Consider the following 243,793-nt stretch of genomic DNA (forward strand, 5'->3'; position numbering starts at 1 on the left):
ACAACAATTACAATATTTCTGTAACCATAAAAACAGTGTGTTACTGTAAAGCAAATTTTATGTGAAATCTGAGTAAATTTGAGGCTAAAGCCACTCCAGGCAGACCTAAATGAAAAGCCATAAGGATATTCTCTGGACCACCTGCACCTGCCTATTATGATGATCTCTCAGATATAGGATAGCTTACAAGTGTAAGGTGTATGAAAAAATAGCTTCTTGAAACTCATTCATGCCTCTGATAATGATAAGTGCTCTGCTTTCAGTTTGAATAAGAAGATTTTAGAGAAAAGAAAAAAAAAAGAAAAGAAGGATGATGAGTTCACAGGGGAATATTTCAAATGAGCAGGCGTTCCAATATTTTTCAAGACAAATGTTAAAGTTTCATTTAAATTCTTTCTCAATAAGTTTATGGCAATTTCATACATCTATGAGATACTATGAATGGTAGCATTACTTGGGAGACATTTACAGGTGGAACACTGCAGCATGGTATTGCACTACATTTTCAAATACAAATGCAAGCACACTAACACAGTATGCAAGAGGACTTATAAAGCCAAAAAAATGCTGCAACCATTTAGCTTTTCTGTGAGGACTGGATATGAAAACATCCTATGTCTGAAGTCACAGTCATAGGTTATTGAGGTTTAGTTCTAGATTCACTGTCTGTCGGAGTTTTCTCTTTTTGCTCCTTTTGCTAGACATGTCCAACCACTGGCAGCAGAGAAGAGATCAGTAAATCACCTTCACAGAGACAAGGCAGAAATACCAGAGGAGGTAAAGTTAGGGATAAATGCTACTACTTCTCTGTTTTTTTTTTCAGAAATGTGGTTTTGTGCCACTTAAAGACAACTTTGATACTATGCATGCTGCTGGAAATGACTGTAATCATTGTGCATTGTATAAAGTTAGGGAATAAGTTTTCTCCTTGACTGAGTAGGATGCAACAGAACTAGAATTGTTTCTTTTTCTGTAGGATATTATTGACAAAGCTGAGGAAACAATTCTTAGCCAGTGAAAACTAATATTTTAGGTTTCAAAGATAAATGCTAAGACAAGGTATCCCAAAGCTCTTCACATATGAAGAGAGAATATTGCCTACTCTCAAAATATTTTCACTCTGTGAATTTCACTGAGAGCTCCTCTTAAATCATTATTAAAATGACCAAAATATAGTAATTTAGGAAAACAGAACAACCATAGACATGCTATAAAAATATTGAAAATGCGATGCACTGTTTTCTTCTAAGCAACTTATTTAGAGACTAAATTGTGTCAAAATGAAATACAGTGATTTTTTTTTTTAATTTTAATATAAATATGTGCACTAATGCATTGGCAAGGAAAGAACACCTTATAAACGCTAACTGAAAAAGTGTACTCATTCTGTCACACTGAAATAGCCCTCTTCATTTCTATGATCTTCCAGTCAGGTTGTTAAGAAATGCGTAATGCTATATGCTTGTAATTTGAAAAGCAAATCATACACAATTCTTTCAACAATGGAAACTACATGAAACCACATTCTGTATATGAAGAATCATAGCAGTCTGAAGACTGTAAAAATTCACCTACACAATGAATAGCCACATGGACTAATTAAGATGTGAATTATTATTTCCTTGCCATGATCTTCTCACTGCCCTAACCTTTGGCTTGTTTAGGTTCGGTATTACCCTGTTTTCCTTCTCCTCTACATGCTTTAGTTAGATTATGCAAATTAAACTGTGTATAGCTGGCAGGTATAGGTCTTCTTGTGTAAAAAGCTTATCTGTATGTAACAACTTAGAACATTTGTATCAGTTTATACTCTGACTTCCTTTATTTGTTCTCTTCCTGTTTTCACTGTGGTTGGTAAGCTATCAGGTGGTGAACATTCTACTTCAATACTCCCTATGATTTCCATGCTATTAAGGCTTTTATCTCCCGTAACAAGAACACCCCAAAACAACAACAACCATCGATTTCCATTGGGTCAGGAAATCCATGACAATGTCCTTTGAGGACTTGTAGGGCAAAACAGCTTATGAATCCAGCCATGTTCATGAAGAACATGACATCTTGAAAAAGGCTACTGTGGTTAATTCAGAGGCATTAATTCTGATTGATACAAACTGCACAGACATCAGTTTAAAATAGAAAAATCCTATTGATAAACAATGTGCTGATACTATGCTTAAGACATTAGTATGGGAAATCCTTTAGTCATTCCTCTTAATTTCAATATATAGATCTTGTTAATGCATTGCTTTTGTAAATAATGTTGACAGCAGGTGGTAAAATGTGTAGGATTAGTAATTAATTTCAAAACATGTATGAGCAAATCTGGGACGTTCTTTAACTGTAGAAGTTCTTGCATGGGTATGTTATGGATGAATAATGCATAAATAGTGGGGAAAAGTTACTTGTGGTAGGGTATGTTTATTTAATTTTGTTCTTAATAAATAACGTATGTGATTTTGAAAGTTTTTTATCCCATTGGAACCAGAATTTCTATCTGAATCTTAATTTTTGTTACGTTGAAAAAGAATTCACTGTAATCTGTGCAATGTCTGAATTATTTTTTAACTGAATATAATAAGATGTCAAGATGCAGCTCTACTTTTAGTGAGCCTGTTGGAACTGGAGTAACTCCATCAAGTGAACTGCGTGATTCCAGCTTGACTGGTAGCAGAATCTGACATTTATGGCTCTGTAAATGTTCACATAATGGAGAATTTCAATAAATATGTTAATTTAAAGAATATCATTAAAAATAAAATATTATGAATAGAAGTTTTTAAGGCTTATGATATTTGGCTGCCTTACACTTTTAACCAGAAAATAATGCAAAGAATTAACTAAAATTCTAAAATGAACTAATATTTCACAAAGAAATTTGCTTGTTTTTATTCCTACTAATTAGAATGATAACCAGAAGTATTCCTTAGGATCACATTCTGAGATCTTTTTCCCAGGGGTAAAATTGTGTTATCATTCCTTAAAATTCCTTATTTCTCCTGGTCCTTTCACCCTTCTGGTGACCTAGATAGTAGACTACTGTTCTGATTGCCCATTGGCTTTCTGTTCTACAGAACAGAATTAGTCTGATACTGCTTTTTCAATGTTGCGCTGTTTTACCAGATTTAGTATTGTCCTTTCCTTCCACCAAGGGAAGTGCTTCATACACTGTGCAATTCATAGACAAATTCTTGTAGTATAGGTGATTTAACATCAGTATTCCAGGAGAGCTAAGACAACACAGAATCTTTGCTGAGAAGTGCCTATAATATATGTTCTGTAAGTCAACAGACATGAATGATCCCAAATATACTGCAACTCTCAAAGTTTCCATGCCAAGAGTCCATTCTGAGCTAAGTTCAAGTGGCTTGGAAAAGTTTTGTGCAGCTTTTTTGAAAGCACAGAGGTACAAATCGTAAAATGTTATATTTATGATTATTTGATGAATTTTCATCACTTTCATACACTCTGGAAAATTTGGACTCTTGCGAGGATTTTTTATTAGAAAGGAAATAAGTAGAAGGAGGGATCAGGTAGTCTGTTCTCACCCACATTTTGTTGTCTTTTTCTTTAAATACGTGCACTTTAAAGACAGACTAGCTCATATCAAAAGCAATGAACAGCTTGCTGCTCAAAAGGATGGCATGAGATCTCTAGAAACCAATTCATTTAAACATCCAGCAGCTCATTTCTCCATCCACTTGTTCTAGAATTTAAAGTCAATTTTTTTTCTACCACGTAGTTTTGCTGAAACTGTTTGTATTATTTCAAGCTAAGATGAACTTAGTGCTATTTTCACTTGATCTTACATGGTATTCTCTGTTGGCCTGAGTAAGGGGTGCGGATTCCTCTTGTCCAAGTGGAAAAGAAATAGTTTTCAGAATTGCGTTAGAAATTGTTTATTAATTGTTCTAATCTAAATAACTCTTCTATGCACATCAGATATTCCTGGAAGTCATCCTGAGTTAGCTCAAAGGAGAGCCCTTATCCTGTATTTCAAAGACTCAACAGGTTTTCTTTTTCCACCACTTTGTTTCCAGACTGGGCCTGATTGGTGCTACAACTCCGTGGCTGCTTTAATGCAAGATGTGTATGGGATGATGCTGAAAAAGATGACTGGACCTTCTCTTTCCAAATTTGCATGGCAGGGCTTACCTGCACCAACTGAAAACTAATCTTTTTTGCTATATTAGTTTTCAGCCAGATGAGCCCCATGATGTGATCCATTGCCTGGCTCTGCTAATACTTCCCTGATGTTGCAGATTTGGCTGTGGGTAGGAGCAACGGGAATCATCAGTATCAGGCTGCACTCAAAGCGGATGAAAGTGACAATACAGCTACACCTGAATCACTACTTCTTGTCTTGACAAAGAAAAAGAAGGGAAGATGTGATATTGTGATGTTAACTGACCTGAAAATATGCCATAATTTCACCATGCATGTCAAAAATGCCCAACTAACTGGGGTAGAACTATAACACTGTACTTGTCCTGTTTCTAATGTGACAGCAACTGAATCCATTTGTGATATGTTGTTCCCTTTTGCTAAAAGATGTGAACTTCAATTAATGACATTTATTAAATAAAGGAGGTAGAACAGTAATGGATCCCAATAACAAGTTTTACAAGGATTGAAATGTTTGCATTGAGTATGAAGAGTCAGAAAGCAATTCTAATACTGAAATATATACTGTAATAGAAGTAGAAAACTGAAACAGCTCAGCATTTTTATAAATAACTTCCAAATGAGTCTGAGCATACAGATAGATGAAAACAGTTTTACTCAAGCAAGACTCCTAACATATCCTCTAGGCATTACAACTACTCTGTTAACAGATACTCAGTATTTCAGGTCAGGATTTCTAGTAAACTGCACGTGATAAGATTTGTTTCCTATAATCTGTCTTCCTATAAACTTTTCAAGAGCACAGAAAAGCATCAAAAGGAGTCCAGAAATCAGAAGGGATGGTGGAAAAGAGCAGCAAACTGAGAAAAAGAGTGCAGTCAGGCATGGGAAAGAAATTACTTGGGGAATAATACTAAGGTAAATCCGTAATGCATCTTGTTGTCATTTAATCTTTGCTACAAATTACATATGTTAAAGAGCATTAAAGAGAGTGTATGTATGTGTATATATATATATATATATATATATATATAGTTACAGAGAGTAACATCACTACTAAAAGCTAAAAGAACAAACAGAGCACATTAAAAATGCTTCTGTGGCAGCCATTGAGAAAAAAAAAAGATAGAAACAACATTTGTCAGTGTATTCTTAAACTTATGACTTACTTTCTGCAAGTATCTGTGTTTTAAACCCACACAAGGACTGCTTCATCTATCTCAAAAAAGCCTTATAAATATTCAGAACATCTAAAAATACTAGAGTAAATTGTATTTTAAAAGTAAGTATCATAAATTTGACTATTTTGTGTACATATCCTGAGTACTGAGTTGAACAAAAAATGTACTTGCAGCAATTCAAATATACTCCCCAAGAACATTAAATTAAATGTTAAATCAAAAATATACATATTAGATCACATCTGAATAAAGCTATTACCTCAAACCATGGGATTCTTAAGATACCAAGAAGTAAATGTATTAAATTATATATATTTCTCAGCATTTATGCATTAACTAGCTTCTTTCACATTAGAGTTAATATAAGTGTTGAAATGTAATTATAAGTAATTGATTTTATATGAACAGCAGATATCCAGTTAGATTTTCAAAGGTGCTGAGCTTTTGTGCATCCCTTTGGTGCCCTTTCACTTTTCTGAGGAAAGGTTCTTGTAAACACAGCCTATGCAACTTGATAGAGTCCCACAGAGATAACCCAAAGTGAGACGCCAATAAATCTCTTTGTTTTGTCCCTGTTTTAGCCACTTCCTAACCCTGGTTCTCTTTTTCCCACTGTGATCCAATGTGCTGCTGCAGAACTGCTGTTGGCCCGTTCCCACATTTCAGACACATACTAAGTAGAGTGATATTTCTTAAACTCTCTGCTAATGCAGACAAACAATATTGGCAAGACTACTAAATGACTGAGTAATACAATTAAAAACAAGAATAATGCTATTAATATTTAGAAAAGTTATAAATTTTGGTTGTTGCGAGTTTTCTCATAAACTGAACTCTCAGAGACTAGAGACAAAATCTGAAGCAGTAGCAGAATCCTGTTACTTATGGGAGAACATTTGCCACTGTGCAGTCTACGTCTATTAACTCTCCAACTTCAGTTCAGCTTCCTTGAAAGCTTGAGTCCATCTATTATGATGCTGCAGCAGCAAGAATAAGGCAGAAAATGCAGTCTGAATCCCAACATTACTGAAATGAAAATTTTCTCAATAAATAATGTATCAAAACCTAGAGAACTGGATGAAAGAGAAAACTTGAAGGCATGCTGTGCAGAGTTTAAAATACCTCATGCTCATACTTGGAACACAATTGTTCTTTTTTTTTTATTTTTATTCTTTATTGTTTTTTATGATTCTGCAACAGGAGGCAGTAGAGGGTGTAGCTTGAAGCTTGGGACCTCTCTTGTCTAGATGTCCATAAATAAAAATACTTTCTGCTTTTTAAAGAAACAGTCAATTCTAACAAGTGCCTTATTCTATTTTCATATCAAAATAATTTCAAAGCCACTAGTCTCAGTACCATGAGTGAGACTACCATCATATAGTGATTTCATTCAAAGTAAATTCAGATTATCACTGTATGGATGGAAAATATCTGGTCTGTACAGGCAAGTATATCTCTGCTGGAATCATCACCATGGAGGAACTGCTTTCTGCCTTACCTGAGCTAAACTCTTTAAAAGGGAATGCCAACTTTTGAAGTGCTGGCTGACAATACAGCATCATGCTGCACCTTCTTGGTGAAGCCAAGACCCAGCACTGTAAAAACGCATACATAGGCTGTTCCATTACAGAGTTCACAATATCCTAAAATAAACACTTAAGAGTTCTCCCAATATGGTAGAGTCTTCTGAAAATTATAAGTACAATGGTGAAATATAACCCTTCCACCATGTCAGTGCTTGAAAAAAATAGCAAAAGTGTATGCAGCCCTTCCACAATCTATAACTTGTCTCCATATTACCCAAACACTGTCATTTAATGAATCATGATAAAGAGAGGTCTTGTTATTTACAGCATAAAATTGAAACAGGCATCATAAAAGGAAAACTGCCAAGAAATAACTTTATATAGATTTGTATGTAATTCAGAAGCCTTCATTTTTTGTGAATTTTATTGATTTGAAAGAAAAATAGTTTGTTCTGATTTTACTTCCCTGGAGGAAAAAGGAGAAAAACAACTTCTATCAGCTATCAAACAACATCTCTTGTGCAGACTAATTCCCCAAATCTATTTCTGAAGTTTCTTTTTGCACAGTTACTTGCATGGTTTGAATGCTAGAGAGGAATAAATGAGAATGCTAAAGAAATTCTCCTAGTCTCATTAAAGATCTTTTCTGTCCTCTGTGTGTGTCAACTATGGCTCTGTAAGTGCTAGTTAGAAAGTTAGCTGTGTGTTAAGCAACATCTTAATTATTTGGGTTCTTAACAGAACTGGGGAGCTTGGTAAGGGCTTTCTCTCTCTCTCTCTCTCTCTTTCTCTCTCTCTCTCTCACTCTCTCTTTGTTGTTTTTTTTTCCCATGAAGAAATTATATATTCATCATTATCAAAATCTGGCAAAAAATGAACACTTGCAAAATATTGTTTGTAAAAACAGAGTGATGCTTCTTGAATCTTCAGTATCTAACTTCTTCAGCTAGGGATATATTCTAGTTGGATATTTTAAATGGGTGAACAAAATACCTTATGTAATAAAGAGTTTTAAAACTATTCTGATTTTTTTAAATAGAAAATGTTTTGATTAAACCCAGCTGATTTTATAATAACAGGGATAAAGGTTCATTTTATTAAGAATGTAGAATGACTGAATGGTTTGGGTTGGAAGGGACCTTTCGGATCATCTAGTTCCAACCCACCTGCTACAGGCGGGGACACCTCCCACTAGAGCAGTTTGCTCAAAGCCCCATCCATCCTGAGTTTCCAAATGCTTTTCCCAAATTTCCCCAATGTCCAAATGCTTTTCCATTTTGAACCTGAAAAACTGAAATAAGAGAATTTCTAATGAAACAGTAAATCTGATTCCTCTTTATTTAAAATTTAGCTGAGCGTTAAGTGTATTTATGTTGCAGCTCAAGCTAGAATTAATTACTGGGTTTATAAGCTAAATACAATGCATTTGTATTGATATTTTAGACAAGAAGATAACTGAATACATATGAAACTCAGTGTTTTTGCAATTTGGGGGGAATCAGTAGGAGGACTGAACAAAGAACGATAGTATAGTCAGTCTTCACCTGACAGAACAAAAGGAAATTCATGCCTTTATCAGAGTACTGTGCAACATAAATCACAAAAGAGAGAATAAATATGAAAGAGCAAAGAAAAGAGAGGCAGCACACTGAGGTACATGTACAACTGAAAGGGAACAGAAAGCCATGTGTCACACCAGCGTGAAAGTGAAAATCAAATCATGCAAAGAGTCTGCAGGAGGATTCAAAACACTGTAAAGTTGCAATAGGTTTGACTTCTTCACAATAGAAGGAAAAACGGTGTTTGTTCCTATCATTTAAAGAAGTTCCAAGCATTCTGCAGTACATTTTCCCTAGCCATTTGTAGAACACATATATTACTGAATTTGCTAAAGTTAAAAATTCTACAAATCTATGTGAATTATGAGTTTTGTGGAAACTTAAAGCCACCCTTGTGTTATTTTTCTCTCTTGTGAATTTCCTGTTAACTGAGAGGCATCAACCTGTCAGTGCTGTACAGTTTGTATGCTGATTGTGCCCACACACTCAACCACCAGACTCTAAACCTTCAGTTGGAGGAATCAGTTGCACTGCAGGTGAGGGCATTCCACGTTCCTGAATACTGAAGTCCTTGTTGAATCTGTGAGACTGACAAAATGGCTGCCATCTCTCCAGTCAGGAATGTGGCGAAGATAAGCAGCATAGTCCAAAAAATGTTTTAGCCTCTAGCTGTTGTCTTGTGAATGCATTCAGAGGCTAATTATCATGAGACAAAATGCTGTGTAGTTCAGCCAACGTAAATATCTTTAAAAGCATGCAATGCTGCCTGCATTTCGTTTCATATATCAGAATGTGATCAGCTCGTTCTACTGCAAACAAAAGCAGCAAGAGTTGGCAATGACACTGAACCAACAGCACTCCTGACCCAAACACACAATGAGGTGTAGGCCCTACCTGGGGTAATTGTAACTTTTCAGTAAAACAGCAAAAATTCTCAGCTTTCTTTAATGCATTGGATTTCATCAGTTACTTTCACAACAGTATTTGTTGGCTTTCACCATATGTTGAACATAGGCATTTGATGATGTGATTCAGGAACTGTACATATTCCTGTCCATGTGAGGAAGAAGGGCTATCTAGCACCATTAGGAGTGAGCCTGCTGTTGAATGAGCTTAAAGAAGTGTCTCGCCACACAACTGCACTTGCTTTGATGGATAAAACTAGAAGATAATTGCTGTGTGGGATCCAGGAGCAAGAGTAAAGCTGTGCTACGAATGTGTGGCTTTCATAACTTGCTGCAGAAGGTGGGATATGGCAGGGAAAAGGGAAAGTCTCATGCTCAGTCTGTGATATTTCATAAAAGACTCAAGAAAAGAGCATTACCAGCTATTTTCCTATAGTTGATGTTCTTTATTTTTTCTCTTCTTTTTTTTTTTTTTTTCCCCCTCCTCCAGCTTTTTCATTTGATTTTCAGAGGATTTGTCCACTTTTCTGCTACTGAACTTGTTTACAAGTTAAGAAAACAGTAGGGATGGGAGTCAAAAGGGAAGGATGCAATTAGCATCTAGCCATTCACCTTGCTGTCCAAGCTTGCACTCAAAACATTAAAAGTCTCTTTTCTCAGATATTAGTATTTGGAATTTACCTCAGAGATGATGTTGTTTTTTTCCTAGCAGCAAAACACGCTTAGCTGCAAGAGATTTTGGAAAACATAATATTCTGCCAAGGCCTGTGAAAATAGACTCACTGCAGTATAGAAGATTATGGTTTGTTCTCAGAAATAGCTGATTCTCCTTGCTAGGTTAAAAGATAATGCCTTTAACTTTCACCATGAGAAAGAAATTTAAACGATTTTTTTTGTCATTTTTTCACTTTGGCACTGGTTCAAGTTGATATTCTTATAGACCTGCAGCCCTTAAAACACCAGTGTGCATTAAAATAAAATTGGGTAGAGACAGCTGTATTTCTTACCTACTTCCACAATAATGCAGATTTGAAGCAGGGAGAAAATTGGTAAGGGGAGTCCATGAGAAGAGTGCCCAGCACACTGTGCTACTAATAGGCCTGAAATTTAAATTGTGCTACAGGAAACACAACCATGTTGATCAGCATAATTTCATCTTTTGAAAGCAGTACTGACTTAATAAAAGTATCAAAAATATTCACCTGAAATACAAACACCTTGAAAGCATGAAGAAAGACAACTCCTATGTAGGAAGACTAAATGAAATTACCTTTCCACGAGTCCATTCTGAACAAAAGGCAATTATTATTATAAATATTGCAAGTAAGCAGACAAAAGAGAAAAAAAAAAGTGAAAAAGCATACAATATATGAACATCAAATGAAAAGAGTAAGGAAATAAAAGCCTAGATAACAAGATTGCAGTAACCTGTTTGTACTTCTAATATGATTCACTATAAAACTAGGGTTCACAGATACTTTCAATTTGATTGTTAGTTGTAAGTATTTTGTTTATATGACTGTAGGGAATGTCCTGCAAAGGACATCCTGAATTTTACCTGAGATTGCATTAAGCACCAAGTTTGTTTGTTTTTTTTTCCACACTTGTCACAAGTTGGAGAATTAAAATATTGTCTATACACATTCCATGGTATATATGTTGGGGGAGAAACAATCTGGAGAGGAAGATTCAGTCTCTTTCATGCCTTACTGTCAGTTTCGTGATCTTGCAGACTCCTCTAATAGCATCCTTATCTATACTAACTGCACACTATACTGCCTGCTCCCAAAAGAATACAGAGATAAGGCTTCAGAAGGGTTTTAAACTGTACTTCCAGAGGAGTGTGACCTGAAATGCCTACTACAGGCTTAAATTCTTGCCTAATTTCATGTCAGTTCTCAGTTTTTCTTTATTTCCTACAGGGATAGCAAACATTATGGCCCTTATACTAACATTAATGAGACTCTTGTACAGCAACCGTATAATCCCTGATGTTCAGTATATCCAAATCAGACACCCAAGTAAGAAGTCTGATGGATGGTGCATCTGTCATATGCTTTCTTCATTGTGTTTTTGTCAAATCTCTTTTCTGAAGGAATTTTCCCCACTGTCTTGTAGGTCAATATGTATGGAATTTAAGTTGTAACTGTGATGTAAGAATGCAATTCAAGTTTGTACTGAGTTTATAATCATGTAGCTGTGCATGAGGACCGTACCTGTCTGTGTGCCTGCCCAGGACACAGACAGCTGACTGATCTAGGAATTTCCAAAGCTGATCTCTGCAGAGATGAGCCCAACTAAAGACGAGGGCAGTGATGACCAACTTGTGGCTACACAGCAAAGTATTTGACTAATTCTTCCAAGAACTGGACAGATGGGAATTGTAGGCTGTCCTGGAGACTCCCAGAAGCTGCCTCTGCTGCACACAGAGACTGCATTAATGCTTAAATTTGTTGATTAATATCCTGAATAGAGAAGCCACCATTCCTAAGGCATTCCCAAAATAGTTTTGGCAGTAGAATGGCGTAACTTTACATAGATAATATTAAACATTCAGTAGAAACTTTTCCTGCAGATGCAGATATGGTGATGTAAGACAGTTTTTTTGTATGTAATCAAGATGCTGGGAGATTATTTGTACATTGGTCAAAATGACTGACAAAAAAAAGATCAAATGAATTGTCAAGTTGGAGGAAGGAGGTAGAGTAAATTGCTAGAAATATTTTGCTAGCAGTGTTTGTGTGCAGACTTACTATTTGCGTATTCTCATTTGATTCTTACTTTCTAAAATAAATCTGTTATTCCTGTCATAGCACCACGATAAAAGGATTTCTCCTTCTTAATAATCTTCCATTACTTTTTCATGTAACTTTGTTGAGTTGTTAGCAAAGAAATAATCCTAATTCAAGCATCATAGTTCTCTTTCCAGTAAATATTTGATGGTACTGATATCCTGTGATGCACATTACTGTATTTTCAAGTTAAGGTGTGTGGACTTATTATGAATGTACTGTGACAAAGAGACTTTTTAGGAAGCGATGGAGGTTTGCTGTTGGTGAAATAATCCCATCTGATTTTAATTCATGTTAATGTGGGAGGGAATGTGCTAAATACCATTCCCCATTTGATCAAGGATACTTGTTAATAACACCCCAAAATGAAAGACAGTTCTGTGGTATTTCTGTGAGACAAATAGCATAATTGACAAAGTATATTTGTCTTGTAGGATACATAAAACCACAGAAAGCAGCGCTTTAAAATCGCATATGTATATAGTATTTCAAAAAGTGTCATCCCTAGAAGTCCTCATTCAAAAAAATGTGCACAATAAAACAAAATATTTGACTGTTGGGAACAACAGCAACAACAAATCAGACGGTTTTCTTTGAATTATTGCTTACTTACAAGAAAGCACAAAATATTTTTGAAGTCCTGCAAAGCACTGTATGAGTACTCATTATTTATATATGAATAATCATACAATGAGGAGTAATTTCAATTTAGAACCTTATCTGAAACACTTTCCATTTTTTCCCTTTCATTTTCTTAACACTACATTTTGTGATAATAGTTGTAGCATTTGGTTTTTGTTCACAAAAAACTTTGTTAATGGTTAAATGGAGTCTCTGTTTTCAGTATGTCATAGAAACAAAATGAATGGCTGATAAAAAATTTTGCTGGTTCAAATGTTAAGTTAGAGGGAAATAAAGTTGATTTGCAAAAGATTTTGTGTTTGCAAGCATTAACCTGAATTCATTTTAGTGTACTGTACAGCAGTAAAAGAAGTAGGAGGTCGTCGTTCCTCCCATTCCTAGCTAGATACCTTTATGAGTAGTATATTTTCATTAACTGAGTTCTGAGAAATCTGGTACTTACTAGCATCCCCAAGAATCAACACTTAAAACCTGAGCTTTTTTAGTACTTGTCTAAATCAGAAAAATTACATAAATCCCTTAAGCATCAAATTTGAAAATATTTGAGAAGAGCCTCATGTTTTCAATGTGCAGAGTTAGCACAGGAATGAGCTACAGATATTCCAAAGAGAAGAAATAGCTTTTGTCAGTATGACTTACAGACCAAACTGAAGATACTCTGGGACTTGAAAATAAAACTGAATTTTAGAAACCAGAGGTCTACAGTTTATCTTTCTTGCACAGCTATTAATGGCACTGAACCATGAGTGCATTAGAACTTCATAATGATTGCTCTGGTATACAGTAAATTGAGAAAAACAGTGAAAGATCATAAATAAAATGGCTTGCTTTAAGAACTTAGCGTGAATGGTCAGTGAAAGATCTCCAATAATGTATCTTTCTTCACAGCTTAATGGTATTGGATAATTGCTATGTGATATGCTACAATGTACTGTTTAGTAGCTTAGTGGGTAGTAATGGTGATAGGAGAGCAGCTGGACTAGATAATTTTGTAGGTCCTTTCCAACTTTGTGATTCTACGATTCTATGAATTTATACTTCACACTGAGTCTTAGGCAGCTGGACAACAGCTTTCTTATAAAAATCCAAGACCAAAGCAGCAACTAGTTATACACTCTCATTCTGTTTTATTTTAGGCTTTGAAGGAGTAGTCTGTTGTGGTGTTTTTTTGTTTTTTTTTTTTTTTTGTATTTGCAATGAATCAATTAATATTTGGGTTACTTTATCACTATTGACTACTGATGTGGCTACAGTGAATCCCAGGACTTCATGTTTCCTTTCTGTTTTTCCATGTGGACTCCACAGATCTGTGCTTTGTAAAAGAAGGAAACATCTAATCGCTACAATAAAGCGGGCTGCCAGTGCAACCTTTCTGTGTCTCTTTCTTGAAATGAAACAGTAGTATCGTAGATAGAAATGACCTCATGGGCTATAATACACTAAAGATTAATAGAACAAAGGACAGAGGGTACAACTAGAACAGCGTACAGTATTGAAATAGAAATTTTGTTCAGATGTAGAGGCAGAATAAAAAGAGAAGTACAAATGTGCAGGCAATTAGATGTAGCTCAGGATCTCTGCAAGAATATGATTTGGTTCTGGTTCTCCAAAGTCTAAAACCTCTGTGCCAGTACACAAAGATGACACACGGTTAAGTGGCACAACTGAAATGTCACAAAGGGCTCTTTCCTTTGCAAATCTTTCCCTTGCTAGAGAAGGATGACTGGTTCCCTGTTATGATTTGTGTTCTCCAAGTCATTATGTTTATTTTGTTTCAAGATTCTGAATTATCTCAAGATGTTCTCTAAATGCTAATTTCCTTTTAATAGTATGATATAGCATATTTTGAAACAATGTGACCAAAGATATGAGATGCCTTAAGACAAGTTTAAGTATTTCTGAAGTTGGAAATAGGCTTCTACAAATAGGTAAAACCTATTTGGAAATTAATGAGTCAGATTAAGATACAGAATTTGAGATGATGGTAGTCATTTCTGGATGGAGGTTAACATATATAAGAGCAGAGATGTGTAAGAGTTCATGTATCTACATACTGCAGAGCTTCTGGAATCTGTTGCAGTGGGGTAAAGTCAAATTTTTAGGTAACAGCTAATTTCAGAATTCAAATGCCTAATTTTTTTCCACTTGAAAATGAGTGACTTAATGAAACTTGATTTTGAGTCTGAGGTTTAATTACACTACATATTCCCTCACTTCATCTTGGGAAAATCAATTACACACTGTTAAGGAATCTGTAGTCATTTCTAATGATCTAATGTCCTTTTTTTTTTTTTTTTTTTTTTTTTTTTTGTATTTCACAAACTTTCCTTGCACTTGTCGTATTAAAACATTTTCTGCTATAAGTATTTAAAGGATCATTTAGTGGTGGTACAGCTATGGTAGATAATGACCGTTGAGATTAAACTCTGACAAAATTATTAAACGCAAACTATGAGAAACACGAGAAACACCAGGAAGCATCTTATTTCAAATGAACTGATGGCAACCTAAGGCAGATACAGAATCATAGACATCTCCTTTAGGCATACTTCAGTGTGTTATGTCCTCTAAATGTTACTATATGTTTCAGTGGAATTCATTTCACGTCACGTATTGAATAACTGATTACACCTTTAGAATTAATATCTTGAAACATTTTAATTTGGTTGAGGCTTAGGAGACTGGAAAAAGTGCTTTTTCTGCCACAGAGGAGAAATAGTTTGAAGAAACTGTTGGAACTGAAAAAGTTAGTAATTGTTTTGGAACTGAGAATCTGAGACCTGATAATTAGCAGTTTTTCAAAGACATCTGCCTGGGCTTTGTGGCTAAAGACAGGGTGAGGACTTCTTTCCTGCCAGCCCCTTACAACAATGCAAGTTCTTTTGCAGGTTACCCATGACACACGGTTAAGCGTGTCCATCTTGCTGCCCGTGTATTACAGAAAAGGTGCAAGTTTACATTTTTCTAAAAGCTCCATGTAAACTTAAAGTATTATCATTAAACATCCTAATCTATTACAAAGCTTACATTTTGTGTGAGCCACAGGGGTAGAAATATTCAGTTTGCTTGTGAAGTATTCTTGTCGAAATTTAAAATTTCAATTTGGACAGATATTTTTTCTGCACAGATTCCCAGGTTTTCAGGCAACAAATATTTACCTTAACGTAGTAACTACAAGCGTATGGGAACTTTGGTTCATGACAAAAGCAATTAATATTTTGCTTTAAATTACATCTTATTGGAGAATGGAAACCATCTTTGCTGTATCATAAGACAACAGTTGAAAAAGTCCTCCACACCTCCTGCCAGCAAGTAAAAGTAATTTTATGTCTGAACAGGAGCATCAGGAAAACAGCAAATGCAACTCAACTTCTGCTTTACTGTCCAAAATCCTGCTTGGTCTCCTTTAGTAGCAACATATCATGTACAACTTCCCAAATGTTGCCTCTCCATATTAATACACGGCGGAAGCATGCTTTAGACAATGGAAGTGACACAAATCATGTAAAGCTCCCTGTGTACAGGCGAAGGGAAAAAACTGGAGAATGGCTAGGAGAACTGTGAGTTGATGCAGCATTCCGGTTTCTCATTAGATAGTGTTATATCTTCCAGTTTGCAATAGAAGGCTAAATCACAAAGCATGTCAGAAGTCATTGTTAGAGACAGTGGATTTGCTTCACTGGGCAAACTGCAGCCCCTTTTAGTTGTGCCTGTAGTGACATAACAGTTCTAGTCTCCTTTTCTGTAAGATTTGTTTTGGTTTTTCCTCAGCACTTTGTTGTAAAAATCTCTGGTTGTTTGGCTGTGCACCTGTGCCAGGATTTGATAACTTTAGAACTCTGGCTTATTTGACTTTGCACTAGTGACAGGATTTGATAGCTCATTTTGAAGTGGCATGAAGTAGTACCATCTGGTCATTAGCATTTCCAAGGCAAGCCAGGGAAAGGCTGGAGGTCAGCAATGTGTTCTACTTCTGACAAATCTTCATGGACTGTTTTTCTGAGATTGAGTTTACACTTTTATTTCCTCCCATGGAAGCCTACTTATTTTTCATTGATTTCCATTAAAGTAAGAAGAGCAGTGATCCAGAAACAGTTCATGAATTGCATTATCCAGTTTAATTAGAGTGAAAGGAACGTTTTTCCACAGACAGAAGACTCAGCATTCAGTCTAAAATGCTACTTTGGACAGTAATGGCTGAAGTTAGCAACAAACTTAAGTCACAGCTTAAGTGCCAATTACTCCTTCCACTTGCAGAATGATGGTACATCACATTTTCACTACTTTACCACTTGGTAGTAGATAGTAAAAATGGTTTAGAATTGAGAAATTTAAACAGACATGTCAGAATCAGACCAATAATGATTTTGTTTGTTCAAATTGTTTATGTTTTTGTGCAAGTTTATCAACGAGAGGGCAGCTCCGCACCACCACACTGCTCTCTAACTCCCCCTCCTCAGAAGGACAGGGGAAGAAAACATGATGGAGAAAGAAAAGCTCATGGAAGTTAAGGAACAGTTTAAGTGAAGGGGAGAAAGCAAAGGCCCTGTGGAAGCAAATACAGGAAAAATTATTCTCTACTTTCCATCACCAAGTGATGTTCAGCCACTTCTTTTGCAAAAGAAGATATTTTTTATGTCACATTAGAATACCACTCTTAACTGCTCAGAAGTTCACAGGAACTCTTCACAATTTCTTTGTCAATAAAATAATAATCTATCTTTCTAAATGCAAATGCTTACATGCATAATATACAGTGAATGCTTAGTATTCAATTTGGTTTTCTGCTGGTGAGAATTTTTTTTTCTGATACTGTGCAACGTATTCATAATTTGAAAATAAATCTAGCTTTAAACCTACTCAAAAAGAAAAACAGTTGATTTACATGGTCATTCTCCATATGAATGATATACATGGAGAATGTGCTTTGGGGTAAAACTATTAAAACTATTCTCTCTTCTCCTTTATGCACTATAATGTATCTGTTTCTGTAGCGATAATTTAAAACTCCTAAATGTTGCTAATGAAATCTTCTGTTATTACAGTTCTGGAAAAGAGCTATTTAAATATAAAGTTTCTGAAATGTATGGCCTAGGGAAATGCTAAAAAGGTGGCACTGAATTCTTTGCATTAGAGGGAGCAATATTAATAAGGAATATTACTTATGTATTCTGCACGTGGGAATTTTTTGTTACTAAATGCTCCCAAGATAGTTCTTTTCTTACATGTGGTGGTATCCTCTGGAGCAGAAAGCTCCAGAATTAGCCAATATTTTCCATCACAAATATATTCTTGTCTTTGTTATTCACTTTACATTTCTACTTCTTCTGTCACCTTCTACCAATATACTAGACATCTAAATGTAGTGTAAATAAAGCAGATTTGTAAGCAAAACAGGTGCCAGATATACAAATCTGTAACTTCTAATAAGAAGTTTATGGAGTTCTTACTCATTTTGATAGTTCTGCTCTTTTTTTTTTCAAGTACTCATTCAAAGGATGGCTGCACAAGGAGTACAATGATATCTATAGTCTACTACAAAATTAATAACTTGATTTTACTGTCAATGTGCTCTTGTGAAAAAATGTCTTGTTACGCCTTGCAGTTGCACACAGACTCCAGGATATTATAAGTGCCATATATTTTATATATTTAGTTGTAGTGTTTATTTTTTCTTTATATGTGTGTATGCAGTATATTTTATTTATTCAGTTAATTCTCTAGCTTCTGTCTTCACATCCGTCATACTTCCACACAACTGTAATCACCCCCTATTGATTTTGATGAAGGTAGGGCTGGAACCTCCCCATCTTTTCCAAAGTTTAAAGTAGTCAGATGAGTCACATATCAACAGTTACTCTAAAAGATCAAAATTAATAAACTTTTAGGATTTTCTCATATGCTACAATTCTATATAGTAGCTCTGACTGTTTCATTCTGAACAAAATATTCATTGATGTCTTCTTATTGGATTGGACTGCCCAATCAGTTGTCTAATGCTTCTGGAAAACAGCAACTGATACAACAGATTCTTAGTAGGAAAATGCCACTCTGAATTTTAACAATCTGTTTTCATTGCCAATGAAAAACACAGTGGCTCATTCAAGAGAAATGGACACTGGGCCTAGAGGAGTAAATATTGGAAAGAATTAACTCATTAGAATCTACTCAAGGATTGAGATTAATTTTTTTCTGACATTAATTCTACTGTACACAATCCATATGGCAAGTATAATGGAAAACAAACAAAAAATAGGATTAGTTTGTGTAAGTTCTTCTAAATATAGAAAACAGATAAAGGCTGTTTTCCTAATTGTTAGAGACACTGTTAAAAGGTAGTGATTAACCAATGCAGTGTGGTGAAAGCAATATAAACTAGGTTAATCATCCGAAGCTCATGCAAGTCATGTTAGCCTCTAGTTAGTCTTTTCCCTAAGGTATAAACATAATTTGAATTTCAAAAAAGAGCTTAACAGAACATAGTTCTCTCTTTCCTATTAAATAAGGATTTGGACCATAAGGAAATAAACTTTATCTTTTCAAAATTTCTATTTAATGATGCAGTAAAATAGTAGGGCGTGTATGTATAGACAAACTACCATTTCTAAAGTCAGCTAAACTGTACAATATAGGCAAAGGCTGCCTAATCCAATGCTGCCTGCATAATACCTTGATGCTGGACCAAAAGAACTAGGTTTTTTTGCAATTTGAGGTGTTCTGAGAATACATACAAAAAAATTAGTAATTGATACTGATATTTCTCAAATGCACAGTAATAATTAACGTAAGATGATAGAAGACATTTCAAAATAAAAAGAAATAAAAAAGTTTTAAACAAAGAATAAGCCAAAATAATGAGTCAAAGATTAGGAAATAACCTCCCACCTTGTAACTGAGCAGTATTTCATGAACTACCTAAAAAGACAGAAACTTCAAACAATGTATTTGTGATGATTTTGCAGCTAACAATTACTCTGCTGTACATGTGAACAATATTCAGGGCAAAAGAAAATGTTGCCTGTTGCAACACACAGTAATTAGCAGGTTAGTTGAATACAATGAAAACCATATTAAAGACCATTCCTGACAAGTAATTTCCTATCTCAACATGCAAAATACATAGCATAATCAGTTTCACATCAAACCGCTGTATTATGTGGCAGCAATTAGCATCAGAATGAAATTATTAATGATACATTGGTATCAGGATCAGTCCACTTTTCATAATAAGGATTGTGAATAGAAATTAAAAGAAAACAATGTGGAAAGTGTAAGCATATTTAATTTTTCAATTGAATTTGAAAAGGCTGAAAGAATAAAAAAAATAAGGAACTTCTATTTATTTTTTCATTCGATTAAGCATCAGATGTTAGTTATTATTTCATATGGAAACTGGAGACGTGTTGGTTGCATGTCAGCTACTGAAAAAAATCACAGTGTGAACGTAAAAATGCCCATTCGAAAAGCACAGTTCACTTAAGCATTGTCCACACAAATCTGTGAGAGAAGGTCGTACTTTACTGACATGTGGGAGTACTGTAAAGATCCTAATGCCAAGATTGCTGAGAGGAATGCAGTGAATTTATGATACCCTAATTTGACAATGCCCTGTTCTCAGAAATTAACGTCTATAGGACAGTGTTAGAACATGTGGAGTAAATGAGGCTACCTGTTAAAAATGTGCTACAAAGAGGTGGAAAAAATGTTTGTTTTTTCAAGTTATTTTGGTAGGAATGATGGAGCCTAAATCCAGTTTCCAGAAAACTTACATTGTTTGGCATAGGACAAAAACATTGACTTTCTTGTCTAGAATTGTCATTGAATTTCAAGGTGTTTCTATTATCTAGATGAACAAGTATTTGACAATCAAAGTCTAGTCAATACAAAAGTAAACCCATATAAAAGATATAGCATGCATATAATTTGCATAGTAATGCTATTGAGAAAGGAGGTAAAGACACGAGAGTCACTGAGCAATAGTGTATAGTTAAGTGCAAGCTCTGATACTAGCCGGATTACAAAACACTGCAAACATGAATTTGTTTTGTACATGAATTTATATTTAAGACATGTAATAGGACCAGCTGGACAATCACTTATCACAGGAAAATAATCTTTTTGTCACATCGCAAAACCTGAGATCTTTACCAAGTGTTTAGACAATCTCAGCTGTAAATGAACAGGTGTGTACACACATTCAGTAGCTTTTGGCAAGTCTGCGTGGCACATACGCAGTGAAAAATTATTTTTCATTAATTCTATTTGTGTCTCTTATGGAACAAAAATTTTCTATACAAATAGGTAGGCACCCAATACAACTCAGAAAAGCAAATCTAGTATAGAATTTTAAGAGCTTTTAATTATACAGCTATGGCATCATCCTTAATGAAATCATTAAGTTTTCAGAATAATTGTTGAAGAGCTGTATCATCTCCATGTTAGAAATTCTTTAAAGATTTCCTTGCAACTGTAACTTGTATTATCCCTGAAGTATTTAAGTTAGATAAAAAATATTGATTTTTTTCCTAGCTGAGATTTGAGACCAGTAACCAGAATTATCATCACAAAGTCAAACTAGTCCAGAGAATCAGAAACTATGAGTGCATGAGAAAAGCTTGAAACTACGATACAGAATAACAAAAGGCTGGATAAAATATTCATAACCACAGTGATAGAAAATCATCATAGGATTCTTAAAACCAATTAAAACTCTCATTTGCTTTTCTAACCTTTTATTTCGCCTTGATCTGGACTGAAGGGGAAATTCTTCTACCTTAATGAAATGCATTTTCTAGAAGGGAGATCCTGTACCTCTTCTGGTTCCTCTGCTATCTTTTAAGAGATAGTACAGTCCTTGGGGCTTTCAGCCCCAGTGTGGTTACTGTACTCACAAGGACCCTTTCCTAGTGAGCTCAAGTCACCAGAACTTAACATGCCTTATTCTGTACTTCACAGGATGCAATATGTTACCACTGGTCAGTACCCAAATTCTGTGCGTGCAATAAGAACTGATTGATTTGCTTAGTGAGACGGTGTTGTAGGAGGTAAAGAAACTAGAGCAGATGGAGGGACACCCCTGACTGAATGTTGTTGAATAGTGAAAAAGGTGTAATTGAGGTATAGGCAGCCATTCCAGCATTAACATTTTAACCAATTCAATTTTATATAGAGGTTTTAAAACAGAACCAAGTTACCATGGAAACCAATTGAAGCAGAGACTTAAATTCTAAGACTGTAAATTCTTTTCTAGACAAAGATAACAAGAATGACAGGTGGGCTGTAAAAGGAAAATGAGTGCAATATAAAGTTAGGCATGATGGTCTGTTTTCTCTTCCAAAAGGTGTCCTTTATAGATCTGCTTTATCTCTACTGTTTTCCACAGTTATATATTCATTGTATTTTCAAAGAAACTCCCACCCAAATGAACATTTTGTTTTGTCAATAATTCTATTTATAAGGGGATGTAAGCACCCTGGAGAAAAGAGCTAAAGGGCAGGGCACTCCAGTTATTTTTCCAAATTATTGTGTCTTGCCAGAATCATCAGAGAGGCAAAGCCATCACTCAGAAAACACATTTGCATAAAGTGCCCTTTGCTGCCAGTGTTTATATTTTGCTCCTGAAATATGCGCTAGGTACATTCATATTGCACAGCGCTCTCTTCGTGCAATATGAAAGATTATAACAAGGGATTCATGTGTTTTAGTGAAGAAATATCCCTTTTCACTTTCTCAAAAATTTTGGAAGTGTACCAATTTGTTGCAATCTGATTCAAAGTCAAAATGATTTGGCATGTTAAATATTTTTCTTCATCCTAAGAGTGATGGTAAGAATAACAGAGAGTAGAGTATACAGCCCCCAGAATTTGATGGCAGAATTTTAAAAAGTAAAATGGGCAGAGAATGAACAGCAGCAGAGCTTACAGCCTTTGCTCTTGCAGTAGTTAGCTGTTAGCACTGGAAAATGCATGAATATGCAATATCTTTTGAAAACTGTGCCGGATGTTTCTACCTGCTGTGCATAATTTCAGAGTCTTCTATAATCATTAGAGAAAAACAGTTTTCAGTATAATTTTCTACTGGAATGAAGGAAGGAGAAGGGGCAAATTCGTACTTGAACTTATCCTGATACTTTTCTAGCCTGAAGTTTCACTTCTTTGTTCCAGTTCCCAGCTGGAACCGTGTTTGTATATGCTCTCCTGACAAGATCTATAAAACAAATTTCCTCAGGACTTTAGGAGATTTGCTATCACAAGTAGTCATAGTTGGTCCCAGTGCACTAGAATCACAATAGGTAGCCACTTCTCCAGCATGTTTGCTCTAAAGCTAGGTAAATGTAATGGCTAGAGGCTAGAGGTAAATGTGCTGCTTACCTTCAGCATCTGCCTTCCTCAGTACAGTGAAAGTAGGGACATGACAGATGGTTCCTGCAAAAAAAAAAAAAATAAATCACAGAAAACATTGTATTTTGTGTATTGCAGGTATTTCCTGGCAAATAACAAACAATCAGCATTTAATATCTTCTCTGTGAAAAGCAGGGCACCTTAATAAAATTTGTTGTGCTCTGTGAAAATGTATGCTAAACATCTTAAAGTTAGGATGTGATTAATCACAGAACTCTGCAATAAATGATACGAATGATCTTTAATCATTATGCTAATGATTACATAGCATAAGAGAATTCTGATGTTGATGTTTGTTACATGTAAAGCCTTTTAGTAATAACAGTGGGAATTGTGGGACCAAATTGCTCTTATCAACCTATCTAAGGTCATCTTTGATGTTGGGCTCTGCCCACTTTACGTTATCTCTGTGTCTTCAAGCCTCAGAAGGCTGCCAGTCCACGCCCTCTGGCAGGCAGGCTTACACAGAGTCTCATGCAGTCTTTCAGATGGAATGACAACTATTTTTCTCATTTAAAGGAAGCTATCTTAGGTATTTCTGTACTTTCTGTCTTTGTGTAGACAACATCTGTTGTCCTTTTCAAGCAAATAGGTTCCCTGTGAATATAGAAATTATTTTAAAGATAAGCTTTTCACTTTAGAAGATACGTCCCAAGAGTCTGCACTTAAATTCAATTAAAATTCTGTGGCACCCTTGTATATGCTCACATTTCAGTTTTTATTAAACATCCCAGGGGAGTTAATTATTTTTTGTATTTTTATGACAGAAATGTCATTTCAAGTATTTGTGATCAAATTCCCCATAATGGTGTTTATAACTATCTTGGATTTACTTAAGGAATTCAGAGGATTCGAAATTGGTGAATGCTGGGAATAGCAAAGTTCATAAAATAGAACAATGCAATCTTTATTTATAAACTCTTAATGGCCTGATTGTCCATTCAGAAACAAAGATGGGGAAAAGAGATATAAAAGATGGAGCAATTGTTAGGAATTAGGGAAAAGTCAGGAAATAAGTTCTAGGAAAAAAGGAAAATAATGGTAAAAGAAAGTAAACAAAGTAAGGATAATTCCTGCAATTGTGACCAGAATTAAGAGGTGCCTTGGATAAGACACCTTGTTTTAAACTTCCAGACTAGGCTTAAAAGTAAACACATAAATGCTCTGAAGGTGTTTCTTGTACTTCCAAAGAACAACTTGCCAGATATTTATAATATATCTATGCGTTCTTGTTGCCACTTTTTTTTTTTTTAAAAAAAGAAAGAAATACGAACAGATTCTATGCATGAATTTAAGCTATAAGCAATGCAGAAATTTGGCAGTATTCACATGTACAAACATTATTACTTCAGAACGTGACCCAAGTTTCTCTTTCCTTTATCTCTGTTTTTATGGAAGACAGAAGAGCAGTAAAAATAAGTCTTCCATTTACCAGTACATAACTCATGGATATTTGTCAATGCAGGTTTCCCAATATTCAGTCTGCACTGGTTTAATATGTGACAAGGAGACAAGCAATCCATTGAGAATGGCAGTGGATAAGATGCAGATAAGCAAGAAAGAGAAATTAAGGATGAAAAGACAGAGCAGTTTGTGAAAATTCAGGTAAGGAACTCAGGTGATTCTCTATAAAGTATAAATTGTACAAATTACTTGAAATAGTTTTTGCTTATTTTCCTTTCTAGTATTTCTGAGAGTTACTGCTATATGTATCCATGGATATATGTATAAATACACAAGCATACCCTTCTTACACCCACTCAAACAATTAATTTCCTTTTTCAGACAAATTGCCATTACCCTCCATGCAAATACTTACTATCCTGGTATTTGACATTTTTTAATAAAATCCTTTTACCATATTCCATTTTACTTTGTTTAAATAAAACATGTTACAATTTGATACAGAAAGACAAACAAGTAATATTTGTACAAAAAAGAGAGTTGTGCTGTGTGTCATAATTGTTTCTCAACCACGCAGCTCCAAGTTCTAAAACCTTAACTTATGCTATCCTAGTACAGAGCTTTTTGGGCAAAGCAACCACATTCCAAACTATCTCTGCCTTCTTACACTGATGGCACATAAAGTGTTCATTTAGAGCTTTTGCTTAGTTCTCAAGCATGACTGAAGGAAAGTAAAAATATATTTACCAAGGAGCAAAGCCACACAAACAGTGAACAACAATTCATCCTTTGCTCTTCTATTCCCCTTACTGTGGGGAAAAGTTGCTTTGCCATTTGTCATGACACAGTGGTAGAAATAAATGTGATGGAGAAAGTACATTGTCCTTACAACAAGGCAGGAAGGAAACTATGGGAACCGTAGCTACACAAGGCCTCTCAGCTGCTTGTGACAGAAATGCTCTCTTAACTTTTTCAATATAGCTTATTTCCAGAATGAACTGAAATTACATTTGCCACAAATGCAAGATGAAATGGTATACTCACAACTAAGCACTACATATCCATCATTTGCCTGTCTATTTTATCTGCACCTCTCCCTCCTGCTTACAAAACTAAAGCCAATGAGAGATAATGATCCAACACGTCAGCTATTAATACATGGTTTACTTACAGGGCTTCACATTCCCAAGTGACATCAGCTTATCACATGTGTTCAGTACATCCACTAAATACAAGTCCTTGTTGAGTTTGGCCCTTTGGGGGAATTGCTTTAGCCTACCTACAATGCCTATGACAATGCTTATGTTTCACTTTCGTAGAACTACACCTAATGCCTTCGGACAGCACTGTTTAAAAGTGCAACAGTGCTACCTAAATAACACATCCTGTGATTCTCAGGAACTCTACATTATTACTGTTGCATCATAGCAATCACATATGGCACACTTCATGATTTTGCAAATATTTTGTTGATGCTAAAATACTGCACTTTTTGCAGGTTGATAAGATTACCACACATTAAGACATTCTGCCACTTCCTTTGTAAGCTGTTGATTCCCAGAAAATGGCAGCTGCTGCACTTTTGTTAAAAAAAATTAAAAGGTTCAGAGTATCGGCAAGGATGTTGGTAATGGGAGAAGCAGCTTCACACAGTTGGAGTTTTTAGGTGATGCAATATTCATCAGTTACAAACTCGGGAATGTCATATTGTAAAATGTACATGATAGAAGACACTGTCTGGTATTTCAACTGATTCCATTTGCCATATGGCATGTTATTATTTTGTGTTACCTTGGGGAATGTGCTAGAAGGGAGAAGAAAACAGAACACTCCCAAGGTGTTACGGAATACAAAGTTAATTATAGCAATAGGGTCTGTAACTGAAATGGGGATGGAACTAAATATGAGAACTGAATGTGTTCTGTACTGCTCTCGAGCTTCTGAAAAGTAAACTCCTATTAGGAACGTTTAAACAGGAAAAAAAATTCCAGCTACCATATATACAAATCAATGGAAAGTTTCAGAACGTTGACTCAGAAATCAGTAAATGCCATGTGCAGTGGTATCCACGTTACCTTAATACAGTTTTACATCAGATTTCCTGGGGTAGGCTGAATAAAACATTAGATCACTAGTCTTTAAAAATGACATTCCATATGCACAGCTATAATAAAATCATCAAGTGAATGATTAGAACATTGACTGGGGGGTAGTATTTGCTGAAAACAATCAAAGAATACTAAACTACATAATTGTGACAACCCGATATCAGGACAAGCAAGTACTCTCAGGGCCTAAAAGATTCCCAAACAAAATCTCCAGACCCCACATTTAGAAAGGCAAAAAATATTTTAGAAGTTAGGAGAAAATTGTTATCGATGTATCCAAAATATATACAATATTTCAGAAAAGTAGGTGCAATAAAAAGTTACTTGGCAACATTTGCCTGTAAATTCAACTCTTCCCAAGCCAGTAATTTGAGCTTTACCCCTTCCACCCTCCAGGGCCATCTTTGGAGGTGCAGTCTGAAGCAAATTCCAAGGACATATTTTCTGCAAGCTATTTTTCAGTCATTATTAAAACAGTAAAAGACAGATTTTATGTTACCAAATAATGAAAATATACAGGCTTGCAGGTTTTTTTGAATAGTTTGGCTCTAAACACCATACGCCATTAGATGAGGCATTTCAAGATCTGTTACGGGAGCAGAATATTTTTAAATTGTTTATGCTAACTGTGCAGTACTTGAGATGGCATCTTCAAAGCCATCATCTATTCAAATGTTCAGAATAAGCAGCCAAAATACAGAAGAGTTCCTTTTAGCTAGATCTTTAGTAGGAATAAATTGGACAAATTCTAATAACTCCCAGTATTTCTTATTATTTACTTTGATTTCCGGCAAGTTTTACCAGCTATTAGAAAGATAACTTTTTAAATCAGTCATCTGAAAGATTGAATGTGATTTAAAGGTAACACAACCTCCCCATTTAATAAATAGAGGACCAGGATTATATTGCTCTCGTAAGCTTCTCTCTCTCTGTACTACTTAGCAAAACCCACAGAAAAACAGTTTACCAGTCTTGAGGTTTCTGCACTGTTTGCTCTGTAAGGTTTATGCTGTGCTGTAACCACGTGCAGCCTGGTGCTGGCAGGAGAGGCTATGCTGCAATTGCTGTGCAAATTAGTGCATACATTTTCACTCCTCAGCTAATGCTAACACCAACTAAAGATACTTTTTCCACCGTGTTATTAAAACCTTTGAAATTTTCACACATTTTGACCTGAGTACCACTCATGCTTATTCCATACATAATCTGTTTCAGCCACCAGAACAGGTTGATATAAAAATGACTGATGTTAGGAACTGAGAGTTAATAGTCAGAGAGAAATAAGATAGGGATGGATGAAAGGATGGATGGATGGATGGATGGATGGATGGATGGATGGATGGATGGATGGATGGATGGATGGATGGAATAAAGGGAGAGAAGGAGGGAGGGAGAGAGAGAGAGGGAAGCAGAAATCAGTTATCACTGTTCAAAGGTGTTTGTCCCTGTTAACAGGAATCTTGAGTATGTGTTAACTGACAGCTCAGGTTGGAAGACTCTACCTTGTAAACATACTTACTGAATTTGCAAATATTTGTCTCCCAGTATATTCTTTAAAGGACAGCTATGCTATATTACAAGACGAGAGTAACGTCTGTGTATTTTTTTCTATTGGAATGTATTAAATCCCATAATAATGCAAGATAATTAGTGTTTTAGCAGAATTTCTGTTTATCTTAGCTTAACAAACTAAGAATTTTATTTCTGCTATTCTGATAAAACTGTTACCTTAACAACAAGCATAAATGAATGTGTTATTTCATGAAACATTTTTGTGTAGGAGTTTTAAGCTGGTAATGGAAAATTTCTTAGAAATAATTAGAAATTTCTTCTGAAAAAAAAACCTTAAAAAGTTTAATTAAATGTCAGACATTTAAAGTAAATATGAATTCTTCAATTCAAGATCTTACCACAGCAAGGTAACTATTACTACTATTGTTTTTTAATGAACCAACTCACTGTTAAGTTTCACAAGAAAAACTTAGGAATTCATCAAGAATTCCTGAAAGGAAGAGCTTTCTTTAGTGAATGGAAGTGTTCAAATCAAGGAAAGAATTACATTCCAAAGTATTCTCACCACACACAAACATTTTTCTCCTGGCTCAATTAACTTAGGCAGTTCTTCATTTCAGCATTTATGACAGTATTATGGGACAATGCTGTTTATTATTTTATTAATAATTATTATTAAATATGTACACTTTCAAAGTCTTCAATTAGTTTAAGAAAATGCAGACATGCAAGAAATGTTCAATTACAGTCAGCGGGAAAACCATGAGTAAACTATTTTTATTTTAGTATTTAAAAATTGTAACACTGGTTATATAAAATGAAACAATAAAATTGGTAATATGGCCAACCTCTCACTTCTAAAGGCACCAGTATACTCAATTTCACAAATACACTTGAAACTTGAAAAAATGCAACTGCCCTGTGTTCTGGAGGTGCCTAAGATCTAGCTAAATACAATTCCTGTATCTATTTTTAGAGTTCTTTTCATTTGTATCCAAGTGTCAATTCTCATATGTTTCTTCCATAAAGATGCTCTGGTGAATATTTGCAGTACATTATGAACAGATGTTCTGTTTATTCATGTTAAAGGACTTGTATCTTTGAAGGTTTATGAGGAGTGGATGAAACCATTAGTGAACAACACAGTACAATAAATTGTTTAGGATTTCACTGCTTTTTCAAAATGAAGTTATTCTAGAATGTAGACTGGTGTTTTCACACTACTCTAAATTTGAGTCTTTTTATGGCGTCAATAGCTGCTAAGTGCCTTACGGTAACAGTTGGCTAAGAGTCATGTACCGAGCTGTCAACAAGAACCATATTTACTGTAGTAAATTCCAGAAAAAAACCACACACAACATTATTTGAGAGTAAAGACCATGACATGCCCTCAGTGACCCAACAGTATTATTCCCAAAGTCAGGAATTTTCAGTGCTGTACTTAGCAGATCAGTTTTGCAAACACAGCTTTCTAATTGCGTTGCCTGAATTACATATTTGGCCAAGCAAATTGCTAGTAAAGGTACTTAATTGTTTGCTTGTGTATGTTTGTAATGTACAGTGTAGATTCTTAAAAATAGAAAAATATTTGAAGCAAACAACAGCATCTGAAAAGAGAACAAGATTAAAAGTACTTAATGACATGTTCTTTCTGAGTGAGTTCCTTTTATTCAAATGCTCAGTACCACAATAAAGGCTCTACCAAAATTATTTATACCTTCAACTCCCAAGAACCCTTCACTACTGCTCAATCTTGCTTGCTAAAAGTAACATTAACTGGCTTCCTGGAACAGACTAGTGAACTACATGCTCAGATGATGATTATAATTTCTTATTTTTAAAGCCATGTGTCTGCAATAACATCATGCTAGTAACAAGTGATGTTATAAATTGCACTTAACTGTGTAGAAATAAACCCACAAGGTATCTAAGTCTTCACAAAACAGAATAACGCATGAGAGCTTTTTTAAATTGAAAAATGTAACAAGACTGAACATTGTGTTTAGAATGAAAATAGCACTTTTGTAATTTCTTGCTTAACCCACAAAAAGATTATCTGATTTCTATGTAATGAGTTAAAATGTGGTATATATTCCTTTTTGCTGTTCGGAATATTATCGATTTTTTTATATATATTTTTTTTGACATCACAGATGACAGCAAATGTGATTAATTGCTGCTGATAATTGGAGCTTCATTCCAGTGGTTATTGCTTGTCAGTAACAATTAATAGCTCCCACAAAAGCCTCATTCATTTCACAATATTAAAGAATGATGACTTGTGGGAATTATGCTAAACTAGCACTTTCAATTAGATTTCAGATTTTTTATTACATTGAATAACAGTTTATGGTTTTATAATAGTGGTGGTTTATTGTTGTATGGTAATCACTCTAATTACATATGGTTTATCTGGAGAATTGTGATTTTTAGTCATTATATAAGAAAGAGTCAATTACTTGTTATCACTTCTTTGAAAGTATAGAGATTGTTGGTATTTACTTGTAAAGATTATTTGGAACACTGATTGCATATACTTTGTTCCAGTTTTTGAAGGGCAGGATGCTACTGTTAAGGGATGCAAAGGTTTCACTTCCTCAGTATCAAGTACCAACTGGTACGGCAAGTGGCATGGCCACCCACTTACAATTCTTCTGCTTACAGCTGGGCTGGGCTGTAAGTATAAGGCGGTAACTGTCTCATCTGATCACTTCCAGAATTATGGGAAGAGACAAGGGGAATTCTTCAATAAAAAGAAAAATATTGATTTTGGAAACTCACTGAGATCTGTCTTCAATTTCACCCATTTCCCCAATAAATAAGTTTCGATAGAAGGAAAACAGACAAAAACAAACAAAACACACAAACAAACAAACACGACAGAAAGGGAGAGAGTCAAAGAACAGCAAAACAAACAAAACACACAAACAAACAAACACAACAACAGAAAGGGAGAGAGTCAAAGAACAGCATGCACAAGCACACAAGGGAAAGAGAAAAGTGAGGTGTAAGATAAACTATGATGAAGGCCACTGGTAACACGTAATCCAAACTGAATTGGGACCAAACAGTAAGGAAAATTTGAAGTGAGATTGGAGAGACAACAATTATTTCCTCTGGCATTAAGCTTAATAAAGCAAATTCAAGTACTTTCATTGAGATGGTAGGAAGCTCTGAAACTTAACATACCCATAAGATAAAACTTGAGAATATATGTATACTAATAAAAATTCTGGCCCTCAGGAAGACAGCATGCATCTATCATTGACATCTACACTGTCAGGATCTGAGTCATGGATCACATAATACAGTTCAATGAAGAGTGAAAAAAAGAAGAATGTGGAGCTTTAAAAAATTAAGTTCTAAAATTGCATAGCATATGCTTATTTCACTTGCATAAATGCTTTTGCCTAGGTCTTCATGACTTCAATTTTTTATGTAGTTATATAATACAATTTCTATGAGGATTCTACAAATTATCATTTGTTCTGACTTGTCTTTTATTTGAATATGATTTTTAAATTTAATAATTTTAAATATTTTTCTAATTCAATTTTAAGTATATATATTATTTAATGAATCTCCCAAATACAGAAAATTCCAGCAATTCAAGCTTGTATCTTACTTCCAGAAAATTAAATTACACCGGTGTAGAACAAGGTAAGGTAAGAATCTATCCCATGAAGCACTGAATTGTTTTAGTAGTTAGGTTCATTAAAAAGTCAACAATAAAAATGGCTGTGATAATTCTAAGGAAACTGCAAGTCAAAACTGCAGCTCATTGTACACACCGTGAATTCATTCTCCGTTCTGTAATGATCCTTTCAATGCCAGACTCTGATTGAAGTCAATGAGAACAGGAGCAAGACTTTTCTTATTTTTGTTTTACTTTGTGCAAGTTTGCAAAAGCAGAAAATCACTGCTGGTAATACAGGATATGCTAGTTCATTTCACTGGAAAAATCATAATCCAAAAGTTTGGATGATATATAAGCCTTCTTGAATTATTTTAAACCTGGTCTTTAGACCATCTGTTCAAGAATATTTTTCCTACGGTTTCATGATACTGTTATTAGTTATATAGTGAGATGTTTTATGCTAGCACCTAAAGGCTCTAATTAGCATTTGTTCTACTCTGGCAGGTGTTGTGCAGACTATGCTGAAATTAAATGCAAAATCATCTGGGACTAAATATAAGAAATAACTATCTTTGCAATTCCCAAGATAAATTTGGGCTAAGTGCAAGTTAGTTTTTTAGGTTCTAATTACAAATGTATATTTTGAAAATATACAATAAAGCAACAACAAAAATATGACATTTTGTAAATTCACAATTAAGATATTTAAAACACGATTAAAGAGATAAAAGTATATAAAATGTATGTCAGGAATCTGATACAAAAGAACAACAGATTTGAACAAACGCAATTCCATTTTCATGTTCTTTGATCTAATCTAATAAAACCTTAATCTTTCTACTGAAGGACACAAAGCCAGGCAATGCAGTCCTCTTCATCCAACTCTAATCTCTTACTCAGACAAATCATTTTTATTCCCTGATAATTCTCAGATTTGATATCACAAACAAAAAGAGCTACACAATATATTTCCTATCCTCAAAACTGAATTCCTTGGCTGAAGGCTACTCATTCTATGATTAAATAATTTATTGTGCAAGAGGAAAATGAAGATTTTTCTTCTTTATTTTGTGAATATTTAAACACTGAACTTTTACTTCTTTTCCCCAGAATCCACACTTCTCATTCCTTCTTTGACATTCTAGGTAATTTTTTTTTTATCAGCTATGGTAAAGTCCATTGTGCTACTCAATATCTTGAAACTACAGCGACATTCAGGCTTTCCTGAAAGAGGTACCTTTTTACTTGCACTCTACATTCAATTCCATTCAGCTACAATACAGTAAAATTAAACAATAAACCACGAAGTTAACAATAGATTACCTTTTGTAAATGTACGTAAAGGTAACGGCGCTTGAAGTTAGAGCAGTAGTTGCTTAGCATTTAAGATGAGATATTACTCAGACTCTGCTACCAAAGCTCTCTTAAATTTAAGATCCTAAAAAATGGCAGTTTCCTAATTTCTACAGCACAACATTACCATTATGAGTGTATGAAAGCATTTATAGTTTCTTACATCAATTCAATGATAAATCAATAAATTGATTCAGTGAATCATTTTTTGAGGTAACCTTCAAAAATACATAGAAAGAAAGCAACCTGTTTGCTGTCAGCATCTGAGACAGTACCCTAACTGGTATTCAGTGGTACAGAAGATGCCTCTATAGTCGTGTTATAGTTGTTTGATGAGGTCTGTTTAAAAGAGGTGTTATTACTAGAGCTTGATGATTAGAAGGGTACTTTTCATTATGAGTGAAAGTTTCAAATTGAAAATTCAGTTTCTTATGCCAGAACATCTATATTCACATCATTGCTATGCTTATCAGGTGCATGGATTTCAGGCATTTGCCTTCTCTGCCTTGTCCCTCTTACCTTCTATAACTTATGTTTAATAAGCAGGGAAAAGCTCCTCAGAGCTTTACTACCAGGAGATAATTGTTCCTTACTCTCTGCAGTTTCCTCTCCAGCACTATAACATACATCAGTTGGTAATGGTTAATTACTTTCTACCCTTGCAATTCAGTCTCCTGAGGAGTGAAATTAAATTTTGTGCTTTTAGCCAAAGAGAATATGGACTCAAAACACACACACACTTTAAGTTTTCCTGAATGTTACTAGAAGGAGTACCTTTATACATGGGACAGGGAGTTTTAGGCCTGACTTATTCCAGGTGGCACTTTGATTTGATGTTCACTGACTGACTCAATAGCTAGAACTATTACTTTGCACCTAACACTGATAAGTATGCCCTTTCTTTCAATGAACAACTGCTTATCCACTCCTCTACTGCAAGAGACTGCATACTAGTATAAGAAAATGATTAGTAATTCAGGAAATTACTTATTCTGTCTTACCCCTCATTTTGCTTACATTTGTTTGATACAATCTTAGCAGGAGAGGACTAAGCAGCCTTGGAGCACTGCCAGGAAAATAGGAAATATAGGAAAATTACACTTTAATTCATTCATTCTGGAAACTTAGAGACTGCTTTGTCATCCTTTGCCCAGCCTCAGCTGATTTGCTAGCATTTAGCTGTGTAGACTGAAGAGAACAGTATGATAGAAATATTTTTGCTAGAAATACTTATGCTTATCCCTATGTGCTTTGTTTTATGCTCAGATACCTAAGAAAACATTACAAAGGATTATGAAGATATGTTTTCATAAACTTAAAGTATTTCCCTTCAGTGTTATGAATTTGAAGAATTTTCAGTCAGTGGAAGTCAGATTCATAGAATACCTTGTCTGGACCATGGATGGGGCAGGGTTTTTTAAGTGATGCTCAGAGACAGCACAAGGGGCAATGGACACAACCTGGAACACAGGTTGTTCCATATGAACATGAAGGAAAATCTCTTTACGCTGAGGGTGATAGATCACCACTTGTGGATTTTCATTCTCTGGAAATATTCAAAACCTGCCTGAATGCTTTCATGTGCAACCTACTGTAGGGTAACTGCACTTGCAGGGAAAAGATTCCTTCCAGCCTCTGCAATTCTATGATTCTGTGACTCCTAATAGAAAGTCTCAAGAGAACAAGAAATTTCTCAGAATCTTTAGTTTCTGAGAAATTTAAATAAAATGTTCTGAAACAACTTGAGCTCCATTACTGAAAAAACAAAATCCTTTAATAAGATTTTTAAGATATATTATTTTTTATTTTAATATCTCATTCCAAGATAACTTAGAGAATAAGCTGGAAGTGGTACTTTGAATTTGGGAATCCAAACTGAAAACGTTTATATTAATGCTGAATTTAGTATTAACTTCCCACGAAAAGTTCTCAGGGAAATGCAGTTATATTAGCATAAAACAAAACAAAAACAGAAAAATAAACATCATCACCGAAATGCAGCTTACAACAACTAATTTTTGCCAGAGACTACTTTGTCTGCTTTGGTAAGTTTACTTGATATTCCTACACTAATTACAAAATGTTTCTATAAAGAATAGGCTTCATCTCATGACCAGTGTGACTTCCAATGTTTAAAAAAAACCAGCAATATAAAAAGCTTTTTTCCCCCATGCTAGACAGAGCTTAATTTACATTAACTTGATTCTGAAAGCAGCTCTCACTTGGTCCCCGTTATTTCTTAGAATAGCTTCTGCTGAGAATTTCTTCCTGACTATTGGACAAATGCATCTTGACTTCCTTCCTCTCTCTCTCCTTAGTACAAGTAATCTGTATGAAGTATTCATATTGTTCTGAGGTTAAAAAAAGAAAAAACAAACAACACAAAAAATCTTGTTTATAATTCAGTTTGATTTGACTTTGATGATGGCTCTTTCTCTTGAATTCACAAGGAGCCAAGCTGACCCAAAACTTATTTCCCTCCTAAAAGAAGCAAGCAAAGAGCTATCCTCAAACAAATCAAAGGTGGGTGGGTGTTTTGGTTTTTTTGTTGTTGTTGTTTGTTTTGCTTTGTTTTTTTCCAGTTTAGATGGGGAATGTATTTGAGAGGAACAGACGAGTTCTAAAATTTTAAAGGAATTTTTTACCAAAGATAATAAAAGAGCTGATTTCTCTTATATCTTAGAATTAGAGTTAGTACTCTTAAATCATAAGATTTCATTTTCCAGAATATTTATAATGATTTAGCTTCCTAAGTATTTCAAATTATTGGCTCTAGGTAACTTCATAAATCCATACTGCCAAAGCAACAAACCACATCTCTAGACCCCATATCATGCAGACTCTGTAGCTCTCTGAATCACAGCAAAGTGACACTCATCTCAAATTTTCTATGAAATGTAGTGAATTTTCAGTGAAAGTAGTCTTTTATGTAGAGAATATAATTTCATTGGAAAACGTTTATGGTTAGGAACACTCCTGACTTTTAAGCATACATGTTGCAGTGTTTCGGTTGGAAGATTTTTCCATCCTTTGGGAGGAATGCTTCCTGAAGCAAAAAAAACATCTTCATTTAAAAGGTGGCAAATATAATAACCATTTTCCATTTGGAAATGAACTGACAGAAAAACGAAGAGGAACATGCTATAATTGTTCCTAACACTTTTTCAAATGAGAAACATTAACAAAGACATACGGGATTATTTTTTTTCCAAATTTATTTCTAATTGCTTCTTGATAGTAAAAACTGATCAAAAATCTGTAAGATGAAAGACAGAAAGACAGCCTTCCTGAAAAAAAAAAAAAAAAAAAAAAAAAAGTGAAGCTGAACGCTTGTAGTATATTTTGCACTTCCATACTATAGTCTTGTTTGCTGGTCTTAGATCTACCAGATGGAAAACAGGTAATAATTACGTCAGGGAAAAAAAAAACCAACTAATAAAAACAGAATTTCATTTAGTCACCTTTCTCACGTGAATTACCTCCTTATCAAAAATGGCATAAATACATAACTCTTACCATAAGAAAATGCAATTACATTTCAAAAGGAAAGCATCAGGAACTTAATAATGTCTGCAAAAGCCTTCTCTACTGCTATTGTATTTTACTTAATGGAAAAAAATTTCAAGACACAATAGTGTATTCAATGCCATATACTGTGGTTTTATGAGAGAAAGGACTTCTTCAGCCACTAGATTAGTTATATTAAAGTATTAACTCTACAAGAAACTATTTTATCCATTTTGTTTTTAAATCAAGTCAAATTAGTTAAAGAAAACTCTCAAATAAGGGCTAAAAATTGGGATTTCAAACTGAAATCAGTTCTGACTTACTGCCTGTGTTACAGTGTTTGAGTGCTACCTGTAAGTTCTGCTATTTAAAGAAATATCTTTAAGCTCTGTATTTCAAAAATGCATACCTAATTCCTTATTGTGCTCCGTTCTGGTATATCTTTTAGTTAGAAGACTCTGTGAAGGAAATCCAAAATTGTTGTTCATAGTGCTTTACAATATTTTTTTTCATCTGAGCCAACAGTTTTCAAGTGAATAGCGCCTTTATAAAACATATTTTAACACTCCTGCAGATTAATAATGTGTTAACAGCAAAAGCCATGTTGAGCTTAGCTCAATTATCCTTCCATCCCAATTATACTATGACATTAAATCTTGTGACATTTAATAAGAAAGGCCATTTCATCCATGGCTGCCTCAACTGCTGAGGATTTATGCAACAGTGTTCCCTCCTAAGAAACTATTCTAAAAGAAGGCATTCTCACAAGCTGATATGTCTAACTGCTCACGTCAATTAAATAAGGTGCACCAAAATATATAAAATTGTTCTTTTTGCAATTACTGATGCCTTTGACTATAGAAAGAGGAATAGACTGCCATTAGTTCTTTTGCAACTGTAACAGTGCTAACAGATTAAAGTAAGAACCAGAGTTCAAAATAAAACAGTACTTGCATGTTGATCTCTCTCATTTCTTTATGATGCTTTACGCTTATGTATGTGAATTCACTGCTTTATATTTCTTCACCATTTTGTCAAAAGATTGCCATTCAACAAAACTTTACAGAGAGTGAGCCACTGGAGTAAACTGAAGCATAGTCTTCAGGCAAAAGTGAGTACAAACTTTTGGAATCAGTTCAAGGTTCTTGCCAGAGTAACAAGCAAACACACTCCTTATCATAGGTTATAAGCAGAGAAATCTCAGCTAACTGCTTGTCTGGCTCCAAAACTGGAAGTTTTATATAGCTTGGAGTGTATCTGATATAACTAGATTTGTTGTCAGGCAACTAGCTTCAGGGTTTGAGCTAGAATCTCCATGAAGCAGCCAGGGGCAACGTATGAATGCCAACTTTAGAGACATCTTCAGGCAGTCCTACTGTGCAGTGATAGAAATGCTCAGCTTCTACCTCTAAAAGTTACGAGTTACAAGGCAGGTACATAAGCACCAGTACAACTGCCTACTTCAGCTTTCTAGAACAATGTTTTTATATTTTCAGGTAAGTATGAAGTAAATGGCTTCGCTTTCAAAACAGGCCCGAGTTCATACAGCAATTTATTTCACTCTATTATGAAATAGAAATCCACAGTATCCTGGAACATCTGGTCTTTTGTTTAGGTAGGACAGACATTTCAAATCAAGTATCCAAGCACTGAAAAGAAGGCTGTTTGCTGTAGGTAAAAACATGAAAGTCACAAGGATTAAAGGATAGCATCCTACCTGCCAGAATAAGACAGGTAAACTAAGTCAGGTTCATGCTCCTTGAAGAGATTTTAGCATACATGGCTGTATTGTGTTCAGCAATAGCTATTTTGTCATTTTTCTCATCTCTTTAAAATAGAAAGTATAGGAATATCAAGTAACAAAAAGCAAAAAATAAAGCTCAATCTTGTCAACTTTTTCAAATGACAAGAAAAAAAAGCTGCTAAGTCATAATTACTCCATACTATGAAAGCCACATTTCTTTAAGGATTTATGGGTGTTAAAAACACCGTGCGCCTTCACACAAATTGAAAAAAAATGAATCCAGCTGCTCCAACTTCAGGGTATGTCACAAACTGCTATATAGGATGGATAAATGAATGAACCGTTGAGCCATGATCTTCACCCTCCTCTAACAATCATAGTTATTTTTGGTACAAAATTAGAAAATGTGTGGGGTTTTTTTTTTTTTTTTTTTTTTTTGTTGTTGGTTGTTGTGGGTTTTTTTTTTATTTTTTTTATTTTTTTTTAGAAAATGCATGTACAGGAATGAATGCTGCAGATATTCTTCTAAAAATATTTAGTTTAGAAAATGCAGTGCCTTGAAGATGCCACTGGCAAGGACTTCACGCCAAAATTGAATTTCATACATCTTTTCATGTAATGCCTCTATAAAGCATTCAGGGCTAATACAGAGGAAGAGAAAGTGTTTACACTTGTGGCAGAAGCAGATAAAATGCTAGGAAACCATGATCAGCAAAACCTACCAACCAGTAGACAGTGGAAAAACCAAAACTTAAACGACAAAGTTCTCCTCTTAATTGTTGTAGTTCTAAGGACAAAGGAGAGGGAAGATAAATATTCCAGAGCTCAAGCCAGTTCATCTGTTTTCATTCCATTTCTCTGGGATACATTTATGTTATCAGAAAGAGTCAGGTTTTTCCACATAGAGGACTGCAGCTAAATACCTCCACAATTCCTTTTGCACAACTCCAATTTCTTTAAGAACCAAGTACACACTTAACACTTGTATTTTGATGATAAGATGAATATATACTGGCAAACTTATCCAAGTGCAAAGAAGCCATAGGGCCAAGGCTGTCAGGCTGTGTTGGCACAGAGCAGGCAGCTGTTCACGCAAGCTTGTTGCCTTGCGTGCGCCGGGTGAGATGGACGTTGACTTGAATGCTCGCTCCCTGCTTGTACAACCCTCTGCTAATGGCTTGTGCCCTCATTATCTCCAACCAACAAGAAGCTAGAGCTGCTTGAGCTGTTCCACATAGGTTCTGTCCTTCCTTCCTCTTTTCCGGGGGCTGGTGGCAAAAGCAGAAAGCCTCACATTGTGGGCCCCCTTCACCTGCTCAGTGTTCTTCTCACCCTTGCACCCCTCAGTAACAGCCTGGGCATATAGAATGGAGTCTATAGGGATTGGCTCATGCCATTTTGTCTTCTGCCACAGCAGAGAGCTGACTGAAGTTCATGTGCTCATAAAGGGGAGGAAAATGTAGAGGTCCTCAGAAATAGGCTACAACAGTCTGTATACAGGGAAAGGGAGAGCACTCCCTGACATACCCTGACTGTCCAACCAATGCCCCCGGTCTTCCCTCCCCTTCCAAGCTCTCTCCACACTGACTGAGCCCTGCTTGGCCAGCATTGCAAATCTGCCCCTTGCTCTTCCAAGACAACAGACAGTTTTCCTCAGCCGAAGGGAATCCCAGGATGGTTTTGGCTGTATTTGTTCATTTCCTAACCACATGTACACACTGGTAAAAAATTTTTACAAGCATATATTTACAAGCTACAAATGAAAAGCAGTTTGCGGTTTGCCATAAGTGGCAATGATATTTTAGAGTCATTTGCAAAATTGAAAATAAAATTTATCATTTTTCTTGTTCCAAAAGGAAATTAATGTAACAAATTGTTTAATTTGAAAGAATGCATAAGCACAGTGTTGATTAACTTCAACTATCAACAGAGAGAGAGAGAGAGTAATAAAGTTTTCTTGGTATGTATCTCCCAACAGTGCAGTTTCTGCATGCACCCACCTTCAAAGTTAACTTTTTCTTTTTTGTAATTTGTGTTAACAACTAAAGAATGGGTCCTTAGGTAGGTGATATAAAAATTAAAAAAAAAAAAAACACATCCAAAATAAACCAATATCACATGGTTCTGGCATGCACAGTTTAAGTTAAGTTACAGATCTTGATAAGAAGATAATTGTAATTACTCTGATGGCCTTGCATTATTCTTCTGTTCAGTAAAACATCGTTATTGATAAACAACTTGAAGTAATCCATTCTCTCCTTATTGTAGTTGAATTATATTATTGGATATTAAGGGCCTGACTTTTTTTTTTTCCTTACAAAGTCTGTGCTAGCTTGTCAGTTTTATTTAAATTCTAACCCCTAGAAAACTTTCCTCCTGATAAGTAGCACACTGACTTTTAATACATTCCTATTATTATCAATCTAATAACATGACACAAGACACGCTCAGCAAGTCAAAGTACTGCCCTTTGCTGTAAATTAACATACGCCACTGAGAGTTTATTTTACCAAGCATTGAATTGTGACAGATATAATCCTTACAAGGCAAACAAAGTTTGTAGGCAGAGAATGCACTTTATCAAATCAATCTGGAAAAAAAAAAAAAAACTGGAAAACTTTCTCTTCACAAATTCACATCTATTTCAGTTGTATCAGCAGGTTTTAGCAAAGTACCCTCTTTGTCTTTGTCTTACCTTTCTTCCTTGGATTGTCAGAGATAAAACATGACCATTGCAAACACGTTGAGGTGATGATAATATCTTGGTAACATATAAAAATACTAATCCTCAAGCGGACTGAGGCAGTCTGTCTACACAGAAGGGAGGCTTAAGAAAAAAATAGTATGCAAGAAAAACAGTTCCTACACCTGGTCAACTGCCCATCTAAATTTTACAGTTTTGTATTTAAAATTTTTAATTACAATTCTCTCTCTTTTAATGCAAAGAAAATAATAAAAGCTTCTTCAGGAACATTGTGAAATAAAGTACACTAAGCACTATCAACTTCTTACAGAAAGGAAACCTTTTTTCCCTCCTCTTCAACCTCACTCTCTTACTGAAGATGAACATATTATGAGACTTTCCTATATGAAGAATACAAAGGAACAGACTTCAGAAGGCCAGACAAATATATAGTACTTGTGGAAATGGAAAGAGACATTTTGGGCTATTTTTTATTGGTGGCTTCTTTTATGTAGTTGTATTTCCCAGATATTAAAATAGACTCCTTTGGAAAAAGTATTGCACTACAACTTTCCATCAGAACTTGCCAGAGGTTTGTTGTTTCTATAAGCACTGATAAATGTTTTCTTCTCACACACAAAAGAAGATGCAAGCAATTCCTTTCCAATAGCCTTCAGCTGTGCAAGCAGTTATTTGTCACATACAGTTGGACCTGTGTGAGTGAAGCAGGCAGGCAGCTGCAGGTGTTTGCAGTCACACTGACTTCATCTTTTGAAGATATGTTTCTTATGGCTTCAAGTGAAGTAACAGTGATAACAGTTATCTAATGCTTCAAGATAATGCTGAATAAAGTTTTGAGGCTATGCAGAAATAATTCACTGTGAACACACACCCCCAATCCTAATGTTATAAGTTAGAAATTATTTATGACAAAATACAGCTAGGGTCTGATTCCACTGCCATTAAAATTGAAGGGAATTTTACCACTAGCTTCTACGGTAGCAGTTCTTAAAAATGTATTTACTGGGGAAGACAGAAGTAATTCATATGTATGAGAGCATGAATATTTACACATATGCATACAGTTATTATAGCTCAGTGTATTCCTTTTTTCCCCAACATCAAGGTGCTTTTAAAAAAGCCCTCTGTCCTCTGTCTAATTTTATGTGCCTACATTCTTATGATATATTTTAATATCATGTCTTCATATTTCCCATAAGCTTTCTTTTATGTCTAAAAACACACTAGTAATCAAGTTTTCAAGCTCTTCTATTTCTGCTATGAGTTTTATATATATATATATGTATATATAAATTTATATATATACACACACACACACACACACGTTATAGCCAAGTTTCTGTCAAAAAAAACACCAAGACCTTATCTTTGAGATAGGATTTGAATTCCTTACTCTATTTAAATGCCAGCAATAATTACAATGCGTGATTCTTTTTCATGCAATTTCTTTGGCTTTTTAAAACCAAGAAATGGAAGGTAGATAGCAAATTCAAGTGAACATATTACATGATTTATCTGAAAATAGAGTCAGATTCAATTAAACAAAATTAACCTCAAAAAACTGCCACCACTCCTGAGCATGAATCATAACCCCCCCAGCAGTTAGGCCTTCATCCAACAAGAGTCTCAGCAGGCATGTGCTGAGAGCAACCGAGTCTGCTGAGAACCTAAATGCCCATTGTGCCCACTTAACACTGCTGCAGGTAATACGTGTAAATGAAGCACAAGCAATTCTCAAACTTGGAAGAGTTTCTTAAGCTTAATGGGTAGAGGAATTGAAGAACCAGTGAGTTGTAAGTTGCATAGGACTGATAAACTCCATCTGGGAAGAGGAGAGACAAGAGATGCAGATTACCTACTTCAGTGCTAAAATGGAAATCATAAGAGCAATTCTGCACCTTAAAAGAAAACTAATTTTGTTCTCTGCAGAAATAGAATTAACAAAGCCAACACTGAAAAGTCCAGCTGCTCAGCCAAATGAAAGATTTGGGTAGAATTTGAGGAGACCTAAATCAGTAAGACTTTATAGAGATGTAGCCATGTTCCTATAGAGGCTACTACGCTGGTAAATAAGTTTGTAGTTAATGACATCCTGGCCTTTGTTATGTGTTCCAACAGTGGAAATGAGACCTTATGCTAGCTAAAAATAACTGTCTTGGAATTCCTGTGCATTCTAGGTCCTCCAGAGGAAAGAATGAAGAAGCCAGCCTTGCAGAATTTCTCAAGAATAAACCTTTCTTAACATGCAACTGAAGTTGTATCTTGGCTTTTTTTTTTTTTTTTTTTTTTTTTAATCTTTTAACTGGACAGTTAGGAACTGGATGCATAATTTGTCTCCATATCTCCATTTGCTTATTTCCTGGAATCCTGTATTAAGCTTGAGATCAATGACTTCTAGCGTCTCATCCTCAATCAGCCTGTAGCAGTTACACATTCTTGTAACGTTATATTCCAGGTATTCAAAGTAAAAAAGCTAACGGCCACAAAATTCACACTGGCACTCTTTCCTATGCACTGAATAATTGGTCTAACCTACCTCTCAGTGTCGTGATGAATTTTCCAGCTTTTATTTAAAAATACATTTCTTCAGATACGTAATACTTGTTCCTCAATAAAGTCTTTTTAATCCGAAAACCAATGAAAAAATCTAGAAGAATATGTAGTGAAACAAATAAAAAATGGATTTTGCCTACTCCTATGTTAACTGAGGGAAGGAATTAGAGTTAAGAAGCCTTAAGCACCAAAAAAAAAAAAAAAAAAAAAAAAAGCCTGCTTGTGAACTGAAAGATGGAAAATTAAAATTTTCAACATACTATTTTATAGACAGTTTTTAAGTGCCTAAAGGAAATATCTTTTAACATGAAGTACCTTCTAACTGGCAGCTATAGTGTCAGTTCCATGCCTGCATTTAATCACTAGCACAACATTTGAGGTTATTCCAACTAGAAAGGATTTCTAAAAAGATGAAACACACTCAAATCACAATCTAACTTCACTAATCTTCAGATTAAGAATATACTCTAATAGGATTTAACGCTAGTGCTCTTTCAACAGATTTAGCCAGAGCCAGGCAGCCACGGCTGAAGCACATTATTAATGTGGGATGAACCATTCAGAAAACATAGCATATATTTGATAGAGAATTTTTCAAAAATGTCAAAATATCAGGTCAAGGTAAAGAAGAAAATATTGAAAGGAGCTATTCAGACAAGCCATGAAAAATACTGATGTGTTGCATATTAAGCTGCACAGGCAATTCAGAGTTAGATAGTCACCCAAAACATAGGAAAGAGCTGTTCAGTTCTCTATTAGCTTAACCTGACCCTCTCTTTCCCACTCAGACATGATGTTAGGCTCAGCACCACTGGCTGTTTTTTCTTTTTGTCTGATAATACTTAGTTCACTTTGAAGCAGCCATTGCGTGCCCACTCCATATTCCAGGTCTCAAATCTGACACTCAGCTTCTGTCTCCTACCCTCCATAACTGTACAGGCATTTCAAAGTACTAAATGACAAGTTGTGATGATCTTTCCTGCTCTTTATCTTCCAAAATCTTACTGTAAATATTTTTTTAAAACATGCTGTCATATTTACAGTTCTCTAATAAATAACAATCTTGTATTAAATCAAAAGTTCTTATTCTCCATTTTCTTGAGAATAAAAGTACTTAATCCAAACAAATTTGTTCTCTCCTTCAGAACCCCACCTGCAGCTGTGAAAAATTAGTCTTTCACATAGTCTTAGTTTTCAGATACTTCACTGTGTGTGTTTTTTATACTACAACAGAAAAGGATATATCTATTTGTCATCTGAATTTCAAACTCATGGGATGATACATGAGTTTATCAGGTAAAGAACCAGAACCAAGTCCTTTGTACTAAGAAAGACTAAGAGTCAGTAATTACATATTCATCCACAGTAAACAATAACATTTCCTTTCCTCTCTTCAAAGGATGTCAAGAATGGCATTGTCAAAAAATAATAATAATAAATCATATTTTCCATTAACCCTTTGGAAAAAAAAAGATCAACTAGAGAAGTACTACTGTGAGGTAGCCAAGACTGCAAATATGAAAAGTGATTTGTATTAGAATGACACAAATTTTCAAAAGTGGCATTTGAGGAAGGGCAGTACTAGTTCATCACAGACTAATTCGTGCTGTGAAATTTTGTTCCAGTATGATAACCCATGACCCCTAATAAGGTATTAAGCAGATACGTCACAGCTAGTCACTACCTTAAGCTGAACATTGGACACCCAAGTACCAAATTGGTTTGAATTCTGCGTGGAATGCAGGTGTGGTTATACACCATAGTGACATTGCAGAAAGATGGAAAGTAATTCTGGATTAAGTGCCTCAGAGAACAGACATATTACAGTTTTATCGATGCAGCAGTGCATCCAAGACAGCTGTTAAGAAACTTTTTACCCTTTTCTATCTCTTGCTTAATCACATCCAACCTGAGCTGTACTCATGATCTGGGCACATTTAATTAAAGGAAGAGAGTAAGCAGAATTAGGCTGCCTTGTGTCCCAGAGGCAGCCTCGGGCTCCTTCTGCCTGCACTGTAAGTTAGCTGGATACAAGTTCACCTTGCCTAGCTAGTCAATGTTCTACCCTTTGCATGCTTCATTGTACCAGTTGGAACACAGGCCCTTAATTTGAATAAATAGACTTCCTAGATTTTATGTCCTAAATTAAGGAACACTTCGAGTTCCGTGGATGATATACAAATACAGCCCATATTTGAGTAAACGCAAGAGTAATGGCATAAAATAGCCATGCTTGCACAAGGCTTAGCCCAACAGATCATACAAGACACTGTGTTCAACTTTCTCCAGCATCTTTTCCTGGTTTTGCATTTTGTTACACTGGACTGGGATGTTATAATGCACTGTTGTACTTCGTGAGAGAATAACTTTGTCATCCTGATGAAAATTATTTATTACAGGTGTTTCTGAGTTATGTTAGTGCTTACCACACAGTATTTTACAATGCATGTACAAAAGGAGTGCAAACACAGCCATATCTAAATTTCCCCTCCGATATTTAAAGAGGCTTACATGTACATGCTTGACTTCTTTTGAGGCCATGCTTTCAAAGCATTAGTTTAGCTGACAAAAATATTTTAATAATATTAAAAACCACAGTATGCACATCTGGATTCAAAAATGCTGCAGAGTAAGCAAAGTATCACACATTTTATGTAAATAGGTATTATGATAATAGCAAGTATTCTAAATTGTACATTTGACAAAGAAAAAATATCCACCTTTTTGCAAGTGTTTTCTAAATAAGTATTTAAATAGCAAAAGTTGTATGCCAGTATACATTAGTGCTGACTAACAAAGTTTAAAAGAAGCGAAAGACACCTGATAACTAATTTCAGCATAAAGAAATGGAAAAAGAACAAAGTGAAGATGACCAATATTGGGAATGAGACAGAAAGAACTCACAGAACTACTTTTAGGATAGATATAAAAGGAAAAAATGATACAGGAGATAGTGTGTTGTGCATAGTGCAGTTAGGAGACAGGAAAATTTAATTCTGACACGATGAAAGCATTAAGATGTCAAAATGGAAAAAATAGGAAAAAAATTAAAGACACAGGAAGAAGATCGACAACAGTGAACAGGGCAGCAGACAAAAATGAAGGCAACTATTCAAGTTTTAAACACAGGTCTGATGTGGTGAGGGAAAGAGATTTAAAGGGGGGGTAGAAAAGAACTTGGTCCTTGAGAAGTCAGAGTGGCTATTGGTGAGAAAAACTAGGAGAAAAAGAGTGAACAGTATAGAAATCAGCCTGTCATGACAGGTCAGAGTAATGAACATGATTGCCAGCAGCAGAGCTGGACATAAGAATTGGTGGAGATACATGAAGAAGGTAAAATGAAATTTGCTTTTCAACATGCTAGTTAAATTTAGGAATACATTAACTTAATATGGAGTACAAAACAGAAAAGACAGCAAATAAGTTTCACATTCAAACCAGGGTATGCTTTCTAGCAGCATAGAGGGTTCCCCATTACCAGATGGAATTCAGGTATCAGATTTCTTATCGTTTGTTCCTGCCCAGGATGGACAGATCTGCCTCTCTGCTGCTTTGGGCACCAGCAGCACAATTGCATGGAAATGAAGTGGATAAGCTTCAACCACCTCAAAGAGATCCTGCCCAGCTAGGAAGATCAAGGTGCCCTTGACCAAGAGGCTACCTGATCTCTTTCTCCCTGATGTTTACGTAGGCTTTTACTTAAACTTCAGCTTATGAGTAAAAATTACTTTTTTTGTTTTCTGTACAGGGGGAAGGTAAAATTACAGCACTCATTCAATGAATGAAAATGAACTGCCTTTCAAAAAGCAACCCAAAAACTTAGAAAATATTATCCAAGAAAGAGGTTCAAATTTTGGGCCCCTCATGACACACCAGGCAGATAAAACACTGAATGTAGAAAAGAAAAATGGAGTAAGAGTAAAGATATTTTTAGCAATAAGCAACATTTTAATTTAGTCTCAGGCAAGCACTGGAATTTATTTGCTCCTGATATTATGGCATGCACACTGGATTTAATGTATGATCAGTGCTAATCCATTTCAAGCCTTGCAATATCAGCAACATTTAAGACAAACCAGAACTGGAATTACACAAGTAATGAATACATCTCAGCAGGAGAGTTTAGAAAGGTCCTATAAATATCATTCAAAACAACAGTGACATTACAAGAAATGTTATGATCTCAAAAAAAAACAGTCTCACTTCATTTCTATCTTGCTATCCTAATTGGGATCTTTGCAGCTGGGTACAGTATCTATTCCCTTTAACAAAATGTCCACACTGGAGAAATGTGTCAGCACAACTGCTCTAATTCTTAATCTCAACCCTAACATTCCTTAAATCCTGCCTATGATCCACACCGTGCATGGCTGCAGAAGTCTAATGCTATTGGTCAACTGGAAATGAGAACACACAGTTTTAAAGGACTTCTTGACCTTTTTTATGGTCCTGCTGCTTCCCTTGTTTGTTTATTTGTTTTAATAAGCAGATATACATGTACGCTTTTAGGATCTTAGGATTTACATATGGTTTAGTATATTTAATTTCTTGTAATTTAATTGATGTTTTTCCTCTAAAAAGCTCAGACAGAAGCATCTACAATCATTTAAAATTACTCAGCTTGAAATGACCTACAGTTATTCATGTAACTGTAAAAACAAATCTCAGTAGTTACCTTAAAGACTGTGCAGCACCAACTGAAAAATAATTATTTTTTCATAGTTTTAGACCAATAAAAAAACCAAAATTATTCCAAACTGTAAACAAGGAAGCTAATTTCTCCCTTTTCTACAAAAAATTGTCAAGAAGGTCCGCTGAATTTCAGAATAAGTAACAACAGCTGTTGAGCTACACAGAAATCTGAATACATAAATTCCCCTCAACATCTTCTCCCAATACATCCTAAAGTCCAGGTTGAGTGTATTTTAATCTTCCACTGATACAGACCTGCTTGCTTCTCTGAAAGGCCACAAAATGCCACTGAAGTTAAAATGGATGAGTTAACCTTTTGAGAAGTACTCAAAGTACCAAAAATTATTCTGACCTTTGACTGCACAATCCTTTAACTTCGCTAGATATTCATTTCATGCTATTTTTTTTTTTAATTATTATTACACAATTGGAGACATTTATTTGCCAATCTATCACTACAACATGTAGCAATTTGCTAAAATGAAGTATTTTGGTACCAATAATAAGGCATTACCTGGACAGCAGGCAAAAACACAGGGAGGGTGAGAAGCTGAAAGAGAATTGGTATGAATTATTTTTACAATTGTTTTAATAAATAAAGCTGTTTGGACAGACAGATCAGTAAATTGCTTCAACAAGGAGCAAAGAAGGAAGGATGCATCTGCACAGTTTTTGCTGCACCTGTGAAAGGAGGAGAAAGGTCTTCAATCTGCAGGACAAGGCAGAACAGGGATGTCCACCTTAGTTTTGTTTGCAATAAAAAGACACTTGCCTTTCCTTAGCAGTAAAAGAAGCAGTAGAGTGTAGAAGATTGTAATATCATTCATTTCAGAGAGAAAATAGCCAGTCCAGAAGGCTGAGGTCCAAACCCTGTGTATCAAACATTTATTATGGACCAGGACAGAGTCTGATGCCCTGTGAGCCAGCAAAAGAATGAAAGTTAGGCAATTTAAGCGAAGTAAGACTAAAGATTGCAAGCCAACTTTTAGGTATTGAGCAACCCTGCAACTGCAGTACACTAGCACTGAAGGCAAGAACAAAACCAGTTTTAGAACACAACCAATCCATACAGCTTTGTTTAATAAAGTACTGTATTCAAAATACTCCTGTTGGTCAACAACATTATTTTAACTGTTTTCATAAGGAATCACAATATTCTGTCTTCCAGCAAGCTGAAAGGATAATATTGGAGTTGACTTTCCTTTAAATTATTTTGCTTTTACCATATTATTTACTGACACTGTAACAACTCTCATTTATCTAACGTGCTAGAGATATACATTACCAAAGATACCTGGGAGCTGACAGTGACCACTGTTCCAACACTGACAATTCTTTCAGCACAAATAACTGTGACAGTCAGTCTTCCACTTAAAACTTTTGGAGATTCTAATGAGTGAAGATGCAACAAAACTTCTCAGTAGACTAGAAACTGACCAACTTAAACAGGAAAAAAATCATAGAAACAAGGATTTTTAATGGAAGGGGAAAAGCCATCACTGACATTTCTAAAGGGCTGAGGAAAGCGACGTGTTAGCAGGTTTAAACCACAAGGGAAATCAAGTAAATATAGAAATACAAAGAAAGACTGTACTAGACTACTACATTCCCAGTGGAAATGATTTAAATTAAAACAGAAAGATGCAACAAGTGAAATCTTAGATTCTACCTTTTGAGATCACATCTGCTTTGCAAAACTGTTTGCAGGGAATCCTGCGTACATGGTTGAGAATTGAAGGCTAAATGGATATTGAGACAATCCCTTCTCTGGCTGTTCTCATAGTTTGAACAGAAGAATCTGATGCTGCCACTTGTGAGCATGAAGAACAAGACTGGAAAGTGACTGTTAGAATAAAAAGATGTTCCATAAAATAAGTTATTAAGTTATCAGATTAATTATATAAGGATGTAGACATAGCATTAAATATCATATCATTTGAGATCAAATCACAGCATTTTCTTTTTAGTGGTACTTTGAAAAAGTTTTAATTTTTAATTAGTTTTAATTATAACCCCCTATCTTAGCCCATGTCTGGACACCTGCTAGAGGGGAAAAAAAAAAAAAAAAAAAAGCTTTGTCAAGGGTATGCACTAATGAAAACAAGAACCACAGCTTGTTTACTCCTACATAGAGTAGAAACAACAGGACACAGGACTACAGCATGCCACAGCCAAATTGTCCTATACAGTGCATCAAAGCACGTAAAGATAAATAACACTAGTTTTTTTTTTTTAATTCACCAATTTTAAAAATCTAATCATGTGCAAAACAATGATTTCAGTGAAATGATAGCAGAATTCAGACGTTAGGATGTGCAGGGGAAGCAAAGACAATGGGCCTCTCAGAAGCAAGCATGCCTGTAATTCTATCAGCACACTTACCCAATTACCTAGTAAGTTGCTGAAGACTAAAATGAGACAAGCACAGTCTGAAATACAATGCTGCATTTTCCATCTCTTCACACATTTTATCAAGTGTTACCCTAAATGTAGTCTGAGTACACAAAGTACAGTTTTTACAAAATGAAATATATTCTTTCAGTTTCTCAGATTGTTCATCAGCCTAGATTTGAGTTAGGCTACTAGAAACCCCTTTCTGAAACTCAAATTGTCATAAATCCCTACAGTTTCATTGGATGCAGTGCTTAACAGTCAGTGCCAGTCTTGGGAGTGAAATCACCATTTCACTTGTCAACTAAAAGCTAATTAGATAGCTGGGCATTATGTCCAGAGACATAGAAATAGAAACACAGGGAATCACCACAATCCAGAATAAAGAGATCTTACAGTTTTATAAAACTTTACAATCCCATATGACAAATTGATGTAATGTGGAATTATAGTCTTCCACATTATATTACTCCTAGTATAAAATGATCCTTACTATTATACACAAATCATTTACTCAGAAGCAAAGATTACTTGTTTCAAATCAAGAACAGAAACAATTACCTAACTGCCAAGATCAGCACCAGAAACTGAAGCTGTTAACTCAGATTTTTCTCATAGGTCTCCAACATATGCATATTTAATTCTTCATCTAATGTTTTTCTGATGATTGAGGAGAAAAGATGTAAAGCTCAACGACCTTCTCTCTGTTCAGTGCAGGAGTGTTATGGTTCCACAATGCAAAGAAAAGGTGAGCAGTCAGGAATTATCAGATAAGTGAAAGTTCGTCATGTATCCCAGACATCAGGTTCTGCTACCCAGAGTGGCAGAGCTTTTTACTGCAGCTCAGAATGAGATAAAGGTGATTACTTCTCATGATCACTAATACTGCAGTGGCTCCAGGAATTAATTAAAAATACATTGAATCGAAGCTCTTTATTTCCTGGACATACATATTTAAAAGCAAAGAGTTTCCAGCTGCCTGTTTGTACATTCTATGCATACTGAATAACCTGATACTGAAATAATCTTTATACATACTGCATTTTCATGCATAAGCTTTACTGTTACAAGACAGGGATTGTAATCATTTTCCAGTGCAACAGGTGAAAAATAACTGAATGACTTTTAGGAATAGAAGTCACCTATCTTTCTAATAACAACATTTGTACTTCCTATTTAACACCAAATTCAACCAGCCCTAACCTAACATTCCCAGCATAACAGGAGGAAGAAAATACGTATGAACTCAAGCGACTTTTATTCCTTCCTTAAACAGCATAGAGATGTGAAACTCTAGGCACTAGACATTGAACACATTCATCTAGGAACCAAAAGTATTTGTGTATTAAAAGTGGGAAGATGCCAAAAAAAAAAAAAAAAAAAAAAAAAAAAAAAAAGACGTGCAAAGAAACCTTTCAAAAAAACTTTAGGAGATGGGAATTAAATAAGTGCTTCTGTGAGCTGTGAAAAAAATAGCTGTCATCAGGGATGTGGTAAACTGTCATCTATCGCTCTCTAAACATGTGATATACGCGTCTGCTTAATAATGCTCACATTTCATTTTCAGTACGTCCAAACTGATATCTGAAAGTAATACAGTCATTTGTAAAAGCAGCATATGGTCTTGCGATACGTGGGAAGGAATATCCTCTCAAAACTGCATTTTCACTTTACTGGATATAAAACTGCAAGAAAACCCCTAAAATCTGCCAGCTGTTAAGGAGTACAGACAAATTTATAGACTCCTGCGCAAATTAAATATTCTGCAAGTTTCCAAAGGACTGCTATTTTACTATTTGTTCATTTTTGTGAAGCTCCTATTCCTGGATCGTTCATTCCACTAAGACATTTTGGAAATCGCTTCTAATGATAAACAGTGTTAGAGAAAACGTGGCATTTTTAGTTATTTATGTAAAGTGGTTTTCAGAGTGTCACTTCAGATCTGGCACCCTAATGCTATGTAAGATATTAGAAAATCTGTGATAAGGTAAATGCAATTTCTGCCTCAGTGAGCTTACTTTGAGTACAAACAGCTCAAATAATGGATTTTTTTTTTTTTTTTTTTTTTTTTTTTTTTTTTACAATTCTGCTTTAAAGTGTGTTTTTGTGTAATGAATACTAACACATATCTTCCTAATTCCCAGAATTATTTCTCACAAAAACTTTATAAACAATGAGAAATTATTACAGTGCAGATGTATACTCACTGCATTTATAGATAAATGAGTAAAAGCCCAGAAGGCCTAAAGCAATTTTGTCTTTATAAGACAAAAGTTCTGATTTCCGTGCATTTGTCTCCAGTCATAAAATATCACTATGTTTACCCTGCAGCACATAAGTAGGTTACAACCATCATTTCAAGGACCACTGTTACCTGAATGGCAACTCAGCAGCAGCTCTTACTGGCATGAAAGTCCAACTGTATTTGAAGAAAACAGCATGAGCTGGATGATCACATCGTCAATTCACACCAAAGCATGCAGCTGTGCAGCTACTATTACCAGGAATTAGTATGTCAATGTTGAACCTGAAAGACAAGCACAGAGGGCATGTCCTTACAGTTCACTGCTGTGACTAGACAGACTGACCCACCTACACACCTGGGGTCTAACCTAGGATCCAGCAAACATTTGGTCATGTACTTACATTAAGATACTTTAAAAATCCAGCGCAGTCAACCGGGCCTTGAATGCAAGGAAGTTCAATTCAATTCTAAGACAAATGCCTTCATCTATGGTTGCGTTCAGAAGAGCAGTGTGGTGCTTTGGATTTTGATTTATTACTGTTTACTGCTCTTATGAATTGTACACTCGTTTTGGTTTCAGAACTTGTCATATCAAAATAACACAAAGCTAGTGAAAAGAAATCACATACCTACTTCGAGTCATTTCAAAGTCAGCATATGATCACTCAAACAGCAAATTTGTGGAAGTGATTAATAATTTACTTGCCATTCATAATTTAGTTGACAATTTTTGTCTTTTTTACTTACTAATGAAATGCCTGTGAGTGGATCACAATTTTCCCATATTTATTATTCATTGCAACAATTTGCAGAATAATTTCTGCAAACAGTTCCTGTTTTGTAGCTCACTCTTTATGAATATTGATTATTCAAAATTCAGTCTCTGAAACTAATTACCAGAACGATATATTAGATTTTGTTCAGTGTTTGCCTGAGCATTGTTCTTATAAACCAGTGTTCTCTAAATACCTCTCCACAAGTATGAACTTAAATTGTATTCTTCTATGAGCACTCTGTATAAATTTTATTTGCTACAATGTTCATAAAAAGCAAACACCATGGAGCAATTGAATTTTAAAATCTGTACAAATACTGGGGGATATATTTTCTTCAGGACGAAGTAACCCTACTTGCAAAAGACAGCACAGTCTGCTTTTGAGCTGGATTATTCAAATGACCAAAGTACCCTGGTATCTAAAGAGTGAAAGCACAGAACACTGTGGCATCAAAAGGAAACGTCTCTTCATTAGCATATTTTTCATAAATCAGTTATTCCAAGTATTCCAAGCATTGCGTAAAGCAGTGTTGCAGCCATCTAAGTGTTACATTATTGAAAGCCAAAATTGCCAAGGTTTTACTGAGAAGGAAAAGGGAAAAAGAAAATACACACAAATGTACACTTCACACACCTCTCATATTGCACGGGGAAATTGACATAACTGACTCCCACATATTCGCAGCACAGATTACCACCTCCTTACTGGTAGGAGATTCCCTTCACACGTCAAGAACTTAAAGCATTTTTGCTTTGTTTTTCTGGCTTTATTTGATTTCAGATATTTGAAACTTACAATTTGTTTACTCATTTTTTTCAGATCTTTTGGTAACCTTTATACTCTGCATTTTTTGACACTCAGATTTAGCAACTGGGACTTTAAAGAAAAGACCAACTATTCTGACATACATAATAAATCTGACAGCCCCAGCGTTGCTGAAAGGCACTAGCATTGCAGAAGGCCTTTACAAAATTGAGAGAGGTGAAATGTTTGTCCAGCTTCTCACAGCTACCCAGCAACTCTCATCAGGCCACTCTTCAACAAAGTAACATTAAGAATTAGAACTGAGATAAGATTTAAATAAGACACAAACTCACAAAGGCCCTTCAGCAGAGGGATGAATTTTGTGCTCATCATTAGTGGTTAGTAATTGCATTTAAACTCAGAGAAACTGTTAGTATCAGCAACGATTTCACTGAGGTTACAGTGCTTGCTAGAACGAACTGATCCACTGGACTGTAATGAAATTGTCTACAATTTGACTCTTCACGAAAACGGCACAACTGCAAAACAATTTGTAAACATTTTGCTCTATTTCCACTAGTGAGTACTGAAACAACCCAGACTTAGCTTTACTTCAAGGATCTCACATTACATGGAATTGCTACTCACATTATGTTACCAGCGCACTTGTATCTTTGTGCCGGTTTGGTTTACAGAAATGGCACAGTGGGAAGAAAGCTTTAGAGTGAAAAAGAATTTTGAGAGCAAGAATGATTCTTAACAGTAAAAAAGAGATGGCAAGCAGGATAAACTTTAATCAGAAAAATTACAGTGGTGGCTAAGGTGTTTTTTTTTTTTTGTGACTTGTCAAATTTTTTTTTCTCTACTTCTGAAAATTTTAGGCCTAATATAAGCACTAAGAAAAGGGACAATAGCAACATAAAATGTTTTTTGTCAGCTAAGCATTTTTAAAAATACTTCATTAGTGTTACCAAATGCTGTAATCTATTCACAAATTGTACATATTCTCTAGTTCTTGCCTCTCTCCAGTTTACTGCCCCCAGTAATATGGATAATCATTCTAGAATCACCGCTTCTCACAAGTCTCATAAAAGTTGACATTTCTTTCTAGCTGGAAATGTGTTCACTGTTTACATTTCAGATTACCTCATTAGATGTAAATTGCAGATGTTTCTCCTTCCAGGTCAGAAGCTGAGATTTTCACTCGTTTGACACAGTGTTCTGGTGTGGATGAATATACAGACAACACCAGACACAGCACTCCCATAGAGAGTTGTAATAGATTTCATGTCACAGGGCCAGCCAGAGTTGAGAAATTGTATGCTGCCAGCTGTGTTATAAACTATCCCAAATATTACTTCTTGCACATTCTGAAAACTCAGTATTTTTACTGCATCATCAAGGAAGCTGATTCGTCTCGTGTGAGTAATTTTAGCTCTACCTTTATGTTACTTCCCAAATCGTAGCAAGGTACCAAAGCTAGAACTGACTATAGTAAAGTACCACTAGATTCTGTCTTCATCAGTTTTAGTGTTCCTGCCACATATTTTAAGACAGCATGAATGCTATTAGGCCCTATAACAAATTTCTGAGCAGTATTTGAAGAGGCATATTACATCATGTGAAGCCAAGAAAATTTTTTTCTAAGTAATGTGTAACTGAACTTTAAACTAAAAAACAAAACAAAACAAAAAAAAAAGACTTCCAGAAATCTAGTTGTTTGATTAAAAAAAAAAAAAAAAAATCAGGATGCCATCTCTTTGAGAGATAAGTTATACACTACCAGTACCTGATGGCCCACTTGCTTAGATTTCTTCAAGTGCATTTGCTAACGCTTCATGTCAACAGGCAATGGAGATATTTTAACTAAATACAGACCCTGCAATTCTTCTCTTTCTTCCCACTTACAGTTCCCCTTAGAAATGTAGGTATAGCTATGAATACTGACACACCTTTGAAAGAAATTCTATACATCCAGTGAAATGAACATGCCTGAAATGTGTTTTTCTCAGTGTTGCCAGAATAGGTTCATCGGGTCAATCTAAGCTTGTCAGTAGTCCTTCAGAAATCTTTTGCAAACCTGCAATAATGCTACCTTAGAGAAGTAGATAAGTGACACTGATTATAGAATTTTACTGCACTTACATCTAATTGCTGGCAAAAAGATGCTCAGGATTCAGACACGTGCTCCAGTGGAAAAAGGAGGAATTACATGCTATTTATTATTAAGAATCTCAAAGGCAATTTGCAATCACAAGATAGAACTATTTTCTCCTAGATTCTCAGAATACAGACAGAAGTTAGCAACTAGTTATACATGTTCAATTTTGCAGTCTTCTTTCCCCAGCATTAAAGTAAGCTTCAGTGAATTTAACAAAACTTAATATCTAACTAGCTGGCACTGCTGCAGGTTTATAATTGCATGTCACGTTGCAACACTGTGTTGCCTACATGATTTTTTTTTTTTTTTCCTATCACAGCCTTATTCACAAAATAAGTAGAAACACTGCTGATGAAAGATTATTCCTACATAAATATTTCTTATTAAAAAAAAATCACACAAAGTAAAATATCTTATTCAGATATAGACATTTGCTGAAAGAAATTCAGTATTTAGAACCTTCTTACTGGCAGCTACTCAGCAGGACAGTAGCCCTTCATCAGATCCAATTCTTGAGATTCTTGAGGCAGCCTCGTGAAGGTTGCTGCTGAGGAAAAAGCCATTAAGGTTCTCCCTCCTTTTCATCTCCAGTTTATGGGTGAATCCAAATGTGCGTCAAGGGTTCCTTTTTTTTTTTTTTCCTCCCCAACATATATATTTATTAAGAGTATGACTATACTCATAAAAAAAGCTCAATAAGAAAGAACAGATCAGGAAAGTTTTATACATTGGGTGTAAAAGTAATGCTTTCTATTTATTTATGTGGAAACTACAGCAGATACAAAGGGCACAGTAACGCTATTCGATAGAACAAATTCTCAGTTACAAAACAGAATTTTTCAACATAGTCACTACCATTAGGTATGTGTTTTTGCCAGTGATGACCAAGGGCCTGCATGCTGTGCTAGTAAAATCTGCACCAGCAGAGGTGATCCACTGTTTCACAGCTCCTGTGATGGCAACCTTTACCAGAAAAAATGTTGTTCATACACACCATCTTTCACCTGCCCAAACAGTTGGAAGTCAAAATCTCTACTGTCAACAACCACATCTGATGCCATGGGCAATAAAATCATAGAATGGCCTGGGGTGAAAAGGACCACAATGATCTTCTAGTTTCAACCACCAGACCAGGCTGCCCAAAGCCTCATCCAGCCTGGCCTTGAATACCTCTGGGGATGGGGCATCCACAACCTCCTTGGGCAACCTGTCCCATTGTGTCACCACCCTGTGTGGAAAACTTCCTCCTGATATCTTACCTAAGCCTCCACATCTTACTTTAAAACTATTCCCCCTTGTCCTATAACAATCCACACTCATAAACAGTCATTCAGAGCAGCCCTAATAAAACTCAGGGGGCACATAAAGCTGGAAAATAGTAGAAATTTTGATTCACTGGGAGATAATGTTAGTAAAATAATTGCTTAAAGGTGTAGTTTGGTAATATTTTCTGATGCATTTTCTATACTTCTGTCTCCATTTAGCTGTTTTAATTCTGTCATTTAAGAAAAAAAGAGAAAACTGACTAAAACAAAACTGCCTAACACTTCAGGTTTTTTTCCATTCATTGATCTCTACTGATACTTAATCTTTAGAGTATGTGTTCTATTTACTCACTGTACATTCTTGCCCCTGCCAATGGCTGGAGATGAATGAATCTGGCCTAAAAGATTGTAAAGGCCATACAAAGTACAAATGAACAAAGTAAATTAGCTGCTTAGGCTCCCCCATTATTATTTTTTTTCCTAATAAAAAACATAATTGAAAAGCCTTTCCATCCATCCTCTGTGTCCAGCAATTAATAATGAAAAGTTTTAAGGAGATTTGGCTCAATTTACCAGAACTTTCTGTTTGTGACTATGGTTCATGACTCCCTGTGGTACTGTGGCATATAATGAAATAAATGTAGAAAGCAGCCCCATTCTTGACACATGGAACATTTTCAAAGATGAATTAGATGTACGCTACCTGGCTTCCTAAAGAAAGCACACACAGAAACAGTTTCCTCACTTATATCTCACAGGTCAGATTTCTCTTCACTTGGATCACAACTGACCGCAAAGCCATATGGTCCCATGAAAGTGCATAAAGAATTCTTCATTCACTTCTTGACACTCTTAATTTAGATTAATGTCATACTGTAGGTATATTGTTTTATGTCCCTAAATGCTATGTCCTTAGTTCACTGTTTGGCTGGAAAAAACAACAAAACACCAGCATTCTGCCTGTGGACTGCTTAAGTGCCTGATCTCCAGCCTCTCCCACCCTGTATATAAAAGCTAAGCAAGATAGCTCAGTTGTGCTGTCATAAACACATATCCTGTCTAAGTGGATTTGGATTAGACAAAATATTAATCCTGACAGCATTTATAACTAGCCATACAGGTAGACAGGATTTAGAACATTAATTAGGAGCCATAATGCAATGCTTAACTCTTAATTCCACAATCAATGGACTTCAGTAAAAGGCTGACTTAAGAAGTTCCTGACTTTCCTTTCTGCCACCATAACTGCTTATGAAATTCTGCTCCAAATCACGTCACTGATCTAAGTTGGGTTAAAAATAACTCTTCAGAAAATATTTTCACCAGCAGAGTAGGCTTATGCCATAATGATACAGCTCAACCAAAACAGCTGGGCAGGACCAGTGATCAGGAGTGGCTAAACCATCCTCGGCACAAAAGCCACTGCATGCTGCCTTTTGCACTACAGCATGCATGCTTACCTTACCACCTAGTACATATGATTCAGAAATGGCTTTCATTTCCAAACTTGCAAAAGTAGGCTTCATGGTTATTTTCCAGAACAGATCTAATCACATTCCCCACCATTTGTCCCAGAAGTGTATGCAGGTAGTCATCTCTTAAACCTTCTAATATAATGGCATTAAAGACAGTTGAAACTCTAGCCTTAAAAGAATGGGACAAAAGAAGTCAATTTATTCAGGAATTCCTAGCTTCTATCAGAAAACCAATCTTTCAGTAGAAGTATTTTTTAAAGACTATAAGGTGAAAGTACCATCAGAGAAGAATTCTGTAGAGTGTTACTAGCTCAATCCAATAAGTGTCACTTTGAACCTGCAATGCAGACAAAATTTTAAAATAAACAAAAGGCATGAACTGAAACTGAGTGTGCTCATGTAGCTCTCATACACGTGCATTTTGCATGGGACAGAAGAAAAAACATCAATGGAAATTTTAAGTTAAGCTCTAGAGCAAAGATTGTGAGATAGATCTAAATATTACTTTAAAAAGGCTTCTTCTTTAAGAGAGTGAGTGGGGAAATGAAATAATTCAACATATGTCTTGCTAACTCCTATTCATCTGTAAAATATTAAGCATCAGCATCTTTTTCAGCAGTAAAAAAAATCTTAGCACTTCAGCGCACAGGAAAGATGATGTTCTGAAGATGAAAACCAGCTCTACAGAGAATGACCTTGATAGTCGTAAAATCATTTTCCTTTGTTTTAGAAATGTAAATGAAGCAAAGGTCTTATGCTAAAGAGCAGGAAATAATTTTACTCCTAGATCTGTCACTGATTCCTGCATGAAAACAGGCAAACTGCTTCAGTCAAAACTTCCACAAGCAGCCACTGCATATGCTGAGCATTGAGGACATTCTGGACAAATATTCAAGATGAAGTATTTGAAAATAAACTTACAATCATTTCACATTAGGCACCCAAAGTACTCTGTGCTTTGAGGATATTCTGCAGTGCTATAGCAGAATAATTAATTAATGTCCCAGCTATGTTGTAAAACTGAGATAATAATATCCAGTCATTTCACAATAGCATTATAAAATGGATACATCAAAGTTTGTGAACTCTGAGATATTGTAGTTCCAGTGGAGCCCATCTTTCTTATGAGGAAATCAATAGCACTGCATTCAGAGAAAGATCTCCATGTTGCAGCACAAACGGAATGAATCACAACTTTAAATGACATATTGGAAAACTGCCCATTAAATGAGTACTATCCATCTTATGACCTGAATAATTCCCAGGCAGGGAATGAGCTGTAGAAGAATAGTGAGCGTTCACATAATTAAAGGCTGTGTCATAATGCAAACTCACATTTCTGCCCAAATACTTTGTCTGGCTAAGCTCTTAGCAACAGAATGAAGACTCCCATAATGAGAAGCTCCAGGAAGCTTAAATATAGTTTTGTTGTCACATCTAGCATGTTCATATTCACACAGTCCCCATGAAACTAATGGAACAACTGGCAAACTAATACAGGAACAATACAGCATTCCAGGGCTAGAAGATCAGATCTGACAAAAGGCTTTGTTTTATATTGCAAGATCTTTAAGACAGAAATGTTCTTTAAAAGGAGCGAGTTTCTTGGTTATTTTTATGTAAGACAAGAATTAAGAGTGTGACAAAACCATATTTCCATAGGATCTGTTCATAATTGAGTCTGGTTGTAATCACCCAGATTATGATCTCAAAGTTGGTGCCATTTAATTAGTATTTAAGTACATGGACCATAACTACATTTAATTACAATCCCAGATTCCCGTCTATTTTCTGACAGATGATTGCTACTATTTGGCATTCAAACAGCTTCCAAAATCTAGGAAGTAGAAAACCTAACATGAATAACAATCGGCAGTACAGCATGCTGTCACAAAAAAAAAAAAACCATAATAAATGCTAGATTGCAAAATTAAATAAAAAAAAAAAACAGTCAACAAATCATTTTAAAAGTAATGAATTTGGGAAAAAAAAAAAAAAAAAAAAAGACTGGAAACAAAGGTTTTCCCTCACCAGTGGTATTCTTTTCTCTTACATTCTGATCTTACAATTGAGTCCTATAAAACAAGGTTGTGTGGTGGCAGCCATGAAAGCCTGATACCACAGATAAAGCTGAGGAACCTGAACCTTTAAACAGAGGTTTCTCAGGACAACTCTAAGCACAGCACCCGTACTGGCATCATATATTATTGACTCCTATACGTTATTCTGCTCATTGTCAGTTTTTGTGACTATATAGTGTGAATATGTAGTGTTACTGGCTTCACTGGCAAAACTGAAAATATTACGGTTTTAGCTGATATCAAAAGAAAAAGACAGTGACATTTGTGATTAAAAGTAATGTTGCAGTTGAGTTATTCTACCAGCCAATTTCGTACACATAGATTATTTTCCCAAGTTTTATTTCTCCACAGTTCCTCCATATGCTTTTCTCCACACACGAACCAGTGGAAAAAGTTAAATTACTATGAATAATAACTCACAGTCCAACCTGCTCAATTTCTTCACATCTAAAATCATACTTATGTTAGATTTCATAAATAGCTTTGAGAGATATTTTCTTAAGTGAAATAATAGTAATTTGAACCACACTGTGATAAAGATTACTAAAATTAAAGGCCAAAATTCCCAGAGATTATGCTGATATATTAGGTAATGCTCCTGTATTCTGTAGGAATTTCCCAGAAATATCCTCATCATGCTGATGATTTCCACAAATCATTTCCTTTGGAAATCCATCATTTGACTGAATTTACCAGCCAAAAATCATGGTTAAATATTTTTTAATCAAGCAGCTAAAAGTTAAAAGAAGTCAACGCAACTGCATAAGACTCATTTCTTTGAAAGGATACGTTAAAGCTGAAGGCTGCTGTTGAGCATAATCATTGGGAATTAATTTGATTAAAAACTCTGGGATCATCTCTCTAAGCAACAACTGTAATCATGGCAGAGTGAGACAGAGGTACAGGCTGCCAAGTGGGAAGCAATGGTTTGGTATAGAAGGATGCTATATTTTGAAAGTTGTTAAAACATATTATAAACAATCATAAGGCACAGAAATAAACTCATTGGCAAGGGCTCTTCTATTAACCAGCATTGGCTAGTTTTAAAAGTAACAGCTGATAACCTGGGGCAGTTTAAAAAACAAATTTAAAAAGGTAAGTGAAAAAATGCACATGGGTATGAAAAGATGTATACTAAAAGCACATATAGCAGACAGATTTCAGCTTTTAATGGAATTGAAGTTACTCCTGCATCTATGAAATAACATGAAAAATAGTTATAGTGGTAGAAGTTGGGAAGGTTAGATAAAAATAAACAACAGTTTAGCTCATGGATTTAAACAACAAAAAGCAAAGTTGTTAAAATGCAACACTAATGCTACAATCACAGCACAGCTCAGTAATACAAAAACGTTCATTTAGCTTATGTACAGAAAGGCTTTTTATTTTCACCTATCTAAACAGCTTCTTTTACATACAGGATTACGTTCCTGCGCATTACAAGTGAATACGTGATTAGACTGAGCTGTTTCACTTAGAGAATTTGCCTAATCAGTGCTGCTTTCAGAATTTTCCATATTAATTTAGTCATCCACTGACTATTTTGTTATTTTATAACATGAAAATCTGTGAGAACTGCAGTTCAATTGCAATCCCTGCTTCACTGCATTGATTCTTTGGACAGTCCATAGCTACGGTATACAGCAGCACTATAATATCTGTAAAAGAAAATTCTGCAGGATTCAGCCTAACATGTTGGAAAAGGAAATCAAAAATAAAAAGAGCTCAAGGATGAATATGTAAAAAGTGATCCAGTGACCCTAAAAGATATGACTGTTATCACTTACAGACATGCTCATTTATCTCACTGTTGGAGATCTGATAGTTTTTTCCTCATACAACACCATTTTTTTCTATATATTAAATAACATTTGAAAACAATCTAGAGACGCAGCTTTACTTGCATATCTTGCTTGAAAGGAATAAAATTCAAACCGAAGTGTATCAACTACTTCTGGTGACACAAGGTATCCATTCCCTTCCCTAACTTATTTATTACTCGAATTTGCAAATCCTATAGCTTTTTGCCAAAACTGATTGTATTGTCCTGAGCGCTTATGATTCTGTTGAAAAATCACATTATATTTTAGATCGTAATTTCAGATCCCTCTACCAAATGGGGTTTTAGCCTCTTCTTGGTATAAATTAGATCTGCGCTTTTAGGCTTTACAGAACTTAACTGTTATTCTTAAAAAACCTCCAAATCTCAAACCTATAAAAATGACTGCACAGAGAAACAGTAAGAGGGAGCGGCAGAGGGAACTGACAGAGCTTTTCCCAAGTGACCACTACAGTTTAAGATACGTGGCATGGTTCAATGAAAATTTCAGTATGAGTTTAAGTCTGCTCAACTCCTCATTTTGTTTAATAGATGGTAAGGTCCAGTTACAATGTAAGTCAAGAACTAGAGAAATCATGAATGTAAGTGCTTGAGACATATGGGTCTTGCTGGTGAGGAGGCTAAGTGAGTAAAATCCAGAGAGAGATTGTACTGCAAGTGGGAGATCAGGGAGAAAAAAATAGAATTATGACCTAAAGAACAAGGCTGATGAGAAAGTCACAAGATATGGATGAGATACAGATATACTTCGTATGAGTAAAAACAGAAGTGTCATAGAGTATCATATTGATGAGAGAGCTGAATATAATAGAATCTCTTGAGTTGGTACAAACCCTTAACAGTCATCTAGTCCAACTCCCCTGCAGTTGAACAGGGATGCCTACAGCTAGATCAGGTTGCTCAGGGCCTCACCCAGCCTGACCTTGAATGCCTCCAGGGATGCGCTTCCACCATCTCTCTGCGCAACCTATTCCAGAATCTCACTAACTTTACTGTAAAACAAAATTCAACCTTATGTCCAATCTAAATCTTCCCTTCATTAGTTTGTAACCATTTCCCTTTATCCTGTCACAACACACTCTACTAAAGAGTCTGTCCCCTTCTTTCTTACAACTTCCCTTTACATGAAAAGCCACTCTCAGGGGATCCCAGAGCTTTTTCTTCTCCAGATTGAAAAGTCCCAGCTCTCTCTGCCTCTCCTTATAGGGCAGGCATTCCATTCCTGGGTCATTTTTGTGGCCTTCCTTTGGAGGTGCTCTAATAGGCCCATGTCTCCTGTCCTGTGGATTCAACACCCAGACTCAGTGCTCCAGGTGAGGTCTCACCAGTCCTAGAGCAATGAGTGGGATCCACACATACACCAGATGGAGAGACAGCTATTTGTCAGGGCTGAGGCCAGTCTTCAATCCTAGCAGACCAGTTATGGCCACATAGACTGGATGTAGTTGAATCTTGAAAGGAGCCACTAACACAAATGTCTAGCTGAATTTTGCAAACATAGGGCAATCTACATGCATGATCATAGCATCATCACTTAAAATATATTAGCTATTACTACAGGCAGCATGTAGTGAGCAAACTGATAAGATTATTGAATGCTCTGAGTTGCCAATGATCTCAACACCCATTCTTGCTTTTTGCTTTTTAGCCTTGCCTTCATTTCAGAGCCAATTTTTATCCTGAGATCCACAAGGTTCTCTACATACGTAGTTATATTGCTTGAAATAAGCAATACTTTATATTTGAAAGCATGTGGCTACAGACAGCTTATTTTAAATGCCAGAGCAGAAAAAATGTCCGTATGCAATGCCTGTGTCAAGGCATCAGCACAGAAGTAGACATAGGAAAGAGAGTAACGGTGTTTTATTCCTCATCTGTAGCAGAGAATGTGTCAATTGCCAGAAAAGGTGAAAAGGGACGTGGGAAAATACAGAAAGGCAGTAGAGACAGAAGTTTAATGGCAAATGTAATGGAAAAAAAAGAGCATGAAATACATTTCATACAGGTGAAAGATGTCAGTTTATTGCTTTTTATTTATAGACTTGCACATGTAATACTTGTCGTGTATAGTGCTTCGTCATATAAAAATTGAATCGAATCAGAATAGGTACAGGGACAATATTAGGATGCACAAAAATAGCGAAAAAAGGGAAACTTTTATCCTCTGGTTACTTCAATAAGCATAGAAAGAATCCTTCTGAAGAAATATTAATTACCCTGCTAATGAGGCCTGGAAGTGGGGGGTGGGGGAGATGAGGCTCATTGTACAACATAAGGTGCCCTGACAAGAATTAGCAATAAAAAGATAAAATTTTGGTTAAAAAGAAACAAAACGTGAGGCTTAAGCACACGTAAAGAAGCTGAGCTCACACAATTTTCCACATTCTGACCCAAAAATACAAGCACATGATGTTAACAAATATCAATTTCTTAAGAGAAATGAAGCAAGTTCTGTGCACATAAATCAACCAGATTAACTTCTGCAAAGTTAATAATAGCACTATTACTTGTTTACTTTTTTTTTTCTGTAAAATGCACACAAGACTTGTGTGCAGATAAGAGACCTATTTGTTGCACTGTGTTGCACTGTTTCCACATACGTGAGATAACACCTTATAGCAATGCTTTGAAGTTAATGAACCTCCACAGCTCATTAGAGATAAAAAATACCATGTTTCCACCTTTTATATGAAATAATTTTCACTTGTGTAAACAACTTGCAAATTTTATTTCTGGTACTAGTACTGCAGGAACGGTAACAGTGATTTCTTCTCACAAGTTTGAGATGTATCATATTAGAATAAACTCTGACTCATCAAAAACTCTCCCAGTATTTTTAAATTAGTTTTCTTGATTTCTAAAAACGAAGACTTCTTTTCTCATAATACAGAGAAAAGCTTTTATTTATTTATTTATTTTTATTCTCCAGCATTGTGAAATAGCAACAATTTATTGCTTAGCACTTGCTAGGATCAGAGATGTTGTTTACAACTGTAAATGATTTTGAATTTTGATAGTCTTTGATTCAGTTTCACAAAATAGGAAAATGTTTTTTTTTAGGTAGGATACCTGGGAAAATATGAACTTCCTGGAAAACCGACAACTTAAGGATATTTCTAATGTGAACCATGTCAGCAAAGAATAAGAAGAAAATGCATTCTCCTAAATGATAAGGATTTATTTTTACCTCTTCTTTTTTTTAATACCTTTTTTCTTATGCTTTTTTTCTTTTTGCCTTTTAATGAAAGTGCTATGACAGAATTCATGTTCTGGTTGAACATGGAACAAGCAGCAAGATAAGTGATATACTCAATGCAATCTCACACAGCGGTGATGAAGTGCAAAATGACAAACTAAAACAGGCACTTTGTGAACCAAAGTTTTCTTCTATACTCAGTATGCACAGGCAATACAGAGAAAATGGAATACATTTAAAAAAATGAAACTCTAGACTAGACTGACCAGAAGCTTAAATAAGAATGTAAAATATTATGATAAGTCTCTGTTTAAAATATAACCAGCCTTTGTCAATGCAGTGTGAAACAAACAAAAACACAGTGAGAAACTGGGGAACAGAGTCTGGAATAGAATTTCTTGCAGTACCCAGTGGGCACGAGGAACCCAGTTCCCAGCCTTTCGCTGGTGACGAGATGTTCTGCTGACTTCAAAACAAGCAAAGAATAACTCAGAGAATTGTGAGCTGTAGGACTGGACTTTGGTCAATATTTCATTGAAACAAAATAGAGCTTCATTTAAGTAAGGGCAGCATGAACTTTGTGATAAACTGCTATTTAACAGGGAAATCAAAAGTCTGCAGCTGATTAAAGAAGAAACCACTTAATCTCAGGTTTCTTACTGACTACTTATAGTGATCATGTAATGTTATTACACAATGGAAAGTACAGCAATAACAGCTCAGTGGCAAATTCCTTGGCTACAGCAAACGTGGACAAGCCCAAGTGCAGCAACCGTAGGTACAGAAACAAAGGAAAAAGTCTGCTTACCTTCAGAAGATCTCAGGTAGACAGGGATCTCCAGCAAAATAGCCTTGCTTCCACTGTCAACCCTTAAATGAGGTCTGAGAAGAGGTGGATCCTGGCTCCACCCCTTCTAGTCACTCAGGTTCACTGCATGCACCTGAGCTCCCCTGGGTTGGCCCTGCTTTCCCACCAGGTGCTCAATCACTGTTTCAAGCCATGACTCAGCATTTCTGCTACAGATCATTGTCATCCTTGTGTTTTCATACATGCAGGCATACAGAAAATGTTCTAAAGAATATCTGATTCCTGTATTTATTTGTTCTTAACGCTGAGGCTGTTATCTATCAGTGGCATTTTGCAAAGGGTTTAAGGTTTAAAATCAGGTAAAGTCCATTCAGCTTTGCAAGGATAAACATTTGCATAATAGAGGTGCAATTGAAGATTTTCTAGCAGTAAAACTTCTCCTGAAATACCTGACATTTCCAAATGAAAGTACCATAAGGACAATCAATGCTTAAGATTCAGTTGTAAATTTATGGTAACAGATAAAGCAAATAAGAACCACAAAGCATTTTGTTCTAAACATGGAAAGGTTTAAGCATATTCAGTGATTTATTGTTCTTAATCAACAGCTTACTAGTCTTCAGTTTGAAGTACAGTGAGAATTACAATGGCCATAACTGATTTTGTTTTGTTTAAAAATCTAGGTAGTGAATCTTACTGAACAGCTCTGGCCTGATTAAATGTTTGGCAGAAGCTGACCACATCAAAATGCCTGTCATCATATGCAAGGACATGCAATGACATGTGATCCTACACTTGTCCTTTTGGATGGAGGCAAAGGAATAGCACAGATGTGTGTGAAAGATAGCTGATGTGAAACAAATCATACAGCAGACATCATCATCTGCAGAGATAAGTGCTTTAGCAAGCTGAATGCCTGGGGGTAGTAAAAGAGGACTGAGGGAAATAACGTACCTTGAACATGCTCTTCATCATTCTAATAAGTTCTTTAGTTACACATACCACTCCTACTGCTAAGTAGGTGGCTATATTATGAGTCATTCTGCAGAACATTATCACAAAATCTGATTACTTACAAAATGGCTTCTGCTTAATCTCTTCTTATCTGTGCAAGTACCCAACATTTTGTAATTTCTAAGCAAATTCAGAAGTATCCAAGGGAAAACAATATGATTTATCTTAATGGTAAAAAGGCTGCCACTAGTCAGAAGGAAGTACTATCAGAAATTCAGAATTTAGTATTTTTAAAATGATCTCATTAACAACTGAACCTATGCTAACCATATAAAAACAACAAGCTTTTTGGTTCCTTTCTCTTGTAGGAAATTAATACTCAATTGTTAGAGGTAAATATTCCAAAGAATGTCAGCAGTCTTACCATCCTATTTACTTTTCATTGTTCTGAGAATCAGTTTGGATTCTGCCACCCTTTTTTGTCTTATCCCCTTCTCTTCCCACCCTAAACCCTCCCTAGAATGGACGTTACATAACTTATTAATCACTTATTAATCACAAACTTATAGAGCATTTTTGTACACATTTTTAAATAATATATATATATATATATTTTTGAAACTTCTTCACCAGTGCAGAAAAAAAAATCTGAAAACTTCATTTTCTATAGAGGCGACAAGATTTCTCACTTGCAATAACATGAGTTCATTGGTAGATGAATTAAAGCCACATGTATACTGTTTCTCTGGACTCTGCAAGAGACAGGCATCAACTCCTAGTGCAGCGGGTATGGAGCAGCTCATATCCACAGTGTTCAGGCCTAGCTAGCAGCAACAGATGTGCTACATTCTTCCTGCACATATATATGGATAAAAATCTCCTGCATCTCTTATGGCATTTTAAAGTTCATTGATTCTACTACTTTATTTTTTTGTTGTTAGCCTATTTCCTCAGTTTTATTTCTAATTTATTTATAATAATCTTTGTTTTGTTACCTTTTAAGTTCTCTCATACATTCATTCGCTCTGCTCTTTATCACAAACCTTGCTATATATAATGTTCTATGTTTGAATGCTTACGTTCCACTGTATGACCCTAGCCGTCTCTTTTAGCTTGTCTCTGCATTCACTCAGCGCTTGCCAACTGATATAAACTGGTTTTAGTCATGGCTTTCCAGTTCCTTTTTGCCACCACCCTCCCAAAAAACCATACCGTTTCAATAAATACAATTAATGTCAGGTGGAAAAGGTCTTGCCTGACTTTCCATTTTATTTATTTTTTTTTTTTTTGAAAGATTTTGGATTAAGTAACTGAGAAAAGAAGATGAGAATCTCAAAGACATGAGCAGAAGTGGCTTTAACAATCACCAGTAAAACTGAGCACTGTGTTTCTCTTTTTTAATCTACTATTTAGCAGTGCATCAGTAATGTCGACCCCAATTTTCTTATTAAGCACTAATTTAAGCTTTGAAATTAAGCAAAGATCTATTCAGAACAGTTCAGTAGCACTTTTCTACAAGAACAGACTCATGAGGTGAAAAGAAGATACTATTTACATTCATCTGGATGAAAAGGAGATAAACTTCAAAAAAGAAAACACATCACCTACAATATCTAATATTCTGTAATTATTTTCTCCAACTAAAAATACTAGGGATTTCTGACTGTGGCAACTGCATGGCTCCAGAAGGAAGGATGGCTGCAACACACAGAGTACCCTCTCTGCAGCCAGCCACACCTGGGCAAAGGCACACAAAGTTGAGGTGGGGATTCTGAACTCCCAAGCCCACAAAACTCTTCCTGGTGTATTCTTTTACCAATTATACAAATTATTATATTGCCTTCATAATCTGCTCTATTGTTTGTAGCTGTTACACTGTTGAGATGAAAACAAACTGAAGTAACTACTTTTGAAGTTATTTTCATTATCCAAAATAATACCTATAGTTTAAGCTTAATATTTTATGTTCATATACAGAATAGAGATTGCTGTTTAGTTGATCTTTGTGCCTGAACTAACACACTGGGATAATTCATACATATTGCATATATATGGAGAACGTATCTGTTTTAACTTGCAGCTCAGATAATGAAGCTCAGCTCATTTGTAAATGATCGGCTGGCTGACAAAAATACATAAAGAAACAATTCCTTGGCAAGAGCAATTTCCTAAAGAGGAAGATTGCTGGATACTCAGCTCCTGACAGATGCTCCAAAAGCAGTGAATATACTGAGCATTTATTCCCATTTGTAATTGTACAGAAGATGGTGACCTTTCTGTTGACAAGCATGTCCCACAGCTGTTTCACAATGATCTCGTATTACATTAATGAGTTAATGTGTGTGGACTCTATCTCAGAGCAGAGGAACCAAGTATACAGGGAGGATAGCTCAAGAAAGCATTTAAACTAGCGTGCCGTTGTTTGTAGAAATAAGATCAAGCACTTGAATTTTGACCACTTTATAGAGATTTGTTCTTTCTTGTAGCTCAGACAAGTTTTAGCACTTGGGTAACAGCCTTTAGTGCATAATAGCTGAGGACTGCCAGATTTTAACAAAGCCCTCTTTTCGGCAGTAGATACACAGCCTTTCTCTCTCCACATCAGGGCAAGAAGCTCAAATTTAGTGATTGTTGAGAAGCTTGTACAAGATTGCAGTCCTTTCTAAAAACATTCCTCTGTGGCATTAGAAGTGATCAAGCAGTTTGAGAAAGGGCAGTGTAAGTCTAGGCTGAATACAAATCAAATATATAAACCAAGCTGCACATCACTTACACTTACTGCTGATAAGTACTGACAGCAGTACGTATGGCCTTTTCCATTTCCTTGGTCATCTTCAAAATAATTACAGTTCTGCACTAGTATGACAATGCTCTAGCAGGTCTCAGTAGGCTGAAGGGTTATATATTAGGGCCATTACCGATAAGAAGGATTTAAGAGAGTGTCTGTTCGACTGTCGCAAATTTGTTTTCAATACTAAATTCCAATAAATTAATACTAAATTCCAGTCCAAATTTAATTTTCAAAGTAATTCTATGCTTTCAAAATGATTAAACTATTATTCCTTTCCATCTCTAAACTATGAACACAAGAGAAAGAATTCATCACTTTTAACCCCAGTTAAGATTTTAAATTATCTCTTTTAGATGATTTAAGAAAGCCACGTAGTTTATCTCCTATCTGTTTAAAATACTACTACATATATAAATATATGCTATGTATATAAACATATATAAATAATACTATATAGCTACTAAGCTACACTTGGATTGCCTTTATGCAAGAAAACCTTCTGATAAAAATTTTTACAAGCATGAGAATAATTATGTTCTTTGACTGTATTTCTTCACATCTCAAACATTATGAATACAAGGATGATTTCTACTTGCATTCTACAATTTTGAAAGTGTACTAATTGCAAGACATTCTGAAATAAATGCAAATTGCCTGGATGGTCACCATCCAATTTCTAATGGACTGACGCTCATATAAAAATCCAACAGCATCAGCAACAAGCTGGCAGTTACTGGTAGAATGAGAGGTGTTGAGAAATGATTTGGCTCACAGCTGAACTTCCTATTTAACCACGGGGAAGATCAAATTAAGTCAAGGTCAAGTATGGGACAGAGCAGCTGTGCCACACAGCAGATAAGGACACCTAGTATACATATAATAGATCTGTTTTGATTTTCTAATCGTGAAATCTAGAGCTGCTGCAGGAAGAAAAGGGGCCTCCTTGACTCTTAGCCTCACTTTTGCCTCTCCACGTTCAGTTCCATCCCAGGCTGTGCAAAGCCCTCATGGTGCAGCAGCAGCCCCCTTGCATGTGCAAACTCAAATCAGCAGCCTGTCTCACGAGAAATACTTCACAGCTTTCCAGTATGGCAGAATAACAAAATAATCTTTCCCCTGTTGAATAAGAAAGAAGTTAATATCTCCCTAACAGAAAAAAAAGGAAAAAAGGGACTGGAGTAGGTAGTAAGAATCTTGTCTACAGAAAATTTGACTCTCCGATGAAACCCATCTGGAACTCTTACTAATCACTACAAACACATGCTTTCAAAACTGAATGGTTTTGGACTCTGTAGTGCTTTGGCTTCATAATCTATAATTTTCCTATTTCACTAAATGAAAATAAATCAATTTATTGCAGTTAATGCACAGGTACCAAAAAAAAAAAAAAGGTGGCTATAATTTTTTGGTATCCATCTGTCCTTCTCTTACTCCATCTGTTTACTTCAATCATTGCCGTGGAATCCTGCTTCATGAAATGGAGCCTAACACATGCAGGGCAGTATAAGTTACCTAGTTACTCAGCTGAAGGATGTTTTCAGGATAAATCATTGTCCTTGTACTCTGTAGAAGGCAACAGGCATCGATTTTGTTGTTAATATGTCTGAGCAATCCCTCTTTCAACAAAATATATAACTGTCAGTACATTTCCTGTAATTTCAGATTTTGCACTTCAGAATAATACCATAAAGACTCATCACTTTAATCAGTTATTGATTACACCGTGGGGACATTCTACAGATTCCACTCAATGCTACTTTTAAAATGGTAAGTACCTATATAACCATATGATGTTATAAGCTGTTTCAGATTTTTATAGCTAGTACAACAGTACGAATGCACAATACTAAATTATTTGATTAGGTAGTATAGCTTTTTTTAAACTTTATTAAACTTATTCTTCAATTAAGTTTAACCATTCTTTGGCCTGATGGTGATTAAAAATTTTTGTCTCTTTAAACTAAATATAAGTGTTTAAAAGTAAAAGAAAACAAAAGAAAGTCCCCATATTGCAATCCAAGATGGAATATATAAAATAAAGGCTAATTTCAGGGGGAATTTTGCACAGAGTATTTCACCAACACAAAAGTCGCTGGTAAAACCATCTTTTCTACTGAATACTATAAACACAAGACACTTCCATTCTTATTATATCATTACGGCAGCATGATGACATCGTTCAAACGTCGGGTCAAGAAAGGCTTTTTCTTTTTTTTTTAATAAATAATCTCACACTTCAAACATAAGGCTCTCTATTAATCATGCCTTTCTTTTCTGGGGTATCTCAGTGTCCTAAATACTTTGTTTAGCGTATTTCTATTTTGATTATCATTGCCATCATCATCAAAGGGTGCAGTCATGGTTTATTTTCAACTACAAAAGACGTTTGACTAGCACCGAATTTATGCAGAATGCAAAAACATTACCACAGAATACATTTCACAGGAACATGCATGTAGGCACAACTTTGTGCCCAGGGTGATACTAACTCAACTTGTCATTTTTTTTAGAATCCCATATGTGATTTTACCAAAACATCTGTAGTATAACTGCCTATAAGAATATTATTGAGTCAAAAGTATGAAACTACCTAAATCTGCTGAGACATAGAAAGAGCCTTTTTAAATATAAGGTAATTTAAAAATATGAAGTGAGAACTTAAGTTAGAAGTTAAATGTTTTTCCAAGATGACAAATGGCAAGAAGTGCTGGTAGTGGCATTTTGGAAAATAAAATTTTCATGTTAGAGATCCATTAAAGTGATGCAAGTGACTAAAAATGAGGATCCTAATTCTTATTATCTTCATGTATACATTTAAATAATTATAGTCCATTTCTCCATTCTGTAGAGTGAGTTTAAAGTATTTACAAATGAAAGCAAAAAAAATAAATGTCTGGTATTAATATTAACCATACAGAAAGGAAAAAAAAAAGTCTATTAACCATACAGAAAAAAGAGTAAAAGAAAAAAAAGTCTATGTACTTCCTGCGGTCTTTTAAAAAGCATTAATAATAAACTATTTGCATAAAACTAAAGAGAGAAAACTCTTATATCTGAGAAAACATGCATCTTTTTGATACCTGCAAGCTAGTTTTTTTGATCTGCTGTATAAATAGAAATTAGTTATGAAGAGCCTAAAATACAACAATGCCCTAGAAAATGAGAGACTGTCTTTTTAAAATATATTCAAAATATTGTGAGTAAATCTGCAACATGGAGATATACAACCACTAGATGCATTTGAACAGCAATTGTTTTTGCTTCTAGTCTTCTATAAAAAAGTGATGGTTAAAATTCCTCTAGCTTCATTGAAAGCAGGATCAGGACCTGACACTTTCACCAGTTATATTTTCTGGCCCATAGAGCATCACTATTAACTGTGAATGTCAAAACCTGTACAGCTCTAGTGAAAAATGTATTCAGTCTTCTAAATGAATGCCTGAGCGCTGACTTTTAAGTGACGAAAGAGATCAGTAAGTCAGCTTTCATTCACGCTGCTTTCTTACTAAAATACCAATGACTTGGAGAGTGCTTAGAAACATAACCTGTTCCTTCCTAGGAATTTAGTCTAAGCTTTCTTTTAAAATAACTTTACTTCTTTAGTTTAAATGTAGCTTCAGAAACAAGTATGTTCCAAAGCTAAATTCCGAAGCCTGAAGCTGACACAATACAGTGATCTGGAGTGAGGTTGAAATTTCAAGTTAATGCACTGAGTCAGTCTTGTCAAGGTAGATGTTATAGCTTCTCAGTTACAAAAAGTACCTTTGCTTCTGTTATCTGACTGACAGACATTGGAAAGTACTGTTTTCCCAGCCTCACTGCAGAAGTGCATATCAAGTTGTTTCTTAGAGCAAATAGCAACCTGATTATATATTGGAGAAAGGAGGCTGCCAAAGAAGAAATAGAAGGTAGTTCAACCACTCAGAGCCGGTGAGCACTATTACTGAGACAGAAATGGAACCAAGTGTAGAAACGTTATCTTGCTGGGGAAGAAGGGGAGGAGGCAGCTGGATGGAGCCACTGAGTTCATAGGACTTTAAAAGTTGTGCCCTATAATTCAGAGAACTAAATGCAGCCGTGGGTTTATCTTCATTATTTTCAGACATCTGGTCTAAGAGAAGGGAGATTAAGAAGCCAGAAATTACTATTCTTCACAGGCAGAGTCACCCAGGAATGCAATCTGTGTGACTGCAGCTACTTGCATACGTTGATCCACCAGGATCCAGCACTAAGCTACGATTCGCAGTTTTAGCACCACTACAACAACCCAGAGGTCAATAAATCTGTCCCATTAGAACAGTGTACTTTCTGACAATCTGCTACACTGCTTTACAAAATCATCATGGGAGGAAATATCTAGGTTCGACTTAACCGACCATCTGTCTACACAAAAAGTCAAAATGTGTAAATTTACATACAATGTTTTGCTGCCCAATTGCAGCCATTAAGCATTATTCCTTTCCCTTAGCCCTTACTTTAAAAAAGAGACTATTTTCTATCACTTCAGTAGTGGCATATGCATTTTCTGTGAAGAAAATAAGCCAAAGCAATTGGGCATGCATCAGCATGCAAGAAAGCATGCTCTGGGGTGGAATGCACAACTCAGTGCACAGGCTTGCTATTTGCTGCTACCCTGAAGTGCAGAATATCTGCACGATTATAGGGCATACTCAGTGGCAGCAGGAAGAAGCACGTGTAGTTTAGTCTGCTACACTCTGCTTTCACAGATTGTTTTGAACCAGATGGACGTTAGTCTAAGTAGCATGTACACAAGTATTACACATTCTTAGTCCTAACTTCCTGCTTCAGTACAGTGTTTTCATCTATCCTGAAGTAAGAACGAAATGAATCATGCACGTCTAAGTGGATGCACTGGGCATGCTAAATAAGGAATAGGTATAATCATTTATAGCAAAAGCAATTAGATCAGAAGTAATGTGCATAAACAAAGCACCAATTGTTTAATTTCCAGCTACTTGAGACTATGAGACCATTACTTGAAAATTCAATAATGTTTGGTTTACAGAGAACCAAACTGCAAGATTTTAGCTTTCCATGGTTAACTGATCACATTTTCTTTCACTCTTGTTTTTAGATTTTATTGTTAATGAAGAAAATCTGAAAGCTGAAAATGCAGTGTGAAATAAATTGAACTTAATAATGAGAAACAGGGCCTGTTGCACTTTTTGGTCATTTTTTCTTATTTAATTAACTGAAAACTTACAGTTCTGAATTTTAATTCACTGACAAATAACTTTATTAAAATAAAATTATGATTGCCTGTGGTGTGTCACATCCTTCCAGAAGACTGAGTTTAAAAACCTGCAGACTTTGGAGGGAGAGGCTGGCAAGAAATAAATGCACAAAATGACTTTGGTCTCAAAGCAAAATTCCCTGTAAAAATTCAACTTGAATATGAATCTTAGAGGTGAGAAAGGAATGGGGATTATATAAAGCCAATTGTGGGAACAATGACTGGTGGAGCCTGGAACAGCAGAAGAAGAGAACACTTAAGGCAGGAAATAGAAAGCAGCTATCAACAGTAATTTAAAGAAAAAAATAAAAATGCAGTGTTCATATAGCATTTTCAAAGAGATGAAAGTAAACTGGAAGGATGAAATAGGGATTATCAATCAGTGTAGGTTTATGCCTCTTTCCACCTCTCTCAATATAAGCATCAAGTTAAGCATTGTCAGTAGAATACTTTTATCCTTCTCAAAGTTATGAGCAACAGTCCTGATGCCATGAACATGACATAAGTTGCTCGGCTATGCTTGGTTCTCCCTGTTGCTGAATAAAATATTGTAACCAGTGTAGTGGAAGATTTCACATTTTGATGATGCAATTTGAGAGGTACAACAGTTCCCTTTTAAATTTGGTTCAGTGCAATTCCTGCAACCTCAAAAATGGGTGATGGCAAGAATAAACTCACTGACAGTTGCAGCAGTAGAGTATTCATGATAGCAATGGTTAATGATGCATGTATATGCTGGATTTAGGCCTCTGTAGAGAATCCCAGGCTTGGCATGAAGTATTTCTTCAGTTTGATAGGCAGCAACACTAAACTGCACTGATGCTTGGCTTTCTGTAACGATGACATCTACATTGCGAAGCAGGGAGGTGAAATTTCCCTTTACTCAAACATCACATCTCATGTAAAGAAACAGCATTTGCTTGTTTTATTTATTCAAGTGTAGAGGACACTAATTTACATGCAAAAGAAGCACTGAACGCAGTTCTATTTTATGCTCCAACAGAACACCATATGAAATGGGTGAAAAGTAACTGTATTTAGGCCCCAGTCCCCAGTCCACCAGTTAAGGTTACATAACTCCGTGATGTGATGTGTTACTGAAGACACCCCAAAACATACCATTATAGTGGTCAACCTAGTGCTCGCTTTATTGTGCCAAAGCATTTATAGAGAAGCTCATCCTCCTCCTTGTTGCAGACTGTCTGAAGGGAAAAGAGTAAATAAACATAGGCCAAAACAACGTTTCTCCTCACTCAGCAGAAAGTGCTGAGAAAACACTGTGCTGTTCTTCTGACCCAAGTTCTTTGCAGGACAGAAAACAAACATTCAAATGATGTGCACAGGTTGGCATCTATCTAGTCAGCTCTTCAGAGACAACTCAGCCATTTTAAGGGAGGAAAAATACAAAAACCACATACAAAACCCACACAACCACTTTCACAATGTAAAACAAAAAATGTGACTGAAAAACTATGGGAGAGGTGTGTTGAACAAAACACACTCTTTTCAATCAGTGACATTAATGAACTTCACTCTGAAAAGTATTTGATGCACCACAAAAACTTTTTAAAAAGGAAATAGTTTAAAAGACTTAATTCAAGACAGTAAGGAAGATTTCTAAAAATTTCTAGGAGTACCCAAATGCTCATGTTGGACCAAGAATCACACAGTCAGGAGCTTTTCTAGCCAGGCCATCAAAGCCAGCTACTGTCTTTCTTGCATTTAACATTTACCTGTTCACTCTGTCCCTTCCTACTGGTTTGGGCTGAGTCTCTTTTCTATGCTGTCGCTTGCATGCTGCTGTTTTGGATCAGTGTCCTTCATGTTGTAGCTATTGCTATTGCAGTGCTTACACAGTATCAAGGCCTTCTCTCTTGCATGCTATCTCTCCCAGCAACTAGGCTTTGGGTGCACAAAGAGCTGGGAGGGGACACAGCCAGGACACTGACCCAAAATGGCCAAGGGGATATCCCATACCTTATGACATCAGGATCAGCAATGAAAATCTCAGGGAAAGGATGAAAGGTAAAACCTTTGGAGTTGCAGTGCTTACCTTCCCAAACAAACAGAAAACATTATGGTAGGCTTTCCTAGAAATGGCTAAATGTCTGTCTTCTGGGGTTAACCCACAGCCAATACTTAAAATACCCTGTTATTTTGATTAGTAGCAAAAATAGCAATTTATATCTTTATTTTCCTCTTTCACCTTTTTTTTTCTTTTTTTTCCCAGTTATTACTAGAAATCTGAATGCATTAACTAAGAGCTACTATGGAAAGGATACAAATGTCAGGCTTACAAGATCACAAAATGTCTGTAATTGTCAGCGTAGAGAAAAAGTACCCTGAATACAAGTGGTCTAAACGGCATCATCTGCCTAATTTTATTAATATTTCATTCACACTTCTGCTTCTACTTCACTCCTACAGACCCCCTCAACTTATTAATTTTTTGTTTACAAGGTAATTGAAAATGTAGCCAGAAATATTAGTCATTTATTTTATCTGTGACTAACAAAATAAAAAGGCATTCACAAGAGCAGATGACTCTTCAAATCCCATGCTAAGAGACATAAGCTAATCCACTACATTGATAAAGATTGATTTAGATTCATATATACAATAAAAATCCTCTAAAATGATTCTTCATATCCAGCCAAAAGTCGAATCAAAAAATTACATTACATAGCTCGACACAGAAGTACAATGGTTAAAATTGCATACGCCTGACAAGATCAAACTCCTACTGTCTTCTATTTGAGAGTACAAATCTACGTGAAATAAAATATCATGCAAAAACATTTACCTATTCCCTAACTGTACTTTGCTGTTTAAAAGACTGTTCTAGAACATCAGAATAATATGCACAAAAATAAATATGTTCTGTACTTGCACTTATTCCATTAATAATAACTGCTATGGTAGTGAATAATAAACATTCAGGTAGGTTGAAAACCAGTGTTTTGATAGAAATGCATTAAAGATGTAAGTGTACGTCTTACTAGCTGTCAAAAGTTAAGCTCAGGGAAAGATCAGTAATTTGTTATTGTTTGCAAAATAAATAAAAAATAAGTAACAGGCATCTCTGCTACTGAAATTTTCATTAAGCCGATGTAAGATCTTCGGAATGTGTCTCCAAATCAGCCAGCTATCTGCAATAATGACATAATTTTGCAGAGAAGAATTATTTGACAAGTTATTAAAATATTGACATGAAAAGAAGTTGAGAAAGAGGTAGCAAATATTTTGTATTTTGTGAATTTATTGTTCCTGCAGGAACAAAAAGGAATTTCAAGCTTTGAATACTAAAATACGCTACTAAAAATTATCTCCCCTATGTTCCAGGTAAAATAGTATCACACTGAGTCAAAGGAGATAAACGACTAAGACACCCCGCACAATATCAGAGTGAGGTTGTCAAAGGGAGGGTGGGGAGTAAGAGGAAATTGCATTTTGAAACTATTTTACTGTCACGGGAAAAAAATAGAACTTTCCATCTGATACTACTGCCTCTCAAACACTAATCCCATTAATCAACCAAAAACAGCACTTGATCCTCCTTCAAAATTCATCTAGGAAATAAATGTGTGCACTATGTATAAAGAACACAAAGCCTGTGTTCAGCTTTTTTTCTGGCACTCATACAGATTTGAAAGACAAGTTACGTGGACATTATTACACAGATAACGTTATGGACCAAGTGACCATTCTCTCACGCTCCTCTTATCTTTTTCTGGGAAACTCAAGGGATTGCCATCAGAGATCACAGAATCATAAAATGGTTTGGGCTGGAAGGGACCTCTAAGATCATGTTTATAAACCAATAAATCCTTCCAAATCTTGTTGCTTAACTTTTAGTTACCTTGTTATTACCTGACATGGCAATTAATACTAAATTCTAAATATTTTCAGCCATTGAATAGCCATTATCCTAACCTATAGTCTTTAGTTAGATAGCCATAATTCTTTTTCCACAAAGTACTTCAAAAAGCAGCAGCCAGTAACTGAAATGTTAACCTTTTACTTCCATATCATGCTGATAAGTACAATGAATAAAATAAAATGAATTTTGCCACTGATTTTAATGGCTTTTTTTTTTTTTAATCTATTTAATATATTCTTCTTAACAAGACAAGTGTTGATAAGCTTCTAGACTTTAAATCTCCACTTGAAAGCTCCAGTTTCTTCATCAGACACTTCTCTAAGAAATGCTTTGGACTTGTACACACCCAAGTGACATAGGGTGCTGCAGGATATGGCCAACATATCATCTAGAAATAGAACAGGTTATTTTGGGATCTTGCCCTTAATCATATTTAAGCATAGATTCCAGAGGCTGTGGAATAATCACAGCACCCTGAATCCTGTCTCATATTTTCAAACACACACTTTCCTGCTTTCTCCATTTGAAAACTCTACTGAAGAACACTGATTACACCGATCTTAGTTTCAGAAATGGCAAGCTAATGTATACTCTTATAAGAGCTAGAAGACACAAAATAAAAAATAATAAAGGTCTTTTGTGGCATATGAATTTACCCTCTGTTCCAACACTAGTCTGAACAAAGGCCTAGGACTGAGCTAAACAAGCCTGTGTACTCAGAGCCCAATGAATTTGATGATTTTTCACAAAGAAAAACATTGTGCTCCTGAGCAAAAAGTTTGCAGCTCCAGCTCTAAGCAGTACAAATGAACTTAGGCTTCAGCAGGAATGACAGTATTTACACCATCTACATTTCCATTTCCACCTGGAATACAATTCTATGATCAATTCTACTATGAATTGAAATGTACTACATTCTTTCTATAGGGGAAAAAAATAGTTTATTTATAGAAACTAAAACTGTATGACAAATGTTTTTTTACCAAAAATCTCTTTCCTCTAATATAATAAAAGATGAATGAATTTAAGGACTTTATCCAGCCAGGACATTATGAACTAAGAATATTTTAATGCAGTTTTAGTAATGTTCTAACACATCTGATATAGTTCGTTTATTTAGTTCGTAATAGAATATTTGGTCTATTTGTTTTTGAAATTGTAGGTGAGTGAATATATGATTTTTTTAAGAAAGAAAACTTCAAGTCTTTTATCCAGAATGTCTTTTCCAAATGGAACAACAGCAGTATAACATTACTCACTATCAGTCGATAAGACAATGTCAAATATGGAAGCAAAGCTTACCAGTGATAAATGCAGAGCAAAATTCAGCACCATAAAAAGATATATAATTCATGATAGAATGCTATTGCATGTTTGTGGATTATCTTGACAATCGACTCACAAGAGAAGGGAAGTTTGGGACCTAGAACTTCATACAGGAGGCATGCTCATTAATCCTGTCAGTGAATAATAGGATTAGTGTATATGCTGCTCATGTGTGGTTTTAAAAAAGTTCTGCACTTAGACCAAATTTAAGGAAGCAGATGAAATTAGAAATTAAAAAACAACATAGTCTAGCAATATGTCATCCATGATTATTCCTTTCTATTCATAAATAAGCTGTTCATTGGTACTGTACATTTTGTTGGAATTACTGATGCTGAAAAGTAGTAATTTTGACTAGATTTGATGGGCAGATTTTTTGGTTTTTGGCTACCAACACAGAAACATTCCTGATCAAAACATGACAGGCAAGAAAGGGTAACGTTTCCCACAACAGTGGCTGAACATTTCTGAGGGTGCTTCTGGGACACTGGCCTCTGTGAGGATAGCAGCTATGGAGAGGAGGCATGACAAGTCTCCCCTTTGTTCCCCAGAATCAGCCAGTCATTGAAAGGAAGCGTACACTGCACATATGATGGGGCGTTGTTAAAGGTGCCAAATTTCTGCTGGAAAGGGAATTTTTAATTTTGTTCTGTGTGTTCTGTTGTAATTTATTCACAATTGGCAGTCCAGATATAAACTAAGTCCGGAATGGGCTTTCATACAAAAAAGTTAATCACCATTCCATAGAAGATGACTGGAACTAGAATGTAAGGGGGAGAATTAATTAATGTGTACTTCAACAAGGATTGACTACAGGCTGCCTAATTTCTTCATTATGACACGATTATGATTTTACTTCATATTTTCTAGTAACTTCAAACTTGCAGTGCTTAATATCTCCATTATTAATATTAATTTTATTTGTTAAAATTAATATTTTAATTTTATTAATTTAATAAATTAATTTTTATTAATTAATTAAATAAATTTATTTTATTTTATTTATATAAAATAAATTAAAAATAAATTAATAAATTAATTTCAATATTAATTTTTTATACACATTTATTTTCCAGAAGGGTATTTGAGCCCTATGGCTACACAGACTCTTTGACCCAAACAGTTGGGTTAGTATTGCACTGGTCAATAATGGAAAAGTGACTCCAAATAAAAGTATTGGTTAAAAATGGCTTGATACCATTGTGATCAAACATAATTTATGAGTCCTACCTTGGGACGAGTAGCTTCTGGCACATGCATGATGTGCTTTTTTTTTTTTTTTTAATATTAAGATTTGTTTTCAATGTATTTTACACAAAGATGAGGGAAAAATCTTGTAAATCTAAAGGAACATAAACTAACTAGCAATGGAATCCATAAGTTACTTAAGCACATTTGCCATTACTTTTGATGACGAGCCTTCATTTACTTCAGAGCTATATCAGTATTAAGTGTCAATTTTACTGCATAAATATGCAATTAAAAAAAACTAAATATCTATTGAAAATCTCTGTACATGTTGTTAGATAAATGTTCTTCCTTTTACTACATATATAGCACACCACCTAGCCATTTGATTCACTGTCAGAGAATGCAAAAAGCATTGAAAAAAGACTTTCCGAGTAGACTTAGCAAACAGGGTAAAAATGTAGTGAAGTTACATGATAACTAGTCAAAACTGTCCACCTCAATGCAAAAGGACTGATTAGAATGTGAAGTAACACTCTGTTCTAACATCCTTCAAGAAGTCTACAAAAACTACCATTCGTACTGACTTCAGTGGGATCTAGTTCCGGACACATTCCTTCTGCAGTTTTGTAGCATTTTAAGGTCCACTGTGAGATGTGTATTTACCTTTACTGTTCCTCTTCTAGCTTTTTATTTAATTAAAGCCATATTCAAAAGGGTAATAAAAGCATTTAAATTAGTGTTTATGACAATTCTTAACATACTAACAGCATTATTATTGCTGTCATTGGAAACGCAATTGTTTGTTTACTTGGAATTAAAAAATAGTAAAAACCACATATTTTCTGCTACTTCCAATGCATGGCAACACTTTTCTCCAGTCCTTATAAAATTGTAAGTATAAACTTTAATTTTCACACAGAAGAAGTGACAGTTTTAACAACATGCAGGGAATAAAGTGGCTTTTGTAGAATAGCACTCTTCCATCTGCAAGGATTTTTCTCACTGGGCTGAAGAGGAGACCATACAGAATTATGCATGCTCACATAAGAGATGCCCTGGATGGTTAGATAAATATTCATTCTGAAATTGATAAACGTGGTGTTTTCTAGACATCACTGTTATGTATGTGAGCTGTCAGAATTTGCAGAAGATGACCTCAGAAAAACTTCCAATAAATAGCTCTGATAGATACTGGATTAGTTCCAAGTTAATTGTTGTTTTATTTTTAAGTAATTGGGACCCTATTTTTAATTACAAAACTCAAAAGTTAATATTCATTTAATCTTACTAAAGATAAGACAACTTTGGAAAACATATGAAAAAATACTTTTACTTCCCAAAGAGAATTCCTCGTCTAATAAAACCTCAAACCTCACTACCTAGCTATGACAATAATCTGAAATAATCACTATATTGTTAAAGGAGAATGGGGAAATTCAGCTGTAACAATCGTATGTATGTAGAAGAATGGAAGGAAAGGCAGCTTATGTCAGTCAAACTTGCATGAACTACAACACCAAGTAGAATGTGATAAGCAGATATTTCTGTAACCAGAACTACAGGGTCACAATGTGTTTAAACATGAGAGCGTTATTAAGGTTTAACCCAAAAGAAATGCATCTTTCACAGAATCACACAGAAACGCTTTGGAAAAGACCTACAAGATCATCCAGTCCAACCATCCACCTATCACCAATAGTACATACTAAACCATATCCCTCAACACAAAATCCAAACGTGCCTTGAACACCTCCAGTGTTGTTTCACTTCAAGTTGTATAAAAGAAGAGGTAAAGAACATTGAGATTGCTGAACCAGAAAAAGACATCCTCTGAAACATCCCAGTTTTAGTGCAACTACAGAGCTCATTGCACAGTTAAACCAAGATTTTAAAAAGCCACTATGTTAACAAAAAGTAAAACTGGAGGTCTCATTTTTACATGTCTAGAGTAGACAATAGCAATCACAGTGTCTACAATTAAGCTGTTCTGAAGTTTTCCATATTTTAGATCATTCAAAAGACAGACTTGGATTTCTAAAACTCTCCTTTATTAGTAGTTGTGTATAGCTGGGAGCAGTTCTGTGTAAAATAGGGTCTCTGCAGAGCTGGGCTGAAAACTATTGCTTATTTTTGAGCAATTAGAAAAATACTGTTCCAAATAAAAGTCAGCTTAGAATATTTCTACCAACAATAATGTCAAAATTGAAATTAGTCCAAATGTTTAGTTTGAGGACTTAGTATGCTAAGGAATGAATTTTAAACATGAACAGAAGAGCTCATTTTCAAGTGAAAAGCTCCTATTTTGGATATGGAAATCATGTGTGGAGATTCTTAGATCAAAACCAATTCATTCTAAGAAAAATGTGTGTTGCACATATGAATAAAACAAATTCTTAATGAATTCTTTACCTAGTAAAAAATAAAAACTCCATTTCAGGTTACAGTATTTTTTCAGTGAGATACAAGTTGGTGATTGTTACACACTCCTTTCTGAATTGAAGGAAGAAAGGATAGTATTGCATAGGTGATAGGTTGATGGTATTATCTTTCTACATACCCATTACTAACACATACCCACATTTCCCCAGTCTTCAATACAAAATGCTCATCAAATTAATCTGATGTGATCCTTGGACAATTATTTCAGCAATGCTTTGGCATTCTCCAGATTTATCCTCTTTTTTTTTCTTTTTTTTTTTTCCTGTAGCACAACAGATGGACAGCATCCTCAAAATCTTAGTGAAACTATTACTAACAGAAAACTCTCAGGTTCTTAGTATTTTATATTCCCAGTAAAGTATATAACTCCTAATTGTTTGACTGTGGTGAAATCACTGAACAACAGATCTTTTTGTATATGTTCATAGAATTATTCAGCCTTATTAAGAGATTTGCCACGTACACAGACTTTTTATTTGGTAGCTTAAAAATTATCAACGAAATAGTAAACCATGTCTAAATGTCATTGGAGAACGTCAGAGGAGCCTTTGAACAGCAAAAGGACAACCTGCTTTATGTACCTGAAATCCCAGGCAGGGTTGAGAAAACATGACATGAATGTGTTTTTCATCTTCCCTTGAAAGTGCCAGCCCATTTAAAACCATCACTCATAACAGTAAATCAAAACCTCTCAGCACTGCTTGTTAAAACTGGATTTCAAGACAGAGAAGGAACAAAAATAAGTTTAAAAGAACATATAAATTGTCTGAACACTGGCACAGACAATCAGTTTTAATAGCACATGTCCAACAGCCTGCCATGGTTACTTGCTGTTCTGGGAACTTGCCAAAGTAAGAGACTCATCCACAAATTATGAGGGAGAAAAAAAAAAAAAAAAAAAAAGTCAAGAGAAAACTGGTAATAAACCTGAACTTATACACTTCTTTATATCTTCTAACCCCTTTCATTCAGTATCCATCATCATAAAAATCAGTGTTCTTAACACAGCATGGATTAAATCTACAATTTAGTAGAGAAATACTTTTTAAAAACAGCCTGAAATTCTCTACTATTGACAAACTGTACACATTCAAGATACATCCTACCATCTAATTTCCCACAAGAGCATCTGAGATTAATGAATGACATAAGCATCCCTGAATCATTGAGTATTAAAAGACAGCTTAAGTTTCGTAGATAGAAAACAGCTAAATGTGGAGGCCATAGACCAAATCAGCAAAAAAATCCTCCAGCACAATTAATGGATCTTAAAAATACTGCTGTTTTAACTTCTGGGAAATATTTCACAGGAGGAGAGTATTTATTGAAGTACCAATTACCTCTTTTTTTTCGCAAATAATTTAAGTGAGCCTCATTTCTTCAGACATTGGCAACTCTGGTAGCCAAGAGCTCATTTTATCACATAATGCAGAATTTCACATTGAGCTTAGTAAACATGCTGCTGGACCCTGCTGTCCTCAATCAGTACTCTGCCCCAGCCCCAGCATTCAATCCAGCCCATCAATCTGGGAACTGATCTTTGTCAGGACGGGTGCTTTTCCAAACTGAAATATGTTTGAGTCACCCTAAACCCAGTACTCTGCATCCTGTGTGGCCTCCATCTGGCCAATTAAAGCATTTGCACTCTGCAGAAAAATTTGTGGATCTGGAAATGGCCAGGAAGAATTTCATAGTCTTTATCACTCTCTCATCTGAGAATGGAAAGCATTAGCTTTTACTTCCAAGACTGTTTCTTTCCCTTTTTAACTTTTTCCTTTTTTGTGTGTACTGAGTATAGTGAGGATCAGATTAACTCCTTCTGGAAGATTTGCATTCCTTTTGTGTACTGTGTCCCACTTTACCAGCTTGAGACAAACTCCCATCCATCACTGTGAAGCATTAATTCAGTGTAATTTCTGTTGTGCCTGAAAGTGATGGCAGTTTTGGGGTACCACACTGTCCAGTGATGGATAGTGATGTTCTTCACTTGTAGCTGCCCCCAGCCTTTCATAGAATCTACCTGTTACTCAGTGCAAGGGCTACAAGCTAAGACTGAAGCTAAGACTGAAGATGCAGTCACGCTTCTTATAAAAGCAAAGTTTATGAAGGAACTTTGAAATAAATTTTGGAGTAGTCCACGACATAAAAATCAACTTGCCACTCAAAGAAGGTAAACATGTGGGACTCCTCCTCAGCTTTTTGATGGATTTTTGACCTTTTATTCTTTGAAATTGATGACTATAGTGCAACATTTTAGTAAAAACAGCAAGTGATATTTCAAACTTACATTTTCTTATATTCAACATCTCTAATATTCTAATTCAACATTTCTAATAACCTGCACTATTTTTCATTATAGCTGAACATTTCAATTTATTTTACACATTTGTTCTCTGACTCATGATATTTTCCAGTAGTCAGTGGCTACTAAGTCATCTAAGAAATGCATTATGAATATCTGCAACAGCAGGAAAGGCATTGCTAGCACATGTTCTTCAGGAAAAAGCGTACAGGAGTACCAAGTGTCACTTTAAAATGCCATTTGTTCCTGGACAGATGTGAAAGAGCTTAATTTCATATTAGTCCATGTAAACCCAAATAATCTAACAATCTGGGATCTAAAATGCATGTTTCATGCAGCACTGCATGTTCAGCTGACAATAAATCTGATAACACTGGTTTGCTATGGATGTCTGAAATTCTGAAACTGTTCTCCCACAGAGTCATAAAAAGTTACAATTTAGGGTGAGACTTTCAGAAGTGTTCTGTACCTGCTTTACATTTTTTACCATGCCATGAGTGAAGGTGCAGTGGATATGAGTGGCAAAATGTCTGTGAATTGTAATAAAATCTAAGTTACACAAACAATGGATGTTTTGCATCTGCAACCCGTACTGGGTACCAATCCCTCCAGACACTGTTGTTTCCTGTGTATTGCACTTCCCCATCAAATTAGACTGTATTTAAGTTTTTGTAACAGTTGTGTTTTTTTGGTTTTTTTGTTTGTTTGTTTTACAAGTCTGGCTCTCAAATCTACATTAATTCAGCTCAGTTTTTATGTAGCAGACAGTTCAGTGGTACTGACCTTCTCACTCTGCCTGATGTCTCTGCTTAGGCCAAAGGTTCATTTATAACTGTCCCATATTGCATCCTTTAGATGTCAAGCAGACTGAGTAGCGAGCAAACTTTTCCTGGAGGAAAGAAAAGTGGTAAAACAGCTCAATAAATAAAAATTACTATGAAGTTCCAGGAAATAACAGCTCAAACTATTCATGCTGCTATTTACAGAAATTACTGTGAGATGTTAAAGACTTTTCAAAGATCACGTGGTCTTACAGAAGGATGCACACTTTACAGAGTTTTGGGTCTGGCACTGAAGTTACAGCGGTGCTTGGAATTTCACAATTAATATTGCAAATCATCATTGCTCTAAAATACTTCTCAAAAAAACACCAAGAACTTAGATTAGATTCTATAAACAGCCTAGTAAAATCATAAACATTTCTAAGCTACCTCTTCAGCTCTCTTATTCTTCCTGTCTAGCATAAATAACACTCAATCTGAAATACCTTGACAAACGCAGCAATATTTCCTTTTCATCATTACTGCCCAGTGTTAAAGCTGAATATAAAACATTTTGTTAGCTTAACAATCACTTTAGGTTTCCCAATGCAAAAACCAATGCATTTAAAATAAACCTTTGTTGAAATCTTTATTCTGTCTTTCAGTTGTAGAAGTCTAGTATGAGAACATGCATGAAATCTAGAGGTTCAGTACAAATATGGATGCATTTTTTATATCCACAGCAGGGAGACATCTATTTCCTCACCTGTCAGAATTATTTATTCAATAAAAAAAGAAAAAATATAAATTTTAAAATGCTGATTTGTTGTGCAATGTAAGAAATAGCAAAGATCTTTGGAAATTATAAAATAGAATCCAAAACAGATATTACTTCACACGTTTCGTAACAACTATGTGAATCTCGGGGGAAATATATATATATATATATCACAAAGACTATCTCTCTATCTACATAGCACAAACATTTTACATTTTGGCTGGTTAAAACAAGTCTGTTCTTAGTGTCCTCTGGTTTTATGCTCCCTCACAAATATATTTTGTTTGTCTTCACCTTAAATAGGAGTTCATAAAATAGTATAACCATGTAGATTATATACAGATATAGAATAACCTGCTTTTGGTTAATTAATTAATGCAGTTTTCTAGAAGGAATTTTAAAAGATGAGGTCTAAGTAGGAGGTTGTTGAAATCATAAAGAACCAGGGGTAAAGAAGTAAAAGAAAGACATAATTAGAAAAGAAACAGGTTGTTCTCTTTATTGTGCTTTTTTTTTTTTTTTATAAGCCATAGTGAACAGTACAAGCAGTACCAGCAACTGATAAGAGGCCTTCTGTAGGGTCGAGACTGCTCAATGTGCAAATCATTGTTTCCCATGTGACTCCCTGCTTGGAGCATTGTTTCCCATGAGTAGAAACACACATTCCTAAATTATGACAGGAAGAATCAAAGTGGTATAAAAACTTACCACAGAATCTGAATTTTTCACTGCTTTTTTTTTTTTTTTTTTTTTTTTTTTTAAGTAGGAAAGTAACAGAAGAGAAAAAAAAAAAATGGACTTAAGTTTCTGTCAGCACTGTAGAAAAAGCAGTACTGTAGCAGCAGGTACTGATGCTACAGATATTTCCAGATTCTTACTATTGCACAATTTTATCATAATATTGGAAAATAGCTAACAGTGTCAGGAGAAGTCACAATAACCACACGCTCTATAAGGGATGTTTCTTCTCATGCCGTAAAATCAGAGATTCCAGCAGAACTCATAACTGATTATGATTACTAATGCTACTTTCATGTATACACCTTCTGAATTGGATTCTTTTAAAATAGACTTTCCCCAAAAATAACAGCTTTTGGCAGCATCTGAAAGAATGACATGGCAGCGAAATCCATAACAAAGACTGTAAGCAGATGTCATGACAAGAGGAGAACAGCATCTTGCAAAGAAAAGTGACCAGACAGTGATACGTTGTGAGGATGAGACAAGCACTGGTGAGAACAAAGAACAGTGAAAGCATACAATTATGCTATTTTCTCATCCAAATTTCCAAACAGCTTCATTCAAAGCCCCTCTTTATAAGCTGATAACTAGGAACACTTAATTATACGACTGTAAGATGAAGGAAACTATGACAAAAGAAATCACAAGGCCAGGCTTAGATAAGATAGTCCACCAACATGGAATGTATTTACTTGCTGCTCTAAACATACTTGTTTTACCTCATTATCGTGAACCAATACAGTTTCACAATCTCTGTAATCGCTTTTATCAGGTATTTAATCGTATTTAATATCTTGTGTTCAAAGTAATAAGAGCAGCTACTCAGTAGGGCTTACCATGCACTAAGGGCTTCTGGGTCACATCTGGTTGACATCACTAATTTTTGTGTCTAGGCCAACTACACAAATTTACACATATAAAGTCCATATAAATGCACATTCCCTACACTATTTGAAAGGCCAGGATATATCTTTAACTTTCCTCTCTTTTTACACGTATGTGTACCAATCAATATAAGTCCTATGCTTCTATTAGGAATATATAAAAAAAAAAGAAAGTAAATTTGCTCTGTTTTAATTCTAGGAGATACACTGTAGTAATGTCCCATGCACAATGTAGCTGCAAACATCTGCATAAGACAAAGCTCTTCCTACCTCATATTCACTACGTACATTAGATTCTCTCTCCACCCTCATAACTAATGATATAATTGCCATATAACTCCTGAGTCAACTTATCCCCAAACCTATTCCAAATTATGAAACTGCAGTACGCAGAGTCTCTTAATATCACTAGAGTCCTTGGTATATATTGTCCAGAGTGGAAAACACAGAAATTGAAGAACAAGCAGTGCTTCTGCATTGCATTTCTCATTTGCCACTTCTTTATAGTGCTGTGCATTGTTATTCTAGATAAGTATTTAATTACTCATAATAAACTGTTTTATAATTTACGTGTATGGGAACCACGCTGTGCTAGAATATGTAACATAAATAGCAGTGTTATACTTTTGTACCATAGACATAAATCATCTTGTTAATTAAATTCTCACATTCGGGCATCAGCCTTTAATCTCATGCTTCAGTGACCAGGAAACAGTTGCATTTGTTTTTGGGCTTCCTAATTGTGATATATTTCTCTGATACATAATAGTCAATCAAACCAACCTGATTCTTAAGATTTTCTGATATGAAGTGGTGGCTGAGGAAGTCAAAGGCATCCTGACTGTGAGCTACACTTCTCATTGTGTCCTTTAGATGAGGTTTACAGGAAAAGTAGGAAGACAGTGATCATTGTGTCTCATGACTGCATGTGTAGAATTGTTGGTACGTATAACACCTGAGGGAATTATGAAAAATAAAATATTACCCAACTTGAATATCTCCATTTCACACATTAATTTAATGAAATATTTATTCAAGAAGCATCAAAAATGTTCTGAAACCAACAGAAGAATTTTGGTTTAAAAAGTAATTTTGCTATAGTGTAAAATCCCATAAAAGCAAAGCCACCTGTAAGCCTACACATAAATCAGTTCACTGTGATGATTTCAGTACATATCCAGAACAAAATCATCCTAGCAGATTAATTTTTGAGCTGTTGTCAAGGCTCATTGCTGTCAAGATCCACTGTAAAGTGGACCCTCTGCAAAAAAAATAAAACATTATCTGTAATAACAGATGTTGCCAGGTCTGGGTTATAATCACCCTATTTTCCCTTTAATTTACAATGCAGTTAAGAATTCCTACTTTTAAAACAATCAAACAACAACAACAAACAACTTATTCTACTTCTGCAACTGTTAAATATTCTGCTGTTGGTACCATATTACGAAGTTGTTTAAGTTTATCAAGGTTGTGTCAGAGATGCAGCTGTTAAATCACACAGAAGAAGAGGAAAAAAAAAAAAAACACCAGCCTCTTCTAAAAAGAAGGAAAATTACTTGCACAAGGGAGATAGAGCAGCAGAATCACACTTGTACTCATAGAATGTATAATCTATTCCAAATATGTATTCAGTACCCTCCATATAATTCAGAAAGCTTACAGTAATTCATCCTTTTTCCAAATGTTTTCTGTATTATATCTCCAGTATTTTTTCAATATTAATACTAATCAGGAAATGACTAACTAAATGCTCAGTCCACCATTTTCTTACTAATTTCACAAAGAAGTACCAGCTTTTGTTTCAGATTTTAAATCGCCTACTTGACTTTCTTCAGACTCTTTAGCATATCCTTAGAATATTCACATATCCGAGTTTTGTTGCCACAAATAGAAGACATCTCAAAACAATGTATGAATATTCACTGCAATAGAATGGTAAATTTATATACACAAATCTGTTCTAGAAACAATAAAGTACTATGGTTTTGCTTGTATGATCAGACTCAGCTTAGTAGCATAGCCCAGTATTTGAAAATGTGTGGTTCTTCTTTGGGATAAAAACACAAAAGAAATTTTGTCAAATAAACACAAACACTGTTGAGAAATCAAGATCTAATTATTGATATTGAACAAACAGAAAGACTACATTAATGATAAATTATTCATTAATCATTAATGATAAATTATTCATTTCACACGTTGTAGGCATAACTAGGATGATGTATATTGATGAATTCCCCATTTAGCTGCTTTTTAGGAAAACTATGTCAACATTATTTATACGTAATTCCAGTGCTACAGTTCATGCCTCTTAGAACTTTACAAGTACAGCCACTGCTACTAAAATGCGTGTGTATTAACAGTTCTCACTGAGAAATTAGGAAGAGAACAGGGAACAAAAAGAACAAAAAAGAAGGAATTTGCTAAATTTCACCTTTAACATGGTATACATACACCTCCCTTATGCAAGGGACATGGGATGAAAAGGTGTCTCATGTTAGATGAAAAATCCTTGCAGTGAGAGAGCCTTAGCCTGTACAAATATTGGTTTAGTTTTGATCTAAAAACATTCATTAGTTTCATACCTACCAGCCTGCAGGATCACAGAAAAAACAAACACACAGATCCATTTGAAACAACAGTACACAGCAGTATTAATTTTTTTCAACAATGTAAGGGTTGTCATCAATTTTCTGAGGCATTTGGCAAATGCATGCAACATGCGTATGTATTAATGTATAATCATTACACATGCAGGACAACAAACAGGCTTTCTACATGTCAGGCAAACCTTGTAAATGAGCTGTGCCACTCTGCACATGCCCATATGGTCTCTTTCCATATGAGAAATTTGCTGTGCTAGGTAGTGAAAATAAATTCATGGTTTGAAAATGTTGCACTATTTCTTCTGAATAGTTTGAGCATTCTACAGTCTCACTGCTGTATAATGCTTTACTTTTAAGCTCCTTTTTCACCTTTCAGACATAAAACCTTCCCATGCAAATATTTCTTGAAACACGGATTAGTTCTCTCACATTTAATGAAAGTCTATTTAAATTATTTTTCAGCTTTATTATCACCAGGTATTGTGAAATCTTCCAATGAACAGAATGTGTCTCTGTTCTGTTCAAACAAACCCACTCAAATGTTAACATTTTAAGGACTTACTGAGCAGATAAGCAATACACATATTTAATGTCCAGACTTTGCTCCACAGAAGCAAATGGAAACAGGAACTTTGAGATATTCCCTGTTGGATTGCAAATTAGACATGTACTGTAGTTCCTTCTGATTGTACTTTGCATAATATTATCTGTAAGACTTTGTGTTTACTTTTCATGATTATCACAGTCAGGCTTTACCCAAATCTAGGATCAGCCTGTCTCACAGGACATCAGTTTCTCTGGCTGAAGAAAAGGCTGAATAACTCAAAGGACCCCAACTCTCATCTTCATTCTTAAACTTCATCACAAATCTGAAACAATTTCACACATGAATACCTTTATAACTTCAATAATTTGACTAAATCCTGCAAGATGTGAATGGCCACGCTGGTGACCAAGCGACCTCAGCTCAACACCTCACTGCACCAAAGCTACACTGGAGCCCCAAAATGGCTGCCAGTGCCAGAAGCCCTCAGAGCGCACATTCCTCCTCGCTGGCCAATGGGTGCACACAGGCCTGCAGAGAGGCAATTGCTGCACTCTGATTGGCCATCCATCCAATTGGCAGGTAGCGCACAGCTCCCACTGCACTGGGTGGTGAGGCCCCAGCCGCCAAGGGGCGCTCTGCTGGGGAAGAGCTGGTGCTGGTGGAGGTCAGGGCAGAGCTGCCAGACAAAAGTATCTGTGTTGTTTTATTCATCTTTGTGTGCCTGCTGTGCTAGCAGCCTCTCAGATCATCCCTAAATTTAGTTCCAGACTTGCTTTTTGACAGCAACACCGCTTGTATTTTGCATTCAGTCAACACAGAAGCACAGCATTGAACTATTTCTAGGTAATGTCACATCCCAGTTCAGGTTTAATTTCCATGTCTGTCCAAGAGATCTTAAATTCTAATCAATCTGCTTTGATCAGATTTTACTTTAAATTCTGAAAAACATTCGTATTTGTGCTTATAAACATTTTCCACTTTTTCTGCCTACAGGATTCATATTAAAGCCTTAAATACTCGATAGCATCCCATTAAGACAAGCAAACAAAATCTATAACCATTTAGAGAATGGTTCAAGAAAAAAAAATAAGCTTTTTTTAAAAAGCTGTTCTGAACAGCTCAAACCTCTGCACAGCTATGCAACTTCTCTCTGTCTCTCAAAAATTGATTTTCAGGGCTTTGGCATGAGCTTTGCAGTGCTTAAGACAAATGGATTGTATTATTGAATCCAGCCCTCAGCAAGCTCATTTTGAAATAAATCAAAACCTGAACCTTTCTTCAGGCCCATTGAAAACCCAGACAGAAAGAGAATTAACACTTTCATGAAAGCAAACTACAAATTTTATATGATGAAATCAATGTATAAAACTACTACTTGTTATACTACTTAAATGGAAAGTGCAGATAACAGAAGAACACAAACAACCTGAAAGTACATGGATAGTCATAGCCAATTAAGTAAAATTCATGATAAGGAATTATTGCACAAAGTTGTAGCTGTCAATTGCTTCAGTTTCATTTTGACCAAAGTCTGAAAAATGAGGTCAAGATTGGTTGTATAATCTCACACAAGGGAGCATTTTCTGCTTGCTCACTAAAGCTTTCGTTAGAACAAAAAAAAAATCAGTTTCAAAATGAAGTGTAACGTTCAACACTAAATATATATATATATATATATGTGTGTGTGTGTTTATATATAGTTCTTTATATGGGGACATACATAAACTTCCACACAAAAATATGTTACACAAATTATTTGCCGTAGGTTCAATGAGTCACATTTCTTTACCACATGTGTATGACTAATTAACAGGCATGGACTAATCCTTTACTCTCTGTTATACTGCACATTTTGCAAGCTGGGATTGGTATGGTTGGTTCTCCCCTCCCCTGACTAGTAACTTACTGCTGTGCAAAGCAGCTATCTTTTAGATTGGCACCTTGGGAACTGCCATCCCAAGGTTTTGCTGGAGCTACGCTAGTGTATGGTGGGCACTGACTTTCTGCTCCATCTCATGACCTTATTAAAGCCATTTGCTCTGATTTTTTTTTTTCCATGTGGCTGTCATCCTCCTAAGAGTAACTGGGGAATAGAACTCTGTATTCACACAGCTCTTCTGCTCACCTGCCAGTGTCCCATGACCATTATAACTTGTTTCCCAGCAACTGCAAGAGGCAGCTGCATCAATTTCTTCTTGTCAGGAGAATCCTACTGGGGGCTTGAATCTGAGCACTTGTACCAAAAGATGTAACTGTTATTATGGGGAGTAGAGATGTAAAGGGCATACTTGTTATTACAGACATGGCAACCAGTTTTAGATTTTTCCTTATAGCATCTGTAGCACTCTGGGTTGCTCTTACTGTGTAAAGAATATATTACTCAGTTACCTTTGCAGATGCAGCTGAAAGAGTGTATGAGTATTCTCTGAAAATTGTAACTTCAAACCATGATTTCCTGCATTTCTAATGTTTTAAAAGATTAGGCTGGTTTTATTGTTGTTGCTTTACATATTCCTGCAAATTCATACGTATTTCAACTATTGATGGCCAACAGATCAGTCCAGGAGCCTGATCTGATATATGAGTCTGACAGGTGAGCGAAGGAGTCACCTGAGAAAGCCAGTAAGGGGAAGACAGACCTTGGTTGTGTTGAGTATGTTTTACATGTTAATGTAACTGTAGTGATGCAGCCCATCTACCTAGTTGTGAACAAGCATCGCCTTGAACACACAAGAACCTTCACAGCTTCAGTTTCACTTGCCTCTAACCTTACCTTTTACTTGTATCTCTTAGGCTCCTGAGTTGTTTTAGCAATGTTAGATCAAATTTCCTGTCTCTACTATGAACGTCATTCTGTTTTCATCCAAGAGGTGTCCCTTAGCTCCTCTTGACCCTATCAATTATAGAACTTATTTTTCTTGTGGCCAAATTTCATTTTTTCTTTAATCCATTTAACCAGGCTACATTTGCTCCCTGCAAGGTGAGAAGCAGAGAAGTAGCTGGGGACATTTCATTGTTCTATGAGTCTCTGGAAGAAAATAAGTTACCAGTACAAGAACGTGCATGCATTAGCATACACTTAGAAAGGCTCATACAGCTTGTGTGCACAGTAGAAAGTGATCAGAGCCAAAAGGTATCATGCTCCTTTTTTTGTGAATGCAAAACTTGGGCAACGCCATACACCTACCTACTTGCTACCATATCCATCAGTGTGATATTAGCAGTAGCTGGTTATGGAAGGGTGAGTTGATGCAGATTATTATGCATAGAAAAATCTTGGAAAGATATCTATTTCTGCATAAATACTGCACTGATACTAAAAACTGATTTATTTTTTTACCAATTAATTTACCAATTAAATTAAAACTTCAGGGGTAATTTGGGATCCAACTCTGACCAAGAACATACAGATCTATTGGCGTTAAGAAACTAGTCTCTTATTCAGGTGACTTGCGTGTGACATACCGACTTGCAAAAATCATTTGGTGTTAAGATAACAATGCTTATGGTGATAGTGTCATCATTCTGGTACATTATTATGAAATGTTGTTAGGTCCAGTTAGAAAATGATAAAATCTTATGAAAATAATTTTACTCTTCAACTACATTTTTAAATTCTCTTTGGGAAAAAATAGTCTGGCGCACTTTTACTTTGGTCATTTTACAAAAAATCTGCTTTCCCTTTGTCTGAGATCCACAGGGTGTCAGACCTTAAGTTATGTAACAAGCTTATGAAATGATGAAGATGTAATGAAGATGTAATGAAGAAACAAGCCCAAAATTTCAACACTGCTACCTGCATTTTTCTGTGAAATTCCCAAGCACTCTTAAGTTCCCTGTCTCAGGTCAAGGCATACATTATATTTTAATTTTATTGTGACTTTCATTGTGTTCCCAAAAGAAATCAGAGCTGTAATTTGCCATTTTTGTCTAAATGGAAGGAGTACATTTTGCTCTCACTTAACCATGTAACCTTATTGACTTCAGTGAAACAAGGCAGCATGAGACCAAGTCAAGTCTAACATCCATTATGCTACGTATATAGAACACTGCATTCACCACTTACGATTCCATGAAAACATTCTGAAGTTGGAAGACTGATCCTGTTGCATTAGAGCATAAAGATAACTTTATTGAAAGGACCAATACATTGCTTGCAACTGAATTCTGCTTTGCTGTATTTCATTTGTAAGCGTTTCCATTTGGTCCTCCAAACTATCAAGTTAATGAAATGTAATAATAAACTACTGTACAATCAATGAATGTACAGACTCTATAGTTATGAGGTACACTAGAGAGCTTGGGTACGTAGCTATTACACCAAAGCAGAAAAGATAGGACGCTTACCCATATCCTGGGCACGCCTATGAAATTCCAGGGGAGTGGATCTCCAGAAGAGATCCTTCCCCACTGGCAGTCAGCTCATAAATGGGATCTAGAAGAGGTGCAGCCAGGCTTCACCCCTTCCAGCAGCACAGATGAATTGCCTTCACCTGTGCTCCTGTGGCTGACTCATTGTTTGCCTCAGGTGATCAATCAGAGGCGAAGGCCTGATTCAGCAGTTCCCATACAACTACCCTACTGCTATGCTTTAGGTTAGAGGATAGTTACAGCACATTATGGTTCTGCTGTTTATTTTAAATCAGGTGATGTAAAAGGAAATTTTAGGACTTTTTTGGAAACACTTTTTATGGAGAGCAAACACATAGAGGCATGCTATTTAATGAACCAATAAAGAAGCATTTCAAAGCAAATGCTAGCATATTAAACAGTGAGAGAAAATTAGGCTTGCTCTAACTCCAGTAGAAGGATAAAACTGCTTCAAGCTCTTCAGAGAATCTTTAAGGTTGAATTTTCACATCCTAACTTCCCCTTCAGCAGCTCCAGAAGTGAGACCTGCTCATAGACAGTTACCCCCCATGTCCATTTGCCATAAAAATAATTTTAAAACTGCTTCAGGCAAGCACAGAGGGCAGTGGGACAGGGGCCTGTGCTGGTGCAACAAAAGTTGCAGCGTGCCACACCGCTTCCACCAGCCACAGGAGGCTGCCAACTGCTTTCAGTCCATGCAGTACCACTCTTTTTGAGAAGAATTTTTTCCTAGTATCCACATCAAAACACTCCCTGACACAGAGAGCCACCCCACCAAACCTCCTTCTTTGCCTATCCCTTCTAAATATCCTATAGCCCTCCACCACAGCACTCTAGACATGTGAGTGATCCCACTGTGCTTCAGTGATGGCAGCTAAGCCATAGTTTTCCTGTTGCACAATGGCTTCTTGTCCATGCTGCATGCACTGGTGTGAAGCAAATGCCCCCATCCCTGCTCTGCAGGGTGTACAACAGGCATGGCCATTTTGTCCCTTCCTCACCCAGCCCTCAGTCCTGCCCTGAGAAACACACAAGGCTGCCATAGCAGCACATCGAGCATCATATCTATATCAGCACTCAGGACACACCAGTTGCATAAGACCAGCCCAAATTTGCACATTCTGTCTTAAGAAAGCCTCCAACCATTCAGAAACAGAGTACACATTGTGTACTGCATAGGCATAGGCATTTTGCAGCACTACTTGGCAACACAAAATTACCATAATTACAAATAATGAAGTTTCTGTCAGGCTTCAGTGATGGGAAATGTGAAGCAACCACTGACAGAAAGCATCCCTTTCCCTTCCCCACTTGGACTGTTCAGCCAGAGCTGTTTGAGTAGAGATGTGTCCAGGGAGAAGGGATGGAGATGCTTACCTTCCCATCTCCGTCGGCATAGGCCAGAGACCCTTGGAAGCCAGCCCTCAGGAGGAGCCCGAAGCCACAGTTTTCTGCTCTCTGAGCCACAGGCAGTGGCACAGGACAGCAGTGGGAATGAGAGCTCCTGCTGCTTCACCATGCACAGGCAAGCCCTGTAATTGGGGATCCACAGCTTTGGGGGATTTGTCCTTTATACTGTATACCAATGCAAAGCCACAAGGAGATTTGGATTACTTTGATCTCTTCCCTATGCTTTTTATTAAAACATGTTTGTGAAAGATTATAAAGAGCTGATAAGTAAGTCTCCAATAATAACAGGAAACAAACATTCAAGGTGCTTTAGATAATGCTGGAAGAATTTAACTCCATTTTCCTCAAACAGAATCAGAGGAATAATGCAGTCATAGTCAGGGTGCAATGACTGGGAGGTTAACCTCAGCTGGTTAAGGCAGAATTGGATGTTGTTGGCAGTTGAAAGCTTTCCCTGCACCCGCTCTGGGCTGCAGCCACATGGCTCTTGTTGCCCTTGAGGAGGGAGCAGAGGACGTTCAGGTCTTACTGAGGAACACCAAGCAAATGCCAAATAAATCTCCCTTAACTCTCCAAGCTCTTCAACCTTCAGTTAACTACATACCCATAAGCCTCCTTTCTCCTTACAAACCTGTGTGCACCTGAATTGCAGGGTGGTAGTTGCTATCATAGCGGTCATCACCTACACATTTGTGAGAAGAGCACAGAATGGCCGGGCATCTCTTTTCCCAAATTCATGGCTAAATGGCAAAAGTAACACTAAAGACTGTAGAAGGAAGGAAAGCTTATCAACTCACTTAGTACAATAGACTGCAAATGCACAATAAATTACATTTCCTGATGTTTTTCCAAGCTAGCTTTAAAATCCTCAAGTGATTGGATGTAATCTATTATTGGAATAACAACATGAGCATCATTAGAGAAGTATTTCATGAAATTGAAAGGTTTAGAAAGCACAGCTACTGCATTTAATTTGTACTGTTTTATTTGGCAATCTGTGTGCAGATTTGTCACTTGTACAGCTGTCCCTAATAGGGTCATTTCTATAGCAAATGTATGATAGTTTGTACTTGAGGATGACACGAAGTTTGCAATAGCACTCCAAAACCATTCCACATTATAAAATCACTCAGCAGAGTGATTTGCTTGCTATGTGGGGTGATTGCATAGTCTGCTCTGAAAAGCTCAATTTCACTTCTATTGAGATGCCTTGGCTTTCAAAGTGCTTAATTTTATTTCTTCCGTGGAAGATGTGTCATCAAAGTTCTGGTGAAGGGTAGGACTTTTTTCCTTCTTTATAAAGTTCTCAAAATCACTTGTATCAAACTACTTCAAATTCAAGATTCTGAACTGAACCTTAGCAGAAATTCCAATGCTCTGCTCAGACATAGCAAGGCTATCTCAAAGCAAAAGAACATTAAATCAATGTCCTATTACCTCCATCCTACATGCAAGTTCATCAAATTAGTAGCCAGGAGTGACTGAAACAATTAGCTGACTTTTTGCTAATGACACATCTCTCCTTGACCCTCTGGCATGCAGCAGCAAAATTTTCAATGCCTCTCTTCACAGGCTGAATAATCATTGAACCATAAAGATTGGAAAAGATCACTAAGATCATCCAGTGTAACCATCAACCTATCACCACCATGCTGACTAACCACGTCCCTCAGTGCCACATCAGCCCTTTTCTTGAACACCTATTGGGATGGTGATTCCACCACTTTCCTGGGCAGCCTATTCCTGTGAGAATCTAATATGAAGAGAAATTATAGATCAAAATAAGAAATGGGACATAAAATGCTGTGAATAACTGCACACAATATGCTTGCATTAGTAACCATTTTAATACAATTATTCGTATTGTTTATATCATATCCTATCTGTCAGTACTATATAAAATGAGATTCTATTATATTCCTGAACTGAAAAGCTCACATTTTAGTGAAAACAAACAAAAGCAATCTGCAATGCAAAGCAAATAATGACAGTGAGAACTAATCAGTTAACTTTCTAAGTAAGTTTCAGTTAGTAGGGAGAGGTAACACATTTGTGAGGCAGTATTAAATAGCAGACAATGGAACAATTGTGGTTTTAGGCATGCGACTCCAGCAAGGTCTGAATGGACTTGAGGCTAAGGACAGCTCACGAACAGATTTCCTTGTTTATAGTAACTACAGTAATCACTTATTAAATTTGAAAGGAAAAGCACTTTGGGAGAAGAAGGGAATCTCAGCAACAAGGAAGATGATTAGTTCCTATAGGATAAGCTCAACAGATAATCAATTAATTATTACTCTTCCAACTATTGAATCTATTGAATACATCCATTGTTCTCTACGCTCCTCTTTATTGTAAGAATGAGGTCAGAGATGAAGCTGTATTCTAATAAATATACAGTTTTGTCTTCATCCACATATTTGAATAAATTCATTTAGTCATAGGGTTATTCTGTTTTCTCTAAGGAGCATTCCTGTGGACATCTGATGCCTCAGATAAAATTTGTTTCACCCGGAAATCATATGTATATGGGTGAGGTATTCTTCAAGATAGGGAGCATGCATTGTAGTGGTTTTGCTTCTATTTCTTGGCTAATGTCTGGTTTATATGGTAAACCGTGGTCTGAAAGAAGTTTCTGATGATGATAGTGGCAAGAAACAGCAGGTTATTAGGAGGAGGGGTAGAGATTGCTGGGAAAATCATTTCACTGTTTGATCTACTGCCAGGAGAAATTATAATTTGAATAGGTTCGGCATCCAGTTAACTTTCCTGCTGTTTCATATCAATGTAAAAATCAAACGAATTACATACTCGTTAACAGACTCGCCTAAAACAGATTGGGTCAAAATATCAGATATCTATACATCCCAATCTACCCAAAATAGATCTCAGGTTTTATTTTATTGCAGTTTTTCAAGGAACTTTTTAAAGGAAGTTTTCACTGAGACACAAGTATCTATTTCCTTTGATACAGCGGGTGTGTTTTTTTTCCCTCTAGTTTTGTTCTCTTAAAAAGAATGAATAGATTTTTGGAACAAAAGAAATCTGGGCAGTAGGTCTGCCACAATAAAGGAGAAGTGGAAAGGAAGATATTGCAAAGCATAATAAATGTGACAATGAGCTTCCTGGAAATCTCAGCATCTCTTTTAAACCCACACAGTCATAGAAGCAGAGTTCAGGAGGATTCCAATGGGAGTTGTGTCTGTATAAGGATAATGAGACCAGAGATGTCTCTGAATAAGAAACAGCTGAACTTTAAGATAATTACCTGAAACCAGAGCCTCTAAAAGTAAAATGAAGCTTTTCCTTTCGAAGGTTTAAAAGAATTCTAACTAATTAAAATTAATCCATATCTGTCAACTTAAGCAATGTTCTACTTATTTTATCTTGAACCTTTGTTATCAGTACAGCAAACATAAACCACTTTTGGTCAGTGTTGCCCAATGACTAAACTTGACATTACATAGAATCATAGAATGGCTTGGGTTGGAAGGGACCCCAAGGATCATCGAGTTCCAAATCCCTTGCCCACAGACAGGGACACCAACCTCCAGGTCTGGTACTAGAGCAGATTGCCCAGGGCCTGATCCAACCTGGTCTTGAACACCTCCAGGAACAGAGCATCCACAGCCTCCCTAGGCAAACATTTTTAAGCATAAGTCTTTGAAGTCTGCTTTCGGATTTCCAACTTTAATTGATCCCCCCTTCAGAAAACTGGAGGAAAAATGATTCCCTGCAAGACAAATCTTAAGGTGACAAGGAGACCTTTGTTCTCATCCTAGTGCCCAGGATCCTTCTTGTTTGAGAACACTGCTTGAGAACAAACAGCGGCAAGGAGTTGTATTATACAATACATATATGTATATGTATTATTAACATAAAAAAGTCTGTATTCCTCAGTTCAATGGGGAAAAATATTAATTACAATCTACAGCATTCTAACATACCGTATAAAACACAAAGGATTCTGTAGCCATAACATGGGAGGCTGAAGGAGACAATGTTCCCCAGGGCTGTGGCTTTCGGGAGGCTGGAGAATGCCAGGAAAGTTGTGCAAAGGACTTTACAGCCTTTGTGACTGCACACACTCAAGTGCAAATACAGACTGGCTCACAACAGAAATCAACTTCAGCTTGTACTGAGTCCCTGGTTTTACAAATCTGGGTTCCACACCTCAGACAGGAGGCATGCATAGATATTTCCAAACAACCACCTGCAATCTAATATTCTTACATTAGGTTTTAACAGGTACATGTAGTTTTGAGAACATTGACAAGAGTGGCTTTTCTAAAATATGTTTTCATTATTTTCAGTATTTAGTATGATTTTACCGAAGACAAACAAGCAAAAAAAAAAAATAATAGCTTTTAAGAGTTGTTTCCTTCTCTCCCTCCAACAGTGCTAGAGAAATTTGCAAAGGGAACTTTTTGCCAAAAACAGAGAGGCAGAAATCTTGGTTGTGTGACTGACAATATGATCAGGCCTTCGACTTTACACAGCGTGCCAGCATCGACAGCATTAGATCACTGATGCAGGTCATTTTCTGAGAGACAAATAGCATTGTCACCGGAGTGTGCATTAGACAACTGCTGGGTACATTTCTTTCAATAACTTCAGCTGTAGGCTTATCTCAAATCTTAATTTTAAAATCCAGAGCTGTCATTTGTCTGCAAGGTGTTTAGGCTTGCTTTAAAACCATTACACTTTAATGCTAACCTGCTGGTGCTAAGAAGCATTTCCAGTGAATGTTTTATTCAGAGATACTTAAGAGAGAGTTTTGTCAGATGTGCTTCCTGTCATCCTTTATTACATTAGATCTTTTGATATTTGAGCAGAAGACATAGAAATAAAAATGAAGGTCAGTGAAATGGAAGGAATATAAAATTTCTTTCGCTATTCCCGTTTTGACATTGTCCATCAAAACTGCAGCTTGAAAATGTCAGGTAACATGAGCTTCATTTTCATTTTAGTCACTTAACTGTATCATATTGTAATAACTTAATGGCTATGCAGAAGATTTATCATGAGGAACAGGGATTACAGTCAGAAAATTCTCCTAGATTGCTGTTCTCTATACAGGGGATTCAGTGCTAATTATACAGATTATGTGATTTGGTATGTTCAAAGGAATGTCCCTATATATTAGAGCACAAAAGCAAATATTTAAAGCCTTTGAGTTCGGATGAGCATCTTAATTTCTGAGTCTGTAATAGTGAGCTGTAAATCCCAAGCAAACAGGCAGCCTTTCTCCAGCTATTCAGTGCTTACAATCCTAGGGAAGAAATAAAAAATAAAATGTATTTAAGTGTTTCCAAGCTTTAAAAAGGCTTCATTTAAAAAATTAAGGACATTTTCACATCTAAACATGTTCACATCTGAATTAATATGACGGTTGGATTTCCATTCATATCTAAAAATTCTGATCATTAAATTTTCCATCGCTTCAAGCAATATCCTCAATAAAGCAGACACAGATTTCTAGCCATAGCCCAAAAATATGAAAGGTGTACTGATCAACAATTATTGCAATTATATAGTGAAATGCTATATTAGATTCTAAATGTCTACTCTTATGTCTCTCAGCATCTTCATTACAAAAACCATCCATCTTAAAGAGCCATTTCATCAGAACAGGTCATTTCTCTCCCCACCGCAGACGAGATGTAGCAGTTGATACAAAGCAGCCGTGCCTGCAGTGGCTGCTGTAGCTTAATTGTCATTTAGGAGGATTTGAGAGAGATTTTATCTTGACTGCTTTCTCTCATTTCTATGCTGAAAGGGAAGCATGATAGATAGCAAAGCACAAAACAGAGAGGACTTGTAGGCAGGAGTGTCAGAACTCAGAGTTGTTAGTTTACGGATCGTGGTCTGCTTATTTTTTACATTGCTCTTTTCCTACTGCAGAGTAAGGACTCTAAAGGCCTTATTTATTTTGCAAATAGTGGTATTCGTATTAAAATGCTTGAGGACATGAAAATCTTGACCTGGGCATAACCGAGTTCCTTACTATTTTTTGTGAAGTTTAGCTCCTACCACAGTGCCAACAAAATGAGAAGACAATGTCATACTCCTAAAGCAATGCGTTACAGGACTGCCAGGCAGACACGCTGGACATGGTGATGGGACAGAGGTAGCAGTGACAATTTTAAGGGCAACAATGGAAAACATAGTCCAATGTGAGTTGTTTAAGCCCTCTTTGACTTTGCAAACTGCTAATTTCAGTTTTTATGAGATACAATACCATATACAGAGATTATAAAATTCCCATCTGGAATTTAAGATACCAGAAGGATCACTGGCTCTTTTAATGGATCATATGTTAAAATAGGAAAAGCCATATGCTACATTTGCAACACTGGTGTGCTGCATCTTCTTATAATCCAAAACCTGCCACTGCTAAATCTAGTCTGCAGCATTGAACCACTTATCAGTTGAGCAGCACCACCTTTACAGCTGTGCATTGCCCAGGCCAGTTACATGCACGGGAGACAGAAAACCAGGCATCAGCAGGACTTCCAGAGAGCTTTCGTAAATCAGCCTTTCCTTAGAAGGCAGACTACATTTCTCACGTTCACAGTCTGTGGCCCTCTGGTTGTTGCTGACAGGGAGCTGCTGTACATCCCTGTAGGAAGCTGCAGATGTTCCTTAGTTAACTGGCCTTGCAGCAGGCAACAGAAGGTCCTAGTAAAAAGCTGTATTTCTTAGGACAGTATCTGACATGTCAGTCTAGGCTCTGTTCAAAAGACGCTTTCAAAAATAACTGCTATCAAAACGGGCCTGAAAACATAGTAGGAAATTATCATGGAGTCATTTCAGACTGGGTGCACTTAAGGAGGAGAGTAAGCAACACAGAGCTTGCAAACATCAAAAGACTCATCCCAGTAGAGAAGAAACAGAGGTGATAGCATGCCTGCAGCACAAGAAGATCAAGATGCAACTCATTTATAGATTTAAATGTCAAAACTGTAACTGGAAACTGTATCTATTCGGGCACATGATCTCAGAGCAAAGAGAACCAGCAGTGGGAAGGAAGAATCTCTCCTCAGTTAACCTCTGACAACACTGGTTGCATAAATACTATTAATTCTGGGAGGCATAGAGAGGCCACAGTGATTCTCACAAAAATAAGAGGAAAGACAGCCACAGTCTTGGGCAAAACCTCTTTCATTAGCCACTGCTGGGAAGCACTGCACTCAAGCTCTGTGTCCCTCTAGCAGACCTCAGCAATTAGATACCTAAGCTAGTTTTGCTCCCTGAAGGTCTTTTCCTGTGCACTGAGATGCAAACAGCTGCACTGTTCAGGCAAACCCTCAGGCAAAGTCTTTGCTGTAACATTCAATTCAAGACTCAGCTGTTAGGTACAGAAGAAGAAAAAATACTGCAGGTGACTTTATCAGACACCTACTGCAAACCAAAAAGCTCCTCCTAGATGTGATTCCTGTAATTAAACATCCTGTTTAGATAGAATGCAGAGCAGAAAAATGGGCTGCATGCTCAATTCGAGCTTGCTGAGAGTACTTCTGCAATCACTTTGCTCTTGCTCATCAAGTCATTGAATTGCTTAATATCCACTGGCCATCAGAGAGCAGAAAGCGTACAGTCAGGCTGCACACAATCACAATTAATATAAACACCTCGAGTGCCTCGAGTACCACACACTGCCCTTCAAATTTTCCCAGGCTGTAAAAACTCCTGAAAGAACAGATGTACTCTGCCACTTCTGAGAGTGAACCGCTTTAGGGAAGCGTCCCAAAATGCTAACTGCACCCACCGTGGTGCTACCTTATACCTGCAGCAGCTACAGTCATTACTGATTTCTGAACTCTTAGCACAGTCGTTGTGCTAAAATTGCCAATCTGACCAGCCTATGAATTACAGACCAAGAGGAACTCCACATGCTCATCCCTAATGTGCTTACTTCCTTCTCTCTGTATCGCACTGGGGCCCAGCAGGGCAGGGCAGAGCCGTAGCTCCACAGTGCACTGCTGCTGTGATGAAGCAGGTACCCTGCCTCATAGCGTATCGGAGGAGAGGGCGTACATGAGCACTGCAAAGAGGAGCAAAATACTGACAGGCCTTCGCACCTCCCATTAAGTTTAATTGTATTTACACAGCCAAATTTTGTACAAAACCTGTAACAAAGGGACACTAGCTCTGCTAATTGAAAGTATTTTTCCTGGGTAGAATGATATGATTGAAATAACAAATTACAGCATGTTGTTACAGTGTTGTGGTCTTGACAAAGTTGTATAAAAACAAAAAGTCAAAGCGGTTAAAAATATTTTTTTCGTTCCTTGGCATTTAATCTTAAATGTCAATAGTAAAGATAAAACAAAATGAATTTAATAGGTTGTGCAGTTACTGGAGATGACACCAAATGGAGAAGAAAGGCAGAGCTGAAATGCCCTGCTATATTGCTTTTCTGCAGGTATCAGATAAAGTTACAGCTAAACAACTTCTAAAAGTCACTGAAAAAGTAACTTCATTTCTGTGCACAGGTTTTTGTAGATAGGAGATCAGTACTCACATCTCTAAACATCCATCTGCACTTCATTTTATCCGGGGTGAAGTGGGATTTATGGGGCAGAGAGCACTAGGAGAGATCTTGTTCCCAGCAGCCCGGCTGCACCCGCAGCCTCTTCATGCCTGTGGTGCTGGATAGTCTGTGCTTTGTGTGGATGCAGGGAGTGAGCATGGAGGTGTCTTTGCCACACCTGGGTCTCAGCCCTGCCCTCGTGGTGCCACTGCACACAGCCAACCCCCGTCTCAGCAGCAAGCAGTGCATCCAGTGAGCAGGGCAAGCAATGTGCTCCTCTCCTGCTGAAGCTGCATCATCATCTGGAAAGGTCCAGGATGATAGGGAACACGTTCAATAGTTTTATCCAGTAGTGAAGATACAGTAGAGATAATTTAGTTGTTCCAGTACATATTCTTTGGACTGGCTTCCTATAGGGACTGTATAATTTATAATCCATCCTATGGAAGATTGCCCATTCCCTCTGAAGGGCAGTTATTAAACAGAAGAGGTGATAGGAGCCTAATTTATGAGTGGCAGTTGAGGCTTCAGATGTCAGCTGTAATAAAGACAACACTCTGCCCATCTCTCTCTCCCTCTAGAATTTAAGATGCTGGAGTGAGCTGAAATTTAAGTTCTTAGGTGTCTCCAGAGGTGTACAGGGAGAGGCAGATGCTTCAGAATGCAAAATCTTGTACTGCAGTCTCTGGCTTGTGATCCAAAGCAAACTTTTTTGTCCTCCATTTTCTTGTATCTACAGGGGTGGCTGACAAATTACCTACCTCTCAGTTCAATATATCTACTTTTAGAAACTTGCAGTTTTGTTCTTGTCACAGCTGGTTCCATCATTACTCAAATTAAAAGATGATATGTCTAAAATTTCAGTTACTTGACCAAGGCAACCGAGAAACCATTTTTCACACGTGATACAATCTAATGGTTTTTTTCCATGTGTGTCAGATATGGCCATAATTTACAGGTTGGTTCTTGCTAGCCAAGATAATAATCTTGTATTGTCTGCATCAGAAAGTCCTTTCAGTAGTTCTAAAACAAAAGATAGGGCACCTAAAGAATGCTTGTATATTTCAACTGTTCTCATATCAACAAAATGAAAACCTCATCTCCTCTCAACATCTTAAATTAGATAGCCTACTCTCATATAGCTTGTCAGATCAGTCTTAGAAACGGTTTGTGTTTTTTGGAGGATTTTTGCCCATGGCAAAGCAATCTTCTTACACGCGTTTTTCATACAAGTTGTTATTCTGAAATACCTAAAAATTGTTATACAAGATTCAATTTTCTGCTCTGCTTTTCTACATGGCAAGGTCTTTTTTCAGTAATTTACCAAAAAGGACAACATATCAGCACATTAAAAATTGCTTTTATTGTGCACTAACTTCAAGTCACCACCATTTTGTCTGGCTGCACTGGAATGTGCTGAGATGGAATGAATGCAGTCCTTGCAGCAAAAAGTGTTTGTAACAAAGAAATTACAGCAGGAAGATGATTGAGATAACTGGATTCCCCCAACTCTTTTTTTTTTTTTTTTTTTTTTTTTAGATCTCCGTACCTCAATATACTGAATGCTTTCTGATAGTGACTACTTTGCGTGTCTACACTGCTCCCAGGGGGTAACTTTTTCCCTTAAGTGAGTTGAATGGTTTCCCAAAAGCAAGAGCCAGAAGGTGAATCATTCTTCCACTTTGTTACCTAGCAAAGGCCCTATTTCCATCAGCTTTAGTCTGAAGGCAAGTGTCAGCAGAAGGGAGACTCAGGTGTGAATCCAGTGGAAAAAGCTACTGACACTAATCAGAAACCTCAGTGATCTATCCTTCCTTACTTTTACCACTAATTATTATATAACTTCATTTAGATGTAAGAAGTTATTTTTAAAAGTTTCCTGGGAGATCTCAAAACCCAAAGTGTTTTATAAAGGTAATAAATGACTTAATCACAACCTTGGACATAAATCATTTATGACACCAAATGCTTTCATTACCTTAGATGCACTATAGAAAAAAAATCACTGGCAAACCAAAAGCCCAAATCTAATCTGAGGAACGTCCTGACTTAGATTAGAGGTACAGAAAAAAATAATGCATACTGGCTCTTAGCAACCTAGAGGTGGATACTTTATCCAGCGTCTGGAGTGAAAGCAAACCAATTTTCATCACTCTCAAAACATTCGGGTGGAACGTGTAAATACGTTTGGCCTGATGACAGAAGGTCAACCCCACATGCAAGAAGTGCAGAGACCTGGTGAGAGTGATTGATAGGCTATCTTCAAAACTGTGCCATGGGATTTCATTTTGCCACAGTATTATATAACCCCTGACAAGCGATGAGCAGCCTACCCCTCGTTACACCATCTGGAGGAAAAAACAACAGCAAAAAAGCCCTGAATACACTTTTGCTTTGGCAAAGGCACATGTGGGAGAATTGCCTACCTGAGCCAAGAGCTGTCTTCTGCTTCTAAAAAGAAACTGGCTGATTCAGAGGCTTGTGACAGCCCCTCACAATGTTTTCATTTTATGTCAAAACCAGAAAATCACATCAATCTTTCAAATAGTGGCACACTCTCAAACACTACACTATTCATGCCCTTTAAAACTGCTATATGCACGAACAAGTTTCCTGTTAAAATCCAATTATATTTCCCATTCATGTTCTGATGTGATCTCAGGAGAGTCTAAAGATACAAAGAATCGTTAGGTCTTGTGAAAACAAATGAAAAAATGAAAAAAAGATGAGTTTTTTTCAAGTCTCAATAAGTACTTGAATTGATTTCCAAAACATCCCAGCCACTGCTAAAATTTAAACCTAAATATTTAATAAGCAAGCAAAGGCTTTTTATTTCATTACTCATCTTCAACTGATGAAGAACTAATTGTTTGATGTTAGAACAAAACCTTGGGGACACTGCTATAGTCCAAGGGGCATAGTGGGTAGCCCTCAGCCCTTGGTTGGTCAGGTGAGGCAGAAGCACAGCCCCAGAATGGACCTACCCCGCTCTGCCCCAGCCTCATGCCTGCACAATGTCTGTTAGCTGTGCTGATCCAGGTTTTTTGCACAGCTGTGAGGCAGAGAACCATCTTCCAGGTTTTTCTAACACAGTACTTCTCAGACAATGTAGCACACTCTCCCAGCTGAGCCACACAGCTGAGCAGGGGGCAAAGCAACGCTGTTGCCTTCCCTTGCCCACATAGAGAATTCAATTCCCCCTCACCAAGAGGTGCCTGGCCAACAGGGAACCAGGACCTGGCAAGGGGTTGCCCCGTGGGCAGGTGGGCTGCCTAAACTGCCTGCCCTCCTGTAAATGTCTACATCATCATGCGAATGAATTTATGCAACCCTTTTTCTGCAGGAAAAGTGGAAAAGGGTAAAATGGGTGGAAAAGGGTAGGGAGGGAGAGAAGGTGATGAGGAACAGGAGTTTAAAAAAAATAAAAATAAAAATAAATCTGAAAAAAAGATCTTCTTGGAAAGCTATTTGACATTTATTTGATCCAGGCAGTGCACAGGGGCTGGGGGGAGGAGGGGAAGGGGAGAATCGGAATGGAATTATTTTCCCAGATTCATATGTGTTTTTCACAGAATGAATTAATGCCTCATTGAAAAGGTGATTTGCAGTTGGCATTTAAGGCAGCCTTGCTGCCTGGCTCTGGAATTATTCCCATTGTTGTTCACACAAAGGGAAAATAAACTCAACCACTTGGCTTCCTTTTCCCTGAAATGTATGTCTAAGATCACAGCTTAGAAAGGAAACTAAATGGCAGATGGCAACATCTTTGTGAAGTATGTGCACACTGAGCTATACAGGCTGGCAAATTAATTTGTTCAAAGAAAAGGAAGAGAAAGCGAGGACTTTTCTTAGTGTGAAAGAATGATAATAACTTGAAGCTGCCTGTCTTGGGTAGCTCTTAGTTGTGTTGTTACCACACAGTCAAAAGAAAACAAAGAAATTATATACGTGTCTTTGCTGTGAGGCATTACTCTTCACTGCATTGGTAGCAAGAAAAGTTTATAGAGAATATTGCAAAGCTTTGTGTATTTAGGTTGTCTGTCTTTCCCTCATCTTGAGCCACACTGTGTGGGGGACCCCAGAGTGGGCACCAGACAGGGACAAGGCAGGCACCCCCTGCTCTCGAGCAGATCTTACTGTGCGGGAGCTCCAGGATATCAATCCTTTCCTCCCTAGCAGCACAGCAACAGGTCCTGATGCATGCATCAGTCCTCCCATTTCCTGTCTCCCTCCACAGGAGAAGGTCTGAGTCAGAGGTCACCTTCCTGCCTGGCACCAGAGCAATCACGGGCTGTGTCACCTGACAGACTGCACCACAAAGTGTTCGACCACACAGCAAAGCTCTCCTTCTCCCATGGCCCAAGTGATCCCACAACAGTTGACCCGACAGCTGCTTTACTGCATTTCATGTAATTTTAGCTTCATGCTGCTTTTGATATCAAAAAAAGCTGGGACATAAATGGAACTACAGATTACAAAGTTCTTTAAAATCTCTTTTGTTCAAGAGATCTCTCAGATTAAAATAATACTGAAACGAGATTGCCAAAAGCAAGATAAGGGTTTAGGATGTTGACAGAGACCTGCACAGAGTTTAAACGTGCTCAGAAGAATCCCTGCTGTTCCCAGCCATGCTATGAAACAAACAGCTTCCTCCAGGGAAGGTCTGAGGTCAGGTTATTGATACAGCAATCTCTTCTGATTCCACCCAGAGACTAAGCACCCCCAAAGTTTGGAAAATGATCAAAAGGAGGGTTTGATCTTCTGTTGCTGCTGTAAGAATCTCCCAGAAGAATGTCTCTCTGTGAAATAGCTCTATTTAATTCCTACAGCCCTGCGGTGTCTATCAAGATTTGGACCCTAAACTTGCTTGGCAGATTTTATTACTGTGTTACCTGCTTCCTTGGGGTATACAGCTGCTCAGAGAGCTTGTGTTTATGAAGCTCTTGGAGGGCCACAGATGGAAAGCAAAGAAAAGCAATCTATATTTTACGCTGTGTGTCCATGTACCCTTTTTCCTTCTTAAGGCTTGGCCTTGAATACATGGGTAACTGAGGTATGATATGATTCCCCTTGGGCACAGTGAAAGAGCATATTTACTGTTTATTGCTTCACAAAGCTGATTTCTATCAGTAGTGCATTACATTTATATCAAAGCAGAAGCCAACACATCCCAAAGAAAAGTGGGTGGTGAAAAGAGAATTGTGCCTGCTGAGCTGCATGAGAATGAGGGCTGATGGCTGCATTCTCTGCCAGGGATGCTAACAACGCAATGCACTACAGCACAATAGCAGAAGGCCCTGAGCAGTGCTGCACGCACATCTCTGCATGATCTCTGGAGCAGCACTATAATCACATGCTCTACCTGTGCCACAGCAGAGTCTAGGTAAGCACCAAGTTGGGAGGAGGAAGGCTGCTTTCCCTGCTTTTCAACCCTGAATACGCTTGAGGCCTTATTTTATATAACACTGCTTTGCATGTGTTTTAAGAAATTCTTCCATATAGACAAATCTACATTTACACCTACATTGACTCACTAGGGACCATGAAGCTACAGGTGGAGAAGCCAAAACTGGAGAGTCTCCAATTATTCTAAGAAGTTGCAATTGCAACGGTTATGCTTCCATAGTCACAATAGGAAAAAGAGAAAGCAAGGCGTGCTAGCAGTATAATGAGCCCACAGAAATGGGCCCTGTTACATTTACAGAAAAACAAATGCACATGCACACACATTTGCAAAAAGTTTGCTTGGCTGTTTTCTTAGTTACTAGTCCTGCAACTACCCCTAATTAGAAAGGCTCATGGACAAAGGATGTAAGAAAGCAGAGCTAGTATTGCTGACTACCCACACTACTCTTCAGGATTTGAAATTTATGCTCCCCAGTGAAAATTTTGAAAGTATATATGAAGGACATCTCTAATAGCATAAGTGATAAAAGTGAGTTGAAAGAAGAATTCAGATTTACTCTTTACCAGAACGCAGTTCTTCCAGCATCCTTATGAGATCCCCCAGATGATCAGCCGTATTCTGTCCACTCAGGAGGCAGAGTTATTAACTGAGATATTGCCACAAAACAGTTCATCAGTAGCAGTTTCTGAGAAAACTTCAGTTTTCGCCTACAATAACAGAGCTCAGGTTAAACTCTGATCTGATCACAAACAGAAAAGCTGTTGACTAGCTGCTTTCTCTGGAGACAAAGTTTCTTTCACTGAGACCGATGGACAGTGCTCACCACTTCCATTATGGGAATGAAACAGAAGAAAAAAAGACACATTCTTTTGGGGAAGAGGATGACTATATAAGCATAGCTGATAACCTAGGACAGGTTTGCAGTTTAGCTGAGGAGACAGCAGTTCATTTAAGGTCCCCAACAGTATTTTCAAAACCGTCTCTCAGCTGACACAATTTCCTGCACTTCTGAAATATCTAAAGCAAGTGAGGACAAACTTACTCCTTTTGATTCCCAAGAATGTATATTTGCCCAGTTACTGCAGCATCAATTTCATTTGATTCATCCAAAAACCTCCAGTTACTATGAGCCCATTTTTAAATCCTTCCCACAAGAGAAATGGCCTCTTGCAGCTAAAACATAGGATAACAGACCTTTCAGCTGTAAGATTCAGAAAGCTAAATACTGACAAATTGACTGGGGTCCAGGTCTGTTAAATGATCCATGTGTGCTAGCTGAAAGAGACTGACATTACCATGCTCTCAAATGATAACAGTTTTGCAAAAACATCCTTTTTGCAGCTGAACTTTTTCTTGTTTAGTCCACAGTAAAAGTAGGCATTCATTTATTTTTTAAGTTTGAGCAAAACCTCATCCACCATTTAGTTATACACACCGATATACACCATGAAAAGAACACACCTGCAGCCCTTGCACACTCAGTTGTATACAGCCAGCAGACACAAGTCAGACCCATCTGAGGCAAGCTGCCCCAAGGGTGTGCAGAGCTCCTGCACCAACCAATGGCCACACCAGCTCCTCTGGGGCTCCACTTGTTCATAGCCAATCCAACAAAATGTTATTCCCTTCCTTTCAATGCAAAGAGGGGGCAAATCCCACTTTTCCCAGGGATCCTTCTCTGTAAAGTAACCTGCATGGCTGGATGTCAGCTGGAGGGGGGGGGGCACAGGCCTTGTGGCTTCATGGCCAAGCTGTAGCCACAGTTTGTCTCAACAGGTTTAAGGCTATGCTATCAGAAAACCATGCCAATAACTCAAGGAATCTCAATCCCGACAAACCTACCCAACTGCCAAAAAAAAAGTGTATAGCTAGGAAATACTTTTCATGTATTGGAGAATAAGACATCCAGCTGAAGTAAGCCCCATATTTTCCAGGCTGGTGACAAAAGTCGTTTGTTTGCGCATATACTTTTTATGCTACCGTTGCATAGGAGACAGATGCAATTTTGAAAGCAACAGCTTGCCTTGAATGCATCAAAATTACTTCTCAAAGGGAATTAGAAGCTTCAACTTGACTTACATATAGCTCACAGTGAGAAATACTTCACAATGCTACTTTTCATTAATTAGTGTAATGCAAAGATGAAGAAAATTGAGCTACATCTGCCTGGATGAACAGAGCAGGGCTCTGTGATATCTTAGACACAGAACATATTTCCAGGGAAATGAAAAGACTGCTTGTCTGGCCACAGTCACAGAGGCACCACATCCAACATGGTTGGAAATCAGACAACATGTAATGTTTTTTTCTTAAGCACAAAAAGTTGGAGTGACCTATTTGTGATCATCATCTGTTACAAAAAGTTTCAGTCTGGCTGTGGAAAAAGTGAATTCAAGGTTAGGTGCGAGACACTTTTCAATGGGATATACTTAACCTCATCATTCACAGATAAAAGATAAAACCACTACAATAAATACAGTTATTGTACACACACAACCAAGATAAGAAGAAATCCTTCAGTAAATATCAGTCAATAGGAGCTATGCTCTAAGATCAAAAATATTTATTTATATACCAAAAATCAATTTGTTCCCAATTTGATCAGGTTAAAAAGCAAAGTTCCCCAAGCATCACCACAGATACCTGAGTGGGTAGGTTCAAAGCTCTTTTAGAACTTTTCCAAAAGTTTTAATTGTTTGTATTTTTCCTCCAATGCTCCCCTGATAGCACATGAGTTATGGGAAGCAGATTCATTATCCAGTTCAATGAGTTATCATCACCACAGACAAAGTGTGATTTCAGGTGTTCCAGTTTCCACATAATTGTTGCTCCTCCTGTTCATGACAAAGATTAATTGGGATTGGCAGTGCTGCTAGGGTAGGCACCTGTATAATCAGGGCCACTGTCATCTATTAGTGCTACAACCCAGACTGCCACATCACAGGCATCAGTAAGAAAACAAAGGAAATGAAATAGTGACATTTAAGAAGGTTAAGACAAGAACAGCAGTATATTTAATTTCAAACACATTACTTGAAGATAATTTAACTTATCGACTCTGGTAACAAATTATGCAAAAATTGTTTCTTGAGTAATAGAGATTTTGTTATAGCTGTTCTAAAGGTCTTCCCCTTCAGGAAAAAAAAAGAAAATAAGAACTCAGAGCCTCATTTCTTTGTGCTAAACTTTCATTAGATGCAAAACATTGTAACCTATTTGCTGGTACATGAGCTAAGGAACCTTGCTGTGAGATCTCACAATAGAGCTCAGCACAATAGCTAAAGAGAATAATGGTTGTGGCTATAGTAACCCAAAGTGAAATATATTATTTGCATCAGTTTATAACCATACTGGGATGCAATTTATACATTACTGCTGTAACAGGACAATGATTGATGCAGTCACAAATGACCTATCACAACATGAAGTCACAAAGTGTTTTTTAAAACTGTTTCTAAAAAGCATTCATGGGAAAAAATGCATATGACATCTGACATCTCCTGGGCAACTTAAAAAAAAAAAAAAGATTTTCTCTTAAAATTGCTCTGCTTTTTAAGTTCAAGTCCTTTATTTCTTTTCTCTCCCTTTAGCCAGCGCTAAGAGTATTTGATTAAAATCTCTGCTACTGCCTGCTGATTGGTACATCCCAAATTCCAATATTATTTTGACTTGAGTAAAATCTAGCTTTTAACCATTCTAGATTAATATCATACCAGCATAACCAGATTGCTAAAATTCAGAAACTCAGCCACCACACAACCAGTCCTCAAGATGTGCCTGCTCCTTTCATCTCCTGATGACCTGAAGTCAGCTGTGCAATACTACATCTGTAGATCTGGAAGAAGGCTGTGCTGTCACAAACACACAATTACCGTGGTCAAGAGGGTTGTTTAAAAACAAACAAACAATAATAATAAACCACAGATTATTAATGGGGATACTGAAAATGAGCTGTTGTTAAAAAAATAATTCTTATGAAAACTAGACTGCAAAAAACCATACTTTTCTTAGCAAGCCAACTGACTGCTTTGTGTATATGTAAAGCCCAAACACAGACAGACAGCGCTCAGTTTGAGCAATGTTGAATCTCAACAAATTACTAGTTCATCTTCCCTCCAGGCACCTCCAGTGCCAGGGATGCTCCAAGGAACATCAGCCAAGGAACAGCCCCTAATGCCAAGCTCACATTTCCTAACCAATAATTTACCACAATCCCTTCAGTCATGCTAAGTCTGACATCTGCGTTAATCCAAATATTTCAAAATATTTTTTTCAAATGTTTTATCTCCTGTGATTGAGAACTGTTCTTTACAGCTTAGTCATGGTGGAATTTTTTTACTCCTTTCCTTGTAAATTATTCGGTTGAGGGAAAAAAAAAAAAACCAACAACAACAACAACAAAAAAACATAATCCTTTCTTAAGAAAGAAAAATGCAAAGCAATGAAAATTCAGTTTAATCGTCTTATTTAGGCTGTCTCAGCAGTTCTTGGAAAAAAAAACAGAAAATCCTGTTTTTATACACATACATACTGAATACATATTAAGTGGAAAATACAGAGTAGTCACTCGTAAACAGACTTACTTTCATGTGGAATGTCTTATAACTGGTAAAATACTCTGCAGCTTTAAAGTTTCAGTAGCATGGGCACATTTACTGGAGGTTTTAACTGGAACATGTATTTTCCCTATCAAAGATTCAGAAACTTTGAATAAAACTTGCTAATCCCCTGTTATCCTTATTGTTACTGATGTTAAGAGCGGGTAGTAGCATTAGGACTTTAAAAATGTTTCTCAAATTTATTTCCAGAGATCAATTCGTTATCTCGGTGATGATAGACAGCATAAAACATCTGCAAATCAGCATTTATGCAAAAATAACTCTTAGTATGAAAGAATCACTTGTGCAAACACTAGCTTTCACATTCAGTTACCGCCTTGGGCAAAGTACATCATCAATATTTCTGTGAGCAAGAAATTATTCTCTGTGTACAAAGAGTATATCTTAACATGCTGCCTGATTCTCAGAAAATACTCGTTTTCATTGCCTTTGATGGCAGAGAAGGAAAGCCAGCCTCTTTTTGCATATGACAGTTTGGGCCCCCAAATGGGAGGCGCTGATTTTTGCAAAAAGCGTGGACCTGAAATTAATTCTTTTACTTTCCTCCCTCTAGCCCAAAACTTTGGCTTTTATTGCAATATCTTTCCGCATACAGTCTAGTAGGAAAGGTCTTCCTCTGCAGTACTGATTTGGTTTCAGGTCCATTTCACTGGGCACAGCAAAAGCATTTAGAGCATGTAAGAAATCTTCAAATGAAGTCGCTGAAAAAGAGCTTGCAATCTCCTGTTATATCACCTATGCCATCTGTACAGAATTTTCTCAAGAAATTACTGTGAAAACATACAGCCAAGATCATAACAGCATCCCCAGATTCCTTTGTGGACGTGTTCCTAATGTTCAGGGTAATTATCTTCTTGATAAGACTCAACAATAATCACACTTGGGTATTTTAAGGACTTCTTAAATGGCAAAGACATTTCAGTGTCTTGGCCTATATACAGATGAAAGCCATAATTATAGGAAACTTGCAAAAATCTCTCTTTAGGGAAAATGAGTAGAATTTGCTACATTTACTAAATATTTTAGCAGCTGCATCCACTCCCATTTTCTGGGAAACTAATAGGTACATGTTGTCAGAGATGCACAGCATTATTTTGAGTCACACTGAGCTAGGGAGGTCCGCAGGTGCTGAGATGAGCAGTATCAGCCTCCTGGGGCTTCTTGCCTGGCTCTGCCCTACAGCTCAGCACTGTCCTCGACCCACTGTGCCACAGCTGTAGATATGATATGGCGTGAGTTACAGACACAGCACCGTGCCAGGCTTCAAGAGCTGCAGTGCATGTCATAGCCTTCCACCAGGACCTCATTTCATCAGTCCAACCACATTCACATACGAAAACCAAGCTGGGCATTCTTGAAAGAAAACACCAACACCCTCTGAGAAGAAACGGCATTACTCTAAAATACGGGTCCCATCCTGCCACTGGCGCATGGTATTTGCTGGCCTGAAAATTGCCCACGAACAGCTAGCAAGATTCTCAGATGTGCTCATTTTCTGGAGGATTATTCTCAATGTGCAGTCAGCCTGTAAAAGGTCTGTGCATACAGACAGTCTCCATCAGGTCAATTACTCGCAGAAGTTGCACGGTGCTTTTTCTGTGCTGCGACTGGGTGACTTGTCTGCCTTGCACAGCATGAGCTGTGAATAGTGCAATTAAGTGCACAACATTGAGTCACAATATGGAAACATGACAGCAAGCATTTGCTCTTCATAATCATCTACCATAATAAAGTTTGAGACTTTGCTTACTAATAGCATGACAATTAGGCTGGGAAAGGGTCAGACTGAATTAAAACATTTTTAAGGACAAGGATCTCGCAGCTCAACATTGCTGCTACCCTGTAAAACAGAAACAAGGAGGTGATGAGTCTCCTTGGCTGTGCCAGCATCCACAAACACAACATAACCTGTCCCAACCAACAAAATCCAGAGCGATGAAAGCTTCCTGCTCCCCCTGTGACAATCTACATCCTACTAGTAGGGCCTTCAAATACAGTGCAACACAGTTCAAGAACATAATGGAAAAATTGAGTTTTATTTTGTATTCGTACTATCTGCCAAGTTTGCCTGTGCTATTTTCTGCTAATCTGTTCCCCACGTGGCAAAAAGTTCAATGACAGCAGGAACATGAACTTTAGTCTTCACCTCACAGCAGAGAAGAAATGGCAGAATGGGCCACTGCAGGAAAGCAGGGAGTTCTTTTCTTATTGGTGGGGTTTTTTCCACCTCTCTCCTCTCAATTTCCTTAAAAGTAATTAAATCTAAAACTTCACTTGTCATGAAAATTAGAGCCAGTTCACTTTTATCCAGTTAGCCTGCATTTCACTGATAAATTACTTGGGGGATGTTGTAAACCACTCTAAACTGTTATTTTTCCAGAAAAGAGAAAGGAAAAAAACAGAATTTAACAGAAAAAGAAAAAAAAAAAGTCATATTTGTTTCAAGGGATGGCAGTGCAAGGACCAGGATAAGATGCTTGTTCTGGACAGCCATTATCTGTAGATCTCATAATTGATCAGAAACATTCCCTTGAATAGCAGAGAATGTTTCTTAGAAATGATGTAAGGCTTTTGTTGCTTCTAGTCATTTCTGAGCACAGGAGATTGGAGATCACAGCCAGGACATTCCTGAACTAAAAAGCTATTTTTTGTAATTTTGCAGTTTTTAAAGATGCTGTTGTTACAATTTCCCTTTCCCTCAGCTACCTGCAGAGCACTCATGGTAACTAATGCATTTGCTTTTATTAAAGAAGAGATGCTAAAAAATAGACAGAGAATGCAATATGTAGTTTCCTAAACTAACATATGCAGAATATTAGCTGCATTCAGGTTTCCCCATGCACTTGAGTCCTCTAAATACACTGACCCATATAGATCACATTCCACATTTTCAAATCTGTTCTTGCTGATTTCTTTATTAATAGCCTTCTAATTGCTCTATTTTTGTTACGTTTCCCCAGTGGGGTTTCCAGGGCAGGCAGTTATCAGGAATTCACAACGAAGCCTGAAAATAACCTACAGGTCCAGCATGTTGTCCTTAGAACTGCATCCCAGTGCATGCAGTGGGTTGTCATGACTGTCTTCAGTCTCCAAGCACTGAAATGACAGCCACGTATACATTTTATCATGGCTATGTTTATTTACCGGGGTGTATGTGGAGGCTGAGGTCGTTGTATTCTGCAGCCTTATGGGACAATCAAAGACCTCACCTAAAAAATACTACTCCCAAAAGTTAACTGCTGATTAATGGGAAAAGATCACAAATCCAAAAGGCTGTGGCAAGTAGTAAAGGAAACTGCAGATAACCCGCGCCTCATTAAATTGCCTGGGTTATAGGGCAAAACCTATTGGCACTGACAAAGATCTGCAGCAAGCTACAAACTCAAATTTTCCTATTTCGTGTAAGGGAGGAAGGGTCACTAAACAGCAGAAAATGGATTTAATGAGGATCAGCAGGACAGTGCTAGCTATAATGATCTATGAGCTTTTGTGGGAGGTTATATTTAGTATAAGTTTAGCAAGTGTTGGATGTTTCTATGTTGTTTTATAACTTGGTGTGAAATGGTGACATAACAGTCTGCTAACCTGCCTAGCTGGGGCTGCCAGTTCAGAACCCACAGTGCCCATCACCTGTCAGGGGAACCTGCAGGCCACACTCTTAGCTGCTTTTAGGGGAAGAAAGGAGACCATAAATACCCAACAGATGGAGAGCACACATGCCTTGATAAGCATCTTGATTTAATCCAAACAATGTGCCACAGCAGCATGGAAACAGAAAGCATGTTTCTTAGACAGAGATTCTGTCTTTTCCTTTGAACCCATGTATGTTTTATACTTTCCAAAGTAAACATTTAATATTTCAAAGACTCTTCTGTAAAGCTGTCTGCTGCTTGCTTCTACTACCCTTTAGCTCAGAGGTAATGTAACAATAAAAAAACAGCAACCTGGAGCCTACAGGCACTCTTCACATACTGGCGAGTCTTGGAGAGCCAGCACTGATCCTGCAGGCACATGGTAGCTTGTCTCATTTCCATGAAACAACAATAAACAGACTCAATTCCCAGGAACCACACAAGCTCTGGGGCTGACTCATTCCCACACCACAGCAGGAGGGCTGCCAGAGCCAGAGGGGTGCATGGGGCTCTGCTTACAGGCCAGCCGAGTAGCACAGCTGATGGGCTGCCAGGATGGTTTGCCTGCATGGCATACACGCGGTGTCTTCTCGTGAAAAGCAAAGCCTGGTTTGCAAGGAGAGAAGAAAAAAGCCAACAGGAATAACTGATTGTGTTTAATTTATTTCTAGAGTTTTCTGGAGTCTCTTGGGGTGCTGATCTTTACATGGGTAAGATGAAGTACACCTCTCCCTTTCTCCTTTGCCTTCTACTTTGTATTTGCCCATCAGTACAACTGTCTTATTTCCAAAGGATGCCACTGTTGGCTTGGGAAACATCACCAATATTTAGACTAAAAAGGATCTGAAGATACTCATGTGCATAGTTGCCACAAATGCTGTTAAGCCTAAAATACCATACATTATTTATCATTAAGTAATTTTAAAATGTTCCATGGCATATTTTGAAAAACTGTAGAAGTCCAGAATAAAAAGCTAGGAAGAAAGTAAGTACTAAAAAACAGAAAAGGATTTTTATATATGCTTTTAGAAGTACCTCAAAAGCCAACATGCTATGCATGCTTAATCTTTATTTATATATGTATATATTTATAATCTATGAGGCAATATCCATCTTAAAAGCATTACTTCATTTAGATTGCTGTATTCAAGCACCCTATCACACATTGTAGAACTCTCATAAAAGCTGAAAAGAACAGCCAAGAAATGCATTAAGAGACTTAGCTTATTAATGGCCAGTCACATATAGACTCATTTTTCTTGCCATAGGCTTTTATGATCTAGCAATAGAAATTTTTTCTTCATCTTTTTCAGAAATAACAGAGAGTTCCAAGAAATGGAAGCTGCTGCTAGTAAAAGAAGAAAAGCTGAGTATCATCAGGGTTAATAACTGCTACTTGAGATCCATGAACGATTACAGAGTTACACTTCTATATCGAACTTTCCAGTGCCATTAGTAATATGCTGCCTGTCTGGGACATCGGTACCCTCATGGTGAGAAGACTATTTCTTCTTCACACCAAATAGAAGAGCTGCAGGAACAATGGCTTCTAAGGTCTCGTGCTTGTATGTTTTGACAGTAGTTTGCTGGGCAAGCGCTCTCTGGTACTTAAGTATAACCCGTCCTACTTCTTCCTACACTGGCCACAGACAGGTTAATAGCATATCAATAGCCAGAAAAAACGTCTCCTTTGGCAACATAAGAACTCGACCTATAAATCCACATTCCTTTGACTTTCTCATCAATGAGCCTAATAAATGCGAGAAGAGTGTCCCTTTCTTGGTCATTCTTATCAGCACAACTCACAAAGAGTTTGATGCAAGGCAAGCAATTCGGGAAACATGGGGAGATGAAAACAATTTTAAAGGAATTAAGATTGCCACGCTATTTCTTCTTGGGAAAAATGCAGATCCTGTATTAAATCAGATGGTAGAGCAAGAAAGCCAAATTTTTCATGACATTATTGTAGAGGATTTTATTGACTCCTATCATAACCTCACTCTGAAAACGTTAATGGGGATGAGGTGGATAGCAACATATTGTTCAAAAGCAAAGTACGTTATGAAGACAGACAGTGATATCTTTGTAAATATGGATAATCTTATTTATAAGCTGCTCAAACCTAACACCAAGCCAAGGAGAAGGTACTTCACTGGTTACGTTATCAATGGAGGGCCAATACGAGACGTTCGCAGCAAGTGGTACATGCCCAGAGATTTGTATCCTGACAGCAATTACCCACCCTTCTGTTCGGGCACTGGCTACATTTTTTCAGCAGATGTAGCAGAACTGATTTACAAAACTTCTCTTCACACCAGACTCCTCCATCTCGAAGACGTGTATGTCGGACTCTGCCTTCGGAAGCTGGGCATCCACCCCTTCCAGAACAGTGGCTTCAACCACTGGAAAATGGCCTACAGCTTGTGCAGGTACCGCAGGGTGATCACGGTGCACCAGATAACACCAGAAGAAATGCACAGAATTTGGAATGACATGTCAAGCAAGAAGCATCTTAGATGCTAAGATTTTTACAGATGTAAATACCTTTTTTAAATTTTGCTTTACTCTGGTTATTTTTTGACAAAGTGATGTACTGATTTACAGGTTAAACTGGGATATTACTGTGAGAGGATTTTTAATGACTGATTTCTCATTCTCATTTTGACTACTGGTTTACAGACTTCAGGCTCTTTTCTTAAGGATGCTACACCAGTCAAAAGGATCTATAGTCAAAGCTCAGATTTTGTATATTATTCTCCATCACACATATCAGCTCCTGCATCTGTACGTGAAAGGACAGTAATAAGCTATCATGAGCTGCTTAATAGTTCATGCCCCAGCCTCTGAGATAAGACTCGGGCCCTACAAAGTGAAGAATATACTTTTATCCCCTTTTGACATCCAACAATCATCCCTATTTAGAGCTATGTTAATAAATTGAACAGTATGTATTTGCAAAGATCTCATATGCCTACCTTGGCATCTATATCTTACAGAACAACGTGTGCAGTTCCCAAGCAGGTTGCTGATGGTGCAATAGCAGAATTTAGACAGGTAAGAACATCAAAGTCTCACAGGCCTTAGAACCAAACTCACACACAGAAGCATTTTTTATCCCCCAAATAAATCATTTCACAAAATACTCCATTTCTCGCCACTGTTGCAAGTAGACCCAAAAATATCTAATCCAACTTTGAAATGAAATATAATCTGTAAATTAAATGCAAGATGGGAAACATATGGAAAATCATCTTAAACATCAGTGATAATTTTAAAGTGAATGCAACATTTCTCATTAGTATTGGCGTCTGTGAATCTCTCCCTGTTTAGGAGTATATTAATGAATATGATAACAAGATTATTTTCTATTTGGAAAGAAGATCAAATGACTTATAGAGAAACACATAATTTTATCAAATGATAAAATTGTTAGTTAATAAGCAGCATGTTCCATCAACGTCAGGTGGTATACTATTTACCTGAACAAAAATCTAACACAGCAGAACATTACTTAAGGGTAAACTCTGTTTTTTTGCTTCAGTGCATATGAAAATGAGATTAAACCATATTTTTAATGGTTTTTATCCAATGCATTTTCTGTTGATTGGACAACACGCAACTTCCATAGAAAAATAGAGAGCTTTTAAAAAAAAAAAAAATCCCTCTGCCTTTGTAACCAAGCTGCAGCTCTCCACCGCAGAACCAGTGCTCACTGAGGTGCAGCTGGAAAAAGCACCAGAACTTAGAAATCCCAGGGCATGTGATAAAGATCAAATATGCAAGATTGTATTCAGGTTTGGTAATGTACTTTGATGTTCTAAATATGAATGTTAATGAGATGTGATGAAAATTATTTCCTGAAAAACTCTTCGATGTGTTCATACCATCCCTGCTCTGCACTGCTTTTCAAAAAAGAACTAAAATGTGATATCGCTTAGCAAGTAACTCGGAATGAGGAATTCATAGGCAATCCACAGGTATAAAATTCACCAAGTGTGTATTAGCTCTGGATTGCTCACACTGTCCACAGCTCACACGTAGGCTTCATTCATTTCAATGGGAGATATCCATAACATAAAAAACTGTTAAGAATGCACGTTATTCAGGATAAAGTCTATAAAGTCGTCAGAAATTAACTGAACCAGAATTTAAAGGAAAACTCTATACCGATTTTGCCATAGGCGTATATAATACTTTATAACAGTAGCAATTGAATGAGGATCCTACCCCAAAAGCTTTGCAGTTTCAAGACATTGTTAGTCTTATTCACAGGTACAACACTATTGTTTCAAAGGGAATTACTGGTAAATAAGGTGAAGGGTACCTGGCATTTGAACTACATACAGTAAATGCCTCAGAGATCTACTTCAAATCTAAATGGTGAAGCTACAGAACAGACAGCACTGCAGTTACTTGCTAATCAACAGGAGCTCATGAAAATCTGCAGCATAATTAAGATTTATCCTTCTCTAGTTGACCCAGTCCTTGTTAAAGTTGCTCTTGCTTCCTTACAAATTCAGAACTCCAACAAAACAAGGTCCAACTAATTGCATATATGTATATAAGAAACAGAGAGTGAAATTCAGCTTTTTTTAAACAGGTCCCAGAATATGCAGTTAGGGAAGGAAAACTAGGGTGGAATTCAACCCCAACCCTCAGTAGGTCACAGAGCATGAATGTAACCATACCAGGGTACACTCTGTAGTAATTACAACCAAGGCTGAAATATCTTGTACCATTTGTTAATACTATGTTGTAATTTGGGGTTTCTGAATCTACAATCTGGATTTGGTGGCTTTAATTCTTCTGCTGGTGATTCTATAGTCTGTGGCTAGTAAAACCAAGGACGGCAGAGCTCCCTGTCCTGATACCTCAGGGCTCAAGTAGCACAGCAGCCTTGAATTACTCCTAGTAGAAGTAGACTGCATTAACAATCGGAGCGTGCACCTTGAAAATAACATCTTCAAAAATATATTTCCTGCCATTTATAAATAGATAGATCTTAATGACAATGTAAATTTTCACCTTGGAAACTATGTACATATTCCTAAGGCATTTTCTTCTGTATTCAGCTGTATATATGTGTGTATGGTCTGCTTGCTATGTAGTATTCTGTTATGCATGGAGCTGAATTAGGCATTATATTTGTCCAGTGTTTCAAGAGCCTTAAGCATGTGTGCCCTAACTTTTGAATGTACAAGACTTTTTTCTTTTATTGTCAAGTGAATTTAAATCTACGAAACCTAATTTTCTACTTCTATTAGTTTTCTCATAGTAGGCTTCACTAGATTGTCACACATAAATAAAGAGATTAATTTTCCCTTTGCTCAGAAATTGCATTATTTCAACCTAGAGCTAGAAAGGGAAACCATGACAGCCATGCATCTACTTGTGGACAGCATGGGTTTTCTTCTCCAAGCACTTAGAAATGCTTGTGTCACCTTGGGTACTGTTAACAAATAACATTGTTTGCATTGAGCTCCCTTTAAACAAAAGGAGTATTTGCTCCTTAAAGGTCATTTTGTTTCACTGGGCATGGGGCAAATGACAATTTGGTTAAGATGTTCTGGCTTCTAGTCACTTCAAAACTGCGAAGTAATCATATTTTTATTTCAAAGCATCCAGTAACAAAGCACACTGAACTAAGAATCTATGGGAAAGCGTCTCTCTTTTGGAGGAACTTTTCACAAAACACTTCTAGGCTAAATTCATGAGAGTATTTAGACAGAAGTCTCAAGATTCATTTTCCGTCTTTCCTAATAATAATCTTAAGTATCAATTTTCATTTGTTACGGGGATTTTTGTCTTTATAACGTAGATGGCAATGGCATTTGTAAATGAAGAGTGTAATTAACTAGAAAAGCTTGTCAACAGTAACCAAACTTTAGGTGTATCATTATATACGACTGGCTGTACTTATGTATTTATTTGTCTAAATTGTATATATTGTTTTATCTCCAGTGTCCGTAGGAGTGCATTCTTTTAGATTAAAGTATCATCTACAGTTTTGTGGGATTGCCAGCAAAGCTGCTAATCAAGATACTATTTTTTTGTATCAATGTCAAATAATAATAATAATAAAAAAAAAAGAACAACAAAGTCAAATGAAAAATTGAAGGTGTCACATAGTTTTCTTCATTTCTCTCTAGGAATGTAGGTGGTATTATCTGAAATTATGATATCAATAAGTAAGGTTCATTTTTCAGGAGGAAGAATATTATCCTGTAAAAGCAGATTTTAGAAAAATGATTGGGGAAAAAAAAGGATAAAAATACTGCTTTACTGTTTGCACAGCAACTTAAGCTGCTGTCCATACTGACCAGGCATACTACTTCATTTGGCTCCAAAGAGCTGATCTTATAACAGCCATGGCAACATCTAGCAAATTAGCAGATGGGCTCCTCATCTGCTTTGGCATCCCCAGCATTGCATTTAGTTTGGCAGCCTCAAAGTGGAGGAGCCCTTCGGCTCCACTAGCCCTGTAACATGAAGGACCTCCTGGTACCTGGTATGTTTGCAGCCATTCAAAAGCTACATATAGGAAAAAAGCACAAGCGTTCAAAAACGCACATCTCATTAAACCACAACAAACTCACTCTGAGGTTGCTGCATGGCTGCTGGGAGGGCATGCACAGGCACCAACCAACAGGAAGTGGTCAAAAGAGGACCTTGCACACAGTCACAGGGCTCCTGCTTCCACATGCCCCAACCAGGAGCATTAATGACGAAGCATATTCTGAACGCACCCAGCTTGTCTTGTTAGTCTAATGTGGGGCTTTGCTCTTAATACAAGTACATTAAGATGCTATTTTTCAGGTGGGAAGGCCTGGGAGGCCTCAGCGTTTTCACATCAACATAAGGAAAGAAGAGAAGCAAACCCATAAGAGCAATATGAAATCCTTTTACTCCACGAACTAGTGAGAATCAGGATACTGGTTTGTTTGTTTTTTTTTGTATCTATGTCAAATAATAAAAGGGTGTTATGTATTTCATTTCGTTCTAGAAACATAAGTGGTATTACCTGAAAGTATGATATCAATAAATAGGTTCATTTTCCACGAGCAAGAGTATTATCCTACCAAAGCACATCCGTCTCCCTCCACCCTCACCTTTGCAATTTCTGGCTCAGAACTGTTTCTAACCAGTTTGTTTTTGTTTTTCCTGGGGTCACCGCTTTCAGGAGCAGCTGGAGGCTGCTACAGACGTCAGGCACCCTGAAGTGCCTGCAGTGACACCTACAAGTTATAGCAAGGAGAGCTTTAAAACAACTTCATGTACAGGAAAAGCCTCTCCAATCATTTGCAGATTTTTCTCATTTTCACCACAGCCGCCTAAGTCTAATTGCAACACTTACATGGTGCTTAATTAATATACAGCTTAGAGATATACAGATATTAGCACTTGTAGGGTAGATTTCATGTAGCTTGATTATCTTAATTACAAGCATTCTATTTTCTCATTTACTTAATTGATTGTCATAGATTTCCAAAGAAATTTTTACTGCCTTAAGTGAAAACAACATATTACAGAAAACTGCTGAAGCTAGCCAACTGAAACAGCAAAGTACCACATACGACATGAAACATTCTACTGAATAATACCTGCTTACTTTTCCCTTGTTAAAAAGAGTCATTTATGAAATTGAAGCAGGAGAATCATCTGAAAAAGAATAATGAATATGTGTTATTGATTCAACTGCACCTGTAATAGAGTTGTCTGAAGCATCTCCTCTGATGACAGCCTAACTCAGGGAAAAAAGGCCCATTTTTCTGCTAGGTCTGCACATCAGCTGACTCTACATTATAACTCTGCCTCATCTGAAAGAGCTAAGGAGAGCAAGAGGTGATTTACTCTTCACGCAAGGTTTATCCTTGAACATTTCTTCTGCAAAGGCAGCATTACACGACAAGCTGTGCAGAATTATGTGCAGTGATTTTGTAATGCATGCAACTTTTATGCAGGGCAAGCTAATATCCCAAATTTGAGTTGCCCTAGGCATTATCTACCATATCTGCAGCCAAGCCAAGACTACTAGAAAAATTATGATCTCAAAATCCTTTTTTTCCTTTAGGAGTTTCCTTACTCCACAATGTTTTGAAGACTGCAAGAAAAAGCAGATCTTCAGGTGCATCAGTATAGCAGTAAAAGGAGGAAGCTGAGAGCTCCCTGGAGTTCTTGTGAAGAAGCAGCAGGAGGCCCAGAGCATAGAATTATTTAGCTGACATCCATCCTCCTGGCAATCACAGCCATCCAATGAGAGGCCACAGCCAGTACCTGGACTCTGATCCTGGTGCACTGTGACTGAGCTCCAGTTTAGCACTCACATGAGGAGGAAGGAGACATGATAAGATGTAGAATCATTAAGGTTGGAAAAGACCATTAAGGTCATGTAGACCAACCATAAAGGTACAGCGGCATATGAAATAATCCACGTCTAAAGCAATTTAGAACATTCAGAACATGTTAAAAGAAAGCAGTGCCAAAGTGTAACGAGAGCAGAAAGGAAAATATTTGAAACATTCTAAATTTTTATTATGTATGCAACTTCATTTAAAATCCTTCCTCAAAAAGAATCTTGAATTGTTAGACATTTCAGAGTAATCCATTATCCATCAGATCTTATCCTCATACATATTCAAAGGCAACGGAATAAAAAACTGGTCTCCATTATCTGCTGTACTGCAGATTACATTTGGATTGAGATATGTAAAGCAAATCAGATCTGATCCAAGTCACAGTGCAAATCAGTGTCATGGGGATTTGTGCATGCATTTAAAAGAGCCAAATTTGATCCTCTGTGTCTAACTTAAGTATTACTCCTGTTCAAAGTGAAGTTACCTGGGATAGCACCTTGATTTCTGGGGAAGAACACTGTAATCCAGGCAGTACTTTAATCACCAGAAACTTCATCTCTTACCAAATGCAAGGAAGAAAACAAGTCAAGGAGCAACCTCTCCAGTTTCCCCTTAAACCCAATCCTGATGAATACAAAGTAGAACACAAGACCTGTGGGTTTGTGAGCTGTTCAGCACTTAACTTGTGGCGGGAGAGAGCTTTCTGTCAGTTCACTAACATGTTATATTCTGCTCATAAAAAGTCTGTTTGGCAGCACTAAAAAACACATGCCACCAGCAAGAACAGGAGCCCTGCAGGGCCATATCTGCTCCTTGCAATCACTGCTTTTTCATTCCCTAAGTTGCCTTTAGTTTTGCAGTTATTGCACTAGAGAAAAAATGGTGGTGTAAATTTCCTAAACGTCTTTCACCTAGGAGAATACCAATGATCTCTAATTTAGAGTAATTTTATTTCCCCTTGATTTTTTTTCTTCTGCACTTCTAATATGATTCACTTTGCTGCTGTTTCCCCTATGCTTTTCATTTTCCTTCCACTTTTACATGACACATCATCTTCTCACCAACCAACGGTATCCACCCAAAACAACCATAAAATTGTACACAAAGAGATGGCCTCTACCTGAGGAGTTTACAGCCCTACATAGTCCAGTGTGATTCAGAGGACAAACAGTCCTATAAAACATATAGAATATACAACTGCTCTTTCAAGAGCCTTTTCTACATCACTACCTGCTCCAGCTTTTAAGTACATGGAAAGTTCTACCATCTTTCATCTTGCCTCTGCCTGCAGAGATCACTGCACAACCTAACAGGTCTTGCTATCACACGTTTTCCCAATTTTTGTTTGCTTTCCTCACAATCTTAAATAGCTCACAAGAATTCAAAACAACGTGGGGCTTTTTTCCCCCACATTTTCAATTAATCAAGTACATCACCATCCACAATTTCAGTCTTCAACCTTTATATCTGTTCCTGCTCCCCACGTTGCCTGCCCTTGCCTCACATCTTCCTAATGACCAAGCATCCAGCACTGAACCTACTGCAAGTGTATTTGCATGAAGGCTGAGCACAGCAGTGCTTTTCTCTCTTTCTCCATTTCTGATGTCTCAGGGACTGGAATACTAGATTCCTTTCACCAGACAGGACAATTTGTCTTATATTATCACATTTGAAACAGAAAATTTACTTTTGTTATCTGAAGCAGATAGCAAGTCTGCAGAGCTGGAGTAACTACAGACAGAGCAGGTATCGACATACCCATGTAATCTTTAAAGCACCTAGTTAATGAACCTCACATAAATTCCCCTCCTCCCTCCCCCACAAAAGCCACAGAAAAGTCCTGACCAACCAGGAGGAAGCCATCGAGGTCCACCGAGGCTTTATCTGAAGTTTGCCATCACTTTGGAACCACTTAGCTTCTGGTTTTATTAAACTTCAGTTGCAGGCTGGTTTGTGAAATGAAGTGTTACTGTCTCTAGAGAGTCCTATTATGTAGGAACAAGAATGACTCGGTACTTCCCAGGCACTATTTTATTCCAGCCATTTACAGCAGATCTGTACTTTGAATTACAAACTCAGCTGATGGCAAGGTTGATGATGGGCTGCTTTAATTGGTCTTTAAAAGCCAGTCTTATTTACTGCTTTGTTCCTTGTATTCAGGATTTCTGCACATGGGGATGAAAGTAACATGCGAGTATAAAGAATATATACAGCACATAATTAAAACTGCATTTTTAAATAGATGAACATACATGCACACAACGCAAGTGTTGGCATATACTTAGAAGTGCAGGTTACAAAAGCATGCATTTTAATTTGTATTTTGCTGCAGTTCAGCTGTTACTTAGAACAGACGGGTGAGTCGTGAAACATTTTTAAACTGATTTAATTACTTGTAGAAGTATCAGCTTGTGTTAATTAGGTGCAATAAATTACAGTGGTTCACAGATCCCTTTAAAAGGGAACACACAATACAATGATCTTTTTTCTCAGTATCAATAAGAAAATAAACTGATCTTTGCAAGCCAGTATTTCACAGCAGCTATTGTCTATCAGTTTAGCACCACAGAAATAAGATTAAAAAAACACACAAGACAAAAATGTACTTAACGTGAGATATCGTCACCTATTTGCACCTCAGAGGGAGATGAGTCCCACAGATGTCATGTAGACCACACAGATATCCATATGCTCAGAACAAACAGGTTAAGCAAATGTAAACTGATAATGCTTACTCTCTACCCTAAACACCTTTCACGAGTGCAATCGAGGCTCCTAGAGTGGGATTACTTCTGTTGCCTTGATACAGGGCAAAGTTATTTGCTAAAACACGAGAAAGAAAGTGCAGGTACACATACTGAACATGTACTAGCCTAGGAAATATTCTTTCTTCACATAAGCACTTAAGTTCCAGATGCTGTCTCTCATCTTGATTTCCAGGGATATTCTTTAACATCAACTTCCACTCCCAAGCACCCTGTCCGTGAAAATAAACTACAAACAAAATAATGCATCCAATGATGCAGTAGATAAGTAGAAAAATATAATAAGAAAAGCATCTGCATCTCTACTGGAAAACCAAACCAAAAACAGAGGGAAAGGATGTTGATGAGATTCCTTTGCAGCAAAATTAGGGATGCAGAAACTAGCAAGGAAGCCTTTCCAATTGAGGATGCAGGCTGGTCCTTATCATCTCTGAGAAAAAGGCTACCCTCACAATGTTTTCTGAGGAAGTACAAATGAAGAATTTCCCAACCCACTTTGATCCGACAGATCTTACATCCTGAAGATTTACATCAGCCTTGGATTTGGCTGCTTCCTAGTATGCAAAAATGAGGCAGAAACCTGGTAGAATTCTTGGTCACACCTCGGTGCAAAGCTTCCATTGGGGACCAACATATTTTACCTAGGAGAACAATTCACAGCCCCTAAACTTTACATTTTGATTTCTAGGTGGTAAGGAGAGAAAGCACTTGGCACATGAAGTTGTCTCATTTGTGATAGATGATTATTTCCTGGGCATTTTAGATGATGAAATGCTTTATTTTTTTATGCTTTGGAAATTGCTGTGCTGGAAATGCCATGGAAAACAAGCTTGCACTTTTATCTTCTGCTAAACCCAAGAGAAATATCAATTCAGAGGAGTATATAACATTGCATTCGAATGCTGGGACTGCCACTTCAGTAAGTAAACAAAAAAACTGCCAGTATTAACCCTGCCACCTGCCCATGTTTTCCCTTTCCAGCTCAGACACTGATCATCAATCATATTTCATTCTCTTCATTTCCATGCCCTTCATTTTGAAAATACCTAACAGCTGATTTTTTTATGCAGCATAACTTCAGTAAGGCCATTTAAGGAAAAAAATGCTTAATGTACTGAAAACAATTTTAAAGAAAACAGAAACAAATGCACTGGAAAAGTATTACTTGCATATACACACAGGCTGGCAACATGCACATGAAATACAGAAACAAGATGAGAAACATTCTGAGGTTCATCAACGCATGCTGAGAGGATGGGGTGACAGCTGATGAGAAAGATTACAGCAGACAGCATTTTACCTATAGTGCTGTTGTTTATGAGAACATTATGAGCACAGATGATGTAAGGAGAGACAGACAAGGAACATGTCCCTGGGACACTTCCTGGTCCCTGTCTTTTAGCAGACATCAGTGGTTGAAGGCATTACGGCCAAGGCTGTCAGCAAACCAACAGAGGAATGAAAGAAGCATGCCAAACCTGCTCAAAAGCAGGGAGTAATAGCAGAAGAGAGGAACAGATAAGCTGGAAAGAGCATGTCAGCAAAGACAAGGCAAAGAAGAAAAGCTATGGAGAGCAGATTGAAAAAAGAAATTCACTACTCCTTTCCATCTTCTCCTCACCAGTTCTCCCTCCCACAAATTCTTCCCCAATGAGCCTTCCCCAGAAAGAAATGAGAGAGTCTTTACAATTAAAACATAGATAAGTTAACAGCAAAGCACTTCAACAAAGGATTGTTTCCTGAGGTACCAGCTATGAATGTTCTGTAGCTGTGTTTTTTTTCCCAACATTTTGACAATATGAGTCTCTGGCATTTTTTACTTCTGGGGAAAATTTCTATTCAAATTTTATTTGTTTCTGAGTAATTGACAGATTTTCTCCACTGGCTAGCCCACAGAAATGTCCCGTTACGTCACTAAAGCATTATAACGTCAGAAAGCAAACGGAACAGAAATTGTCTCACTAAGGGAGCATGGGAGGATATTGTTTTGGGGTTTTTTTTTGTGTTGGTTTTTAGTGAATAATGGCTAACAGCTTAATTCACTTTTACATTAATAGTAATAATGTTTTTTCCATATAAGCGCTAAAGAATTGGAAGAAATCATGCTGGGGAGAGACACAGTGTCATGTCAGACAAAAAAAGCACATGAATGTGAGTTTGGTGCAGATAAAGGATCAGTGATGTTAGGGTGGCACAGCCCTCCTTCCCACCTGGGTGATTTATCACCTCCTGGCCAATAACGGATATAGCAGAAAAAGTCACAGACAACATTCCAACTGACACTTAAATACAATGACCAGACACAAATCTTAGAGCAGGTTTAAAAATTTGGAAACTAGGCTGCAGAATTTCTATTGGAAGCGAGACACTCCAGCTACGACTGTTGGTATATTTGAACCTTGTGTCAGATACTATCGAGGCTTTAGAAAAGCACATGTTCCAAAGATCCACATTCACCACTGTCCCTGATCCATACGTTTATCCTCAGTTTTCTGTAACTAAGACACACACTTGTTTTGAGAAGTAACTCACAGTGGGTCAGGCAGCTTCACCTGGGGGATCTGCAGCCCCCTAGAACACATCAGACATTTGGCAGCAGATTTATCTCAGCAGTGCTATCAAAAGCGCAGTTTCACAAACGTGTGTGCGTACCCACACAATGATGCAATGCAGCACTCCCAAGAGGAGTAGCCTGCACTGTCTTCTTCCCACTACTCATCCTAACATGTTCTAACAATGCATTTAAATAATATATTTGCTATCAAATTCAAATTACAACAGACTTAATTCAGCTGTAAGTACGTACTCCATTTGCTTGAGGTAACATGTCACCATTGGTCAGAACTACTGAAGTTTGCTTTGATTTATTTTATTATTTTTTTCTGGCAAAATTTCTCCCATACTAGGTTGAGAGAAAATCTAAAATAGAAAGAAGTTGTTAATAAAACATTAAACTATTAAATTAAAAATAAATCTAAAAATAAAATCTTGATGAACCTCAAATTCGTCAAGAAATTAGCTTCACCTATCTGAACGTTTAAATGGAATATGTATAGATACCACTTTGCCTCTTGCAAAGGGAACTTGTATCTTCCTTCCAAGTTTTTCCAATATCTGGAATACTTGGACCTTACACACACACAATCTTCCTCTGTATTACCTTACCATACACCCAGGCAGCAGCACAGTGAAGCCTACAGGAGAGGCAAGTATTGAAATCCTCCATAGATGGCAATCATTTTGTTTTCATAAAAATTATTTGCATCAGTAGAGATTTCTTTCGTGGCCAATACAAAGATTATGATTCCTGCTAGATAAGCAGTTGAAGCCTTCATTTCCACTGTTTGTTATTGATCTGTGCTAGCTGGTGTCACCATGTACGCTTATTTCTCTCCAATGGAACCTTCCAAGGGTTCTCCCCCAGATCTGGGTGCACGGAGCTGAAGTGGTTCGGTTTGTTTTTTTCCCAAGTGCTTTTAAAACCTGTAACAAATTAAGTGCACAGATTCCTTTTATCAAGCATTAGTAATGCTCCATTAGTTTAATTTGTGTTGACATACAAACAGAACCCAGGACTAATTGGAAAAACTCAAGTTCATAGTTGAAAAACACTGTATGTGCACATCAAGAACTAAATATTGAAAAGAAGCCCCAGTTACATACACCTGAAGCACCAGCTACCAGATGGGCTTGGAATTGTTCTCCACACTACAAATAACTGTGCAGGCACTGATCTGTGGCTTTGTTTTGTTCTTAACCATAGCAGTAGCTTTTAAAAATTACAAATGACTGCTGAGGCAAATCAAACCAAGAGAAATTTGTATTACCAAACATGTAAGAACTGCTCTGCAGTCAGTGCAGCCACATCTCAGCCTGCAATGCTGGCAGCCAAACCACAGAACTGAGAGTAACCTCTGAGCCTTCCTTGAAGGGGCAGCTCCAGGAACCAGCAGCTGCAGACCCTATAAGGAGCCCACACAGGAAGTTGTGAGAGGATCCCAAAGATTTCCCAATTAGCAGATTGTCCAAGGAAAAGGAGGGCAAAGGGAAGGAGGGTGCCAGAAGGGCCATGAGGATGCACAGAGGGCTGGAGCACCTCTCCTGCAAAGACAGGCTGATGCAGCTGGGCTTGTTCAGTCAGAAGAGAAAGCTCCGGGGAGACCTCACTGCAACTCCAGTACTTGAAGGGAGCTTATAATTGGGAGGGAGCCTGACTTTTTACACAGTATGACAGGACAAGGGGGAATGGCTTTAAACTAAAAGGAAACATTTAGATTAGATATTAGAAGAAAATTCTTTCCTCAGAAGGCAGTGAGGCCCTGGCACAGCTGCCCAGAGGAGCTGTGGGTGCCCCATCCCTGGAGGTGCTCAAGGCCAGGTTGGATGGGGCCCTGGGCAGCCTGAGCGGGTGGGGAGCAACCAGCCTGCAGCGGGGGGGGGACTGGGTGGGGTGCAAGGTCCTGATCTATGATTCTATGAATATAAGTTAACTTAATATGTGGTTAATACAAGTCTGCTTCGAAGAGAACATAAATGGTGATGACAGCTGAGTGTAGGAAAAAAAAAATCTACAAAAAATCTCATGGGAACATATGAAGTTTCAAAGTTTTAAGGTATAAATCACTTTTCTGTATGTTGCCTTGGCAGTAATTAGCATAATAAATACACAAGGTGTATTTGTAACCCTGGGACACCTGGCATATGCAACAAAATGGAACTTTGGAATTATTAAACAGGCATGATTTCATGTTAGGCTAAATAACATTTTATGCTTCAAATAATCTGAACATCTATTATCAGCTTGTTCTGCTATACTACTTGGAAGTATAGCCCTCATTAACCCAGAACAGTACCAAACATTTTCTCAGTGACAATTTTACAGCAAGTAAAATGTCATCATTAACTTGTAACTCTGAAACTGTACATCTAACCAACTGCATTTTGCTTGTAAATTAGAAAATAAATTAGTTTACTTTCTTGGACCAAGACCGAATTTTTAATTCAGTTTGCAGCAATTTTTTGCATCCAGCAGCTGTCTATATTTTACACTGGCACTGATGTGGTCTGCCACAAGGTCACTGAGTACTCCTGCAAAGGCATTTTTAGGTTTCCGCCATAGAAAAGGAGGAACATTCAGTCAACTCCAGCAATGTCAGCTTTTAACATAAGCTCTCATGTTGCCTACAACAATTTATGTGGCGCATACAAATTTAAAAGCCCCAGCAGACTTTGGGATGGAATAAACACATGTGGACACACTACAAGACCTCACCCACAGTTCCTTGGTTAAAAAAAAAATATCACTGCCTATAAAAAAAGACCCTGCTTGACTACATTGACAGCTAGATGTAATAACAAACAAACAAGGAAAGCATGAAGCATATCTGCACGAACAGTGCCAGACCCCTCCAATACACAGTCTTGTGTCTGTTGTGTCAGACTCAAAGAGTTCTCAACCTCATAAATCCAACAAGGGAACCCCGTTATACAGGTACACAGGTGTGTGATCACAATGTAGTTGTAAGTTGTGGTTATGTACAGAATGCCAAGTTTTCCATCCAAGACTGCAGATTTTTTTTCTTCCCTCCAGACGGATTTCCAAAAAATAAAGGAAAAAAAAAAAAAAAGTAAAAAAAAGAATGCTATCAAGTACCACATAAGTGCAAAAGTTTCCTCAGCCTTTCAATCTTTTGTGAAGCACTGGGTTTACGGATGACTGGCCTGTGCCCGACCTGACAGACAGATTTACAAGGTTAGCACTGAGCCTAATCAGGAACAATCAGCAAACTCTTTCTCTCTGGTGTCATTTTCTGCTTGGATGGCTGTGCTGTGCTATTATAAATAGGAAAAGCTCGCAGCACAAGCAGGGTGGAAGACTTCAGGGAGATTTTAGTAATCACCTTCCATTCAAATCACACCTACTCTCTAATCACGATTGGATTCTTTTTCATTTTATAGCCCCAGGTGTAAACTGAGCAGCTCATAATCAACAGAGATAGGGAGTGAAATTTTAGTCCCACAGAAGCTATTGTAAAATCTTATTAATTCACGGGGCCAAGATTTCAGTAATGGCCTTTCCCTCTGGATTATCTGTTCTAATTTAAGGTGGTTTGCTCCGCCCTCTTCTAACATAGGTCACTCTGAAAGTAGTGCCTCCAATTTATTTCCACGGAAAATGCAACAGCTGCAAAGAGCACAATAACACTATTTGATAGAGAAAATTCCCAGCTACAAAGCATTACTTAAAGAGCCACCACCGCTAGCTCTGTATTTTCGCTAGCAATGAACACGAGCTTGCATGTTTCATTTATGAATATCTGCAACAGCATAGGTGTCCCATTGTGCCAATGCTGAAATGCACCACCCACTGCCTCACTGCGCTCAAATCCACTGTTTGGACAACAGTTCAGCAAGTACTGATGAATGCCAGTGGGTGCAATTCTTTCCACGTGAAGGAATTACATCTGCTGGCCTACACCCTACACCCTTTTCCTGACCTCTACTGCAACAGGAGATGCAGAAGGCATCTATGTGCATGCAGATGGGGGCTCACAGCCCCATGGTACCACAGCAAGGAGGTGGCAGCCAGGGGCTGGGCACTGCTGGAAGCCTTTTGGCCCAGCTCTCTGCCACTGTCATGTTGTGTCTCCAGGCATTCCATTCCAGGCGCCATTCTCCAGTTGGATTTTGTTCTCGACTGATCAGTATCAAAGCACAAAACTGGGCATTATCAAATGATATTCATTTGCCAGAACAAAACAAAACAATTGAACAACAAAGTTGCCTTGGCCTTTAGACGAAGCCATGCGGGTACAGGCTCTAACATGACAGGACATCAGCTTCGGCATTGTATTTTTTTTTTCCCCATATAGAACTGCTTAGAAAGTCAGTTCCCAGGTCTCAGAAATACCAACACAGGCCTCTCCCTTAAACACGCATTTCAATTTAGAACTGCAGTCTATTTTCCAGAACACTGAAAAGCTTCAAAACTGAGAAATATTATTATTTTTTTTGCCCTTTGTGTGTTTTTATATGAAGCACAGAGCCCGCTTCTTCAAAGCTACCAGACACACGCTGGTCATTCTGGTTCATCATTTATAATAGTCATGGTGAGAGCCACAAGCACTACCTTTATGTGAAAAGACCATTATGTCACAAAACAGCCCCAAATTCCTTTATGCTGAGATGCCGTGCCTCAATTACCTTCCAAGGAAACAAAGCCAGATCTATAGGATCTGCAGTGCACATAACCAATTTAGAAAAGCTTTGTGTTCAAAGAAAATCTTAGGAACCCCACCACTCCACAGCGGTATTAGTAGCACCTTTTTCCTTAATTAATCTCATTGTTTCATGGATGAGGGAGAACTAAAGAATCCTTTAGGTTCTTTTCAAAAGGAAAAACAAGTTTTTTATTTGACAAACAGCATATATTTTTTTTAATTCATAAAATTTGTTTTATGGGGGAAAATACAAAATAAAAATGAGATAAATGTATTGTCTACCTATTCCAATTCTATTTCTTACAGCTGCTCTTCTGCATAAACAGATCCACTTGCATAAGTGATTTTGTATACTCCTCTGAGACAGTAAACAAGCCTAGCTTTCACATTTGAAGATTAGATGGCAAAATATCCATGTCCTGAGAAGGACGAGATTGCCTCCCTCTTGGCTTACCCAGTGAAATTAAATATTTCTCCTTCTTGCCATGCACTCTATGTCTCTGTAATTGCTCATTGATCTGCGACTGCCTATATTCTGAACACTACTGGAAGCAAACAGCTTCACAAACAGTTTGGTTCAACATCCCAGAGTTCAGTGACTATGCAAAGCAGCTTGACAAACAGCAACCTAGCAATCAGAAAGCAGCAATTAAACCACATCCTCACACGCGCTGTAAGACTGGGTTTACTCATAGTGAGAAAATGAATATCTAAAATGTCTCAATGCTCAACTAATAAGCCTAGATATTTAATCATTTGGACTACTGTGTAATAAAACAAGCACAACAGACTTGGTTGGAGGTTTTTATAGCTTGAGCTAATCCAGTTGCATAGGGAATGTGAAGATGTGAGCTCCTGTTGCCTTTCCAACTTCTTATTTCAAAGCAATTAACATTCTTAGTGCATGCACATGCATGAGTACGTCACTAGACAGCAGAAAGTCTGCCTGCTTCATGCAGTAGAAAAAACACCATAGCAATTCACTCAATAAAATTATATTGCAATTGATTTGAGAAAAAAGACATCAACTGTTATTGGTTATCAGCAAGGTCTCATTTTCTGCTGCTCTGAAAAACACTGTGTGAGGGAAGCATTTTCTGCTCCCTGCTAAATAAAATCAGCATTTTCAGTGCACTCAATTAGCACTGTTTTAGGTCTGTATCAGTTTCATCATCACAGCTAATTGATTTCAGGCACGGGCCAATCTCACCATCCAACATCATTATGCAGAGGTGGGTGGTGAAAAGGAAAACATATCTCTGATTAAGAAAAGCAGAGGGGGAGGTACATCATTTACAGGCTGCACACGGCATTTGCTCTCGCAGGAAAAGTGTGTGGTTAGAAATATTCTGAAGGAATGACCCACGATCAAATTTTACAAGGCTGCTTTGAAAGCCCCCAGATAGGCTATTTTCAGTTAGTCCAAGCCGGCTGAAGCACACTCAACTTTACGTCAGAAGAGAATGCAGAAGAGAAAAATTCAGATGTGTTTCCTGGCTTATTTACCTGCCACCCTTTGCACCTGATAGGTCAGTCATAAAGTAGAAGTATGCTCTGGGGCAGAGAGGTGTATAGAGGAAATAACAGTAACAAAGTGTTCAATATTTCTAGAAAGCCAAAACAATGATCAAAACTTGCTAGCTGTATCACAGCTTGCATACAGCTCCCTGTATGTGCTGATGGGATAATCTGAGGTCAGCGCTTACCAGAGGAAGGAAAGATGCACTCCTGCTTTCTTTGCCTAGAAGTGAATGTTGCTGTAGCAGGAGTAGCTTTCCTAGCCCACAGCCCACGCTGGAATTCCAGCAGAGAAAAGGCTGGAAATGTCCCTCTTCTCCCACACCTTTATGCAGGCACAAACCTGTCATTCCCCAGACCTGTTTTCATGCCAAGTTGCACGTTTATGTGTGTCCTCTTTAACACTTTGAAAATAAAACAGAGTTGTACTTCCCTGCATCTGTTGACTTTCATCTCAGTGCTACTACTCTGCTAGAACAGAGGGCAAAGCATGCCTCGCTCCACAGACAGACATCAGCCCACAAAGCCTGCCAGGACCCAGCAGCAAGCAGCCCGTGTAATCAGTCCCACAGAAACTTAGAGCCATTTAATTAAGTCCTGTTTTCATGGTCTCAGAGAGCATTAAGCAGCAGCTCACCTGTTCCAGCTTCACCTCATTAATTAGAGACCTCCTCCTCTGAGTGCAGGCAGGTGCCTCAGGCAGCAGCCAGCCCAAGGCTGTCCAGCAATGCTGTAGCACCACATGCACAACTCGTGCCATGCCACAAATGAGAATCACATCCATCTTCCTCATGTATACACAAAGAAGTAAATAGCTGCCGGTTTTCTTTCGCCTTGTTACTCAGACCATGTGGACAGGGTATTCACAAAACTAATTCCTATTAGATTTGGCGTGCACCATACTACACCATCCACTTTTACCATACTTTCTATTACAATCTGCAATGTATTTTTACCTCTCTTTCATCTCCGTGTAGTCGAGGGCAGAAATGAACTTCATTTTTCAAGGCTTTAAAGCTTAAAATGCCATTTCTCTCAGGCCGTTTTGCTTACATTCTATTAACAATACCTTAGCAGCAACAAAAAAAACACATTAAAAAGCTGCAGTAACACAGCTGTGACAAAGAGCACTGCTGCATGAATTTGCTGTCTCACTAAGCCAAGGAAGCTCAGGGAAGCATTTTCATGTTTCTGCTTCAGGCCACAGGTGAGCAACAACTGAAGCTTTATCTGGGTACAGTACTGCTGACTGCTTTGACTAAAGTATTTACATTCCTTCTCATTTATATACCTTCTGCAGTCGCAACCAGCGCGGCCTACCAGCACTTCTGACGGTTGCTGCTCACACTGCAGCACCTTTTCCCTCATGAGGGGCGGCTGGTGAGCAGCACGCCATTCTCCTCAGCTAATGTATTCTGGCTTCATTTATAGACCTGTGAAAAGCTACCCCGAATGTTCATTTGCACGCCTGACAAAGGCAGCTACATACTTTGCAGATGGACTAGTCGATGCTGGTGCAACATTTAGAGGAGCATACGTTAATATACGTAACAAAAAAATAATCACACAGCAAAGGCCCAAACATGACTCCTTCTGGTAGCAGCCACCCAGCCCCAGTGCTGCAGGTAACAAACTGTTCCACTGAGGGGCAGTGCCTTTTGATTTGCTCCCACTTTGATACAAAGGCTGATAGTGAGTAATTAACTGTACTACACTGCAGCCTTCCCCAGTCCCAGTTAGGCAGCCCAGCCCTCAGCCACCTCAGCACAGTACCAGGCCTGTGACAGGGCTGATGTGGAAGAGATGCCGAGCAGATCATCCATAACGCCACAGTAGCATCTCACAGCTAGGGAAAGACACAATTTTTGTTCATGAAAGGCTCGCTTACCATTTGTTGGTTCTCTTCAGCCATTGCAGGCCAGGCTTAACTCAGAGGACTCTTCCACATGCAGCCCCAGCAGCCGCCGCACTGCTAAAACCTGCTCCTGGGCACACAGCTGGTCCTGAGGGCACCAGCCACCTGGGGGGGCCTTAACTGCCCAGCAAGGCCCAGCTGCAGCCATCAGCCCATAGCTGGGCCAGAAGCAGCAGGTCACAGCTCCAGCCCTGCCCTGGGCCCCATTCTGCTCCCTCCCTCTATTCCCTGACACTGACATCCCTCAAGGATAAAAATCTTGTCCCAGAATAATTTACTGTAATATAAGCACTTCAGGAGTTGAAAGTCTTAAAAATGGCTTCAGCAAAGTGCTGTGAGCAGACAGTGTTTCTTCCCTTTCTGCTCCCCCACACAGGGAGCTAAATCCCTTGCACAGGTGCCACTCGTCAGCTAAACAAAAGCAACCAACATTTATAACATCACACAACAGCAGAAATGTCCACAGAGCAAGCAAATTCAACTGTGTTTGTGCAATATGCTTTTATTTTATCCTTTGCAGTCATCTTGGAGTAATCATGTAAACAAGAGGATGGAATGGAATTACAATGAGTACGCAAGTGGCTCTAGAACACCTCAACAATTATGACAAGGCATTATAAATAACTTCTCTTAATAATATATATTTGCTGTTTTCAGTACATTAAAGAGCTGCCATTTATCTAGGATTAGCTAGGAAGTAGTTTAAATTGTAATGTCCAAGGAACTTGTCTCCAGATTGGATAATCTTCCTAAGATTCACTAGCTCCATAACATCTAGACCACAGGTTAAGCATAAGACTACTTGGATCAGAAATGTTTTCTCACAGAGTTTTACTGAATCATTGCAGAAAGCCCTATTATTTTCACTCCATATTGGTATTTTCCAGAATTTCAAGTAAAGCTTCAATTCTGTTCAAGTTTTCATCACCTGTATGAAACCATTCTCTATCGTTCAGGATTAGTCAAATCAGAGATGGACACAATAAGCAGTCTACTTTAACAACAATAGTTTAAAGTAGTTCTAGCTTATAGACTCCTCAAAAAAGCACAATCAAAATTGTCTTAACACCTTTGCTACCGTATAACCCCTCCTCGCTCAGATTGTATGTATAGTACCATATACATGGTACTTCTAGAAAATTGAGATTATTCTAAATTTTAGCAGCCTCAGGCACATACTTAAAACATTAATGTCTTCAAGGCACCTCCCACACCCTTCAAAATCAGTTTGTGGACTGGTTTTTAGACACAATCAAAGCTTACTAATGCCTACTTGACTTGAAGAAAAAAAATTAAAAAAAACCCCTAGAATAGTCAAAGATATACCTGAAACATTTTTAAATAAAGAGAGATTAACTGCAAATAGCATGTAATCAAGTCCAATAGTTTTCTTATTACTAGGATGTGTAATGCATAAATATGAAAAATAAAATTCACAGTCAGTTTTAAAACTAGAATTCAAGTTCAGCTAGTAATTCTCAATTTTTGTATTTATGTTAACTTCTAAATATAACATAAGAGAGGCAGTATTATCATCCACAAGTACAGGAAAATAGTATCACTCAAAACTTTAGGAAAGAAGATATAAAATTCCTTTTGTAACCAATAAATATAGCCACCTGAGTGCATTTCCACAGGCTTTTCACTTAGGGGAAATCCAAATCAACTGCTAAGAGACATTTAGTAGCATTTTGAATGTTAGCAGCAGCGGTGTAGCTGTGGGCTTTGCTCGTTCTGACTTTGTGAATTGCTAGAGAATGAAGCAGAACTCAGTGTTTGGTGCGTTAATTTTCCTTTGCATCTAAGCTGGCTTCTTCGCAATCTCACAACTCGACTTGGGGTCAAGGGACAGACATCAGCTGACACTTAACTGAGCAAACCCAATCAGTTTCACTTCATCAGGAATCTCAGTGCCATCGCAGCCAGAGGCCTGCAAGTACAAACAGAAATATTTAGTGTATCACATTAAAAAGGAGCGTTTGACAGTCCTGGCTTCACAATTTCCCGTTACTACCTAGTGAGCAAATAGATTACTTGAAGGAAATCTCTCAGACTGCTTATTGTATTTTCTGTCAGCATCAGTCAATGCATCCTTCATTTTAGCTAAATCTATATTTAAAAAAAAAAAAAAAAAAAAAAAAAAAAGATGAAAAGGCTGGGAAATGAACAAACAAAACACCTTCCGCAGCTATTCCAAAAGGTCAATTAAAGACCAAAATTCTTTAACTTAAACTTTCCAGAGCCAAATATGCTTTTCATTGGAGCATGCTGTTTTCACTTGTGGAGAGCAAATAACCTACATGTACAGAATCTACCTTTTGCTAGTGTGCTGCAGACACCAAATATCTGAAAAACCCTTATGACCCCAGCAATCCAGTCTGCTTGAAATACCAACCCACTGAAATTTTCGGCACGAAGCTGGAGGAGTTTATGAAGAATAAAACCTAATGGTTGCAGAAGAACATCTTTGTGACTGTATCATCTATTTCTTCAGACTGAACAATTCAGAATCTTCACTAATGTCTGTTGCAGCACAATCTGGCACAAATCTACTTACGTTTAGCAAATATAAGAACAGTAAGAATATAAGAATATCTTGCCTTAAGTCTGCTTTAAGATAACACACACTATGTAGGCAAAACATTTTAATACTTTCATTTTTAAATACAAAATCAGACTACGTAGCTCAGAAAGTACATTTTTTAATTCGTTCTTTACCTATGTGGTAAATAATTTGAAGTAATATCAAGTATGTAATGGCAGATTATGCAAAACTGCCTTTGGACTTTTTGGCAGATCTCCCCCAAGAACAATTGGTTCACTCCATACAAACGCTCTTGACCCTCTTATACCCTCAATTTTTTGCAGCTGAACCTTTTCATAGAATTTGGTCTGTGCGTATCCAATATCAGGACAAACATTCTCAGACAACGCACACAGTGTTCACCCAGTGACATTATCCACTGAATTCTCACAACCAAAAATAACTTTATTTAGTAATTTTGGAAACATTACATCAAGCTACTCCTTTAAATTACCTTTTATTACACTCTCTTCACAGTGTATTTAAGATGCTTTATCCTGGTGAAGTAGCAAGTTGAAGTCTTAAGTCATCACCACTGGTTATAATTAAGATACCTCAATGTTTTATTAATTGGGAATTTACTAAAATTTACTAAATGGAGTTTGAATTTTGTATGTAAACTATCATGATATAAGGAGCTAGTATTATTTTCATCATTCTACACTCTTGCTAGCTGTAAAAATCCTTACATAAAGTGCTAATTATGCTACATAATAATGTTGTTACATTGCATATTGTCAAGATTACTTGTGTATTAAAGCAGCCTCCTTCCCTAAGTGCAGATAGCTGAATCATGCAGAAAAAACTTGATTCTGTGTTAACCAAGACAATAAAGGAGATTCAATATGTTCTGTACAACTGCATCATTTTAAGATCAAAGATGCATTTAAATACACACAAGGAGATCAAACCTTAACAACAGACTCAGACATCTCCCTTAAATTATTGCCAAAATAATAAAGAAGTTCATTATAGACAAATACGGTTAAGACACAGGTTCTTCTTGTTTCCCAGAAGATTGAAATGCTTTGTTGCGTGTACAAAAATACTACACCAGAAAAAGCAATCTGCAAGCAGTGAGATACTAATCAGATTTCTTGTCCACAAATAGTAACTAATCCTAAACTAAAGAACACTTTTCAATTGAATTCTCTGAATGGATATAGGATTAGCCAGATTTAGACTTCGAATTCCCATGAAATATTTACAAGAAAATGTGTTTTAATCAAATTGTATACAAGTGCTCTCAAATCCTGCTAAGAGGTAACAAAAACAAATGACAGTCTTCTTAGGCAGCTCCACTACACAGGAGCAGGTAGAAATTGAACTTGAATTAAATAAATCAAGGGTAAGAATAAATTAAGATACTACTTGTGGTTATGTTCAATTCCCAGGAAGTTAAAAATGTCAGGAAGAGACTTTGATTAAAAGTTAACCTTGGGAACTGTTACCTAGCCAGTAGAACTTACCTTAAGAAGGGAAAGAGACACTGAATTACAACTGACTATTAATTCTGATCTTGGTAAAGCCTAGGAGTATTCTCTCACTGGAATCTGAAATATGTGACACTGACTGCTCCCCAGCATTTAAGTAATAAATCCAGCTGAAACACAGAAATTTCCCAATCTAAATTAGATGGTTGGGTGTTTTTTTTTGTTTTCAACATACACAAACATTAACTGGATACTATGGAATATTAAATGTTGCAGTTTAAAGCCCCTAATTAAAGAGCATGAATTAGAAACAACCCAGACTTCTATATAGACTCTGGTATATCTATGTTTCTAAATAGTCTTCCCGAGATGTCATCAGCTGAATAATAAAGTCATAGTCAGATGTTTAGACTGCAAGAACAGATCATCTGGGAAAAAAAAAAAGACCAGCTTTTAAGCTGTATTTAGATTGTAAGGGCCATTTGAATTACATGTCCCACATCACGATCCCCTCCTAAAAGCAAACAGGTTCTGCTGACTTTACTGGACTGTAGAGGAATAATGAAGCTAAATTATTTAATTGTTAAAACTACTCAAATCTATATTTTAAAAAATGACATGGGAAGAACAATCCTGAATTAACACATTATCATCAGCTAGGTCACTTACTCTAAAAATGGCTTTCTACAGCCCATAAGAAGCAGCTGCTTTTATAAACAAAGCTATGATTCTGGAGACCTACTTACCTAATAGACACTCAGTCTAGTCTTTCACATGTGCCTGAGTCACTCTCAGCAAGGGGTGCTGAAAGCTAATTGGCAAGAGTTTGGTATTTACAGGGCTAATCTTTCAACAGCTTTAGGTATCCATATTTTTCAATTTTATTTTGGAAGACATAGACACAAACACAGCACATCTATTCTGAATTAAGTTTTTGGAATGTTAAGCTATTAATTCATCCATCAGGACAGCATCAAAATCAACCAAAATTGTGATCCACGTTCCAAGGCAAAATTTGCACCTCTAAACAGTCACGGGCACATACCTGTGGTTTGACGTGCTATATAGATAAATTTTTAATTGTGGATTCTCGGTTAAAAGAAAGTTGATGGGAAGAACTAAGGACAAGAGAGCAGTAGAAAGACTGATCTGAATTTAACTGAAATGCTGGCAGGTGTTGATAGAAGTGGAGTTGGAACAATGTGTCCTCAGAACTGATGCGAGTTCCTCCCCCTGCAAAGTTATGGAGCTACATGACTGCACATATCCCTAACGTCCTGTCAAAACTGGTTTTAGGTTCTCTCTCTCACACACAGTAATTTCAATCATCTCATCTATGAACACACTTATTCAACAAAACAGTGAAAATGAGAGAAAACACAAACTGCACTAATGTTACAATAATTAGTTTCTTTCTTCCTCTCAACTTTTTGGACTATTTAAAACCATTTCCCTTGCACAGGTTAAGTTCTTTCGTTGAGGACTACCCACATTCAGTAAGGAAATTACTGCACAAAATAGACTTTGGAACAGGCTCCTCAGGACAGCGGTCACAGCACTGCACCTGCCGCAGCTCAAGAAGTGTTCAGACAAACCTCTCAGAAATATGGTTTGATTTTTGAGTGGTCCTGTGAGGAGCCAGGAGATGGACTTGATGATCCCTGCGGCCGTCCCTTCTAACTCAGGATATTCTATGAATGACGAACAAGCGTTTCTCCTGCTTGCTCTTCCAGCTGTGCAGCACAGCTGCTCAGTGGCATTACTCTGTGCATAAGCAACTCTCTGCAGCTAGAAGTTTTCCTTGCAGAAGAAGTTGACATACTCCCTCATATCTAAGTTTGTATGCAATTGTTCTCTAAGACTCCCCAACTGTTGCAGTTCCTCCTCCACCTTATCAAAGTCAGAAGTTTATTAATTATACATGAATTTAATGAAACTTTGACAACTGCATTGGATGATGGAATCCAACTGGTTAAAAATATACTAGGAGAGAGAAAAGAGAAGGAGAAAGGGCGTATAAATACAGTTGCTTTCACCATCACGTATTCAGAAGAGTTACTGTTCCAGGCAGGAAGCTTTGTTCAAACGTTACAAGCTCAAATCTTTAGGAGTAGTTTCTTACGACGTTTTCTAACTGATATAGAGAAGGTCAGAAAAAGTTTTTCAGTTTTTGCCAAATGGTTGGCACAGCATTCAAAGCTATTTGAGAAAGAATCAACAGGCTACTCTTTAATATGAGAACATTTCTGTTTCTGAAGCTGCATGTACTGTGTGACTCATTACCAACTCTCACTTACCAACTTAAAAGTTAATGTTTTCAAGGCCTTTGGATCATCTACAATCTTCTGTAAGTTAGCAGCAACTGTAAAATAAAGTATGAAGAAAATGATTTACAGAAAATTGCATTCAACATAGCATCAGACCTTGTATTCATGCTGGATTGTCATCTTAACTACACATACATACATACATGCCTGCACATTAGCACTTGAATCATTTAATTACTCCCAGTTGTAGTGTGGATGTCAGCAGTCAGACTGCCATAAACCTGTTTCCTCTCTTTTGCTGTTATTTTATGCCTGTGTGAATTGAGTCAGAGAAAAAAGTCAGACTGAGAACCTAGTGATAGCTAAAACTCAACTACTAATTTTCTGCCTAGTCTACTGCTCAAGATTGCTTAACAACCTGACAAATTCAAGTGCAAGGAAAGTTGCAAGCAAGTAGCAAAGGATAAGCAGAACCACAGCTGTCGAGACTTACACTGCAGTTCTGCCAACAGCCTCGGCCTCCATCAGCGCAGGATTCTAGGATAAGGCTAGGTTCACTTTCTCCTCTATCTTCTGCTTGTTTAATGAGAGAACATTCCTGTTTCTGAAGCTACTTCACCTGGCTGTATGCTTACGCTTCTGACTGTTATCCAGGCCAGTAATAGTACTCATTCAGAACCATAGCAATCTGTTAGAGGGCAGTGAACCAGCAGGAAAAAAAAAAACAAACAAACAAACAAACAAAAAAAAAACAAAAAAAAAAAAAACAGCAAAAATAAGGGTGATTAAAAAAAAAAAGCTGATTTTTAAACTGCTCTCTCAGTGAGCTTGATCAAGATTGGCAATACAACAGCAGTAAACACTAATTAGATATAGAGATCAAGAGAACAGAAAAGGAGGGAGAAAAGTAAACTCTTTTTGTATGAAAGCACCTAACACCCATTTTAAATTGCAATGTTAATTCTTATGGTTGTGATTTTTATTTTTTATATGCAATGTTATTAACATATATCTTCATCAAAAAATTTGGTTGCCTGTTGGTTTGCTAAACTTGTTCCCCATCTTCATGCTAGATCCTGAGCTGAGGATCTGACTGGAGTGCCTCTGTTAAAAAGTCACTAATAAGGACAAGACATCATTAACCAGACATCAACATAAGAAAAAGGCTCCATGCTTTGCAGAGCTACTGAGACAAGAAATAAACAACTTAAGTAGAAGATTTCTTAGTACACTGAATAGGTAAGTATCATAAGATAGATGTTCTCTGTAAATAATATTTGCCACAGATTTTGTAAGGTGGAAAATAAGACTGTGGCAAAGCTACTTGCGAGTTGAAAGCACTACTGCCACACCAAGATATATAGCATGCATCAAATTCAGGTTCCTACCTCCTGCACTGGTTTTAATGCCACAGAGACAGTTTTCACTTTAGTGCCTGGTAGTGTATAATTCACTGCACATAGCAGAATGGAATTTGGCCTCACGTAGGGAAATATAGTATTTGGCTAGGGAATTTACAAAGGTGAACAAATATGCCAACATAAGCTCTGTCACCAACAAATGCAAACCAAAATTTTGGGGGTCTCATTTTCTCTTTATCATTGAGATGGCCCAGAGTACTGTTTGTAGACGTGTACAAATTCAACTGAAGATGAAAAGATGTTTGAAACTAAAAACAAACCTTAAGAAATAAGCACAAAGTACATTCTGTACGGAACACTTCTTGGAAAGAACAAATAATTAACTTTCACAGTTAAATGAACTCAACAATAGTCGTTACAATAGAAAGTCTTGCCAATTTTAAAGCTTCGTTATTCATAATCTTCTTTATTCTACTCATTATAAGTGGTTTTTATTTTAATCACACAATTCACTTACACAATCAGCAAGTCATTTTTTATTGCAGTACCTCCTACCTAGCGAAACACATGCAAATACAGATAATGCTTTTTACTACAATTAATATTTAAGAATCTACACAAGAATCTCACAAAAAATTGTGCTGATAGTTCCTGAAAATACGATACAATATCTTAAAGCTTGTATGTCTTCAAAATCTATTAAATAAGATCACACATTCAAGAGCAGTTCTATCTTACCCAAGGCCTCACAAAACATTTCTTTAAAATAAAGAAAGAAAAGCCAGCTTTTGTTAGCTGGCTTCACCAAAATAGAGATACAGAGCTACAGACTGTGGTAAGGTCTTGGATCTCTCAGGTCCAAAGATTTCTAGCTTCACCTATTACAAAATGATGAGCTTCAAATGGGCGCTTGCCTTAAAGAGGAGCAGCTGTTCTCTTAATATTACCCAGCTGCAGGACAACTATGGCAAGTCAGCATGCTGCCTGGCTGCTGCACCTGAATGCAAGAACTGCCACCTGCCTTTAGGCAAAGTTACTGTTCCTACATTCGCACGTATTGCCCAGTTTATCAGCAAGTGTTTTAATAAACTATTGCACAGGGGACATATGCACTGAGGTCTTCACAGGTAGCATCAAAATCTTAAAAAGCTTAATGCCTTCCTGCTGATTCTTCATCAAGAAGAAATTCAAATCTTCAAAGCAAAAATTGCATAAGATAAACTATAAACAATAAATGTAAATACTTAATGTAAATGTATAGAAAATAGTTAATTCTATTTACTTATCTTTATTAAAATCCATAGCAAAAAGAAGTGATATTTATGTGGGTGACGTTCTTGAAGAAAAACTGCTTTCCAAAGAACAGTGCTCATTTAAAGTCTACAGTTTTCTGTGTTTGTCTCAACTTTCAATACGAACGCAAGCCAAAACCTTTTACATATAAAAAGCTGGAAAAGCATCACATGGAAGAATATGAAATACCCTTTATTTTTGTTTCTCTGATAGGCCACAATTAGAATGGGATGTGTTTAATCAAACAGGAGAATTTTAAGAGTGATGCCAGATGTTTTCAGGCCACACTTGAAAAAGATAAAGACCTGCACTGAGTCCATAATATTAGAATAAAAATTCACATAAAAACGGGAACACCTGCACTCTCCCAAAGAGATATCTTTTCAATTTCAATTATATAAATTCAGCATTGTTCAAGTAAAACAAGTGTTTCACTAGTGACTTTTGGTATTGTTATGTATTTTCTGGCTTTTCTAGAATAGCAAGAAAAATAAATTTGCCAGAATATTGTAATCAGTACCATTCTATCAAGCCACAACGAATGGAAAAAAAAAAAAAAAAAAAAAAAAACCAACCCTGTCTCCTGCAATATCTGAAAATCCAAGTCAGTATCAACCATGAATGAAACATGCATGATTACCTAGCAAAACCACATAGTCTTGTTGATAGCTTGTTCTTTTTCCTAACTCCCTGCCTTCTTCTGGGCAGTGCTAGGTGTCTTGTCCTTAGCAAGAACAAGGCCACCCAACAGTCTAAATTTGGATACATAAGTCTGCATTTCAGGAAACTAAAAATAAGGTGTTTTTTTTGTTTTTTTTGTTTTTTTTTAAGAGATAATGATGATTCTTTGCACCTTAGTGTAAGCCAACTGTTTTAGGTACTTCAGTAAGTAGAGGCATGCCCAATGCTTAACAGCTTAAAGATGTTGACTCAACTAATAGCTGGAATCTTTCAGTGCCTGATGTAAATAGCTACAAAGAAATAGCAGTAATGCCAAAACTGCAGGTGGCCGTGGCATCTTTAGTTATTTTCTTCTAGAAATAGAGCCTGAAGCACAGGCAGCAGGAGCCATCCAAGCAGCTGAAAATCCTTCCTGACAACCAGCTTGCAGCTTCCAGCTTCCAATTACTTGCCCAGAAAGTTTGAGATGCCATCTTCACTACAAAGGTGACATTCTCAAGGTTACAAAAATGAAAGTTAACACACTCCAGAGTGGAATACTCAGCCAACTTTAAATGAAATTATTTATTGCATTTAATACTATTATTACATATTTATTTCCAGAAGTTTAGGACTGTTATTAAACCTATGCAATTTGGATGATGAAGCATGCCGTGTCTTGGCAGATACCTGGAAATTCCTATCAGATACGCTCACAACAATAAACAATGTTCCTACATACAAGCTGCTGCTACTGTTCAGCCCTGTTCAAAATTACTGGCTGCATCAAGAAAGAAAGAAAACTCTCTCTTAAGCAGTACTGCTCTTAAGCGGCCACAGCTACTGAATTTGGTCTCTTTTCATTGAGGAAATTGATTTACTACGTTGACTCACTAACCCTCCCAGTGAGGTTACATAAAAAGTTCTCATATTCCTTAGATATGAAAAAAATGAGCCTAAAGTTACTAAACGCAGATGAATCCAGTCACATCTGCAAATGCTATTGAAATCCTAAGGGAAAAAAGAGAAAAGTAACCATCTCTCTCACTCTCTCTCTACCTCTCTTTCTCCATGCCCTCAACAATTTTCTTTGTTTTTCAACTTAGTGAACAAAGTCACTAAGTTTAATAAATTTAATACAGTAATGCTCTCTTTCATCAGATGAGAACAGGTTTACCTTAGGAGTTTTTATGGAGGACTGTGGCACTGAGGAGGGAGGAATCATTCTCTCCACTGATGCTTAAGCTGTTTGAAAAGCAGGGACATTTTAAAACACATCTCTGGATTCTACTTTACGCCTCATCTCTAAGATAAGTTTAACTGCAGTTTAAATTGACAAAGCAATTTTCATTGAAGTACTCTGAAGTCATGCCTTGGATAGTGTACTTCTGAAATTCATAGCAGATCACTGTAGTCTGCAATCAGCATTAACTGATAATTTGAAAAACTTGTTGGGAATTCGCTGCTTCCATGGGGCCTGAATATGCTAGATCCAACATTTTATTTTGCAGAGTGTATTCTCAAGACGTTTTGGCCATGCTACTATACAAGTCAGAAGAAACACGGACAAGATAACTGCACAACAGAATCAAGCAGTGATGGAAGAACCTTTGCCAGCAAAACCTGCAAGTAAATAGAGCACATTTCAAATCACGTCTTGGAGCAAATACCCTCTTCAAATGTTAGAAGCAGTTAGCAGAATAGACTTTTGTTGTTTACAGCAATAAATGAGGTGCTGTTCAGCTTGCTTCGGAAGGCTTCTGAAGGACATACAATCAACCCCTGCACCACAAATCATTCCAGGTTCTCTTGCAGGCTTTGTTCAGAGACAAATGGTTGAGTCACTCTATCAGAGTAAGTGTCTGCACTTGTGGAGCATACAGTAGGATAAAAAGGTCAAAACCAGCATATAAATACACACAACACAGACAGCTAATTGCAGATATAATAAATAAAAACCCCTCATAGTCAGTGTCCTCTAGCACGTACATTTATTTAGCATATACTACAAGACAGTCTCTACTGTATATTTTCAGCTGACATAAGTGATAATTTTTAAATAAGTGATCAATAGAAGCCAACGTAACAGAAAAAAATCTTCAAGATCACAAAAAATTATCCATAACAGACTGAGCATACATGGGGCAGTCTCAAATAGCTGTTTCTCTAATGTGACAGGAGCCTGCCTAGTCATTTAGAATTCTTAACACAGCATGAAATCTAATGGCTTCAGAATAGGGAAAATTTCTGAAAAAGTTAAAATTAATGAGACAGTAAATAAAGCTATATGAATAGAGTACAACCATTTCCTGTACAATGCCAGTGCAGCCAAATGAGCCAGGGCCATCTGGCATAAACACAGACACAAGCAGCATCCAGTATCTGAGACAATATTTCTGTGATGCTCTCAAAACAATAATGATTTGCATACTCTTCCACTTGATGAAAAATGGATGGAGAACTTCTGACACTAGTTTGACAGTTTGGAGAGCTATTACACATATATTCAGATACAAGGAAAAGCAAACATTCAGGTACAAAATTACTGACGCTAAAAAAAAAAAAAAAACTGAGAAAAAATGTGTTTAATAAAAGAAAATCGTCTATATGTAGTCTAAAATGCAGTCTGTAAGAAATAGCAAGAAGCAGCCACCTTCAGCTGCTCCCTACTTCATCCAAATGTACTGCTGTTAGAAAGGCCAAACTCAAAGCACCACAGATTTATTGGCTCTCCCCGATTGTTCCAAATATTACCTCTCCCCCAGATGCAGGGGTTTATTTTGCAATTCCCATCTGATACATGAGTTCTACTCAATAACTGCCTTGGGAGTCTACCGATTTGAGGATTAATGTTGTATCTTCCTGTGCAGGTCTCGAGAAGCAGGAAGTCTGAGTGACAAATTAGAGCTTTTCTCCAAAGAGCTGAATTTATGATGCATACTCATGAGGCAGTTTCACTTATTGCAAGACATCCATTGCAATCTAAATACTCATTTGTATTTCACACTACACAGTGATTTTCATGCATTTGCAAGATCAGAACCAAATAAAAACCAAGCTTTGAAACCTAGCAAGCATTGGATTATAGTATATTATGCAAACAATTGTAGCAGTCAACCTTTATAGCTTTTTGGTAATGATTCCTCCAGATCTCTTGGTTATTACTATCTAGTGTTTTTCAGTAGCTCACAAACTGCAAGAAAGATTAAAAATCTTTCCAAAGGGTCAGAAAGGTCTTATAAGTGGGAATGCTTCTATTAATTCATCCATTCAGGAGGCTAGTCAAAATCCCTTTTGTTTATGTTGCTTGAGAACAGTAGCAAGGGAAATATTAAAGCATTTTGAGATCTGTGACAGCTAACTTCACAAGTTATTGCTGGAGGACTGCAAGGAGCGAGACATGGTTCTCATAAGAAAAAAATGAAAGAAAATAGAGAAATCAACAGCAAGCTTGGCTTTTATTTTCTGAGGATGCTATTGGATGCTGATAAGGGAGAAACATTAAAAACATTTAGAAATGTATTATTTATGAAGAGGCTGTCATTAGGAATTTATCAAAGGAAGATTAAGGCTCACAAATTTGTCTGAATTCTCTTTGCTGAATCGGGAGATATAAAGACAGAGGAAATGATTTATTCCATTTCAAATTTGATACTTTAATATCCAAGATTTTGATTTGCAGCTTTGCAGTCAGAAAACACAGTTGCAGGAGAACAGCATTCATCAACAGAATAACAGAGGACCAAACAAAGCTCCTACTTGAACTGTGGAAAACTGAAGAGATCTCCTTTAGTATCTTTATGAACAGGACTGCAATTACACGGTGGTCAGCAATTCCCACGACTTAAAGCGATTATTAAAACCACTTGAGCCTTGAGTCCCAGTACAGCAGGGATGGTAGAAACCAGGAATGCAAGTTTTCTTGTGTGTGTGAAGTACCAGGCAAAAAAGTTAAGCTTATTCAACATCTTTCAAAAGACCTTTAAGGACATTTAACTAGTAGTTTGACACCAGTGTATCCTCTTCCAAGGGCTAGAAGAGAATTGAGACCAAAGTTTTGGCCAATAACCAGCTATGCCATGTTACTCAAGAGCAGAAGAGGCAAAGGCATGGAAGATGCATCAGGGGCATATACTCCTGACTTTTAAGAACAAATAAAGCCCTTAAGTATCCTCCCTCAAACCATAACAATAATGAGCTTGTGGAATAAGAATAGCTCCCAAAGCCCTTCACCTTACTATCCGCTAACATGGAGAATTAATACCCAGAGGTCACAGACAAAAACTGGAAAACTGAGTGACAAAATATACGAGATGTTTTTCTAGATAACTTGACTGAAAAATTCCCACCCAATTGAAAGAATGTATTTTATGAAGCAGAAGCACTGGAAGCATACACTAGAAGTGTATTGAAGAAGAAATAATTTTAATGCTAGAAACAGACCTATTTCAATTCTATTAACACATGATCATCAAACACCCAAATTCTCAATTATTTAGTATCCACTTCTGATCCCAAGGCAAAGTATTACATTCAACACTTTTAGATCCCCTGCCAAGAAAAAAAAATCTGAAAATATGATACTTTTTATTAAATTAAAATAGAACTGTAGCAGGCAAATGGTACCATTTCCCAGAAGCTTATAAAAAAAAAAAATGGAAGACTGAGTTTTCAGGATATTTTTGTTCTCCCATAGTGTGTGAAGAAGTCTGAGTCTAACTATTGCACATTTAAAATAGTGTCATAAAAAGATATGTAGAACATATCTGAATATTTAAATTCTTACGTATTCCAGAGTTAGATTCCACATGCATTTAATGGAGGTAGACAATACCTAGAAGAATTCAGAGGGCTGAGGTATGAATATACGATCGTAACTTCCCCTTCATTTTGAAGGAAAGTGTTTTGATAAACCTGAGTTTTCTAAGCCACAGCACAGTCTCAATTTAACATCTGAAACAAAAGTTTAGATCTGCAGCCCAACACTCCTAGTTTAACAAGCCCGAGATAGTACAGTATATCAAGCTCATAAATTTTCTGTACAAACGAATGAGTCATTACCAGTGACTGAACACAGAAAGCAAGTGCTAGCTTTTAGACAAAGGTTTCACTGCCTCTCAAACAGCTGTCAAAATATCAAAGCCAGCTCAACAAGTATCTTTATTGTGCCAGATTAGAGTTGAAATGTAGGTCTATACAGAAATAAAGCAGGTCACATTCTGCCATGCATATTATCACTTGATAATCTCCTCTCCTCATCAGATGTTCACATCTCTCCTTTTCTGAGTACTGCTATGAATTATAGAAAATGAATTATAGATTTTGTTCTGACAAAACTATTAAGATGATGAAATGGCAGTCAGGCTACTTCACTACCTTGTCTGAAACTTGAAACAACAAAAAAAATACATGTAGAAAAACCTTGATTTCAGGAGTTAGGTTTTGAGATGGACTACCTCTAGTTTTAAGTACATCTTTAAATCCTTATTTTGACATACTAACTACTTGCAGGAGAAGTGAATGCCAAGGAAACAAACAACAATAACTAAATTACTGATGAAAAGGGGAACATTACTTACACTGCTGTCTTAGCAAGTTCTGATTCAAATTCACAGCTTTTTTTTTTTTAATAAGAAAAAAGAAACAGAAATGAAAGACCTTAAAACCACAACTCAGACCTATGAGAGAATAGGGAAAGCTTTAGGTTTATCACCTGCTGTATTAGGCAGAACCCAAACTAGTCCCAATGATAAACAGATGAATTTGTTCCTCACAAACTGGGAACTGCTCGACTGGGTGCTGAAAAAAAGCAGCCTTCTCTGAAAGCAACCACCAACTCCACCTTTTTTTTTTTTTCCCCCCTGAAAGTAGTGAAAAATTATTTGATTGTACCTTTTAGATGAACACATTTCCAATGATGTGTGTACAGATTAATTTGGTTACACTGACAACTTCTTATGCATTTATGTCATGTCACAGCTCAGCCACTAAAGCCATTACAGCAGCTGCTGCTATTTACCCAACACAGTGTTCTTTTCCACCATCCTGAATGCCTGAGTTTCCATTACACAGAAAATTCAGTGAGGTGGGAATGTGCACGAAGCCAGCCTTGTTCACACAGTATAGTTTTTCAAATGCACCTTTTACACAGAATATATATAGCTAAAACAACTTTTAAGGAGCAATTAGATGCAAAGCTTGATTACCTAAGGGTGTATCTCAAACCTCCAGAACTCCCAACAGTCTAGTCATTATGAGTCACTCTTCAATGCATTAGCTCTAAATGAGCCAGATGTGTTGAAATATTTAAGTCCTAGGTAAGCTCTGGGGATTTTAGAGAGATTCTCCTATTGCTAATGCATGTGCATCTCTTGCTAAAGAGAAACACAGCTATGTGCACACACTAAAGGCACAAGAGTTTCTACATAATGCCTTAAAATGCAGCACAATTTCTGTTGTATGCATGTTTCTTTTCAGGGTAATAAATTGAAAAGTGAACAAATTATTTAGTCTATTCTTGAAATGAATTTTTACAGTCTGTTAGGGCATTTTCTCATTAGTAAGTTTATAAGTACATCAAGCTTTAGAATACATAAGATGTGATACACAACTAAAAAAAAAAAATCAGAATTTCATTTTGAACAATTGACACAAGAAAAAAAGTTTCTTGTAAATTTCCCCAAAGATCATAAAAATCAAATGTTCTGATCTCAAACTGTGATTGATATTAAATGGCAAACCTATGCTGCCTCAAGTTGTAGTGCTAAACCAGTTTGTGTACCCTTAGCAATACTACTGCCCTTGGCAAAGCTATATATTTACGCAGTACATTTTCAATGTATGCAGCACAGTCTTATTTTACCGTAATCAGAAAATATGTTGGAATTAGTTGAACAAAAGGCATCACTTCATTCAGTTTCAAAGAGGATTAATCCAACATGACTGCAAACAAAACCAGATATAAGCAAAAGCACGATAAGAGGAAGGATACACTGAGCAACTCTGGGGTAGTTTCTATGAATTTGATTATCAGTGTCACTGTGGGTTAAGATCCTGTTATAGACAGTATAGTAATAAATTGCACTTCCGCTTTTTCAGTTTCTCAGTGAAGTATGGAAGTTCAGCATCAGCACATAGGACACTATAATACAATCAGATGTTTCAATTTCATGTCCTTCAATACTCTTCATTAATATTATTTACTGTTTAAAATATCTTGAAACCATTCATTCTGGATTTGGCCTGATACGCATTCTTTGCATTTGTGGTCAGCTTAGCTATCTAGAGCCACGACCTTTTCATCCTAGATGCTGGTATTAGTCCTGTCTACTTACCACATTAACCACATCAAATAAAAATTCACACGCAAAACCAACCAACCAAAAAAAAAAAAAAGCACTCCAAGATAGCATTTACTGTAATTGCAAATATATAAGATGTTGGCAAAAATACTTGCTACAATCAAAATATGATCTCATTTAAAAATATGATCTATTCCTTTCTCAACTGCTTCTTCTAAACATACTAGACTTTTCAAATAGGGAGCTTTTCCTTTGCCTTACTGAAAGCTGCTTCTCTAGTTACCAAGTGCCGGTAACTGGGTCTGGATCCAAAAACAAAAGGCAGACATCAATTTGCCAGTAGGTAACGTTTGATGTATTTAAATGTGAAGGTACGTCTTCTACAATTCTTGAAGTATTCACAGATACTTGTTGACAAAAACTCCTAAAATTAAAGTTACATTAATATAATGAAGAACAACTGTATGTTTCTTGACTGCAAATCCACAGGAACTTTTATTTAAATTTTGTTTGGGAAGAAGCATTTTTTCCTTCTAAATATCTATAGACAGCTCCCTTTAGATTCTGAAATTTCAGGATTGCATCCAGATGATCTACAGCTTTGATGAAATTACATACACAGCAGTGAAGAAGGACTGCAACTATGTGATTTCCAACAGAACTGAGTATTTATATGATTAGACTTTCTTTTATGGAATAAAAAAATCTAAACAAAGCATAACTATGTGAAGGTTTACTAGCACATGCATAGACATTTTATCTGAAAACATTCTGAAAATATTAGATCTTTCATACGATTTAACAGCTGTTTCAGAGCTGTATAAAAATACCTTATCAAGTAGATGTCTACATATAGCCACCGAGACTCACTTCCCCCCTGACCAATTCAAAATCCAGTCTTCTTTAAACTAATTTTTTTGTACCGACTCCCTTGATCTAGGGACCTCCTGTGTAACAATGCTTCTGTCAATGAGAACAGAAACCAGTCAATTGTAGCGAGAACTGAGCATGCAAGATGGGATTTTTACATGTCCACAGAACAGGTAGTTGAACTTACTGCTTATCGGAATGGAAATCTTCCGAGGATGACTGTGTTAATAAGTGAAGTGAATCCAGCAGGACTCAGAAGGTGAAGTGCGTTCATGTTCATGAAGTGTGTTCACTCAAGCAGTGAGTTCTGTAAAACCTGCATGTCAACTGGTCCCTACTAACAGATTCAGCTCATATATGGCCATACTTTTCACAGCAGCTTTTGCTAACTCTGGTTCAAGTACACATTCAGAAAAATCAGATGTTATGCCAATAAACTGTTAAGTTCAAAACAAACATGGGTGTTCTCACTTTTTTTCTTTAATTGCAGTTTCTATGTCTCAACTTTTTTTTTTTTTTTAAGCAACTACAGGAACAACTTTCACAAAGCTAACTTAGAAATCTGCTTTCATTTCTTGTTTAACTGGTGATAGAACTAGAGGGAATGGCTTCAAGCTGTGCCAGGGGAGATTTAGGCAGGACATTAGGAAATACTACTTCTCTGGCAGAGTGGTCAGGCACTGGAATGGGCTGCCCAGGGAGGTGTTGGAGTCACCAACCCTGGAAGTGTTCAAGGAGTGTTTGGATTTTGTGTTGAGGGACATGGTTTAGAGACAACTATTGGTGATAGGTGGATGGTTGGACTGGATGATCTTGTAGGTCTTTTCGAACCCTGGTGTTTCTGTGATTCATATTACAGAGGCTGAATTTCTGCATGGTTCTGTTGAAAAGTGAGAGATAATTTATCAGCTGCTTTCAGCCTGTAAGAATCAGATCTGGTGAAGAAGGTTAACCAAACTCATCTCTGCTATTCATAGTCAAGGAGATTATAAACCTTTCAATTTGGAGTGAACAAGGTGGCAAAATCATTTTACAAAGAAAATGAATTTTGTAAGAGGATTTGCATTTTCAGCACCATCTGTTCTTTTATACGACTTACTGCTTTAAACTAAGGAAGTGAAATATTTTTCAAGACTGTACTGCTATAGAGGAGGTGACAGCTCAAAATGTGCTCAATTTCTTGTAAACAGATGTGGCCAGGTCCTTCAAATCTTCACCTGCATAATCCAATGCTGCAGAAACTTCCTTTTTTTTTTTTTTTTTTTTTTTAAAAAAAAAAAAAGGAGTTGGTTGGTTTTTAGAATTCACAGATTTGTTTGGTAAAGATATCTAAACCAACTGATAGGAACTTTTACAACTGCAACACAAAGATCAAGCTACTGGTATTTCTCCAGCTCTCACATGCTTATCATCTATTAAAAAGCTCTGATTTTGGCAACTATATTTCTAGAGGCACTGAACAACCACAAGAAGAGTTGCAACTGCAGGGAAAAGAATACTTAAGAAATTAATCATATTTGTCAACAGAGAATTGCTTTAAAAAATAAAAGTCACTGAAACACAGAATAGAAAAATAGAGAAGTATCTTTCCTCTCAACTGCAAGAAAATATTTCCAATTATCTTTAAACACAATTTTGCCCAGATTCTGAATTCTAGTATGCTTTTATTTCTGTGAACTCTACATGATACTTAATTTAAAATAACATGATATATAATATCAGGGTTCCAAAGCATACTTTGAATAATCCCACTCCAAAATCATTTTATTGTTAAACAAAAAAAATAAGTTAGTGTAGAAATGATCAATCATTGAATTCTAAATGGTCCTACAGGAGATTTGTTATATTACTCCTTTTAAATCAGTGAAGAGATCCAACTTCCAAAACACAATTCTTCAACTGGTATCAAAACTGGTTTGTTGAACAAACTACGCATTCATGGAAGCAAAATTAGGACAAAGAAAACTGTGTAACAACCAACAACAGAGAATGCATTTTTTCACATTCATTTAACACAAACTTGTCACAAGAGCATAATTGCAAAGAAAAATGTAATTTACCTATAACTACATCGTGGCCATCAACCAGGCCTGCAGAGAACAGCTCCTGAGAAACACCATCTGCTGTGTCTGTCCAAAAGGTGAAGTAAGTATGAAAATCCAGAACAAGAACAAAAAGTATCAATCACCCAAAGCAATATAACAAAATTATATTTTAGTTTCAAAACACCCATAAGTTGCAGACTTAAATTCAGTGTTATTGTTCATTAGGAGGGAGAAAAAAAGGACCACAATTTTACAAGATTACAACTTAGCAGCTTCTACACAGCAAAATGCTGTGATGATTTTATTGATTACAAATACCATACAGACCTTTCCACGTCACTAGCATATCTTCTCTATTCTTAAGAATAGGTACTCTTAGTGGTTTACAATTTCAGTATTTTCACAACCAAGAAAATAAACTGTTCTGGGGCATTTTCACTTGTGCCTCCATCTTCTCTACTGTATATCTAGATAGAGAAGTGTAATATCAGGTTTTCCTGTTTGTTAACAATGAGGCAAGGGAGTCACACAGTCCTTATTTTCTTTGAGCTCTGAGCTCAGAACAGGCTTTATGTATGGTGACCCAGAAGATTCAGAGCTCTGGATGGATATTGACTGCTGCAACTGAGAAGCTTAATTCCCAAGTCTCCATGCCTACTAATAGCTACTGGACAATTATTGCATAAAGTATTTGGAAGGCTTAGAGTAAGTGGGAAACAGCAAGAACAAGCCTATGTTCCACCAAGGTATCAACTAAACATGACATGAATGCAAAGTGTCTACATGGAGTCCATGTTTTGAGGCAGCTGAACATTTACATAAACTCCTCAAGTAAAACACAGACGAAAAAACAGTGTCACTGAGTGAGTTAGAATTTCTGTAGAGATTTGAGGGTGAGAATATTGGCAATCTCAGTAACTGTTAGGAATAGTCCTCATGTACTTTATGATATACCCTGCATTTTTCAACCAAGTACAGATTTTTGCATAGCTTATGTAACTGCTTAGTGAGTATTTAAGTAATTTTTTCAATAGCAACTAAATCAGCATGCTCTGTGCCCAACTGAGTAAAGAAATTTTTCTTATTATTACTCATTTCCAAAATTCATGAGACATGCAAGTAGACAACAGAATATACCCACAAACTACTGCATAAGATAGAGAATATGATATACAGGGAAAAAAAAGATGCCTGTTCCAATTTGGATTTTTTTTTTTTTTTTTTTTTTTTAAGTGGAAGCTCTGTGTAAAGACTATTCTAAGTATAGCGTATATTGACTTCTGGAAAAAAAAAAATGAACTATGTTCACAGCTTAAAGGGTTGCTATGTAACAAGGATGATACCCTTCTTTCTCAACATATCATCCCCTTGCGTATTTTATTGCAATAATACCTGGTATCCTTCAAATAAAAATAAATTTTATGACTTCTTAAAACTCTTAGCACTGGAAAGCCAGAGTTCTACAAGCTTCTACAAGTGGAATCCTAAATTTCAGTGCCAGAATTTATTTCTGCTGATGAGACGTAAGCTACAAATGCAATTCAATTGCCAACTGAAGACATCTGAAAAATGGTGTATACCCCATATATTTTAACAGAACTTTTTATTACATAGGGCAAAGAAACTCAAATATTACCACTATCACCACATATATTTTCATAGCTACCCTATGCCATTTCTTGTTATGTTCTCCAAATGTAAAAAAAAGAAAAAAAAAGTAAATCCTAAAGCAATAAATATCATGATACAAGATCTTACATACCACATAGATCACTTGAGTAAGACATGAAATTGATAAAGTATACTGTAGAGAAAAACATACGCGGTACATTATGCAACCTAGCCACCAGAATTTACACACATCTCACGTTCTTGTTCAAGTTAACTCCAATATGAAGCTCTGCATACTAGGGAACACATCAGAGAGATAGCTTATATTAACCAGAAGTACAAATCGATTTCTGAAAAACCCTTCTGAACAATAAACAAATAATTCAATTGAAAGAGCCTTACCTCTGCCTGGAGTAAACTCAAAGCGTATATCATTAAGTTCTTTTCTGGAGTTTCTGAAAAACATTCAGTGCATACATTAAAATTTAATGAAGAAAAGCTTATTCAAACTAACAATTTTCAACTTTGTAAGCAAATTGCTTTTAAATATGTGAGGAGTACGCAGTTTTATGTTCTAGTATTACCTCAACTAGCGGGCACATGTAAGAAACAAAAAAAAAAAAGTTTAAAAAACTTTTTTTTTTTTTAACATAACTAGAAAATAGATTTATTTATGTATTTTAATGAAGAACCATGATTAGTAAAAATGGATGCAAATAGTTGCATGAGCCTAGCCAGGAGACCATTTGCAGTGGGATATAAATTTTGGCTACAACAGTCGCTGTGTCCAAGGGCCAGGCCCTTGCCTGTTGCTCCCACTCCAGATCAGGCAGGTCAGCAACAGCTGCTGAGAATCTCATCTTTGATATTGTCTGAAGGAAATGCCCAATAACTTTTACATCCACCTGCGCTACTTAGAATTGCTAGATTTCTGCTATTTCTCACCTAATGATTTGTATTCATGATAATCTCTTTTATTCAATACTAAAACTATATGAAATTAGCATAGAACATAGCATAAAAAAAATAACAGACTAGTTTCAGTGACAACTACTCAGGCCCTCTATCTAGACAATACAAACAGCATCAGCAGCAAAGACTTTCCTCAACTTGAAAAATACTGCTTTCCCAACACATCCTGACAGGAGGCTTCACCACGTTTTCATGGCAATGTTTTGGTGAAAATCAACAGAAAGTCTTAGGCTGTAAAACATCTGAAGAACCTAAAGGATGAAACCGAATCCTCTATTAATATTTTCTTTTCCATCTTCAAGAGACACTCTGCTATACTGGCTCTAACAGTTCAGTACAGTCTGACTGGCACATATCACCCTTCTGCAAGATTACTCCAAGAGTACCAAAACATTCATTTTTTTAAAGCCTTCTATTGGAGATCAAATACACACAGAGCAGCTCACTTAAGAGACTGAAAAGCAGTTCTTGATGCATAGCATCTATAAAGCTGTTATGAAATGAATAACTTCACATACTGACCACCATTCTCTCAACAGGGAGGTTCTTCATACATATAAAATAAGCAGCACAGCATGAAAACCAAAGGTTTTCTGCCTTCATGTTTGTTCCTGAGAGCACTTTAAGCAGATAAGCACATGACACAGCCATAAGGGACTTACTACCCAACTCAAAGAATTCCTTTATAATTTCATATTGTGCTCGAAACCACCACCTCTTGCACATTTTCCATTTCAATTTTAGTTAATAATTTCTACCATCTACAAAATATTAGCCTCTTCACTAAACAGACATGCATCTTGTTTTTGGAAATGGCAATTTGACTGAGCATAGGGATGAACTTAATTGCTATAGCATGCTTTTTCCAATGAATTGTTAAATCCACTTGAAAAGCTAATAGCAACAGAATGCATTTTGCAGTCCATTATTCTTCTCCCCAGCAAGGAGGAGAACTGTAAGCAAGCTCAGATTTCAGCATACCACGCCATGAAGTCTTGCTGTGGGAAAACTAAATCCAATACCCAGCTGTGTCTTAAGAGCTATTATCACTTGCTAAATACTTACAAAAATATTAGAGTCAAAAAGCAGCAACATGCAGGAAAACAAAAACCAGTGATTGGCAACATAGACAAAAGCAATATAGCAAAGCCTGAAAAATAAGTATGCCACATGCAGTGTTTAAAATGAAGAGTACTCATTTACTGAACATACTGAATGCTTCAAAGCTGAAGGAGTTTCAGGTTCCCAAAATTCTACTCTAAAAAGCTATGGGATTTAAGTGTGTTAATACAAGCTGTGGATAATGCAGCTAGACTGGTACAGATTTACTAGGCTCATTTACTTCTGTTGTAAAATCTGCTGCCATTATATGGAATGATGCACTTAGTCTATTGTTATTGAAGAAAGAATTAGTATGAATCTCAATTCTCCAGCCCCCACCTTCCAAAAGCCCTGGATGGCTTCCTGTCTAGAAACAAGCCACATATGACCCATCTCTGAGCTCCCTTTTGGCACATCGCTCCCCTCTGCTGAAATTTATCACATCTAATGAGCTTATTAAACTGCTGCTTTCAAAAAAGGGGAAGTTTCACAGAAATTCAGACTACTTCTCCAAAATAAAATAAAAAAGCTGTTTTGGCTGAATGTGGGACTCGGTTCAGACTTGCATACCCTCTCCCTGCATACACTTTTGAAGAAACAAATCAAAGGAATAACAACTTTTTTCACACTTCTGCAGAAAGAAATCAGGAAGTTTTGCTTATTAGCAGCTACACTGAATTGCTCCAGCCCGCATATCTTTTTTCACAGCTGAGAATGACTTCTGTAGATTTAGCACTCTTCCAGACAACTACTTAGAAACTAGTTCATTAGGCTCTCAGATTGCCTTTCCCCAAATCTCCCATAAAACATTCACCACATAAAAAGGCACCAACTCATTATGAACTCTCACAAAAATTACCCATTTTCTAACAGACCAACATAGCAATGTTACATCAGCTGCTCCCAATACAGACTGTTTCCTAAAGAAAGATGAAAATGAGGAAGTGAGTTTTATTTTGTTTTTAAATTGCAAAATGTCCCAAATAGAAGTTATGAGTCAAATTTGTTTATTAAAGTGAAGGTGAAAATTCAAGAAAACTCAGGCCAACTTTGCCACCTCCACTTTTATACTCAACTATTTTAAATTTAGTTGCTGCTTTCTGTTTAATTGTATACTATAATTCAGGAAATGAAACAAAGGAGGTTTGTCAAGATAAATTGCTAAAAGCTTTTTTGCTTATGGTTCCATTATCTTCCAGACATTTATTGATTTCCATAAATTACTGATTCCATTATGTATTTATCTACCAAACAGAAGATGCACTTGATTTATCCCCTAAAAGCTGTTCGCCGTGTTCTCCAGTTTTCAGACTCTTCTCTGGTTCTAGTCAGTCACTGTTACTCCAAATTAGTCTTCTAGTTCCCTTGCTACTCTTTGGTGACAGCTGTTTGGGTTTACTGATTTATTTGCATGCAGTTTCCAAGTACCGTTTCATTTGTTCATCAGTTCTTTTTTTCCCCCCACTTACATCCATTACAGCCTTATCATGCAGCAGCACACACCGGCTTTATTACTACTAAACAGAAAGTGGATTTGAAGAAAGTCACCTATATCTTCATGATTAATAATTTTATCTTCTTCATCATTTCTTAATGGTCCCTAGTTTCTCTAATGCATTTGTGAAAAACATCTATTTCTATCTAAAATTGCAAACTCAGACCTTTTTGCCATCCCTTGTAATACCTCTTATATGCTCCTTGCTTTGTGCCATTATAGACTCATATCCTTGATTATCAAGGATACAGACATCCCATCTCTTTAAAAGAGTAGTAAGTTCTAAATATTTTTGTGCATTTTAGCACACTGCATTTTATTCTTTTCCTATATGTTGTTTTTAACTATGCAGTCAGTTCCAACAGGACTAATCTGCTTTAAATAAGAGCAACACCCAAATCAGCATTGTTAAGACATTTTGCTGGACACCTTCCTTGCTACGTCATTTTAGAATTTAAAATTTTGCACCTTAAAAAAAGTGTATCTCCTGATGAAAAAAAAACACGGTGAGGTTTTGGGTCACTTGATGTGCACATAAAGATTGCTAGAGCTGTTTTCTGATTTTCTAGGAAGTAAGGCTTCATCAAAGAACCAGAAAAAAAAACCATGAGCCAACTTCATTACATAGTCCCATCCTGCCTGTTAGAAAAGCCTGTTTAAAAAGAAATTATTTGCGTAACGATGCTTATGTTCACCAAGACCAAGATTAGAGAATAAACAGCTGCCTAGATTGACATGGTTGTACTGGACAAGTCCTAAGAAGAGAAGAGAGATTTCAGGCATCCACATTTCAAGATACAGACTTAGAAATGACTGCTTGATAGTCTAACTCCTGCTATATTAAGCATTCCACGCACTTGATAGATGTACACTGATGAAATATTGCCTAATGTGTGAGATTAAGAACTCACATTTGTGTAACGATACCACTGTAAACTGGAGATGTTAAATGTTGGTATGTCTTCTGTCCTTCAAAATGCGATGTAAATCACATAAGTGAGATTCAAGAAAACTGTGTACAGTTCTTCATGAAACAATTTTTAAAAACTTAATGTAATCCAAAAGAACGGTGTGCGCATGTCTGTGTAACAGCATACATGTTGTCTCTGCATCTCTTGCTGAAAAAAAACATATTTATACAAAGTTTAGCCTTGCAGGTGCTTTTCTCCTCCAAAATTATTTGAGCTGCATTAAAACTAACATGGAAGCAAACTAAGTTATGCTGGCAGTAAAAAAGCAATTCAGCTTAGGAAAAAAAAAGGGCAAGCAGTACAGCATTTGCACTGCCTCATTGCAGTTGCCACTGTAATTAAAACGGCAGAAGCATTTAAATGACCAGTTCATTTAGACTGAACGAAGAAAAACAACAACAGAAATTCATGTAATAATGGAGCTGTCTAATCAGAGTGAGAGCTAGGCTGTACACTCTGGAGATGTACCCATTTGATCTCCATTACACGTCTCTGGGGCAAGATCTTTGCGTGTACAATGCAAGAATTGCAATTGCAGGAAAAGCCCAAAAGACAACAATTTACAGGCTTTTTTTTTTAAAGAAGAATTTTGTTTCCATGTTTTCCTTTGTTATTCAAATGGAGAGGGGAAGGAGGGTGTATTGTTTGGCCCTGCCAATTGGTATTCAAATTTAAAAGGTCATCTTCCTTTTCACAACTATTTGTCATTCATTTCTCACTTTCACGTGCTTAATGTACCCAGAATCCAGCAGAACAATAACCAATGAGCTAATAAAAGGAAGTCTATTTGTTAAGCTAATTTTGCAAATTAGAACTTTAAATCTCCTACTGGATCACATAAATACAATAGAAGAGAGTATTTACTGTAAAGAAGTATTAGCCTCCTGAGGATTCACCGCATGATTACATAAATCCCTTTCTGTTTAACACTGCCATGCTCAGCTACCATTTACTAATCAATATCCAGGCTCCTCCACTACACACCACCGCACTCTCAGGAGCACATTGTATCTATTCAGCACTGTGAAGAGAGATGGTTCTTTTCAGCTTATTTCTAATGACTTCAGTTAAGTTCCAGATTAAATGGAAGGACTCTTTTTTTTTTTTTTTTTTAAACTTTCAGTAGCAGCAGAACAAATGACTAAAGTCTGCCAGTTTCCAGATTGCCAGCAACCAGAATGGGACTAAAAATCTCCCTATTTCAGGTTGATATCTTACTAATACCTACCCTCTGATGTCCATTTAAACTTTACCACATACTTCAGTGGCTTTCAAGAAACTTATGAGTTTACAACTTATTCCTGTCCATATACTCTATCAGAAGAAGGAAATACGGTTAGCAGAAGTTAATAAAAACGTTGCCACTACCATTTAATGATGTTTACATGCTCTTACATAAAAGAAGAAATCTGAGAAATGAAGAATATATTTGTAAGCTATTCTATTTCAAGTGGCAGCAGTAATAGGGATGGTAAAACACAGCGAAACCATGATTTCGAGGCTGAAAAGCAGCCGGTGCCATAATCAAGCACTGTCATTTGATTATTATGATTTTGGAATGAGACAACAGCTACTAAAAATTCTGCTTGCCACCAACCACCCAGGAAAGGGATGTGTTCATCACCACTGGAAGTCACCAAGTTACTTGTATGGGTTGCAACATGATCAGTTCAGAACATGGCCCACAGCTCCCAGACAGTCAACTACTCCAGCAGAAGAAAACTTTACTATGATTTTAGTCAGAGCTGACCAGACTCAAGTTACGTAAGTCTTTAAGACTTCTGTGATAGAAAAAGACGAGAAAGCTCTAGTAGACATCAAAATAACACAGCAGCTCTGCAAAAGTGTTTGCAATTTTAGAAGCTGCATATGAACATTGGTCCTTCCTCTGTCTGCGATACACAGCCCAAAATCTTCATTCCTCGACACAGAAATCTTAAAGCTATTTATTTATATACCTAAACATGCTTTTAAATTGGGTTTTTCCTCCTTCTGCAGCTGCTGCTGCCAGAACCTAAATCAAAGCAAAGTTATAATCCCTTCAATTTCAATTCCTTATTATATTCTATGATTTATTCCAAGCTAAGTCAAACAGTAAACACTAGATGAGGTGTTTTTTTAATTTGTTTTTAAATCTCATTTCTCAGTTTTACATTTCTCTACTTAGGTCCTTGCACATTTAACTTTTACTTAGTGAAACAAGCATTACCAGTCAAGGCTGGATGTGGCTCCGGGCAGCCTGGTTAGCAGTTGGCAACCCTGCCTAAGGCAGGAAGGATGAAACTAGATGATCCTTGAGGTCATTTTCAACTCAGGCCACGCTATGATTCTATGTTCCTATGACCTATTTGTGATGAAACGAAGCATTCACTTACATCATCTTTTTGGACCCTCACACTTCCTATCTGCTCTCATATGAGCAGATGGAAATGGCTAGAGGTCTCAGTTTTATTACTGCAGAGTGGGCAACATTTGTTAAGTTTTCCCCTAAAATTGCTCATTCATTAAAATAAAAAGAATTGTCACTTTTTTAAGCCATGGTAAGTTTTAATTTGTGAAAAGCATCAATGTTTGTTAACTGGTTGAAATGCACTGAATAGCAATTTCCCAAAAACTTCAAAACGACAATTGTTGTATAGTGGCACTTTTTCCCTATATTACTTGAGGTTTTTAGTTCATGGCCAGATGCAGTGCATTCAAATGAGGAATATGAAAACTCATTCACTGAAACTTGAGAAGTTTCTCGGATGCGGAAAATCAAAAATAAACTTTGCATATACAGTAAAAAGACAAAATGAAATAAATAAAAAGTTCTACTGGTTTTTAAATTAGCCTCAGCAACATCACATGCAATTAATCGCCCACAAAATTTACAACGACAACTATGCAGATTAAACACTTAAATTCCCTGCCATCTAAATATTTAGACATGCAAATCTTGATAACCTACATTTGATAAGAAAAACAAAAACATTCCTTGGTTCAATAATAAACAATTGTAAATACAAACTTTTTTTAATAAAAACATTATCTATTAAGTGATTGTATATAAGCTAAGTTTTAGATGTGGTTGTTAACTGAAACATTTCTCGGTGTTCAATTTTCAGTAAAAATATAGCAAGGCATAAAAGCATTCTTAAATTGTGAATAAGAAACGCACCATTTACAATGAGCAAGCTCTGAAGGATATAGAGGTAAACATGGAAAACAAAATTAGAATCTATAGTTTAATCAAAGGTTCCTGCTTACTGATTTCAGTCATGATTTACTCAAGATTAAACGAGCTATTTAAATCAAGTCCTCCATACTGTGAAAATAAAATTCACTTCAGTAACCATATTCACACAGCAGCCTGAGGGAGGGCAAATGCTGTAGAGGTGATGACAAAACGTCATATAGGAGAGCACTCAGTAGTGTTATCAGAGGTACAGTTATTTCAGGAATTCTACAGTTTTGTTACTGGATTCATTTCCATCTTGTAGTGTAGCACTGTTGCTTTCCAGTCATAAATCCACCACGCAGCTGGGAGTTAGTCTGTGAATTTTGTCATTAAATACACCAGAGAACAGAAACCATTCTAAATAAACAAAAATAATGAAGAATGCCTAACCTTTGGTGTAGAACACACATCAGTCCCCCTTCTTGCAAACCAGGGGAGCGTAAAAGTTTAAACACTAGAAAAGCCAGAAAGTGCACCATCAAATAACAAATAATTGAAAAATTTTGATTATGCAGAGTTAATTATCAAAGTCATTCCAGATCTTGCCAGAACAGATTCAAGGTTTTGCTTAATTAGATACTTTGTTCCTAAAAATTAAGCTTCAAACTTCAATACTAAGCACAGCTCTAGGAGGTATCTGCATGCAAGTGCCGTATTTTTGGCAGCAGCCAGGGTGGGTGCCTAAGAAACACTATAAAAATGGGACATGACAATGTTTCCTGCAACTGCTGTCCCAGCCACAAAGCATTTGTCATTTAGCAACTGCCCCACATTCATGTCATTTCCAAGCATTTCATAGGTCTCATGAATTTCTCTTCTACATCTTGGGGCAAGGAGTTCCAAAGTTTAACTACATTGTGACTTTTTTTTCCGCCTTTCAGCAGCCATTTTTCTCACATTCCTCCAGTTTCTGCATTGAGAAAGTGAATAACCAATCCCATCTCACAGGCTTTATGCCATTGTGTTCCACACATCATATATTTTTCTGTATAAATATAGATGACTCCCTTCAGTGTTTATGGAATTACTCCTCTTCAAGCCTTTGATTATCCTTGATGATTCTCTCTTTAACTTCTGAGATAAGGCCTGACGGGCAAGAATTGATAAAAAACGCACATACTACAAAAGTTGCAGGAAAGCAAAGATTTGCACAGTGTAATAAATCAGCTTCGTTAATATTTTTGTTAAAAATACACTTATCTGTAAACAACACAAACTATCAGAATGGCTGCCTTAGCATTTTCTCTGCACACTATTTTAAGTAAGATATGAGATTTTAACTCAACTATCCCATTTGCCAGTGCTTCAAAGTAAAAAAATTTCTATTTGCCCCTTTTGTTCTTCCTCTGGTTTAATTCATCTGGTGCGCAGGAGCTGTATTAAATTAGGTCCTTGGACATTCTAAATTACAGTCAGTAAATTATCTTCCTGTCAAAGGAGCTAATTTAACCATCTTAGATTGCTTCAGATAATTTGCAATTCTTACCTATTAACCATTAACAAGTCTCCTAATTTAACGTGAAATGTCTCTGTTATTAATCTAAATAGTCAAATCCTCAGATAGTGACCTTCCCAAACCAGGTGGTTAGACTGGAAATTTCAAGGGTGGTGATATCTCCTTTCTACCATGTCTCCCCAGTCACAGAATTGTCTTCAGCCTCTTTACAGAGCTCCTGCCAGGATCCTCTGATGAGAGACATGACATGGAACACATGCAGCCTCACAAGAAAGAAACTGGACTGCAGATTTCGTTCCTCCCCAACACCGAATGCCTGTTCCTCTGTGAAGCAAAGGATAAAGAAGCACCAACATATAACATAACTATAGCTTAGACAGATCACGTCATAGTTATACACATGGCAACAGATCAGACAAAAACTGAGAGCCTGTTTCTTCAATTCATTACAAAATTCAAGCACAGTCCCTTAAATTAATGAGGATGGAGGCCTTTCACAAGCTTTGCTCTGTACTACCTAAAACACTGCCGCTAATTTAATTTCTGGGGCAAAGTACTTCAAGACACAATACTGGAAAAGATAGAAAATAAATTGGAAAAAAATGCCATCTCCAACTGAAAATGCAAGTGAAGCTAGTATCACTTGGTCACAATGTGCCTGAAATTCAGCTATGTCACAAGAACTCTGACAAGGGAAAATATTTCTCTAAGTTAGCCTCACTGAAACAAATACCTTCCCAATTGTAAAGGTATTAAATATAAGTTACGGGTAGAAAAAAAATCAGATATTCAAGTTGGAAATTACCCAGACAACAGAATTAAATGTCACCACTCCTACAAACAGCACTATGGGATTCTTTAAAAATTATCTCAGGATTCAGATTGTGCTTCTTACCTATAACACAACGTTTACACTAAAGAGATGCTGGTGGTACTAATTTGGCATTCCCTACTCAATTACTATTTCAGTCCAACTCTGCTGCTTTGGAAATAATGTCAAAACTTGATCATCCAGCAAAAGAATTACTGAAGTGCACTAATTCTTCTGCCAGATTTCCTCCTTTGGGAAGGTCATTTTCAATTTCTGTATATGTTATTAACCTTCATTAGAACATCATTTCGCATTTTTTTCCATACTATTATCATCATCATTTAACATTTGATTTTTTTTTAGGCCTCACGTCTCCTCATCTTTCCAAAGAGAAAAATAAAGGAGCAGTTCCTTCTCCCACAAGGCCCTAAATGGTCACATTGTATTCCATCACAAACTCTCTCCAACTGAGATAGCACCCATGCCAAAAGGAGTCAGCAACACTAGAGTGTCATCAGTTTACTTCCCCACCATTCCTTTCTTGCCCAAGAACCCTGGGAAAAATGCCCTGTCCCTCACATCCTAGCCCAGCCAGCCCTCATCACACAGGAGGAGTTCACTCATATTCAAGATGCTCACTTTTTGCTGATGTCACCTTACCTTGTCTTTAGGGAAACAAAAGGAAAGCAGCATTGAGATGAAACCTTCTTGAACCTTCTCTCACCATTTAGTCCCCTTCCTCCTCACATCTCCTCCACCATCAGTCAAGTCATTTGTCTTGTATTTTGCTGGTATTTACATTTTTACCCGTATCAGTACTTATTTTTTTAAGCCATAGTTCAAAGCATACTAAACCAGTGTTCTGAACTCATCAAGCTGCAGCAGTTCATATAACTTTATTGCCTCAAGCAAATTATTTTAAAAGAAAAAGCTTCCAACATTTTGGATGATGCACTAAGTTTTGAGTCTTCAGATTTGGCATCTAATGTTCACAATGTTTATCTGAATATCAAGCCATACTTAAAAAGCTATATAATGGTAGTTGATGAAGCATCACAGGAAATTGTTTCTATCCACATACTGTAGCTAACTTGTATCATAACATGTTAAAATGAACCATAAGTTGTGAAACAAATCCCATAAAAGTCCTCTGATGTGCTCAAGTCTCTATCAGCTATATGACTTAATGATCAATTCGCCAAAATACATCAACAAAACAGTTTAAAGTCTGCACTGGAAGTGGATAAATGCAGAAATCCCTGTGAATACATTAGCTATTTTCTGCATTACAATTCTGAGAGAATGCTGCATGACAAAAAGCAAGCCAGCAATCCGAATTTTATCAACTACCAAATGCCAAAACTGGCAGTATTTTACTTTCAGATGCTCAAAAAAGGGTTGCTCAGTAACTATAACTAAGAACACCATGTAGGGGCCCGCAGCGTCTTTCCCCATATACAACTACCATAAACATAAGCTCATTCACCCTGCAATAGCTGTAGGATCAGGATAGCTGGAATGCAGAAAGAGGCTAATCCAGGACTGACTGACCATGACTGAGGGCCTTCCAGATTATATCTTACATTACAGGGAGTTTATTTTCCAGAGTTTTTTTGTTTATTTTTTAATGAAATAATGCCTCCTGTTACCCTTGCAATAACGAAAAACAAACAACAGTTCAATTAGTGGAAAAGTTTACAGTTATAGTTTAAGCAGTAACAATGCTAAACCCTGCTGTATTCTGAAAACGCTGTTTGCGTAACTTGTCACTTACATTAACTGGAGTGATACAGGTTTGTCAATATGTCACTGGGATGCCAGCCTCAACCCCCCCCCATTGTCCTTTAATTAGCGAAGTGGTAAGATTCAAATACTGGGACTCCTTAGGGCTGGGGAAGAAGAATACTAATCTACGCCCACCGTTCTGTTACCACAATCACTGTTTTCGTAGAACTTTTTCCATAGATGATTTCCTAAGTTAGCCCACCGCTGACATACCTACCCCCAATCTCAGTTCTCTACTTAGGTGCAACGCTTACTGCCAGGCCCACTATTAACGTGCCTACTTTAAGGCCAAATAAGGCATAACTTTTAAATGGATGTAATGCCACCCGCCCCCCACACATTGTATGCCAACTCTGATCCTTTTCATATGTTCAGGTTTCCCATCAGAAGGAAATTCAGATAAAATCTCAAAGATGTAGGATTTCACCCACCTCCTACCACTGAGGCAGGACACAGCCAGAGCTCTCATGGGGCCAGGAACGTGCATTGCAAAGCATATCCTCCAGAATATAGGTCAGCTTATATTAGCAAAAATTCACTCTGCAAAATTACGCATCAGATTTTCTTTTTTTTTTTTTTCCAAGAAACAACCAAGAGTGCTCCCAGACCCCAGAAGGCATCTCCTGTTCATGATTATTTTGTTTAAGGGAAACTCTTCAGTTCCTAGCACATAAAGTGTTTGGAAAGTCTGGTTTCTGTAGCTTAAGAGCTACAGGGAAAAAAAAAAAAAAACACAATCCCTGGCGTTGGACTGTGCTAAAATTTTTGGCTTTTAGATATGCCAGCACTGCAGGTAACAGGATAGAAGCTCATCACTCTACAGGTTTCAGCATAGTTTAAAAATACCCAAGCATCTCACTATTACTTCCACACGTGGTAGTGTAAATTGGTCTGTTTTGTAAATAGTTTCATCTACCTGTATTCAGCAGAAAGATGAAAAAGAATATTGATAGCATAAACTGGGCTGTTATGTAAATGGGACAAGTAAACCGATTCCAAGTAATCTTGAAGTCTTTTCTCTCCCTACAATAAAATTTATTACTACTCCCTACAGTAAACAACCTTTGGCAGCCAATTTTTTTGCAGCTGTCACTAGAAAAGTAGTTTAAAAAAAAAAAAAAGGGAGATAATAGATTTTGGAACTTGGCAGTCATTCTTTACAGATATTTCTTGTGATTATCAACAGTACTTAAGGTTACTGTTTTAAAGCCACTTGCTGTGCAATAATCTGCTATTTTCTGCTAACATACTGGCCAGAGTTCTGTAAATATTTCTCTACTTGTCTTTTTATCCTTTTATAAGCATAAAAATAACATTTACTTTCACTCATAGAAGCGTTTAGGATGTCTGTGAGAGACTGTTGTTTCTTGTCAACACAAGGAGACAAAAATGAATTTTAAAGAAGTGGCAATAAGTTTTTTTAACCAAATTAGCCATTGAAGGAACATAGCTATAAATGTAGAAAGAGCCATCAAGTTTTTCAAGACAAATATACTTCTTACACAAGAATTAAACTGCATAATTAAGCATTACCAGCTCCTAGCTTTAAATGGATTTTGACAAAAGGTGCCTTATTTTGACAAAATGTATAAATTTAAGTCAGACAACATTTTTGTATCCATTTTCTAAAATATCCATCATTTCTCTAGAGTGGCTGATCAAACTTGCCAGTGAAAAACTGCAAGTAGGCAACTTGTAATACAGCTATGGTTTATTTCTGTCAGAGACTGACTGCTGAAGTGTGAAAGAAACTCATTAAAAATCTCTCACTGTGATCCTGCATTGCAAAAGGAAAAAAGAAAGAAAATACTTAATGAAGGGTACATTTAGCCTGAAGCCCACGTTCATATTCTGCTTTTCATTTTACTCTATTTCAGTAAGCAATTAAAAGACAGCAATTAGTCACAGAAATACTACTCATATTGGCCATACCAGGAGATTAAAGAGGTTAACACTTATTTTATGTTAATATTATTAAAGTAACGAAGGAAATCAAGAATAATAAAGTCACCTTACAAGAAACGTTAAAATAAATAGAAGCACCTCTTACCTTAATCTCAAGACAAGATTCACTGCACATGGTACTTCACTATATTCATCACTAATAGCAGGCTGAGACTATTAAAGAAAAAAAACCAAAAGCATTATTATGGGTGCCAAAGAAAAAAAATCCTGAAGTACTTGCTATACTAACAGTCCAATGTGAGAATATTTCACACATCCCCTAACTCTCAAAAACCTTTTAAACATTTTCAATAACAGTCTAAAATATAGTTGATAGCAGTAAACTCCTGGATTTAAATTACAGAGATATAAATGACAAAGCCTATATTAAAGAACTGATCAGAAGAGCTTTTAATCCACCTTGTATCAAAACTCCAGTAACCTTTTAAATAACACACACGCAGAGTAACAAGCTACTATACCCATTATTTCTGTATAACTATTTTGGATCATAATCAAGTCTTACATCTATCCATCTGCTAAGAACTAGCAGTGTAACAAAGCAGGTTTCACAGCTTGGGGAATGTCTTCCACTGAAAAATCATACGCATCTTTCACGCTATCACTCCTACCTCACACTGTGTTACTCTGTCCAATACAGATTGATTTGAAATCACAGAGGAAATTTTAGTGTGGAATCCCCAAGCTTTATGAAAAAAACAGAAGCATGAGGAACAGAGTATGGGCCCCAAGACATCTCAGCCCTGACTGGCAACTTGTACAGGTGCTGAAGCACATAAGGCACATCATAGGAGGTAACAGAACCAAATCTAGCAGGAAACCATTACTCTTTGTGCAGATTTCCGTGAGACCAATGAAAACCAGAGCCTCTAAAAAAAAAAAAAAAAAAAAAAAAAAAAAAAAAAAAAAAAAGCAGGTGAACTGGCAAGCATCACCCACCCATGGAACAGGCATTTTTAGATAGAAAAACCCTTCTGCTGAAAGCCAATCAACTTAAGCCATTATTTACAGCATTGATGCTTCCTATGCTCTCAGAATGGAATTTTATTACTCTGAGTTAATCCACTATGCCATTGTACTGATCTATTTTACTTCATATGGCATTAAGAGTTTTAATTACAAGCTAGACACTGTGATATGTGTCCTGACAATGAAATATTATTTGGAGATCTTTCAGCTACTCCAGAAGAGCTATTATCACTCTGAAAAAAGGCAGCAATTAGTGTGATCCAGTTGAGAAGATTCATTAAAAACGGACAAATTACTTATCTTAACCAGTTCTTTGGGCAGGAAAATAACATCACTTTGAATTTCCTATCTATTTTATTCAATGTGTACTCAAATTAATTTCTACAGGCCCAGCTGCATGGAGCTCTGTCTTCATCAGTACTTGCCATACAAGGCTGCAGAATCAAACTAACACTCTCCCTTCAATTCACATTTTTAATGAGAGAAATTGAAAGAGAAATCCCTTCACTCAAAAGAAAAAAACCTGGAAGATACATTTTTACCTCTGTGTTCTCCTCTTCTTTAACTCTTCGTGACTAGAAAACAAATGAGGTGAAGAATTAAAGATTCAGAAATACTAACAATTAAGACAGAACATCTTGCAAACTGCCTGTCTTGACACAAATAAAAGCTACCTTCTCCTGAGAAACAGCAGCTTTGCCTTCTTCACTCTTTTCATCCATTTCATCATCACTCCATTCCCAGTCTCCATCTTCTGTTTTGTGGAGGTGACCACTGGAACCAGGCACTCGTCTAACCTACCAAAATATTAAGCGTTCTCCATTAAATAGACATTTTAAGTTTTCAATTGTGTTCTGGTTAATCAGTAGCTCTTCATTATTTTTATTCTATATTCTTTTTTAAATTTACTGGAGGACTCCCTGGCACACTGGAATAATTTCTAACACCAAGGGTCAGTCATTGCATGGGTTAATTCTTCCCACTAGTTCAACAGAATTCACATAGGAAAATGGAGGTGGAGGTAGGATACATTTTACAGCTGCTTCAGAACAAGCTCAAGTAGATGACAACTGCTTAGTACAAACTAAATCATTTCAAGGCAGTAATTCAAGGAAGCAGAGGCTACACAAACAAGGTTGTACTTGGAATACAGGTCTTGACAACTTTATTTGTTCTGCTAAAAAGCTTTGAAATGTGTAAAAGGCACTGAGGGTAGTTTATAAGTAAAATTCTCCCTTTAAATACAAGGTAGGCGTATGCAGAGTGAAAAGGTAGGCAGACATGTACCACACTAAACTAACTCGGAAAACATCTGTAGATTAATCAGTAGATCAGAAGCCTCATAAGCAACAAAGATTGAGATTCAAATTCAGTTGCCATTTTGCTTTTTCTGAGCCTGACAACATGCTTGTTTTCCCAGGATCCTGATCAGACTGAGCAAAATAGAAGAACATCCAGCAATTCTCGCCACACGTTGTCATGAATTAATGAGACTCGTAAGATCGCTGAAAGCACAACACAATAATCAGAAGTGCCAATGGTGCTTCTCTAATTATTGTACATCACTGAACCAAGATACTAAATACAGTTCATACTGCTCCACTTCAAACACTCATACAGGTAAGCTTCCTTACACTATTAATTCGAAAGGTTTAAAGCATATTCTTTTCAAGTAGAAAAAAAATGATTTACTCAATACACTGGCATGAGAAAGAGGAATACTAAGTGTTCACAGCCAACAGAAGGAAGAACTAACATGGCAGAAATAAAAAAGCAGCTGTAGGCCACGAAGAATTATTGGAAAAGACACCTAATAAACTAACTTTAAAATGAAGTTGCAATATGAACTAAATGGTATTAACTCAAAACTCTACATATCCTGTATGTTACTGGGGATACTGTCAAAAATTGCCTGGTTCAAATTGATTCAAATTTCTTTTCACAGATTCCTGTCCATTCTGATGTCATGCTCAGCATACTTCAGCACAAGGATTTAACTTGCTCTGATGAGGTGTCCAACACTAGTTGGATACCTTTGATAGTTGGTAGCGCAGCTCTCTCTCAAAATGGTAAAGAATATGTTTTTTAAAAAAGTCTGATTTCTGACTAAAATATTACTGGATTTTTTCCCCAACTTAACAAAAATAGAAATAAACTAAAAATAGAAAATAAACTGATACTAACCTTATTCTAAATGCCTCCAGTTGCTACAGGCCACAATGTGTGAAAACACACAGCATGTGAAAGACTGCAGCTTCTTCTAAATTCTATTAGATAGAACTCTGGCAAAATACAGGCAGCATGAAAACAGCATAGGGCACTAGAATTTTGACCCTCTAGAAAAATGTGACATGGATATTAATGTAATCCTTCTCAATCTTCTTTTGATAGAACAGAGAAAAATAGATGGCTATTTCTCTACTGGATTTGGAGCAATGCAAAGTGGAAATAGTTGGACTTACAATACAAAAGCAGGAGTCTGAATGCAAGGGCCCTCTTTCAAAATCTTGTACATACGCAAGCAGATATATTTGTGTCTCCACCTACACTCTTTAACCCTCTTCCTTCACTTCATATATAAGCCTCAACTAGAGAACAGGGTGAAGCTTCCAGTGTCTCACTACCTTTCCATAGTCACCTTCCTCTGTCCTTACAATACTGCCCCTTCACTTTTCTCCCCTATAGAATCCATGAAAAGTACCCTACTCAGTTTCTCTGTATTTTGCACTCCTCTGTAACCAAGATGAAAAAAACATAGGATATTAGGGGAATACTCAGTCACTTAAGGACAAATTCTGTACTACCATCCCTGTTTCTCAAACCAGGCTTCTAATGCACTGCTCCCACCTCCAGCTGCACAGTAAATGGGCTCTTACTGTCTACATCATCAGGAATTATCACAGATGCAAGGGAAGGCAGCAGGCAATTCACATGGTTCTTGCAATTACTGATTGTCCTACCAGGAGCAATCCTGATGTAGGCTTCTGTTTAACAGCACGCACATAACAGCACAACATCCCAACAACTACATGCAAACTTACAGAAAGATATAAGCCACAAGCAAAAACAAGCTTTTCCAGATAGAATAGAGTAATTTAGAGACATTCACGGTCTACTTGCACTAACCAAAATCTCTTGTGCATCCATTTTCAGTTGTTCTGGAAACTTGTTCTAAGTAGAATAATGTTAATGTAGCTTAATGATGCTGGCAGAGTCACAGGAAAAAGCTTACTGATGAAGATGGATCGCATTTCAAGCTTTTAAATAGATTGCCTTTTAATAAGCAATAAACAAATGGCTCAAAGAAAAGAAAGTTACTTCAAAATAAAATACTATGTTAGAAGAAATGATTTTCTTGAAAGGTGTCTGAAGGCAGAAAAACAGTCTAGACTTGTCTTTCATCCAGACTCTTTCCCACGAGGACACACATTCAAAGAAAATCGTACTTTCTGCTATAGCAAAATATTCGATCTATTCAGATCTCAAATCAATTCCCTCTTTCCTCCATCATAAACCTATATCACTAATATCACATATCTAATGGAATGATACTAAGTTTACGTTGTAATACATACTTATCATCAGCTCTTTAATACCAGTATCTTTTCAGATTTTCAGTGCATTTTTCAGAGCACATTTTTTAAAATGCATATAAGTAATAACATCGAAGTATTTTAGGAGAATGCTATCATTTTACCATCCTCAACTTGCATTTTAAAAACAGCAAAGAAATAAAACACACTGCAAAAAGTAAAGGAATAAAATTTACAGTACGCAAAGCTTTTTAGGCTTTGAATATGGAGCAGCCAGAGAAACATCTTACAGGATGAAAAATAAGGCAGTAACGCAGTTGAGATAATCTAGTAGTTTATCACACTGTGTCAATGGATAGTCCTAGGACATCCACCAGGGCTGCACAATCCTACATCTCCTGGCACCTATGTGGCTGCACACTGAGAAGATTCTAGTTATCACTCCTGGAGAAACACTGACTTTTTTATTTTCTGAACAAATTCTCTGCAAGATTCACAAATTGAAATAGCCCTACTTGATGTCAAACATTAATGGCTGTTTAAGCAGGGAGGCAGTGGAAAGAAACTGGGATTGCCTCAGGATTCTCAAAATTGTCTACTTTCACCCCTTACAATGAAGCACATTGTGACATACCAGAACACTTCATGCTTTCATTTACGCTCTCAGAGCAAAAGACCCAATCAAAGAATTAGTAGGGAGCACTGCTAGCTTCCAACCAAATCAGCTCCTGAATTTAGCTGGCACAGGCATTATAGCTGGCACAATATGAGAAACTGAAATACCATTTTCAGTAGTTGTCCCTATTTGAATGAACTTCAGACAACAGTTCAATATCATCTGTGCTAAGAAAGCATTGTAAATTCCCAAAAGTAATAAGGACATACCTATCTATGCAGGCTGCTCTAAAATTAGCACTTCCTATTTATTCCCATTGTACGTACAACAGAATAAGCACAGCTGATTTCCCCTGCATGGAAAAAAATTGCACCCGTTGACATTCCCTGATGCTTGCTGAACACTTATGGAGGCCAAACAGTATAAGTATCTGCAGAAGTTTCCATGGAAATAAATAGGTGGCATTTCTTTCAGAGCAACCTATGTATTTTTTCTAGATGACAATCACACAAAGTTTTGTTATTAGTATTATTAAGATCGGAAAAGCTCTCCAAGTCCATCTAATCCAACCACTCACCTAGCACCAATATTGCCTACTAAACTGTGTCCCTAAGTACTACATCTACTCTCTTCTGAAACATCTCCAGGGATAACAACTCCACCACTTCCCTGGCAGCCTGTTTCAATACCTCACCACTCTTTTTGAGAGAAAATTCTTCCAAACATCCAACCTGAACCTCCCTGGCACAACTTGAGGCCACTTCCTCTTGTACTGTCATGAGTCATCCAGAAGAAGACCATTTACATTCAGTCTACAAAAACAGGTGTGTAATAGACAGAAACATTTTGATGAAGAATAGTTAGACATATATGTACTAACTGTAGCCTGTAAAACATTCACATTGCACAGTACAACAGCAGGGATCTGTGCCACAGGTGTGCATCTGCACCAAAAACATTATAGCATGGCCCATCAGGGGAGAGGAGGGAAAGGTCATCTATTTTCTCCTATCAAACTGCAATCCTCTGTGGTAAAGCTTGGATTCTTTCCCTAGGTAGTGAGCAGCATAAGCTTCTTTGAAATTCTGCAGCTTGTAAAAGTTCATTTAAAAACACTGTGGTGGGCCAAAACAGGAGTGATTACAAGAGCTTGTGGGAACCTGATGGGCAACAGAACACTTGACTGTTATCTGAAGTGTATAAAATATATAGCTATAGAAAGCTGTGTTCACCCATGTACAACATATTCATCTGTTCTTTCACAATAATCTTTCTGGGTCACTGCAAGAATATATGGAAAAATGGTTGTAGCAGCTGCAGATCTAAGATCTAAGGAGATCACACATACTGGCAGCAATAACACCAAGATATTTTCAAATATCAAGGATACCCTACCCAAAATCACAGACAGTGGAACATGATGAATGCCTCACAGGCCATCTAAAAATTCTACTTAAACAATCTCTTGTATTTCTGACAGAATTTGACTACCAGCTTCTTCTCTACAGAAGTATTTTTTCTGAAATGCATGTTGGAGGTAATCTTAAACAAGCATTACATACTCTTCTCAAAATAAACTGCTACAGGTAAACCAGTGTGAGTGAACAATGTCAAGTGTATGTGAGATGAAGCATCTTCTTCTGGTATATCCTGGGAGGTAAAAAATAGCCTGAAGATGGGACAAAAGAAATTCAGTATCCAAAATGAGTATAATTTGAAAACATAAATTGAGTACTGCCTCAAAGTATACCACGCAATAATCAACAAATAAATCCATATTGTGTGCCCTATTTATCAACATTTTTAATGAGATTCAATGATACTTCACCCTTTAGAGATCAGATCAAGATCATCTGATTTTATCTTATAAAAATCAAGTGTGGCATTTCATTCACATGAACTATATATACAATATATTCTTCATCTGTACTGTGTTAAACTCCTGTTCTTTGGGGTGAGGGGAGAGAAGGTGGGAATGGAAGTATTAGGAACATATCTGCAGTTTCTATCACAATTACAAATTCATGATTCAATCTGCTGGAGAGAAGACACCTTTGTAGACCTATGCAAGTCTGAAATGGTCAGTGGACTATAGTTCAACTTTCCAGTCATCCATGTCATTGGTGAAATTCACAGAGAAGTTCAGCAGTATGAGAATGGATGCTTGTCTTCAACTGTCATCTGCCATTGGACTGTGGGTAGTTTGAATTTCTCCATATTCTCATTCTCTTCCAGACTGTTTTATTCTTTTTCCCCACCCCCCCCTTCTACATCCACCACCTCAAAAATTAACTTTGTTTCCAGGCTAGTATCACTTAAAACAGACCTCCTTATGCTATCCTGTAAGAAAACTAGTGAGAGATCACTTACCATCTGATTGGAACAAATCACATTCCATTCCTCAGCAAAGCATTGGCTCTTTGGACAAGACCAACACTTGTTTGCAACTTTCACGTGCAAAGCAGAATAGCTTTAAACCATTAATAGATTCTTCCATCACCACTAAGTAGTTGCAACACTTTTCTGAGATTGTGATGCAGGTGATCTTTCTTTCAGTGTGGTCAAAGGGACTATGATAAAGCCTTTCACATCCACAAGTACCAACCAACCTCAGATAACATACTGCTTTAGTACATTAACCTCAATGTGGAAAAAAAGGTGAATAACAACAACAACCTTAACGCTGGTCCTAGCAAGAGTACGCTGCAGGGGTTGCATTTGGAATATTTTAAGTATTTGGATTTTCTCTATTGCAAGACTGATAAAAGCAAGCATATTTGTATTTAGCCCCTATGATGACAGCGTTACAACAGTTCAGAACATTCTATTTGCCTTATCTCGGTGCAAACCTCTCATTTTACAAAAGGAAAGAAATAAACCAACAAATGCAGTGATTTATCCATGTTCACAAAGTAAATCTGAGACAGAACAATGAACCAAAACAAATTTTATATCCCTACAAAAATAAGCAATGTTGCATTCCTTATTTGCAAGGAATGCAGTAGCTAAACAATGGCAATTTCTCTGACAGCTTTAGTCAAAATACACAGCATTGATGGCTCTTTATGCAAGGATTATCTCTCTCAGTAAATAATTCAGAGGGAAGCAAAAACAAGTAAAAACATGTGCAATTCTAATTTGAGTTTTATTGTTAAAAAAACCTAAATGCTCTTTCCAGAATAGAACTACACTAATTCATAACTTTTGCTAACAAAGAGAACAACAAAAGCCTTGAGCCTAACAAAGACAAATTAACATGTATTAGAAAACAGATTTCACAAATTGGAAGGAGCACATAGGGAGTAAAAAAAAAAAAAAAAAAAAAAAAAAAGAATTTGAATGACTGGCACTTAAACTGCACCCAGAGAAGCAGTTCAGGACTGTAACTAAAAACAGTTTGTATGAAGAAAAACTTACAAGCCACCATCAAAATCACCACAGCTTTAAAAGAGACGATATGAACACCAGCTGAACAAAGCATGCTTGAATAATGAGTGAAAAGAAATGACTACCACAAAAACATTAAATATCAAATTATTATTGTTTACACCCTTGCTGCTAGTAAGTGGTTATTCCAGTATACATTAGAGTCACAAAGACAGAATAAAATTATGTTGGCAAAGATATTTGTCCTCATCCTCTTAAAGGAGGATACAGATAAATATTCCTAACACACAATAATATTCATAAGCTTTCCAGGACACAGAATGCTTAAGCAATTGAACATGGTAACCACAAATTCTGATCATCAAAAATTTGTTCAAAAATTGCGTTCCAGAGAGATCTCCAGCAACAGAATGCAGAAACTGCCTACATTCCCCAAAGCATGATAAAAACCAAGGTACAACACAAGAAAATAAAAAAAAAAAAGTTGTCTTCTAAGCACTGATGTAGTTGCTGAAAGTAGGCATTAGAGAAGCTGGGGAAAGAGGAACCTATTATTCATCTCTAATTCTTTTCCTTCTGCAGTCTCTTCACAAGTTAATTGTTGCAATGGGACAAGGAAAGGAATGAATATTTTCTGAATGTTAAGATCTCTACTTCCTTATTCACAGCTCCTCAAATCAGCAAAGAACTTGGCCCACTTACACATTTAGTATTTCATTCCAGAATCTAATTTTTTGAAAACAAAAATGACACGCCATGAGATACCAGTGCATACATGCATAAAAAACTACTGCATTACAAACATGGCACAGTGCATCATCTACATCACATATAAAATTAGTGTGTTTAGTAAGAGTAATTTCATGCATCTCATCTTATTTCTCATTCAATAGAAAGATTACTGAACTAATCATACTGATTTTTCCAGTATTTCAATTATTTAAGCTATTCCTACTGAAGTCTCTATGATAACTGAGTGTTTGGGGTGGGATTCTAGTCAGATTTATATCTTTTACTCAAAAAAGAGAAAAGGTAACCCGAACATACAGTAAGCAAGATGCATTAGTGTACGTAAAATTCATAGCCCTAACACGCATTAAACATTTCAGTTTCACAGAAGGAAGTTTATCATGCTCGATATACAGGTAACTTAGATCATAAAAGCAATTTGTTCCTAAATTCTTATAGGGAGGCAAATGTGCAGATGTGACTCACTTCACACCTAAAGAAGTCTTTGTGGAACTGTAATCACGATCATTAACTTCTAGCTACATAATAGTCAATGCTGTACTAACCTTTCCACTTGCATATTAAATAAGTAAATTTCATTCTGTAGATAATTTTAACTAAATTCTGGAAATTTTACTGAAAATATTCTTCTGGAAATATTACATCCCATGAAGTCAGATAGCTTAGCTTTTTCTAGGGACAAAATTTTGTCTTATTCTACACTGATGCCATTCAGCTACATCTGCTAGTATGTATGCAAGATACACACAATCCCATACACCCTAGAGAGCAAGCAGGACAACTTGGTTATCTATACATGTTTTTCATTTACTGCATCCTATTCTCGTAAGAGCCAAGATTTTACTGTGAGACAAAGAAAAGAAAGTCCTTGCAGAATTCTCCCTCTTCCAGAGGCAGACATTCACCTCAAGACACACTGACCAGCAGCAGACTTCCTGCATGCTCTGCTCTCTATTCCAAGATGGTTACCACTTCTGTGGCAGAAAATTAGTTAATAGGTATAGCATACACATGACAGCCATGGCTGCAGGAAATGCAAAACAAATATCAGTTCAAAAAACAAGATGGTGCTCCTTAGGGCTGCTGAACTAAATGCTCCACCTATTCCAAGAAAGCTGATTCATTTTCTCTTGAATTTTAGTGAAATTTTGAAGAAAATCAAGGTGAAAGAAATTAGCAGTGGTCTGGCAGCATACCTCAAACTAAGGTTAAAATACCCCCCAGTCAACAATTGTTGGACACACTGGAGAGGAAATGATTCTACATAAAGGCACAAGTGTTTACAGGATTGTTCCTTGTGATAGTACCTTTCCAACCTGTATCGAAAGGCTCTAAGATTTTAATTCAGAAAATTATTATTACAAAGACCATGCTGTTAAATTTTACACTTTAGAACACTTCCCTATTTATGACACCAATTACACTCAAATATTTATCGTCATTACTTCAAATAACTTTTGCAATGGCAGGGAAAAGCTACATTTCAAAATAGCATCTCAAGTAGCTTTTCTAGCATACAGAAGTATAGAAGTTTTTGGATTCAAGAATAGTGAAACACACCAAAGAAAAAAAAACCACACAACAACACTAAATCTCTATAGTTAAGGAAAAAAATAAGCTCAAGTTTCCAAAACAACTGACATAAGCTAGGAACATATGCTTACCATCACCTGACCTGGCACATGAAACTTCCCAAGCGTGGGAGTAACCAGCACTTTGCCTCTTCATCCTTTGGTAACATCAATTACACCCCAATTCTTTCAGTAAAAGAGGTGACAGGAAAAGAGGGAATTAACGCTGATCGTAAAGGTGCACAGACTGAAGACAAGATGGGAACCTGTCAACATGAATAAACACAAGCACCCCAAAAGGAATTCCAAAAGAAGCTGACAAAGTGCATTTATAAGCAACTTTTTGCACTTCTGGTATGTTCAAAAAGATTCCCTGATACAGAATCATTTATTTAACAGAAATATAACAGAATATATAAATATAACAGAAATAAAGTCTTGGCAGAATTGTGCTTACATGCCTCAATCAAATTTCAGAGAGAAGACTGGCTAGGAAAACTTCAAGCATTTGCAATTTTGAAACTTTATAAAGCGATGGTCAGAATCAACGCTTTTTCAGTGGTTCCTGGAGCACAAACACTGAAGATCATCACTATCTCTCAGCCACAGAAAGTACATCTTAAACATTCCCTATTTCTTTAAAAGATATAGATACATGCAAAGGATTCCAATTCCAACTGTCCAGTGATCCTTAAGAAACTACATAAAGAACTGCAGTTTATTCCACACAACTTGAATAACATTAATCCGACATACACAATGTATGTATTACAGGTCCAATAGTAACTGGATCCATCAGTTGCTATTTAACATAATAAAAGGAAACATTAAATAGCAGCACCCAAGTTTATTACTTGAAGCAAAGAGGAACCCCATCAAACGATGCCAGTCTTAATCTTTCCATAAAATTGTAGTAATGGTTCTTTGCAGGAGAAAGGACATCACTGTTAAACAGATTAGTAGTTTCTACAGAAAATATAAGCTTTAAAAAGTGCTGGTATTATTTGGTAACAGACGGGATAGGTAGCTTTTTTGGTTTTGCCCTTCCCACTGCTTCCACTTAAAAAAAAATTAAAATATATATACATATATATCACAAATTTCAAAAGCTTCACTTCTCTTACAACTTCAGCATAAAGAATTTACCATGCCAATTGCTCCTGTTATTTTACTAGAAAAAAAATACATATATATATATACACACACACACACTAGAAGTAGCCCATTATAGACCACAGTTTTGGTTTCAGCACATTTTATTATATGTATTTATTTCCCTCAAAAACAGACCAGTTCCCTTTGTGAACATCTTAAGCCTGTAGAGCAATCAGGTTTTACAAATTATGCCTTCAGCTCTCTTGCAAGCCTTTCCTGAATGTTTCCTAAAATACAAAAACAAATTTTAATCTCTATACCTATGCATATTTTTGCATTCCAATGCAATGAAGGAAACCAGCTTATCATCACATTTATCCAATCACGGCACTAACCTTTTACTTAAAACAGTTCTAAATTTAATCACAGTTCAGCATGTGAAGTAAAAGATAGATATTGGAGAATTCACTTTTCTATAAAATATTTTCACACAGAATAACATTAATCTTTTTGCATAACAGCTACACTGTAATCACATTTTTGCAAAAAGAATTTGAGGAACAAGAGCCTGAATTCCCACAAGTATATATCATCCTTTGTTCAGTAGACAAGATGCTTCCTCAAGAGATAGCTAGTCCTCATTTAACCCATCTCTCATGTCTGTGAATGCCCGAATCCCTTCGCTGTGGGCTATTAAGTTCCCCTGAGTTCATTATTTTGGAAAGTTTCATTTTCATTCTGATGTACCACTGCCTTTCTAAAATAACACCCGAGTAGTTCTAGTCTGTAAGAACTAGAAGGTGGTAAGATATTAAAGTTGCTTGATGTTTTGACGTTTGCATTTCTTCCTCTTAAGCCACTCTGTATAATAATACAAATTACAATATAGGAAAAATCTTCCATAGTTTTAATTTTTTTTTTTCCCCCCGCCACTTGGAAAAGAAGTTAGCCTTAACTTTCAGTGCTTCATGTTCAGGAATGAGCTTTTTAGGCTTGTTTTTTGTTTGTTTAATTGCAGGGTAGCCTAAGACATTGCCAGCAAGCAGCTAACATGGCATAGAAAGTAATTCTACAATAATTCCAACCTTTTGGGTCCAGACGCTAATTTTAAACTCTCAACTTGGAATTAGAATTGAGATGTACAAGCCATCGCTCAGGAGTACATAAAGCCCCTTCCCTTTGCAACATCTGTGGAGGTTTGTTGCTTTCCTGGGGAGCTTCAAATCTTCTATGCTGCCCACAACTATACATCGTGGGAACTTGGATATGGTTAGAATTCATACCTGCAGAAAAGAATAGGCACTGAACCCTGAACATAAACAGAAGTTACCATTTATCTTCTACATCAAATTAATCATTATTACTTCTCTATGTTGTACAACCACACTTATGTTTACGTAAAAAGCACAGATTGAGAGGACACCGATGAATGAAGGCTTTACAGTTCCTGCAGAATTTCTTTAGGCATTTCTGGTGGGTATATTCCACACTTCAGACAACAGAACCTTTTGAATGAAGAACATACAGAAACTCCTAGGAAACAAACATGCTCTTTGATGTACACATCTTTCATGTTCTGAAGTCTCAAAGTTTTGAATTTCAGCACTTCAAGGTGACCTAGCCATAGCAGGTGAGAGCATCATCAGCATTTTTTAGTTTGTATGCCCTGAGTCAGTAGGAGTAGTGAATATTCTTGCATTTACGTTACACTACAAAATACAAGACCATCAAATCCTTCAATTCCAAGTAATTTCTAAATGATTTTTTTTTTTTTTTTTTTTAATAATCCCAAGTCAAGTGTAACTGGTAACTACAAAATATGGTAACACTGACATAAATTGTTATTCCATTTAAAATTTCATATTAGAACAACAGTCAAAATATTTCATTTACTTTGGGGCTAGGGTTTCATAAACCAAAAAATGGAACCCACATTATTTTTCTTCAATAATATTAAATGCACCTCTGCTGGAATTAATGTATTTACAGCTATCCAGCACATCCTTGCAAAAATGCTGCTTGCTCTGAAGTGTGCAATGTCATGTTTATGGAACATTTATGTGAGATAAGTCAATAAGGACAAACTGTGAGTCACAGATACAAATTCACCAATATTCACCAATATTTGTTTACTCCTTAGCACTGCAGAAAGGATTGCAAAAATTGAAATGACACTTAAGACATTTAAGATAGGAATTACTTTACAGTGTAAAGTTATTTACACTTTAAAAATGTGTAAATTACCAGTTCTACTCACTACTGGAATTAGTTACACCATTACCTTAACATCAAGAAATGCAAGATAATTACATTTTTTTCATGAAATAACATTGCATGAAGGAGATAATTTGAAATTGCATAAGTGTTCCCCAGATCTCTACTAGCTATTGAAGAGTTCCCTTTTTTGTTTAATGAATAAAACTGCACAGGTTAAAGAACAGAAGTCTGTTGCAAAAAACAGTTTGCTTTAAATATTTATGATACTGGTCACTGGTTTGCTTTACTAGTCAAACACAAGCAATATCATGCTCAAATGATGAATGTGGCACTGAGAAAAATTGAGTGAGGGAGGCAAAGCGATGAATTAAGAAAACTGCCACAAACACTTAAAAACATTCACAGGTTACAAATGGAATACAGGGGAGAAATCAGAGGTGAAAAAAAACAAAGATATTCAAAGCCAAGAGGGAGTGGAGAAGTGAGCACGTTCCTACATCACTAGAGAAAACAATTAAAAACTGATACAGGTGCTTGCACCAACTGCCCATGCACTCTGAGGAATTTCTCTCTAAAGTCCTTCTTCCACATTTTCACCAAGTCTTTTCTTTCTAGGATAATGTTGCTTAAAGACAGGAAAGGACAGCACTCAAATTGGAGACTAATTTTTCCACAGAAGCATCTTGTAGAGCATTCCCTGCTCTTCTAATCCTGCCTTCCAAAACCAAGAAGTTTTATGTCAATACTGCATCATGTTCTATCAATGCTCCAGACCGAGTCCAGAATTTTAAGCTGATTTTGTCTTAAGAAACAGCAGTGTTTTGGAGAAATCTTTATTACATAGTAAGTGAGCCAGTTTACTAATTTAGTATGACTTCTGTTTTTCCAACAATATTTCTGTTTATTACTTCCGCTATATAAAGTTTTATTACCCAATTTTAATTAACAGCAAATAAGTCACTCCTTTAATTTGTATTTTAACAACTGTACTTTCAGACATGAACATGTATCTATACCAAGGAGGATATTTTCAATCAATTGAATAAAGGAATTGCACTGTTTCTTAAAGTAAACATTTTAAAATCAGGTTTAAATTAACATTAGTAAATTAAGTTTACTTCACCTAAAAACAAGAAATCCTGACTGTGCTACACAGTGTGACCTGATAGGTAATCCCAGGAGGTTGCACAAGGCAGGTTTAGATTGCATATTAGGAAGAACCTTTTTTTCCACAGAGAGGGTAGTCAAGCATTGCAACAGGCTTCCCACAGAGTCACTACTCCCAGAGTGGGTTTAAGAGGCATGCAGACATGGCACTAAGGAATATGGTTTAGAGAAAGGACTTAGAAGGTAAGACTGATGGTAGACTCAATGATCTTGAAGGCCTTTTACAACCTAGATGGTTCAACAGTGCCACAGTTTTAATTCATACATGCCAAGAGAGACTTATATCCTCCTCCCCCGCCCCAATCAAATTAAGATGCTAAGGCCTAGATGGTATCTGCAGAAATAAAAAAAAGCCAACTAAACAATTAAAAATACGGTAAATTGGCAAAGTAAATCAGTAGCCAGAAAGACGAAGAAAGATTAGACAAAGTTGGAATTAGGTCTTTTCAGGTCCCTTTCAATCCAAGCCAATACATGGCTCCATGATCTTCAGATGAATGGACTTCAACATGGAGAAATGCTAATAAAAAGCTATCTGTTGGATGGATCATGAGATCTTAATTTCTTAATCTGCATTTTCCAATTCTGCTAACCTGTGTTCCTTCAACCAGGCCATCTACTTGCTTAAAATAACCACACAGCAAAGAAAGAAGAGAGAGACAGCCTCATTTACAGCTTTCATTACTCTGTAGCGGAAAGCTCATTACTAGATAGGTTTCACTACCAGTGATACAGTCACATCAATAATTATTTACTAATTCTTCTCTGAAATCTACATTAGTAGATTTCCCTATGATTTTTATTTACCTTCAAGATCAAAGCTTGAAGATATTCTGTGAAGGGGGAAACTGATTTCTTTCCTGTCCTACTTGAAATATAAGGCTTGATCAGGAACATAAGAAAAGTTACTGTAGTATAACCTGCAATCATAATATATTCTGCAAGCACACTTATTTTTTTACTAAAAAGATAAGAGGCCCAAACTTATTCAAGAGATATAGCATTTAGAACTGCAGACCTTGAGCTGCTCCTAACATATGCTCCTATACCCTGCATGACTTTGTACATCATCCTAGAGGCAGCCCTGCGTGCTGTGCTGTGATAGATACGGCTGCCCTCTGCTGTCTATGCCTGTCCTAGACAGCACAGCTAGGATGCAGTTTTTGTCATACAGTGGAGTTACATAGTATGTAGAGTGAAAAGGGGAAAATAACGTTATTACATACACACAAACAGTGCACATAAAGTTAAACAATCTTGTCCTGGAGCTACTCTCGGTGCTAAGCAGGAGTTGGACTTTGCATATACACTACTATGATCCATCTTCCCACTCTGTTACCCTTAGAATGTCTATTCTGATTAAAACGTTGAAGTTTCCAGTGCCTGCCATAATTGTAACTTCAACCTTTTAGCTAAATTAATTCTCCTGTAATAACACTGTGCTCAAGGATGTCCTGCAATCTATTCTGCCCATAAATTTCAAGTATGCCATCAGTACCAAGAGTGTGTGGGAAGGGTCTGGGGTTAAACAAAAGCCATGAAATTTGTGAGCTGAAATTCTCCAAGCTTTATATGGTCTAATCAGAAGAAATTATTTACTTTCTGCTTCTCTCAATATTGGTGCTGGTATTTATTTACTTTTGCAAATTTGCCTTTAAGAACTAAGAAGGTTAACGATTAAGTTCTCGATATAAAAACAAAAATTATCCTGGAGTTATTTCATCAGTCTTTCAATAAAGCAGTAACAGATGGCAGCACTTCTTTTAAGTGATCCTACATTCACAGAGTTTTCTGCAATTCAGTTCTCCACATGACCTTCCTGACAAATTTTCAAAAATATACACAATCACAACTAACACAAGACGGATGGAGACAGGCAGAAGAGCCTATTCTACCACACAGTAGAAGAAAGCACAGTGGGAAATCTCATAACGTGAAGCTGAACCTAGCAAATCACTTGTTGCTGTCTGCATTGACAAAGTAATGATGTGTGTTAGAAAGGTGACAAGTTCCATAACAACCACTGATTCAATTCAGTCACTGTATACTCAGGACCTCAGTTCAAATACAGAGGCAAAAAAAAAAAAAAAAGAGTCAACTTGTTTTGGAAGTCAGATGAACAGAGTTTGAGGCTTTGTTTCTCAGAGCAGAAACAAGTAAAACCAGCACCACCCTGCACAAGAAGAGGTCGGAAGTGCAGCTGTATTAAAAACAACCTTTGGCAAGGTGCATCCATCAGATTAAATCCATTATGGAAACAAGCAAATGATGCTTTGTTGAGGTGGTATCAATACTGTTAGAGTCATAAAAGAAATCTACAGTGTAATGATATTGGCCCCACTATATGCAGATGATAGTTAATTTCTTCTACAGGATAACATGCCATTCAGAACCATTTCCCTAAATTAGATATACCACAGAGCTAGAGTTTCAATCCATCAGTAAGGCTATTTCTACTGAAATTTTAATAAAAGCTGCTATCACTCACGCTAATTATCTCCTTATGCTACCTGATTTTTTTTCCAGTAACTTACAACTCAAAGACCTGAAGAGCTTCTATTAACAGTGAAGAGCAATATTACCTTCTGAAAAATAGAATTTGAGACCAATTATTACTCAGAACTGATTTTTTTTTCTTTGAAACTAGTAACAGTTTAGACAGCTATAAAATGAAATGCAGATCCATGCTTTTCCCTGTTCACTTCGTAAAAGTGGCAGTCATGCAGCAGATTTTGAAAATTAAAGAAACAGGATTAGAAAACACAAAATTGACACACAGCCTTTAGGGATACAGAATACTTGCAGTTATAATTAATTTTTTAGTGTGACCAGATTTAAAAACTGACTGAAATTCTGGAAGCTGCTTCTCATTTTCTCTGTTCAAATATAGCAATTCTAGTCACAAATGAAAGAAGACTTAGCATTCAGTCCAAAATGAAAACTACTTCAACACATTAAAGCATGTATCTATAAAACAGCTTAGCAAGAAGTTACAACTTAACAAAGGTGTAACGCAGCCCTGACCCAACCACAACAAAGCAGACTATTCTTCTACCATAACACCATCCAGCATGAGGGAGGCTTCAGTCTGGCCTTCCGCATCTCTACTGACGACACAAGTATGACCTTGGAGAGTGTCCTCTGCTTGTTAGACTACACTGAGCTTACAGCATTCACAGCAGCCATTTCCCCAGTTCTTCTAGTCACCAGCAATGCTCTCCCAAGTGAGAAATCACATTAACAAAACTCAGAATGCCCAGCAAGATGCAGAGTTAACACTCATATTTGTACATCAGTACTGATAAGCATTCAAGTAAGTTCTGCACAGGAACAGGCAAGATGTGTTCCTCCTAGGCAAGTCAGTTCTAGAAGAGATTTAGTATTAAACTCGATTACCTGAAGCACCAGGAATAGGCTTCGTTTCAAGATTAACACAATCAAAATAAAGAGCTACTGAGACAAAGAAAATACATGCACAAATTCCAAATACATAATTTAGAACACAGTATTTTAAAACCACAGTATAAGAATTGTTTAATCTTATTAATTTTTTATTTGTAATAGTAATAATCTTTACAGAGTTGAATGCTTTCCTCACAAATACAAGCCACACCTACCCACTTTCATGATTTCCCCAACAGGTCTGAATTCATTTTCAGTCAAAACTGTAAGCAAATATAAGCTATAAAGGCAGCAGCAGAACATCAGAATGCTGTGTCATGAGAAAGAAAAATTAATGTTAAAAATTGAGGCTGCAGTTCAATGCAACAAGGCAAAGTATTAATGCATGCAGTAAATGCAAGAAAAATTAAAATCCTACAGAGCAGATGCAATACCTGCCCTAGCACTTGTACTAAATGCCAGCTCTTTATGTTTTGCTCTAGACATTCTTTCTTCCATTGCAGGAATTACCCTTTCCAAGAGTGACCTCTTAGACATTTTTACATGGTATGCGTGTGAGTAACCAAATTCTGCTTACAAAAGCTTTTTTTTTTTTAATTATTAAAAAAGAGTTTAAATAATAAAACATTTATATTTTATAGTACCGTAAAACAACAGCAAAATTAAGTGAATTTTAAATTTCTAATGAATATTGCATTCTTTTAAAAACTAAATAATTCAGCATTTTCACAAGCTAAAATTTATTTTTTCTATTTTATGCTGCAATTGAATGACCTATAATTTATTATTCCAGCATCATTCAGCTTTTTTTTTTTTCTCCCCCCTAAGAATCACTCCTTTTCCAAAATTTTAAAGAGTTATCCAAAAGAGCATTCAGTAACCTATTGCTGATGGTGCAGGGGAAGCTATCACGCATTTATTTTGTTATTCCAGATGCTAAGTTAATTAAAGAAATAACTATATGTACATGGGTACATACAAGGTATCACATATTTCCTGCAACTAATATGAAGATACAGCTGGGAGATGAATTTAATGAGGTCCATGTTCTCTTAGAAACTTAGCTGGTACTACAGCATGTCTAAATTACTCCCCTAACAGCTGAGAAGTAAAATGAGCAATGCTCTTTCCTTTCCACTCCGGGTAGGTCAATTCTTATGTGGGCACTGCTGCCACCTCGTGGCCAATCAGCTGTACTTTGCATTTTGCTGATACTGCACTGCTCAGTAAGCTACCTCTCCTAAAAGAAGCTGTTTTTCAGCTTTCTACTCCAACTGTTTATAGCTGAAACATCACCACTGATTTCTTAAGTTGCTTCCACCTAAAAGAAGAACTAGAAGGAACTCAAAGGACTCAGATCCTGCTGACAGCCCCTTTCTAGCAAGGACACCAGAGAGAGATATTCACAAATGCAAGAGAAAAAAGTGCCAGTTCAGTACACTGCTAAGAAAACAAAAATCCTACAATATCCCTAAAATTGGTGTACCAGCAAAGGCTGCAATAGTTCACAGAGTCACAGAATTGCTCAGGTTGGAAAAGAACTTCAAGATCATCAAGTTCAACCGCAACCAAACCATACTACCCTAACAGCCCACCACTAAATTATGCCCCTGAGCACCACATCCGAACAGTTTTTGAACACATTCAGGGATGGTGACTCAAACACCCCCCTAGGGAGTCTATTCCAGTGCTTAACAACCCTTTCTGTAAAAAAAGTCTTTTCTGATATTCAACCTATCCTCCCTCGGCACAACTTGAGGCCATTTCCCCTCATCCTGTCACCTGTTACCAGTGAGAAGAGACCAACCCTGCTCTTGCTGTAAGCACCTTTCAGATATTGGAAAAGAGCCAATAAGGTCTCTCCTAGCCTTAGCCTACTTGTCCCCAGACTAAACAGTCTCAGTTTCTTCAGTCACTCCTCATAGGGCATATTCTCCAAGCCCTTCACAAGCCTTGTTGCCCTTCTTTGGACCTGCACCAGCACCTCAGTGCCCTTTCTGTATTGAGGTGCCCAAAACTGAACATGGTACTCGAGGTTAGGCCTCACCAGTGCCAAGTACAGGGGCAGGATCACTTCCCTAGTCCTGCTCACCACAGCATTTCTGATACAAGCCAGGATGCCATTGGCCTTCTTAGCCACCTGGGCACACTGCTGGCTCATATTCAGCTAACTGTCCATCAGTACACCAAGCTGTCAGGCAGCTTTCCAGCCTCTCCTCTACAGGCCAGTAGGGTTGCCTGTGGTTATTGTGACCAAAATGCAGGACCCAACACTTGGCCCTATTGAAACTCATACGGTTTGCCTTGGCCCATCGATCCAGTCTATGAGGTCCCCCTCTGTAGTGCCTTACTATCCTCCAGCAGATCAAGGTATCATCTGCTTACTGTGAGTTCACTCAATCCCCTCAAGGAGATCACTGATAAAGATGTTAAATAGGGGTGGCCCCAGTACCAAGCCCTGGGGGACATCACTAGTGACTGGCCATCAACTGGATTTAACTCCACTGACCACAACTCTTTGGTCCCAGCCATCCAGCCAGTATTTCACCCAGCAAATTGTACACCCATCCAAACCCCGGGCAGCCAGCTTCTCCATGAGGATGCTGCGGGGAACAGCATCAAAGGCTTTACTGAAATCCAGATAGACCACACTGACAGCCTTACCTTCATCCATGAAGGAGGTCATTTTGTCACAGAATGAAATCAAGTTTATCAAGAAGGATCTACCATTCATGAACCCATGCTGACTGAGCCTGATGTCCTGGTTGACTTTTAACTGATCCATGGTAGATCTTGAGATTATCTGTCCCATAACCTTCTCTGGCACCAATGTGAGACTGATAGGGCTGTAGCTACCATGATCATCTTTCCAGCCCTTTTTGAAGATGGGCACCGCATTTATCAGATCCTTTCTGAAAATATTCTCCATAAAATGTCTTCTTAAAAAGACTGCTTTTTGAAAGATGGACAGAGAACACTGTCCTGTTATCTGCAGAAGTTTTAGCAATTTCAGCAGTGTCCTCATGCTGGAGCAATACTGTCTGTTTAACTAGTGTTAAGTATAATTTCTGACAGATTACAAATAGAAGTTCAAATTCTTTCCTGTTTATTAGCTCTTATGAACAGCTGCTGCCTTCAATACTTAAGTTTTAAAATACTTACCTGTTCAGAACTTTTTAATTCTGTTGCACCTTACCTGGTAAACTCACACAAGTACCAAAGGTGCAACAAAAATATCAACATATGTCATAGCTGTGCATTTAACTCAGACTCTGGAGTAAGGCTTCACAGGTCCAAGTAACTCAAGAAATCTCTTGTCAAGTTTGACTCTGACTTCCATATATTTGAATGCAACATTTAAAATAATACAGAGAAAAAGGTAATCACCAATAAATACTATTTACAATATCTTCATTGTTTCTTTAGATAATGAAATAAACACATGTTCTGCAGTTTATGAACCTACGTGGGCATTGTTCTGTCTCTCGCCAGCTGCATAATCATGTCACCTGTATATTTCTAAAAGTGAGTGGGGAAAAAAGACGATTTGGGTGATATATATTTTGACAACTCTCATGAGGAAGTCTAAACAACACAAAGCTTACTGGGGAACAATAAACTGCAGAAACTATTCATCAACAGAATCTATGAAGGAGTGCATAAGAATAACTAAAATCTAAGGCAATTATACAGTCCCCACCTTCGTTTGCAATCCAGTAAAGAGAGATGAAAACACTCACCTTTTTTGCTCTTTGTGCTATATTAGGCGTTCTAGTGAGAAGCTTTTCAATCAGGTATTCTCTGTTCTGCAAAAATCAACATTTGGTAAGTAAAAAAATCAATACGGGGAAAAAAATCATGTAGATTTTAAGGCAGAGCAAAATTTACTTGTAGGGTTAAACGTTTTACCTTGGCTTTCTGGAAAAATTTGCATTTTAAAAGTTCTGCTGCTGTGGGCCTGAAAGATCAATAATATATTAGAACAGGAAACAAAGATCCCTCTCAGTGAATACAGTACAGGGCGTTAGTTAAATCGTATGTCTCTAATACTTTTGAATTAGTACTGTATGAATGGGGAAATGAATGGCAATAGCTACTAAACTAATTCACACATACTTACTTACCATACATGAAAAAATTAAGTTTCCCTATGGCAAAGATACCAAAAAAAAATATATATATATCAGTACCTAAGTTGCCAACATTTGCCTTTTTTCTTTTAACAGAAATGCATTATACCCTTAAAACAAACAAGCAAGCAAATTTAAAAAAAAAAAAAAAAAAGTCAGGCAATGTGCTTCCTGAAGTGACTCAATAAATGTAACTGAACTTTGCTCCAGAGCAATGAAAGGGTGATTGCATTTTTAAAGACAGTAGCATCAATACCTGTTAATTGAATTCTTTTATTTCAGTGATGCAAACAGGTATTAACTGTACTGACACCATTAACATGCTGCATAAACTAGAAAGTTATCAGGAGCATTTTAGAACTAAACAAACATCAAATCAACTGTTGTAAGGTCAAAACCTAGACGTTTCAACTTCACTTACAGTTCTGTTCGAGTCTTTTGGTTTGAAACTAGATGATCTTTGAGATCCTTTTCAACCCAGGCCATTCTATGATTCTTCTGATCGTGTTCAAGTTTATATTTTTGACATTTCCAACAGACTTTCAGAATCTTTCAGCTACTGAAATGATGATCCCAATAGAAGGTTTTACTGCCCTCTAGCCTCATGGATCTAAAGCTACATACCCAGACAAAACCGTAATACGGTGCTGAAAAAGACCATGGAGAGAAAAAAAAAAACCAAACTTAAAAGCCACCAGTTTACTCATTCATTTTTTTGGGTGTTTTTTTTGCTTTTTTGTTTGTTTGGGTTTTTGCGTGGGGGGGTTTTGTTTTTGTTTTTAATACTACTAGGAACACAGAACCTTACTAATTTTTGGGTGTGGCTACACTTAGGGAAGCTGGAGTCTCCAAGATTCATAATTTCTGAACAAACAGAAGCAATATTAGCTAGCTTTTCATTTGAACTACAGCAAGACAGTGGATACAAATCAGATTAGATAAGAAAGGAGAAAACTTTCCTACAGAACATTCTGACAAGGAAGAAAAATCTGAACTGCTATATTTCTTTGAGGTCACATCTGATAAGGAAGTGAAGAAAACAGGAATAGTACATAGAACTGTTCATTCCTGTTAGAAATAGTGAAACTACTTGAATCATCAACAATAAGCATCCTGTGTAGTCAATTACAGTAGTTCCACGAGAACTTGTTTTGCTTCCACTCCAAAGTAACTGACTCTAAAATAAAGGAGTTCTTATTAGTGACAATGTGCTGACCACCATCCTTAGTTGTATTCCACATATAACCCTTAGATGGATAAAATGAAGGGGAGCCTTTTAAGAACCAATTTCTATGTCAAATTTTGAAAGTTCTGCCTCAAATCAACTTCAAACTTTAGGGTAAGTTTTAGTGATCCAGCACCATCATATCTCATTAAAAGGAATACCTGCAGTTAAAAACTAGATTCTTGGTAAAGTCTTATCCAAACTAATGTCCTCCATTGCTTCATCATTCCTTATGCAAAACACTTTTGAACAGGTCTGAAAGTACCTTCTTGGCTTGTTACCCACACTGGTTTAAGCAGTGAATTATAGCCAGAGACTGTAACCAACATTCTTTGCACTGAAGAGAAAAATTTTCATGCACAGATGCCCAAAAGAAATATCATTGTCTGAGAGATAATGCAATGCTAGGCATCTAATTTAACAGAACGAGCAAGTACATCTTACACAACTGACATCACTACTGAAGTATCTCTATGCCCAATTAACTCCAGACTACAAAGAAACAAAAAATAGCAACAACCCTATAGCACAAGAATGCTCACTGTCACATTAAGAACAACTGGCACGTAGATCTCGTCACCTATATGTGATGCTAACTGTTCCATTCAGATCAAACTTGAGTATGAAAATACTACATTCATGAGAACACTCATGTTTGAACACTGATGTCAGATAACTCTGGGCATTCCTCTGCAAGGAAAAAAAAAGTCATTTTTAATTATTCATGTTTTCATACCAATTTAACCTTTCTCTGAAAATTACTGGACACTGGAAACTTAAAAGAAACTTCACAGAAGAGAATCACAGAATTATTTGGGTATCATGGGTTTAAGGATCATCTGTTCCAATCCCACTGCCATAGGCAGAGATGCTTTCCGCTAGGTCAGGTTGCATATGACCTTGAATACATCCAGGAAGGGAGCATCCAGAATTTCAATAAAGATTATCCAGAACAAGATTTCATTCCTATATATAAGCAGCCAGCGAGTAGCAGTGCAAAGCATTAGGATTTGTTAATAAGACCATCAGTTGTAAAGAACATGGGAAAGACTTTTCAAAGCAGAATTTGAAGGATTTCAAGAATAAGGACAGTGCTATGTAATTTTTATTCCTTTTCTTAATTACATATATTTTTTACTATTGCTGCTTCCATCTTTTCAACATGACCACTACATATCCTGAGCTTAATGCTAGTGGAACACCAGCAAAGACCTACACACCCACTCAGTCATCAATCTCTTCAGACCAATCTTTTTTTCCCCCAGATACGTCAGATAAGTTTTTTAAAAAGTGATCTACTGAACACTCTTGGGAAATAATGTTACTCAGAACGTGCCTTCTCCATCTCCTCAGCAAAGAGGCTTATGAATATGGGTCCACATAAAAACAAATGAAGGATAAATAAATTATTCACACTGGGAACGTGGAACCTCAGCAATAGTTTTTAAATAGACGGTTAACATCTCCATTATCCTGGCTATCCCATTTCACCAAATAAAGAAAAAAGCAGCAAAGAAAATAGCCTACAGTAACTTTAGAAACTCTAAACAAGCTAGGAGCATCCCACCTTAGATTACAAAAATATCTCTTAATAAGTAATTTTCTATGGAGACATTTAAGTTAAAGGCAATACTGAGCGTAGTAATTTAGTACTTTCTTGTTCTAATTTTTAAAGGCCATGAGATCATAATGTTTAGTTACCAATAGTTCTATCTGATCAACCTGAAAAGTGTTGTTAGATTTATGGAAAATATCAAGATGTTTATCTTGCCTGAAATGGAAAAGATACAGAACATGGACTTTGATAAGAACAGGATATTTAAATACAAGCAAATGAGGTTAACAACTCAGAAGAAAAGTTAAGCGACAATTCAAAGGCAATTTCTTCTCCCGAGACGAAGATACTGACAGCTGATATTTGCAAAATCCAAACTGTACACTGAAGGGCAACAATATTTAAATAGAATTGTAAATAGTCACTATATTAAAAAAAGTTACACTGTACATGGCAATAAAGACCTACCTTTTGGAAGGATCTTTTTGAAGGCATAAAGAAATTAATTTTCTAAAGGATTTGCCATACTTTTTCATCATCTCCTTGTCTTCTACACCAGTTTCTAAAGTGGGAGGGTCATTTTGCAGCGTCAGCATTAACACCTACAGTAAACCCAAGAAAAATTACTGTAAGTAAAACCAAAACAGAAGATGTATAAATTAAGAGAGTAACTGTTCTTCAGAGTACATACATTTAGATATCTTGATTTATAATTAAAACAAAGCAGTGCTAAAACATCAAAATAGCATTTCTACACAATCCTCAGAGCAATTAGTGGTATAACTGTTATAAATAAATACATTTAAGAAGTCAAGAATGCAAACACCACTTTACAATTCTTCAAAGAAAAGAGAACATGTGGACTCCAAAATATTGAAAAAAAAAACTCTGCTTGGGTGTTGCAGCATCACTGGATGTTGAATTTCTGAGAGGAATGTGGACAGATAAGAGTGAAACAGAAGAGGAATAGTAAGCAAGGTTGCTGCAATCAGCATTTCTGCTGCACAAATTAAAAAATACACAACACTTGAGTGAAACACTGCAAGATTTAAAGTACTTCAGTCAGAAGCTTATGACAGTTTTACACCTGAATAACAAAATATGTTTTGAGGCTGTTCTATAATAAAATATTATATTCATTCTTTTATCAGTTATATTAGACACTATTCTACACCATTCTTCATCTTTTAAGAAATAGTGCTGTGTACAGCAATTGCTATCAATTTAAGCATCTTAACGTTACAGAACATGGTACATCTTCTCAATTTTGAACACTAGTAGTAGTTACCATAGGAATAAAAAACATCAGCCACAAGGTTTTTTGGTAGCTGCTTTGTTTGTTCACTGTGTTTTTCCAGTAGGCTTCCCTGAAAGGCAACACTGTCCAAGCTCTTCTTAAAGTAGCACAAAACTCATTTCAAGAAAGCCCTCAGTCACTATCTTTATCAGAACCAGTAAAAAATACATAAATCATTAACAAAATGATCAAACTGAGATGACAAATTTCATTTTTAAAGGGTAACTTAAAGTCCAAACTTTCTGGTTTGACAAAACAAACAGCAACTTTCTCCTACTTTTAAAAACACGTATCAGATACCAGACTTGCAATTCCATATAATCACTGGCACACTTTACTGAAAACCTCTACATTGTACTATTTTAAAAGCCAATAGGCATAAAAACAGAATGAGGAAGCGCTGCCTTTATTGTTTTGGTTTCCTCTGAAGTGAATGAAATACAAAGTAAATACTAGTAACAAAGGCCCAAAGCCCAGTTTTCTAGGTCTTCTCCTTGTACATCATTGTCCTCATGCAGCTGCCTATAGATCCTTGCCACAATTTACAAAATTGGCCTATCTTTAGTCATTCCTCAGAGAAAAATTTGCAGTGACAAAAAATGTTTAAACACACAGAACAACCTGAAATCCAGAACACTTCAGCATCAATATAAGGTGACATTTACTTTCATAGGAGGATATTTGTGATAAGGTGCTGCTCCTGTTGCTAACTCAATGGCTGTTATTCCAAAACTCCACATATCAGCCTTGAAGTCATAACCTCGCACCTGGAATAGAGCCAGAAAGGAAAAACAAGGTGGTGATGTCTGAAGTTCCAAAAATTAAAGACTAAGAGACTTTATTTTTGTTCTTAAACATTTGTAATACCTGCTCCATTACTTCAGGGGCCATCCAACATGGAGTACCAACAAATGTTTTCCTTACTTTGTTACGAGTCATATCACCTCCTGTAGCCAAAAATGCACTAACACCAAAATCTGGGAAATGAGAAAGAAGTTATAACCAGTTAAACTACTAGTAACAAATAAAATTTCTCATATAGTAGAAGCAATGCCAGTTCTCGAGATAAAAGAACCACAACTGGAAAAAAACAAGAAAACAAAACAAAAAAAAAATATTCTTTCTCAGGAATTAGGAAAACAAAATGCACACAGGACCTACTATTCAAAATATGATATTAAAAGGGCATTTGTTTCGCATGCTCATTTAGCAAAGTCAATGTATCAGCTAGACAAACCAGAGGTGTTTCTCATGACAAGGTATTATTTTAAGTTGTCTCTGGACCAAAGAGATTTTTTAGTTAGTTGGACTGGTGCTGATAATACAGTTCTACTTCATAACTTTGCAAGCATCCATTGTTCAAAGAATGCACAAACATTTTCAGGCTGGGTACTCTTAAACCTTAAAATAATACCTTTTACATTTGTTTTTCAGCAGTAATTCTTACGCTGCCTGGACTATAATCTTTTTCTTTCCCAAATTATCAGCAGAGATTGAAATGTGAATAAATATTTTAGTTATATAACTATAGCAAACCTATGGAACTCTTTAACTCTGTGGAAAAGATTTCTTTTGTTTTGGTGTGGGAGGTTTGTTTGTTTATTTTATTTTATTTATTTATTTAGGCCACAGCATTACAGAAGAGCCTGTTCCAGAAGCACTGGACAGGCAACTCTGAGTCCACACTGCCACTCCTCACTGTTAATTTTTCCCAATGGCCACAATAAAGCTTGCATTCTGAATCACCCTTGTGGTCTGGATTTGGGGGCTTTATCATTACTTTCCGTTAAACAACCATTAACCATGGAATTCTGGACCTCTTCTACATTATTAAAACACAAATACAATAGACAAGAGAGAAGTAAGCCACAAATAACATATGTATTTTTAACTTTCCCTGCAGTTTATCTGAGGAATAAGAAAAATCATTTTTCCCCCAAAAAATCTGTAAGTTATAGATTGGAGGGATTTCATTTAAATTTCTGAAAAGGGTGAACAGCTTCAGAAACACCTACTTTTAGATTTCAAATGTCCTAGTATCAATGCCATTATTTGTAACTATTTTGTGAAGAACACTACTGTATATGAAGAAAAACTGTATAAGCAGAAAGCAAAAATAAGCACATAATTGAGATAGGAAAAAAAAAAGTCTTTTCAGTAGCAAAGATAAATACTTTGTATTAAACAATTGTTTAAAAGTCCTTCTAGGAGCCAAGATGCAGAGTTAAAATTCTGACCATCTTTGAAAAAGACACAAGCCAGAAAACAGAAGGGGGAAGACACAATGAAACAAGCAAAAACAAAGCAAAATCCCTCCTTATATAAGCTTCAAAAGGAAGTTTTGCAACACCTCACTGAGAATCATGAGATAAGCATTTCATCAATTCAAGCAAACATTTCACTACAATTCCAGTCAAGCAATGTACACTTCTGAAAAGAGAAAGAATGCTTCGATGGCTCCTCAGTAAAAACAAGACATTCATGTCTCATTCCAGACATAGCTTTCAGAAATACACATTGCTTAATAACAGACATGACTCCACAGCAGCAAGCTTTCTACCACATAGCGGACACAGTATAATTGAAGAGAAATTTCATGAAGAGGAAAGGTCAATACATTACAAGGAAAGAGCTGAACGATCTAGTGTTAGTTACTAAAAGTCACAGCTAACACTAAAGAAAAAGTTTCAGAAGTCATGATTCCAGTGTATTAGTAAAGGATTCTGAATTAACGTAAGCAGAGCAGAGGGGCTGGCCAAATAAGTATAGCCCAAAAGCCATTTCTCCTCCGGCTCTTTTACCAGGACTGGGCACTGGGCCAAGCTTCAGCCAAGGCCAAACCTCCTGGGCTGGGGGGGACAAGGCCACTGCCTCCACAGCAGTGGGGCTGCAAAGCAGTTGCAAAGGAAGGCACAGACTGCCAAAAAAATGTTTGCTATAACAAATTTCTCAACTCAAAGGAGGCTCTAGATTTTAGCCTAAGGCTAAAGCTAAGGAAAGGTCAGGCTTTTGTCCCTAAAAAAATTGTCCCTGCTAATTTTTTCACCTTAAGCACCTGAGGCCTAGATTCAACTTTTTTGGGGGGTATCATTTAACTCAAGAGTGAACATTAAGAACTTCTGCTGAAATGAACAAGTTTCTACAGACAGCTATGCACAAACCCAAAGTGGGCAATCTTCTGCAAGAATCCTCAAAACATACTATTTTATTATTATGGGTTTTATTCAAACTCATTTTCTTGTATGGACTGAACACAACATGCATACTGCCCACACCTCCTACAACATTTCCACTGATCTGACTACAATTCCTCTGTGTTATATGCTCTATATTTCATCTTATTTCTGTTCTTTTGTTGGTTTCTTAGATATTTTGATCCCTGCTAGGCAATTCAGGTTTAGAAGGCTGTAACCCTGATAAAGTACCAATCATCTTGTTTGTCCATAAGATCTTACAGTCCCAACAGATTTAATAACAGCAGTATGCTTGTAGCAAATATTTAATGTTTTATTTGTTAATAGGAAGCCTAAAATTTCCTGCTCTGTACAGAGGAATTTGGTAGTTGAAAAATAAGTATACTCAATTTTAAACAGAACAAGAAAATGCATGCGTTCGTCTTCTCCTCTAGAGACACTGAACAGAGTCTCTGTAAAGAACCTCTGAGGTCTGTAATCAGAGGTCTCTGTAGAGCCATTCCTCTTATTTGAAGAACATATGCTCTACTCAATTTCTTTGAAGAAATGTATGGTCTTCAACATTTGTACAAAAACTTTTGTCAGAGAAACACTAGGCCGGGCTTTATTTGTGAATCATAGCATTTTGTTGTTTTGAGGGGCAAATGGACAACTATGTTTTCAAATGTTACTCTGTATATTAGCAGCATTTATTATAGGTAAGTCTTTTTCTCATAGAAACTTGGGGTGCAACAGAATGAGCAGTCAAAAGACAAATTCTTCCAACAAACTAAAAAGAAGCCAGAACCTAACAGCTAGATTACAAATCAAGTATCTATTCTTCAAAGATTAAAGGGGATTGTACTTCATCAAGGCAAAAAAGATTAACAAGGAAGAAAAGCAGCCTCTGACATTTAAACTGCCTTTCAATTAGTGTGCAATGTTCAGCTGCCCCATACAGTACAGCCCCATACCAACAATGAAACAAGTCTGATACTGCTGCACATTTTAGCTGAAATTCTGAAGTAACCTGGTATGGAAACAACACCTGAAAGAAAGACATTCCACATATCTATTTAGCTACTGAAATTCCTCAGTCCTGCATGCCCTGGCAGCACAATAAAAACTTTACTAGTTTAAGATGCCTACAGCAAGAAGAAGGAAAAGGTCAAGAAGCCATATGCTAGAGCTGAACTACAAAAAGATAAATTAAGCTTGTGCTTGAATGTTATCTGATTACTGTGACAGCAGATTTGACTGTGTGTGAAAGTTATAATGAGAAGTCAGCAGCTTTTTCTTCAGATTGTTCATGAGATTTGCTTTGAGCTTTTTTTTTTTTTTTTCCCCCAATTAAGTGGGTTACCTGGACATCTACTCCTTTAGAGTACTAGAAGATCTACAAATTCTGGAGTATCGTTTGCCTAAAGCACTATAGAAAATGAAGATGACTGCAGGGTATAAACAAGTGAATAAATGTTAGTAAAATTCAAGCCTGTAGAATTGACTATTTACTTTATTATAAAAGCCTTAAACTCCAATAGAAGACTTAAAACTGGCTCAGCTGCCAGATAATCTTTCCCCTTCTCATTTCATAAACTTCAGGGTACTAAAATATTCAAGCCCTTCACAAGGTAAGCTTACACAAAACTTTGAAAGCATCCTTTATTTGAAACCAAAATTTCAGTTACAGCCATTCTTATTACTGAGGGCTACTAAACAAGAAGGTTTCATCCCTGGGTCATGAGTTATAAGCTGTTAAGGCCTGTGACTACTCCTGGGGAGAAAAGTAAAAAATTCTCAGTGAGAAGTCTCACATATCAGTGACTACTTCAAAGATAAGGTCCTACAAAAGTGTAATACATACAAGACTTTTCAATCCCCACCATTAGTATTACTTCCAGAAACATTTCATGAAATAAACCTAAAAATAAGAATCGCCACTATTTGCAAGCACTTTAAGCTATATCAGTGACTCTAAAGGAAACAAGAGATCTTTGATGTTTTCTGATATATTTGATTGGACACAAAAAAAATAATTTCTAACTCATATCATTAACCAAGCATTCTAAAATTGGATGACCTGCAGCTGCAGTGCTTCAAAAAGGAATACTTAAAAGTCAACAGAAAAACTTCTATACGTTGCCCCTACATCAGCTCCAAATACCTGTTAATTTAGCCACTACTTCTCTACCACTGCCATTACCTGCTATTTGTACAGAGCCATCTTCACCCAGCAGGATGTTGCCAGCCTTCAAATCTCTAGAATGTACAAATAAGAAGTTACCTTTACATAAAGAATACATATATTCATTTTTACGTAAAAAGAGACAAAAAAACACCTTCAAATTTCTTAATTTCACAAGATAGCATTTGAAAATATTAAAGGCAGAAACAGGAACTAAAGATCAAAATGTAACTTACTTACAATAAAACGGAGTGCAGAATAAATTCATGAACTCCATCTTTATATACAACCACACATATTGGCCTTGGCATAAAATGAGCAGGATTCAGGGAATTCAGGGATGCGTTTTTAGAACAAATACTGAGGTCCAGCTCTTTTGCCTCCTTTTATATGTATAACCTCACAAACTTTTAGACCTTTAGAGCAAGAACGAACACTTTCTTACACCCAAATGCCTCACTACTGGGAAAAAAAAAGCAAAAAACAATAACCCAGTTGCCTTTGACCTGTTCAGAGAAAAGATCCAACTTCAAGAAAGACAAATAGAAAATACCATTTGTACATTTCTCTAGATTTCTATGCAATGGAATTAAGTTTTTCTATGGTGTACCATGATGAAAAGCTACTTGAAACTGAACCCATCAGAAATGAGGTATGTTCTTAAACATCAACTATCTATCAATTTAACATATCACTCATAGGTAACTTAGATTTAAAAAAAAAAAATCTGGCTTTTGGGGGGGGGAGGTTTAATTGCTTTGATGTTTTGGTTTGCTTTTTTTTGTCCTTAATAGAAACATACATCCCATTCTTAAAGCACAGGATCTTTCATACACAAAATACCATAAACATTTAGCTTTCCAAAATTTACTGAAGGTAAGATTTTGCTATTGAATATAACATAATCTGCTTCCTCATACATAAAGGAGAACACATTGAAACAACAAAATAAAATCCATTAATTTTGGGAACGTCTCCAAATGGCAACTACTGCTTAAAAAAGGACTCCCTGACCTATCACAGCTTTCACCTCCCAAATGCAAGGGGTAAATGAAGGTGTACAATATTCTTTAAATCAGCACTTCAGTGGCATTGCACAGTTTATAAACTAGATGCTATAAAAAGGAGAAATCTCACATGCAATAAGGAGCTTTCTCTCTTTTAAGCTTCTTCAAAAAGGTACACGGGCAGTTCGCAAATACAACCTCAAAGGATCCTGTTATCCCTAAAAACTGATGGATATTCCTTCTGCAGCAACATCAGCTTAATAAAAAACTACAAATTAAGTTTTGTAACAGATCTTTGGAATTCCAGAGCAGAAGTTAACTATACTTTATTTCTCCATTTATCTTAATTTTCTCTCCACAAAAGGAAGAAACTTCTTAATTTACAAAGGCAGTTCATTTATAGGATGAGACATAAGCAGTACACCAAAAGAACTATTACTCTGCTACGTCTCTACCACCACCATTTTCAGTTCTGTCTGCCGTGATTATTTTTTTTTCTCCTCTCTTGTAAAGAGCAGTCCTAGAAACAGAGAGCCCCTTGTTGGCACTTTCATAAAAAGGCAAATTCGCTACAGCAAAATTAATCAGGGAGGTGAAAGCACAGCACTTCCTTGCAACTTCCAAACAGTGGAAACAACCTGCTGATCACTATAATACGCACATATAGAACACCCTAGGGCATCTGCACAATTTATAATGAGAAAGCCAGCAGAGTGAGAACACACAGAGGAAAACAATCATTTAGATATGTATACACCAAGATGTAATTTTCATCTCAGTCCCAGCTTCATGTTTGGTTGGTCATAAAGAGAAATCTGTGCTATTAGAAAATACTGACTATCGGGAAGAAATACATTTCACATTTACACAGATTGTTCAATTGCCTTAGATAATGAATGGGTTTATTATGCAACACAATATACAACTATAAGCCACAGATCATACCACAAACTAAAGTCAAATTAAATCTCTGGAGTACCAGCAGTTACAGGAATACAGACCACAGTTTTTGCAGACTTAGTGCAGCACAGGCCTACGTTAAATATAAAAAGGAAAGAGAATAAAGTAAAATACAAAGAATTAGCAACAAACTAACAGTCAAGAATGCCTGAGCATTATCATTTAAGAATTACTGATTGCATTCAAGCAATAGAATCTGCTTAACCAAAAAACTGCAGCTGACCAGTATCAACAGCACCCTATACATTCAACTTTGAAAATATTTTTCACTGTGTATATGCTCCTACCTGTGAATTTGCCCATTCTTGTGCAGATAGTCTAAACCTTCCAAAACCTCCTTAAGAATTGTTGCTATTATGGGTTCTTCAAGGACGCCATTTTTGTGCTCTCCTCTGTTGACAATATACTTTATTATATCAAGCATTGAACCTACATTGCAAATCCAGGTAAGAAAGAAAACATTTCAGATTCTTGAAGACAACATATTTCTTCATTCTCCCCTTGTTATTTAAGTTTTCAGCTAACTAGTTCTTAGAATAAAGCACACCATACTTTCATTCAAACAAACAAACAAAAAAAAGCAATGTTTTTTGCCAAAAATATGGTAATTGTTCATTAGGAAGACATACTTGATAAGTTACAGATGCAAGTCTAAAGCAAATTTAAACAAACAAGCACCAAACATGTTTTAGTTTATTATCCAACTTAAATTATAGTTCATGAATTTATGATGTAGGATAAACAGGAAGCTGCAAGACTAGGAGATAATCTTTGAAGACCAATGTTGTCTACATTCCTACTGACGCGTACTTTGACAACGAATTTCAGTTATTGCTATATCTTCTATCTATCCAGGCACTTTTCAGTACTTCAAAGTACATTCCCCTCAAAAAAAAAAAAAAAAAAAAAAAATCATCACTGGTTCCTCTCAGTGCCTGCTTTTGAGTGAATAGAACAAGAGAACTGAATAATTAAAAGAAATGTGATGTAGGACTTCCCCCCATGCTTTCTAGGATAACAATACAGATGTCTGTTGCCAACAAGACTAATTTTGAAGAACACCATGTGGCAGCTAGGAACCTCTTACTTTGGATTTCACTTTTCTAAGCTTAAAGTGCATTCAATTTAGTCCCTTTTACTTCTTCCAGAACCATGTGAAGCTATAATATTATTCGTTAATACCACAAAAAACTGTAAAAGGTGTTCAGTTAGCTTAGGCAATAAAAATAATTCGATGTGTGTAAGGCCTGTCCTAGGAAGAATAAGGAACTAGAAATACACATGGTTTGTTTTTTTGTTTTTTTTTTAAAGACGGGATTTGTAACTCCCAAAAAAATGCCACATTGACAGAAGTGACTTAATTCTCACCATTGCTTTTCCAAACACAGCCTTAATATACAGCTATAACAAAATGATTTAGAATAAAAAGTGACAGCAATTTGATCAATTGAATTAATCCCAGCAATTCATAGTATGTAAGATCAATGTACATACACAGTCTTTTTAAGCTCATATATCCTTGCTATAACATTCAGCATGTCTACATCTTAAGATCCATCCTATTAAGACACTCTCACCCTTCCCCCACTTAGTTTAGCTTAATTAACTCAGAGCACACATTAGAAAATTCATACAATTTCCTTGCAGCTAAACAAGTAAAAGCAGTAACTTACCCCCACTTAGCAGCTTCATAACCAGCCAAAGCTCATCCTTCACCACAAACGATGTGTAATAGGTCACCACATTGGGGTGATTGCATTGACTCATTGCTTGAATTTCTTTCTGTAAGAAATACAAAGCCCAGCATAACACAGACAGCTATCAATTCTGCTTGTGCGAAGTAAAAGTTTAATTCCAAAGTGAAATACTACAACAGAACTGAAGTACGCAAAGAAGATGCATTAAGGCTCTGAAATGCTTCAATTTACCTCTGGATCTATATGCAAGATCAAGTATCATTGCAAAGAACATAAGGGATGCTTGGCCAGGAGATACAGGTATAATTGCAACAATTTTCTTCTGATACCAGCTGAGAAGTTACGTTTAAAGTCCTATATTTTGAATGAGCAGTGAAGATGAAGTTGTGAGTACAGGCTGGACAACAGAACATGAAGGTGCTCAAAACCCACTGCCTTTCCTGTTCAAAAGCAGTACAAAAGGATAGAACAGAGCAGGAGGGAAAGAAGGACAGAAGGATAAAATATACAGCATCACTGGCCTGGCTCTGCTTACTCTGAGATGGACAGTCTACAATGCCAGGCAATCAAACAGAAATAGAATAGGAACAATTAATGTTACAGACTGAAAGTCTAAGGAAACAATTGAGCAGAGGAGCACGCAATCACCAAAAGATGCACAATGATGTGGCACTACCAAGTAACACCATTTATGACACAGCTGTATGCATTAAAAATGACAGTCTTGTATCTTTCCTTTCAAGTAAGGCTTTTTTCTATTCAGTATTTCATGTAACTGTTCTGCTGCACCTTTCTGGCTGTTCTCATTGTTCTGTCAACTCCTAACACAGAATCCTCTGAGCATCCTTTGAACCTGAGTGTCAAGCCTCAAAGCAGCTTTAGCATCTATAGCCCTACCTCTTCCCCCTCTCTGCCTCTGGCCATGCAGCCCTAATCCATCCCTGACATCAGAAAATGTACTCCTGGAGGGTGAGTCAGTCCAGGAGTCAATCCAGCTAGAAATTGAACTCTTAGCCTCCCTCCCTGAAAAGTAACTGCTTTCAGGTGGCTCACCAGTGCTCACTTAAGGCTACCACTAAGGCAGTCCAAACTAGGTGGATTAAAGATGCCCATAGATGCCATTTTGAACTTTTGGCCTCATTTCAGTGACTGTTTTTAAAAAGTTTTCAGGGAGTTATTTGCAATGCACTCAAGATCACTTGCAATAAAATGTTAATTACGGCATTAAAAATTGATTTCATCTCACATCTATTGGTGAGTATTGAGTCAGCAGCTTACATTTCAGCTAGTTACGTTGTCAAGAGCCCTCCTCCCCAGACAGCTTCTCAGACCCAAACCACAGCAGGATGAATGCCTGTATAGCCACCTAACTGAACAATTCACAACACAGCTTTTTGGTTTTTTGTTTGTTTTGAGCTGGGACACAATAGGCAGCTAAAAGAAGAGAAGAAATGTACGTGGACACAATTCCCTTTCCCAGCAGATGCACCAACTTAAATGCAAGGTAAATTACTGCCTCACGTTCTCAGCTCAGCTATCCATACCAATCCCAAGTATAACTCTCCCATCCCTTATTACTATTTCATTCCTTATACCAGTTTATTGCGTTACCAGCACAGGAAAGCAATTGTTCACAAAGTCTGCCTGCTGCTAATGGAAAGCACTTTCAGTGTTTTAGCTGCATACAAGAAAAGGTGGCAGAAAGTGAACTATTACAGTAACCATGGCCAAAGGTATTTTGTATCTCAGCTTTTCCCAAATGAGTATTCAGGAAACAAAGCAGAAAGCAGATGGGGGAAAAAGGAATTAAGTTTTGGTGAGAAGTAGTAATCTGTTGAGAACGGTTGGATGGTTGGGATGTTTGGACTTGATCATCTCAAAGGTCTTTACTACAAACTAGTTCGTTTCATGATTCTAATTTCAAACACTCAATTCTCTGCAGCCTCTATCAGTTCAGAACAGTAAGAAAATAGCACTCCATAAAGGTGTTATTTGGCTGAGGCCCATGTTATGCACCAGTGAAAGAGAAACATTTACTTAAAATATGCATCCTAAGGAACAGTTTGTAACAGGATGTCCAGGTGAATGCCCAGAAGGCAGTCTTCACATCCCATAGCTTTAGACATTTGACTGTATCGAAGCTAGAGGAGCATTTAAACTTTCAAGTATTTCTCATCCCTCTGCTTCTGTGCTTCTTTCTCCTTTGATCTTAAAGGTCTTTTCCAACCTGAGCAATTCTATGATTTGTGCTAGCATAAGCATTTGGGAACTGCATAAGGAGCCATGCCCGGGTTAACAGCTAACTTCTTTTCAGCCAGATTACTTCTGGTCCTGTTTCACTGATCAGCTGCACAAAAAAGTATCTGCCTAAGGGCAGATGAGTGACACAGCAATAAGCAACTGTGAGACATCTACTTTTGGTGCTAAGCTATAGCATTCATGGGACCAGCCTCCAGCTCCAAGTGGCCAGGCAGGTGACACAGTTCTATAGGTGTTCCTGAAGGACACAGACATCTGGGATATAGCCACTCAGATTAGTCATGATGTGTTACGGGCTCCTCCAAGAACAATCCAGACAGAACTCAAATTCCTTGGTGAAAGATAGAGATCTGGAAATAGCTGTGTAAGGGTATTTAGATAAAGACTTCACTTTACTGTTATTGACCAGCTCCATGAGTGCCATACTTATCTGACAGTACTCCACTGTAATAACTAAGCCTTATAATGGATACAACAGTTCCCCTTCCTAACAACACATAACACTCAGACACTCTCTTAAAGGCAATCCACACAACATATAGCAGGCTTACTACTGTAATGAACATACAGACATTTCAAAACAGCATTCCATTCACACTGTCCTGAGCACCTCAGAGAGAGCACAGACAGTAAGCCATTCTGTGGATGTGTCTCTTTTTCTCTTGCTGTTTTTTGTTGTTGTTAATGTTTTTAAAAGAGGAGATATGGGGATGGGAGAAGATATCCTTGTCAGAACAGTACTAAGAACAGGAACTTCTTCCTTGGCTTCTGGGGTTAAGTTACATTTAGCTTACAATAGTGAGAACACAAAATATTATAGAAAACAGAGTACTGAATTTCAAGAGTTTGGCTGTAACTTAAGTATTATTTAAATCCCTCCCCCACTGCTTCTTCTATTTTAATTGACAATGGCCCAAAACTTAAGTCTGCTTATGTGGACACCAGGCTTGCTGCATTTTCCCATGGCTCTGAAGGCCACAGAGCTGAGAACATGAAGGATGTCTTTGCACACCATCCAGAAGTACTCAACGGCAGAATTACACTTAACAGCTCGTTCAGAGAGCACTTTTGAACTATCCCAATACTAACAAAAACTGATTAGAAAAACAAGTAATTGAGAACCGAGCAGAATCAAAAGTGCTAAAAAACTCAAGAGCATTTTAACCAGCTGGAACAAAAATTAGCAGGGCTATAAGTTTTGAAAGCAAGTGATTCCCTTTTCCAGAATAAAATCATTTGTAAAGAAAATTTAAGTCTCTATTAGAAATGAGTCTGAATAAGAACACTTTCACTGAAAAAAGTTTCCTATGCATGCATGCGTGTAAGAATACATAAAAATTACAAGAAAATCATATAAGGCCTTTTTTTCCATTCGCTAAACGGAAACTGAGAAAGTCAGAATTCATATTCAGCTCAAAAAAATTGCCAAAAAAAAAAAACCACAGAAAAGCATAAAATCAGCTTTTTTTTTTTTTTTTTTTTAAAGAAAAAAAAAAAAAAAAGGCTACCACTGACAGTTGTCTTCATACCAAAAGAAAACAGTATGGGGCCAGAAATTCACCAGACAGCAGAGATAACTCAGCAGTGAGAATATCCAAGTACTTGTTAAGGTAATCATTTACAATCTCGTAACTAACTGCCATCATCACTACACAATCCAGATACCTCTTTCAGAGTTTCTGCAGTTTTGGCATTTTATTTGTTTTGTTTTTAAATCTGTTGCAACTTTAGTTCCCATTATTTAAACTCTGACCAAATAGACCCATGTTTGACCATACCACATTAATTAATAGTTGTGCTTTTACAGAATGTTCCTTATGGGCTGCAGTAATTTATAAATCACGGCACAGCACGTCACTTTGGACAGAATTTATCTTTGAGTTTTCATCTAAGAGAAATCTCACTACCTCAGAGGTAGTTTCCACTACCACAATCTTCTTAAAAAATTAAAATAAAAAACAACACCCCATACAAGCTGTTACATAAACTGAAGGCAAATGCCATCAATCACCGGGGAAGAGCATTTTGGGTCCTCTACTGTAAACAAGCCATTTTTTCTGAAGAAACTGGATGGACCATACCCTCTGTATCAAATTCAAGATATCTTTTGCACTGGCAATTCCCTGCTGAGGAGATCATTTCCTTCAGAGGCAGGAATTTCTGCATTAGAAAAAGCCCACAGTCTCTAGGCAGAAGTATAACCTGTGGAACAGAAGAGAGTATTCTCACTTTTAGAACGGCTTTTGGTTCTTTGATTCTTGCTATGCTGCCTTTATATAAATAAGCAACAGTCTTGTAAGCACCTGACTAGGAGCAATAAAAGTAACAGTGGTTTGGAGTTTTTGTTTGTTTTGGACTTTCTGTTGTGCTTTAAAAAGAGTTTTGTGATTTTGTCTGGATTGCCATGCAGTGCAGAGGAAGCAATCTTGTAGTCCTTTACAGGTGCCTCCCTCCTCTGATCAGTAACCCAAACAAACAACATTCCTTAAATGGTTTGCAATGGCCTACTGGATAAATGCATGTTATTAGCTGTAACAAGAGTTTCCTTGTGTAGATGGCAATGTAGCCATTCTTAGTTTCCCTACAAAATGTATTATAAAATACTCAACCTTCCCCCCCCCCCCATTTATGGTGCTTTAAACATTAAGGAGACCTACTAAATTTTGCCTTGATTTTTAATCAGTGTTTAACCAATGGAAAATATATTTTTTCTCACTGTTGAGAAGTGAGGGACATCAAGACAGTAATCTCCTGAAAACCAAACATCCAGAAAGCAAAGGAAAAGATTCTTCCTGCATTTCTCAACAGTTGGTTATCCCAAAGGGATTCAAATTTGCACTTGCTTCTGCAGCATTAAAAAAAATACACATTAATACAATCCATTTTAGGAGAAAGACACACATTTTAGGTTACTTTCCAGTCCTTTTCTGTTACCCTGCATAAAATTTTTGCCCTCACTTTTAGACCAAGCAAATACTGAAATGGAAAAACAAACAAACAAAAAAAATGAACACCACCTCCCTGGGAATACGTTTTCCTTTGATTTACTTACAAGTAACTCATCCATACTGGTTTGGCATTTTTCTAAGTTGATCCTCTTTATTGCTACACGCTCTTGCCGGGGTTTGCATAGCGCTGCCTGTACAACTGCTGTAGCACCACTACCTGAAAAAGGATAGAAAAGAAGAGAGACTTAACAAAATAGTAGTTTAAACCAGTGCCCATCATAAGAATCTAGCAGTAAAAAGTTAAAATCCTTGGTCAACCTTTTACAGTACTTTCTCACACGCACATTTTTCTTCTGGGAAGTCAGTTTAAACACTTCTCAAATAGAGAATTTTTCTTCTGTACCTCAAAGCTTCTGTTCCACACTCCACAAACAAATTCCAAGATGACAACTTAAAATGCTGCACTTACTTACAAGTCACACCCACTTCCTATATGCATTTTATATAGTTTGGGAGCCATCTGACCTTTAGACACATCAAGAACATCAATGAAGAACATAACTTTCAGAGTTAACATGATTTTAGTGTTAAATAGAGATTCTGGGCTTCATCAAATGCTGTGAACTTTGTTGTTTCAAGTCATCCCTGATTAGCAGGTTTTTGTTCCCTCTATGCAATGGAAAGAAAAAAATATCATTGTAGTTCAACATGCCAAACCTTCCATAGTTTTGTGTGTTCCTGCTCAATCATGATAAGCTTAAATCGTACAAAAAGCATGCTGAGTCTTGCAAAGAGCACGAGAGGCACAAATGTCACACTAACAGTAAGAAGGTACACGTTACATCTGTATTACATGGTCATACAAACACAAATAATGCTTGACAGAATTGAACAAAAATACTAGGAAAAACATTAAATAATCATTATTTTTAAAAAGCATGATTCATGAACAGCAATAATAAGAAGTCTTGTTGCTTCTTTCATTAAGCACCCATTAACTTAGCTCCGGTCAGTACCACCTCACTAAATTAATCAGATGATTGCAACTAGTATTTCAAGAGTTGTGCCTTGTTCACACACCTTACTGCCACATCAAGTAGAGCCGTGTGTGCTTCCTCAAAGTAATTACATCATGCTCAACCATGCAGAAATCTAAAATCCTCTGATGAGTGGTTTCTACCTGTAAATCTATTTTAATATCAATTATGGATTCCTGGTACCTCACTGAGTTGAAGCCACGTGCTATATTAGCCTGCTCAGACATTATGTTCTATTTATCCTCAGTAATTGGCATGTCCTAGAGGAATACAAATTGCGAACAAAAAGCCTTTTGTTGTCAAGACCTACCAACATGGATACAGTTACCAGTTAACTTAAAAACAATTGGAAGCTTTTCCCTCTGCAGCAGCAATACCTCACGACTGAAAGTTATTGACATGTTTTAATTGCTTAATTGCTCTTTGTTTAGATATTTCTATATATTGTTCATTTGCATGTTTGATGTTTTGGTTCCTTCCACTCCCTCAGTCTAAGCAAAGCTTTAACTCAGCATACAAGCTTTATTACAAAGTGCTCATCTCATCTCCAAGTCTCCACAGGATTTGCTAGTCGTTCTTTTGCAGGACTTTCCTTGGTGCATCTTTTCTCTCTAAGCCAAGTACCATTTGCTACAAGTAGCAAAAGATCTTCACTTTCAAAATGGTTACATACTATTATCACATAAAAGACAAGGAGAAAAAGAGCAAAGAAAAGTTGTTGATCCACATCAGAATGAAATCCTACCTGCTTCCTCAAGTTAAAATAGAAATAATAAAATACAATAAAATAGCCCTGGCTCCAGTGTTTTCAACAAGAAATGAGGAGGATATCCACCAACAATCAGTGGGATGTGCATATGGCACAGAGCCTTGTCCTGATCCTCCTGTGCACACAAGGCAGCCTTGCTGAGGAAGCTGTAGCTATGTCTCAGAGTGCCCTTTGTGAGGGGGCTCATCACTGTCTCTGCAGCCCTGCACAGCCCAGTGCTCCACCAGCAGCAGAACCACAGGATGCTCATACTGCAAAAGGGCAGCTCCACAGCCCCCACCAGCCCTCGCTGCCTCCCATCAAGGGCCTCCTGCCTCTGGCCTAGACTGCTCTGCTAGTCCTGCACGGCTCAGCACTGAGGAGCTTCCCAGAGTACTCTGTGGGGGACCCAGGCACTTCACCACAGCCACTGTGTCTTCAGAGGAAGAACCACCAGAGGAGCCAGGGCAAATGACAGCAGCAGACCCCTCTGTCCAGGGCAGCACCCCCAAAAGAGGAAGGCCAGCAGCAGCACCCTGGACTTACCTCCACCATGCAAGATGTGGCAACAGAACCAGCACTACCTGGCACTCACAGTCAGAGCATGGTTCAGGGAGCTGCAAGACCAACATCAATCTCAGTCTGTTTCTGAGAGAAAATAAAAACAACAACAACAAAAAAAAAGAAGTCCCTGATATTGACAAGGCAGTTGAGGTTGCTGCCCCTAGCCATGCTGTTTCTCCCTTTCCTGGTTCTGGTGAAAGCCATGGAATCATGCATTTACCTCCACAATCACTAACCAGTCAGTCATGATGACAGTGCTAATAAAATGAGCACAGGCTGCAATAAATAAAAGATGGACCTCATGTTCTAATAATAATAATCCAATTATCAGGATCCTCCCATTCTGCTAGCTTCTTCAAGCTGCAAATAGCTAACTTACCTGCAGAAAAATAGTGATCTTTGTTCTTGTTGTGTTTGTTGCTGTTGTTTTAAGAAAATGATGAATTGAGATTCACAGAGGACATAAAGCTAATTTGATTTGTTTCTTTCTGAAGATTTATCCCTTTCTATTTGCTGGCTAAGTAGTAGCTGACCAGCAGGATGATGGCAGGTAAGGAATGCCACATGTTACACTATGGAGTAATGATCAGTTGGACCAAATGACAGGGAAATTGAAAGCAGAACATCTGTTGGAGGAACTACTCTCAAGCAGGACTGTTCAGCACTTCCTGAATCACAGCATGCATGAGAAAGCCAAAAGCCACTTCCAGTGGGGACAGCAACACTCTTGCTGCCCCTAGGATTTCATCAAGTCCTACTGCACTGCACTGCACTTGGCTGGTCAGAAGGAACTACCCTCAGGCGGTTTCCCCAGTCACTTCAGAGGAAAAACAGATGAATAGAGAGAAGTGGCATTTACAGCAATTCATAAAGCTGTAGAGTCTGACCTCAGCATATTCAGAACCATAGCCATCAAGAGTCCAGGTGCAAGCCATTGTTATTGTATCTGCCTCACCTTTTTTTGTTGTGTGTTGCTTCAGCCCCTCTAGCCAAGAGAAGTATTACCATCCAGGGACTCAGTACTGACCTCCTGTGCCACCATTCAATTTGTGCATCTCTCATATGCAGCCAAAACATTAAAAATAATTAAATTTTCCACATTGAGCAGTTGTGTCATAACTCAAACTCACACCTCAACACCCAAAAACATTAAAAAAAAAATTTTGCCACTTCCCACCACCATCCAAAAAGCTCCTTCCTTAGAAAGCAACATCTCCATTTACACCAGGATGATAAATAGAACGTTTTCCTTTGAAGGATGAGCCCTTTGTGCATCCCAATATGATTTTTTTTTTAAAAAAAAAAAAAAAAAAAAAACTCCTGTCAGCACCATAAAGGCAACAGCCTGTCCTAACACTTTCAGAAGAGAAACATTCAGCAATGGCTTCATCCTTCCTGTTCTTTCAGGAATACTGAAAATACTATTCAATATCCATACAAATCCAGACATTTCAAAAGAAAGAAAGAAAAATCACACTGGAAATGCTTCTGAAAAGCTGCATAAGAAAACTGACTCTCATTGCAGGACCACAATTCCCTTATCAGGTTGTCATTTGAACTCTACTTTATGCAGCAAAATAAAATGAAGATTTGCTATTGCAAATCATATCTTCTGCCCAGAAAAAAATAGCTGCTAAGAGAGAATTATTACTCATTTCTGAAGTAGCACTATAAACAAATGCTGGTGTTGATTTAGTCAGTTAGCACATTTTATTGTTTCTCATTTAGATTGGAAGTAAAAATTTGGAACAATTCTAATAGAACAGGGACATGAACGCAGTATTTTCCTATTTTTCCGGATGTCACCACATAGTACATCACTCTCTTCTGAGAATGAAGCAATCTACCAACACAAAGGCAGTATTGCTACTGCAGTCATGAAGATCTCCAGTTAATACCACACTGCTGAGCTACAAAGCATCTTCAGCAAGTTGACAACAGAACACGCTTTGTTATGGATGCATGCTGAAAGCAAAAAACTTACCTATTTCTGATACCACTTCTCATGAAAAAATAGAAATGGTAAAGCAATGTAAAAATGCTGCCATGATACTAGTGACATTATTTGTCTTATTATTAGACTGAAGTAGCTCAAAAAAAAGGAAGAAAACTATGCTAAAGGAATAAACAAATTTAAGTCCTGTCTACATAATAAAATGTCAACAAAACAAAGAAGTGAAGAGGGAAAAGTTTATAAATCAGTTGTGATCCTTCTCAACCAAAATATGATCTCAGAAGTCTAAAGATACAGCCCAAGCTGATGATCTTGTTAATTACACTTCTTTAGGACAGAAACTACAATCAGAAAGGAAACAATATTTTTCTGGTCTGCTAAATTAATTATTTTCGTAGCACTATAATTAAACAGGTATACTTGGTGCACAGTTTGCTTACAGCTATAATCAATTATATATCAATTGTTTCTGTTAAGTAAGCCCTCAGACATTCAACATTAAGATCCATGATCTTTAAGATCTTAAGTTCACACAGTATCTGAAAGCAAGATCAGGAACACTGAAAACATTCCAATTCCAATGGTACATTACCATAGCTCAGCTTAATGATTATGTTGTGAAGTTTTTATTATACCAGCCTTCGAGGACATCCTGAATTTTCATCTGTAATTTACTTCTGAACAGAATAAGTCCAAGGCACGTACATATTCACGGGAATAATTAGACAAATGAAACAACTCAGAAATCATTAATTGTAAAGACAAAGGATTAATGGAGACAGCTAATTTATCATACTGAAGTTTCCACCAAGTCATTGACTAAAGTCATATGCTTAGTCAAATACTTAGGGTCAAAGGATTAGGAATATTAACTGTATCAATGTCACAAACTTAATACATCAATTAACAAATGAACAATGCTGACTGTTGAAAAATTGCACCCAACAATTCTTCAGAGAAGCTTTTAAAAACCTACCATTATTATCAGCATTGCCAACATCTCAACAGCATAAGAGAAACTCTCAAGGAAAGCTTCCGGTCAACCCGAAATCAAATTAAACGCTAGAAGCATTCACAGTACTCCATTAAGAACTACCTTCCCCTTCATTGACACTGTTTTCTGAAAGAGAATCAGTAAATGACACTGACGTGGCAGCTGCTTCAGGAAATATCGAATCCTTCCCTTGGTATCAGGTAACCTCACAATCACCTGCTTCTCCCTATATACTGTCCCAGATTTTTCCTCAGTAATACATTTTCTGTCCCATTGAAGGGTCTTTTTTCCCCATGACTACTTCACAGTCTAGCATTGTGCATCTCAGGTACACATCAGATATGACAGCATAGTCTCCAGCAACAAGTACAAGCACAAGTGCAGGAAGAAGCAGGTGGAGAGAGAAGGATCACACTGCTGCCATGTGATCCTAGAGTTGGTGAGGAAGGAAGACAGCAGCCAAACACTACAGATGAAGACAAAAAAGAGAAAAGCATTCAACAAGTGCTGGTTGCTCTTATCATGGCCTTGTTAGCGCCAACAGAGAAAACACCATATGATGCAGATAGAGACAGACAAAAGAAATAAAGAGTTTAAAGCATGTTCTCTCAAATATTTCACACCAACCAGCATTGGTTCTTTCTGCCACTGCTGGATGATACTTTTTAACATCCAACAAGCTTCAGCTGAGCTATTCTTAAGCACAAAGGTCTTTAAACTTGCCAAGAAATGGAAATCTAGCAGAGTTGTCAGGATTTCATCCTACTAGCAAAACTACATTAAAAAGATTCACCAATTCAGAAAAGCTATTTCATCAAATTTCATCAAGTGCGATTTCATTCAGGAAAAAACTTGTAATCTTGGGGCACCAGTAAGTTTTCTAGCATGGTATTTATTTTCCAAGTTCAACAAGCAGATTGCTCTGCTGCTGTTCAGGAGCATACAAGTGATTTCAGCAAAGGGAAGTCATCAAGAGTAACTAAATTAACTTTATTTTTAAGCTCCATCCTTAAAGAGCCAAGAATCGCTATTATTATTACTGGAAAGAAAATCACCTTCCAACTACCACTGCTTTGTAGTTCTGGATTATTTTGAAAAGAAGTGGGGAGTGGAAAGAAAGAACCAGAAGAGTCTGGTTCATTTTGGTGTGAGGAGTCACAGAAATACAGCCTACATATATGGTCACTACACAAGTCCTCCACAACTCCTTCTCGTAGAGAACTCCGTTTTTTTCCCCCTCTACTGAATCAGAACAGACGTGGTTTTGTTTCAACTTAACAAAGAGAAGCTCCATTTGACAAGCAGATTCTGGAAAAAAAAAAAAAAAAAAAAAACTGGTCTCTGACCTATGGTTAAGTAATTCTTCATCAAAAAAAAAAAAAAAATCACAGTACAACAATTCTGATGTTTCAGAACAACATATGAATGAATGTAGAATTGCTCTCCCAGGTCTCAGCTTGGCCTCAAATATCAAAGTATCCTTACAATACTGGTCACAAGTAGTTGTTCCACTTCAGAGATGCACAGTCTTGCTGTAAGGCTTAAAGAGAATCTAAATCATGCAATCCCTTCAAGTCTCCATACACTCTGCAGCAGAACTGTGGCACTCCTCTCCTCTTGTGGTACTCAAGTAGCTTCTGTGGAGCCAGGAATTTCCAGGTCTCCAAGGTTTTGGACATTCTCTGTAGGAAGAAGCTGGGAAGTAAGAGAGAAAGCAGAGAGGCACGAAAGCAAAAAAGTGACTGACAGCTTCCAAGAGCAAGAAACCATAGCATACTTTTCTGTAAATTACAATTATGTATTACTGTCAACTGTCTTGACATCTTGAGCATGTTGATTATGTGTTCCTTTTTGTTTGACAAATTATAAGCAAGATTTGCTGGTTACTTGCAATAGCAACAAAACCAAAGCAAATTATACATTTTTTTCTTGTACCAAATTCTAATAAAATGTAATCAAATATCCTTTCAGACAAGTTTGAATTCTAATTGCATGAGTTATTAAAAGAAAGTTACTGTATTAGATAACAAAGTTAGATCACTCAATCAATTACAAAGCCTAATGACTTGGAAGAACTACAGCTTTGTCTGCAGTCTTGGTGCTTCTAATGGAGAAAGTTCATTTTCTCTCAAAAAAAGACCAACACAAAGCTCTCTTCCCCAGTACTGTTACTATCATTTGTATACAAGTCAAACAATTAACAGTGCTCTGCAGAGCCTCATCTGCAGCACAGCACTGGTGATGCTCTGAAAGGTATTTTTAAATTGTACAATGACCATCTTCACTCTGACAATGGAATTAAAAGTCATGCTTTTTAAGTTACAAACAGAAGATTTAACATTTTTTAGTTTCTTCAAATGGTTATTAACTGGCAGAAAATCTTGACCAAAGTCAGAAAGGCAATATGAGACTGAAGCTACAGCACAACTAAGGTAATTTCTAAATGAGTTGCCAATATAAAGATAATCCATCATGTGTAAGTAACCCTTTATTTTCTAATTAATTCTGCCTGTTTTCTAGGCAAATTGTGTTTCCAAATCAGTTACAGGAGAAGATGAAAAAAAAAAAAAAAGGTAATTTCAGAGCAGGAGGTAGCAGCCATGATATAATCTGTGCCTCTGTAACAGAAACTTCCCTCAAGTCATCAGCACAGTCTTACAGACATTAAGTTACGTGCAGGAGGAGAGCACTGTCTGCAACAGTTTTACAAAAGCAAACCAAGTCAATTGTTCATAAGAACTTTAGAGATCTTAAAAAAATAATAATAATAATAATTTTGTGCTGCTCTGTCTCATACACTTCATGTAACCCATTACCATTAATATTAAGACTAGACAATTTTCACATGTTTATGTTGATTACCATTCACTTGCTCTGTACAGATTCCAACTGCTTCTGAGGAGGAATAAACCTCACTTGTTACATCCAGCTTACGAAAAAAAAAAAAAAAAAGAAAAAAGAAAAAACACTAAACTCATTACACACTTTCAATGGCATTAAAACAAAGCAAAGGTCTCCCAGTTCTTCACAAAACTAAATCTAGCTCTTCCTTATTAGCAACTATCATTCTCATCTCTAACTACTACTGGAGAGCTGCTTTGGATTCTCACTGTCCTAACAGATATGCATCCCCTTTAGATTCTAAATAGATATGTTTACAAATAGCCTGGACAAATCTGAGTTAATGAAACAATTTCCTTAATTCTTAACTCTACCCTCCACATTTATAGACAGCAATCACAATGATTTCTTCCTGCTGCAGTAGAGATCTGTAGGAATAACAGGAAGACCCTCTTCTTTCCAACAGAGTAACCAGGTGGCAAGTCAAACAGGGAACCTGATCTGACTGAAAACCAACCCAGCAGCAGAACTAGTTTTCTGTCAGATCAATGAGCTCCTTTCAGCAGTTGCCTGCTGGAGCAGATTAAATGCATCATGAAACTGCGCACCAAGAGTTCGCAGAGAACTGGGTAACCACCACAGAAATAAAACACACATGAAAAAACATCTCAGAAGCAGCGTACTTAAGGCCAGCATTTCCTCCCTAACAGGCACTTGAATCTCCTAAGAGTCATAGAAAATAATCAGTAGAGAAGGGCAGGAAAAAAAGAGTTGTATCATTTGATATCTGTCCCACGTGGCCTCATCCTTCACAACTGCATTTGGCCAAACACAGTGAGTAACATGAAAAGCTCACATTTGGAGAGAAACGAGGAGGAACTTCTCCAACCTGCCAAATCCACAGGCAGGACAGAAACAACCCATGTGACTAATATTGATTTTCACTTTCCATTCTGTGACCACCATTGAAAATTAAAAACCTTCTAAAGCAGTTGACCAAAATCATTTTGTCTGTGTACTAATTGCCATATGATACAAAGCCTATTTTGTGAAGTGTTATGACCAAACATCCTAGTGTGCCTTTTCACCTGCAGAGCCCAGAGATGCCCCGATACAGTTTATTTTTCTCATTTAACTGGCAAAGGACTGCTGTAACTGAAGCCATCCCCTGAGGACTCGACCCAGTTCCTGGGGGAGATGTGGGAGGTGCCTGCCACAGGTGAAGGGCTCTCTCCAGCCACTGGCGGCTGCTCAGTTTCTCGCTGCAGCTAACAATGGTGTGGCTGCTGCAGAGGAATACGATCCAAGCTAGAGCTGTATAATTCCTCCCTCTCTCCGATAAAACCAATGGTTTAGGAACACCTCATATCTATTGAAATTAACAATTACGGAGATGCTAGATACACATTATGCTCACATTTGGTCAACTGCACTGAATTTAAAGGTTTTTGTGTTTACTGTTTTAAAACAGTATCAAGACAAAACTTAATCACAGTGGTGATTAACCACTGTGATAACCCACAAGATTTAAGTCACCGTACAAAATAAGTCTCAACAACTTAGCAGAAGCTCAATACAAGTCAGAGAAGTTCACCATGTACATGAACTGAATATATGGTTTATGGATCATATGGTCGTATACCCAGTATGACCTCCTTTTCCTCACTAGGCTTCGCTTTAATTAAGGAAATATTGATATTTAACAACACCCATAGGTACCCAGCAATACAGTTTCTCTTCAGCTGCAGATTTGCTACACCAATAAGCATTCATCCACTGTAAGGGTAGGTGCTAAAGTATATGCATATTACATTTCTAAATATATTAAATGTAAGAATTTAAGCAGAAAGGAGAAAGACTTTTACCCAGAAAGCTCTCATCCAGCCATTTTATGAAAGATAAATCTCATGACTCACCCTAGGCAAGGCTTAACCCAGCACTTTCAGATGCTTTTCTTAAATAAAAACTAACTCGCCTTGGAAGGGAGTCTGATCCTCAGCAAAGATACAGCTTACACAGATAGAATCAATTCTGCATGGGGAACTTCTATCCGTTCCCATGCTGAGTAAGAGCAGCCAATAACCCTGCACTGGGGCATTCACTGAGTCATCCCAGCTCCTCTAAGGTAGAAGACCTCAAACGTTTTGTTTCTGCTTATGGAAAACAGCCTGCCTGATAACAACGCTGAGGGTGTGCACAACCTGCAGCCCCAATCAATAACGCGTAGTTCTCACTGCTATCAGCCTGAAAGCCATGAGCAATTGCTGTGCAATACTGAAGACAGCCAACAGCACGACCAGGCAAGGCTCCCAGGGGTTGCTTCTTTTATTCATTTAAATGGTTTGAAAGAATAGCAATCCCAGTCTTAGGTCCAGCCTGTATCACCTGCAGCATTTGCTCAAAGTTCAAAGAGTCACATACAAACAAAAGCAAGTTTTCTCACGGTAGCTTCCATTAGCAACAAGCAGCGGCCAGGTCGGGAGATGAGAAACTTCCCACTGCAGGGACTGCTAACAGCAGTCACATCATCACAGAGCATATCTCAGGATAACACAACCCAAGTACACAGACGGAGATAGAGCCCATCTGATGCACGCTGGATGGCAAGAACGACGTACGCAGCAGCAAGCCCCTACCTGTGGGGCTGCGTCCCACCGCCCTCCGGGACAGATGTCTCTAGGATGGACCTGAGCGGTGACACCGCACCGAACTCGCGCGCGAGCCGACATACACGGGGGGGGGGGCACGAGGAAAAAAGAAGCGTGCACGACAGCAGCGGGTCTACGGGCGAGAAACACCACCCCCAGGGAACATCAGAAAAATGCAGACTAATCGAAGCGGATGCGCGTACATCTGCGCGCGCCGCAAGCCACGCGGCGCAAGGAGCGCATCCGCAGTTCCCGGGGTCCCGGCAGAGAGCAGAGGGCTCCGCGCCGCCCCGAGGCGACGATGCGGCACAGGGTAGCCGCCGGGCCGCACCGGGCGGGGCGCGGCGCTTTCTAGAAGGAGCCGCCGCCCCCCGGGGCCGCACCGCCCGCCGCCGGGCGGATAAAGTTTGCGGCAGCCGGCGGCGGCGCCACTGCAGCGCCGGGCGCGTTCGCCGCAGTGACCGGCCCCGGCAGGAGGGACGCCGCTAGGCCCGGAGCCGGCCGCCGCCGCATCCCCCGCAGCATCCCCCGCCGCCGCCCCGGCCGCATCGCCGCCCCACCCCGCCCGCTCCACTGACCGATAACCTCCTGCAGCTCGTAGGCGTCCCTGCAGATGGGCCAGCCGACGGGCGGGGCGGCGGGCGCCGGCTGGGGCTGCTGGACGTGGACCGGCGACTCGCCCTGCTCCGCCATGATGCTGCCGGAGCGCCCGGGCACCCGGCGACCTTCTTCAAACTTCCCTTCCAGCAACACCTTTCGGCCGCTCCCTCCCTCCCTCCCTCCCGCCCCGCGCAGCCGGCCGCCCGGCGGAGGGAGGAGGCAGGGCACCGAGGGGGAGGAGGCAGAGGCGGGCGCCGCCGCCGGCCCCGGCCGCTCCGCTCGCCCCGCGCCGCCGAGGAGAGGCCGGGCGGCCGCCGGCGGGCCGCGACGGGCGCTCGGCACTGGAGATCGCTCTCGCGCGCCCCCGTTTCGCGGGGAGCAGCACGAGGACTCCCCGGACGCCGGCCGACCCGGCGGCTCGCTCGCTGCCGTCCTCCTTCTCGCGCATCCGCGAGGCTCCCGGCAGCGCGCGGCTGGAAGCGCTGCGGGCACTCGGTTGAGCGCGTGCAGGCCGCGGCCTGCGGGAAGAGCCCCGGGCCGCCCCGAGAACGCGGGGACGCTGCGGGGTCTTGGAGGAAGCCCGGGGCCGACGGGGATGCTACCGGGGAAAGCACCTGTTAGGCCAACTGCACCAGCGTGCAAACGCCTCTGTAGCACTTGCTTCAAGCATAAAAGCGTTCCTGCCAACAGCATCACTGCTGCACACTCGTATTTAAATTTGAAGACATGAGCAACCATTTGGTTTTGGCAGCTTTGGGCACTCCAGTCCCGCAAAGCAGTGGAGCGGCCTTACTCAGGCAAGGAAGCGATGCCACACTGCTACACCTCAGCACAGATGCAGCCTCGCACTCACCAAGCAGGGTTAGCACACAGCTGGGAGCTGTTCCCACAGCCAACAGAACTGAGGGGTCTAAACAGACAGGAGTCATTGTTAAACTTTTCTACCTCTCTGCATGATATGAGACAAGATTAAAAAAAAAAAAAACACAACCAAACAATCCCTGAGTAGATGAAACTCAGGAACTTAAACTGATATTAATATAGCATACAGTTGTATTTTTCTTTCTGCCATCTTAGCAGTCATTCACGTAATACCAGCAGGGTGTTACCTACTATAGTCTCACTCCTACTTTGAAAGCTTCATATTTCAAAATCCATGGGATTCAGAAAGCAGTAAGAAAAAAAGTTTCATCGTAGATTTTAAAAATTTCTCTTCCTTTTTTTCCTACTTCCCAGTAGGGGAAATATTGATGGTAGGTGGACAGTTGGGCTAGATGATCATGGAGGCGCTTTCCAACCTTAGTGATCCTACAATAGGGATTTAAGGTCATTGGAACTGATGATGAAAATGTGAGCTGGAAATCTCTCAGAGCCAGCACTGATTGATGTCAGAACTGAATCTCAAAACTGTTGAGAAGCACAAATCACAGAATCACTAAGGTTGGAAAAGACCTGTAAGATCACTGGGTCCACCCCATCCCCACCTTGCCCACTAACCACATCGCCATGTGCCACATCTCCACATTTAGCCAGCACCTCCAGGTATGGTGAGCCAACTATCACCCTGGGCAGCCTGTGCCAACACTTTAACTTTTTCCGAGAGAAATAATTTCCTAACATCCAACCTTAAGAGTAAGAGTAGCTTCATATCAGGTCTCAGTTTGCACAGGACATCTAAGGAGTTAAGTGCTTTGGGAGTTATCATTTTGTGGCAACACACCTGTATAAACATACGTATGCTTCTGTTTGGTTGAATCTCAAGAGAATTTCCCCTAGGTAGCTGTGGATCCAGACATGAAACCAAGCACACGTGTACTTTATCCTCCCCATCTCCTCAACCCATCGATATTCTGAATACTTTATATTCCATTCAAAGTTGAGACCCTGATCCTAACAAGGAAAAATTTCCACGGAGCAACAGTAGGATCAGAACCATAATGTGATATGTGTCTCTTGGTTGTATTATTAACTTCTCAGCAGGATGGCTGGAATATAATCTGACAATAACAAGCCAAACCCTCTCTCTTATCTATGAATTTACTATCTTGTTTCAAAAGAAAGCTATTCCTACAAAACAAAATCAAGTTATTTATGTTTTGCTGTGTTGCTAAGAAGGCATAATGAAGAATGAATTCTTTAATAACTGCTTAGCATTTCATCAGGTCCATCAACAACTTGCAAATATGGGCTTCCATTTTCTTACAAGCAGCTGTTAAGCTTAGTATGGAAGCCACTAGCAGTAGGTAAATACTGCATGTTTTATGCTGAAAAAATGATTCATTACAATTTAATTTTTAAAAGCAAAGTCATTAAAACATTTTCATATACAAACGTTAGAAATTATCTCCCACAAAACTAAAGGTCAACAAGACTTGGAAGAGGATGTATCAAACTGTCATTCGATATTAAGCTCAATGCCAAAACTAGGCAAACTCGTTGTTAGTAGAGGAGACCTTTCTGCCAGCAATAACATGGAGAAAATAAAAGGACAGCAACAGCATAGGGCAAATCAATCAGCACTGAGAAATGGTTTCTCACTAATGATGGCAAACAGCCAGCTTCTCCATCTGCACTCAGCTGTTGGCGGGTGGTGGCAGGGGATACTTTTAGTTCCTAAGCCATGAATTCCAGTGATGTTGCTGCCATATCACTAGCAAAATTGCTAGAATTTAGCATCATAGAATTACAGAACATTGTAGATTTTTTTGTCCCAGAACTAGCAATACAACTTTGGAAATTTCCAGAGCACACCCACACTTTATTGAGATGAGCAGCTCTTACAAGGAGAATTTTCCAGGAGGGCAATTTGCTATAGAGTGGAACTGGCGGGAAATGCTCCGCGCAGCCAGCACAGCATAGGACTCAGGTTTCAGATTCGCGTAAGGTAACACAAAGAAAAGCGACAGCCAGCCCCAGCCCTCGAAACGGCTGGTGTGCAGCAGCCGGCCAGCTGCCTTTGGAAAGCAGGGCCCCTGCTGGAGGCTGCTGGGAAGAGCCTTGCAGCGTTAGAAACTTAAAGCAGTACAGCCAATAGCGTTTTTTTTTCCTCCCCCTGTTGCCCAAAAACTCCGATTAAAGAAGTATCTGCAGATTTTGGAGATTCAGTAGAAAAAAAAAAAAAAAAAAACCGAACTCAAAAATAATAAAATTAAATAATATATTAAAATCACTGTACCACAAATTGAGGACATTTCAGAACAGTCCTACCCTGCTTGAACATGGTTTGGTCTTGTGAAGTGCTTAAAAAAAGAAACACAATGCTGAACCAAGTCTCCAAATAAAGTGAAAAAATGCTTTACACAGCCAGGCTACAGGGAAAACTAGCAACTGTCAGAAGCCTACAGGCCAACATGGATAAGAGTTAAGCAGATGCTCAGACCCTTCAATAGCTCCAACCAAACAATAAAAGCAACAGGCACAATCTAAGTAGCCATATGAACTAGCACAAGCTAAAACAGCAGGAAGAACAAGAACCAGTCTCTCTGCTATCACCTTTCTCTCTCAGAGAAGCAAGTGAAACAAAGCCATCCCCTCTCACCTAAAAATGGCCTACTAATATGACTATCACATAGTATAGCACAGCTGCCTGCAATTTTGTACCCTGGATTTGGAAACCTCCAATTTGAATAGAGAGAGGGATGGCTGTGCTTTTAAACATCATGAGATATGAAGGCTGACACAACAATAGCTGGTGCTGATGGGAGACAACAACCTGTTTCACAGACTGGGTGCTCTCTACACCCACTGTTGACATCCAGAGTAACTGGGCAGAGCAGAACTACTAGCAGCAGAACTACAGATCCAGATTCAGGAAGATGCCTATTGCTTTAATTCCTTCTAGCCTGAGAAAGCACTGAAACATGCCAATCAGGAAATTTCTGGTAGGCAGGGACCTCCGACAAGGTAGCCTTGTCTCCACTGCCAACCCTTAAATGATTACTGGGGAGAGGTAGATCCTGGCTCCACCCCTTCCAGTGATTCAGGGGCATTGCATGCACCTGAGCTGCACTGGGTTGGCCCTGCCTTCCCACCAGGTGCTCAATCACTGGGTCAGGCTGTGACTTGGTATTTCTCCTACAGCCATGAATAACAGAAGCCTAAATGTTTCCATGCTGATTTTGCTACACAAAAAACAGAAATCAGGAGTTTAGGCACAACCTGATCTTACGATTTTCTGGCGTGTTACTGAAATGGAAAAACACCCCCAACAGATACATTTTTTCACAGATTCTGTCAAATAAAAGCCCTACATTTGCTACATACTGCTAGGTATAGCATGCCAAGAAAGCACTCCTAATTTTTTTTCAATCATTATCAATACATCAGAAGCAATCAGCACAGTACATGAAAACCAGATACCCTGGTATAAACAAGTTTTGCCATTATAGCTTGTAATATGTCCTTTGCAAATACAGCTGTGAAAAAGAGAGCTATGACCTAGTACTCTGCCCAGCATGACTACACTTACAAAACTAGCTACAGAAGCAAAAACTCCATTTTGACCCTTCTGATTGCTTTGCTTATGTGGGGGCTAACAAAAGCTGGATTTTGCCACAGTACACAACAACATATATGGAAAAAGTGCCAGTCAAATGCAGTTTTTCCTCTGCTATCATGAACACAGCTTTCTATTGCCACTGATTACACCAACATGTGGAATTGTTCTGATATGAAAGCACTCACTGATGAAGGTCATTCCAGTTACACAGAGCATCAGCTGAAATGATGCAGTTCTGGAATTTGATCTTATAGTGGCAGCAGAGAGAGTGGCATTGGAGAGGCCTGGGGTGAATATTACTAAATAACAGAAAGTGAGATTAGGACAGCTAGAAGCTCCCAGGCAGCTGGAAATCTAACCTTACAAAAACATCAGGAAGATACTTACATACAGATTTTATCTGAATCTGCAGAGTCAGAGAAATAAAAATATTGAACTTCTTGGAGTAAAGCCTGATTTCCTATAGTAACAAAAATATCTTTAGCATATCATGCATATCAGAAACTATTTACTTAGAGTAAGTTTACTACAAACTTGTATTACATAGACAAGCAAAGCACCATGTGTATATTTTAAACATAAGAGAGTCTTTCAACCTTACAACACAAAAGTAAAGTGAAACTTTAACGGAGCCTGTTTAAGCTGTGCAAATTGAGGAAGTTATATTCTGTACTGGCTTGGGTTATGAATAAAAACTTCATTCCAAGAATTTCAGGAGCCCAAATCGTGGCTTGTCTGGTGGCATGTTGAAGCAGCTGAAGTTGCCCACTTCAGGAAGAAATGTATAAAAGTTTGGAAACAGCCCAATGTTCCACACAGGGCTGAGAAACAGCACAACCCTGTGGAGAGAAGAGTGACAGCTCAGAGTCGAGAACAGCCTGCAGGTAGTCCTGACAGTGGTAGCACAAATGAGAGAAATGCCTAGCATACAGAAAACAAAGAAATGCTGTGTAATCCTTTGCTTCTGTGAATGAACGAAAGCAAGAGACAACTGCTTAAATAAAGACTAGTTCAAAAACCAAATTACAGTTCTGAGCAAACTGTGGGTTGTGATTGATAAAAACGTACCTGAAAGGCAGAGCCTTTAAGGTTAAGGCTGTTAGCACAGTTTGGGACAGGTGGTGCCCAGTTACACCTACCAATTCTGGAGTAAGATCTCAGCTCTATTTCAATTTTGTTTTTAAAGATAGAAAAATGTATTAAAAGCTATAGCTATGCATGGCTTTAAAAAGCAAACAAAAGAGCTAGTAAGATTTTATATTGGCCTTGTAGTTTCTGTGTTATCAGATTAACTATGGCGGTTTCCCATATTCCGCAGACACAATTTCAGTGAAAACAAGAGTATCCTGGTGACTTGAAAAAAAGGCAGTGGTAAAATTTTGCTTTGCCTTGTTTATGTTGTCAGCAAAAATCTATGATTTAATATTCTCAATTTCCTGGAACAGACATGCTAGAGGAGTATCTCAGCTAAGCAGCTGATTGACAAAGTCAGACTTGTTTAGCTGGGTAAATATTTGAGGTTGCAGTTTACATGGCACAAGTCTCAGCAGGTCATAAAAAGTTCGTTGTTTTTTTTCCAATTCAAGAAGTTAGCTGAAAGTTGTTTTAGAGTAATACCGTCCATACTTAAAGGGACTGTAGTGATATTGGTGTGTTCTGTTTCATTAGTCTCATATCCAGTTATTTAATAGTGCAAAGCAGAATTTATCAGCTCTATCAATGAATCATTGTTGGGAACCTACAGACATTTTTAATAGAGAACTGGAATATTAATAATGAAGGAAGCTGAAGGCAGAATTAAAAATGGGTTGTGTAAAACTATGAAGAAGTAAAAATCCTCAAATAGCAAGGTGGTGAGTCCCTAGGCATAAATGCCTCTTTGAATCAAATAAACATGGAAATAAATCATCACAGATATCACAGATGACAGCTATGGTTACCACTCCATCCAGAGACAATGGAAGGAACATATGGCACCAAACTCAGCTCCCAGAAAGGAAGGAGAGCAGCTGCCTATAGAATGAGATAAAACCAATGGTTTGTTGACATTGCTGAGGCAACATTGCAAAATCCCTTGACATATGAAAGAAGCAGAACAAATGAATTTTCCATATAAATAGTGGCAGTGATATTTCTGCTGAGATTCAGTAAATGTCATTTTTAATCTCTAAGCCATTTAGGTAGGTTCCAGGCATTACCTGCAATTTTTAAAAACCTCATGCATTTTTAAGTGTTGTCCAGAAAGAAAGCTGATGCACTAGAATAGTCTAAGGACTTCCATATGGTCACTTATGCCAAACCAGCTGAAGGGCATGGACTCCTTTGTCTACTATAAGCTTTTCAGCAAGAAGATACCTGATTCCAAGAATCTCTAAATAACATGGTGAAGGAAGACCAGATAGGTTTTGCATCTGCTTTTACATCTCATAGTTTTTCTCTAATAGGAAGAAACACAGTGGCCTTTAATAACAGGAAAATAAAGGAGTATTTCCCACGCTGCTTTGTCAGACAAGGAGTTAAGTACCAGTTCTTATTAATTCTCCCAAGCCTCTGAACAAGTGACAACAGATAGAGAGGGTTTTGTTACCTCCCCTGTAAATGTACTTCTGAAGGTATATAAAAGCAATTTTTGCTGCTTAAATTGAGTAAAATGTAAATTCAAATTTGCAGGAGTTACATTTGCAAGATATATTTCTTCAGTACAGCAAAATGTTTCCATTTTAATGGAATAAGCAATAGAAAAGGATTTTTCTAACACTTACCATATCTTATTTTTTTATATTCCCTGACACTGTTCACTGCCTGAATGCAGCACTGAACAATTAAACAACAGTATATATATTATCTATAAATTAGCAAAGCATTTTTTTTAGATTCAGCTGTTGTCTGACAAATATTTCAAATCAAAGAGTAAGACATCTTTTAATTAGGATCTTACATTCTAAGCTGTAAAGTGAATTGCCTATTCTAATCACACAGAAGATTTTTTAAAAGTACAAACAAAATAGTTCTATTTTGTTTAAATTCACATTTGCAGCACAGACCATAATTTTCATCTTCAAAGCTGCTTAGAAATTCTGACAAAGCATTTTGTAACTTCTGTGAAGAACTTATATATCAATTAGTCAAAAAACTGGGGGGAAAATTTAAATCATATTAAAATGTTTTCACTCAAAAAAAAAAAAAAAAAAAAAAAGAATTGCCAGATATATTCACAGAGAACCTAAACCTACCTCATGAGAGGTCCAAGACTCAACTTAAGTGTTTTAATGCTCCCTAGTATCAATGCAGCAAATGAACCACATGAATGACAAGACCCTTCAGGAAAATGCTCCTGCTCACAGTCACAGGCCTGAGCTGGAAATAGTGCTGTTCATTCGCTATCACCATTAGATCTGTTTTCTCAGGAACCATATCCAAACATGTATAAATACTTGTACACACCAATAACAGTGTGAGACCTCCGAATGAGTCTCAGGGTTCAAAATCATTATTACTTTTAAATGAAAATCTTATATTCTAAGGGCTCTGACTGATTAAACTTCTACATAAACATATCCAGCAGCCTGTCAGGGGAATTGCAACCTGGCACGTCTATTAGGAAAGTAACCAGTATTGATTTGTATTAGTGCTGATCTCATATTCCTCAGCAACATTCAGGTGACGTTTCCACTCTCTTAATAGATTATAAGCTTTTATCTTTTGTAGAAGCAAGCCAGACAAATCCAAAGTACCATTACTTTCAAATGAGAGATTTCACAACAGAAAGAGTTTGTTTTCTCAAGTTTTGGAGCACTTTTAACTTCATGCCCCTGTAAGCTGCCAAGCAGACTAGCCTGGATGCTAGAACCACTTGCTTAATGGAACAAGAGAAATAGCGCAGGCAGACAGAAGGCTTCCCCAGGCTGTAGAATCAATATAATCTCAGACTCCGCATCACCACCTTATTAGTCTTCAGTTCCACTGCAGAAACTGCCACAGAGCATCATAAAACTACAAGGAGACAATGAATGTTTTCAGAGCAGCACTCTGTCAGCCAGATGACAGTGCTAGATACAACCTATAATCACAGAGGTGATGGGGCTGTCTCACTTGCAGATTGCCAGTTTCTAGATTTGTACATTAATTTTCAATTCCCTTTCTTGCCTACTCTTTCCTTAGAAGTTCAGCTAAGTAATTTGCAGAAGCTTTTATTATTTTTAGCAGGTGTATGTCTGTATCCTTGCTACTTACAGATTGTTCTGTAAGTACAGAGTCAGTGAGGTTTTGTTAGAATATAGCTTATGTATATGTAGCTTATAGGCAGAAATAAGGTTGAGGGAGGGAGTAATAGATTTTATTTTAACTGATAGTATTGAGATGAGGAGGACTTAGGTCTCAGGTCACAGCTTCTTCAGTTCTACGTAGAAGCAGCAAACTTGGAGATATACATGGATCAGAAGCAGGAACACTCAGGGACAGAAACACTCCCTTACATCTTTCATGGAACAGCCACTTCAGCTCTGATCTCTCAGCTCTCATCCCGGGCTGTTTTCCAAAGAGTCTAGGAATACATAATTTTGCTGCATATGAAAAATTATAAACTCAGACAACTAATTCTTGCTGCACAGTGCCTGCTTTTGTTCCAGAGATGCTAATGTTACATCCATCCTACAGCCCCAACAACTTCTCCGCTTCCTTCCTTGCCAATTATCCTTTCCTCTCAGTTGTTTAATGGATTTAAACTTGGTTCAGTTCCGCCCTAGCTGTATTTTGCCAGAGTTTGAGTGATTCTACTCCTGAACAAAAGCAAGTCAACGTGTTCAAAAGCCTATTTATTCTCCCCAGATCTGAGAAGCAAGGCAATAGATAGAGAACAAGCCTGGCCCAGTCAAATCTACAGACAAGGGCTTGACAAGGGCAGAAGCAAAGCTGATGCAGGACCAGAGACTCCAGGTGATGCTCTTCACAGCTCTCACAGTGGTCTGGTGCAGGCTGTACTGGAGCTGGCTTTGTGCACAGGCAGCAAAACCCCTAAAAAGATACCTTGCCTGGCATTGCACTCAAGGCTCTGGAAATCCGGTAATGTCATTTCAACTCTGTTTTGTCCTTTAGGTGTTCAGATTTGCAAAGGATATGGGCTGTTGGTAGGACCTGAATTCAAAGGAGTGGTACTCCTTGACATGGGTCTGTGATGTCTAACAGACATGCAAAGTTTAAGACCAGGACTTTGCAGATGCTGTAGTATTTGAAGAAAAGATAATGCAGATGAATATTTTATACTAGATAGCCTGTAGTTCTTCACAGTGATCAAACTGAAAAATTCCGTAGTTGTTTGTGTAATTACAGTGACATTTTAAAAAAATTCTTGCCACACACTGGAAGCCAGCTGGTTGATAGGTCTACCTGTCTCTTCCTATTTCTGGAACATGGTGAGGTGACATGGGAAGGGCAGGCATGTCAATACAGTGTTTCTCCCCCCATGTATTGGATCCACCACTATTTTTAATCATAATCTTTCCCCATTCTGAGCACATTACTTCTTTTTTAGAAGTAATGCTGTTCTAGGCATTTATCTTTAAAAATAAGTTAAGGTTTAACAGCAGAATCTGAGTGCTGAGAATTACTATGTAAAATATTTTCCTTTAATTAGAAAGGACATCTAAGTGTCTTTCAAACAAGTCTTACAGATTCAAATACACGGCAAGAGAGAACAGATGGATAGAGAATCATTGTTTATTTACTTGTGTTTAAGTATTGTAGATTGAGTTTCATTTGAAGAGACCTTTTCCAACTCATCTGCTACTCATTCACACCACTTTAATTCCCTTATGTATATGTGGATAAATAATGAATGTGCAGTGTAATGCAGTTGGTGTACAATGCAGTAAACAAAGCCTTTTGAAAGAGAACTGCAAGACCCGACTGACTGCTAACATTAAGGCACTTGGAGTAGATGTGTGTTACTGAAATCACATTATCACCTTTCAGTCCTGCACTTTGGAAGCTTAAACAGCTCTTCAGAATTGTAAAATAAATAAAGAAATAAATAAATAGATAGATAAATAAATTCTAATACTTTGATTTCCTCTTTAAAAAGATGTGCCCAGAGGGCTGGGGAAAAGATGCCTGTGCCCTCTCAGAAGAGCCCAGTTCTCTCATCTTTGTGGGACAGGGATAAGCCAAGGCACAAGCAGATGAGCCAAACAAAGTAGTCAGTGTCTCATGATGTGCTGTGCCATCCTTGGACACTTCAATGGTTGGGGGATCTATGGCTCAGGGCATGGCTAGGCTGGATTTTGCCCTCAGTAAGATTGTCCTTGACAGGAGGTTTTTTTTTTTTTTAAGCCTGGGACAAGAGTGTCAGCATTGCTCCAGGCATTCCCAGAGTGCAAAAACCTCCCAGCACAACAGGGCTGTGATTTTTTCACATCATATCAACAGACCCTGGGCAAAACAACTATTTAAACTAGGATGATGGGGCTATTTGTATCTGTTTTCACTGTGAAGATACTTAATAAAATCCCCTTTGGGAAAGTAGAAATTGTGGACCACATAATGCTTGAAACAATAAGGTATTGAAATAAGAGCTGAGAATGGAGTTGCATCTTTTAATGAAACTCCCAGGCCATGGTGGAAGTTTCAAGTCTATTTATGGCTTTTACTGTAAGAAACACCTTGACATAATTCCACATGCCACAAGAATCATCCAGGTAACCTCTCCAATCTCATTATGCCAACTTAAGTGAATCCCATAAAAATTAAAGAAAAATAAGTGTTCTTCACCTGTTCTAATCATCACTGTGATTCAAGCCTTGGAGAAATAGAGGGAAAGAAGAGAAAGTGGAAACCATCTTATTTTCCAGGACCATAGTTGTGAGAGTGTTGTAACTTTCACCAAGGCTATATAAAACCTGTCTCCTGCCTTCTGTACTCCTTTGAGCAATTGACATGCTTGAGGGTTGATCACTGTCATTTTTTCCAGATCTTTTTCCTGTTACTCAGAAGTAACTGCATACATGAGCTTGATGTATTAAGTTTTGAAGTAATATTTACTTTTTTTTTTTAGATAGAAGTTTCCAGTAAAGCAATTTTACATAAAAACTTCACATTTTGATGTTAAAATTGCAGAAGGAATTTAGGGAGGCAGAATGACACAGTGATCAAGACACAAAAAGTGGTAGGGCAGTCAGCTCTCTTCTTGCCTTCCCGTAAATGGAAAAAAAAAAAAGATCATACTGGTGACCAAATATACCACAGCACTTTTCAAAGGCACTAAACTTTAACAAAACTCCACAGCTACATGTGAAGAAGGATCTACCTAATCTCTAAACTATCAGAGTACTTTGTCATGGCATTTCAGCATCCTTCATTTCATCAACTTCATTTTTTAATCACTGATTCTTTTGTTTTTATAGAAAAAGAAAAAAAAACCTCTAGAACTACTTCTTATGTTCTCCTAACTCTTTCAGCAGTTTAAAAGTCATACTATACTTATATTGCAGCCTTGGTGGAAATACTTTTCCTTCAGTGGGTACTTCAGACTTCTATGGAAAATAAAAGTACTAAAATTCACAGATTTAACACTGTGACAGGAGATGAAGATTGACTGCCAGCTCTATGTTCAGATGAAGGCTCTATGCAATTAAAAGCAAGTGATCTCAAAGGAACAGCCACACAAAACTGTGTAAGACAAATCTATAATTAGTAAGATCTGTTATTTGGATACCATTGAAATATCAGTTCTTACAATGTAGTGGATAAAATACTTTATCACAAGAGTACCTATGTCCAAATCATACAGATTTTTTTTTAATGCCTAATCTTTGATAGCAGAGAGGGAAATTCCAATAAATATTTGTTTCGCCTTCTGTAATAGCAGTTAGCTTACCAACTGATGAGCCACCACAAATTAAAATCACTTATTTCCTGGCAGTTAACATCATTACCTCTGTAATTACTTGTGGAAGTTTTAGGCTGTGTGCTCCTACTGTTTTGACTGATTTGATCCCATCTGATCCATGGTAACATGCCAAGGAGAGCACAATAGTTTTCC

General features: G+C 37.2%; 2 protein-coding genes across 2 annotated transcripts; one reads left to right on the forward strand and one right to left on the reverse strand.

Moving 5' to 3' along the window:
• Nucleotides 1-123,300: 123,300 nt before the first annotated feature.
• Nucleotides 123,301-124,281, forward strand: B3GALT1 (beta-1,3-galactosyltransferase 1; the record flags this gene model as incomplete). Its single annotated transcript, XM_079539454.1, has 1 exon — nucleotides 123,301-124,281. The coding sequence occupies one exon, from the start codon at nucleotides 123,301-123,303 to the stop codon at nucleotides 124,279-124,281; it is 981 nt and encodes a 326-aa protein (XP_079395580.1).
• A 21,104-nt stretch (nucleotides 124,282-145,385) lies between these two features.
• On the reverse strand, nucleotides 145,386-231,655 carry STK39 (serine/threonine kinase 39; the record flags this gene model as incomplete). The annotated part of the gene is made up of 17 exons (XM_079539193.1): nucleotides 231,235-231,655; nucleotides 219,979-220,087; nucleotides 214,644-214,752; nucleotides 213,258-213,399; nucleotides 211,022-211,077; nucleotides 206,513-206,622; nucleotides 206,311-206,412; nucleotides 204,817-204,950; nucleotides 201,348-201,396; nucleotides 201,179-201,244; nucleotides 180,375-180,497; nucleotides 180,243-180,275; nucleotides 178,817-178,884; nucleotides 165,358-165,410; nucleotides 163,360-163,428; nucleotides 149,845-149,909; nucleotides 145,386-145,460 (listed from the first exon to the last, which is right to left on the reverse strand). Exons 1-17 carry the CDS (start codon nucleotides 231,351-231,353, stop codon nucleotides 145,386-145,388), a joined length of 1,482 nt encoding a protein of 493 aa, XP_079395319.1. The 5' UTR covers nucleotides 231,354-231,655.
• Nucleotides 231,656-243,793: the final 12,138 nt, after the last annotated feature.

Source organism: Tetrao urogallus, assembly GCF_951394365.1.
Source record: "Tetrao urogallus genome assembly, chromosome: 8".
NCBI classification, from domain to species: Eukaryota; Metazoa; Chordata; class Aves; order Galliformes; family Phasianidae; genus Tetrao; species Tetrao urogallus.